At 41.8% G+C, this 221,626-nt stretch overlaps 4 protein-coding genes across 15 annotated transcripts; 1 reads left to right on the top strand and 3 right to left on the bottom strand.

Moving 5' to 3' along the window:
• Positions 1–12,718: 12,718 nt before the first annotated feature.
• On the bottom strand, positions 12,719–28,034 carry Lactbl1 (lactamase beta like 1). The gene is made up of 7 exons (XM_046418788.1): positions 28,023–28,034; positions 24,458–24,593; positions 22,196–22,305; positions 20,610–20,767; positions 19,416–19,627; positions 14,633–14,738; positions 12,719–13,700 (listed from the first exon to the last, which is right to left on the bottom strand). The coding sequence occupies exons 1-7, from the start codon at positions 28,032–28,034 to the stop codon at positions 12,719–12,721; spliced, it is 1,716 nt and encodes a 571-aa protein (XP_046274744.1).
• An 11,920-nt stretch (positions 28,035–39,954) lies between these two features.
• Tex46 (testis expressed 46) lies at positions 39,955–42,719 on the bottom strand. The gene is made up of 2 exons (XM_046418787.1): positions 42,528–42,719; positions 39,955–40,254 (listed from the first exon to the last, which is right to left on the bottom strand). The coding sequence occupies exons 1-2, from the start codon at positions 42,717–42,719 to the stop codon at positions 39,955–39,957; spliced, it is 492 nt and encodes a 163-aa protein (XP_046274743.1).
• Positions 42,720–44,859: 2,140 nt separating this feature from the next.
• Positions 44,860–107,465, top strand: Kdm1a (lysine demethylase 1A). 2 transcript variants are annotated; one of them, XM_046418784.2, is made up of 20 exons: positions 44,860–45,327; positions 55,159–55,324; positions 68,939–68,998; positions 74,323–74,456; positions 78,386–78,464; positions 79,322–79,414; positions 80,850–80,956; positions 83,440–83,521; positions 85,415–85,509; positions 94,252–94,394; positions 94,755–94,845; positions 96,228–96,362; positions 97,072–97,145; positions 97,900–98,011; positions 101,606–101,738; positions 103,167–103,354; positions 103,701–103,815; positions 105,345–105,472; positions 106,059–106,205; positions 106,984–107,465. In XM_046418784.2, exons 1-20 carry the CDS (start codon positions 44,977–44,979, stop codon positions 107,167–107,169), a joined length of 2,619 nt encoding a protein of 872 aa, XP_046274740.1. In that variant the 5' UTR covers positions 44,860–44,976; the 3' UTR covers positions 107,170–107,465. The 2 variants fall into 2 exon arrangements, with proteins under 2 accessions (XP_046274740.1, XP_046274742.1); XM_046418786.2 differs by lacking the exon at positions 68,939–68,998.
• Positions 107,466–108,705: 1,240 nt separating this feature from the next.
• On the bottom strand, positions 108,706–209,852 carry Luzp1 (leucine zipper protein 1). Of its 11 annotated transcripts, XM_058571060.1 has the most exons (6): positions 204,724–204,819; positions 143,539–143,637; positions 142,765–142,857; positions 125,197–125,236; positions 114,175–117,356; positions 108,706–112,667 (listed from the first exon to the last, which is right to left on the bottom strand). In XM_058571060.1, the coding sequence occupies exons 5-6, from the start codon at positions 117,235–117,237 to the stop codon at positions 112,512–112,514; spliced, it is 3,219 nt and encodes a 1,072-aa protein (XP_058427043.1). In that variant the 5' UTR covers positions 117,238–117,356; positions 125,197–125,236; positions 142,765–142,857; positions 143,539–143,637; positions 204,724–204,819; the 3' UTR covers positions 108,706–112,511. The 11 variants fall into 11 exon arrangements, with proteins under 11 accessions (XP_058427043.1, XP_046274735.1, XP_046274736.1 ...); XM_046418779.2 differs by lacking the exons at positions 125,197–125,236; positions 204,724–204,819 and adding an exon at positions 209,587–209,852; XM_046418780.1 differs by lacking the exon at positions 125,197–125,236.
• Between the last annotated feature and the right edge of the window lie 11,774 nt (positions 209,853–221,626).

The raw sequence follows: 221,626 nt of genomic DNA, 5'->3' as shown, positions 1-221,626 counted from the left end.
TCAAGAAGGGACAGGAAGCAAAGGCCCTTGTTGGTGGAGAGGGCTCTGGGCATTGGCCAGGGAACAAGAGAGGGAGGAGGTCAGAGCCAGGGCCACATGCACCCTGGGGGCCTGCTGTGCCTGCTTGGGTCAGGAATTCTCACATTCCGTGGGTGAAAGATTCCAAGATTCTAGGATTGCAAAACCCCCTGGTTCTAGGATTCCAGGGAAGGATTCCATGTTCTTGTGATTCCAGCACCAGATGGCTCTATGCTGCTAATTCTTGAAATTTCAAGTCCCATTTTTCATTGCTGGTCCCCAGTCCAAGGGCCCTAGCAATTAAAAATAATAATAATAATAATAATAAATAAAGCACAAGGAGAGAGTGAGAGAGGAGCAGAGGAGGAGGGAGGGGGGTGGACGGCTGCCCGTGCTAAGAACGGCTCCCTCCTTGGATCTGAGTTAGAGGCGGACCTCGGCAAGGGCCAAAGACCCTCCTTTGGAGCGTCATGCAGAATCCTCTCCTGGGGGAGGGGGTCCACCCCTGTCTGCAGCTAAGGGAAGCACCCCCCTGCCAGGCCGCGGTGCCCACTGGCTGTTGGGCTCTGTGGCTCAGCTCAGGAGCCAAGTAGGGACCCCATGGCTCAGCTTGGGGTGGAAGTCATGGGGAGGGAGGTGCACATTCCCCAAACCTCCGCTTTCCTGTTTGGAGCCAGAGCCTTAACGCTGGGCAAGGGAAGGGCCGCTGCAAACAGCACAGGCCGGTTCCTCCCCTCTGACGCCTAGGATGCAGCTTCCACGGCCACTCAGCCCTGCCCCCTCTTAAGAGCCCCTCACCCCTTTCGATTGTGACCACTGCCTTCCAGAGCCAGAGGCCAGCCCAGGAGGGGCCCGTGGATGGCTTAAAGCTCAGTGTTTCGTCTTGTGGCTCCCATCTGTTGGACAGGGACTCTCTGATAAGCAGGGCCATCTACTAGAGCCCCTGAGGCTACCCTGGCTGGGCCTGGCAAGGGACTCTCACTCACAGCCAGCCTCCCGGGAGTCAGAGAAGATGGCTGCCTGGCGGGTCTTCACCACAGCTGCTACTTCTTGAGTGCCAACCAGGTGCCTGGCCTGTGCCGAACATTTTTACATGCAGTGTCTGGCCGATGCTCGCACTACTCAGCCAGACAGGTACAAGGACCCTCCCATTCCAGAGACCAGAGACGTGACACCCCGGCTCTCCCAGGCCCACAGCCAGCAAGTGCCCTCTGACCCAGAGCCTGCCCTGCAATCAGCACACTGCACCGACCACGGTCCCCACCCACAGCACTTCACCACCGTGGGAACCTCTGCCCGTCCCAGCCCAGACCCCTGTCACCAGGCAGTGGGAGAGAGCACCTGGACTCCTCCCGGGCTGTGTCCCAGCCTCAGCTCTGCAGGCCAGCACTCAACCAGGTGCCAGGGGTGCCAGGCGGATTTCACAGAACCCCGACTCCTCTGGTCACAGACGGGGGCTGTCCTGACAGCACTGGGGAATCAGGGCATGACGCAGCGGGGATCCCATGGCTGTCAGTCACCCCTGGCTCCTCCAGACCCCCACTGCTGTGACCAAGGAAATCTCACCAGCTGTGTCCAAGATGACCCTGACCCTGTTACTCCAATGCCTTTGTAGGAGTATTTTTAGCAGAACTTTTTTTTTTTTCCAAAATAAATGTGAATTGTAAAAATTATCACTTGGACTCAGTGTTTCCTTTTCTCTGAGGTTTGTTCCCCAGGGAACAAATGGGAGCTCCCAGGAGTCCCATGTGGGGTTCTGAAGGGTGACTGGGAGTTTGCTGGGACTAGGGATGGAGCCAGGGTCAGGTCTGGGACGGAGACTGGCGCTGGGGTGGGGCCTTGACCTTGAGTGATAACTGCTCTTCTAACTGCCGTTCTATGTTTGTCTTCTTCCCCTGGAATCTAGGGTCTGCACCCCAATTCTGCCGTGTGTGACCTGTGTGTCACTTCATGGTTCGAAGCCTCGTTTTCCTGTCTGTTAAACGGAGGCCACAAGAGCTAACTCCTGGAGTGTGGGGGACAGCAATCGTGAGGAGACCCGGGAGGGGCTCAGCTGGGCTGGGAGCCCGCGATGGCAGGGCCTGTCCTGTCACCCACCCTGCTGGGTCTACAACAATGACAATGTTGGCCTCATGCCAGGCACTCTATGCGTCAGACATCAGTGGATGTTGCACCCAAAGGACAAGGACATTTGGAGAGGATTCCGTGTTCCAATACTTCCGGCAAATTCCGGGCAAGCTCGTTCGATTTCTGTATCTCGGGATGCCGCAGAGCTCCAGTGTGCCAGGGGCACAACGGGAACCTCCTCCAAAGTGTTCTTGTCACAGGCTTCCCGTCTTGGGGGGAGCGTCCTGGGGGGCCAGCATCCCTGGAAGCCCACCGTGAGAACTACCCAGCACGGGTACCGCTCTGGCCGCTGGAGGTGGAGCGGGGCTGGGGCTACTGGGAAGGGTTGGGAGGGAGCTGGGATCTCGAGGCTGTCCTCCACTCATTCACTTAGAAGTACTTACTGAAGTCGAATTATTATTATTGTTATTATCATTATTATTTATTATATGAAAGGTGCCGCACCAGACAGCATGGGCAAAACAGAAATGGCTTCTGCCCTGGAGAGCTTATCAGAGCATTTGGGCTGCTTCATCACACATGAATTGGACACCGACAGAACACCAGACACTAGACTGATACAGTAGCCCCCCTTATACTCAGGGTTGCATATATTCTGGGACCCTCAGTGGATGCCTGAAACTACAATTAGTACCAAACTCAATGTATGCTATGATTTTTTTCTATGTATCCTGCAGCATGGCTACATTGTATCCTGGTTTTCTATCCTTCCATGTTTTATGCCCTGGTACTTCCTTTGTACCACGATGCTTAGACTTCAAGGTCATTATTAAGTAAAATAAGGTTTACCTGAACACAAGCACTGCAATTTCCTACCAATCAATATGATAATCAAGATGGCTACTAAGTGACTGACGGGCAGGTAACATATACAACATGGATACACTGGTCAAAAGAATGATTCACATCCCGTCAGGATGAAAAGAGGCAGTGAGGGAATTATCACATTACTGAGAATGATGTGCAATCTAAAGCATGAATTTGTTGTTTCTGGAATTTTCCATTTAATATCATTGGTCCATGGGTGACCAAGAATTCCACAGTTTTTCACAGAAACTGTGGAAAGCAAAGCCATAGGGAAGGGGTCACCTACTGTACTAGGAATGCTGTAGTGACTTAGACATGTGCCTACTTTCATGGGAGTCCTCAGTCAAGGGTGGAGACCAAGATGTCTTGGATCACTACAACTTGGGGCTGCCACCGCCCCACCTCAGTCTTCCCCCAGACCTCACCCCTGCACACACCCAGGGGCACTGGCACTTATATGCACTCATTTGTAAGTGACAGATGCCTCTACACGCAAAGCCACACAGCCCCACCCACCACACATGCAGGTGAGCTCACGCTCACTCGCAGCCCTGTACACAAATGGAGTCACAGAGCCACACACTCACCCCACAGTGACCGATTACATCTCCAAATGCTCACTCTGCCAGGCCTTGATCTGAGATAGGAAGCAGAGAAGGCTGAGCCCAAAGATGTCCCCTTATCAACGGTCGTAGGTACCCCATTAAAACCCCCACTCCTGCCAGGCGAGGTAGTGCACACCTGTGACCCCAGCGGCTTGGGGGGCTGGGCAGGAGGATGGCAGGCTCAAAGCCAACCTCAGCAACTTAGTGAGACCCTAAGCCAGTTAGCAAGACCCTGTCTCAAAACAAAACATAAGAAGGGCTGGGGGGATGTGGCTCAGTGGTTAAGTGCTGCTGGGTTCAATCCCAGGTACTAAAAAAAAAAAAGAAAAGAAAAGAAAAGAAAAAAGAAATGAACACAATATGCCAGATGGCTGTCTTAGTCTCTTTTCTGCCCGAATACCTGAATCCATGAACTGGATACCTACAGAACACCAGGCACTAGACTGATAGAGCAGAATTTAACAGAATACCTGGGAATGGGTAATTTATAATAAACAGAAATGTATTTGTCTCAAATTCTGAAGGCTGGGAGATCCGACAACAGGATCTAGCATCTGGTGGGGTCTTCATGCTTCATTATCCCATGGCGGGAGGCAGAAGGGCAAGAGAAGCTGAGAGCGTGAAAGGGGGCTGAAGTCATTTCACAGGAACCCACTCTCATGATAATAGCATTGGCCCTAGTCACCTCTATTAGGTCCCACCTCCCGGCACTGCGGCATTGGGGATGAGATCTCCAGCACATGAACTTAAGTGGGACATTCACACTGCAGAAGTGGGGATGAAATGATAAAAAAAAATAGTGGGAGAGGCTTTGGGGAGTCCTAGAGGGGGCTTGCAATTGTAAAGTGGAGTGATTGGACACAGAAGAGCACTGTAACCCAGGATCACATTTGTATGAAGATGAGCAGCCAAGCTAACCAATGGCGATGGAGATTGTCAGGAGTAGCTTTCTGAGTGGGGCATGCTGCACACACGCCTGTAATCCTAACGGCTCAGGAGGCTGAGGCAGGAGGACTGAAAGTTCAAGGCCAGGGGCTGGAGTTATAGCTCAGCAGTAGAGCGCTTGCCTCGTTGGTATGAGGCATTGAGTTTGATTCCCAGAACCACACATAAATAAGCAAATGAAATAAAGTTCCATCAACAACTAAAAAAAATTATTTTTTTTTAAATTGTTCAAAAATTTTTTTAAAAAGTTCAAGGCCAACCTCAGTAATTTAGTGAAGCCCTGCTCAAAATCAAAAAGGGCTGGGATGTGGCTCAGTGGCAAAATACCCCTGATTCAATCCCCAGTACTTAAAAAAATAAAAAAAAAATTAAAAATTCTCCTTCTGGGCAGTGCAGAAGGGAACCTTGTGGAGAGCCAGAAACATTCTACTTCTCTCTCTCTCTCTTTTTTTTTTTTTCCTGGTACCAGGAATTTGAATCCAGGGTGCTTAACCACTGAGCCACATCCCCAGCCTTTTTTATATTTTATTTTGAGACAGGGGTTTTGCTGAGTTGCTTAGGGCCTTGCTAATTTACTGAGGCTGGCTTTGAACTTGCGATCCTCCTGCCTCAGCCTCCCGAGCCACTGGGATTCCGGGTGTGCACCACCGCGCCTGGCTAACATTCTACTTCTTGATGGAGGTGGTGGTTACACAGGTGTAAGCATATGCAAAAAAGCTCCAGGTGTGAGTATTAGTGCACCTAACACACTTGATGTGTGTTATCCCTCAATTTGCAAATACAGTGTGGTCAGGGAACGCCTCCCCGAGGAGACATTTGAATAGAGAAATATCTGCAGGCAGAGGGCAGCCCAGGATCAAAGGGCCTGAGGTCAGCAGAGATGCCTGGCATGTTCAAGGAGCAGCAAGCCCAGGATGGCTGGAGCAGAAGGAACAGGAGAGACCGGGAAGAGTTGTGGCCCTTTGTGAACTACAAGAACTCAAACTCTTCTCTGCATGAGGAAAGCCCATGGAGTATTCTAGAAGGCAAGTGCTGCTGTCTGGTGTCTAAGCACAGCTCCGATTGTCCTTTAGGATGTTGGTGGGGAGGTGTCAGGGCTCCCCAGAGAGACAGAACCAGCGGGATATATATTAAGAGATTTATTTCTGGGAATGTATTTATGCAGCTTGGCTGGCAAATCCGTAATCTGCAGGACAGAGTGGCAGGCTGGAAAACTCGGGCAGAAGCGGCTTGTTGCAGTCCATGGGAATCCCTTCTCCCTCAGGGAAACCTCCATTTTGCTCTTAAAGCCTTTTGCTGATTAAATGAGGCCCACGCAGATTACAGAGGATAATCTTGAGTTGACGTTCAGTAAGGGAGATCATCCCCCGTGATCTGTTAATCACATCTACAAAACACCTTCTCAGCCACACCTGGATGCGTGTTTGCCTGACTGGGTGCTGCAGCGAGCTGGGCTGACGCACAAGTCCACCGTGCAAAGGGCCAGGTGGGACAGGGAGACAGGAAGTCGCCGGACGGTCCTGGAAGGAGAGAACGGTGGCCTACGGGACTCTGGCTAGTGGGAGGGAAGGTCGACCTGATTTGCTGACGGACTGGATGTGGGTGTGAGGAGGAGAGGGGGAGGAGGCCTCCAAAGAGTTTGGCCTGAGCAACAGGAAACACGGAGCGGCCACCATCTGCAGTGGTGCAGAGGGCAGAGGAGGTGGGCTGGCGGGGATGGAGAATTCTGTAGGGATAGGTCAGAGATGCGGCTTGAACATCAAGGCAGCAGCCACATATAGAAGTGTGGAGGTAGGGAAGCAGTCAGAGGGGGAGACATCGATATGGGGACAGGCTGGTGAAGTCGGAGAAGGAGCAAGGAGATGAATGCCAGAGCAACAAGAGCGATGGCCTTGGGACCAAGCTGGGTAGGGCGCGCCCTGCAGCATGACGGACACAGTGCAAAAGCCCAGAACACTGTCCGGGTGGGAACGAGGATCCAGAAGTCACCTGCGAATAGAGGAAGTAGGGGCTGGAAATGGGGATCCTTAGAAGTAAGATGACTGAGGGCGGTGACCTTCTCAAGGTCAAGAGGCCAACCACGGAAAGTAGGGGAGCTGGCGAGACAGGACCTGGGTCCAGGATGGGGCCGGGGGTCAGGGCGTGGTCAGCATCATCGCATGTGGTTATTGGAAGCATTAGGAATTGGGACCCAAGTCATGTTGGAGGTCTGAAGCCACCACCAGCCTGCAAGCCAAGAGCTGAAACCCACCACAGCGCCCAGCCCAGCCCAGCCCACAGCAGGGCTCAGTAGTGTCCTTTACAAGCCAGGGAGCTGCAGGACTGCACCCTGAGCCAGGCCTGCCTTCCTTCTGTGGAGCCACTCTGCCCCCTGGTGGCCGGGGCTGGTAACAGGCCAGAGCTGAGACCTAGAGAAGCAGCCAGCGCCTGTCAGCAGGGACTCAGGCCTGGCTTGAGGAGCTGGAGGCATAGATGTTCTCAGACTTGCAGTGGCTCGTCTCAGGAGTTTTCTATTTTTACCATGGTGTGAAAGAGACATGCATTCAGCACAAACGGCACTTTGAGTTTTGAATTTTGATCTTTTCTGGGGCAGGTGATATGCTGCACGATACCCTCTGGCAATGCCAGGCAGTGGCAGCAAGCCCGGATTCCAGTGAGTCACCCGATCACATGGGAGTGGGGAGAACAACCCGCGCTCTACAGAGCACCGCGTCACTAAGTTAGGACGTTCACTAAACTAGGTGTGTTAAGTGTGTACTTTCAACTAGGATGTTTTCAGAGCATGCTGGGTCTATCCGGTTCGGAACCACACCATAAGTTGTGCGGTTCCACCTGCATAGTGATGGGACAGGAAGCAGAGAAGGCTGAGCCTAAGGGTTTCCCCCCATCAACAGCCCCAGGTACCCCTTTAAGATCCCCACTCCTGCCAGGCGAGGTAGTATACACTTGTAATCCCAGTGGCCTGAGAGGCTGGGGCAGGAGGATCACAAGTTTGGGGCCAGTCTCAGCAAATTAGCAAGACCTAAGCAACTTAGCAAGACCTTGTCTCAAAATAAAAAATAAAAAGGGGTGCAGATATAGCTGGGTGGTAGAGCATCCCTGAGCTCAATCCCCAGTTTAAAAATAAAATCCCCGCTCCTGACTTATTAATACTATGTCTCAGGTTCAGGTTTCTAACTTTGGATTTCTCAGCAAAATAAAGCAACCTGGCTGAGATGAAGGGCTAGGAAATTCGTCTTGAGGCTGTAGGTGTCTAGCCAGCCTGCTATTTGTCTCTAGGCTTCCAGCTTATCAGAGGTGGCTCTGGGAGGGAACAGCTGGTCACCCTGACACCTTCACCACGTACATTTTATCAACTGATGCTCACAACCTTCTCAGGTTGTGATGGTTCTTCTCAGGTGTGAAGTCTCAAGTGTTTAAAATCCACTCTTCAAGTATAGTTCATAAATACTGTCGACATTGTCATTGAAGGGGCCAAACAAGTAAAACAATGATTATTGTGATGGAACTTCACTAACTCCTTGATGACATGGGAACCTTCTCTCCTGAATCAGGTGATGTTTTTATTTTTCAAATACTGAAAGAATATTTCCTCACTTGTCCTGTGCTGGTCACAGCCTAGTGGATATGCTCAGGTGCAGTGCGGAGTTTGATCCGCATTCACCTTTTATCCATCAAACTATCAATGTAAGTCGCAGAGCAGAATGAGGAAGAGCAGGTCAGCACAAACCTCAGCAGATTTTATAAGGATTAAAATCACACAAAGTGTATTCTCTGGTCAGAATGGAATCAAACTAGAAAGCAAGAGTACTAAGATAACAGGAAAATATACCTCTAGTCATCAGAACTATGTTGTATCGATGGAATGACAGACACAGAGGACAACGGAATGGGACAGAGAAGCTAGAGACAGACCCGTGTGTGTCCAAATAACTTTTTGTTAGTGTGCAAGAGGCATTCAGCGGAGGATGGCCAATTCAACAAATGGTGCTGGAGTAACGGGACATCTGTGTTGATCAGCTTTCTGTTACTGTAACAGAATACATGAAATAACTAAAGAGAAAAGGTTTATTATGGCTCACAGTTGGGGTCTTTAAGCCTATGATCACTTGTCCTGTTGCTTTGGGGCCTATAGTGAGAAATCTGCTCACCTCCTAGTATCAGGGAAGTGAAAGAGAAAGACGAGGAGCATGTCCCCATCCAGAACATGCTCCCGAATGACTGGAAGATCTCACCTCTTAAAGTTCTACCATCTGAGCTAGGGATATAGCTCAGTTGGTAGAGTGCTTGCCTCACCTACACAGGCCGTGGGTTCAATCCCCAGCACCACAAAATTAAAAAAAAAAAAAAAGTTCCACTGTCTCCAAGTAGCACCATTGTCTGGTGACCAAGACTTTCACACATGCACATTAAAATAGTTTTTTAGAGGTTGATGAACCTTTATCTTATTAATTTACTTTTATGTGGTGCTGAGGATCGAACCCAGTGCCTCATACATGCTAGGCAAGTGCTCTCCCACTGAGCCACACCCCCAGCCAACACATGTGCATCTGGAGGACACTTATCCAAACCAGAGCAACAGCCATAGGCAGGAATGACGTCTGGCATTTTGCCAGAGGGAATGGTTGAAAGGTGACCCTGCTCCGGGATTAGGGTGGATCCTGCTGCCTCAGGCGCCTGCTACTTTGGAGCTCCCCGTGGAGTTCTCGCGGGGTTCCGGGAGAATTGGCGAGTGGAGCCCGGTGGAGGTAGTGTGTTCCCGGGAAGTGTGTGTAGAGTGCCGGTGAGAGTTCAGGAATAAAGAGTTGCTGTTTGAACCTACAAGGCTTTGTGGCGGCTCAGTTATTTTGTGCCCAGCCAGACTGCGGCACAGAAATGTGGATTTCAATCTAAACCGCACATCTTATACAAAAATTAATTCCAAAGAGCTCACAAACTTTATAAGCTACAAAATGATAAAACATTTAGAAAATCTCATAGGAGAAAATCTTTGGGAACTAGAGGTAGGCAGAGTTTGGAGACTTGGCACTCAAAGTAAGACCCACAAGAGAAGAAAATGATAAATTGGTTTATTTGGGTTCATGGCCACTGTAACAGATTACTAAAAAATTGATGGTTTTTAAACAATGTACTCTCTCACAGTTCTGGGGACTAGCAGTCTGAAATGAGTGCCACAGGGCCAGACCAAGGTGTCAGCAGGGCTGCGCTCCCTCTGTTGGCTGTAGGAGAGAATCTGCCCTTTGCCTCTTCTAGTGCTGGTGGCTGCCAGGATCTCCTGGTTTGTGGTTGCATCATTTCAACCTCTGCTTATGTAGTCATATTGCCTTCTCCTCTTCTGAGTTGAACCATCCTGTGCAACTCTCTTACAAGGAAATTCGCAATTGCATTTAGGACCCCAATAATCCAGGACAATCTCGTCATCTCAAAATCATTAATCACATCTGCAAAGTCCTGTTTTTGCTATAGAATGTAACATGCACAGGTTCCAAAGATGAGAACATGTATGGCTTTATTTATTTGTTTGTTTGTTTGCAGTATTGGGGATAGAACCACCCAGGAGTGCTCCACCACTGAGATACACAGCCTTTTATTTCATTTTTTTAAGACAGGGTCTCACTAAATTGCTGAGGCTGGCCTTGAACTCATTATGATCCTCCTGCCTTAGCCTCCCAAATCACTGGGATTCCAGGTGTGCACCACCACCCCCAGCCACAAGTGCATCTTTTGAGGGACTATTATTCAGCCTATCACAATTGGACTTGAGCAAAAATTTTAAACAATGCTTTGCAGAAGATCCTAGGAGGATGAAAAGACAAACTACTAATTAGAAAATACTTGGAAACCATATATTTGACAAAGGACCATATCCAGAATATGTAAAGAGCCTTCAAAACTAAACAATATTTCAGCCCAATTAGAAGATTGGCAAAGCACATAAAGAGAGATTTCACTAATGAGGCTCTCCAGATGGCAAGAAAACAAAAAGCTCATGAAGATGTTCAACTTCATTAGCTATAAGGAAAAGGCAAATTAAAACCACCACGATATATCACTACACATCTATTAAAATTACCAAAATAAAATAGAGTGACTTCCAAATGTTGACAAAACTGTGTGGCAATGATCACTCATACACCGCTGGCTGGAAAGTAAAATGGTACGGGCACTCTTTTCTTATTTTTGTGGAACCTAGGGCCTCACACTACCCCTGATCCATACCCCCAGCTGGGTACAGCCACCCTAGAACAGTTTGGCAGTAACTAAGCCTATAACTACCATTTGACCCATCGCTGCACTCCTGGGCATTTATCCCAAAGAAATAAAAGCAAGTTCACATAAAGGCCTGTAAACAAATTCTCATGGCAACTTTGTTCTTGACAGCCCCAGACTGAAAACAACCCAGATGTCCTTCAACAAGCAAATGGTTGGACATCTGTGCTAACTCCAAGAAACCACTACTAAGAAAAGAAACAAACTACTAAGACCTCCAGCAACTTGAGAATTACCGGGGGTGGGAGGGGGTCCCAAAACCTCACATATCATCGGACTCCATTTATATGCTATTCTTGAAATATCAAAATTTCAGAACTGGAGAACAGATTGGTGGGTGCCAAGGGCTAAGGAGAGGGTAGGGTTGCTAAGTTAGTGGGTGTGGCTAGGAAAGGGGAAGGAGGGTCTTTCCTGCTAAAGTAACTCTCCTGGATCTTGAGCGTGTTCTACTAAAATCTTGTTCCCCATTGTTTTACCAAATGCCCACACTGGAGGAACCCGGGGAAGGACACACTGACTCTTTCTGACACTTGCCTGTGGATCTATCATTATCTCGAAATAAAGTTTACTTTTTTAAAAAAGACATGCAAAATACAAGCCCAAATTCCATATTAGACTCAACAGACATAAAATTCGTCAAAATGTTAAAACTCTGCTCTTCAAAACACACCATTAAGAAAATGAAAGTCGCAGGGCGCTGTGGCTGAAATCCCAGCGGCTCCAGAGGCTGAGATAGGAGGAGTTCAAAAGTTCAAAGCCAGCCTCAGCAAGGCCCAAAGCAACTCAGTGAGACCCTGACTCAAAATTAAAAAATAAAAAGGGCTGGGGACCAGGACACAGCTCAGTGGTTAAATACTCCCGGGTTCAATCCCTGGTACCAAAAAAAAAAAAAAAAAGAAAATGAAAAGTCAAGCCAAAAACTGGAAGAAAACATTTGCAATACATATATCTGACAAAGGATTTATATCTATAGTATATAAAGAGCTTTTACAAATCAATAAATACAACAGTTAAAACCATAGTGAGATATGCTGTTTAGGGATGTAAAATGGTACAAGTGCTTTGGAAAACTGCATGACAGTCACACCTAGAAATTTATCCAAGAGAAATGAAAGCATGCATTCACAAAAGGACTTGTATAAGAATGCCCTTTCATAATAGCCCCATCTGGAAACGGCCCAAATGTCCATCAACAGGTGAAAGGATAAACAAAGTGTGGCATATCTATACTGTGGAATACAAAGGAACAAACTATTGATACAGGCAAAGACATGAACCTCAGAAACAGCATGCTGAGCAAAAGCGGACTGGCACAAAAGACTACACTGTATGATTCCATTTATGTGAAATTCTTAAACAGGCGAAACTAATCCACAGTGACAGAAAGCAGATCAGTGGTTGCCTGGGGCTGGGAGGGGGAGGGACCTGCCTGCAAAGGAATAGGAGGGGTGGAAATTTCCTATATCTTGATTGTGGTGGTGGGTATAAATATCTGTCACGATCATCCAACAGGGGTAGGGGGTGCAGCTCAGTGGCAGAGAGCGCAGCCTGCATGATGCCCTGATGCCCACCACTGCAAAAAAAAAAAATTAAATTTAAAAAATCATCCCAACTATACCTGGAACGGTGTGTTTTATTTTAAGTAAATGATGATCAGATAAGATTGATTTTTAAAAGACAAAATACAACCCCGTATCTTGCCTTAATCCCAACAGACACTGAGGTACTACGTCAAGGCTTACATTTCTAAAAGCTTACTCTACATTCCTGTACTTAATTTCTCCTCCCCCTTGGACAATGGACAGTCGGCCAACTGTCCGAGGGCTGAGGACCCCACTTTGACAACTACTCGGGTTCTCTGCCAAACACCCCTGCGGACTCCTGTCTCCAAGCCCAGGCGGGCAAGCTGGAGGTCAGGGGAAGGGAGGCTCCAGACCCCAGGGGCCTCACTGGGCCTTGAACACCGGCTTGTGCTGCACACGCAGCACCTGGTACGTGTTCAGGCCGGGCACGTCAAAGCCGGGGGACAGCCCGTGGCCGTCCAACGGGTAGAAGTTGACCAGCTGCCCGTGCTGGGCTTCCAGCGAGAGCCAGGCGTCGCCGAGCGGCAGCGCGCACGGGAACTCGCGGGCCACGTGCAGCTGGAAGACGCGCCCGCGCACGTGGCGCAGCGCCAACGTGCGGAACGCGGGGGGCACCAGCGCCTCGACGCGGGGCCCGAACTGGCGCAGGCGCAGCTCGCCCGCCGGCCCCGCGTGCACCTCGTAGAAGGTCTGGTTGGCGAAGGTGAAGTAGCCGGCGAAGGGGCGCGCGCTGGGCGGCGGGGCGGGGCTGCGCTCGGCCTCCCGGAGGGCCCTCTCCATGGCCGGCAGGAGCACGTCGTAGGCCTGCGCCACCAGGTCGGGCCCGGGCGGCCGCGGCCCGGCCAGCAGCAGCACGAGGCCCAGGCGCAGCGGGGGCACCAGCGAGAAGGTGGCGGCGTAGCCGTCCACGTCGCCGTCCTTGCGCACCACGCGGTAGCCGCGCTGCGCGTGGAACTCCCAGGGCGTGCCCGTCTCGTTGGCGAAGTAGGCCCCGGGACAGGCCAGCAGCGGCGCCAGCAGCGTCTTGGCCGCGTCGGGCCGCAGGAGCCGCTGGGGCCCACTGCCCAGGAGCGCCATGGCCAGCTTGGCCAGGTCCGCGGGGGTCGAGTACATCTGGCCCGACGGACGGTACCAGCCCAGGTCGTAGAGCGGGGCCGGCCTCCCGCTGCCGTAGAAGCCGGCCGCTAGGCGGGCGCGCACTGAGGGCGTGAGGTCGAAGCCCGTGTCCCCCATCCCCAGAGGCTCCAGCACGTTCTCTGAGATCCAGCGCTGGTAGTCACCCTGCGTGGTGTGGGCTGCCAGGACGTGGGCCAGGAGGGAGAAGGCCAGCGTGCTGTAATGGCATCTGTTAGGAGGGCAGTGGAAACCGCAGTGAGACCCTGGGCGGACTTCTCCAGACCCTAGTTAGCCCCTTCCACCAGCTCAGGCTGTCTGACATGCCACCCGGAAGGAACCCGCTTCATTGCGTCAGACCCAGAAGAGACTTAAGAAGTCACTGGAAGTAACTCTCCATTACAGGTCTGGAAAGACTCAGCCCAGAGAGGAGCAGGAAACTGCCCGGGGCACAGGACAGCTGAGGAGAGCTGGGCTCAGCAGGACATGGGGGAAAATGGTAAAACAGATCTTACTGGTGCCTTACACTTTTATTATGATTTACTTTGTCAAATGGAAGATTAAAGTTGTAGACTGTTAATGGGGCGGGGCCAGAAATAATGACCATGTGGCCCAAGGATTATCAAATAATAATAATCTCTCCTCCTTCCTCCAGTGCATGACATTCACCAATAGTCAGTAAAAGCGATGCAGTCTCAGATCTCTAAGATAGTGCCCTAGGAGGTCCCAGGATGGATGAAATGGGAGAGCCTGACTCCAAGCCAGCAGCCTTGCTTCTACAGAGGAGGACGGTGAGGTTCACAAGGTCAAGTGCCTCCGCCAAGGTCACAGGGCAAGTGAGAGCAGAGCTGGAAGGAGGACCCCAGCCTGCATCCACCTCAGTCGAATCCTCTCTCCCTCAGGGGAAGAGGGCCCCGAGGTTCGGCACTGGGAGAAGCAAAGAGAAATTGGAGGGAAGGTGCTTGATCGCTGTTGAGCTGATGAATGGAAGGAACTGGGTCCTGGGTCCGCGATCTGCCTCCCGCTGGAGGCCTTGGTGATAGGGACTGTGTTCAGGGATGTCCCAGGTCTCTGCTGACTCTGACCCTCCAGGATTTTTCACAGGTATGTGTGTCTCTTCAGGAGGTACCTGACATGTGGCTGGTATCAGGGCACGCTCCTCACCTGGTTCCTGGGTCCACCACCAGCACATCATCCTTGAGCAGGTTCAGGGCTTCCTGGGTGCTGCCTCTCCACAGCAGTGAGGTGGAGCGTAGCCTCCTGGGTAGCCCTAGAGAAGAGCAGTGGTCAGACCTGCTGGCCTGTGTTTCATTGGGGAAGTCACTGAACCTTTCTGATCCAAGCCTTATCTATAACTTGAGGGGACTAATGCCTGTGTCACAGGGCTGATGTGAGGGGGACATGAGATACTATGCTTAGCAGGGCACTTGGCACATACTAACTGCTCACAGAATAATAGTTCTGGACCCGAGGTGTAACTCAGTGGTATAGCAGTTGCCTGGCATGCTCCAGGACCTGGGTTCCATCCCACTACTATAAAAAACGTTAATTGTTATCAACTATAGAACATTGAATTTCCACAAAAACTTCTTGAGGTTAGTGATCAATCCGGTTTTGTGGAACCGGCTCCTCTGTCCACTTGAGATTTTATGTCTTAGATGTGACAGGTATTGGAAGGATCACAGGCTTGGGAGTCCGTCCATCCATGCACCTGTCGCCAATTTATGAGCATGTGTTTTGTGCCAAGGACTGTTCTGTGTACTAGAGATTCAGCAGTGAACAAAGTCCCTGCTGTGTGGAGTGGACAGTCTCATAAATATGCATGCTATGGAGGGCATTATCTCCACATCAGAAGAGAGGGACTGCTCCTTTATATAAGATGTTCAGAGAAGGCCTTGCGGAGAAGGTGATCCTTGAAAAAGTGATCCCTGGAGGAGATGTGGAAGTGAGTCAGGCAGTTGAAAGAAAAGGATGTCTTAGGCAGCGGGACAGCAAGTACAAAGGCCCTGAGGTAGGAATGTCATGGTATCTTCATGGAACAGCATGGACAGCCATGTGGCTGCAAGAAATGAGAAGGGGAGACTAGGGAGTGAGAGATACTGGAGGTGCAGATAACTGGAAGGGTTTTGCTTCCCTCTGAGTGGGCTGGGGCCTCTGCAGGGGTTTGGGGCAGAGGGATGACATCATCCAACTTGTATGTTACCAGGGGGCCCTGGCTGCTGTGTGAAAGCAGGATGTAGGGTGATTGTGGAGGCCAGAAGCTCGCAGGAGAGGGCCACCATGCTTGTCATGGCCTGAACCACACGCTAGCCATGGAGGTGGTGAGGAGCGGCTGGGTTCTGGACAGGTTTCTGAGAGCAAGCCCTACAGAACGGGCCACCAGAGGGGCTGTGGTGGTGTGGGAGGTACCAGGAGTGACCTCAGGGCTTGTCCAGCAGCCAGAGGTGGAGTCCCAAGTCCTGGGCTTCAGTTTTCACTCCAGCATGCGGGGTGCACAGCCCTGAGCTGGTGGCTTGCCCTCTCTGAGCCGCCTCTGCTCCCTGTGAGACTTAGAAGAAAGAACCCCAGGGCAGAGGAGCCCTGCTACGGGCCTAGAGCCGCTGCAGGTGGCAGATTTCTCCACTGGTCCCTTTGGGACAGGGAGGAGATCGGTCTGCAGTACTTCCCCTTCCCCTGTCTTCCTGCTCCCTTTCCTTTACTGCTCTTTCTTCTATTTATACATATTTTTAAAATCAGTGCCTTGCAGATGTACATAAAGGTGACATTCACTGTAGTGTGTTCACATAGGTACACAGAGAAGTTGGGGCAGAGTCCTTCCCGGGGTCTTCCCTCCTCCCATCCCTCCTCCATCCCTTCTCCAGCCCTCCTCCCTCCCCTCCTCCCATCCCTCCTCCCTCCCCTCCTCCCTCCCCTCCTCCCTCCCCTCCTCCCATCCCTCCTCCCATCCCTCCTCCACCCCTCCTCCCTCCCCTCCTCCCATCCCTCCTCCACCCCTCCCTCCCTCCCCCTCCCCTCCTCCCTCCCCTCCTCCCATCCCTCCTCCCATCCCTCCTCCCATCCCTCCTCCACCCCTCCTCCCTCCCCTCCTCCCATCCCTCCTCCACCCCTCCTCCCTCCCCTCCTCCCATCCCTCCTCCACCCCTCCTCCCTCCCCTCCTCCCACCCCTCCTCCACCCCTCCTCTACTCCACCATCTCCCTTGTATTTTCATAGGGTGGGGATGGGATATTTCTTAACTGACCTGCAGCCAGCCCTGTGCGGGGTTCCAGTTATAAATGAAGAAAACCCACAATGTGCCCCTAGAGGGAGCCCTAGGGTCACAGCCAGGGTGGATGTCCCTGCGCCCTGCCAAGGCCTAGACAGCTCCCCGCTCCCTGTTTTCAGGACTGGGTACTAACCCAGGAGCGCCCTGCCACTGAGCTACGTCCCCTTTGTTTTCTTGAGACAGGATCTTGCCAAGTTACAATCCTGGTGCCTCAGCCTCTCCCATGGCTGAGATTGCACCATGTGCCCACCAAAGTTTGCATTTATAATATTACATTCTTAAAGAGAACCCCCAAAATGACAACCTCCTCAGGCTCCCCCAGAGTAACAGGCACAGCTGCTAGACCAGTACCTGCTGTGTGGGTGCTGGGTGCTCCGACTCGTCCACTGCGTCCTGACTCGTTATCGTGCTTTCGCGTTATCGTGCTTTCGTTATAATAGTGACCTGAACCAGTCCTTCCATTGATTGACTTATTTATTTGTTTTCCATACTGGGACTTAAACCCAGTTTCATCTACAATGGAGCTACATCCCCAGCCCTTTTCTTATTTTTTTTTTAAGACAAGGTTTCACTAAGTTACCAAGGCTGGCCTTGAACTGATGATCCTCCTGCCTCAGTCTCTGGAGTAACTGGGATTATAGGTGTGGGCCCCCCCACACCCAGCCACTGTCGCTGTATTACCAAGGAAAAAAACTAGGCTCAGTGAAGTTAAGTGACCTGTCCAAGATCACACAGCAAGGAGACAGAGCGGGAATTTCGGTGCTTGTATGCTTATCCACCAGGCCACCCTCCACCCATGGAGACCCTGATCCTGTCCTGCTCTGCCATCTCAGGAGGACCCATCCCTCTGCAGAGCTTCAGGTTCTGTACGGGGAAGTGTCAGGCCTGGAGCAAGGCCAGGAGGGACGTCCTGAACCCCCTGCGAGATGGTGAAACGGCAGCCCTTTCCAAGGACTCCGCTTTCTGGAGTTTATGGATTGAAGGCCCAAATATGAGCCAAACACAGCATATGGGACGGGCACCTTAGCCAGGCCACACACCTGGAGGCACAAGGTACCTCACCTTCTCTGTCACCATCCATGGTGGCAGACAGGCGAAGAGGCCGACAGCAGGTCCTTCCGAACCTTCCAGAGCATCCCTCCCTGTCCAGCCCGTGTCCCTCCTGGCCACGCTCCTTCCTGACCCAGGCCTGCCCCCTTCCTGTCCCCGGCCTGTCTCACAGCCCCAGCCTCCCCTGCCCAGCCTCCTGCATCCTGACTTGTTATCATGCTTTCATCACGTAAATCATTTTATTAAGTAATTCCTTTACGTGACTCAAAACCCTAAATCACCAAAGTGTACGCAGTAAAGGGACCACATCGCTCCCCGGAAGCAGCCTGGTGTTTCAGTCTCTTTAGTTCCTTCCCAAGATGTTGGGTGCACATTTCAACTAAAACATATCTGCGTCCCTAATACACACACGTGTTGCATGCAGATAAGGTGTACATTATACATATATACACATTGTATTTGTACATATATTTTATTTTTATTCTCTATTTGGTAGCATAGTCTATATGCTGTTATAAGTTTTTCTCCTACTTAATATCACACCTTCTTCAATCTCAGTACATAAACATTATTAACCTTTTTTAGGGCAACATAGTATTTGATTGTGTATATATTACAGTTCATGGAGTCATTCCCCTATTGATGGACATGTTGGTTGCTTCTAACTTTTATTATTACAAACTTTGCTGAAACAATTTGTCCACATACTTTATACTACACATGAGTACAGAATTTTCTAGAAGTGAGATGGCTGAGTCAAGGGTATATATTTTTGGTGGCAGGGATGGAACCCAGAGTCTTAGGCATGTTGAGCCTGTGCTCTGCCACTGAGCTACACCCTAAACCCTGCATTTTATATATTTTTTTAATATTTATTTTTTAGGTATAGATGAACACAATCCCTTTATTTACTTATTTTTATGTGGTGCTGAGGATCGAACCCAGGGCCTCACCCTTGCTAGGCAAGCACTCTACCGCTGAACCACAGCCCCAGCCCCCGAAAACCCTGCATTTTAAATTGTGATAAATCTGCCAGTTGCCCTCCATCCATCAACTTCAGTTCCCACCACTAATGTATAAAAGGACCTGTTTACCATGACCTCACCAACTTGGTGTAGCCGCTCTTTTGATCTTTGCCGGTCGGGAAATGTGTCTCTCTGTGTAGTTTTAATTTGTGTTTATTTTGTAAGAAATGAGCCTGGGGATCCTTGCACTATTTAAAACATTCTTCAGAGCCTTTCCTGTGGATTGTGGATCCTGCCTCTGTCCCCATCTGCGTTTCCGTGGCTTGTAACCTTTGTATCAATTTGTTGGTGACCTTTATTTGTTTACTAAGGGGCACTTGGCCTTCACTGTGGACTAGCCTACAGTATCAACCTGTTGACCGGCTGTTGACCTAATAGGCAGATCCTGGCCTCTCAGCTTGATTCTGACCCATGAGCTGGTGTGTTGTTGATCCATGTTCCCAGCCTTCACCTCCTCCAACCTTCACCTCTTGCACTTGGCCCACCACCCAGGCACTGTGGGTAGGAAGTGTGGCCAGTTGAGGGAGTAGAGCGGGAATCCTGATGGATGTCCCAGGAGTCCCCACCTGAAGGGGTTGGGGTCAGGCCGAGTTGGTTCTGAGACTCACCTGAGAGCTGACTGGCCATCCTGCGGAGGGTGACAGGCGAAGGCCTGGGGGCCGGGCCCACCTCCTCCATCCCGTCCATCAGGCCCAGCGGGTTGCGAATGGTGAAGGTGCTGGCGTACCGCTCCAGAGGGTCGTCCAGGGAGGCCACGGTGCCCTCCTCCCACAGACGGTACAGCATGAGGACCGGGAAGACCTTGGAGATGCTGGAGATCCTGGGCACAGAGGGCAACCTGTCAGCCCCCCACCCACTCCTGCCCTGCACCCCTAGGCTCCCGGAGGAGCACTGAGCCCACTCCCCGGGATGTGAGACTGAGGTTGCCCAGCCTCTGGGGGCCACCTGGGAATGCTGGAGGTCACCAGGGGCAGGGGCTGGAGTGGGAGGGCGCTCCTGAGTATGAACCCCCACGCCAGGCCCTTCTCCAGGCCCTTTCTACTCTGGGCGGCCTGGTTTGGTCTGTCCTCTGCCTCTTACTGGTGGCTAGACCTATCTGAGACCTGCACGGGTAGTAAAGTGGGTTGGGTGAGACTGTGCGTGTGAAGTGCTTCTGCATCCCAGGCAGGGGCAGTGCTCAGTAAGTGACAGTGAATAGAAGGGGCTGTTTGAAGACTGGTTCCGGGGCTGGGGCTAGGGCTCAGTGGCAGAGGCTCGCCTGGCATGTGTGAGGCACTGGGTTCCATTCTCAGCACCACATATAAATAATTAAGTACAGGTCCACCCTTCGACAACTAATTTAAAAAAAAGGACTGTTCCCTCTGGGTCCCTGTTATCCCCCAGTATCCCTGGGGTGCCTTCAATTTGCATTGTGAGCTTGAGGATCCTGTGGACAGCATCCAGGAAAGGTGACCCATGGTGTGCAGCTGAATGTCCCAAGCTGCTCCCATCTGGGCCACTGCTGCTGACTCACAGGGACCTGGGGTGAAGGCCCAGGAAGTGGTTATAGTTCCTGTGTGGCACATGGGAAGGGTGGGGAGACAAGGGACCCCTTCCTCACCTGTTCCACAATGATGAGAAATTGAGTACTCACTGGTCCTCTCTGGACCTCAGTCTTCTCCTCTGTAGAACTCTCAGGACTTCATCATGGGCCCTGGCAGCCTAGACCCCCAGCCACCATTCTCTTGGGTCCCTGCCTTCTAGGTCCCTTTGCCCTCCCATCCCTCGCCCCCCCACAGGACCCTGCAGGCGGCCCAGCTGACCGGTACATGGTGTACTCATTGGGTGTCCCAGAATTCGGGTCAGAGCCGTTCTTCCTCCCGAAGTTCCCAGTCCAGAGCACAGTGTCGTTGTGAATGACGACCGCAGACATGGCAGCCAGGCCTGGGGCCGACATGGCCTGGCGCAGGATCTGGTCCACCTGGAGGGAGAGCGGGAGGCTCTGAGTGTGGTGCAACGGCCCCCCACACCCCCGGGTGGTTCTGCTCAGCCACCGCCACACAGCAGCGACTGAGGGCCCCGGCCTCCACTGAGCGGCTCCCCTGGGGCCCGTCTTACACACAGGCTTCCGCAAACGATTTTGAGCTGGAAGAAGAAGCTTTTCCTTAGCAAACTAGAAAAGATGGGGGCTTGAAAATGGTGACTGACTTGAACCCCGACGCCCTGGGAAACCTGCCTGAGCCCACTCAGGCCCGAGTTGGGGAACTGGCATGTGCAGAGGCCCTGGGGCCTGTTGGAGCACTGATTGAAGATGGCTCCCGACTATCAGCCGTGAAGTGTGGGGGCCACGACAGCTCACGCCTGTTGGCACTTAGAAGGTGCCCGGGAGGGACAAAGCGATTCCCATTCACTGTCCCACTCCCTCCTCCCGCTTCTCCCCACTTAACAGGTGAGAAAACTGAGTCTGAGCTGTGACATCATCTGCCCACGGCTGGCGGAACCAGGACTGCCTGCAGTTCTCCACGGACTGCCAGGCACCTCGGGCGTGATGGACACATCCTGAGCAGCTCTGTCCACCCTCGTCCCCACCCTAGACGGGGATGTGAGGGACGCCAACAGGGCGAAGCCCGGCGCCTGCCACACACCAGGGTCACAGCAGGCAACTGTGGCCGCCCTCATTGCTTTTTCAAATTTCTATGACTCCTGGGTGACCCAGAGCACCCTCTGTCCCCTGTCCTCCAAACGCCTCTCAGGCTTTTGCAGGTGGCGATCTGGCCCGCACTGGTCCTGCCTTCCCTTCCCTGGACCCCGCCCCCTTCCCTTCACCTGCCCCTCTGGTGGCAGTTTCGAGTCCCCCCACCACACCCGGGCATCAGCTCTGGGTTCTGATGCGTTTCCTGGCTGAGTGACTCAGGAGGGTGGGTCCGACGGGCACAGAGCAGAGCCGTGCTGTGGGGTGTGTGTGATCGCATCGCAGTGGCGTCTGTGGCGTGGACTCTGCCCCCTCTCCCATCTCATCTGTCCCCACCTCCCATGTGGCCTCCTGTCCTCTGGGTGCCACATCCTCAGCCACAGTTCCGGGCCTTTCCCTGCATGCTGTTCCCGTCGGGAGACGCCCTCTGTCCCAGGCTCCCTGGGTGGCACAGCCTCCTCTTCACAGGGCAGCCCTCACCTCCCTCCAGAGTCCTCCCTGACCCCAGCCAGTCCTGTTTGTCCCCACTCTTGCCCCTGTGCTAGACATACTTGTCATCTTGTCTGTCCCTTTGCTCCCAGCCTGGGGGTCTGGGGACAGGTCAGTGTGGTCTTCCTGCCCCGTCCCCAGAGCTCGGCTCAGGAAACACACACTGAGCAAGGGGGTGAGTGGACAAGTGCCCACCGCGTGTCCAGTGCCCTCCGGGTGGTCACTGACCTTTTCCAGGGCCTCCTTCAACACAGGGAGGGGGTGGGCCAGGGGCACAGACTCGGGGTGCCGTGGACACATCCTCACAGGGGCGGAGGTCACCTCTGGCCCCGAAGAACCTGGAGGGGACATCACATGGTGAGTAAGGACAGAGGTCAGGAGGAGAGTCGGGTCACCCTAACTGGAGGGGGTGGTGGTAGCACAGCCCAGAGCCGTGTCCTGGGGAAAGTCCCCCCCCCAGGAGCCTGGCCAGATGCCAGCGCACAGGGCCCACCAGCAGGCACTGAGGGGCAAGGGGCAGAGGGTGCCAGGAGGAGGCGGCGTCCACACTCGCCACCTCTGCTTGGCCTCGGAGGTTCAGTAGGCCACAGTCCTGGCTGGCGGCCACTGTGCCCCTCCTCTCTTGCTCAGCCAGCTTCCTGCCTGTGGTCACTCACTGAGCTCCTTGGGGCAGCCTAGCTACTTCTGTCTGTCTGTCTGTCTGTCTTGCCCATATGTTAGGGTGGGGAGGGGCCTGGAGCCTCACCTGAGCAAGGGGGGAGGAGGGCTGAGTCCACTCTGCCTCTGTCCAGGTGTGGCAGCCTCGCCACCTCAGGGCCGGATTCCTGGGCTCCCCAGACCTGAGCTTACCCTGAGAGGCCAGTGTGGGCTGGTGAGGGTCTGAGGACCCCCAGGAACTACCTCTCCTTGCCTTCCATGGCCGCCTGACACTTCCCCAAGCTGAGCAAAGGTCCTGTGGTAGGATCAGCAGGGCCATAGTTTCGAAGCTCTTCCCACCTCCACCCCGGTGCTGAGGCTGAAGGCCAGGGCCTGCGGGGCAAGCACCCTGCCACCCAGCCTCACCCAGCCCTCTCCGCACTTAGGAGTCTGGCTGCTTTATGACTCCTTAAGGCCAATGGAACGAGGGCAATTTGACTTCCAAGCATAGACCAGGGATTTCCTCCTGGGAGACCCTCCTGCCTCCTGGTCTGTGAAAAGGGGAGGCCTCTGTCCCCACTGGCTGGCCTGCTGCACGGAAGGAAGCCCAGGTCGGACCAGCCACGTGGCTCTGCCAGCCCCAGAGTCACACAGCCAGTTAGCCTGGAGGTCTGTCACTTCCACAGGAAGATCACCTGGGGCGGGGGGGGTCAGCAAGTTCCCAGCACAGGCCAATGATCAGAGTCAGGTCTCAGTGGAGTTGGGGCTAGCTTGGCCTCGCTGGTGCACACACCTGAAAGTGCAGACTTGATCCCCTAGCGCCGCGTGGGGCCTGAGAGTCCTGCCTCCACCAGCCGCTCACGTGATGCCCGTGGAGGGTGCGGACCTGAATCGGCGAGGGCTGTGAACCGTGTGCCTCCCACTGGTGACGAGTGGGTACACAGTGGGAGGGAAAGGGCAGAACTCCAGGGCAGTTCAATGGGGCCATTTGGTATTTGCTGAATCTACTAGTAAGAAACTCGGCTTCTATTTTGGGTATTGCTTGAAGTTTTTCCCTAATGGTTCATTTGTGTTCTCTGGCAATGTCAGTCTGCCAGGGAGTGGTAAGATGGTAGCTTGAGAAGCGTGGCCCCGGGGGGACAGGGGACGGGGTCTTTCCATTTGAGGAACTGAGAAGGCGCTTATAGAGGAATCAACCTAGAAAGAAAGGGCTGCGGTGGGAGGGAGGGAGCCGCCGGCGAGGAAAAGGAGCCAAGGTATAAGATCTCTGTGGTACGTTGGGAGCCGTGGCCCTCACTGAGCTTTGGGGCTTCTGTGACGCAGGGTGACACAGGCATGGAGACAGGCCTCCCCCACTCCAGAGACCTGGGCGCTGGACCCTCCAGGATCCCAGCGGGTTGGAGTTCCCAGGGTTGCCATAGCAACAGAGGCCAAGCTCATCACCGGCAATGGTGGCTCCTTCGCTGGGCTGCAGGGCTGGGCCCGTGGCTGTGGCGGTGGGAGGATCTCTGAAGGGGGTGAGGGCCCGGAGATCCCGCCATGGTGGCCGGAGGCAGAGCAGGGGAAATACTGTTGGCCCTTGCAGGACCCTGAGTTTTACCCTGACTGGGTGGCTTGAGAAGCCCTGGTGGCATTAGGGGAGGTCTGCATTTCATACAGGAGAGCGTCAGGGCCCAGAGAGGTCATGGAAGTTGCCCAAAAGTGCACAGTTCCCGAGGCCTGGTGAGTGGGAATGGAGGCCGGAGCTCCTGAGTCTAAACCTGGGGTCCTCCCTGCGCCCTGGGCTTGGCAGCAGCTCACATCCCAGGAGGACCCATGGGACAGGAGCAGGGGCCGTACCAGTGTGGCACTCACCAGTCGGAAGCTTGGGAAGCTGATACTGCCACAGGAAGCAGCCAGTCATGACCACGGAGAACAGGAAGAGGAGGCCGCTGAGGGCCGGGAAGAACCACCTCCTCCGCACTCTGGGCAGCTGGGGCCGCCAGCCAGCCTGGAAGAGCAGGGACATGGCGGTCACTGGCACCCACCACTCCTGGCCTCAGGTCCCACAGCTTCAGATAACCCCAGCCCTGGGATCCCAGGCCCCCCAGGTGGCCCCTTCAGCTCCTGGCACAGGGCCGCGCACCCTGGTGGCAGGTTCAGGAGATCTGGAGGAGGAAGCCTGGCGGGGCGCAGGCAGCAGGCCGTGTAGACATGGGAGAGCGAGTCCTGAAGCCGTGAGGGAGGGAGAAAGAAGGCAGTGGGCAGAGGGCCGGAATCCTGGAGAGGGAGAGGGAGATGGTTGTGCTCTCACAGGGCCAACTAAAGGCCTAGGTCCCACCTCTAGCCTCTGTCCCAGACCTGGGCTAAGCCCCTTTAAGAGGAGTGCCACAGCGCCAGGTGAGAGAGGCACTGTGAGTGCCCTTATGTTACAGACAAGGCTCAGGAAAGTGACTTGCCCAAGGTCACACAGCCAGCGGCAGATCTGAGATTTGAACCCAACACCCAGTCTCCAACCTATTCAACCAAGGTTCTAGAAGACCCTTAATGGTCATTGGTTGAATCATCTGATTTCCAGGTGAGCAGACGGAGGTTACAGGAAGGAAAGGGCTTATCACACACACACACACACACACACACAGCTCTATGCCCAGCTCTGAGTTACATCCTCATCCGTTTTTGTTTTGAGACAGAGTCTTGCTGAGTTGCTGAGGCTGGCCTTGAACTTGCGACGGCCTTCTGCCTCAGCCTCCTGAGCTGCTGGGATCACAGGTGTGTGCCTGCCTGGCTAACATATACCATCTCAGTGGACCTCACAACCTGCTCACAAGGCTGGTTTGGAACCTCTGTTTTATAGATGATAAACGGGGCTCAGAGAGGTTAAGCAAAGGAAGTCTATTCTACCCAGCTGTCAACCCTGTGTCTGACAACATGCCCTCTTCTGAGCTTCTTTGTCCCTGTACTTTAACATCTCTTTATTGAGCACCTACTAGGTATCAGGTACTGTTCGAGGCCACAGGGTTCAGCAGTGAACCAACCTCAGGAATATGCACCCCCAGGGAGCTGGAGGGGTGGTGCCTGAAACCTGTCTCCCTGGCTGGCCCGCAGCACACAGGAGGTTTCCTTTCCATCAGAGTGTCTCTGATGCTGAAGGCCTACTATGTGCTCAGCACTGATCCAGGTTATTTATAAACATTACCTCATTTGATCCTTGCAATTGAAGACGAGCAGGTACTATTATTTTCCTGGTTCTTAAGATATGCTTTTGAACTTCACATTGTCCGGTAAGTTGAGCTTTGGGTTCCAATCTCAGCTTTACCTCCTAAATCCACCAATCGGGCAAGTCCCTCATGTCTCTGGGCTTCTGCCTCTCCAATTGTTGAAGAAGAGGACTGGGCTACTTGTGAAGAGTTTAGTTAGTTATTTTTGTGGTGCTGGGGATGGAACCCAGGACTTTGTGCACACAAGGCAAGCATCTACCAACGGAGCTCTGTCCCCAGCCCAGGAGTTTATTTTTACATCTGGAAATCTCACTGAATTTCAAAAGAATCTTCCAGCTCCAGAATTTGGTATTCATGCTGAAGGGTTCTTTTTTATTTCCCCGGTGTTGGGGATGATTGAACTCAGGGCCTTACTCATGCTAGGCAAGTACTTTACCACCAAGCCATTATTTATTCTTAATTTTCAAAGATAGGATCAATCCAAATGTCTGAACTGGGGAATAATAAATAAGTATGCTATATCCATACCATGGAATACTACACAGCAGTGTAAAGGGATGGACTTCAGGTATGTGCAATAATATAGATGAATTTCAAATGCATGACACTAAGTGAAATAAGCCAGACTCAAAAGGCTACAGACTATATAATACCACTTATACAATGTTATGGAAAAGGTCAGACTACAGGAAGAGAAAACAGCAGTTGCCTGGGACTGGGGCTGGGGAGACAACACAAAAGCAGAAACTGGGGCTAGGACTGTGGCTCAGCAGGTAGAGCATTTGCCTGACATGTGAGGCCCTGGGTTCCATCCTCAGCACCACATGCAAATAAATAAAATAAAGGTATTGTGTCCCCTTACAACTAAATATGTGTGTGGGGGGGAAGAGAGAGAGAGAGAGAACAGAAGTGAATTTGGGAGTTGGTGGAATCGTTCTCCATCCTGTGGAGGTGATTAAGAAACTGTATGCATTTGTCAAAACTCAGAACTGTGTGGACTTATTGTTTGTAAATGCCTCAGTGTTTGTTATTGTTTGTTTTTAGTTTATTTTTGCAGTAATGGGAATTGAATCCAGAACCTCGTACATGCTAGGCAAATGCTCTGCCATTGAGCTGCATCCCTGACCCTTCTGTTTTGAGATAGGGTCTTGCTAGATTGCTGAGGCTGGCCTTGAACTTGTGATCCTCCTGCCTCAGCCTCTGGGGCAGTTGAGATCACAGGTGAACACCTCAGTTTTCGTAAAATGAGTCCATTAAAGACCCTGAGAGCACTAGGAGTGTACACCAGCGTGTCAGAGGAGTGACACCAGATGTAAGACTCCACCTGTCACTGTCACAGGTTTGCACAAAGACACTCCCTTTGAGCAGGAGCAAAGAGCAGCAGGTGCAGAGCTGGCAAGACCTGGGGTGTCCTCACCTCGCCCTCAGGCGTTGGGTGACAGCGGAGGTCGAGGGCAGAGAACACCAGGGCTGGGATGGGGGCTCTGCGCTCTCTCCACCCCACCCACCTCCACGTGCAGCTGGGGGCTCTGCACCCCTAATCTGCGGCCCTCCCTGGGGTTCAGCCTCATCTCCAATCGCAGGATTTATCCCTGTAGACCCGGGGCCGAGTCAGGATTTAGCCTTAAGCTGTTCACCAGCTGCCGCCTTTGGACTCTAAACTCTCTCCCTGTCCCTTCCTGGCTGGAGAACGCTGGTGTGGGGCGGCCCCGAAGGAGCCAGGCCCTCCGCACGCGGCGCCCACTGCCCCTGCAGTCCACACCAGTCTCCTTGGCCTCCTTGGCCCTTTCCTGGGGGCCCGCTCGGACCGTACGCTTTGTCCACTCATTCATTCATTGGGCGGCGCTGGTTCCCAGGGCTGGTCCACACCACCCTGTCACCCTGCACTAGCCACAGGGTGCACTGGGACTAGGGCCTGGGGCCGGGGGAGGAGGGACTCTGCCCTCACTAGCCGGGGACACAGGACTGCACCTCAGGGCGTCTCCATTTTCCCGTCTGCTTCATGAGGCCTCCCCGTGCCTCCTGGAGATCAGGCCAGGACAAGCCAGGCGCCGGAGAGGCTGGAGGAGGGGTCGGCCTCTGGGTGGAGGGGACAGAGCGCTCCAATCCACACTGCTCCTGGACTAGGCAGGGGCTCTGGAAATGTCAGTGGTGGCCACGCAGGTGACAGGGGGTGGGCCACTGAGGGCAGTGCCTGAGGCCGCGGGCCTGGGCCTTACCTGGGTCTTCATCTCCCCAAGGCAAGGACGGTCCAGCTCCGGGAGGATTCAGGTCTAGGCGCCGGGAGCCCCAGGACCACAAGCCAAGTCAGAGGAGCGAAGGCAAAAAGAGGTCGTGGGGGGCTGCGAAGGAGAGGAGGGGACAGGAGCTACTAGGAAGCCTGGCCTCGCCTCCCCGGCAAGGCCCCTGCGCAGATGACCAATGTCTCTGTTTGCCCAGGGCCGTCCTGATTTTAGCGCTGAGAGTCCTACCTTCCCAGAGAGCCCTTCCTCAGTTACCAGCAAACTGGGATAGCTGCCACCAACCTGCCCCCCTCTAGTTCCTCTCCCCCTCCAGCCTGCTCAGAGACAACCCTGCCAGGCCCCCGGGCACTGGCCAGGCTGACCTTCTTCCAGGAGGCCCCGGGAAGGACAGGGCAGTTCAGGCCCCCCAACGTGATCCCCTGTGCTCCAAGGGACAGGAGAGGCTTCCTGGGCTCGGAGGCCCTGCCCCAGCTCTCCAGGGACGGGCAGATGTGGCATCTGATTTCCCCAGCGCTAATCCCCCACCCGCACCCCAGCAAGCGCCTCTGCCAAGGGGATTAGTGCTGGGGTCCCCAGTGACAGGGAAGGGGGCAGACCTGTCCTGTTGGGGAGAGATGGACGTACCACGTGACCGGAGATACTCTAGGATGGAGGTCAGAGGAACAGGAACACTCTGTCCGGAAGGAGTCCCTGCCAAGCCCCATGTGGAAGAGAGGTGGCAGGTGGCAGCTACAGGGTGGGTCCCACAGGGCTTCCTGGACCCTGTCCAAACCCACAGCAGCTCCTCATGCACCTCTGAGGTTTGAAGCCTCGTGTTGAAACTTTCAGGTAACTGGGTTCAAATCCCGGTTCTGTCACGGCCTGTGACCCTGGGTGAAGCACAGTCTCTTTGTTTCTTCCTCTAGAAAGCAGGGGTAGTAATAATAACACCCCGGTTGGAGGGAGGATTACATTAGAGCATGCTTGTAGAGCAGGCAGCCCAGGACCTGGCACCTAGAAAGGGCTCCGTAAAGGTCAGCGTCGTGCTCTGACTTGGCTTCTATGCTCGACTGCTGCCCAGCCCCTGTGGGAGAGAGAGATCTCGTGGACATTCTGGAATTGCACATCCATTGATTTTAGTTGACACCAAAGATCAATACACTTGCCTTGTTAGCCCTAGACAAGGCCACACACTGGAATTACCTGGGGGGGGGGTCTTTTTAAAACCACTAGTATTGGGTCCCGGGTTCTCAGGACTGTAGCCCAGATATCACAATGTGTGCGGTGTCCTCGGTGATTCTATTGTGTGGCCAGGGTTGAGAACCACGGCCCCAGGCCCGCGTGCCTCCAACTTCACTGCACATGGGACCCTCCAGGGGGTTCCGCTAAACTGCGGGTTCTAAGCCAGTGGGTCAGGGTGGGACTGGCAGTCTCCGTTTCTGGCCATCTCCCAGGTGATGCTGATACTGGCCTGAGGACCACACTTTGAGGAGCAAGACTCCTTGGCAACTGATGGACCCCATCAGCCCCCTCATTATAATCTCCTTTGGCTGCGCTCAGAGCTGGGTTTGTGAATGGGCCGAGGCAAACCTGCACCTTCTGTGGCCCCCCTTGTCCAATCAGCTGAATGATTTTTCTGGAACTCTCTTTTGTGTGGCTGGTGCAACAGGCTCAGAGATGGGAAATGAAAGATCACACAGCAGGTTTAGTGATGGGGATGGTGCTAGGACCCAGGCCTTTTCCATCCTACCTGGCTTCTGGGTTAGCTGTCACCCAGCTCAGAGAGGCCTGTGCAGTCGGCCTCAAGGTCAAGGGTATTGACAATGTGCACACACACACAGATGAGTGCTTCCTGGGACTGTTGTCCCACGGAGCAGGTTTTATCCTGTCCCATTTTACTTCCAAGGAAACTGATGCGTGAGGTCTCCAGGAAGTAGGAGGACTGAGATTTGGACCCAGGAGTCTCCCAGACAGGTGGGCCTCCAATCTTTTGTTCCCATCTATGAGGTCCCATGAGGCAGGAACTGCATCTTAAAGCTGACGCTGACTGGCTCAGTTAACCCCCTGCAGGGCCCTGAGCCCCCGGCTCATGGTGCCCTCCAGTACTTTCTGGGGGGTCCTCCTTTGTTCTTGCCCTATCTCTGGAAGCAGCCAATTTTACCCTTGGACAGCAGGGCCAGTCCTGGCAAATTTAGCCGGACCGGAATCGCAGCCTGTCATACAGAAAGATGGCCACGCGGTGGCAGCAGATGCCCACCTGCAAAGCCGTGGGTCCCTCCTTCAAGGGACCCTTTACTGGAAGGCTGCTCTTCCTGCACGCCCACACCTGGAGCTTTCCATCCACCAACCGAGACCATCCCCCACACCAGCCAGGTAGGAAGCCATCATTCATCCTCATGGAGACTAGAGACCATGTTCATCCTTTGCTGAACTCCCATGGCTGCCTCCTGTTCTTTTGAAAAATTCCAAATCCTTTAATGTTACTCCCTTTAATGTCCTAGACCTTCTCTTCCAGGAAGAAGGTAATTGTCACCACCCTTAACATCAGGGTTGTTAAGAAAGAAGAATGTGGCTGAAAAGGAAAGATAAGTTAAACTTTAACAAGGAAGATTATTTTCCCATAAGATATTGAGCATTTTCCCCATTTGATCTTTGATTCACTGACTCCCCAGTAGCTCACTTCACAGTCATTGAACATGCACTTCCTGCCTGGGTCTGGGGAAGGGAATGATGGCCAGGCAGACCTAGTATCAGGTATTGTCAACACATGTTCACTGAGCTCCTACTTGGGGCTGGACACTGTTCTGGGTGCTTCTGGGATACCTCAGAGAGCTTGTCTCCTGGCAGGAGCAGCAGGTGCATAAATTAAGTGGTGTGCTAGACAGTGATACATGCCGTGGAAAAACAAGTAGAGCTGGGTAGGAGGGATAGATTATAGTGTTAAATTGCCTGGCTGGGGTGGGCCTCATAAGAGGCACATCGCTTGAAGGAAGTGAAGGTGTCCACTCTAGGGAAAGCAGAGGGAGTGTGCTCCTGTTAGGGGAAGAGTACTTTGCAGATGAAAAGAAAAGCAAGAAGACCAATGGCTGGAGCAGACTAAGACAAGGCAGAGTAGTAGACAAGGTCAGGAAGCATTGGGGTAGGGAGGTTGTAGAACCTTGATAGAATACAGGAAGGACCCTGGCTCTTCCACTGAGCAGGATGGGAACCTTCACAAAGTTTGGAACAGAAGACTAGCATGATCTGACTCACCTTTTCAAAGGCACAGTGTATTAGTCTGTTTTCTGTTACTGTAACAAAATACCTAAGGCTGCATACTTTATAAAGAGGCTTATTTAGTTCACAGTTTTGTTTTGTTTTTTTAGAGTATTTTTTAATATTTATTTTTTAGTTTTCGGCGGACACAACATCTTTGTTTTTTGTATGTGATGCTGAGGATCGAACCCGGGCTGCACGCATGCCAGGCGAGCGCGCTACTGCTTGAGCCACATCCTCAGCTCCTAGTTCACAGGTTTTAAAACTGAAAGTCCAAACAGCATGGTGAGCTCCCTTACTGTGTAAAATCATAAATCATGGCAGGAATGCAAATGTCAGGGAAAGATCACATGACAAGACAGAAAGCCAGAGAGAGGCAAGGTACTAACCAGGGTAACCCAGAACTATACTGATTCTTTCAAAGGACAGCACCCCAGTGACCCAATCACTTTGTACTAGAGCCTGCTGTTAAAGGCTCCACCACTTGCAGGCCTGTATCCCCAGCTACTCCCAGGCTGAGGTAGGGGGACCACAAGTTGAAGGCCAGCCTGGGCAACTTAGTGAGATTCTGTCTCAGAATAGAAAATAAAAAAGGGCTGAGGGTACAGATAGCTCAGTAGTGGAGCACCCCCTGGGTTCAATCCCCACTACTACAAAAAAAAAAAAACAAAAAAACACCATGTGCCAACATCACCACCCTGGGAGTCAAGCACATGGACTCAGGGGTCAGGCACAGACCATCTCTGGCTTCTGTGTTGAGACGGGTGGGAGGCAGGGAGTCCAGTTAAGAAGCTGCCATGCGTGTTCCGGTGAAAGCCAGTGACTGGGACCAGCAGCAGGTGTGAGCTTCGGAGGCTGACGTTCTTGAAGGTGCAGCTGGGGGCTCTGTGCTGCGTGGGAGTTGGGTGCGGAGCAGGAGGGTGGTGGGGAGGGGCTCCACGGTTGCTGTCCTGCACAGCTGGGAGCAGGGAGGGGGCTTTCCCTGCAAGCCAGGGAGGTGGGGAGCAGGCGAGGGAGGCCCCCGAGTTCAGGGCTGGCCACATGAACGGTGAGATGTCAGGGTGAAGCTGGGAAGCAGGCAGGCGGGCACCTGCATCTGGAGCTGAAAGGTGGCACCAGAAGGTGCGATCTAGACAGTGTCTGGCCTGTGGCATTAGAAGATATTCAAAGCTATCACCAAGGAGTGAGATGGAGAGAAGGAGGAAGCTGAGGACCGAGCCCAGAGGCCCCGGAGAGGTCAGTCCCTGGGAAAGTGGATTCCACTAGGTCAGGTGGCCCAAGCAGCCTTTACTGGGGTGATGCAGAGGCAGAGGGTCGGAGCTGACCGAGGCCTGGGGACCTCCAGCCTCCCCTTGTGCAGCGCTGAAAACAGGCAGGACATGGCTGGAAACGCCAGCGTGTGCCCTGGAAGGGAACCCCTCTTGCCACTCGACCTTTATAGGCAAGTATAAGGTCAGTGTCACCAGCAAAGCACCTGGTCTGAGCTCAGGGAGCCACCCGCAGTGCTGAGGGCACCTGGGACCCTGTGGGAGGTGGAGACCGGCTGGACTCACTTCTGCTTTAGGGATGGAGCCCCTGAAGACCCCCCTCCAGGTTCTAGAGCCCCTAGAACCTGGAAGGAGCCCCCAGGGTCTCCAAAAGGATGCAAATTGTCTGACACAGATCCACCCGCTGGCTGAGGTGTTCACCACATGTGAGCCCCCCTACAGGAGTGGCAACCCTCAGGGCTGACGACAGGGATCAGTGGTTGCTGGCAAACCTGGAGGAGACTTCAGAGAAACAGAGAGGCCTAGAGGCGCAGCGCAGAGGCACAGCCTGATCCCTCCGGCCCTGGAGACCAGGTCACGTCTGAGGAAGGAGCCAAGGCTCAGCCAGGGGTGCAGCCCTGAGCCTCTGGGCTTCTCCTGCAGTCGCCCCCTGGGCTTCCTGACTTGGCCCAGGGTGACATTGCCAGTGTGGCTACTCTGTCATCTGGCCAGCAAATAGTCCCCAGCTACAGGGCTATCCAGCACAATCTGAGCTGGTGATTCATGGTGACCTCCCTGGCAGGGAGAACCCTGGCTGTCGCTGTGGTGATTTCCTCCAAGATGGCTGAGCCACTGTGGATCGTGGAGTCCACCTACCCGTGGGAGGACCATCTGCGGAAATGGTGAAACCCACACAGAGTAGACCAGGCGGGAGAGTCACAAAGCTATCAGGAAGTTGTGTACGCAGGTGGCCCTATGTCCAAGGAAGGAACTGTATCCAGGGCCCAAAACAAGTGGTTCTGACCCAGTGAAGGCTGCTTGGGCCACGTGACCTGGCGGAATTCACCTTCCCGGGGACTGACCTCTCCAGGGCCTCTGGGTTTCGGTCCTCAGCTTCCTCCTTCTCTCCATCTCACCTCCTTGGTGATAGCTTTGAATATCATCTAATGCCACAGGCCAGACACTGTCTAGATTGTACCTCTGAAATGTGGTTCAACATCTTTTGCCAGCCTGCCCCAGTACCAGCCATGCCGAGGACGGGAACATGGTCACGCGGGCCCAAGACTCAGAAGTTTCTGCCACTGTGGCCACCTGGGAGTATGCCCTTGCCATGGTCAGAAAGGGAGACACCATGCGATCCCCTATAGCTGGGCATGGTGGGTGGGGTAGTGGGGGTGACGTAGTCAGTACTATAGTCGCTCCGCGTCCCAGGCAGCTGCTAGAGGCTATTCAGCAATGCCCGTCCACACCTGGAAGAGGGTGGGAGGTTATTTGACCCTCCACCTGGTCTGCTTCGTTGAGACTGCTTGCATATGTTCCTGCTAGATCAGCTGGGGTCTGTCCTGCCCCCAGACCTGCCAGATAGTCTGTACTTGTTCTAGAGTGTTGGCCTCATAGGAACCTGCCAGTCTCCATTCTGACCTCAAAGCTAACCTCTGGGGAATCACAGAAGGTGGCCCCAGGGCAGAGGAGACCTATTGCACAAGCAACCACAGCCTCAGAGGAGATGGTGGGAATGGGACTTCAGGGTGAAGGCGGTGGGCTGGGTGGTGGCTCAGTGGCAGAGCGCTTGCCTAGCAAGCGTAAGGCACTGGGTTCGATCCTCAGCACCACATATAAAAATAAATAAATGAAATAAAATTATAAAAAGAACTAATAAAGGGCTGGGGAAGAACTAATAAAGGGCTGGGGATGTGGCTCAAGCGGTAGCGCGCTCGCCTGGCATGCGTGCGGCCCGGGTTCGATCCTCAGCACCACATACAGACAAAGATGTTGTGTCCGCCAAATATTAAAAAATAAATATTAAAATTAAAAAAAAAGAACTAATAAAAAGGAAAAAAAAAAAAGGTGAAGGCAGTGTCAGGGTTGACCACCCAGAGTGGATATCCATCAAGTAGTCTACCAAAAAGGACCCAAAGTCATGTCCACCCTGTTTTCCTTCAACCTGCTTCAACCAGCCAATGGTCAGATTCAGTATGGACTCAAAAAAGGAGGGGTGATTGGGTGCAGACTCTGGAGACCCGAATCACACGGCTCTCCTGCTCCTGGGTGCTACAGGGAGTGACAGGGAGGGACTGACATGCCTGCTCCTTGAGTCATCCATTCCCAGGCTTGACCGGACCTGCCAGGTGCAGGTGACAAGGGTGGAGGAGCAGTTCCAGGTCAGCGGGGCCCCAGCTGTGAACAGCGGCCACTGTCAGATGGTGTCTCATCAGGAAGTCCCAGCCCAGGACAAAGAGGATCCTGGGAGCCTTTAGAGTCTGGGAGCTGTCCCCCTGGTGGAAGAGATCAGCCACCCAGATGCCTAAATCATGTCCTTGGCAGGCAGAATCCTCACAGCCACCACTGACTGTGGACTGCTCAGAGCCACAGGGTATGGGGCCTCAACTGCCTGGGGCCACCGAACAGTGCTGCTGGTAAGTAATATGACACCACGGGCCTCATTCATAACAGGCTAAGACAGGCCCCCAGGCCACCTCAGACCTCCATGGGGTTTTGCTATTGTGGCAGGCCCAGACCTGAGTCTAGGACCCCAAAAGGATGTGACCGTCACAACATCTTGATTAGCTTTATTACTATTAATATTCCAGATGCTCTCTGCAAGATCAGTGCCTTATTTTGCCTCACATGTCACATACAGATCAAGTTCATGGTCGAATTGTTCTGTTTCCGCCACGGGGGGGGCACATACATGGCTGTTCTCCTGATGGTCCAGTTCCACTCAGCAAGACCATTAGCAATGGCGGGTTGAAACTTGCACAAAAGCGACTATTTACAAAGATCGAGTGGGCTATGGGGGACCCCCAAGGATGGTGCAGAACCCCTGAGCAGGAAACCTGTGGAGATGCCACCAGCCCAGGCCCAAAGGGGACCTGGAAGGAAAGAGTGATAGAGAGAGCTCCCTGGGGCACAGCTAGCCCACACCAGCTGCCGCGGGCCTTCAGGAGGGAGCTGGGGAGGCAAACACCCCAACCTGCTCCTTCCTCCTGCCTTCTTCCAGAGACCCCCATTGGCCAAACCCAGCTGGAAGCCATGGGGCAAGGGGACCCAATGATGTCAACCATTCCCATACAGTGTTCCTGGAGAAAAGTCAGGAAAGGGCTGGAGAGGGGACCTGAGGCGCAGGTCAGGATCTCTGACACACAAGGGAGGGTGCCATTTTAAGTAGGAGGGGTCATCTGAGCCAAGACCTGGAGGGGTGCAGTGGCTCATCTGCTAGTCTGAATATGTCTCCTAAAATCTGGTAGAAACTTGACCTTCCATGTGACAATATTGGGAGGCGTGGCCTTATGGGAGGTGTTTAGGTCAAGAGGACTCCTGTCTCATGATGGATTAATGCCATTATCAAAAGGCTTGACAGGGCTGGGATTGTGGCTCAGTGGTCTAGCACATGCGAGGCTCTGGGTTCGTTTGATCCTTAGCACCACATAAAAATAAATAAATAAAATAAAGGTAGTATTCTTTTCTTTTCTTTTCTTTTTTAAAGGCTTGACCAAGGCAGTTTGTTTCTTCTTTCCTCTTTTTCCTTTCCACCTTCTGTCTTGTGAGGACACAGCATTCCCTCCCTCTGGAGAGTGTGGAGGTCAAGGTACCATCTTGGAAGCAGAGAGCAGATCCTCACCAGGCACCAAATGTGCCACTACTTTGATCCTGGACTTCCTAGCCTCCAGAACTCTAAGTAATAAGTTTCTGTTCTTTATGAGTCATCTAGTCTCAGGCATTTTCTTATAGTAGCACAAACAGACTAAGACAGAATTTGGTAGTACAGGAGGACGTCACATACAAACCCTTCAAAAAGCAGAAGCAGCTTTGGAATGAGAGATGGATAGAGGCTGGGCCAAAGGAAGGCCCCACTGTAAAAGCCTGAGCTGCCGAGAATAGAGCATGGAGGGCAGTTCTGGAGAGGGTGCAGAAAAGGAGCCATGGGAAGGCCCTTTCTTCTCAGAGATGACTTACATGTTGTGACAGTCATGCTGATTCTGATTAGGTCCCAATCAGAAATGAGGAGCCGGGTATTGGAACCCAGAGGATAGGCCATCCTTGTTATAAAGTGGGAAAGAACTTGGCTGAATTGTGTCTGTGTCCTGGGACTTTAGGATGTTTGGCAAATGGTATCTTTAAGCTGTAAAGGGCTCAGGATGTGTGGCAAGGTTTCTCTTAATCCCTTATGGCAAAATGGGAGACAAGAAAAATGATTTAAAGAAGAGGATGATTTATAATTAAAAAGGAAGCAGACCATAACTATTTGAAAATGTCTTAGCTTGGCAAAGTAAAGACAATGTGTATGAAGGAGAAAAAGCTGGGGCTGGGGTTACGGCTCAGAGGTAGAGCGCTCGCCTAGCATGCATGAGGCACGGGGCTCGATCCTCAGCACCACATAAAAATAAAATATATTATGTCTGCTTATAACTAAAAAGTAAATATTAAAAAAGGAGAAAAAGCCAAGAGTATAGCCAAGCAACTGTATGATAAGGAGACAGTGTAAATAGAAGGAAACCAGCTGCTTTATAAACTTTGTATTTTGTTATAGCAGCAAAAACAGACTCATACACCCTCTCATCCTAACAACAATTCTATAAGATCCGTGATCTTACTCTCCCAATTACATAGTCGAGGTGGCAGAGGACAGTAAGAATAAATGATGTAAAGTTGTGTAGGCTCACACAACTGAGAGTTGGGACAGTTTTTTTCTTTTTAAGACAGGGTCTTACTGTTAGGTTGGCAGGCTTCCCTTCCCCCTCCCTCATGGCAGCTGGGGGCGGGACCTAAATGGCCAATCAGAAGCTGAAATGGCACTGGGACCACCAACCACCATGGTTGCTACTGAAGCAATAGCCCTGTCATCTCACATCAGCTCTGACCAACCCAGTGACAGACACCAACCCCTAAACTCGGGCTTGGCCAACCTGCTGTCAGTAGCTGCAATTTAGATGGCCTAGGCCCTCCCACCTCCAGCTTCCCTAATTAGCATTGTTCTTGACCCCTCCCACCTGCGACTTCCCCGGCCCTCACCCTTTTGCTGACGGGTGAATCTCGTCCAGAGCGCCCCCCCAATAAACCTTCTTTTGGTGCCTCATTCCTGTTCCGTGGTTCTCATTTCATGCGCTCCTTTCTGCTCTCTGCTTACTGTGCTGGCCAGGGTGGTTTTGAATTTGTGGACTCAAGCGATCCCCCTGCCTTGGCTTCCTGAGTTGCTGCACCATTCCCAATTGTAGAGGTGGGATTCAATCCCAGGCAGTTTAGCCCCAGAGATCTGGCCCTTAAAATATGATACAAGAGCATGGCAGAGAAAAGGCCAGAACACATAAACCTGAGATCCACCTTCAGAGTTGTTATTTATTGAGCACTGACTGTATACTAACCACTGGGTTAGATGCTAGGAGGGGGGTGATTTTTAGTGGGACAGCAATGTGGCATTAGGCCACACTGAATCACAGTGCGATGGTGACTTCCTTCCCAATTCTCCTAATGGAGAAGCCTCAGCTTGGTGCTAGTCTGTCTCTCAAACTCTTGACACTTGGTTTTCTCACTTTCTAACCCCCAAATTCATAGGCTCTGGTTAGATCAAACATGATTTTATTTTTAGTGTCTTTATTTTTACAGTTGTGTGCTATGTAAGTGAATCACACTTTTTTTTTATTTACAGAGAAATTGCCACTTATTTTTTTCCCTTATGGATAAATTTATGGAAGAAAGAAATAGCTGATTTAAAGGGACAATACTAAGGCTGGAGACGTAGGTTGGTGGTAGAGCAGTTGCCTAACATGTACAAAGTCCTGCGTTGAATCCCTGGTAAGGAGAAAAAAAGCAGAGACAAGGTTGGGTTACACATTCAGGTGGTGCACAGCTATGGCAAAATCACAAAAATGGTACAGAAATAACCGATGTTTAGAATATTTAGACATACTTTCTTTGTTTTGTGGTACTAGGAATTGAACCCAGGAGTGCTTTACCACAGAGCTAAATCCCCAGTTCTTTTTTGATTTTTTTTTTTAGTTGTTGATGGATACAATACCTTATTTATTAATTTATATGTGGTGCTGAGAATCAAACCCAGTGCCTCACACGTGCCAGGCAAGTGCTCTACCACTGAGCCACAACCCCAGCCCCTCTTTTTATTTTTTCTTTTGCTTAGGGCCTCATTAAATCGCTGCTACTGGCCTTGAATTTGCAATCCTCTAGCCTCAGACTCCAGAGTTGCTGGGATTACAGATATACACCACCAAGAGCAGATTGGGGTGTGCAGAGGAGTAATGGAGGCGAAGAAGGGCTGGGTAGGGGTCAGGTCGGGGGGACGTGAACACCAGGGGAATCAGTGTGGGTTTCATTCTGTCGACCACAGCAGCAAGACCCGGGCATAGGCAGGGAGCACGGTCAGAGTCGTGCTTGGCAGGGCTCCTCTGGCTTGAGTGCAGGTGGGGGCTCAGGCAGCAGTGGGGAGACCCCGGGGGAACAGGACCTGGGTGGGGTAGAAGGGGCCTGACTAGGAGGACTCAGGAGCCCCAGAGGACTTCAGGCTGCACCCTTAGCCACCCGGCAGGCTGGCTGCATAGAGGTTTACCCTCCAGAGATGGCCTTTCAGTCTGTCCTCCTCTTTCCCCCAGGTGCCTCTCCAGTGTGACTCACTGAGAACGTTCAGTGACCTCCTGGGCTCTACTGAGTGCTGGGGTTTGGATGTCATTTGTTCCCATGTTCTGGGGGCTTGGTCCCCTGTGCAATGGTATTGGGAGGTGGTGGAGCCCCAAGGGAATTGGGACCCAAAGGGGGAAAGTCACTTTCTCAGTTCCTCTGGACTCCAAGTTTCCATTACCTGGGCCTCATTCGAGGCGAGTAGGTCACTGGGGGCACTGCTCTCGGAGGAATTAACGCCTCTCTCTGGGAGTGGATTAGATCTTGGGGGACTAGAACAGTTATCTCAAGAGAGGTTTGTTATAAAGCAAATTCAGCTTTCTCAATGCTCTCTTGTACTTTCTTTCTCACCATGGGATCTGTCTTTTTTCTCACTTGCCATGTGACGCCATCTGCCATGAGGCCCTAGGAAAAGCTGATATAAGCACTATACTCTTGGATCTCCAGAACCGAGAGCTAAATAAACCTCTTTTCTTTATAAAGTACCCAGTTACCAGCATTTTTGTCATAGCAACAAAAAACAGACTAATACAATGAGTCAAGGTAACATCAGCAGAAGCTAGCCCACCTCAGTCTCATTAGGTGGGGGAATTGGAAGTACAATCAGAGAGGATGGAAAACGTGGACTCATGCCTCCTCGTTTTGTCTTTCTTCGTGGGGAAATTTCGATGTCTGCTTGATCGCTTAGGGTGATTCAATTTATTCCATATGATGAACATCTGATTTTCCAAGACCTTCAGCTTTAGTTCACTGAACAAAAGCCGTTCAAGGATCTTGTCCTGGAGCGCAAAGCAGGCCTGCAGCCTCTCCACTTGTTTTGTGTTCAGGTTATTGTTGTTGGGGTGGGCTTCTGGAGTCTTTGAATTTATGGCCTCCTCCTAAGCTCCCAACCACCAGGAAAAGGGAAAAAAATGGTTATTCATGCTCATCCCTTCTTGCTCCATGCCCTCATCTTAACCAATTCTCTCACCTGCTTCAAAAGGAAGCAGTTTTGCCATCTTCTGTGAGTGACAGTGGGGACCCAGCAAGGGAAGTTCACTTTCTCGAGCCACATGGACCCCAAACTCCCAAGACCTTTGGTTGCCTTTGGTTCATAGGAATGATCTGCCAATTGCAGAAGACATAAAGTCCTTAACCCAATACATCTGTCCCCAGAGTTTGTTTTTCCAGTGTGCCTCTCGGAGCATTTTGTCAGGGCTCATGGATCCTTCAATTGCCAAGTCTCAGTGCTCTCATAGAATGCTTCCCCCCCCCCAAACTTCTTGGGTGAAATTCTTTTTTTTTAATTTGTTGTTGTTGTTGATGGACCTTTATTTTATTTATTTATATGTGGTGCTGAGAATCGAACCCAGTGCCTCACACATGCTAGGCAAGTGCTCTACCACTGAGCCTCAACCCCAGCCCCATTGGATGAAATTCTTTATTTTAGTTTGGTTTTATTTATTTTTATATTCACATGGTGCTGAAGGATCGAATCCAGGGCCTCACCCATGCTAGGCAAGTGCTCCACCACTGAGCCCCAGCCCCAGCCCCAGTCCCAGCCCTGCCAACATGCTCTGATCTCAATAACGCTCATTCAGTTTTGCTGTCCTCTTCCCCTCAGCTAATAATATCACCTGATCCTTATTTTTGGATTCAACTACAAACTACTGGTATTTAAAACCCTTTAATACAATTTCAGGTGTGCAAAAAAGTAATTATCATAACAAATATCTGTGTTCCCACACCAGTTTAAGAAGGACAATATCACAAATAGAATTAAAATCTCCTATGGGCCCCTTCTAAAATATTCTCCCCACCCCACCCTTAAATATCGTCTCCTCAATTGTGATCCTGAGCGTGTTTTCTCTGCAGTACTTGGGATTGAACCTAAGAGTGTTCTACTGGTGAGCTACATCTGAGCCCTTTTCATTTTTTATTTTGACACATGGTCTCCTTAAATTGCTGAGGCTGGCCTTGAACTTGCAACTCTTGTGCCTTAGCTTCCCGAGTTGCTGGGTTTACCGGTGTGTGCCACCGGACCCATCTGTAATCCTGAATTTAGTATTTACTTTTTCCCATACATTTTTAAATCAGAGGCTATTTTGCCTCTCCCCAATGACATGTGACAATATCTGAAGATAATTTTGGTTGTCACAAACAGGGTGGGGGTGTGATGCTGGAGTCTTTGGGGTAGAATCCAGGGTACTGCTAAACTTTCTAATGCACAAGACAACTGGACAACAAATTATGCTACCAGGATGTCACCAGTGTCAAGGTCGAGACCTCCTCCCTTAGAATACTTTCATTACACATATACATCTATAGACAATATAGGATATTGTTTTGATTTTGTTGTTGTTCTGGGAATTTAACCCAGGGGTGCTTTACCACTGAGCCACATCCTCAGCCCTTTTGTTTAATTTTGAGATAGGGTTTCACTAAGTTGCTGAAGCTGGTGTTGAACTTGTGATCTTCCTATCTTAGCCTCCAGAGTCACTGGGATTACCTGTATGCACCACCTTTTCTGATACTATATAAAAGATATCTGCTATAGTTTGGACCCGAAATGTGTCCCAAAGATTTGCATAGCAGAGTTAGTTCCCAGTTATTAGGAGATGGTGGAACCTTTAAAAGGTGGGTCCGAGAGAGGTTTTCAAGTCATGGGGGGATATCCTCTACCACACCCCCAAACAGAGGCCTAAAAGTGATGGGTTGCCTGATCATGGAGCCTGAGACAAAATAAACTCTTCTCTTTATAAATCGATCATTTCAGGTATATATTATACAGACACAATGGCATAGTCTACACTAGGTGCATTTCTTCTGTCTTTGTGACTGTTCTCTAGAGTTGTACCTATGTTGGCACTTGTATCTCTAGCCATTTGAAATCATTCCACTTAGAGTAGCCCATACCATGGTTGAAGCATGTGGACTTCAAACATGAAGTAGGAGCATATACAGGTCACTATTTTACAGTTAAGACCACTGAGGCCTTGTGAGGGACATGTTTTGTCCACCATCACTAAGAGGTATCTCCAGGGCAGGGACTCAGACCAGTTTTAAGTTCCTCAGTCTTCCCCCATCATCCTTTCACTGTCCGGCCCTCCACTCCCCAATCCAGCAGAATATCCTATAACCCTCAGCTGATGCTAAATCCCATCTTGCTCACCTGACAGTTCTCTGAGGAGGTGGGCTTGAGTTCATACTTGACCAGCCAGTTGCTAAGCAATAGTAGAAGGAATAGGAACCCAAACAAAATTGGCTTATAGCTTATCAACCAAGCCACCAATGCTCCCAGGGTGCCCGAGGAAGCAAGTATGGCAAGGAAATTCCTAAAAACAAGCATCAGTTCCCCCAACATTGTGGCATGGAAGAACACGGGCCTTAGGACCCTGCCTCAGTCCCCTCCATGACAGGAGGCACAGCCACTCACTCCTGAGTCATAATTAGTCCCTTCCCCCCACCCAGCTGCTGCATAACAATGTTAACTACACCTATGTCTTAAGCACTCACTGTGTGCCAGACTCTTTGACAGGCAGTTTTCAAGCATGTCTCATGACTTCCTCACAACCGCCAGGTGATGCACACCTGGAATCCCAGTGGCTCAGGAGGCTGAGGCAGGAGGATGGTGAGTTCAGAGCCAGCTTCAGTAACTTGGTGAGCTCCTAAGCAACTCAGTGAGACTCTGTCTCTAAATAAAATATAAAAAAGGGGTGGAGATGTGTCTCAGTGGTTAAGTGTCCCTGGGTTCAACCCCCAAATCAAATCTCAAGCTTTATCAGATTGTTAAATGTGCAAACCAGTCAGGTCGACCCACAGGGTTTAAGACAAGTTTCAACAGCCTGCCACCTCAAGTTCCATGTCTCACAGGTAACCAGTTCTCAATCTTCCAGTTGTTTCCCTGGCATTTACCTTTATATTCCTAAACATTATGCTTATACTGTTATTTCTTGATTTCTCGACTACCATTTATTCTGGGATGGACCTTGAGGATTTAGCTCTCACTTGGCGCCTCCTCTGACCCTGCCCTCAGCCCCTCTCTTCTCTCTCCCCCCTCCAATCTTTTTTCTCCATGCTCTCAGTATAATTCTATCACTTTAGTAAAACAATATTCATTGTCTATGTTCATTATGCCACATCAATATGTTGTGCTGTGATTACATTTTCTTTTTTGCATAGCTTTCTTTTTCTTCCTGGATTAGTTGTCTCTTTTTTCCCCCCTTCCTGTTTACTTAGTTGTTTGTTTTTAATTTAACTTCATTAAGTACAGTTTACAGTAAACAAATACACCTATTTTGCATGCCTAGTTCATTGAGTTTTGCTGAAAACTCACTCCATTCAAGCCTAAATCATTTCCATTCCTGGCTTTGATAATCCCCTCCTGGTCTTTGGCTGTCAACCCCTACTCTTATTTCAGGTGACCACTGACTGGATTTTATTCCTAGAGATGAGTTTTTTTTTTTAAACCAGTTTTTTTTTTTTAAATTTTATGTAAATGGCATAGTTTTGTTTGAAAACTAGTCTTTGAAGAGATAGGTGACTTAAAAAGGCAGATTTATAGCCGGGTATGGTGCGGCATGCCGGAATCCCACTTACTTGGGAGGCTGAGAGGCAGGAGGATCAGAAGTTCGAGGCTAACGTGGGTAATCAATGAGACCCTGTCTCCACAAAAATAAATAAATAAATAAATATTTAAAACAAAGGGGGGGGGATGAGGATGCTCCGTGGAAGCGTGCCCTTGGGTTCAATCCCCAGGACCTTGGGCAGACAAACAAGCTTCTATCTGTGTAACAACTGGAAAGAAGCTCGAAGAACACAAGAACTGTTCCGTTGGATCAGCAAGGGATTCCTTGAATAATTAAATGAAAACCCCGCCACCACCCCCGGACTCAGCGTCGTCGGGAAGACCCGACTGGGGCGTAGAGCAGGAGGTGGCAGGGCGCGAGGGCGGGGGACGTGGAGTGCGGGCGAGAGCGCGGCAGGAGTGGGGCGGGGTCCGGAGACCGGGGAGAACACGAGCAAAGGCTTGGGGACGAGGAGCAATTCCACGTGGACTCCACCCTGGATTTCCTAACTCCCCTCCGTCTTATTACCACCGAGACTCGTGTGCCCTTCACAAGTTCAACCAGTTACACTTCCATGTGCCTTCCCCCCACTAAACTGTAAGTTCTTTGAAAGAATAACTTCATGAGCATTAGTAAATATTGGTTGAAAGGACGAAAGAGCGGGGGAAGGAAGGAGTGAACGATGCAAGTCTCTGGAATAAAGAAAAGGTGGCCTTCGGAGGTGCAGTTTGGTCCAGGAACGCCTAGAGCACTGTCGGGGCTGGATGCAACTCCCAAGGCTGAGGGGCCGCTCTAGACCAGCCTCGGGCTCCAGTCCATGGCGTCGCTCTAGCTGCAAAGCCGCCGCTCTATGGCAGCGGGGGCGGGGCCGGGCTCGGGCGCGGCTCCGGGCCTTTTTGTCCCGACTCGGCGGGAGCGCGCGTAGGACGAGCGTACGCGGCGGCTGTTGGAGGCGCTTGGAAAGTGTGAGGCGCAGCGCGGCGCGGCGGCTCCGGACCCACGGAGCGACAGACCGAGCGGCTCCGGCGGCCGTCGGCGGCCCGGCGGCCTGAGATGTTGTCCGGGAAGAAGGCCGCGGCGGCGGCGGCGGCGGCGGCGGCGGCGGCGGCTGGGACGGAGGCCGGCCCCGGGGCAGCGGGCGGCGCCGAGAATGGCTCCGAGGTGTCCGCGCCGCCCGCGGGCCTGTCGGGCCCTGCCGAGGTCGGACCGGGAGCGGCCGGGGAGCGCACTCCCCGCAAGAAGGAGCCTCCGCGGGCCTCGCCCCCCGGGGGCCTGGCCGAGCCGCCGGGGTCCGTCGGGCCTCAGGCCGGGCCTACGGTGGTGCCTGGGTCTGCGACCCCCATGGAGACGGGAATAGCGGAGACCCCCGAGGGACGACGGACCAGCCGGCGCAAGCGGGCCAAGGTGAGGCCGGACCGCTCCCTCCCCGGGGGTCCCCGCCCCGGGCCGTCGGCCCCGCGACCACCGCCTCGCCTCGGCGCACGCCCGCGCCGCAGCCGGCCGGGTGGGGAGACGAGGGGGCACCGGCGCGGCCTTTGTGTTGGGACCCGCGGCCGCGGGCCGGGCGGGCGGGAGGAGGGGTGGCGGCGCCGTCCCGCACACCTTTCTGTCTCCAGGGCTGGGAACATGGCTTCCCGGCGTGGAGGCGCGTCGCGCTGCCGGGGGCACCGCTCGTGAGCCGCTGCCGAAGTGTCAGCGAGCGGTTCCGCGCTGTCGGTGGCATCTCGGTCCAGCCGCCAAGGGACTGGAGGGCAATGCTCGAAAAACCGCCTTGGAAACGGGTCGGAAAAGAAGGGAACTTTTTTTTTGAGCGCTTGCTGTAGGCCCAGAGTTGCAATCTTTGATTTTACTGTCTTTTGATGTAGTCTTTATAGACGAGGAAGCCGACGAAAAGAGCTTAATCAGTCAGTGCAAGTGGGAAGAAAAAGCCGCGACACCAGTCAGCTCATACATAGAGTGTGCCAGATGCCCAGCCGTTTTACTTTCTCTAAGCACCAAAGGTCAGGTCACTGTTAGCCTCATTTTGGGAATGAGTAAACAGAGGCGCTCAGTTTAGGTGACTTGCCTCAAGTCACAAAACTAGTAAGTCATAGAACTGGCATGTGAGTCCCACACTTGTGGCAGGGTATCATGGAAACAAAGGACCACATGGGACACCACTAATAATAGTATGTAGGGCACTGGGTCAGTCTTAGGGCATAGTCCTGTGTTTTTCTGAAGAGTTCATTTCTTAGTTCAAAAAACTGGAAATATATGTAGATAGAAAAAAATATCTAAGCCAGGTCGGGATGTAACTGAGTAGCAGAGTATTTGTTTATGTTGTGTGGAGGCCCTGGATTCCATCCCCCGCGTGGCACAAAACAAACAAATACATAAATAAATATATGAAATAAAATTGTACAGTTTATATCATTTGCGCTTGTAAAATTACCTGTGGAGTGTTCTTTGTTTTTGAGACTCGTCTGTATTGTCTAGACTGCTCTCCCAATTTCTGGGCTCCAGAGAGCCTCCTGCCTCAGCCTCCTGAATAGCTGAGACTGAGTGCATGCCTCTATGTTCAGCAACTGTGTATAATTTTTTTTTTGTTGTTTGTTTTTTTCTTTTGGTACTCGAGATTGATCCTGTCTCTTTAAGTTCCTGTGGGCTGGCCTTAAATTTGTGATCTTTCTACTTTAGGCTTCTGAGTTGCTGAGACATGACACCCAGCTACTGTGTGTCATTTTGAAGTGCAAATACTAGGTTAGTACAGATGAGGAGCTTCTTGAGATGAGTATTGTCTAGACTGAGAGCCCTCAGTTTCAGCTGCCTGCTTGGGAGACTTCTCCAGGGCTGTGTAGAAAGAATTTCGAAGAAAAATTTGGGGGCTTTTTACCAAAATATGGGATAGAAAAGCAGAGGTTGATGACCTCAACTTTCAGAAATGAAATAGAGGACAGAAGCCCAATAGGATTTTCTTTTGCCCTTTTAATGAAAAGGATAGCCAGAAACCATGTGGTATTGTTAAAAAACCAGATTCATTTATACCATTTGCATATGATAAAAGTCAACATTTTATTTATTTATTTTGCAGTACTGGGGATTGAACCCAGAGGTGCCCTTTTTATTTCTTATTTTGGGACATGGTCTTGCTAAGCTGCCTGAATGCCATGAACTTTCATCCTCCTGCCTCAGCTTCCCAAATAGCTGGGTTTACAAATGTGTGGCACTGCACCTTGCCTCACCATTTTAAAGTGTACAGTTTGGTGGTTTTTATGATTTTCACTTATCACTACAATTTTAGAACATTCTAGTTGCTCACCAGAGACACCTGTATCATTAGCAGTAATTCCCCAGTCCTCCCTGTCTCCAGCCCCTGGCAACCACTAGTCTACTTTCCTACTGTATGGATTTGCCTATTCTGGATATTTTTATATGGCGTGATATGATATGTGTCGTTTTGTATTTGGCTGTAGCGTGTTTTTATATACCACCCTTTGTTTATCCATTGATTGACATTTGGGTTTCCACTTTTTGGCTGTTCTGCATAACATGGCTGTAAACATTAACATTTTTTGTGTGAATGTTTTTCATCTCTCTTGAATGTATGTCCATGGGGAGAATTACTGGGTTATATGGTAATTCCATTTTAACTTTTGAGGAGCTGCCATTTTTCCACCGCAGCCACACTGTTTTACATTTTCACTAACAATGTTTGAGGACTCCAATTTCTCCATATTCCTAGCTTTTATGTCTTATTACAGCCATTCTAGTGGTATCTCATTGTGGTTTCTTTTTTTTTTTTTAATATTTATTCTTGTTTTTTTTTTTAGGTGGACACAATATTTTAATTTTACATTTATGTGGTGCTGAGGATCCAACCCAGTGCCTCGCGCATGCTAGGCGAGCGCTCTACCACTGAGCCACATCCCCAGCCCCTCATTGTGGTTTCTTATGCACTTCCATAATGAGTAATAATGTCGAGCATCTTCTCATAGGCCACTGTGTATCCTTCTTGGTGAGATGTAAAATATCCGTTCAAATCCTTGGATCATTTTAAAAAATTGTTTTGACGTAAGAGTTCTTCATTTTAGTTATGAACATTCTTAATCTTGATTAGGTCCAATTTGTTTTTTTGTTTGTTTCTAGTCTTACAGCTAAGAAAACATTGCTTAATTCAATATTGTGAGGATTTACTTATGTGTTTTCGTCTAAAAGTTTTATAGCTTTAGTTTTTGTATTTAGGTCTATGATCCTTTTGGAGTTTGTATATGTGTTGAGATAATAGGGGTCAGCTTCATTCTTTTGCATGTGAATTGTCCCAGCACAATTTGATGAAGTCTGTTCTCCCTCCATTGAGTACTCTTGGTAAGTGATCATACATATAAGGACCTATTTTTGAACTCTCAGATCTGTCTCGTTACTCTATATTTCTGTCCTTAGGCCAGCATCACACTGTTCTTATTATTCTAGCATTGTATTAAGTTTTGAAGTCCCCAAGTGTGAGCTTTTCAGCTTTGTACTTATTTTCAAGATTGTGTTGACTGTTCTCTTTCCTTTCTGTTTCCATATGAAATATAGGGTCACTTTATCAATTTCACCGAAAAAAGGCAGTTGGGATTTAGATTGAGAATTGTATTGAATCTGTTGATCAATTTGGGGCATGCTGATAAGATTTTTGTCCTTCCTCTGAGTTTATTTGAATTCTGATTATACTGTTTTTTTCCATTGTGGTTAGCTCTTAGACTTTTAAAAGAAAAATGAGTTATGTGTTGACTTAGGTAAGCAACTAGAAAACAAGGACCTGGGAAAAAGTTATTCGTTCATAGCTAGTTTTGGGAGCCAGAGAAAAAGGCCCTCAATGAATAGTGTGTCTATTTAAGGAGTGAAAAAGCAAGCCGAGACCAGAGTAGACAGACCAAGCTTCAGTGTTTCTGGGGTGTATGCGGGGAATATATCTGTTTTGGGAACCCTCTTAAAAAGTTAATTGCATAATTAAAATTTAGTTTCAGGTTATTGGGATGGGTTCATGCAGTTGAGGAGTCTTCAAGCTTAAGTTTTCATTAGTTTTATAATAAAGTCACTTCTGGGTGGTATATGCAAAATATTTAAGTTTTGAAATTGGTAAATTGGTTTGGGACTTCAGGAATACTATACAGTTTGAGGAAAGGTGACCCTGAGTTAGGCCTTGAAAGGATTGTATAGAATACTTGATTTGTGCTGTCCAGTATAGTGGCCACTAGCCACATGTGGCTATTCAAGTTAAATTAAAATTGTTTCCTCAGTCACAGTAGTTGCGTTTTCAGTATTTAAGAGACTTTTGGGGGCCAGTGGCCACAATATTGGAAACACAGATACGGAAAGTTTCCTTTATCACAAAAAGTTCTCTCAGCACAGAACTGAACTATGTGAAATGAAATACAGACCATAAACTTTATGAGAATTTAGAAAAGGGGAAAATAGAGTGATAAGTTTAGAATAATAGAAAATAATTTACAGAGGAAGTAGGCCTTGAATTTTAGGCACTGGATTAGAAGAAAGAAAGATTGAAAAAGCTTTTAGGGAGTTTAGGAGTGGGTAGAATAGCATTAAGGATTTCTTGACTCTAATGTGTTAATTAATGAGAGTGCTAAGTTTGAATTGAGCCAGAGAGCTTACATATGCTAATTTAAAATTTTTGGAACTCATCTGTTAAGTTTTCTGAAAACCTCACCCTTTTGGAAAGTCAGTGACATCTGTGCCCTTGTTCTAAACGGGGAGAAAGATTTAAAAAACAAAAAGACTGGAGCTTTTAGGTGATTGGAAATTAAAACAGTATAGTAACAGTGAGAATGAGAAGGAAGAGATTAGAGATATAAATTTTGAGAGTTGTCAAGTGTAAAACTAAAAACAATTACCCTTCTTCAATCTATGCTGGGATATTTTTATGACTTTGGTATATAGTGTATAAGTAGTTGTAGAACCTAAAGTCTTTGGGGTTTTTACCTAGAGATGAGAGATTCCCAGTACTCTGGGTTCAAAGATTGAGCTATGCCTTTTTTTTTTTTTTTTTTTTGGTACCAGGGATTGAACTCAGGGGCACTCAACCACTGAGCCACATCCCCAGCCCTATTTTGTATTTTATTTAGAGACAGGGTCTCACTGTTGCTGGGGCTACCTTTGAACTTGAGATCCTCCTGCCTCAGTCTCCAGAGTGGCTGGGATTACAGGTGTGCGCCACCTCCTGCCTGAACTATGCCTTTTTGCAGGGGAATGGTTTTATTTTTTAGAGATTGTATGCTTCTTTTAGATGACCTTAAAGCTTTATTAAATGGGGAAATCTTTTTATAAAATACAGTTTTCTGCAAGATCCCAAAACAAAATACTTGCCCTTTTTGGAATAAGAAGTTTAAATTTTATCTTTTATTTTAGTTGACAGTCTATGAGAACATGAGGCTATTGGAGAACCAACTTTGAGATTGGAGATAAAACAGTATGGTTTCAGCCTTACAGTCCAATTTTATTTTTGTATTTTGTTTTATTTGTAAATTATCATAACAATCCAGTATTAATAAGTACTACAGATTATGCCTTTTTTAGCTTGCCTTGCCATCTTTCTTAGGAGACTCTTAGTTGAATAGAGATGGCAGAAGAAACTTCATTCTTTTTTTTTTTTTAATATTTATTTTTTGGTTGTAACTAGATATAGTATCTTTATTTTATTTATGTATTCTTATGTGATGTTGAGGATCTAACCCAGGGCCTCCCACATGCTAGGCGAGTGCTCTACCGCTGAGCTATAATCCCAGCCCCAGAAACTTCATTCTTATGTCTACCCCAAACTGAGTTATCCAAGCAGGGCAAGTTAATATGTTGGTTAATGTCTTTGAAGTGTTAAGGCTTGGTTTAACACGTATATTTATTAGTTATACACATATATGGTGTGTGTGTGTGTGTATATATATATATATATATATATATTTTTTTTTTTTTTTTTTCCTGGAAATTATTTAACCTAGGGCCACTTTACCACTGAGCTGTATCCCCAGCCCTTTTTTATTTTTTAGAAAGGATCTTGCTATTTTGCTAAGACTCATCTCAAACTTGGAATCCTCCTACCTCAACCTCCCAAATGGCTGGAATTTCAGGTGCCACTGTACTGGGCTCCTTGATAATAACACTAAAAAAATGAAAATCACAAATGAAATCCCAAAGAACTCTGGCTCTGTGGAACAGTAGTTTCTTTTTAAATACTGGCTTTAGATGTTCTTGCTTCTGCCTCTAGTAATTTTTCTAATCTCTTTTTCGTGAAGATTAAAAGCTCTGTAGAGGAATCTTTTCCAAGTGTATATTTTGCTTCTTTTTTTATTATTATTATTATTTTTTTTTTTAATATTTATTTATTTTTTTAGTTCTCGGTGGACACAACATCTTTGTTTGTATGTGGTGCTGAGGATCGAACCTGGGCCGCACGCATGACAGGCGAGCGCGCTACCGCTTGAGCCACATCCCCAGCCCTGCTTCTTTTTTTAAATCATTTATTTTTTATTGGTACATAATCATATATAATGGGTTAATTTTGTCATATTTGAACATCAACATAACGTAATTTGAACAATCTCATTCTGTAGGTATTGTTAACTTCTCTGACCAAACATTGGATTAAACAGTGTTAGAAAAGATCATTTTGCTGGGCTGGGATTGTGGCTCAGCGGTAGAGTGCTTGCCTAGCATGAGCGGGACCCGGTTCGATCCTCAGCACCACATAAAAAAAATAAAAATAAAAGGCATTGTGTTGTCCATCTACACTTAAAAAATAAATATTAAAAAAAAGATCATTGGGGCTGGGGATGTAGCTCAAGCGATAGCGCGCTTGCCTGGTATGTGTGCGGCCCGGGTTCGATCCTCAGCACCACATACAAACAAAAGATGTTGTGTCCGCCGAAAACCAAAAAATAAATATTAAAAAAAAAGATCATTTTGCTATAAAACTTCTCAGTCACCTTTAACCCATTAAGTTCCCAAGTTTTCAGTTCTGTAAATATTTCAGTGAAATTGACCAAGGTGTGCTGTCGTTGGGGAGTCCATTTGGGGTCCAGGTCCTTGGTTCCTGAACGACAATTGAGCAAGACATGAAGAAGTAATAGGTAAAGAACTGATTTATTGAAGGTGAAGGTGAAAATAGCACTCGGTAAGGTAGAGTGGAGTAGACCTGGAGGGGTGGGGGTGAGGCACAGGCTCAGGGCCTTAATGTTTGTAAATTAGTGTTTCATATGCTGAGCTGGGAGGCATTCTCTTCCCTACAAGGGCCTTATTGAAAACCTTACCCCATTTGCTCCCATTGGTTACCTTATGATACCTTATTGGAATACTGTCCAATTTCCCACCATTGGTCATTTTAGAATACCGAACCTGTGGTGGGAGTTATCATGGGCCATAAGTCCTCATGATGGGAGTTGTCATGGTATTGGGATTTCACTTACAGGGACATATGACTCATCATCTTGTCTTGCCCTCCAGAAGCATTTTTACTTTGCTCTGCCTCTGCCATCTTGGTGTCCCTGAACTCTTACCTAACAGCTACCTTAAAAACAGGTTGGAGGGGTTGGGGTTGTGGCTCAGCAGTAGAGCGCTTGCCTAGCGCTTGTCTAGTGCTTGCCTAGCACATGCAAGGCCCTGAATTCGAGCCTCAGCACCACATAAAAATAAATAAATAAAATAAAGATATTGTGTCCAACTACAGCTAAAATAAATAAATAATCAAACAAACAAATAAATATTAAAAAACAGGTTGGAAATGGCAATTTAGAGTTTATTATATAATTTACTATTAATATTAATATTATCACTAATCATTCATCTTTTACACTGTTGAGAGCCACAGCTGAAGGGGCCCCAGCAAACTTCCAGCTGCCAGCAAACTTCTAGCTGCCAACTGATTGGCTCCTCTGCGGTGATGCTCATTGGGCTGTTTCCCTGCCCTTTCAGACCACGGAGCTGCTCATTGGGGGACTTTTTTTTGGCTCTGCCCACGCGACCCAGCCAATCGGCCTCAAGAGCAGGAGGAATGGGGGAGGGGGAGAGGCTTGTGGGAAGCCTGGTGGCAGTTGGGCTCTGAGGGAATTCCTGAAGAACTCGTGTGGTGTGGCGTGTGTGTTCTAAAAGTAAAGTTCGTTTCTGCTTGACAAGTGGCTGGTGAATTGTGCCCAGCCAGACTGCGGCATTTGGTGGCCCCCACGGACCTTGGCGTTATCTTTCTGCTTGGGGAAAAAAAAAAAGGTCCCCCAATGAGCAGCTCCGTGGTCTGAAAGGGCGGGGAAACAGCCCAATGAGCATCACTGCAGAGGAGCCAATCAGTTGGCAGCTAGAAGTTTGCTGGGGCCGCTGTGAGCCAATCATCAGCTGGCAGCTGGAAGTTTGCTGGGGCCCCTTCGGCTGTGGCTCTCAACATCACACTTTTCTCAAAAGAGTAGAACTCCAAAACCATAAATATTTATTTCAAAGTTACATAACTGGCATATTTGTTGCTCAGAGTTTTTTAGATATTCTAGAACTGGGATGATAGGACATAATGTGTTAGTATGAATTATGACTTTAACACACACACACACACATACACACACACACACACACACGTTTCCCCCAACTTGATCTTGGATCCCTTTCTTTAAGAGGCTTAGTGTCTAATGGAACATCCTTTAGGAAAAGCTGAACTTCTGCAGTAGAAAGGATTTTGTGTTCTTTGTGTTTGTCTTAAAATGTTTGCATGGCCTAGTTTCACATTAGGAAGTTTTTAGTCATTATTGAATGAATAGGATTGATGATCAGGAGATGGGGATGGGGCTCAATGGTTAAGTGCTCCCTGGGTTACAATCCCCAGTATTCCCCTCCCCCCAAAAGTAGGGATACACACTCATTCTCTACTTATTTACTCCATTGTGCCATGTACTCTGTGTTCAATATTTGAGTAGATGAACAATATTCAATTCATATGTTAAATTAGGATTCCTAGAGCACTAGTCATAACTTGTCAATTTATCCTTAATTTTTGTTTCCATTTTCTAACTCAGTTCCATTCTTTTCCCTCCCTACTTCCTGCCCTGTCACCCAAATTCTATGGTCATGTCATATAAAAGAAGAAAGAGGGGAAAAAAAGACAACATAAAGTATCCAGATACCTGGAGCTATTTCAAAGACATTTAGAAAACTAAAATAGATTACCCATTCACTGTAATCCATAGGACTATTCAATATTGGAAATCTAACACATTGGATATATTATTTGTAGAGGCTATGTTATCATTGCTTGATCTCTGTATCTGGTTATTTTAATTGATTTCATTTTTTATTGAGTCCATAATCAGAACTGTAGTTTCTGAGGTTTCCTGGCATCTAACAACAATTTAACAGCATTTTAATGTTGACAACTCTTTTTAATACTCTATTACACGTCTCACATTTGGCCATCAGGTCCATAATGCAATCTTCTTTATCATACACTCCTTTATCCCTAGTGATACATACTTTTTGCATGTGTGTCTAGTTCTGTCTTCTATATAATTAGAGGATAAATTAGTATTAAGAGCTACATCCTCAATTTCCATGTCACTTGTTTCTTAGTTTGTTGTAATAAGAATTCTTTGCTCATCATTCAGTTCTCCTAGGTACATTTTTTTTTTTTTTAAGCCAGTTCACTTTTTTTTTTTGTGGTGCTGGGGATTGAACCCAGGGCCTTGTGCATGTGAGGCAAGCACTCTACCAACTGAGCTATATCCCCAGCCCTCAGTTCACCTTTTTTACAATTTTAGGTTGACTGTTGTTATTTTCAGGTTTTACACACACCCCGCCCCCCATTTAGTTTGTGTAATTCTTCTGCTGTTTCTCCATGGAATAGTTAGAAGCATAGGCTTAACATTAGACAATGATATTTTGGTTAACTATTTTTACCTAACTGAGGGTTAATTTAGTCTTTTGTTGAAACTTCCAATATGTGAGTGTGATACACACTGAAAAAAGTTTTTAGGAGTTGTAGAGAGCCTCAGAGTCAGTGATTTGAAATGGTCAGTACTATTATGTAAGTTATAAATCAGGCTAAACCTGACTTGATGGTTTCATGATGCTTTTTGTTTTTAGTAATTAACTATTATAAGCTTTTTCCTTGTTGTATGCTTATTTCCTTTAAAATTTGTAGTTCTAGAGCAGTTCATATTCACTAATGATTTCAAATAGAGTCCTTGATTTTAGATGTTTATTGTATTTTTCCTGGTACAATCTCTATAGGTAGAGTATAGAGAGATGGATGAAAGCTTGGCCAACCTCTCAGAAGATGAGTATTATTCAGAAGAAGAAAGAAATGCTAAAGCAGAGAAGGAAAAGAAGCTTCCCCCCCCACCCCCTCAAGCCCCACCTGAGGAAGAAAATGAAAGTGAGCCTGAAGAACCATCTGGTAAGTGGAAGAAACCAAGCACAGTTATGTTTTATCTCAGAGATAAGAATAAATAGATTTATTCCTATTCTGCAATATTATTTGTCTTTGTACTCTGATATTCGGGCTCTTGCCTTGTGTGTCTATATGTGTGTATACATATGTGTTTGTGTGTATATACACATTCATGCGTAGTGGTACTGATAATCTTTGTTGTCTGTGTATATGTATATAGTAGGAAAGTAAAGGGTGGTGGTTGAAGGAGGAGAAAAAAATGGTTGGAGAAAACATACAGAATGCCAAATCCAAAGAACCAGTCCTCTTAATGACAGCTCTCAGAATTTACAGATGCAATGATTTAGGAATTGGTCTGGTTAAAACAATACCTTTGTGCTGGGTGCAGTGCTGCACACCTATAATCCCAGCTGCTCTGGAGGCTTGGGCAGGAGAATTGCAATTTGGAGGCCAGTGTTTTTGATTCACCGAGGCAACTTAGCAAGAACTTGTCTCAAAAAATAAAAAGGGCTAAGGATGTAGCTTGGTGGTAGAGCTCCTGTGGGTTCCAGGAAGGGAGGGAGGGAGGAAGGAAGGAAGGAAGGAAAAAACACTGTCTATTATTTACAACAGATAGTTTTGATAAAACCTTTATGGTGTGGATCAGTTTCAACAAATGCCTTTTCTGGTGAACAAATGTAAAAACTTGTGCGGAAAAAGGAAAGAGGTCTTAGTGCCTGTAATTGTTTCATTGTGGAGCCCTTCAACCAAAGGAATACTGTAAGAGAATACGATGAAGAGAATCTTAAAGAGCAAGCTTCTTATACCATGAAAAGATTATTGAAATTCATAGTATTTGTGTTAGAATTTCAAGTAGCTCTAAAGAATTCTTATTAACATTCCTAGTCCTGATTTTCTGAGGATATTCAGACCAGTAAGGGGGTGCCTTTCTGTTTTGGAGACCAAGCAAAAGCAAACAATTTTTTGTATTCTCTGCCTTTAATGATATTTCATTGAGTCTTCTTGACTGAAGTTTTAAATAATTTAAAATAATTTCCATGAGGTTCAGGCCCATTTAACTTCACCAATTCTTTTAGTCCTATGCTTTTTTAAAAAACAGTGCTTGTTGGGGCTGGGCTTGTGGCTCAGCAGTAGAGCGCTCGCCTAGTGCAGGCGGGACCCGGGTTCAATCCTCAGTACCACATAAAAAAATAAAGGCATTGTGTTGTGTCCATCTACACCTAAAAAATAAATATTTTTAAAAAACCCCACAAAAAACAGTGCTTGTTTCAGATCCTATCTGCTATATCTTCCATGACTTTCATAGGTACCTATTTTGATGAATTTTAGTTTTTGATTTAACCTCTTTTATTTTTTAAAGGTGTTTCTCCTATGGTGTTATAAATTAATAAAAATTATTTTGTTTTTAAAAATGAGCAGTATTAGTACTGACACTTCACTTGAGATTTTGTGTTAATTTAAACCCAGGTTTAGAGCTTAAACAAATTCTGACTAAAACTCTTAAAAAACAAAACTATGATTTATAGAATTGAAATAAAATGTTATGAATGAATAGTGTTTGGAAATACAGAAAGATTAGATTCTGGGTTCAATTCATCCCAAAAGTCATTGTGGTTTTTTTTTTTTTTTTTTTAGAGTGGTTTTTCTAAAACTATCTGAAAGTGATTTTGGGGGGGTCACTCCTTGCTGGAAGGGTTCTAGTCTCAGTGGCACATGACCTTTGGGAATAATGTTCTGAGCAAGTACCTCAGCAATACTTTCTCTTGTGCTTGATTTTTCCTCCTTGTATGTAAATCTTCGATATTTAACTCTTTCCTTATTTTTTCCCTTATTTCCAATCCCTTCCCTTTATCCCTGTCCCTTTGCTCCTCTGTAGTCTTCTTGATTCTTTATCTTTGTTTCCTTTCTACCTTTTCTGTACATCTATGATTGACATACATGTAGTTGCTCAAGAAACTGCTAATCTCTTAATTAAAAAAGGCTCTAAGGATTATACAGTGATGATCTGATGTCTCAGATGCTGCTTCATCTTCTTTTGGTGTGGTTGTCCGTGTCCCTGGGATATGGTTGAATGATTTATCCATAGGTATCAAGTTAATACTTTGTCTTCTGAAAGTTTTAAAGCAAGTTTTATTGGTGTTTTGTGTTTGTGTGTGTGTGTGTGTGTGTGTGTGAGAGAGAGAGAGAGAGAGACAGACAGACAGACAGATTTTTATTTTATAAATATTAGTCATTGTTCCCATAAAGAGTAAATGTCTTAGCAAAGGGATTTAGGATTGGGGGGAACTAACCTTATTCTATTGTGTGTAATCAGTACTTTTATTGTTTTAGTATTTTTTAGGAAAGTTGAAGTTTTGTTTAAGTTGAAAATATTTTCAGTGTTTAAAGATGTGTTGGCAACAACAAAAACTTGCTAATATATTATTTGTGGTTATAAAAATGTATTTTTTTCTAAAATAAATTTTTTTGGAAATTTTGGTGTGAATTAAGAAGTACTTTTCTGTAGAAAGCAGTGGCAATTGATTAGCTGGTGTAGTTTAGAAACAGATTGGGCCCTGATGGTGAATCATAAAATGCTACCAGGTAAGTTAAATATTTGGGAACTGTCTATACTTACCATGTCTGTTTTCATATTAAAATCAGAATCTTTTGATAGTTTTTAGTTAAAAATTGAATGGAAGCATTATGATATAGACATATTAAAATCTCAGAGAAGATGTGTATGTTTCCTTACCAGACATAAGGTATTCTGAAAAGAATGGGTCAAATGATTTGACTGGAGTAGGCTCTCAGGAGAGGACTAAGAAGGAAGCACAAAAGGCAGGTTGGAGTCATGCTGTATGAATCCTTGTTAGGAATTGAGCCATGTTAGGAGACTCTGGTTGTAGGTAGTAGCACTGAGATAGATGCCTTTTTGTTTTGATAGGTAGTTACTCTATGCTGGCGAACTAGGCAAGCACTCTACCATCTAGCTATCTGTAACTACCACAGTATTCCCACACGCTGGAGATTTTTGAGCAAGAGGGATTGTATTGAAGTATATATTGTACAAAAATCAATCTGATATGCTCTGTAAGGGTGACTAAAGGAGTCAAAAAAACTGGAATTGCAGAGGTAACCTGTACTATTTTGGTAATTGAGTTTAGTGAATTTTGATCAGTGGAAAAATACTCTCTCAATATCAGAAGGTTTTTTTGTTTGTATTTTAGTGGGGAAGGAGTGCTGGGGATTAGTGTAGGTCCTTGCTCATGCTAAGCATTTACTCTATTACTAAGGTACACTCCAACTCTAAAGTTGATTTATTTTATTTTATTTATGAAAACAGGAGGTTTGTTATTTTGTCTGATTGAATTTATTTTATTGAGAGGAAGAAGTTATCCGTTTAGGCCTAAATATTGTTTTTAGATTTTTAGATTTTAGATTTTTGGCCATAACTTAATGCAACGTTATAGCCTTAGTGGTAATCAAAGTGGGTAAATACTGTGATTTTTAATACTAAGCATTGTTTGTATTTAATATCTACCTTTTTTTTTAGATTTCCATGTATTTTTATATTTACTGTATTATATATTTGTTTCAACAAATGATGATTTTACTTGCTTTCCTTCTAGTACCTTTTCTGTGAAGATAAAGTTTTTTTGTGTTGTTGTTTTTATTTTTTTTTAAGATCATAGCAACTGATCCTGAAGAGATTGCCTTTGAATTGAGTGTGTTTGATTTAGTGTCACATCATAGTGGAGCTTCTATAAAACAGTAAAATTTCATTCAGCTGGGCATTACTGCTGAAGAATAATTGCCCTTCCATTTAAGTAGCCTTCTATTAGAAAAAATTGCTTTTTTGCTTTCTTGGCTCAGTTATTATGTATCTTAGATCATTCCTCTGTTTCACATTAGTGAGGCTTTACTATATTAACTAGTTTGCCAGCACTTAGATTTTTCATTTTCAAACAAAATCATGATTTAGGCCCTCTGACCCACACCTTTAGCAGTGAAATTTACAAGAAAAATCTTACTAAGTTGTCCCTGGATTTAAATTTTCACTAGAGAAATTCTGATTTGGGAAGAGATAGTCTATTTTGAATTAGAAGTAGCTTTGTTTTACATAACCTGAGATTTTATGGAAACATAAAGGAAATTTGAAATGAGCTATTAGGATGCCCACCTTTCTTCTCCCCACTTTTCTTTTCTTTGAGGTGGGGTCTTGCTATATTACCCAGGATAGTCTTGAACTCCTGGGTGCAGGCCATCCTCCTACCTCAGCTTCCAAGTAGCTGGTACTACAGGTATGTACCAGGCCCAGCTAGGATGCTTTTCTCAAGACTTTTCAAGTTGTAAATTTCTCAGTAGAGATAGCAGAAGTGTGTGCATGTGTAAAAGCACATGCGTGCATTACCAGTTTTCTAGGCTCAGTTATGGTACTCATACTTTCTAGTGGAGTTCAGGTTCCTTTTAAACCATTGGTTAACTCTTCAAGTCAATTTTTTAAGGTTTGGTTAGCTGATTGGTGATAGCTCTGTATTATAATTTATTTTGTTTATTATGGGACGAATTACTTTGTCTCCTTGTATATATTTTTATTGGGCCAGAGAAAGTTTTTCCTGTATTTGGATCACAAGAAGCTCTTTGTTGTACATGGTAACTTAGGAAGTATTTGTTAAATAAATTAATGAAAATCAGAGATTTGGGGTTACGATTTTTGTGTGTGTATTTAATAAATTCTGGACTCTGCCTTTGTAATAGTAAAATTGTGGATTGATGGTATTTTTAAAAATCACATTGGGTTGGGGAGGTAGCTCAGGGGTAGAGTGCTTTCCTAGCATACACAAAGTCCTGGGTTTCATTCCCCATCCCATAAAAAAAAAAAAAATCATGTAAGATACAACCTGAATTAGTAAAAATGCTAAATAACAACATATATAAGAGTTATGATTAAAAAGAATTTAACTTAATATTCAGTGACATTTGATCACAAATGCTATTATTATGAAAATATCTATATGATAAAACTTTGACCAAAATTTTGATTCATTATTCAGCACAGCAAAAATCCAGAAGGCAGAATTTTTTGGATTATCCCTTAAAGTTGATATAGTAGAATTTGACTAGAAAAGAGTTAAATATTGATTTCCTTTCTTTAAAGGGGGGGGGGCGCGGGATGAAACAAAACCTCTATGGTTCTAATATTGTCACTTTATCTTTGTCTAGTTCTTTGCTTATATAAGAAGCCCTGATCTTACCTACAAGGCAGGCATACCGATCAGTTGGTAACAGCCTTGGGTGTATATTGCTAGGTACAGGATTCAGCACATCTATGCTGAATGGTATAGTCATAGCTCAGGTGAATATTTTGGTTTTGGTGGTACTAGGATTGGATCCAGTGCCTTGTCCATGCTAGGCAAGCGCTCTAAGCTATATCCCCAGCCCATGTTTTTTTGTTTTCTTGTAATTTTGTTTTCTATCTTGTTTTGGCTATTCTCAGATTTCTCTCCATCCTAACAAGTGGAGTCAAGAGTGAGAGTGGCTTTCAGTTTTGTTGAGAATTAACTCGGATCTTACCTCCAGAAGAAAAATTTCAAGATTCTGTTATATCCCTGTGCCTAGCACAAAACCCTCTTGTATAGATTTACCAGAACTGGCTAGGGAATTCATTCCTGATAAAGCTGTTTATGTTGCCATTGAGACCTGCTGGTGTAAAATAAATGCCTGAAATAATTTGAGGTTTTATTATATGATGTATGGTAAACACATTCAGACAACGGACCTAGGATTAACTTTCTTGCTTTGTTTTGTTTTGTTGCAAAGCATTATTTCAGTGTCATGATTTGGATCTGTGCTCCAAAATAACTTAATGGAGGACTGAGAAAAATGTGACAGGCTGAAAAAGTAATTTAGATGAATTCATCAAAATTCTTATGTTCTGAGAGATACTATAAATGGACTAACATATGTATACTATACAACTGTGGTCCCCATTCTCAGGTAATTTATTGCCTACCATGAGACACAGATGTATGCCTGTGAAACAGAAGGGAGAACTCAGAGTGTTATATTTTCAGTTTAAAGATTCTAGAGGGACTTGTAGGCAGAAAGGTGAAGGCAGAGGATTGGAAGTATGGAGGAGAATTTTTAAAAATATGAAATGGAGACATTCTCTGCCTCCAAATGTGGTAGTTCCTCATTCACTTTATTCTACACACTTTGATTTTACAACTACAATACTTTGTTGCAGGCACAGTGCTGGACTCCAGGAGTTCAAAGATGACTGGGACCTCCTGCAAAGAATTCAGTATACTGTAGGGTTTCGGATATTAACAATTGGCCACAGTGAAGAAACAATAGAATAGAACTGTATACACAATATGTAAGGAACTTATGTAATTTTTATTTCTTAAATGACAGATAAAATTGTATGAATTTACATTTACAACATTTTTTAAAGTACATATGCATTGTAGAATTAAGTCTAGTTACTTAACATGTATTAACTCACATAGTCGCCATTTTTTTAACATCTACTCTTAGCATTTTTTAATACGATATGTCATTATTAACTCTAGTCACCATGTAGTATGAATGTTAAAGAATGTTTCTAACTAATTAGAATAGACTAAAAAATAAAAGAAAAAAGAATGTTTCTGTCCCAGATTAGAGTTTGGAAATTTTACATTAAATGTGGAGGATTGAAGTTGGGCTTTTATGAAGCAATTTTAGATCCTTTAGATTCTTTAACCATTGAATCTGGCTGATAAGAACCATTGAATCATTAATCCTTGAGAGATAGATCTGCTTAATGAATTATTTCATTTCATTGATTATTTTTACTTTTTATTAAGAAAAAATAATTTTTTTAGGTAAGCAATTTCATTTGCCTCTGAATTCTTTTTAATACCATTTATTTGATTTGACTTTGTTGTAATAGAATAGGTTAATTTGTCCACGACAAATAAAATTTACTGTGAGGGTTAGGGTTAGGGTTAGGGTTAGGGTCTTATCTGACAAATAAATTTACTGTGAGGATCAAATGAAAAAATGTGATGTCTACCTTTATGTATAAACATTTGGATTTATTAAACATTTGAACTAGGAACAGGAATGGGGTAGGCTGGTGTTTTATTAAGAGAAAAAAATCGGGTCATTTTATGGATTATGAAGATATATTATGCTGTTAGTTTTGGAAACTGGAAAATGTTTATAGTATCTCATTGTCAGTCTTGTCATTTATAAAACAAATCATTCTCTTTTTTTAATATTTATTTTTAGTTATAGGAGGACACAATATCTTTATTTTATTTTTACATGGTGCTGAGGATCAAACCCAGTGCCTCATGCATGGTAGGCAAGCGCTCTACCTCTGAGCCATAACCCCAGCCCTGAAGCAGATCATTCTTAAAGAATCTGTATCCCTTTGAAGTATTTGCACTTGTGTGTGTAAGAACTTTTAAATCTTGGTATTAAATCTTTTTTGTTAAATCATGAGAAAAATGGCAAATATTGGTACTTATAATATAGACCTTTCCTTCTCAAGGGAATAATTGAAATTAGTGTATCAACTCTTGAGATATAACAGATAGGAACATTTTTATTGTGTTTGCTGATCAGAGGTTTTAAAAATTTAAAGATAGTTTATGGAAGGGGTTTGCTTTATATATATATATATATATATATATATATATATATATATATATATATATTATTTGAAGATTGAAGAACATGAAAATTGTATCTTCCTTGGAATTATTAAACCCAAGACATATTTTAGGTGGAAGGGAGCCTTTGTTAGTTTTATCTGGATGTCAGTAGCCAGAGTTCTGAGAAACTATTACCTTGAGCAGGGAAAGTGGATTCTGTTTAGGAAACTCATTCATCTCATTGTTAATGTTAGATCGGTGCTTTTGATAGAAGCTCCAGAAAAAAGTTTAATGTATTGCCCATTTTAAAAACAGGTGAATAAGTAAAAAAGTAGGCTTTATTTTTAATTACTCAAAAAAAATCACCTTAAGTTTGGTAATTGGGCAACATATAATAGCGTCTGAATTATAAACTTTCTTTAAAACATTTTGAAATGTAAACTATGAACCAAATTTTGCAGCAAAATAAGTAGGATCAAGAAAATTCCTATTATGGAATGTCTAGGTAAATATAGCATGTGAAAAATTAAATTCTCTCCATCAGTTTCTAAAAGATTTATTTGTAAGCCTTTTACTTTTGATAGGATCCTAGGTACTAAGTTTCTCATTTCTTCTTCTTCAGTGGTTCAGTGGAAATTCCAGGCAGGTTCCTACATCAAGCAGAACCATTTTTCTCTTTTCTAGATCCTTAGAAGGTGGGTTTATGTACTGTGTAACCCTGGGATTGCTGTTCTGATTGAAACCAATGAATTTCATTTAGGATAATTTTGTTGACCAGAACTGATCATTGTTAGCAGTTAAAGGGTCTCTATATGCTTCAAAGGAACCCCTGATCCTTATCATTCTGATTAGCTTAGCCCAGTTTACTTCATTTTTACATTTCTTCTTAATAGTATAAGACCATTTATTTTGCCAAGAGTCATGGTCAAAAAGGTATCAGGAAAGAAACACACAAAGAAAAATGTATAATCCTCTTTTTGAAAAGCTACCATCTCTCACCACAGAGTGCAGAAAGGCAGCATGAAGTGGTGATGGTTACTAGTAACTCCTGCCTTTCTCAGTTTTATGTCCCCTTCCCCTTTGTTTGGTCAGTTGTCTCTGTTTAACCAATTCCTTTTTGAAACTATGAGTTTCCTATGCTCATGAGATTAATCATACATTTATAACTGCCTCAAGCTTGCTGAGCTAACTACCTTCACGCTATTTTAAAGACTTTTCAAGACCCATTCTGACTTCAGAGTTCTTTTGTTTTTTTTGAGGTTTATTTTTTTAATTATTATTAGTTGTTCAAAACATTACAAAGCTCTTGACATAATGACTTCAGAGTTCTGTTCTTGAATTTCCAACCATCTTTAGATTTCCATTTGATTTTATTAGCTTATCTCCCAAGTTTCCCATTTTGTTCATTGTATTACCTCTGTCCTGAATTAAAAACCTGAGTCATCATGAATGACCTTTATTCCTCTTTACTAAGTCTGTTATAAAGTCAATTGTCTTATGTAATCTTTTTTATTTGCTATGCCTGACCCACTTAACCATGTTATTTATTATAAGTGTATTTCACTTAAGATCTAAATGATTTCAATAGCCTTTCGATTGAATCTCTTTTATCTAGGTCGCTTTTCTCCTCTAATCTGTGTGGTACAGGTGGCCAGTTGTTTTGCTGCTTTCTTGCCAAAGCTTACATGGTTCTGTGCATTCTCCCCCGCACCCCACCCCACCCACACTGGTTACTGCTAAGATCAGTGTTTGGTTTAGACACGAAGGTGTGACCCCTTTTTCCCCCTCTACTTGGTTCCCCACTGCTCTTCCAGGCTGTGTTCTTAATGGCACTGCACATTAAGATCTGTGCTTTTCTGTTTGCCTCTATGAATGTTCTGAACCATAGTGATGTTTTCACTGCCTCTCTGTCTACCAAATGTTCTCTGGACTTTTGCAGAAAAGCTTCCTTGATTCTCAAGTCTGTTTAGCTTCCTTACTGCTTGAATCTTTCCCCAGATAGTTACACACTCTTTGAAAACAAGGTCTCTACCTATTCTTTAATATTGGTACGTGATAGTTTTTGATAGGTATTCAGTAAACATCAAATTAGTGAGATTATTAACAAACTCAGCTGATTTGTTAATACAGTGGAGATTTGTGTGTTGAAAGATGGTTTTATCTTTTGAAATGTTGTTCCCTTCACTAATATATCAAGCTCAATTTGAAACGAACATATTGGCAGTCAACTTTCTTCTATGAATTTAGCCATTTTGATAATTGCTCTTCTCTTTAAAAATTATGCTTCCTAAAAGATTTACAAGTTTCTCAAAATGTTCACTAAAGTTACCAAATACGAATGCTATTCCAAGAAGCTAGTCAAATGTGAACTGAAGTTCCTAAGAATGGCAAACCAATGATTCTTATCTCCATGCTTGCCTAAGTATTTGAAAGTCAACATAGGTGTCCTTCACGGGGGGGGGGGGGGGGGGTGTGTGTGTGCATGCTTGTAATCCCAGTGGCTAGAGAACCTGATGCAGGAGGACCAAAAGTTCAAGGACTGCCTCAGCAACTTGGCAACGTCCTAAGCAACTTAATGAGACTCTGTCAAAATAAAAAGGGCTGGGATTTGGGCGGTGGCGCACACCTGTGGCTTGGGAGGCTGAGGCAGGAGGATTGCAGGTTCAAAGCCAGCCTCATGCAAGAGCAAGGTGTTAAGCAATTGAGACCCTGTCTCCAAATAAAATACAAAATAGGGCTGGGGATGTGGCTTAGTGGTCGAGTGCCCCTGAGTTTAATCCCAGTACCCCCATACCCTGCCAAAAAAAAGGGGGTGTTGAAAAAGTGATCTCTTGAATATTTGAATCAAGATGAGAAAGCATCCAGCATATGACTATAACTGAAACACTTCTAATCAGATCTGATGAAAGACAACTGAAAGAAAGGCTGTTGTGTAAGATAAACCAAAAGGATTTGATTTTCAGTTTGGAGAAGATATGCACAAATAACCTGAATATTTAAGAGCTTTACTTTAAAACTTGAGGGTGTGTGGTGGGGGGAAGGGCTTGTGTTGAAACAAAAGGAAGTCAAAATTGAGTTGATATTAAAAAGTTGCTTTTGAATATTTTCATTTCTGTTTTGAACTTGTATTCATGGAAGATAACAGCCATGCCTGCCTGCTGTCATATGTCTTTGTGTCACTGTCAGAAATAGGGTCTTAACTTGGAAAAGCCTTGGAAGCCGGTGAATAAGGCATTATATATGTGCGCTACTCATAAACACTGGATGGAAAGTTAACTGCAAATGTTTGTGTGCTATAATTAAAATGATGAAGAATTGGTCTATAATACCTCTAATAAAGATGACCCTTTTCATCTCTTTGGAAAAATAGTCATCTTCAGTACCCATGAGAGGAAATAAGCAACCTCATCTTGTTATTTGTAAACAAGTTAGACTCTTATCAGGACAAAAGAAAGTATCTTTTTCCTTAAGCTTATTTTAAGCACTTTTTAGTTTTGTTTTCCATCACTTTTTATGTTTACACTAACTTCTACTTGTTTCATTCTGTTTTTCTGCTTAAATAATCCTTTGGGATTTCATTTCTTGACTTTTTAGTGTTATGTTAAAAATCTACCCTGGGTTTTGAATATTTTCCATTTTTCTCTTTTAAGTATTTTTTAAATTAAAGAAAAGTACTTTTTTTTAAAAAATTTTTTTTAGTTGTTGATGGACCTTTATTTATTTATTTATCTGTGGTGCTGAGAATTGAACCCAGTGCCTCACACATGCTAGACAAGTGCTCTATCACTGAGCCACAACCCCAGCCCAGAAAAGTACTTTATAAAAATTTCTTACATATGTATACATATATATGTTGTGTGATAAGTATATGATATGTATATATCAAAAAAGACCACCTTACCTTGCCTTGTTGTACCATTGTTGTTCTTATTACCCTCGCCCTTTTTTTTAAACACCTAAGTTAGGAGTAAGAAATACGCATTTCTGTTAATTATCATTGACTCACAAAAAAAGAGAAGTCAGTCATGTCTACCTTCTGTAGGTTAACATGAACTAAGTAGCGTATTGTGTGACATGTAGTTTGAAAATAAGGAAAATGATTGGATTAGGAAGGATAAAGTAATTCAGACTGAATGGTGAGGTTGACAGTGTTTTTTGTTTTATTTATCTAATTTTTTAGTAGTGGTAAGGTGACAAGAGATTGTTACTTTCATTCTTGCCAAATCAGGAGAATCATCTGAGAGAGAGAGAAAATGTTATTCCTAATGTCTAAATGTCATTCTTCAAATTCTGTTTCACTGTTCTGAATCCATCCCCCCACCAAATACTGTTTAGTATTCTTATCCAACTTGGTTCTATTGGCAATCAAACAAAACAATGACAACTTTTTTTTTTTAAAGAATAAATCCAGAACTTATTGTTTCTTATTTAAAGTTTATAATTTAAAACGTAAGGCCTGAGCTGGGGTTGTGGCTCTGTGGTAGAGCGCTTGTCTAGCGTGTGTGAGGCTCTGGGTTTGAATCCTCAGCACCACATAAAAATAAAAATAAAGGCATTGTGTCCATCTACAACTAAAATAATAATAATAATAATAATAATTTAAAAAATAAAAATAAATAAAATGTAGGGCCTGCATTTTCAAGATAAGTTTGCAGATTGGATTTAGGAATTGGATCTTCTCTTAATGATCATATGCTATTTTCCAAGGGTTATAAACAACAGATCACATACATTATGCCTTGTCTGAGCCTACCCTTCTAGAGCCTAGAGGACTTTTTAGACAACAGCGTAGTAAAATAATCATAAAAAAGATTCTTTATACAGAGTATATAACTTCTAGGAGCATATTCTGATATTATAAAAAATCAATTTTATTTGTAAATAATGTGTTTAAGGATGAAGATGTCATTCAAAGTTTCACAGACCTTGGAGCATTTTTATGGAAAGAGGTCTAGCTTGGTTTGATTTTACTATTCCCTTCTAATTCAAATGATAGAACAGTCAATCTGCTTTTTAGTTGGATTGTATGGTTTAAAATAGACTGTTTAATTAATGAAGCTTTTCCAGGTATAGATCACTGGGAAATGGTGTTTTCATATCTTCCAAAAGATCACGCTGTAGTTTTCCTATAGTGTACTGGGGGCTAGAGGCTTAGGAGGATTATAGTATCTGTCTTGGTAAAAGATTTTGGAAGCATCTGGAAGACAATCTATCCTGATTTTTTCAGATTGAATTTTCCAGCTTTGATTCTTTTCTTGACATTACTCCTACACATTAATCAAAGAGGGAAGATTTCTTAACAAGGCTTATTGTGTAGGTCAAGTTAGAAGTTCCTTTAGGATCTCACCTGCCTCCCTTTATACCACCATAAGTGCATGTGTATCTGCAGTACTTGGCCTCTGATAGGGTGTCTTGGGATATGTTCTGAAGTTGTATTTACTGAAGAAGCATTGGCATATTCAGCTCTAGTACTATCTCCTGTGTGTAGTGAGTGAAACTAATTCTGGAGCTGAATCTTTAAGTTGTGTTCTTTGCTTTGAGGAGAAGTAAACTTTTTTCATTATCAGTCTTTTGCTTGTTATCTTCATGTTTAACTTTTTTAGATAGAAAGTTAAACAACTATTGAGTTGATGTTGAATTGTTGCAACTCCAGGTGCTAGAGCCCATTTCATACCCATTTTCTTACCATTTCCCCTCCCCAATTAACCCTTAGTAAATAAGACTGACAGCAAGAATTTAGTGATTAGAAATACCATGTACTTTGTTCCACTGACTTAACAAGAAGCAGCGTGTAAAGTTGAAATTTCCTGACCAGGATTTGGAAGATTATGATGTAATACTCTGGGCCTTGATTGCAGAAGAAGGAGTTCTCTGAATCTGGGTTTACTAGTTGGTGGTGAATTCATGAGTCACCAACTATTAGGCCTTTATGTCCAGATATTATCTTAATTTATGGAGTAAGGTCCCTGAGTTCTCCTCTTTCCTTCCACAGGGCAAGCAGGAGGACTTCAAGACGACAGTTCTGGAGGGTATGGAGACGGCCAAGCATCAGGTGAGGGTGGCACTAGATGCTTGCCACTTAGTAGCAAGAGCCGCCAAGTCAGGGATTGATGCTTGCAAGTGTTTTTGGCTGTGGTATCCACATTTTAGCCAGAGTGCAGGGGAAATGTGACCCACAGGACAGAGTAGTCTGATAGGAGAGAGTGTGGCCAGAATAAAGGCAAGCAAAACCTGTTGAAGTCCTCAGGCCGGTCTCAGCCCTCCGCTCTTCTTCATGTGTTTGAGGAGATGGCGAGTACTTTTCTCATTAGCAGTCTTTGCAGTAAAAATAAACATGATGTAAAACACTTAGGAATCATGGGACCCTTAAAAAAAAGAGTAGCAGTATGCATAGAAGTGTCACGGACTTGAAAGTCAAAAAAAAAAAAGAAGTATGCTAGGACTAGTCAGGCACACTATGTAGGCAAGTGACATATTTTTAGATAAGGTTGATACATGGTGTTGGGAACTATTTTTTTCTATTGATGTTATATAGTTAATTTACAGTTTATCTCAAGTGAAAATTATCTTTAAAAAAAAAAGAAGTCTACTGAGAGCACTTTTCAGAAATTTTTACTCCTATAAAAAAGTAAAAAAAATTAATAGGGGCCACCTTCTGAAACAGTTTGTTCCAGGAACCCAAAGTAGTGTTTGGATTTCATCCTTTGAAGGATGTTTTTGTGTGTTCCAGTTCTCCAAGCTGGTTTATATATACCATTTGATAGATTTGGAATAGGTATTACTTCATTGTTGGAGGTTGTCACTTTCTATTAAATCTTCTTTAAAATTACTGTCTGTTGCAGTGTGCATATAGCAGGCCAGGAAGTATTTGTATCTTATTCTCTTGGATCAAAGGTAGTTCTGTGTTTATACAGTGGTTGGTAGTGAAAGAGATCCAGAATGTTAGAAGTCTACTTCTTTAAATGCTATCCTAAGGACCAGAGATTGATACTCAGTACACGCTTTTCTTGGAGAAATTACAATTCTGATGTAGTACTGTTATCTATGACAGATGGATCAAGAACACTTAAATGGAACTGTTGAGGATCAGGGAAAGCTTTTAGAGCTTTAATCTCAAATAATTTGAATTTTGTTGTTTTTTTGTTTTGTTTTTATCAAAATATTTGCTTTTTTACTTAAGTAAACAATGTGGTTTGTTGCTGAAAGTAACTGGACTTTTATGTGAAATGGTGTTGCTTCTTACTGTTAGTAAAACATTACTTTTAAGGAATTTCCAGGAGTGGTGGTAACTATTCGGAACCCTTCAGGCTCTTTCTTCGGGTCCTTGTCATGTTCTGAAGTTTGCTTTTTTGAAACAATCCGTTAGTATTAAAAATGTGCGTACAGGTGATCAGCTTTCTTCTCTTGATGAAGCTGGATGACCCCTCATGGGTATCCTGCAGCTAGGGGCTTGACTTCTTTAAAATCCACTTCAACTTGGTTGTGTACATCCCAATCTTGGCTCTAGAAGGGATCTTGAGGCCCTCTTGTCTAGCATCCTCCCTTCAAGTAAACAGCAATCTATTCCTCTTATTTCATGGATTAGAACCTAAAATCCAAAGAGGTTTAGTGAATCAGCCAATGATGAAACAATAGTTGTAGAGGAGTGAGAGTCCAGGGATTCTTACCACTTGGTGCGTAGACCATTGCTTACACCACTAGGTTAATTTAAGATAGGCATTTACCCCCAAAATGCAAAATCTGAAGTGTAGAAAAAATCATGATTCTCCATTTTTTCTTTTCTTTCTCCTACTATTTATTCTTTTTATTTTATTTATTTATTTATTTTTAACAATTATAGGTCTTGTTATGGTGCATTTCTAGTTCACTAATTTTAAGTAACCTTATTATGTGTCTCCTATTGGGCTTCTGTTTTCATACTTCTCAGAAATCTAATTGTAGTAAATTTATCTACTTTAGTTAAAAAGTCAAAGGCAAGTAATTTTTCATGGAGGTCTTCCCCCCTTCCATTACCTTACTCTAATCAAAATGCTACTTGTATCTTATCTGAATTGGGGAAATGATTTCATAGAATAGAGGGCCTATAATCTCACCTTCCCCTGCTTTCCTCCCTCTTCTTCCTCTCTAGTTGGCCTACCCAAAAAGGTCTAAGTTATTCGCCTAAATGTTTTCAGAGAGCGTGAGCGAGTCAGACTATTGAATAGAAAGGACAGTTCTGCCTTAGCATGATTACATTCTGGAGGTGATACTGGAATTACTTGTGTGAAGTAATGAGCTGGAAGGAATTGAACAGAAGGGAAACTGATATGTAGTCAGCCTTGGAGCCTCTGAAAATTTTAGCATCTTTGAAACACTCTAAATTTCTAGAATACTAGATTTTGTTAAATGCATTTACACAACAAAGCGCAAAACTCTGTTCCAGAGTAAATGTAAATGTAAATTTCTTCTGAATTATATGTACTATTGATACTTATTTAAACAATGAATATATTGTTAACATTAATTGTATTCTAAAAGGTTTTTTCAGTAAAGGAGATAACTTATGAGTTGGATTACCCAAAGTAGTCTACTGCTACACTTTGGAAATATCCTACAAAAAAGGATGTTTTGATTTAGTTCCAGATCAACTTTTTTTTTTTTTTTCCTTTGAAAAAGGGACCAGGCATAGCAGTGGTGCATACCTATAATTCTAGCAGTTTGGGAGGCTGAGGCAGGAGAAATACAAGTTTGAAGCCAATAGCCTGGACAGTTTAATAAGACCCTGTTTCAAAATAGAAAATAAAAAAGAGGACTGGGGATGTAGCTTAGTGGTAGAGTGGGCTAGGTTTTAATCCCCAGTGCTGGGGAAAATAAAGAAAGATGGAAGAGAGTATTAGTTCAGGTATATGATAATTCACAGCTGGTAACTTCTTTAATTGCATTTGTTTGAACTTTTGATGTTTTAACTTAGAGAGTTACTTAGAAATTGACACATGAATGACTTATGTAAGTAACATTTATAACATTGTAACAATTCTTGTTACATATTCTCAAAGTTAGGAAACCAGAGTGATTTTTGGTAAGGACATTTAAATGAGGAACCAAATATAATATGAAATCTAGTGGGGTTTTGTTTTTTTTTCCCCACATGGCTATTCTGGCTTTCATGGAAAAATAGTTTTTGTAGTAGAATTTTCATTGACCAACTACCTGTTAAACATGATATAGATGATATAGCCAAGAAAAAAAACTCCTGTTTTTGGCAGGAAAAAGTGTAATTTAATAGGAATAAGTGATTTTCATGTTAATAGCATACACATAAAATGTATACCAATGTGTAACCTATTAAGAGATATTTGGTAACTGGGTACATTGATGCACACCTGTATTCCCAGCTACTTGGGAGGCTGAAGCAGGAGGATCACAAGTTTAAGGTCAGCCTCAGCAACTTAATGAGACCCTGTCTCAAAATATAAAGGACTGGAGATACAGCTCAGTGGTTTCTCTGGCTGGGTTCAGTCCCCAGTGGGAAATTTTTTTTTTTTTTTTTTTTTTCATAAAAAAGAGGTATTTGGTTCGATTATTCAGGATTATTGTGAGGTAATAGTGTTCTTTATAATGTGAGATGGTTTTGGTCTTAGATTTTTGATTTTTGTTTAATTTATTTTGGTTTGGAGATAGAGACTGGGGACATCAAAGCTGTATAGTTTTAGGACATTTCCCATTTTGGGGAACAACTCTTACCCCTGATAATGAGCATTTCTTCTTTTCTTGTCTTAATTTTGTGCTTTACCTGCAGCATTGTGGCTCTTCCTGATTGTTTCTTTTTTCTGACAGTCTTTAATTTTATGAAATAATTAAATTTAAGGATTGTTGACTTGATTTAATAATTCGAAACAGTGTTTATGCTCATTATCTATAGTATATGAATAGCCTTTTCTCCTTGTCCCTAAGAACAGTGTTAATATGTAGCCCTGTTAGCATCATTTTTGCATAATCTCTTATTAACCATTATTTTTTTCTAGGTAGTATTTGCCATTTGAGTGTCTTTATGGAAACAGACCCCTCAATAACCTAATAGTTATCTGAGTTACATCTTCACCTGTCTTGTTCTATCTCCTAATTTTACTAATTCCTCTTATGTTATATAAAACGATTAAATACGGACATCTGGTCTCTGTTTTGTTACTTATATATAATTACTTCAACGGTATTGAATTTTGAAATTCTTTAAATTCTTTTTTTTTTTTTTTTTTTTAAATGTTGGGGATTGAACCCAGGGCCTTGCTCATGCTAAGCATGCTATGTACTAGAGAGCTACACTCTCAGCCCTGTATTTTTATAGTGATTATTACATCTTTATAAGATGATCTTGGAAATATGAGCATAATATTTGTAAATTAGATATTTCTAAAGATGTCTGTGTCCACCAGCTTATAAAAATATTTACTAACCAATTTAAAGAATTTCAAAACAAGATTTTACTTGTATATAGTGTATGTGTACACTAAATGTATGGTAATATACTTTTAATGTAGTGTATAGTAAAGCATCTTTAATGTTTTCTGCCAGCAAGAGTGAAGTCCTTGCATTCTTCTGACTTATCACCGTAGTCTGCTTAATTTCTCTCACTCTTTCCCAAAATTGAATATTGAACGCTGATGGATGCTGCTATTGATGGAATCATGTATTTAGCATCATCTTTCTGTTACATGCTATAACCCTAAAAGAAGGCATGCAATTGTGTTTTCAACTTCATATCCTCTCACTTTCCTGTTAGTATATATTCCCTTTAATCTTGTTCTTTTATTTATTTATCATTTGTTGTTTGTATTTTGGATTTTTGTTTGTTTGGTACTAGGGATTGAACCCAGAGGGACTTTATCATTGAGCCACATCCCCAGCCCTTTTTATTATTTATTTTGGGACAGGGTCTTGCTTAAGTAGCTTAGAGCATTGCTAAGTTGCTGAAGCTGGCTTCGAACTTGCTGTCTTCCTCCCTCAGCCTCCCAAGTTGCTGGGATTACAGGAGTGCACCACCGTACCTGGCTGGTTCTTCACTTTTAGATTTTATTCTACACCACTAGTGATGCTAATTTTAGAACATCAGCCAGTATTGTAAAGTTATTTTGTGGATGAAGAAAATATTCTAAATACTTTATGTATTATTTCACTCATTAATAAATGTTTACTTGGGCATGCTGAGTGGCTGATTTGTAAGGAAGTTTCAGCTTTTGAAACAAATTGAAAGTTGTTTTTTAAAGGAGGTGAGATCAGTCTGTGAATGAGGCAAAACGCCACAGAATTATTCAGGTATAAAAGGAGTTCACGATGTCATCATCCGTGGTTTTGTACCTAATTGCACTTTTCCCAGCAGACCTTTGCTTTCTTTGCTAGGTGTGGAGGGTGCAGCTTTCCAGAGCAGACTTCCTCATGACCGGATGACCTCTCAGGAAGCAGCTTGTTTTCCAGACATCATCAGTGGGCCTCAGCAGACCCAGAAGGTTTTTCTGTTCATTAGAAATCGTACAGTAAGTTTCCATGCTAGCCTTTTTCCAACTGGATTATGAAAACTACATATGATTTTTGTAGAGAATATGGAGGAAAAAAAAAGGAAAGAATTTTAAAATGGTTTGTAATACTATTACTCCAGAGATAACCATTGTTAAAAATTAATGGCTTTTTGTTTGGGTATTTAAAAAAATATATATGAAATTTTTGTTTTTATAAATTGAGGTCCTATTTATATCCATTTTGGTGGATCCTTTTCATACCTCATAGTATACATTAAGGTATCTTTTTTTTTATATTTATTTTTTAGTTGTAGTTGGACACAATATCTTTATTTATTTTTTTATGTTGTTTTGGGGATCTAACCCAGGGCCTCGCCCGAGCTAGGCGAGCGCTCTACCGCTGTACCACAACCCCAGCCCACATTAAGGTATATTTATTTAAACATTCAATCATTTTTCTTGTGTCTGATGCTGGGAATTGAACCCAGCACCTTGTGCATGTTAGGCAAGTGCTCTGCCACTGAGCTGTAAATCCAGCCCAAGAAAAAACTTCTTGAAACAGTCACTTTGTCTTTCCTTCTAAGATAAGTGAAACGCTTATTCTGTTCTCATCACCTAGGTCAGCTTCCTCTGGCTGAATGATTAATGTCTATACAATGTCTGGTTGCCAGTTGGATTCTAATTTAATCATTAAACATTTAAATTTTCACTTTTGCCTTTCTGAAGAACCTCATACATCCTTTACTCTATCTGTGGGTATTATTTCCGTATATTACAGATCTCAAAGAAAAACTAATTTGTCAAAGAGTGGATGCTTTTAAGTTTTGATACCTATTGCCAGATTGCCTCTCAGAAGGGCTGAACCAGTCAACATCCCCAGTGCCCATCCCTGTTCTGTTCTGTTCTGTTTACTTTTCTTTCTCTTCTCTTCTTTCTTTTCTATTTTTGGTATCAGAGCATTATAGTTACACACAGTAGTTGAGTTCATTTCAACAAAATCCTACATTGATTGAACTTGATTTATTTCATTTTGGCCCTGGTTCCCTGCCCCACTTTAATCCCATCCTCCTTACTTTAATCCCATCCTCCTCCCCCTCTTTCCTCTATTCTACTGATCTTCCTTTATTTATTTTTAATTGGTGCTTTCTACATATCCAAAATGTGGAATTCCCTGTGATATATTTTCATATGCACATAGTGTGGTTTTGTTAAATTCATCCTGCATTTCTTTCCCTTTCCCATCCTTCTCGATCCCTTCTTCTACTCCCTGATCTTCCCTATATCTTGATATCCATCCTTTCCCCTTTATTTTGTTCTAGCTTTCATATACAAGAGAATAATCAACCCTTGATTTTCTGAGTCTGGCTTATTTCACTTAGCATGATGTTCTCCAGTTCTCTTTTTTGGCAAATACCATGATTTCATTCTTTTATGACTAGGTAAGACTCCATTGTATATATGCCATGTTTTCTTAATCCATTCATCTATAGATACTGCCCCTGTTTTTGTTATTAAAACAATGATAATCTATACTACTGTTTTTTTATTTCTTGGATTAATGAGACTACTGCTTTTTTACATGAATTAGTATTTCTTCTTGAATTTTTCTTTCATGTCTCTTATTCATCAGTTTTTTTAAAAAAATTATTCATTAGTTGTAGTTGGACACAGTACTTTTATTACACTTTTTTATTTTTATGTGGTGCTGAGGAGTGAACCCAGGGTCTCACATGTGCGAGGTGAACACTCTACCGCTGATCCACAACCCCAGCCCTCATCAAAAATTCTTTAGCCATAGAATTAGGGGGTGTAGCTCAGTGGTAGAGTGCTTGACTGGCATGAATAAAGCTCTGGGTTCAATTCCTGGTACTGCAAGAAACAAACAAAAAGATAGGCAGCAAAGTGCTATTTAGAGCATATAATTGTATCGAGGGTAATGTAAGGTGGAAATAGAGATTTCAGCTATTTTGAAATCTCAGAGAAGTCATTTAGCATGTCTTTTAACCATCTTTGATTAATTTTTCTGTTAGATTGCAAAATCACTGCTAAATTTGGGTTAAATATCATATAGCTAGAGTGGTTGGTAGATATTACTGAATTTTTGTAACAGAAAAGACAGGGTGATTTTTGTTTGTTTGTTTAAGAGAGTGAAAAGTTCTTAAGTATGTACTTCTGAGGCTCCTTTGTCTTATAAATGAACCAACATTTGTGTGTCACTTATCAGTATTTGATCCAATTGGATTTTTAGATAAGTTTTCATGTTTTTGTTTCATCTGAAGAGAGTTTTCAATTTTTACTTGGGCCTGTGACTAAAAGTCACGCTTTGGGGAACAGTTGACCCAGGTTAAAGTTAAAAGGGGGGGGAGTATCATTTGTCAATTCTCCAATCTTTTTGGTGGGGGGGCATTGATACCAGAGATTGAACTTGGGGGTACTCAACTACTGAGTCACAATAGCCCCAGCCCTATTTTGTATTTTATTTAGAGGCAGGGTCTCACTGAGTTGCTTAGTGCCTTGCTTTTGCTGAGGCTGGCTTTGAACTTGTGATCCTCCTGCCTCAGCCTCCCTAGACGTCGGGATTACAGGTGTGCACCACCGTGCCCAGCGCCAGTTCTCAAATCTTAAATGGCATATTTGCCTCCTGATTTTAAAACTACCATTTAGGATTATTGAACTAGAACTGAGTTTTATTTTACAAGTTAGAAGTTTGTGTGAGAGTTCGGGAACTTAGGCCCAGTGTGTATGTGAGGAATTCCTTTAATGTGGCCACAGAGCAAAGTAGAGTGTCTGTATGGATTTGGATATATCCCTTTGTAATTTAGTTTATTTACATCTAGCCAAATTAACTCCTCCTCGGTTGAAACCTTGTATATAGAATAGTATTTTTTTTTTTTTAGAATTTTAATATTTATTTTTTTTAGTTTTCGGTGGACACAACATCTTTGTGTGTATGTGGTGCTGAGGATCGAACCCCGGCCGCACGCATGCCACATCCCCAGCCCCCTAGAATAGTATTTATTGACTTTTAGCTAAGACTTTCATACAGTGGTGTTTAGATTGTTTTGTATTTTGCAAATACACACACACACACACACATATATATATATATTACTCTAAAGAGAATTCCTGTTTAAACCCTTTAACTATACCATAATTTTTTTCATTTCTCCTCTTACTGTTTTTTCAGCAGTATTTGAAATAATAGACTGCTCCTTTTTCCCTTAACACACTACTCCTTTGGCTTCTGTAACACAGATTTTGGTTTGTCTCCTGCCTCCATAGTTGTCATCTCTGATGTATCTTTGTCTAGGTGTATCCTTAAAATCAGCCATTATGTGAGCTGCTTGGGACTTCTCTGAGATTCTCTCCTCTTCTTTTTTTTTTTCCCCCCTTTTTTTTCTTAAAGCCCTCTTCTGCATGTTTGGCTTCATACCTCCTCTGAGCTGCCTATTTTATACCTCCTCTTGTTTGCCTTACTACCAGACTCATTTCCTGATTTCTTCTTTCAGTGAATAGCACACCAACTCATTTAGTTTTATAGATCAAAAGCAGAAGTTATCCTTCACCCCTCTCTCCCCTGTTTCTGCATTTCTAATTTATTATTATTATTATAAAGTTTTGGGGATTTTATCTACTCAGTAGTTCTGGAATCAAGTAAATAAATAAGGTTTAAATCCTATTTTCTTCCTACTGCTGTATGACTTTGGTAAGTTACTAGGTATTGTTCCTTTTTAGGCTAAATTTCCCCAGCTTCTTTAATAATTCACTCATTTGGCATGGTTTTGTGTTTTATCAATTTCTTTCTCAGGAATAAAACTTCATTGTTTGAAAATAAAGTCTATGTTTGAGGTCTTAAAGATGATTTTGTAGATGGTCAAGTGGCATAATACAGTTTATATCACTTATAATACAGCTTATATAATACAGTTTATATCATTTAAATATAGTTGCAGTTGTGGTTGGATAATCCAAAGATTCAGCTGACATTTGAGGCTACACTGCAACAGTTGGAAGCGCCTTATAACAGTAAGTAGCATGCTCACTAGGACTAATTTTGGGACCTTATTGCTAAAATTAATGCTTCTTTCTGGGGCCTCTTGGTTCCTTGCTAATTTTTTCATTCATATTTTATTTCATCTTGTGCTGTACAACAGTGAACCTTATATAAAACCTGTATTCTGTGCAGTTTTTTTTTTTTTTTTGGTACTGGGGATTGAACCCAGAGATGCTTCACCACTGAGCTACATCCGCATGCCTTTCTTTTATTTTGTTTTGAGACGGGATCTTGCTAAGTTGCTGTGGCTGGACTCAAACTTGGCGATCTTCCTGCCTCAGCCTCCTGGGTTGCTGGGATTATAGGTGTGCACCACTGTGCCCAGCTTCTTTTCTGTTTTTGTTTTCCTGATCTTTAAGTTGTGTCAACAAATGAGTTCAAGAGATTTTAAAATAATTTTTCTAGACTGTTACCCAGCTTTGACCTATGGTCTCTCTTGGCTCTTGATTAGCTGGTCTGGTTTTCTTTTCTCATTTGTTACTTAGCTGGTCTGGTTTTCTTTTCTCATTTGTCACTAACAAAGTCTTATGAAGATTTTACCAAAGTAAATGGAGCATTACAACTATTTTCAAAGATTCGTCCTTCATTTGTTCCATAATGGAATGCCATTTTTAAAAATTACAAATTATATGATGTACATTTTGGACTCCTCATAGACTATAAGCTCTGAAGAATCACTTTTACACTTAAGGAGTCACATGACTTGAAATTTATGGGAAAAGTGTTTTCAGTGATTTCATGATGAAGAAATAGAGCTGTGTGTTAGAAGAGGTTTCTGTTTAAACTGCTTCAAACATAAACATGTTTTTAAATTTATTTATTTATGTAGGCGATACTGTGCTTGTTCACCGAGTTCACAGTTATTTAGAGCGTCATGGTCTTATCAACTTTGGCATCTATAAGAGGATAAAACCACTACCAAGTAAGGACTTACCCAGCCAATGTATTTTAGTTATAAATAATTTTTAGCTATAAATCTAGGACCACCTTTTATATCTATGATGTTGTTAGTATTTAATTTTGATTTGTAAATCTATATTTGTCAAAATAGTCTGAAGTTTTTTTATAAATAAAATTTTAAAAATATTTAAATATACATTTCCTTAAGTTCTAGTTTGATAGGTACTTAGAAAAAAATAGGATTTCTAAGTTTAAAAAAATAGAATTAATAAAACAAGTGTTATAAAAAAATGAAAGAAGTTAGTTATGCAAGCAGGAGGCTTGAGATTCTTTTCCTTTCCTCTCATTTGCTTTTAAAACAAATATACAGTTTGTCCCTTTCACAGTGTTTGGATAATGTCTGCCAGGAATTCAGGAGACAGGGATATTTTGAGAATTAATGCTTTTATAAAGATGGGGAGGGGATTTTGGGGATTGAACCCAGGGATGGGCAGAGTGTTTTACCACTGAGCCACATCCCAGCCCTTTTTAATTTCAATTTTTTTAAAATTAATTTTTAGTTGTAGTTGGACACAGTTTCTTTTTATTTGTTTACTTATTTATTTTTAATGTGGTGCTGAGGATCGAACCCATGGCCTCATGCATGTTGGGTGAGCACTCCACCACGGAGCCACAGCCTCAGCCCTTAATTTCAGTCTTGAAACAGGGCTTTGCTAAGTTGCTGAGGGCCTCAAAATTACTGAGGCTGGCCTTCAACTTGCAATCCTCCTGCTTCAGCCTCCCAGGTTGTTGGGATTACCATTGTGTGCCACTGCTCCCAACTGTTGCATTTATTTATTTAATTGTTTTTTTGGTACCAGGGATTGAATCCAGGGGCATAACCATTGAGGCCACATCCCCAGCCCATTTGGAGTCAGGGTCTCACTGAGTAGTTGCTTAGGGCCTTGCTAAATTGCTGAGGCTGGCTTTGAACTCATGATCCTCCTTTCTCAGCTTCCTGAGACGCTGGGATTACAGGTGTGCACCACCGTGCCTGGCCTGATTTTCCATGCTTTAATCATTCTTCCAAAAGGAATATTAACTTAAGGCAAAAAAATAGAGCTGAATGTAAATAGCTCACATCCAAAATTGTCTTCTTACAATTATGAGGTAATGAAACCAGTCATTCATAGCATATCCAGGGTAGAGTCTGAAACATGGGATTAAAGTAATGAGAAAGTAAATCTCAAGAGAAGGAATTTGATTTATTAATGTTCAACATTGAATTAGTGTTTTATAAACTTCAGATATTTGTCAACTTTATTTTCAGATAGTTTCCATATTTTGAAAATAATTGATGTACTTTTAAGACATTGTGATATGTTAAGAATCCAGAGATTTTCATGAGGAAAAAAAACTATGTACCCAAACGAATTACAACAAAACATTTTAATTTTTGTTGTTCTTTTTGCTTTTAGCGAAAAAGACAGGAAAGGTAATTATTATAGGCTCTGGAGTCTCAGGCTTGGCAGCAGCTCGACAACTACAAAGTTTTGGAATGGATGTCACACTTTTGGAAGCCAGGGTAAGAATTTTATTTTGGTTGTAGAAGTCTGGTCTAATGGAAATGTGTTACAAATCAAGGAATAGTGCACCTTGAACTTAGCCAAGTTGATTTAATTGTATTTGTACAATATTTTGGGTACTCTTACTTATAGTGGATAAAACTTCTTTTTTATTGAAGTGCTAGGGATCAAATCCAGGGCCTTCATGTGTTTGGTAAGTACTCTATCACTGAGCTACACTCCCAACCTTTAGATAAAGAATTGGTGATAATAGCCAGGCATGGTGATGGACGTCTATAATCCCAGCAGCTTGGGAGGCCAAGGCAGGCAGACCGTGAGTTCAAAGCCAGCCTCAACAACATAGCAAGGCGCTAAGCAATTTAGTGAAACCCTGTCTCAAAATAAAACATAAAAAGGGCTGGGGTTGTAGCTCAGTGGTTAAGTGTCCCTCAGTTCAATCCCCAGTACAGGGGCGGGGGAGAATAGAATTTCTGACAATAAAGCTTTGAAAAGTTCTAGTGAAGAAAGTTTGTAGGGGATGGATATTTTCAGATCCTTATTTATTGCAGTTAACTCAAATTTGGGGCATTCATGGTCTTTACCTTTTGTAGGAGGCAGTTATTTTCAGTGGTGAATTGTATACCCTGTTTGATAGTCAAAGAAAAGGAGTTGTTTCTTAGGTGGGAGCCATCTTTTAAGGCATGATAAAGCCAAGATATCCTCTTTTTTTTTTTTTTTTTTTTTTAACTTATATTTTTAGTTGTATTTAGAACACAGCACCTTTATTTTATTTATTATGTGGTGCTGAGGATTGAACCCAGTGCCCCACTTGGGTTAGGCAAGTGCTCTACCGCTGAGCCATAACCCCCAAGATATCCTCTTAATTATTAGCCCTGGAGAAGTAGAAGCTAAAGGAGGAAAGGGTTGATGGCACACAGCGGGGAAAGAGCATCACATTAGGATGCTACTATGGAAATTATTTTCATGAATAATTTTTGAAATTTGATTATTTTCCAATGACTTAAAGGCTCCCTGAGCCCCCATCGTTTTAAAAAACATACTTCTCAGGTAACCTAAATAATGGAGTGGGGAAATTAAAATTAAATATTTCAATATAGTCTTTTATTAAAAGTAATACTTTATTTATTAATTCAGATAACATTTGTTTTAGTAAGTAATAATAGGATTGTTGTAAATCCTCACCCATGTGGAGTTTATAGTTAGTTTATAGTTAGGCTTGTCTTTGGGGTTTTTTTGTTTGCTTATCTGGAGTTTATAGAATATGCTGCTCGTATTATATACAATTAATAAATTATCACTCCAGCTTGGAAAAGTTTTCCCATAATTGAGATTCCCTAGTCAGCAGAGGTACCTAAGCCTATTTAGTGATGAATGTTATTGTCAGCAGCTTATGTTCAGTAGACTTTGCCCCTGGGCTACGCTGGAGAACCATTTGTCAGAGAAATATTAATCAAATTGTTCACAGCTGGGGATGGAGTTAATAGCTCAGTGGCAGAGCTCTTGCCTAGCATATGTGAGGCACTGGGTTTCATCCTCAGCACAAGATAAAAATAAAGTAGGGGCCGGGGTTGTGGCTCAGTGGTAGAGCAATTGCCTAGTATGTGTGAGGCTCTGGGTTCAAGTCTTAGCCCTACATATAGATAAAATAAAGATCCATACAACTAAAATAAATATGTATATATTTATAAATAAATAAAGGTTTATTTATTTATAAATATATATATATAAACTTAGAAATTTCTTTAAATAATATTTATTTATTTTTTAAGTGTAGGTGGACACAACATAATGCCTTTATTTTTATGTGTTGCTGAGGATCGAACCCGGGTCAAGCCCGTGCTAGGCGAGTGCTCTACCACTTGGCCACAATCCCAGCCCCTGTAACTTAAAAATTTTTTAAAATTATTCATAGCTAAGCTGGACATGGTGATGCAATGCCTTATATAGTCCCAGCTACTTGGAAGGCTAAGGTGGAAGGATCACTTGAACCCATGAATTCAAGACCAGCGATATAGCAAGACCCATCTGAGGAGGGAAAAAAGTTTCACAGCTGACTGTAGGGATTGGGGGCGGGGCAAGAATGAAATCACAGTGGTAGAAAGTTGGTATTTAAAAGTGTTGGAGTCTGTGAACATACATTTTTCTCTGGATGGCCCCTGAACATCCTTGCATATCTGTACGTGAAGAGGTATTATAGACAGCTGGTTAGAAAGATAACAGAATCAGTCACTATATATGTCTTCTGGCAGTCAAATTGTTTTGTATCACATCATTTAATCCTATACTTCTTGCATGTTATGTTACCTTTACTTTAACTTTGAATTAAACTTCATTTGTTCTTTGTGCCTGCTTTATTGATTGTACTCCATGTAAACTTTAAATCACTCTTTCTTTTTAAATTATGGAAATCAATCCCTGTGTGCCAGGTTATTGTGGTTAAAACAGAACTGATGATTTTGGCCATTTAATTTCTAAAAAACAGGATCGTGTGGGTGGACGAGTTGCTACATTTCGCAAAGGAAACTATGTAGCTGATCTTGGAGCAATGGTGGTAACAGGTCTTGGTAAGTAATTTGTGGTTTTATGCTATAATATGCAGTCTGAAACTAATAAGATTGTTAGGCTTACATCTTAAAGCCATAGGTGCAATTTTAAAATATTTTGGTTTAGGGTACTATTTGTCGATTTTTTTTTTTTTTTTTAACCAGTAACAAAATGTTACTGACTGGGTGAGTTATAAATAAAAATTAATTTTGGCCCACAGTTCTGGTCCAAGGCCAAGGTATCATATCTGGTGATAGCCTTCTTGCTAACTGAGTCCTGAGGTGGTGCAGATCATCATCACATAGCAAGAGACTTGGAATGCCAGTGTTGTGTCTGTGTCTCTGCTAGTATCCTTATGAAGCCACCAATGAATTAATCATGAGACTTCACCCTAATGACCTTCTCCAATCCTGAATACTTCTAAAAGGCCCCACCTCTAAACACTATAATGGGTTAAGGTTCTACTCCCATATTATCTCACAGTGGGATTTAAATGCCAGCATGAATTTTGAGGGAACAAAACATATTCAAAATCTAGCAGGTCTGTTTTTCTTTTGTTAGTGAGAGGTGAATTACCAAGGTCTTTCTGAAGGGATATATCAATATGTACAAACAAAATTTAAGTGAATCAAATCTTTTGACCTAGGATATCTTTTTCTAGTTCTAGGAAATTATCTGAAACAAAATAAACAAAATAAAAAAGAAAAGAGTCATGGACAATATTGTGTTTGGGGTTTTTAGTACTAGGGAATTTTTGTTTTTGTTTTTGTTTTTGTTCCTAGGGATTAAACCCAGGGGCACTTAACCTTTTAGCTAAGCCCTCCCCGCCTATCTATCTATCTATCTATCTATCTATCTATCTATCTATATATATATATATATATATATATTGTTAATGGACTTTTATTTATTTATATGTGGTGCTGAGAATCGAACCCAGTGCCTCACACATGCCAGGCCAGTACTCTACCACTGAGCCACAACCCCAGCCCCAGTCCCCACCCCTTTTTAATAGTTATTTTTTAGATACAGTCTCACTAAGTTGCTGAGCATAGCTTTGAACTTGTGATCTGCTTGCCTTACCGTCTCGAATTGCTGGGATTATAGGCATGTACCACCACACCTGGCTGAAGCATTTTTAATATGGCTTTTTTTTTCTTTGTTTTTAAATTGTAGTTGGACACAATGCCTTTATTTTATTTATTTATTTTATGTGGTATTGAGGATTGAACCCAGCGCCTCGCACATGATAGGCAGGCACTCTACTGCCCATGGCATTATTTTAATAGCAGAACATTAGTAACCACAGATTAGAAGATTAAATTATTATAAAATGTGCTGGGTTTGGTAGTGCATGCCTACAATCACAACTACTTAGAAAGCAGAGTCAGGAGGATTGCAAGTTTGAGGCTAGACTCGGGCCACTTAGCAAGACCCTATCTCAAAATAAAACATAGAAAGGCATGGGATTGTAGCTCAGTGATAGAGCACCCTTGGGTTCAATCTCCAAGACCATGCCAAAAAATAAAAAATAAATAATAAGTATATACACACACATAATTCTCACCATACACACACACACACACACACCGGTAAGAATTACATAGCCACTAAAAATTATGTAGGTCCGTAGTAACATAAAATATTCATGGTATATTGCTAAGTTAAAAAAAAGATCACAAAAACAATATATTACCCTTTATGTGGGAGATAATTTTATGTACCTAAAATCTAGAAGGGTGGGATGATGGATAATTTTTTGCTTATTTTACATATTTTTAATTTGACTGTTTTTTAGAATATATAATTTTTACATACTGTAAGTTTTGAGCGTTTTTGAACAAAAATATTTTCACTTTGAGGTTTTCCCCCTCTTCTCATGGCTATGCTGAATTGTTTGAGTTTTTTTCTAGGAGGAAATCCCATGGCTGTGGTGAGCAAACAAGTAAATATGGAACTGGCCAAGATCAAGCAAAAGTGCCCACTTTATGAAGCCAATGGACAAGCTGTAAGTTGAAGACAAACAGAACATTTCAGAATTTCTTTGATTTAGTTGAAAACTTGGGTAATGTGTGAACATACATACAAATGATGTAAACTGAGAAATAATGACATTTTTTGGTTGTTTTCTAACTGCTATATATAGGAAGGGGTTATTATAAATGTACAAATTGACATGTCTGTTTAGACATTTATTAACTCTGAATGAAGAAGGCTAGTAGCTAGCTAGCTAATCTTTTTTTATTTGGCTGTGCCCACTTATTCCAAGAGACCTATGGAATTGAAATCTGATTCTTCATTTCTTTTATTGTGCCTTCCATTGTGTGCTTTGGCTTCGTGTGCTTTTTATGACTTCAGTTTTGTGTTTATAGGCTCAAGCTTTTGATGGGCTAATAGCCAAATGGTGGTACTTATTCAAATATATTTCAAGTATTTGTCGACCAGAAGCATAGGAGCTTCATATTTTTAATAAGAAAGTTGTATGAAACTGATAATTGGTTGGGTGAATGAGAACGAACAATTTGACTACTATAAGGTAGGCTTAGGCTGAGTCAGTTCTGAATTTTTAGGGTTGAATAAAATTCCAAAGTTTGCATTAACAGAAGTGTTATCAACTCCCCTGTCAGGGTGAGAGTCCATACCTCATGGGATGTAAGCAGCCTTTTTTTCAGTGCTGGAGATCAAATTCATGCTAGGCAAGTACTCTGCCACTGAGCTATACTCCCATGATATAAGCATTTTACTATCTTTATATTCTGAACAAGGGAAGATTTGCTGTGTGTATGTTGGCTTCCCTGTTGTTACTAAAACTGGGATGATCCCAACTCTTGAATTTTGGGTCTCTAGGGACATCCTCACTTATTCCTATCCACATTTAGGCTTTATGGTGCTCATATCAGAAAAGGACATACTTTCAGGGAATATACCATCCTGGTCCAGATTTCTTCCAGGGTTTAAGGCACCTGGCAGAATAAAGTAAGGATGAAGTAGAGGTTAATTAAAAATTTCAATAAATTTCTGTTATTCTACAGAGATCTGAAAAAGGCATAGATACAGATTAGTTCCTGCCATAGTACTTGTGCACAAATAACACAAATAATCCTTCCCCCCCCCCCCAATTTTTGATTATGGCAAATTTTAAATATGCACAAAAATAGAGGGAATACCATAATGAATCCTGTTTTCCAGTCTTGTTTTATATATCCTCTTCTTGCTGTGTGTGTGTGTGTGTGTGTGTGTGTGTTGTAATGTTTTGGAAGCAAATCACACACATATCACCATAAATTTATCAGAAGCTTAGTCAAGGCAGTTTTGCCTAGGGTTCAATAGAACAAATTGCCACAGAAGAGTCAGTGAAGCAAGGGCGTGTGCAGAGGTGGGGAGGGGTCAGGAGAGAGATTTGGAAGGAAGGAGGAGAGTGATTGGAGAAGACTCCAACCTGTGGTCATAGAAGAGAAAGGCATTGGAAGCAGAGGAAGGTATAAGGAAGCAGAGAACTAAGTCTGTCAAGGAGAGTGAGGAGAGTATAGGAGACAGACACCTACAATTCAGGGTGGGGAGGAGAGTGCTTGTGAGGCCAGTCTGCAGGTTAGAACATCAGAGGTCTTTGAGCAGGGGAAGAGGCAGGATCAGAGGCATTTGTATGTAGGTAGTCAGGCATGTGCAGATCCGAGGCAGGGAAGTAGGCTCTGAAGCACTGTCTGTAATCCTTAATAAACAAGAGCCCACAGGAAAGACTGTCCCTGATGGTTGAGAACACCCTCTCTTTGACTTTCCTGAATGTAGAGCAGTTCATTTAATCTAACAGTAAAGAGAGAAATTTTTCTAGTAAGATGTTTAGAGAAACGCTTTCTTGGTATTAGATGAATTTTAACACCTTTATTTATTTATTTATTTATTCCTTCTTTTTTTGTGTCGTATTGGGGTTTGAATCCAGGGCCTTCTGCTTGCTAGGCAAGCATTCTACCACTATGCTACACCCCACCCACTTCAGACTTTTTTGTTTTTCATAATAAGATTTTCAGACATTTATTTCTAACTTGTCTAGTGGTACGTCCTCCCCTTGAGTGTGGGCTGCCAGTTTGAACTTTTGGTTTCCAGTATGGGATGAGATAAATAGCTTGTACTATAATGTAGATAAAGTATGTCATTAACTACACTCTTGTTCAGATGATGACGTTCCTTTTTGGTAGCAAAACTTTCTTGATAAAGAAAAGTGGTACACTGACTTGTGTTCTCGCTTGAGCTCTGGATCTCACCAGGATCAGCTCTTTGAGCAGCACTGAGTGAATAGTTGTCAACCTCCAGGCAGTTTTCAGCATTTTGTATGCAGAGATGTTTTCCAGGTGAAATTGGTAGTTGTCATCTCTGATCTGTGTAGGAATTTTTCTTGAGTTGGTATGCTTGTATTTGATGCAGTAGCCAAGTGGTAAGGAAGACTCTTTAAGTATTCTCAAATTTTGGGAAGAATTCTTTGCAGCTTTGAGTTTCTCTTGCTTTTAACCAAACATAAGAAGGCATGTTACTGTATCTTTTTCTTTTCTGTCTCCAGTAGTCTGGTACAGAGTAATAATGGACAGCTGTTGATTGATAGACTAGTTTTTGGCTTACAGGACAAGTACAAAGAGAACCCTACTTATTTATGCTTATAATAATAAATATATTTCAGAGCTTTCGAAATCTAAAGGGGTAAGTAGGTCAGTAATGTCATTTTTCCTTTTCTGCAGGAGAAATAAACTAAAACTACCATTGTTTTCTTAAGGTCACTGTAGTGAATATGTAGAAGAGCCAGAGCCCATTGCCGTGATATTTTGGCTCACATCCCATAGTTGTTCTGCCTGCTCTTTCAGGGAAGATGGTGCAGAATGAGTGTGTGCCATTTTGTCTGTATGGTTGTGTGTGCTAAGTCTCCTCCTCAGAGAGCTTTCTTTAATATTTTTGATAGACGCCCACCTAGAGTAGAAATTTACTCAAGCCATTGAATTTCCTTTAGTAAACTGTTAGATAAAATGGGTTTCTGTTTCTCCATTCTTAGTGTGCAACTGGTCAAAACAGAATTTAATGGTTCTGTTATTAGTAAGTACAAAATAATTCTGTACGAGGTCAGCAGTTAGTTACTCAGTTATTATAAGTACAACTTTATTATTTTTTTTAAAGAGAGAGAGAGAGAATTTTAATATTTATTTTTAGTTTTCGGCAGACACAACATCTTTGTTTGTATGTGGTGCTGAGGATCGAACCTGGGCTGCACGCATGCCAGGCAAGCGCGCTACCGCTTGAGCCACATCCCCAGCCCCATAAGTACTACTTTATAATATTATCTTAAAGACATTTTCATACCCATCCTTTTTGCTACCATAAGGTTATGTTGTTACTGTTCTAATCTCAATCACAGGATCCTAGAGTTTACCTCTCTGTGCTGTCTGGTCCTACATAGACAGGTACAATATTGAGCTTCAGTTTTGTTTTTGACAAGGGAATTTTATTTTGTGGCTCCGAATGACTAGAACAGGGGGTGTTCTGTGAAGGGATATAACATAGAGTGTAAAATACTATAGGGTTAGTAAGGCTACCTGGTCAATAGAAGGGGTCTCCCAAACCCTAAGCCTGGGAGGAAAAAAAAAAAAAGAAGCCAACAGAGCAGCTGTCACAGATTGTTAGTTGATGGAATTAGAGGCTGACCTGCGCTGTAATCAGCTTTAACTGGACAGGGAGAAGTTCAGAAGTGGGTGATTTCTATCAGGAACATCTTGGGCCCTGCCAGTGAGGGGACTGAAAGCATATATGCGGAGGCGGGGATGAAAGGGCTCTGAGTGTTTCCTGCCTCTCCTGTGTACCAGCTAGTAACTTGGAGGCCTTAGATTTCTGCTTTTCAAAAGGACTGGGGAGGGTCCCTCAGCCCCTGCAGTGCTGTAGCATTGTGCATGGCAAGGTTACTGCAGTGCTCTGCTCTAGGAAGCTTAGGAAGACAGGGAGCTTTTGTTGTTTCCAAGGGAGATCCAAAGAGAACTGAGAAGCGGATCTTGAGCAACTTCTTGGGACTGGCTCCACTCTCACCACAGGTGGTGGTCTGCCCAGTACTGCTTGTCACCATCATTTGTATTCACATATAGATTTATTTATTTATTTTTTTGACACAGGCCTGTTAGCCTTTTTGGTTTTCATCTTTCTTTGAAGAAACATCTTAAGTATCTTAATAGCAGTATTTCTTTCCTGAATCCTTTAAAATCATGACTGCCAATCCCAGCTTTCTATAATAAAAATCTCCTGTCTTCCTTTAATGGTCCCACAGTTCCAAAATAGTTTCCCCCCCTCAAATAAAGTTATGATCCTGGCTTTGCTTTTCCAAACTATATTTATTTATTCCTTTAAGAAGAATTTATTGAGTGCCTCTACTGTGTGCTAAAAACTGCAAGAATGAACTACGGTAGATGTTCATGTGCCTCTCCACACTCTAATCCCTGCTTTAAGTAAGTCAGTTATTTATATCCCCTTTAAGATTCATGAGTTAAAGAGGTCAAGGTGGAGAGTAACAGTCTCGATTTACAGAATCACATTGAATTTTGTTTGGATAAATTTTGTCCTTATTTTCCCATTAAGGGAATAAGCCCTACCTATGGCTGTTTGGGATAATCTGAAGTAGAGACTCTTCAGGCATAAATTTCTTCTTCCAGGTCTTAACCAGAGGAACTAATCTTAATCTTCTGTCTTACCATAATTCTAGAAGTGCTAAATGGTATGAGGGTGGGGGACGCGGAGAGTGACTGAAATTTGGCAATTTCTGATTTTTTTCAAAAATGTGATTCCCCGCCCCCCCCAAAGGGAGTAGTTCTTTCTAAAGACTTTCTCTGGCTAAATTGCAGAACTTTCTGTTATGGGACCATTGCTGTACATTATGCTCTGCTGCTAGAAAGCTTTTGAAGACTGGAAGCAATATAGATAAAAATGTTTTTGAAGAATTAAAGATCTTGTATTGATGGAGTGTGATCAGAGACAGAACGAAAGGGAGCTGTCCTTATTTTGAGATACTTTCTGCAGTGTTAGGGGCCTAGTCAAGAAAGATGTTTGGTTTTCCCTAAGTATTTTCTATGTGAGCTGGGCACTCAGGCTGTCCTTCTCCGACCATGTTCAGGGATGCTTCATATAATCTTTAGGACCAAAACAGAATTGAACCCTTTAGAACAGTGATACTCATCAAATTCTTTTCAAATTTGAAAGGCATCATTTTACCTGGAATTTTCATAGAGAAATAAATGGCTTTGAAAAATCCTAATGAATATCTGTTTAAAATAATAATAATTGTTGTTCCTTCTTTGATAGAAGGTGCTGAATTATTGATCCTTTCCCCAAAAATGCTTCTTAGTTTGTTAAAAGTTCTTATTATGCCATAATGTAGAAATCCACCTGCCTTCTAACTTGGTGCTTAACCCTTCCTAATCATGTGTTGAGTTCCTTTCTCAGAAGGGATACCGTTTAAGGACCTGGAATAAAATGGTCAAATAAAATTAAAATTACTGTGACTTTTATTTAGAGATTGGCAATATTTCAACTCCAGTATGATATACTTTTTTCATAATTATTGGCAGAACTAATAGAATCTCAGAGTTGTCACCGAGAGGGAAAATGACCTGAAAGAGAGATAGTTTAGGATGCTTAGATAGTTATTTGCTAAGATTTATTTTTGTTATATGGATATATTAAAGAGAACATTTGTAACTAGCTTGTTTTTAGAAATGGATTCAAGATTTAAATGTATTTTGAAAACACATTTTGGGTTTATCCTGGTCAGTATTGTTTGCCCAGGGGATAAGTATTTTATTTACCATTTTCCAAATATTCCTTGAATTTCAAATGGAAATATTAAAGTTAATGGGAGAACAGCCAGGTGTCAACATGTGCAACCCTCTAGCAGTTGCTTGACAAGGCCAATGAGGCCTGGTTGCTGACTGTATTTTACAAATCTTGTGAAGCTAAACCTTGGTTTGAGTGGTGTCCCAGAGATGCAGTCCTGTCATCTGGTGTCAGTCGAATGTGGCAGTAATTTTTTGGTTTGATTTTTGTTTGATTTTGTTGTTACTGTTCTATGTTTTTCCTTTCTTTTTGTTAAGTTTTGCTTTGTTCCTCATTGCTTTCTGACACCTCTCCCCACTCCCTGCCTTTTTAAAATTGCCTTTCTTTTGGCCATTTCTGTGCCTTCACTCCCATTTTGGTCTCTGTATAGTCTGTCCTTATTTCTCTGGTGGTTGCAGCTTCTGAGCTAACAGAATGCTTCTGTCATGCTATGTGTTTAAAGCCTTGATTTTACTGCTGTCGTACAAAACTAAACTTGACGTGGCTGTTGGGCTGTTATTTACAGTTTATTTCTCTCTCTGCTGCACTGGTTAAAAGGACACTGTCAAGGTATTTTTTCATAATTTTTCAAATCATTTTCCTCACCGTTTACAATAACCCATTAAAAGCTTGACACTTAAATCTTTTCCTTTCGAAGATCCTCTCCATCACACATTCACACTGGTTTGTTGTTGTAGAGTTGCGCCTATATGTTGGGCTGGTGCCATTTGAGTTTTTGTCATTGAAAGCGCATGTAAAACGTCAGTTTTTTTTTTGTGGGGAGTGTGGGTAGACTAAAGGGGAAAGTGTAATGAATCAAGCGAGCTGCTCAGAAAACAGAGGGAAGAAACAAAAGGTCAATTTGGTCCCTCTAACCTTGACAGTGTCCCTTTAAATATTTCTCTACCTCACATCCTGGACCCCAGTTACTGAGCCTGAGTGCTGCCTACTTTCTCAGTATGAAACCTCCTATGTGACTGTCACCCTAGCTGCAAAGATTAAAGCTTGTCTGAAACAAGCCATCCATTTGGCACTGGAAGAGCTTTAATCTGTCTCATTTGCATTCTTGTGTACTGGCACATTCTGCCCTGTAGTAGTGGCATATGTGATCTAGTCCCCCTTCCTGCTGTAGCATCCTCTTGTTAGGCATTTTAGAAGCCACATATGGAACTGCCACCTTTTTGTGCTCCAGAAAAACCAGTCTTGCTCGTAGTATCTATGATCAATTAAGATCACATAACTATAGATTTCATGTTAAAATATGGTTGTTTCCTTTTTGAAAGGAGAACTATCTTTGCAGAACATCATTGCAGTAGTTGCATTAGAAATAGCAAGTTTCTGAGTAGAATTTCATTGTTTGAGTTGCTCTTTATATGACCACGATGACAATGAAGAAAAGTGATGATGAGAAAGTGGATGAAATTCCTAACAAGAAGGTCTTTTTCGCTAAGAGCCCTCTTTTTTGGCCATGGGTGGATAGGTTGGATGTCTTTGAATCCACCAAGTCCTGGGACTGCCCTGGTATATAAATGGTACCACGTATCCAGGGCCTGATTCTCAGCCTCATTTCTCAAAACAAACCAAAAGATTCTTAGGAATTTAGATTTTCTTTAGGCTAAGGGTGATTCTCTAATTCATTAGGATACCTTGATTCCACGAGTAGTCTTACAGAACTGGAAGCTTCGAGTATGACTTCGATTAAATCAGTTGTAGTGGTGTTCATATAGATCCAAAGAGAGCTTTCTCTCCCCCCCCGCAGATTGCATTAAACACCAGATTCTTTTTGCTCATCTCAGAGAGTTACTTGTATGGTCAATAAAGGGGCAGAGGCTCATCTGTTTGGTTGCAAGGGCGAAAACAAGGAGTTTCAAACAGGTAGACTCTCACTGTGATGATCTTGTCAGCAGTTAGCTACCTCTGGAGTGATCTTTTGATCACTCCTTAGTTTTAGTGTTTACTAGAATATGCTTTAGTGTTTTGTTTTCTTCTACTGATTTTACGTAGACTGTAAAGTGAATGTCCATGTTTTGAATTCCATTTTCCAGTCAATGCCCAGCTTATAGCAAGAGATGCTTTCCTTAGACATGCTTTTTTCTTCTCTTGCTGCCATGAATTCAGCAGCAGGATGCAAAGAGTTTGCTTTGGGGCAGAATTAAGCAGTAGCAGAGGGATGCATGTCAACCGATGACATCAGTAGGCAAGGGCACTGCCTGGCCTTTGACGTGGTCTTGCTGCTTGATGACCTGTTTTGTGATTTGTTTCCTTCCTCTACAATAGTGAGGGGCCAAGCCTTCTGGTATCTCAGTCTCTTCTAGTCTCTCTAGAAACTTGGGGCATTTAGCTCTGAAATTATTGGTACCATAAAACATTATTACTCTGCAAAAGGTGCTAGTGTGTTCTTATTAGTAGCCATAAATTTCACTTTTTTTCTTCCCTACTCCCTCCTAAAATTCTGTCATCTTAGGGGAACCAGATAAGGTGGGCTTCTTATCTTTCCATCCTGCCCCTATTCTGGAAGGTTCTCAGGTGTGTTAGCATAGTTTTTGTTCTCTAGGACTTATCTGGTGTGTCGTTTGCATGTCAGCCCAGCTCAACTCAGTGCATGTCAGCTCAGTGCACCTCGTGCTCCATGAAGCTTCAGTTAGCACCGTGTAAATCTCATGGCTGTTGATGGAGGTGGATGGAGTCTCAGATCCGAGGGCAGAGTGGGAAAAGAGGGAAGTAATCAGGGCCAAAACATTTCACATCTCATTTAAACGAACTTAACCACTTCATAGAAAAGAAAATTCAAATCATTGTCCTCAAAGGTTTTTCCCTTTGAGATACATATTTTGACCTTTTTAAACCTCAGAGCATTTGTGTCTTTGTGAGTGGTGTTAGTCTTAATAAGGACCAACTCTGCTATACTTCGGATTTTCAGGTTCCTAAAGAGAAAGATGAAATGGTAGAGCAAGAATTTAACCGGTTGCTAGAAGCTACATCTTACCTTAGTCATCAACTAGACTTCAATGTTCTCAATAATAAGCCTGTGTCCCTTGGCCAGGCACTGGAAGTTGTCATTCAGTAAGTATTTTGATAGCAGCTTATTGTATAGTGAATTCCTTTTACAGATTTGTTATTTATATTGTAAGTTTTCAGTAAGTCTAATTTGAACTAGTTTTCATATGAAATTGTTAAATCCCAAAGGAAAAAAGCATTTAAAATAATTTCATGGTCCTTAAAGCCCCTTTCAGTTCTCAAATTGATAGCTTTTATGACATTATTACTGTATTTAACATATAATAATTTGCCACCGGCCAACTTTCTTCTTCCTGAGTGTTACAAGTCCCAGTGGGCCTTGATGTCCCTGGACGTGCTAGACATGGCTAGTCTTGTGCTGCAGAGCTGGCTATGTGGCCGGGGCATACGTGTTTTCTCTCCTAGGTTACAAGAAAAGCATGTCAAAGATGAGCAGATTGAGCATTGGAAGAAGATAGTGAAAACTCAGGAAGAACTGAAAGAACTTCTTAATAAGGTGAAAGTCTGTATTTATTTTCATTGTAGATAAGCTTCAATGCAGGGGAGCGGCGGTGGCGGGAGCCTTTCATTTAGAAACTTTAAAGGCATTTTTGGGTTTTTCCATGAAGAGAAGGTCTGCAGAGCTGGAGCTCGTTATTATTAACAAAATAATGACTAGTGAAAGACACAGTTGTATTTGTCAGTCTTTCAGTATGACACCATTGTGAAGTCATTGCTAGGAGAAATAGGTCCTTCCTCTATGTCTTTTTAACTCTTCCAAAGCTGGCCCAGTACTCCTGCTGAATTCTAAGATCAGAGAGAGATCAGCTGTACTGGGGCCAAAGTACCCACCGATGAAGACCAACAAATCAGCAGCCAGTTCATCACCATAATTACTGAGGAGCCGAACAGCCCCCTCCCTCCCCATTCTCCAGCCAAGGGCCCTGCTCTACCACCACCACCTCCACTTCAGCTCCAGGTTCTGGACTATTTGAGTTCAACCATTTATTTCTCCTCGTCTGGCCAACTGCAAAATAATACCAGTTTAGGGCGAAAGCCCCTGTAGTGAGGGTCGGGGGCTTTTCAGTGCAAACTCTGGGTGTGCCTTGTGACTGGGGTCTCCTCGCTTTCTCACTCTATCTCATTTCTTCATTTCTGTCAAAGAGGTCTCCAGCTCATCTGCAAGGGTAGGAGAAGGATGGAATGAGAAGAATGACTGGGGGAGAGCTGCCAGCTGCAGGAGACCTGCAGGGCCCACTCTCGGATTCTGTCACCCATGTCCTCACAGTTAATGTCAGTTTTAAAAACTGACATTAAGAATGGTTCCAGGGCCAGGCTGTAGCTCAGTGGCAGAGCACTTGCCTAGCATGCGTGAGGCACTGGGTTCGATCCTCATCCCGACATTTAAATAAATAAAGCCCATTGACAACTAAAAAAATATATAAACAAACAAACAAACAATAAAGGCATTTTGTCCATCTACAACTCCATAAAAATATTTTAAAATATTAAAAAAAAAAAAAAAGAATGGTTCCATAAGGTTCTTTGTGTGATGATTTAGCACTTTTACGTATCTAAGAAAATAACTGGCTTCCCCAGATAAGTTTAATTAGTGGTAGATTGTTTTTCCAGGAAATTAAATTCATTTCAGTACATTTTGTTCATTTGTATACTCCTTCCCTCTCGTTTGTTTGAGAAGAACCTGTTGTAGTTACTGACAGCACCACACCTCTGTGAAGGATTGTCATTTTGTTCTCAAATTGTGTGATGTGGAGTAGGTATTGAAGAATTCTAAGGACCTTAACATAAAAGCTTAGTAGAGGAGCCAAACAAGGGTATTGTAATTAGAAGTGAATTACATTTCTTTCTGAAATGGGAAATTTGTACTTTTCCCCTTAGATGGTAAATTTGAAAGAGAAAATTAAAGAACTCCATCAGCAATATAAAGAAGCATCTGAAGTGAAGCCACCCAGAGACATTACTGCCGAGTTCTTGGTGAAGAGCAAGCATAGAGATCTGACTGCCCTGTGCAAGGTGCAGTAGCGAGTGTGCCTGACTGGTTTCTTTTGGAATTCTAAGAAATAGCACAGATCTGGGGACTCTGGAAAAAAAGATAGTCACTAGCCAATCACAGGTGTTGTAGTACCCAAGAAGAGGGTTGTTACACTACCAACCATGGAGACTTATGGGATTAGTTCAGTTTAGGATCTGCTTTTTCTGAGGAATTTTTACCCTCACAGTTTAGAATAATAGTAATGAATATGAAATAAAGTCACATGGAGTCACACTGTCTGGTAAAATCCCTAATGTGGTATCTCCCAGTCTTATGTCCTTAGACTCCTTAATCACCTCATTCATACGGGGTGTTCATAGTAACTCATGTTGGGGGGGATTGTAGCAAAGTGGGAATCAAGTTATGTATCCAAAGTGCTTATTCTGGTGCTAGGGACAATGTAAATGCTCAGGAAATGTAGTAGCTATTATTTTTCATCCTTACTTTGTAGCATACTACTAGTATATTTCTTCCTTTTTTTCCTTTCTCCCCTTTTCTCTTTCTGCATACTCTCCCTCTGCCCAATTTTGTCCCAGGCTCACAGTTTCTAAGATCAAAAATTCCTGAGCTATGACAGAATATGTGGCCAGAACATACATGCCCCTTGTGGGAAAAATAAGCTGGGGTGATAAATAAATATTGACCTTTCAGGATAAATCATATTCACTTAACTTTAAAAATTTTTATCAGGAATATGATGAGTTAGCTGAGACACAAGGAAAACTAGAAGAAAAACTTCAAGAGTTGGAAGCCAATCCCCCAAGGTGAGGAAAATAAACCTGAACATTCAGAGGGATAGCTTCGCCTATTCATTCTATGCACAAATTAGAAGGAAAATGTGCGCTTTTATATTCAGCAAGTGTATTTTAAATTGTTTAATGAATGAAAAATATCTATGAACAAATTTCAGGTGTTTGAATCCCCTCCCTTTATAATTTAATGTGTAATAATATTAGATATCTAAACAGATTATCTGTGAGAAGATAACCTTGCTCCATAAAATCCAGTGTTTGGGTGAAGGTGGAGTGTCTTCTTTGAGTGTGTAGAAGTGCCCTTGCTTTCACTTTCCATAATTCTGAGGCCTAGGAGGGTGTCATACTTTATTTCCCTGAGAGTTGGGACAGTAACTGCATGCTGATAAGATGCTCCATGTGCAAAGTTCCTCTGTTCTCTAGTCAGGGATGCTTCTCATCCTTGGCAACAAAGTCCTAAGACAAAATTTTTCATAGTAAACGTTGATACTGCAAGAAGACTGAGTATGAAGTCTTTTTCCAGATAAATGAGGCCCCACTGTACTTTGCTTTCTGAGAAGAACTCGTCACTATTCATGACATTAGGGGTAAAGCAGTTAATAAAGACAGATAAGATTCTACTTTCTGACTATAATTTCATCATAAAAGTCACAAGCCCCATCCCTAGCTTAGGTTCCAGTACATTTACTGAGACTCCGTTATCTGCCCCCTTGAGAACCATAATGACGTCTCTATTAACTCTTGTTCCCTTGTCCTTACTTTCCAGTGATGTGTACCTCTCGTCAAGAGACAGACAGATACTTGATTGGCATTTTGCAAATCTTGAATTTGCTAATGCCACACCTCTCTCTACACTTTCCCTTAAACATTGGGATCAGGTAAAATTCTTTTATCGTTTATTTTGTCAAGTACACATGTCAGAGTAACCTTAAGATAAACAGTTAATTTTTGTGTGTTTTTAAACAGCTTTAGTAAGAGGTATCATTTATGTGCAGTGAAATTCACCCATGTTAAGTGAACAGTTTGATGATTTGCCAGATAGTCATGAGCTACCACTATGATCAAGATAAAGAACATTTCCATCATTCTGGAAAATTCTCTCATGCCCCTTCGCAGCTAATACCCCATCTTGGCTCCTGGCCCTAGATGCCCAGTAGTTTGCTTTTTGTCACTATAGTTTTGCTTATTCTACAGTAAACAGATTGAACAGCATAGATCGGTCCTTTTTTGTGTGACTTATTTGACTTAGTATGAAGTTTTGAGGTTAGGCACGTCAGTAGTTAATTCCTTTTTATTACTTAGTAGTATTCCATCACGAGGCTATGCCATGGAGTGCCAGCTTGTCATTGGTGCACTGATGGACACTGGGGATGTTTCCATCTTCTGGGCTATGAAGTCCTAGTTATAATCTTTTCTTTAAAGCTTCATGGTTTTTCTTTTCTTTTTTTTTTTTTTTATGTTTATTTTTTAGCTGTAGTTAGACACAATATCTTTATTTTATTTTTATGCAGTGCTGAGGATCAAACCCAGGGCCTCACAAGTGCTAGGCGAGCGCTCTACCACTGAGCCCCAACCCCAGCCCATGGTTTTTCTTTTTCGATGGTTGTGCTGGGGGTGGAACCCAGGGCTTCATGCATAATAAACACATGCTTTACCACTGAGCCACATCTCCAGTCCCTTGGCTTTGTACCTTTTATACCCTAAAAAAATCTTTTGTCTTGGGCTGGGGTTGTAGCTCAGGGGCAGAGCGCTTACCTAGCATGTGTGAGGCACTGGGTTCAATTCTCAGCACCATGTATCAATAAAGAAAATCAAGGTCCATTGAAAACTTGAAAAAATAAAAAATAAATAAATCTTTTGTCTTACCTGAGCTCACAAAGGTTTTCTATATTATCCTTTCAGAGTTTTGAGGGTTCAGCTCTTGGGTTTAGGTCTAAATTCTTTTATTTGTTTTTAATCCATTTTAGTTCATTTTTACATCTAATGAGAGGTAAAGGTAGAATTTATAATTTCCCATGGGGGTATCTAATTATTTCAACATCATTTTGTATTTATTGTATCTTTGCCTTCTGTTGAAAATCACTCAGCCATGTAAGTGTGAGTCTATAGTTTACTCTTTTCTATTCATTTATCATTTGATCCATATGCCAGTATCACAAAATCTTGATAATTATTGCTTTAAAGTAAGTTTTAAAATCTTTAAGTACTGATTTGTTTTGCAACTTTGTTCTCTTTTGAAATTGTTTTGGCTATATTAGTTCTTCTGTGTTTCCATAAAAAATTTAGAATTAGCTTGTCATTTTCTGCAAAAAATACCTTCTAGAATTTTTTTTTGGAGGACATCAGATTTCTAGATCAGCTTAAGGGGAATTGCTGTCTTAAGAATTCTCTGGGCCAAAGATATGGCTCCATGGTAGAATCCTTACCTTGCATGCATGAGGCCCTGAGTTCAGTTCTCAATATGGGTGTGGGCTCCTTCTAATCCTTGAGTAGTATAGATTGTCTCTCCACAATTTAGTATAGTTTATCTCTCCACTATTTAGATTTTCTTCATCTCGGCAATGTCTTAAAGTTCCCAGTGTACAGGTCTTACCCGCTTTATGCTAAATTTAAGGGTGACTTGTACAGGGTTTCTAGAATATTAAAAGGAGTAATCTTTAAATCTGAGACCTTGGCCAGTTTCAAGACTCTATAGTAAAGTAAAATTTTACTTACGTATTTTTGTTTTCTTAGTAAAATCATTTGAATTTTTTTTAATATTTATTTTTTTAGTTGTTGTTGGACACAATACCTTTATTCCATTCATTTATTTTTTTATGTGCTGTAAGGATCGAACTAAGGGCCCTGTGCATGCTAGGCAAGTGCTCTTCCGCTGAGCCACAATCCCAGCCCCTGGCTTCTTAATCTAACAATTAATCTTTAAATTGTCACTGTTATTCTTTAATATTTGAATTAGCTAGGACTGGACTTGTTTATGGTAAAATCTTAGAGAATTAACTTGTTTTTTTATAGTTTTTCACATGTGTTAGTCAGCTTTCAGTTGCTGTGATATGACTACTTGAAAAAAACCAAGTTATAGGAGAAAAGATTTAGGCTTATGTTTTCAATCTGTGGTCATCTGGCTCCATTGCCCTGGGCTTTGGTGAGGCGGAGCTGGCTGCTTGAGGTAGAGTCAGAGCAGCAGAGGGACAGAAGAGACCCTTCAGAAGCACATCCCAGAGACCCACGCCTTTTAACTAACTGGGCCCCACCTACCAGTAGAGCCACCAGCTGGGGACCAAGCCTTCAACACATGGAGCTTTGGGGGACATTCCAGATCCAAATTCTAAATTAGGCCCTCGTGCTCACTGATTATCCTCTGAGGTTTCAGTACACATATATTTATAACAGTCATGATAGTCTAGATTTTGCAAGCAGTTTTTTAGCTGACCTGGTGGGGAACAGATGAGTCAGTGCAAAGTAGTGAAATTTTTGCTGCCAGCCCAATATTTTTATCTAATTCCAAAGATTAGGGTATGTTTAATTGACTAGCCTTCAAATATTTCTCTATATAGAATTTTCTTTTTCAGCAAATTCAAAGAAATAAGATAACTTTGGAGATTCTTAATTTCCAGGCCAAAACTTGGCTTTTTTTTTTTTTTTTTTTTTTTAACGATATGGATTATCTTGGGCCTTTGTATAATCCTGGATTGCCCTAATCTAGTTTGACTGACTAGTTTTTGGAAATCTTCCTCAATTTTAAAAATCTAAGTTTAAGAAATAAAGACTGATTTTGCTCTTAGGGTAAAGGAAAATTTAATTACGATGGTGAATCTGATGTCCTACAAATCTGTAATGCACTCAGAAATCAAATAAACTGCTTTGCTAATTATCTGAGTTTCCATGCCCATCCCCCCCGTGGTCAGTCAGGACCTTGATATAGGATTTTTTTTTTTTTATAAGAATTTTGACCTTTATTTGTTTTTATGTGGTGCTGAGGATCGAACCCAGTGCCTCACCTGTGCTGAGAAAGCACTCTACCACAGAGCTACAGCCCCAACCCTGATGTAGGAATTTGACGATATAGGGGAAAAGCAACTGCCTTACTCCCACTCCCCAAAGATTTGGGGCACATTGGTGTTTGTTTCTCCTTAATTTTCTTGGGGTGGCTGTAGTTGAATACTGAGTGATTATTCTTTGATTTCTGCATTAAAATACTGGCTGTTCCCACAAGCTTGTATTTTTTCAGTATTATCATTTAGAACTTGATGCAAATGACATAGATTTTATTAAGAAATGGCGGGGGGTGCTGAGGTTGTGGCTTTGGGGGCTGAACAGTAGAGTGCTCACCAACACACCTGAGGCACTGTGTTCAAACCTCAGCACCACATAAAAATGAAATAAAGATATTGTATCCACCTACAACTGAAAAAATAAATATTAAAAAAAAAAAGAAAGAAATGTGGAACTAAATTCCCTCCTCTCCTCATTAGGATGATGACTTTGAGTTTACTGGCAGCCACCTGACAGTGAGGAATGGTTACTCCTGTGTTCCTGTGGCATTGGCAGAAGGCTTGGACATTAAACTGAACACAGCAGTGCGCCAGGTTCGCTATACAGCTTCAGGTAGGTGATGGTTGTGCGGGTAAGATAGAGCTCTTCCCCAGAAACAGGGGACTGCTCTTTTGTTGAATATGACCTTCAGCAAGAACAGTAGGTATATTTTCTAGTACAGTGTTTGATAAATGATGGCTCCCAGGTGAAAGCTGTGCATTTACAGATGATTGAGTCTTTGGAGACGTTGGAGGTTTGAATCACCATATTTTGTATGAACCAGAAAATTGAGACAAGTTTTCACATGAAGTAGGAGAGTATTACAGTAGCAGCCAGTGAGTTTGGGTTTAATTTTGCTAAGTATATTAATAACAAAATTTGGACACCTGCACTCCATAGGGGCCCACTCCTCACACTTCTCTGATTCATGGTCTTTGGGTTCATTCTGGCTCTGGTCCTGAGAGTTTATGGGGTAAGTGCAATGTCCTTGTTATTGTCAGTTTCAGAGTACTTTTGGGTGGGATGCAGAAAACTTGTTCAGCCACGTTGGCCTGCTGTTCTGAACTCCTTAGAACAATAGATCACCTCCCTCTTTAAAGACCCACATGAGTGCCTAGGCATGAGAAGTGGAGATTGGGGCCACCAATCTTAACTTTCCTGGCCCCTTTCCTAGAGTTGCTGAGATCCCCACAGTACATTTGCTTTTACAGTCACAGAGTTTTCTGTTGAATTTTCCCATCAAAGGCAGCTTCTAGCTGATGGAGGTCTACAGCCTTGAAATAGCCTTTGGAGGCAGATGGAGAGCATTGAGAGTAACTAGTGTTTTTTTCCCTAGTTCTGCAGCCAGAGATGGTCATGTGCTGAGCACTCACACTGTATTTTGGGACACATTTTATATGACAGCGGAATGATATGTGTATTTTTAATATATAAATTAGCATTTAGTAATAAGCATAAATGAGGTAAAATAATACATGACTTCAGAACCCTTTCTGAGGTCAACTTTGAGCTCATTCATAGTCTGAGCATTACAGTGTGTTCTCAGGAAGAGAGAGCAACAGTTTGAGGCTGTGTCCCCTCAGTCTGCGTCACACTCTTCTGCTGCTGTTCCTCTCTGGGGCCTTAGTGAGCAGCTAGCCACAGTGGAAAGGCACTGCGTCCTTTTGAGCGGGCATTTTGCTCTTAATTTTACTAAATTACTTCCCTTTGGTAAGTGTTAAGTCGAGTAGGTGACCAGTGTGTGAGGTGAGCCAGAGTGGGGTGGGGATCGATGACTTGATGTGGGCAGTGAGGGTTTAAGTCTTGGCAGCTTTTACTTGTGCAGCCTTAGACTCACCTCTTACCTATTTTCTTTGGTGAGGAATGGAGATGACAGTACCTACCTCGTGGGCAGGTACTCAGGCTTAGAAGAATGGCATGTGGATCCTGATGTGCATTAAGTGTTCAGTGCCCCTATTACTATCCTCCTCATCATCAATAGGCTCTTCTTCCCTTCTCTAGGCTGCGAAGTGATAGCTGTGAATACCCGCTCCACAAGCCAGACCTTTATTTATAAGTGTGACGCCGTTCTCTGCACCCTCCCCCTGGGCGTGCTGAAGCAGCAGCCACCGGCTGTTCAGTTTGTGCCGCCTCTTCCTGAGTGGAAGACATCTGCAGTCCAAAGGATGGGATTTGGCAACCTTAACAAGGTGACGTGCTCTAGGTGCCCTCTCTGTGCCTGGTGTGCCCTTGGCAGTGCTGTCCACTGTCTCTCACGGGCTGAGGCCTGTCTTCTCATTCCTTCAGCACCCAGGTATATAATAACATAAAGTCCAAACTCATTTAATCTTACAGGGTCATTCTGCAAACCGCGCCTACACAAAGTCAGTCATAAGTGGCATCCTAAGTAGTAGATGGATGGTGGGTTTCTGGGCTTATACATGAGCACAAAAGTACATGAGGACACTTTAATGAAGTCTGAGGAGGAAGTGGTTCCTGCTGAGGGAAGGCTGTGGGTAGAGGCCAAAGCAGCTCACTTGCCCCCTTCTTCTGCAGGTGGTGCTGTGTTTTGACCGGGTGTTCTGGGATCCGAGTGTCAATTTGTTCGGACACGTCGGCAGTACGACTGCCAGCAGGGGTGAGCTCTTCCTCTTCTGGAACCTCTATAAAGGTAACTGCTTTTTAGCTTTTTCTCATATTCTTATAGGAACACAGAATTAGGAACATTGGAGGTTTCCTCAAACTTTACATGCTTTAATTTTTCTTTTGCTTAACCCAGTAAGCAATTCCTAGAACCCCTTCTAGGTGTCGGGAAAAGAACACATAAAAAGAATCACGTTAGCAGGGAGGGGCAGGCTGGGGAGGAGGCTTCCTGGAAAAAGCAGCTGGTATTTTCATTCCCAGACTGTCATACCCACTTCACCCGAGTCTTTGATCATTTCCATTTGATGCATTTTCCATATCCCTATCTCTTGTTCTGTAATTGGACTCCTGTTAACTCTGTATAGAGGGAAAAAGTCTGTGCATCCCCACCTCCCTCCATGCAGAAGACAGGAACTGATCTTGACTATTCAGCTGCACCCAGGGCGTGGCCTTGATGGTGCAGGCACATGACCCAGCCAGCCCGCCTCCCACCCCAGCTCCTCCTGTCTCCCTGCTTAGTGGGGAGGTGCCATCCTCTCCTTCCATGCAGGAGGTGCTTTGCTCCTGTGCACAGCGCACGGACACAATCGTGTCCAGGGCTTTTCCCCTTTCTCCACCCAGGCGTCAGGTCCCCTCAGTGCTGTCTCGCAGTATTTTCCTCAGACCTGAGTGCCCCTTCTCCACTGCCCTCTCCAGGCCAGGCCACTCTCACCTCTCACCTGGCAGCTGCCAATTTACCATTCATAATTCCTACTTTTCTCTTTTGATATCTTTCTGTTGCTGAAGGAAAACATTCAAACTCCTCCTCCTCCGCCTGGCCACGTCAGAGCCCACCTTAATGTAACCCTCTCCAGCCACCTCGTGTCTCCTCCCACTGCTCCACTCCAGGCACACTGACTTGCCCTCCTGATTATAGGACGCTGTAATGGTTTTCACTTTGGGCCCCTGCTTGTGCTGTGGCCTGGGCCACTATTTTCCTTCATCTCTTCCCAACCTGGCTTGTTCTACTCAGCCTTTAGGTCTTGGGCTAAATGTCAGTATTTCAAAGAGGCCTTTCAAGGACACTAAGCGTGCCCATTGCATTTGGTCCTGTATCCTATATTTTCAGAGCACCCAAGTTCCTAATCATATCTGCGTGGTCATTTGTGACTTGAATGGAGTACAGTCTAGTTTCTGTATTTTCCATCCCCAGGATCTAGCCCTGTGCTCCTCATACACGTCTGTTTCATAAACACTCTCCAAGTGACTAAAGGCAGCGATGGGCTTGGAGAAGGGCCCGAGATAACAAAAGGGATGCAGCCCTGGTCCTGGAGCCATGTGAGGTGCTCAGGGCCGCTGCGTTCTATGGAGCAAGCAGCAGCAAAGTGCCGTGTCCTGCTGCACTCACTGTAGAAGACCAACCCCTGTGGCCAACTTCTGGGGGTGGAGTTTAGGAAAATCATGTTGCTAGCATTTGAGTGATGCTGCCAGAGTGCCAGGAACAAGGGTGAGTGGGGCTTAACAGGGTGGTTCTTGAGAACAATCTAGAAAAACCCTGGAATTGTTCTGTTTGTCCAGCTCCTATACTGTTGGCACTGGTGGCAGGAGAAGCCGCAGGCATCATGGAAAATATCAGCGACGATGTGATTGTTGGCCGGTGCCTAGCCATTCTCAAAGGGATTTTTGGTAGCAGTGCAGTGCCCCAGGTAAGTTGGTGGAGGGAACAAGAGGGATCCAGATTCAGACTCAACTAGGGTTTAGATTATTTGACATGTTTGAGGCGGAAGTTCTCAGTCAGGACAGTTTCCATTTCAGTGTGTGCTGGGTTGTGTGAATTTCAATGTATGTGGACTCCAGTGGCATTTAGAAAAAGCCCCTTGGTGCCCGAGTCAGAATCTATAGACTGTTGGCTGCATTTCTTTTCTGCCTGCAGAGACTTTCGACTTTTAGACAAAGTGGCCAGATTAGCGAATGCCCCAGGGAAGTCCTAAGAGAATCCCATTGTGCTTTTTTTCTGTCCTTTAGACCCACTGTGATAATGTCAGCCACTTATTTCTTTGAAGGGAGGGACATTAATGTTCCATATATAGAGAGTAACAGTCAAGTGCTGTGTGGCCCCGAGTCGTGGACAAGGAGGCGTGGTAGAAGTGCCTTTGCAGTCTGAAGTCATTTTGCCTCAGTAGTTCAAAGCAGCGGTGTATTCATGCCCAGCCCACACCTGCTTTTGCACCTCTTGGAGATGGCTGGTTTATCCTTGGTGCCACTGACTTTTGCTTGTGTTTTTCCCTTTAGCCCAAGGAAACTGTGGTGTCTCGTTGGCGTGCTGACCCCTGGGCCCGAGGCTCCTATTCCTATGTAGCTGCAGGATCATCTGGAAACGATTATGATTTAATGGCTCAGCCAATCACTCCTGGGCCCTCAATTCCAGGGGCCCCACAGGTGAGACTAGAAATTTGTTTCTGGGCTTATCCAGAAAGAGTATCCCAGGGCAAAATTGAAGTCACTGATTTCTCTCCTTAATGGTTCTATCTTTAGACCCTTTCGGGTAGCAGGAGCAGAATGGAAAGGGAGCATAGTGTTTGCGTCTTTTCTTGCAGTCTACATTCAAAATGGAAGAGCTATGCAAGTCAGGAACTTAAGTTTTTTCCTTTATAAAACAAAACCCATTTTTAATTATGCATCTTTTTATTGTGGCTGATAACTCAGATTGTTAAAGGGATTTCAGTCTCTAGGGGCTTCAAGGCCATGTCCCTGAGAAATAGCTGTGGACCCCTATTTAGACTTTTGTCGGACCTTATTCCAAAGAGCAGGGAGGGTTCCTCAGTACCGTAGCCTAGGACTTGGGTTTGCTCTGAACTAGAGAGGTGAAAGAATTCCTGAATTGGACTGAGTGCTCTACTCTCTAGTTCAGAATGGGTAAGACACCCCCATCTCTGCCATCACTAGGCACTACATGCGGTAAAGAAAGCTAGAAATTTGGGCATCATTAAACTGATAAGAATAGATGCAGTTAATAAGTATCACTAGAGCTGAGGCTGCGCTGAGTCCGATTTCTCCTTCTGTCAATCCTAGGAAAATGCTTTATTGTAAGAGACTTTCATAGAGTTGATAGTTAACTGCCTGGAGCAGGGTCAGCCTTCAAAGGTCAATAGGAATTTGGCAGTTCAAAGAATAAACATACTTCTAACCTGCTAATTTTCTTTTCTCTCTGAAATAGCCAATCCCACGACTCTTCTTTGCGGGAGAGCATACAATCCGGAACTACCCCGCCACAGTCCATGGTGCTCTGCTGAGTGGGCTTCGAGAAGCAGGAAGGATTGCAGACCAGTTCTTGGGAGCCATGTACACACTGCCTCGCCAGGCCACACCAGGTGTTCCTGCGCAGCAGTCTCCAAGCATGTGAGACAGAGGTATCCTGAAGAGATCTGGTGTCTTTTGCCATGTAAGCGAAGCTCTTCTAGCAATATTAGATCCCACTGAGAAGGTCCCATCCTGTTACCTGGACTCACCATCAGCTGGGAGGGCTCCTGATCTGACAGAGGTCACATCCTCTGACTTAGAGGACAGAGAAGAACTTGTCCACTAGTTTGGAATTGTGTTCTTCATAAAGACTGAGGCAAGTGTTGTGAGATAACATCTTAGTCTTTTGGCGTATTTTTTTTTTTCTATATTTTGAGAATAAAACTTCATAAAAAATTAGTCCTTTTTTTTTTTCTTTTGGATGGGAGTTGGGTACAAAGTAGGGGTGTTACTTCAATGGCAACCTTCCTATAATCCAAGCAACTCGGAAGGCTAAGACAGAATTACAAGTATTCTACCTTGTATATGTTCTCCCTGTTTAAATGAGGAGGATATTCCTACAAAGGGGAAAAATGGTTTCAGGGCGTGCCCATAGGTACAGTGCACTTTCTGGCCAGTGGGGCTTGATGTCCCTGCTGGAACTGTGGGGTGATGTGCCAACAGTATATGAGGGGAACCTCAGGTGCATTGTCAAAAACTCTGTTTACACAAAACTTGGGCCCTCTGAGTTTTTGACAGACCGACCATCGTTCCGCCTTTATCCCTCAGATCCCCTCTGAAGGCAGTGTGCTTGCTCACTTTGCAATTCTGTTGAAAATATGGTGTCGATCTGGGAAGTATTACATGAGCAGATCAAAGGCTTGGGTGATTTGGCTGTTAGTGGCTTAAAACAACAAACTTTCTTGCAGTTTGGGGATGGCCAGTCTACGGTGGGTCTGTGTGGCTGCATTTACTGTGGAGGATCTGAGAGCTGTTTCCTCACCTTTTTCAGCTTCGTGTGGCTGACTATGTTGGTGCGGATGCCTTCCCCCTATAGTCAAACCTGTCGCCCTGCGTTGGGATTCTTGGGTTTACACTTAAGGCCCACCTGCATGATCTGGGATAATCTCCCCATCTAACTCACAATCCCTAATCATGTCTGTAGTGTGCCCTTTGCCACATGAAAAGAGTTTTACAAGAAGGGAACAGGAACATTCCTTTCTTGGGGGCTTTTAACAAATGCTATTGCAGTGCACAGGAAGTAGCTCCTGGCAATCAGATTTCACTTGTGTTGGCCAGTTCCTCCTTACAGTTAGTCTAAATGAGATGAAAGGACATTATATTGGTGGTCTGACGAAGATTAAAATAACTGACGGAAAGATGGGAAGCACATATGGAACAAAGTGCTTGGGCTTGGGATGCACACTTGATTTGAGTCCCAGTGCTGCCACCACCACTGGAACCTGATGGGGCTGATTATGACACAAGCAGTTGGAAGAGAGGCTGCTTTTTGTGACAACAGATTTGAAAAGAAAACGTAGCAAATAGCTGATTCTAACTCTTGTTCAGTTAACTGGTGAAATATACCGGATGCACCAATGAAGAGGAAAGAGACAACATCAATAAAATTGGCATCACTGACCACTCAACACCACGCATGTGGAAACTAGGGAACTTTATTGGTACATACTGTGCTGCAGAGTCAACAGAGAGCATGAGAGCCAGAGGATACATGCAGACAGGAGCTTCAACTCTACACATGCACCCAAGGAGCCCTGAGCCACTGCCCATGGCTTTGCCCTGGTTTCCAGCGGCAGGTTCTATAGCCCCCTTGGTCCCATTCTTGGAGCAGGAATGTAGAAGCTACTACACCTAGACTCCAAGGAGCAGGGGTGAAGCCAAAGCCCCTGCTCGAGCAAGTAGGTGTGGACTGACTAAAGACTGGTGCCCCAGCACAGGGGCCTAAAACGCAGTATCAGTTTATTTGAGGGCTATCTTTCTAGCCCACCCCCATCTTTAAAATACAAAAAAATAGACTTTATTCTCTTAAAAATACATTCCGTTCGTTCAGTACATGTTCTGAGCTGTGAAGCAGCAGGAAAATAGGGCCCCTTTCCTATGATCTTATGATCTTGGTTGAGGCTTTGAGGAGAGCCCTGTTCCCCACTCGGGGTATTCAAAAGATAATCCCTACAAGCAGCTCTTCCAGAGCAATCAAAGAATCCCACACCAACAAAGGCAGCCAGGGACCCAGCCTCTGGGGCCCTGCTCCTTTACTGGGAAGTGGTAGCACTTGGCACTGACCCACTAAATCTAAAAAACTAAAACTGCCCCAGGACAAAGTCCAAGAACACTAGAGGCCCTCCCACACCCCAAAACTCTTGAGAGCGGAAGAGCCGTGTGCAAGCTTGTCTGCAACCCAGACTGGACTTGTTGGCCCCACTCACATCCCTTCCACCCATACTTACAACCATTTCCCTGCCATGGCTTCTCTGGCCACCACCCTTGTAGCTTTCCCTGGTAGTTTTAGTATCAGAGCAGAAAAGACCAACTCCTGGCATGTAGCCAGCTTTATTTTCTCCAAGAAGCTCTGTGGGGCCAAGTTCCCCAAGCTTCGCCAGGAACCCTCCCACAACCGTACACCTGCTGGTACATTTTAAGTTAGAGCCAGGCTGTGGAAGATTCTTGTCATAAAGTGGGTTTGTTGGCTGGGACAGTGGGAATATTTGGCTTGGTCAGACAACTATTCAACTACCAGGTCTCCCTGCTATTTGAAGGCTTCCTCCAGGACCCCTGATGGTGAGGTCCTGGTCTAAATGGTCACACCTTGGCTGCTTTTCAGAAATGTGCCTTCCTACTTTGGAATCTGAGGCCAGCCTTGCTAGCCATTTGAAGCCCAAAGGACATGAGCCTCAGCCTTCACTCACTAGTACAAATGCTATTTTCTGCAATGCTGAGAACATTTAAAAATAAAATCTATTTTACAGAGGTTCTAGAAAGTGTGCAGATTAAAGAAACAATACAATATCCTGAAATAATTGTTACAATCAAACCCTATTGCACTCAGATTTCAAAATGGCAGCCCCAGTAAAAGGGCACTACAACTGTCCCTTTTCCATAGAGCATTTTGAGTAGCAGCAGATGTTGGTGCTGCTGAAATGTGGAAGGATCCAGACTTTGGCACCAGGAGCTACAGCACCAGAATCCAGGGCTCCAACACCCAAAGACAAAAATTATTGGCGAGATCTTTTTAGGCATGTTGGATGCCCTCCTGTTTCCATCAGTGGAGAAGAGCTCCAGTCTGTACCCGCAATTGACCACTACAGAGGTCAATTTCCTTTTAACACTCAGGGCTGCCAACTGGTTAAGGAGAATGGTGGGATGCTGCAAAGAAGGGGTTGCATCCTTCAGTGAGCAAGTTTCTGGCCAGCGAGCGACCCAGGAGAAGCAGCAGGAAGAGATCTTAAAAACAGCATCCTAAGTAGTGCATATGAGATGGGATGTGAAGAGGAGAGGCAAGCCACATGAAAATGCCTTTAGATTGGCAAACTCTGGAAAACTAGTGTGGAAGTAAGGTAGGTAGGTGTGACCCAAGTCACCTCAGGACAGCCTAGTCTGGTACAAACATGGGGCAGGATGAATGTTGGGGCCCATGCTGAATTGAGGCAGGGAAGGCCACTCAAGTCCTCTCAAGGAAGTCCTCAGTCTTCCCTCTTACCAGGAAATCGGAGAGAGAGGAACAGGAATGGGAGACTTGTACTACAGAAAGCACCTGGCGTGACAGGCTGCCATCTGTCTGGCATCCGGCAAAGCTGGTGACACACAAAGCCTCTGACACCATCCAGTCAAAGTCCTTCACTTAGCAGGTGGAAATGTGGAAATAGGGAACTTTTCTGCCCTCACTTCCATGAGACTTGAATATAGAGTAACTAGAAAGCATAAGGCCCAGAGAGACGACTGTAGGCAGGAGGGAAACTCCTGTAGACAATACCTTCTAGAAGTAAAAATCAGCCCACACAGGATGGTGAAAATGGGGATCTCAGAATACAAGATCATTCATTTCAAAGAACTCATTTTACAAATAGGGAAACAGGCTTCAGGAGGACAATGATTCTCCCAAGGTCACACGGCAAGGAAGTAAAGCCATGGAGAAAAACCAGCTTTCCAGACTCCTGGTCTAATGCTCTCTTGTTTGAAGGCAACAGCGTCTGCTTCATACAAGCAGCTTTTGAAAGGGACCCTTCTTTAAATTGAGAATGCTACAGAAAAAGCAGGGCCGGGAGTGTACAGTCCTTTTTAACTGCCTTATGTGATTGGTGTAAGAAAACAAATCCATTTGTATTTTTGTGGCTTCCTGAAAGGTTACTGCACTTTGAATGTATAAACCTGAGGTCCTCGATGGGCAGGAATCACCTTTCCTCCAATGAAGGCATGTAATGATAGTCAACCTGCAGAAACCAGAGGCCGCTTCCATAGGAATGCATCAGCGCCGTAAAGTGCAAAGCCTCCTCCACAGGGATGGAGGAGGAAAAGGAGGGAGTATTCTCAGTCCGTGCCTTCCATGCAGCTATTGCTTGTGGAGTGACCACAGGGAAATTGCTTCTTCCTGCCTGACTTCCCCCTTGCTGGGCACGTCCTGGAAGGCAGTGTGCCGTGTCAGGCCCAGCTCAGTCTAGGAATTTTCCCAAGATGGGAACAATGAAGTTAGCTGAGGTCTCCAGCCACAAGAGCGAGCAAGTGGTGCCAGCAGCATTACTGGTGCCCAGGGAAGGAGATGCATGAGGCTTGTGCACTTCCAGGGGCCTTTGGAAAGGGGAGCAGAGAGCTGGGGTGGGGGAGGGATGTGTCATTCCAATGGGTATCTACATACTCTGTTCCCAAGAAACTGATCAGCCAGGGGGCCAGGTCAGAGAAGTTTCAACTTAAAGGGTAGCTCAGAGGCAGCACGAACCCCTGTGACTTTCAAAGTCTGAGGAACTCCAAGTAGGAAAAAAAATGGAAGCCCCCAGAAAGAAAAAAAAAGTTGATAGCTGGTCATTCTTGTACTTGGGCCCTCGTGGTAAGGAGGCAGAAATCAGGGCATTCATTACCCACACGGAGAAGGGGCTGCTCTATGATACAGAAACAACCCACAAGCAGCAGAGGAGAACTTTCTGCTACTATTTTTGGTGGTGGGGTTTCTATATCTTCCCATTTGGGGGCCAGAGTGGCCCAAGCTACCTTAGGGACAGGAATGAAGAGAAAGGACTCATGCATCAGGGAAGGCTGGGCCTGGGGACTCTGGTTTGTAGTCTCTGATTCCCTCTGACCAATGGGGAAAAATTACCTGAGCCACAGCCCAGCTTTCTACCAGTCTCCCAGCCTTGTGCCTAGCCTGGAGAACTGGCCTTGGAGTCTTCACAGGGCAGGAAATGGAAGAGCTAAAAAGCAGCAGCAGAGGAGACAGAGCAGACCTCACCAGCTGGCTCAGTTTTCCTCAGCACAAGGCCTGTTTGGTCGTAATCGTTCCTCGGCCCGGACTCGCCCAGGCTCTGGTAGCCCTTGCTTCACGGGCAATTCAGACCGCTCCAGGGAGTTGTGCAGCCGCCGGTAGACAGTAAGTGTGCAGTCTTCACCCTCCTCCTATGCCAATAAATGAAAAAAGTGAGCTTCAGAAGATGGTACAGCAAGGACCAAGAAACCCTCACCTCCTACCCCAAATGGGCACATACCCCCCTCCCCGCACCTGGTAGAGACACACTGGCCACGTGTAACGGCCAAGACAGGCTTTTGTTTGAGAGGCCTGTATAAAAATTCCTTACAAATCAGAATACAGTAGGACTCCAAGCTGTTGGGAAAAACCGGGGTAGACCGGGGGACTCAGCTGACCAGGAGCCTTATAGGACAGAGCCTAGGACAATGGGAGCAAGGGCACGGTACCCCTAAGTGGCGGTCAGCAGTCCTGGAGTTGCATGCTTCATGCTGCATTCTGGGGTGAAAGCCATTTTGAGGTAAGGGTGGGGGCTAAAGAAGGGCATGTGCCAAAAAGGCTAAATAGCTCTTTTTTTTACTCCCCACCTTGAATTACCAAAAAAACTCACATGCCTTCCCGTTTATATCCCATGTCTGGCCCTCATCCTGTACCTCCCTCTCTCAGGTCCAAAGTTTCAGGGGCCCAAACTCCTGTCTTTCTCCCCACTGTTCTGCTGCAATTGTGCCTTTTCAATGTTCTCCTCTGTCTTTCCAAGCAAATGCAAATCAAAGAATGAAAGTATGAGTAAGAAAGACAGTTAGCAGGATGGAAAGAGGGCTGGATTAAGAGATGCCAATTTCCGATTCCAATCTTAGCTCTTGCAGTAATTTACTTGGGTGATCTTGAGCACTTTGTGTCTGTGACCCTCAGCTTCTGTATCTAATAAATGGGGATTTGAAGGAATGTGTATCTTCGGCAAGATGTCTCTAAGCATCATAGGTTCCACATCTAAAAGACACTCTTGGGGACCTCTCTTTCAGATACTGTTCTGACACTCTGACCCTCAAATAAGGCTGGTGGTTCTGGATTTATCTATCTTGTACTGAGCCAGGCTAAACCAACCCTGCCCTCAGAAAGGTACAATGGGCCAGATAGCTGTCTAGGACAAAAGAATGACACTTGCATATGAAGTTTATAAGGTAGACCTAGGGGAAGCCCTGGCTTTCTTCCCCCATATGCTAGTGACCTGCAAGACCCACTGTCTGAGGCAGCAGGACAAGAACTTGTTCACCAAGCCATCATGTCTGAAAGCTCTCAGAGCTTCTGACTTGCACCCAGAGCTTCCCTGTCAACTCCAGCTGCTTCTTATGCTTCCAAGTACTGATCCGGGAACTCCTCAGACTTCTCTGAAACGCAAGAGAACAGAGGCCAGTTTTCCTATGTGTGTTGCCTTCATGATTGAAGAGCAAAATGGAGAAGACAAATTGGAAAGGGAACGTTGGAAAATCACGCTGCTCTCTGCCAAACCCACCTGATTTCACCAGTTCTCAGAGAGACCCAGTTTTACCAGTGTTTCCCAGCCACATAATTCCCAAATCTTGGGTTACACAAACAGGGGCAGAGAAAAGGAGAAAGTAAAGGAGGGCCAGGGCAGAGAAGGAAAGCCGTGGGACTCACCATGCCTGATGAGTGGTTCCAAGCTGCAGCTGTGATGGCGTCTCCTACCCGATTCCGACGGGTGAGCACCTCTGACATGGTGAGGCTACTTTGGGTCCTTCTGGAGGACAGCTCTGGGCCATCTCCTGAATTTCCTACCTTTCTAGTGCCCTGCTCAGAAAGGTAGGACCTGGGCTGTTCAAGTTCTGAGAAGTCTGTGGAAGACCTCTGGGTGTAAGCATTGGTAGATTCTACATTTCTACCTACTCGAGTTGGGGGGTCTTCTAAAGATTTCAAGTCTCGCTTACTCTTCCAGGCGTTCCGTACAGTAACGTGTCTGGTGTCAGAGGAGCCCACCTCTGAAGGGGCACTATGGCTTTTCCACCTGATTGTCTCTGCTTGGGGGGCGTGGCTATTCCTCTCCACAGAATCTGATGGCTTGATTAGAATGCTGCTCCGAGAGACCACTGTTTCTGGCCTATTCCTTAGGGGCCCGTCTCCCATTTTTTCAGCTTCTGTGAGCTGCAGGGTGATGTCATGTTTATTAATAGAGAGCTCAAAGGAGGGGTTGACATGGTTGCTAACTGCCATGCGCTCTGGGGGCCCCACCTGGATGTTGCTGGTGGACGTGTGCCTCTCCCTTGGGGCCTCACCTGGGATGGCTCTAGGGCTGCTGCTGTCAGAGGGGTAGATAGTAATGCTGCTTGTCACTTTGTTTGGCCCTGATTTGGAGGTGGATTTCTGCTTCTCCATCACGGCCTCAGTTCCAGATCCTCCCATGATTTTTTTCACATCTTTATCAATGATAACAGGTTTGATGACAGCTCTAGACCGCAAGGCCTCTCTGGGGCTAAAGGGCCTTTGGTTTTTTACCCCAGCACCATTGGCATCTGAGAATTCCATGGCATTGGTAGAGGCCCTGATAGGTTTCACAGATTCATTTTCTATCCCAGCATTTTTATCATTCTCAAATACAGAGTTTCTAGGTCCCATGCGGGATTTGGCCTTTTCTCTAGAGTTAGGCTGTAGTTTGGGCTCTGGCTCAGGAGTGATGATTGTGCTTACCAATTTGGCGGTAACCAGAGATGCTACGTCCAAGTCATCATCTGAGTCAGGCTTCTCTCTGCCACTGGACTTGATGACCCGACATCTCAGGGCTTCATGTTGGCTGCTATCTTCCATCACAACGGCTATGGACTGCTCAGCTCCTTCTTTATTTGGGGCTGAGAATCCAGGAAGGATGTTCTCCTGGCTTTTGGAGCTATAAGGATACTTTGATAAAATAGGAGCCTTGGAATTTTGGAAGCTGTTATCAGCCTCCAGGCCATTGGCAGTCTTCTTGCCCTTAGACAGTCCTTCTGAGGAGGATCTTCGAGATGAGGTCAAAGGTGCAATGGTCTTAGAACAGCTGGAATCTGTAGCCAGAGTTATTTGATTTCCACTGCCAGGAACCTGTCCCCTCTTGCCAAAGAGGGCCTCTGGGGTATCAGAAGCCTTGTCAGCTCTACCCAGTGTGTCACTGGGAACAGATCCATGGGTGGAGTCAGTAAATGTTCTTGTTGTCTTCTCTACTTTACCCTTTAGTCCACTGTCAGTGCCTGGCTTGGGAGATGACTTCCAAACTTTACTATGCTCCTGAGCAGCTGGAGGGTAGCGGCTAAGCACTGATGGCTGCTCCCTGGACTTCTTCACTTCATTCTGAGAGGATCCAGGTGCAAATCGGTCTTCAGTTCTCTTTGCTTCCTGAGACCCACTGTCTGTACCTGCCCCCATGTTGGAGGCTTTGGCCGCCCTCCTATTGGTGAAAGTGGGAGAGGAAACCTGCCTGTTGTTCAGAGAATAGTTTTCATTGCCAAGAACAAACTCCCTATTTCGGAGCCTTTCCCGCTTATGCTGAGGAGACAGCTCTCGAGATGTGTGCTTGGACACAGATGCTTCACCCCCATGGCCTCTAGGCTTAGTCCTCTCATGCCTGCCTTTGCTGGACAGGAAAGCATCTTCCCCTTCTACCTCCCCATTTTCTAACTCTTTCTGTTTCTTGATTTGTAGTTTTATCTCTTCCAACTGATTGGCTAGGATTTTGTTTCTATTTTGTTCACTTTGGTAATTATCCTGAAGGTCATTATTTTTGGCCCTCATTTTCTTAAGCTCTTCTTCCAAAGATTCAAAATGTTTGATCTGTGTCTTAAGTTTCTCAATCTCTTGGTTCAGATCCTTGACTTTGTTGTCCTCCTGATTTCGGTTCTTTTCATTTTCTGTTTTGTTTCTTGTTTCATTCTCCACCTGCTTGAGATAGTCCAGAGTGCCCTTCCTTCTTGGCTCTTTGGATGGCAGGGTAGAAGGGATGCCATCCTCAATTCGTAAGTCATTCTTTTCCAGAAGATTAGATGCATTCCTTGTATACTCTCGGTTCATTTTCTTGTTCTGCTCCAGTTTTTGGGTGAGCTCTTTTATCAATTTCTCATTTTCCTTCTCCTTTTCATTCAAGTATTTTCTCTCACTTACAAAGCTCAGAGTCAATGATTTCAACTTTTCTAACTCTGACACTAAACTCTGTTCAGTTTTATCCAGGCGATCCTCAGAAGACTCCAGTTCTTTCACTTTGACTCTGAGCATTTCCAGCTCAGAGGAGATTTTCTTGGTCAAATTTCTCTCCTCATTTAGACTCAAACAAAGCTGGGTACAGTCATTCTTGCTCCTGCTAAAGGCCTCCTCTAGCTTCTCCAACTCAGCCATTCGTTTCTGAAGCCGCTCAATCTCGGATTTCAGTTCCCTGGTGAGGTTTTCCTCCTCTTCAAGTTTCTCCTTCATCAGATGACACAGGTCCTCTGCTCTCTTAATTTCCTCATCCTTTCCTTCAATTCTCAGCACCCGTTGGCGCAGCACTTCAATCTCTGCCAACATGCTGGAGTTGCTGCCTTCTGCTTGAATCACCTTGTCCTGGAGATCCAGGAGCTCATCCTCTGCTTTTTGGAGGTTTTTCGTGGCTTCTTCCAATTCATCCAGGCGGCGACTTAAGCTTTGTAACTTGAACCGCAGATGGCGGCTGGAGGCAGTATCCTTGTAGCTAGTAAATTCAGCCATATCTACTGCCAGCCAACGTGGGCTCCCAGGGGCATCCAATTCCACTTGAGGAGATGAGAAATGGTTACCTTTCTCTTGGCATCCACAATCTTCTTTGGCAGCTGGAAACCATTATCAGTCTATAGACGGAAAGCAGAAGGCAAGTCAGTTAGCAAATCTCAAACCTGCACTTTAGCTCTAAACTATAAAGAGTTCCCATTTGTAATCCTTTTACGTCAAACATAGCAAGTGCTATGTTTGTTGAATGACTGAATTTAAATAAACCTGCAAGAAAACACTGGTTCTTTACAGTTGATATTGATTTCACCCTGATGAAGAATGCTACCAGAGGCAGCATGGCAGAAAGATGCAGAAGGAAGCCCCAACACATGGTAGGTATCAGAAAATCTTTACCTTTCTATAAGCCATTAAGTAAAACTAAACTTTAGTTTTACTTAGTTGTAAAATGAGGACAATGATGCCTACTGTATCTCTTCACTGTGTTATTTTTAGATAATACATGGAAAGCTCTTGGCACTAAACAATCCTGAGATTATTGTAAGAAAAGTTATCTTTCATGAACTATTGTGACTTGAAAATAATATAATCTATACAGAGAATTGAAATGTACTTCATTTCTGTACGATGAATTGAAATGCATTCTGCTGTCATGTCCAACTAAGTAGAACAAAAAATTTAAAAATAATGATGATGATGATGATGATGATGATAAAAATCTATCCACATTGCTATATAAATGGCAAACTTCACAATGTACTAACATGATCTTCCCTCACCTGTTACCAACATCTCTTCTCCCAACAGTATAGGCAGATTTGTAAATGAATTTAGGTATGGCTTGGCCCTAACCAACCAACAGGGAGTTTCAACAAACTTTGCCCTTTGGTATTACAACAGAAAGGCCCCAGACCCTCAGATGTGAGGATGGAAGTGTTTCTTCAAAAACAATTTCATGGGCTAGGGTTGTGGCTTGCCCACAGTGGTAGAGCACTTACTTGCCTAGCATGCATGAGGTACTGGGTTCATAAAGGTACTGTGTCCACCTACAACTAAATATATATATATATAATTTTTTTAAAAAAAATCTCACTGGGGATACACACCAAACAGTAACTCAAAGGAAACAGAGGAAGGAGAAAGTCAAAGTGGGCTATGGCTATAGTTTTGTATTTCATTTCCTCATATTTAAAATGAGTGGGTTACTATTATGTATTTTTTTAATATTTATTAATAAGAGTACTGACTAGAAACCATAAAAGTGTATTCCAATGTTTAAAGTTACTTTTTTAAAAGGGGGAAAGAGATAAGATGCTATCAACAAAGACCAGAAGACTTGAAAATTAACCAAACAGATCAGCTAGAATTTTTTAAAAGCACATTAAATGCAAATGAAGAGAAAACAGTAGTCAAGAAGAGATATGACTAAATAACAAAAGGCAGCACAGAGTTAAGAAGATGGAAAGAGAGATATTGTTAAATGACAAGGGAAATAAAGAGACCAGCATGAGGAAGTTTAACAGGAAGCCCGAAAGGATGAAACAGAAAGAACAGGCAACAAACAATATTTGTAGAGATACTAGCTAAGATTTTTCAAGAGTTGATGAAAAATAAGGAACCTCAAATTTGGGAAGCAATGTCCTAAACAGGAAAAAAATTAAATCTGCACTTAGACACATAAACATACATATAGAATGTATATGAATCCCACATATAGGTAGTCTAAAAGCAGCAAGTGAAAAAAGACAATTCTTTGTTTGTGCTGCTGTAACACAAACTGGCTAAATTGTAAAGGACAGAAATTTACTTCTTACAGTTTTGGAGGCTGGAAGATCCAAGATCAACGTGCAAGCAGGTTCTGTGAGGGGAGGGCCTGGCCTCTGCTCCAAAAATGGCACCTTAAATGTTTGTGTCCTCTCATGGTGCCAAGGGGAAAAAGAGGGGTGGATGGGCAAAAGAGGTTGAGAACTCACTCTCTTGAGCCCATTTACAAGGATGCTAATCCCATCCACGAGGGGTTTGGCCTCATGGCCTTATCATCTCTTAAGGGCCCCCCCTCTTAATACTGTTACACTGAAGATTACATTTCAATTAATTTTTGAGGAAACACATTCAAACCACAGCAACAATCTATAAAGAAACAGCAACTGAACAACATGTTCTCAGTAGAAACTTTTCAGTAGGTGGCAAGTAAAAGATAAAAGGCACTGATTCATTTAAAGTTCTAAAACAAATTAACAGTAAACCTAGACGCATATACCCAGCTAAATTATGAAAATTAATAAACACAGTTGGTAGAGTGCTGGGGCACGTACAAGGCGCTAGGAAGGAAGGGAGGAAGGAAGGGAGGGAGGGAGGAAGGAAGGAAATGAATGAATAATTTAACTTAGTTAACTTATTAGCACTATCAATGAAATGAATGTAAGGGACATGCATATAAAGTATATCCAACACCACCAGATGATACATTCACCTCAAACTCACATGAAACCTTTACCAAGATAGCCCACATTCCGAAATTAGAAACACTTTCAAAACAGATAAAAGGAAAATAAAAACCTGAGAATTTATTAACAGACCTCACTGAAAGAACTACTCAGGATGCAATTCAGAAGACAGAAACTGATCCCTTAAGAAAGGCAGAAGACTCGGGCTGAGGAGGTAGCTCAGACTTGAAATACCAAAAGAAAATAAAGGAAGAAAGGGAAGGCAGGAGACTCAAGAAAAAAGGGGTAAGCAACTAACCTATATGAGCACTGGTTCAGTTAAACAATAAAAATCGATGGTGGAGGTAGTGGTATATATTGAATTGAATCACTATTTAATAACTTTCAAAAATAACAAGACTGCTGTCTCTAAATCAATCCAAAATCAAAATTAAGGATAAAACCAAAGTGGAAACTAAAACACTGGACAACAATAACTTGTAAATTACACAGGAATCACAACTCAAGTGCTCTAAGGAGTCTTCATTGTTTGGGAAAAGGACAGTTACAATTTTAGATATTATTAAAAATTATTATTATTAATTTTAGATATTAAAAATAGATATTAATCTATATCTCATAATATCCATAATATATAAAAAACTACAACTCAACAACAATAAAACAATTTTTAAAAAGGACAATATAATAGATATTTCTCCAAAGAAGTAAACAAATGGTCAACAAACATGAAATGATGCTCAGCATTGTTAATCATTAGGGAAATACAAATCAAAGTCAGCACATAGCTTAACTCATTAGCACCATCAGTCAACTGGATATAATAAACATTGTTTATCTGTCTATCTATTATCTATCTATCATCCATCCACCCATTTATTGGTACTGGGGATTGAACCCAGGGGTGCTTAACCACTGAGCCACAATCCCCAGTCCCTCTTATTTTTTATTTTGAGATAGTGTCTCCCTAAGTTGCTTTGGGCCTCACTAAGTTGGCTTTGAATTTGTGATCCTCCTAGCTTGGTCTCCCCTAAGCTGCTGGGTATATAGGCATGCAGATAGGCACTATTCAACAACAGCGGATGACACATTCTTCTTAAGCTCACATGGAACATTTCAAAGTAGACTACCTTCTAGACCATTAAACATACCCTAGCAACTCCAAAAGAATAGAATTTATATGTTATATGCTCTCAGACCATAAAGGAATTAAACTGGAAGTCAGTAAAAGAAAGACAACTAGCAAATTCCAAAATACTTAATCGATTAAACAACTCTCTTCTAAATAAGATATGATTCAGGAAGAAATCCCAAGAGAAATTTTAAAATATTTTGAACTAAATGAAAACAAAACTAAAACTTATTAAAATTTGTGGGATGCAATAAACACACTGCTTAGAGAGAATTTTATGGCATTAAATGCTTACATTAGGAAGCAAGATACAAAATCAATAATCTAAGCTACCACCTTAGAAAACTAGAAAAGAAGCAAATTAAATGAAAATTGAGCCAGGTGGATGATATGTACCTATAGTGTCTCCTACTTGGGAGGCTCAGAAAAGAGGATTGTCCAGGAGTTTAAAGGCCAGTCTGGGCAATATAACAAGACTGCTGTCTCTAAATCAATCCATAATCAAAATTAAGTAGAAGAAAATAAGTAATAGAAATTAGAGCAGAAGCTGAAAACGGAAAATAATCAGTAAAGCGGGGCGGGGAAATCAGTGAAACCAAAAGCCGACTCTGACAAACAGAGAAAACAAACTACTGTTATCAGAAATGAAAGAAGAGACATTACTACAGAGATGAGATCTCATCACAACAAATCTCAAGGACATCAAAAGGATAATAAAGAAATTTATAAACAACTCTCTGACCACAAATTTGATGACCTAGGTAAAAAATGGATTAATTCATTGAAAATTACAATCCTTCTATTAGACAATCTGAATAGGACTATATCAAAGAAATTGAATCACTATTTAATAACTTTCAAAAACAGTGCACACCAGGCCAATATGGGTTCACTGGTGAATACTACCATATATTTAAAGAGAAAATTTTCCCAATTTTCTACAATTTCTTCCAGAACATAGATGTAGTAGGAATAATTTCTAACTCATAGAATGAGGCCAGCATTACCTAGCCTTGAAGACATTATAAGAAAACAAACAAAGGGGCTGGGGTTGTGGCTCAGGGGTAGAGTGCTCACCTAGCATGCATGAAGCACTGGGTTCGATCCTCAGCACCACATAAATATAAAATAAAAACTAAGAAATAAAACCTAAAACTAAGAAATAAATATTTAAAAAAAGAAAACAAACAGATGCAAGATATTGCACAAAATATTAGTAAATCAAACCAACAATATATATGAGTTATTATATACCACCATCAATTGGGATTTACCCCAGATATGCAAGGTAAATCACATCACTAGGTTAAAGAAAAATAATAATAATGATCACTGTGAACAGATGCAGAAATTGCATTAATAAAATCCAACATCTACTCATCATAAACAAACAAACAAACAAAAAACCTCTCAGCAATCCAGAAATAGAGAAAATTTCCTCAGCATGATAAAAGAATAGCTACAAAAAAGCTCCAGCTATCATACTTAAAGGTAAGTAACTCAAAGTTTTCCGGCTAAGATTAGGAACAAAGCAAGAATGTACTCTCTCACCATTCCTTTCAATACTATACCAGAAACCTAGCTAATACAATAATAAAATAAAAGGGATACTGACTGGGAAGGAAGATATAAAATGATCTGTTTATAGCTGACATGTTTCTCTATGTAGAAAATCCAAAAGAACTGACCAAAAAAGCCACCTTGGAATAATTATAGCAAGGTTGCAGGATATAAAGCTAATATATAAAAGTCAGTTGCTTTCCTATATACCAGCAATGAAAAAATGGAATTTGAAGTTAAAAACACAATACCTGTTTCTGTTCTATCCTTTAAATAAAACTTGTTCTCTAAAAAATAAAACCTTTGGGTGACAAGCAAAAAAAAAAAAAAAAAAAAACAATACCAAGCTAGGGTTGTGGCTCAGTGGTAGAGCACTTAGGCCCTGGGTTCAATTCTCAGCACCACATATAAATAAAGGTCCAGGTCCATCAACAACTAAAAAAATATTTTGAAAAAAATACCAGTTATATTAGTCACTCAAAATGGAAATAGTTAGGTATAAATAAAAAATACAATATGTAATTTTGTATGTCAGGCAAACTACAAAACACTAATGAAAAATATCCCAAGAGTTAAATAAATTAAGATATATTCCACACTCATGGGTAGGAAGAGTCAATATTGTCAAGATATCAACTCTTTCCAACTTGATCTATAGATTCAACACAATCCCAATCAAAATCCCAACAAACTGTTTTGTAGATATCGACAAATTGATTCTAAAGTTTATATGGAGAGGAAAAGACCCAGAAGAACTGGGGGAGCACGCCTATAATCCCAGCAGCTCAGGAATCTGAGGCAGAAGGATCACAAGTTCAAAGCCAGCCTCAGTAACAGTGAGGTGCTAAGCAACTCAGTGAGACCTTGTCTCTAAATAAAATACAAAATAGGGCTGGGGATGTGGCTCAGTGGTTGAGTTCCCCTGAGTTCAATTAACCCCACACCAAAAAGACCCAGAAGAGTCAATACAATATTGAAGAGGAACAAAACCAGACACTGATTCTATCCAGATTCAAGTCTTACTATAAAGTCATAATATTTAAGACACTGTATTCAAGAGAAAGGATAGATAGATCAATGAACAAAATAGAAAGTCCAGAAATAGACCCATATGAATATAATCAATTGATCTTTAAAAACAAAGGCAATTCAATGAAGCAAATACAATTTTTTATAATAAATGATACTGAAACTGGACATCCATATGCCAAAGGAAGAAAGAAAAAATCTGGACATAGGCCTTACACCCTCCACAAAAATTTATCTCAAAATAGACTGCATACCTAAATGTAAAATGCAAAAACTATAAATTTCTAGAAAACAATACAGAGAAAACTTAGATGACCTGGGGTATAATGATGACTTTTAAAGACACTACGGTATCATCCATGAAACAGGACTTCCTCAAAGTAAACAAATCTTCTGCTCTGCGAAAGACATTGTCAAGTGAATGAGAAGACAAGCCATAGATCGGGAGAAAACATTTGTAAAAGATATCTGACGAAAGACTATTAACCAAAATAGGCAAAGAACTATTAAAACTCAATAAAAAGAAAACACAATTTAAAAATGGGCAAAAGTCAGGCTGGGGATGTGGCTCAAGCGGTAGCTCGCTCGCCTGGCTTGCGTACGGCCCGGGTTCAATCCTCAGCACCACATACAAACAAAGATGTTGTGTCTGCCGAAAACTAAAAAATAAATATTTAAAAAAAAAATTCTCTCTCTAAAAATGGAAAAAGATCCAAACAGACACCTGCCAAAGAAGATATATAGATGGCAAATAAGCATGAGAAAATCAGCATCATATAGCATTTTGGAACTGCAAATTAAAAAATATAAGATACAACCACATTGGGCTGCAGTTGTAGCTCAGTGGTAGAGTGCTTGCCTAGGATGGTAAGGCCCTGGGTTCGATCCTCAGCACCACATAAAAACAGATAAACAATAACAAACACAAATAAAATAAAGGTTAAATTCTTTTTTTAAAAATATTTTTTAGTGTAGTTGGACACAATACCTTTTTTATTTATTTATTTTTATGTGGTGCTGAGGATCGAACCCAGGGCCTTGCCTGTGCTAGGCAAGCGCTCTACCGCTGAGCCACAACCCCAGCCCCAAAGGTTAAATTCTTAAAAAAATAAAAAAATAAAAAAAATTTAAAAAACACCAACATATAACCATCAAAATGGACAAAATCCAAAACAATGACAACACCAAATGCTGGTGAGGATGTGGAACAGGAACTCACTCATTGCTGGTGGCAATGCAAAATGGTACATCCACTTTTGAAGATAATTTGTCAGTTTCTTAAAACTAAACATTCTTATAATTGATCCAGCAGTTGGACACCTTGTTATTTACCAAAATGAATTGAAAACTTATATCCACACAAAAATCTACAAGTGAGTATTTATAGTAGCTTTACTTGTAATTACCAAAACTTGGAAGCAACTCAGACTTCCTTAGTGGGTAAATGGATAAACTGGTACATCCAGGTAATGAAGTACTATTCAGTACTAAAAGGAAATAAGATATCAAGCCATGAAAAACCAAGGAAACTTAAATGTATCTTAGTATGATTCTAATTATTTGACTTTCTGGAAAATGCAAAACTATGGAGACAGTAAAAGGCTCATTGGTTGCCAGGAGAGAGGAAATGAAAAGAGTGAACAGGTAGAACACAGAGGATTTTTATGGCAGCGAAACACTCTGCATATTAATTATGGATAGGTATCATTATACATTTATCTAAACCCATAAAATATACAACATCAAGAATGAACTCTAGGGCTGGGGTTATACCTCAGTTGGTAGAGCACTCACCTAGCATGTGTGAGGCACTGAGTTCGATCCACAGCACCACCTAAACATAAAAAAAATAAAGGTGTTGTGTCCATCTACTATAAAAATATTTTTTTTTAAAAAAAGAGTGAACTCTAATATAAAGATTGTAAACTTTAAGTGTTAATTATTTTAATGACCTCAAAAAAAAAGATAAGGATCAGTATAACTGATGTGCTAAAAAGAGACCATAGAGGATAAGAGTGGGAGCAAAGAGAGCTAAGGTTGTGGCTCAGTGGTAGAGCACCTGCCTCACACATGTGAGGCACTGGATTCGATCCTCAGCACCACATAGATGAATGAATGAATGAATCAATCAATCAATCAAATAAAGGCATTGGGTCCACCTACAACTAAAAAAGGGGTGGGTGGGTGGAAGACCAAGTGGGAGGGTACTGCAGTAATCCAGGCAAAAGGCAGTTATGGCCTGGACCCTCACGTTGGCAATACAGGCAGTAGGAAGTGGGCAGAATTCTAGCCACGTGAAGAGATTTGTTCTTAGATTGTATGTGGTGTGTAGAAAAGAAAGCAATTAAGTGTGACTCCAAGGTTGCTGGTCTGAATTTGGAAGGACAGCACTATCATTGATTCAAATGGGGATCAGTACAAATGGAGCAATCTGAAAAGAAAGATCAAGAGTTCAGTTCATGACATATTAGTTTTAAGATATGTATCAGTCATCCAAACAGAGACATTAAAGAGGCCACTGCATATATAAGTATGGAGGGCAGTATGGACTGAAGATATAAATCTGTGAGTCAGCTGCGCACAGTGGCATACGCTTGTAATCCCAGCAGCTTGGGAGGCAAGAGGATCACAACTCAGTGAGACTCTGTCTCTAAATAAAATATAAAAATGGCTGGGGACGTGGCTCAGTGGTTAAGCACCCTGGGTTCAATTCCTGGTACCCCAAAAATAAATAAATAGTAAATAAATAAATCTGTGCATCAATAACAAACGGATGGTTTATGAAGCCATGACCTGGATGAGTTTGCCAAGGAACTGACTGAATACAGGTAAAACAAGAAGTCACAGGTCTGATCCCCAGGGGGGGGCCAATATTTTTACTGATAGAGATGTAGAGAAACTAGCAAAGGAGACAAAGCAAAGTCAGTGAAGTAGACAGAAAACTGGGGAAAGTACACAGCATCATGGAAACCTAGCGAAGAAACGAATGGTCAACTCTGTCAAGTGACAGTGACTAGAAGAGAGATAAAATTGAGGCAAAGGTGTCACAAGGATCACCAGCATGTACCTGAAAGCACTACGGACTGGGACCAAGAGTGTAGCTCAGAGGTAGAGTGCTTGCCTGGCATGTGTGATGCTCAGGGGGAAAAAAAATCTTTAAAAAAAAACTTAAAACAGGAACGGTGTTGGAAACAGTGACATTAAAATAGAATGAAGTCATTAGAAATCAGGGGCAGTGACCCAGACGATGACCACAACAATAAGAGTACTGGATGATATAGTCTGATAAGATTAGGTTCAGGGCTGGGATTGTGGCTCAGTAGTAGAGCGCTCGCCTAGCACAGGTGGGACCTGGGTTAGATTCTCAGCACCACATACAAACAAAGATGTTGTGTCCACCAATAACTAAAAAATAAATATTAAAACTCTCTCTCTCTCTCTCCCTCTTTAAAAAAAATAAAGGCATTGTGTTGTGTCCATCTTCCCCCCGCCCCCCCAAAAAAGGTTCATTCTCTCTCTTTTGAAAAAAAGATTAGGCTCAAAACTAGCAGAAAAGAAAGAAGAAACAAAGAGCCATAGAAGAAAAATCACTACCATTTGAGGGAAGAATTTACTCCAAAAATAATTCAATGAGAAAGCCCAGAACAAAAGAAAAGCAAATAAAAGAATAAATGCCAAATGCCAATCCTTTCTACCTTCAAGAACATGTCTGTGTCTACTGGCTGCACTTTAAGCCCAGAGCCACCAGATGGAGCACCAGCTCAGCTCTATAAACAGCAAGACCTGGAGGCCTTGGGAATACCAAACACGGCACCCTTCCTGCCTCCACCTCACCTCTTGCCCTCCCCCAGTCTATGTGCTTCCTCATTTTCCAAAAATGAAGAATAACTTGTTTGCATATTTATATAAAGAAATGTTTTCCCTTATTCCAATCACATCTCCTACTTTTGAGTGCCACATACAAAACTCTTGCCTTTGGCCTTCTGTCTAGTGGCACAGCAAAAGCCAGACCAATTTATACACAGAGTGGAGGGGTGGGGACCAAACTAAGTGTGGGCCATAAACCAATTTTAAATGAGTAGAAAGATAAAGGATTTGTATTGACACAACTGTTATGATAAGACAACTGGTATTTATGTCTAAAAGTACTTTAAAACAGCATATCCTTTAAATATGTCTAAAACCATCAAATTATATCTTAATAAGGCTATTAAAAAAAAAAAAAAAACCCAGCTAGGCCAAGTGGTACACACATGTATCCCAGTTAGCTACTCAGAAGGCTGAGACAGGAGGATCACTTGAGTCCAGAAATTCAGACCAGCCTGACAACATAGTAAGGAAGACTTGTCTCAAAACTAAAACAAAACAAAAAACCCCCAGTTTATCCTCCTCCTGTTACATTCCCCTCAACACATCTTATTTTAACTAGTTTATAAGAGAGTTTTCATGGACAATCCTTTCTTCAAAAGAAGAAAATGTTAAATTTTAGTACAGTCCCATCTATAAATTCTGAATTAGAAGAGTCCAGTTTTACTGATTTGGTCACTGCCAATTCTACGCATCCTGTTCAAGACTCTTAAGTAATGGAAATCAACCAGCATAACATAAGAAATGAAAAAGCAAAATACAGAAAATCCTAGAACTGTGAAGAGAAAGCAGGTATTACATAGGTAGCTAAAGATCATTAAGCAGCCAGACACAGTGGAATACTGCTACTCTACATTAAATTCTTTGAAGGTCCTTATTGTTCCCAGGATGAAGTCCAACTCCAAAATGGCACAGGCCCTACACCTCTTCAGCCTGGCCTTCAATGGCATCAGCTCTGTTCTTATGCTCTCTCATCTCTGGGTGGTAAGCTTCATGCCTTCTTATTTCTTCAGATCCTACTTTAGATAAGCTCCTGTAGCACTCCTCCTTTCTGGGGCCCCAGGATCAGGGCCTCTCTTGCTTTTAGTCTTCTGTATCCATCCCATCACTGCATTTATCAAAATGTATTCAAGTTTTATTTATTCATTTTATTTTCCCAGCTTGCCTGCTTATTCACCACTTAGTGCCCTAGCTCATAATAAATGCTTTCAATTTGAGGACTGAACGGCTGAATGAGCTTCCTAATTAAGAAATGGTTGATCAGCCCTTTGGCACTGACCATTAACAGAAAATATTAAAAATAATGTCAAGGAACTGCTCATGGATTACAAAAGAGAAAACCATCGGCAAGAGTGGATACAGACAGCATAGAACATCAGATACTGTGGGAATGTTCTGAAAGATTCCACCCTGCATCACTTGCACATTATCTTAATCTAAATAACACCCCCTTCTAGCTTAAATATCTATGCTATAGAAACAGGACAAAAATAACAAAACCACACCACTCTCTCTATAATCACTGTCCAGCTGTAGTTATTGGACCATGTGACAGATAAGAAGCAGAAAATAGGGCTGGGGTTGTAGCTTAGAGGTAGAGCACTCGTCTAGCATGTGCGAGGCCCTGGGTTCAATCCTCAGCACTACATAAAAATAAATAAGTAAAATAAAGGTATTATTTCCAACTACAACTAAAATTTTTTTTAAAAAAGCAGAAAATATTTCTGGGTCTTCCTCCACTCCTCAAAATGCAATTTCAGAACAAAGATCATTTAGCAGCCATAGTGGCACCTTCCTGTAACCCTAGCAACATGGGAGGCTGAGGCAGGAGGATCACAAATTCGAGGCCAGCTTCAACAATTTAGCAAAACCCTGTCTCCAAAAATAATAAAGTCTGGGGATGCAGCTCAGTAGTAGAACATTTCTGGGTTCAATCCCCAAAACTGCAAATAATAATAATAATAATAATAATTATTATTATTTTAAAAATCACTTAGTCCACTAGTTTTCAAACTAGATTCAGTGAACCCTTTCAGGATGACTACTGAGGGAAAGAAAGCAGGGGAGAAGGTTTAAGCAGGATGAGCCACAGGCTCTTTCTCTCACTTAAGTCAACTAATTTGATTTTTGACTTTTACCATATTGGGTAGCTCACATATGACTGTATTGAAGAAAGAGTTCTATAGCCAAAGACTTCAGTAGTCTTCTTTCAATATCCAGTATTCTTCCCATTATGCAGAATCACCTCTCTACAAAGTCTTCAGCATTTTTATAAAATGAGGAATTCTCAACCAGGTTTGGTTGCACACACCTATAATCCCAGCTACTTGGGAGGCTAAAAGAAGAGAATCAAAAGTTCAAAGGCCATCCTGGGCAACTTAGCAAGATCCTATCTCAAAATAAAAATTTAAAAAGGGCTGAAGACATAGCTCAGTGGCTCAGTGGTAGAGCACTCCTGGGTTCAATACCTATTACCACAAAAACATTGAGGAATTCTAATTATACAAACTAGTAACAACAAAAGGGTATAAAGGAACAGATGAGTGCTTCTATACACTCATGTATCTGTTTGTCCAGGAATCCCAGATCCACTATTTACTATATATGTTCTTAAATTATTTCTCTGAGTGTCACATCTATACAATGGCAATATCGCAATCCTTGGGAATACAGGGCCTAATAGAATGCACTGTACATAAGTCACAATAACAGTAACTATTATTACTATTATTCTTTTCAGCCTGTACAATAACGTTATTTGGGGCCCTCAAACTTATATAATATTCATGGCTCTTCTCTATGCCTCAGAGTTCCTTCCCCTGAAAATACAATATCAATCCAACCTACTCACAGCAACACCATGCAATAGTTATTAAATTCATTTTGAAAAGTCCTATGAATACCTAAGGTAAGTCACACCAGGCAGAATCTTCCTAAATAACAACTTGCTAAAATCATTCTTTCTATCCAAGGTAAACAAAGGAATAAATCAGAAACCTTTGACCTTTTGAGCCTAAGCATAGTCAGAAAGAAAGGCTTTTCTGCCTCCCGGACCATCCACAAGGGGAAGAGACAGACTCCTTTCTTCTTAGTTCTTCCCTCACTCCCTGGTAAAATTCATTATTTAGTAGATATTTAGGAAACATCTATGATACACCCAGCATTTTTCTTTCTTTCTTTCTTTCCTTTTTTTCCTCTTTTGTGGTGCTGGGGATTGAACCTAGAGCTTTGTGCACATGAGGCAAACACTCTACCAACTGAGCTATACCCCAGCCCACTGTGCTATATCCCCAGCCCTACACCCAGCATTTTGCCAAGTGCTAGAATGAGAAAATTAAGACCTCCACCTTGCCTTTCTGGAATCAGACAGAAATAGGTAATTATAAAGCAATGATAAAGAAGCCTTGCCTGACCACCTCACATAATATAGCACATACCCTTCAGCTTCCTGCCTTTTTTTAAAATTATGTTCTCCTTTCTTTTTTATTATTATTATTTTTTAGTTGTAGATGGACACAATCTTTATTTATTTATTTATTTTATGTGGTCCTGAGAATCGAACCCAGGGCCTCATGCATGTAAGGCAAGTGCTCTACCCCAGCCCCTGCTTTCTGCCTTCTTACCCAACCTTTGTTTGTTTAGCACATTTTACCATCATATATACACACTGGAAGGTGGCACCTGGGAAGAAAATTGTATTAATCTCAGATAATCATAGGAAAGTAAAGAAAGGGAAGGAAAGCCTCATCTCTTAATGCCAAATTCTTTCATACCAGTGTCTAACTTAGTTCCAATTCACACTAGAAAGATGCCAATCATCATTCATTTAGGGCTCATTTCTGCCATTTCTTGAACTTGGTTCTAAGTGGTCCTATCCAAAATTTTAGAAACTGGCTCTTCTTCCTGTCCTGGCAATTCAGGAAGGTCTAAAATAGAACATAATCAGCCTGCCCTACCCCTTCTCCCAACACAGCTGCCATGATTCACTTCCTGTTCCCAATAATCATTTAAAGCAGGAGTAAGGACACTTCTTTAGTTTGATATATAAGTATACAAACTTAGGACTAAGGTCTCTATCTCAACAACTCAACTCTGACATGGTAGTGTGAAGCAGTCATACAGAATATACAAGTGAACGGACACAGTGTGTTTCAATTAAACTTTATTTACAAAATCAGGTAGGAGGACTGCAGGCCAGAGTGAGTTTGCCATCTCCTCTATAGGAAAAATCACAGTGTTATTTTTAAATAACTTCATTTTGACCATACCCTAGTTACCCATTTTAAAACCTTAAGCCATTGAGGCTGGGGTTGTGGCTCAGAAGTAGAGCACTTGCCTACCATGGTGAAGCACTGGGTTTGATCCCCAGCACCACATAAAAATAAGATAAAGATATTGTGTCCACCTCTAACTAAAAAATAAATATTTTAAAAAATATCAAGAGGGAGTAGTCAGACCAGACCCCTAAGGCAGTTGTTTAAAAAAAAAAAAAAAAAAAAAAAGCCATCAAAGCATTATCTCACTACTACTTCTTGAGTGTTTCTATTTAATTCTAGGCTTCAGTGATTTTTTTCCAGAAATCACAAATTCATGTATTTTGGACATGCAAATTTCAGGATTAGTATCAACTAACATTCAGAGATTCTTCAGATTGGAAAGGATGTAGAGATCATCTGACTCAACCTCCCACTTAGTGTAGAAGTTATCTAGCAAGTAGTCATTCAACTCCTGCTCAAACACTTCTAATGACAGAAAGGACATTCACTTCCCCCCAGGACAACTCATTCCAACTTTGGACAACTCTAAGATTACACATTTTACTTGTTTTTCTTCTTAGCACATTTAACCACCTGATTACTTGTGAATTTGTTTATTGCCTGCTTTTTTTTTTTAACCAGAATGTAAGATCTGTGAGGTAAGGAATGTGGTCTTTTGAGGTTGTACTTATTTGTGCTGTTGTATCACCAGCACCTGAATAGTATCCAGTACACGGGGGTATTAAAATAAATAAATGTTTATTTGAAGGAAGGTGGGAGGATAATGTATTTGGGGAACTTAAAGTAAGTCAGCCTGGCTGACATGAGAGGCACAAGAGGAGGGGAAAGTAAATAACTGATAAGGTCTGAGAGGTTGATTTGAGGCTCTTGAAATCTTGGAGCAAATGCAGAGGCTAAGGTCGCAATGTTTGAGGAACACTTAGAATTTCCTCATCTCCCTTCTCCCCAACAGATTGAGCCTTCACTGTGCCATTCTGATGGTGAACACCTTTTCTCAAGCCCCTTCAAACTGTGCCATCCGCCGAAATGCACTATCCTAAATTTTGTAAATACTTCCATCACTGTACCCATGATATTTACTTTATATATTTGTCATCTTGTACTAGGCTTTCAGCTCTGAAAGCAGGGGCTGTGTTACCTTCCTTCTACTGTCCTGAACATTAAACAAATGTAGTGTTTTAATGTAGAAACCTTAAAAAATGTTTGGTAAATAAATGACTATAACAGTTTTATTGTATTCTGTACTGGCTAAACTACATTAGATTTTTTTTTATTTTTATTTTTTTTCAAATCAGGGTACTACATTCTAGGAAAGATACTTAGCTTTTATGTCAAAGGCTGCAAACACAAATATCACAGAGATCAGGCCAGTTATGTAAGCAAATGTCAGGGGCCTAGAAGGATTGTGTCTAAGAAGGAAGATCAACCCCTACTTTTATATGAAATCTCTTAAATGTAGTCAACAAATTCAAATTAGAAAAAGAACACCATTATGAAGGCCCTCTAAAACATACTGATATACCTTCAAATGGACATGAGAAGCAAATTTGGAACCTATTTTAGACACAGGTGTTGAAAGCCACAGCCAAGAGTCCCCCAAAGAGCAGCTCCGTGGTCTGAAAGGGTGGGGAAACAGCCCAATGAGCATCATCGCAGAGGAGCCAATCAGCTGGAAGTTTGCTGGGGCAAATAAATACATAAAGGCAATAAATAATAAAGGCAAACTTATATCAATTCTATCCAAATGCATATTTTCCATATATGTTTCAATGATTTTTAATGTCTTTCTTGCTTCAGGTGTTAACATGTGGGGTGAATTTGGATCTGATGGACCTTTTAGGATATCAAACAAAGGTCCCAACTCTCCTGTTGGTATGCCTAGAGAAGGCCTTATCCAATTCATGTCTCCTAATAACTTTTGAAAGTCGTTAAGTGATTTGAGTTGATCTACTAGTATTTGAATTTTTGGTGGACGGACCATGGTTGACGATAATAGAACTCCTAAATAACTAACTGGAAAATTTAATTGTACTACCAACAAAAAATATTTCTACAGGAGTATTTTGGCAAGAAGGTCCATTATTATGGATACATTTATCTTATTCTCCTGACACTATTCTTACTAGGTATCCTGAGGCTGTAGGACAATTAATACTCAAAGGAATAAAAGCAGCAAAGGGAGTGTTTGGAATTTCTCCCAATAAAATTATTACTCCATATACTATGGATCAAATTGATGAGTTAGCTAATGAGTTAAATACTTGGGCAATAATCATGTGCAAATCTAATGTTTCATTTGATAACCACTTACCATCTAATCCTTTGTTGTCTTTTTGGTCATCGCATCCTGTAATTTTTCCAAAAATGACAAGAAAAACACCTATCATGAATGCTCAAATATATTCACTGATGGGTCAAATAATGGTACAGCAGCAGTAGTTACCCCTGATCAGACTTTTACATTTTTAGTACCCAAACAATCAGCTCAAAAGGTAGAGCTTAATGCAGTATTACAAGCTTGTGATGTTTAAAGATTCTGTATTTAATTTCTTTTCTGATAGTCAGTATATAGTTAATGCTATAGTATCTCTTGAAGATGCTGGTAGGATTTCCCCTTCCTCTACTGTTTTCTCTTTGTTTTCCACTATACAAAGTCTAATCTGGGACAGAAAAGACCCATTCTTTATAGGACATATCAGGGCACATACAGGATTGCCTGGAGCCCTTAGTTTGGGCAATGATTTAGCAGATAAAACTACACATGACATACATATTTTCTCTACACTAGAAGAAGCTACAAATTTTCATAAAAGGTTCCATGTCAATGCTAATACTTTACAAAAATGTTTTAAAATAACTAAGGAACAAACTAGACAAATAATAAAACACTGTCAAAATTGTGTGAACTTTTTACCACAAATTAATCTTGGAGTCAATCCTAGAGGACTGATACCTAACCATATTTGGCAGATGGATGTCACACACTTGCTAGAATTTGGAAAACTAAAATATTTGCATGTTACAGTTGATACTACTTCCGGATTTTTGATGGGCTCCCTTCATGCCGGAGAAAAAACTAAAGATATTATAGCTCATTGCTTACAAAATTTTGCCACTGTGGGCGTTCCAAAACAGTTAAAAACAGATAATGCCCCTGGTTATACTTCTACCTCTTTTAAACAATTTTGCTCATCATTTGGTATTACTCACATTAACAGGAATCCCATACAATCCACAGGGACAAGGCATAGTTGAAAGAGCTCATCAAACTATTAAAATGTACTTAATTAAAGCAAAAAGAGGGAATTGGGAAGGGGTATATATTCCCCAAAGATAAACTTAAAATAACCCTTTTTACTCTAAACTTTTAAAATTTGGATTCATCAGGGCTTAGTGCTGCGAAAAGGCATATGTGTCCAAAAAAATGTACATAAGCCCAAGGTACTTTGGGAGGATATTCTAACAGGACATTGGAAAGGTCCTGACCCAGTGATTGTCTGGAGTCGGTGGTCTGTTTGTGTGTTTCCACAGGGAGAACAGCAGCCAGCTGGATTCCACAGAGACTAACTAAAGCAATTTCTACAGACCAAAAAGAAGATGATTTGGCTCAAAACCATAACAGCTGATATCCAGAACTCCAGTTTGGCTATCCTTACATCTGCGAAAATGGTTCTCCCACACCTGGAGGCTAATGAAACCAGGATGCTTTTTTCAGTATCTATTTTATTATTGCCCTTTCCCACATCATGAAGTTCTATTTTGTTTTTTGAGCTCATACAGACCTAGGTTAATGTTTTGCTGATCAGTTCTATTTTTTTTGACTATGGAGTTTTTAAACACTGCAATGGAGATTTCACCTGTAAAAAGTTACAAGGTCTTTACTATTATGTTATGTGTTGTATGTATTATATTATGTGTGCACACTTGTTTGTGTTGTATGTTTGTATGCGCGTATGTCCATATATCATATATGACGAGCACTCATGAAAAAAATGGATCCAAATAATTTTTTCTTCATTTAAATGGTTTAATTTAAATTGGGTAAACAGGTGTTGAGGATTGTTTTAATATGTGAACAAAAAAGGAGGTTAACAGATCTGTTTGTTTACTTTCACCTTTCCTTTTCATTATATTTAATAATTCTGTTCAGTATAATGTAAATTGTTCAGAAAATTGTTTTCTTTTAGTGCCTGCTGGAATGTTACATAATTTTTTCTTTAGCCATTATTGCCAGAATTCCTATCTTCATCCCAGTACCAGTGAAGACAAAGATAAAACCAAACTACAGCTTCTGCAATAGCTATCACTGAACTGCTTGCAGAACTTGCCTCGACTATGTATCACTTGTATGCATTGTGAACTATCTGATGGTGCAGTGACTTGTGGTAGTGCCGGGGTATTTTTGCTGATGGTGTCATCGGTGGTACAATTTTTCCAAAAGGAGCCATCAATTGGCTTGATGTATCCTCCTCCCTTCTGCTTGTGATGGTCGTTCAGCTAAAATTTGGGGGCCAACAGAGGTGAGGCAAAGAACCTCACCCCCCCGCACTGGTACAAAGGCTATCCACAGGTGTGGCTGTATGCTGGACAGGTAGTCAATGACAGGTAAAATCCATTGCAATGGTACCAACCTAAGACAGGAGGCTGACGCCTTGAGGTCAGCTCATCCAATGATGGGTAAAGACCATATGTAGTATTGGACAACCTAAGGCAGGCACGGTCCCTAAGCCACATGCTTGTTGTTTAATTAAACAGAGAGGGGGAGATGTTGAGAGCCACAGCAGAAGTGGCCCCAGCAAACTTCCAGCTGATTGGCTCCTCTGCGGTGATGCTCACTGGGCTGTTTCCCCGCCCTTTCAGACCGGAGCTGCTCATTGGGGGACTCTTTTGGCTCCGCCCATGCAACCCAGCCAATCGGCCTCAAGAGCAGGAGGAGTGGGGGTTGAGAGGCTCACCAGAGGAGACAGTGGTGGCAGTTGGGCTCTGAGGGAATTCCTGAAGAGCTGTGAGGTGCAGCATGTGCATTCTAAAAATAAAGTTCGTTCCTGCTTGATAAGTGGCTCGTGAATTGTGCCCAGCCAGACTGCGGCAACAGGAATTTAAGTATGAAGTAACACAATCAGAACTGCATTCTGAAAGACCATTGGCTAGGAAAAACTAGAAGTAATTATAACAGTCTAGGCAAGAGATAGGATATGGGCCTGAACCAGGGCAGTAGCAATGAGGTAAAAGGATTGGAGGTGGATTTGAAAGATGACCTGGTCTATCCAGTTCTAATAATGAAGCCCAAGACTGCAAGTGCTAATCTGGCAGCCACACTACCAGTTTTGTAGGTTCATACTGCTTTTCTCCTCAAACTATTAGATCTAGTTAAATTTAAAATACCTAAATATCGTGACTGCTCTGTCTGAAACTACACTGTTCATGTATTTGTGTTTGGGAGGGGGATGGGGAGGAAAAAAAAAAAAAAACCTAAATAACTTACTTCTTATAACTTTACTTTTGCAGGCAGTATGGTACAATGATTAAAGATTATTATATAGACAACTCTGGAGCCACTGAAAGCCTAAATTCAAAACCTGATTTTTATTAACTTACTAGCTATATGACCTTGGGTAAGTCACTTGATTTCTCTATGCTTTGATACCTACCTTATAGGGTTATGTAAGCATATAAATTAAATATTATGTAAGTGTAATAAATTAGTTATATGGTGTGTGTGTATGTATGTGTGTGTGTGTGTGTGTGTGTATATATATATATAGCACTTAAACCAGTACCTGGATCCACATTAAGTACCGTATAAGATTTAGCTGAAATTATTGTTTATTTTGTTTTTACATTTCAACTTCTTGGTTTCAATCCATTATCAAAATATTTTCTACACTGTCTAGTTTATAAACATTCTTATTTATAAATCTAATAAGCATGTCTTATCTTCATCTAAGTTGACATTCAAATTTTTTAAAAAACTATTACCAAGAATAGTCCTCTAGAATGTCACTAAAAATGCTTCTCTAGATAAACAACTATCCATGAATTGGTATTACAACACCTTCATGTCAACTGTTCAATCAGCTCCAAAGCCAGGTCCACATTTTATGTTGGGATCATATGTGAAAACATTAAACACCTGATTTTAGCATTTAAGCTTTATAGCATATTCCTGATCCTGCAGGCTAGGAAACATTTCAAAAATGAAATGCCCTGAGCTTGCTCTCTCTATATATCTCAAAGTATATAATATGGTAATCATCTCTAGATAGTGTGATTTTTGTTTTGTTTTGGCTTATATCTGCTATCTTTCTATAATAAAATTGTACTACTTTATAGTTTAAATAAAATCATGTCAAACCTTAAAGGAAAAAAAAAAAAGAATTGTTGTTAGTTAGCATGACTTAGTAAACAAAAGCTGCCTTCTAGGGATCACGGAGTTCTCATCTTTTGCTCAATTTTAAAATTTTACCAGGAATCACTGGCAAGTTTCCAATGACACTCTCAAGCCCCCATGATCTACACTTAACTCCAAATAAATCAAACATCATTATAGGGAGAATCAAAATTTGACACTGTCTTCAAAATATGTCTAAAATTCATTACTTTCTGGATAATCACCACTACCACCCCCTAGTCCAGACTACTGATTACTGCAAAAGTTTCCTAACTGGTCTCCCTTCTTCTACCATTGCTGACCTTTCCTCACCCTCCATAGTCTCATTTTCTACCACAGAATAAGTGAAAAAGCACATCAGATGACATCACTCCTCTGCTCTACATTCTCCAGTAGGTCCCACTTCACTTAGAATAAAATGCACCCCAAAGGTGTCTCCCTGACTGTCAGGCTGTTCATGATCTAGGCCTTGTTACTTCTTTTCCTTATCTCCTATTGCTCTTCCTATTCTTCTCCAGTCACACTGGCTTCCCTGTGAGTCTTTAAGACACAGTAAGTCAACCCACACCTTAGAAATTTTACACCTGTCAGTCCCTTTGCCTAGGATGCTTTCCTCCCAGATATTTTCCTGGCTGGACTTCTCACTTCTTTCAGATCTTAACTTAAAATTTCATCATCAGACACCTTCCTTCGTACCTTATAAAAAGCAGCAACCCCTCCAAGATCCCCATCACTATCACTTCACCCTTTTTTCTTTCTAACACATATCACTTGGTGGATGTCATTTATTTACCTCTTTATTTATATTTGGCTAGTCATTTATTTATCTGTTTCTATCCATTAGAGTATAATGGCAAGGACTTTTTCTATTTGCTTATTGTCGTATAATAGGTTCCAAGAATTGCTGCCAGCAATATAAGTTTGCCTTTATTATTTATTGTACTACCAACAAAAAATATTCCTACAGGAGTATTTTGGCAAGAAGGTCCATTATTATGGATACATTTATCTTATTCTCCTAACACTATTCTTACTAGGTATCCTGAGGCTGTAGGACAATTAATACTCAAAGGAATAAAAGCAGCAAAGGGAGTGTTTGGAATTTCTCCCAATAAAATTATTACTCCATATACTATGAATCAAATTGATGAGTTAGCTAATGAGTTAAATACTTGGGCAATAATCATGTGCAAATCTAATGTTTCATTTGATAACCACTTACCATCTAATCCTTTATTGTCTTTTTGGTCATTGCATCCTGTAATTTTTCCAAAAATGACAAGAAAAACACCTATCATGAATGCTCCAAATATATTCACTGATGGGTCAAATAATGGTACAGCAGCAGTAGTTACCCCTGATCAAACTTTTACATTTTTAGTACCCAAACAATCAGCTCAAAAGGTAGAGCTTAATGCAGTTTTACAAGCTTTTGTGATGTTTAAAGATTCTGTATTTAATTTATTTTCTGATAGTCAGTATGTAGTTAATGCTATAGTATCTCTTGAAGATGCTGGTAGGATTTCCGTTTCCTCTACTGTTTTCTCTTTGCTTTCCACTATGCAAAGTCTATTCTGGGACAGAAAAGATCCGTTCTTTATAAGACATATCAGGGTACATACAGGATTACCTGGAGCCCTTAGTTTGGGCAATGATTTAGCAGATAAAACTACACAGGACATACATATTTTCTCTACACTAGAAGAAGCTATAAATTTTCATAAAAATTCCATGTCAATGCTAATACTTTACAAAAGTGTTTTAAAATAACTAAGGAACAAGCTAGACAAATAATAAAACACTGTCAAAATTGTGTGACATTTTTACCACAAGTTAATCTTGGAGTCAATACTAGAGGATTGATACCTAACCATATTTGGCAGATGGACGTCACACACGTGCCAGAATTAGGAAAATTAAAATATTTGCATGTTACAGTTGGTACTTCTTCTGGATTTTTGAGGGGCTGCCTTCATTCTGGAGAAAAAACTAAAGATGTTATAGCTCATTGCTTACAAAATTTTGCCACTGTGGGCATTCCAAAACAGTTAAAAACAGATAATGCCCCCGGTTATACTTCTACCTCTTTTAAACTATTTTGCTCATCGTTTGGCATTACTCATATAACAGGAATCCCATACAATCCACAGGGACAAGGCATAGTTGAAAGAGCTCATCAAACTATTAAAATGTACTTATTAAAGCAAAAAGATGGAATTTGGAAGGGGTATATATTCCCCAAAGATAAACTTAAAATAACCCTTTTTACTCTAAACTTTTTAAATTTTGATTCATCAGGACTTAGTGCTGCGGAAAGCCATATGTGTCCAAAAAAAGTACATAAGCCCAAGGTACTTTGGAAAGATATTCTAACAGGACAATGGAAAGGTCCTGACCCAGTAGTCAGCGGTCTCTTTGTATGTTTCCACAGGAAGAACAGCAGCTGATTTGGATTCCGGAGAGATTAACTAAAGTCCTGACCAGTGATTGTCTGGAGTCGGGGGTCTGTTTGTGTGTTTCACAGGGAGAACAGCAGCCAATTTGGATTCCAGAAAGTTTAACTAAAGCAATTTCTACAGACCAAAAATAAGATAATTTGGCTCAAATCCATAACAGCTGATATCCAGAACTCCAGTTTGGCTACCCTTACATCTGTGACAGAACCAGGATGCTTTTTTTCAATATCTATTTTATTATTGCACTTTCCCACATCATGAAGTTCTATTTTGTTTTTTGAGCTCATACAGACCTAGGTTAATGTTTTGCTGATCAGTTCTATTTTTTGACTATAGAATTTTTAAACATTGCAATGGAGATTTCACCTGTAAAAAGTTATAAGGCCTTTACTATAATGTTATGTGTTGTATGTATTATATTATATGTGCACACTTGTGTTTTGTGTTATATGTTTGAATGTACGTATGTCCATATATCATATATGATGAGCGCTCATGATAAAATGGATCCAAATATTTTTTTTTCACGTGATTTATATGGTTTAATTTAAATTGGGTAAACAACTGTTGAGGATTGTTTTAATATGTAAACAAAAAAGAAGGTTAACAGATCTGTTTGTTTACTTTTACCTTTCCTTTTCATTATATTTAATAATTCTCTTAAAGATAATGTAAATTGTTAAGAAAATTGTTTTCTTTTAGTGCCTTCTGTAGTGTTACATAATTTTTTCTTTAGCCATTATTGCCAGAATTCCTATCTTCATCCCAGTGCCGGTGAAGACAATGTAAATTGTTAAGAAAATTGTTTTCTTTTAGTGCCTTCTGGAATGTTACATAATTTTTTCTTTAGCCATTATTGCCAGAATTCCTATCTTCATCCCAGTGCTGGTGAAGTGAAAGATAAAACCAATCTACAGCTTCTACAATAGCCATCACTGAACTGCTTGCAGAACTTGCCTGGACACATTGTGAGCTCACCTGTATGCATTGTGAACTATCTGTTGGTACAGCGAATTGTGGTAGTGCTGGAGTATTTTTGCTGATGGTGTCACCGGTGGTACAATTTTTCAAAGGAGCCCTCAATTGGCTTAATGTCATGGCATTTTGCATCCTCCTCTACTAGTGATGGTCTAAAATTTGGGGGCCAACAGAGGTGAGGCAAAGAACCTCACCCCCCCACAGGTACAAAGGCCTATCCACAAGTATGGCTGTATGCTGGACCGGTAGTCAGTGACGGGTATGATCCAATTGCAGTGGTACCAACCTAAGACAGGAGGCTGACGCCTAGAGGTCAGTTCATCCGATGACGGGTAAGGACCATATGTTGAATTGGACTGCCTAACAGGCACGGTCCCTAAGCCACATGCTTGTTGTTTAAACAGAGAGGGGGAGATGTTGAGAGCCACAGCCAAAGGGGCCCCAGCAAACTTCCAGCTGCCAGCAAACTTCCAGCTGCTGGCTGATGATTGGCTCACAGCGGCCCCAGCAACATCTAGCTGATTGGCTCCTCGGCCCCAGCAACATCTAGCTGATTGGCTCCTCTGCGGTGATGCTCATTGGACTGTTTCCCTGCCCTTTCAGACCACGGAGCTGCTCATTGGGGGACTTTTTTGGCTCCGCCCACGTGACCCAGCCAATCGGCCTCAAGAGCAGGAGGATTGTGGGAGGTGGAGAGAAGCTTGGGTGGGAGAGAGAGGCTTGTGGAAAGCCGGTGGTGGCAGTTGAGGCTCTGAGGGTTTTTCCTGAGAGACTATTTTGTTTGTCGTGTGTGGTTCTAAAAATAAAGTTAGTTTCTTTTGACAAGTGGCTCCTGATTGTGCCCAGCCAGACTGCGGCATTGAATTGTGTTAGGCATGTAGTAAGTGGTCAATTTCTATAATCAGAACATAAGTCTCAGTATAGAAAAAAAATTCTATGAATAAATTAGTATGTATAAGTTTTGTTGATAAAAATGATTCTTTTTCCCCCAAATTTCATCAAATACATATATTAGAAAGCACTGGTGCTCCAAAAAGAGAGATAAAGACTTGCTTCCATTCACTCAACCAGAAATTAATTTCATAACCTGAAGTACGAAGAATGTTTCAGGGAAAAGAACAGAACAAGAATCCTGAACTACTTAGAAGGGCAAGAGTTTGCCTTTAAGTTTCCTACTCCCACAATAAATTGTGCCTATTTCCTGCAAGGAGTTGGTTGACATGAAAGTGAGAGGTCTTATTGAGATTTCTTTCTTATGTCCATTCACTCCTGTGACTAGTACCCATGTCCCAGACTTAGTATGTGTTTCCCTATTGCTTTACATCCCCAGAAAACTCTTCTCTATCATCTAGCTACCAGTGGCAACCAAGACCACTATTGCTTGGCTACTCACTGATCAAAGGTCTCACTTCGCTCACTCCTATTTCACTGGTGTTCTCCACTGCTCTCATGGACACCAGCCAATAAAGTACTGGCACATGAAATCCTGAAAGGGATAGAAAAAAAAAAAACTAGTTGTTGATCAAAAGTTTCTTTAATCTGTTAATTTTGTGAGGCTTTTTAAAAGTTATGTCCATTACTATCTCAATAAGAAAAGTAACTTTCTTATTGAGAAACATTAGAGGATTGGGAATTTGGCTCAATGGTAGAGTACTTGCCTTGCATGCCTGAAGCCTCTAGGTTTAATCCCTAGTACCACAAAAACAAAAGAAAAACATTAATGAAAATAGTAGGGATATGAAATCTAGTCCTATCATTTACTACCTGTGTGAACTTGGAGAAATTATTTATCCTCTCTAAGCTCATTTCCTTGTGGTAATGATAAAAGCACTAACCTTAACTTTACAGGGCTGGAGTTATTATTAAGGGAGATGATGTATGTCAAGTGAGGCAGTGCCTGGCATTCAGTAAATATTCAGTAAGTGGCAGTTTAGGACTGCTTCTTAAGATTGTCAACTTCCACAAGATTTTTATCCTCGTCAGATTGGTCGATTGATTAAAGAAGAAAATAAGTGAAGTACTTAGCCTAGTGTTTGTTTCACAACAGGTCATTAACAAATATTGATTTTCCTCCCTTCCCCTTATGATAGTAAAAAATTATAGAGGATTAAGAAGTCACCCAATTCTACTGGTATACCCAGATTTCACTGTACAACATAATACTTACCATTTAGGCAATTTAAGCTTTCTGTCATACTTCTGGCTCTCCCCCAATGTTTGTTGTCTTGGAAACAGTCACTATCTTTCAATGGTAATTGCTCTTGTCCTGGATAGAATATAAAAAGAAAGGAAGAGATATAGGTAAAGCATGAATCACATCAAGGCTGAGCTGATCCAAAGGCCTTCACATGTAGGACAATGTCAGAAAAGACAAGACCTGAGTCTACATCCTGATCATGAAGGAAGTTGGCTATGTCTCTCAAGAGACAAAAAGGAGTTTGGCCCCAGAACACTTCCCCTTTCCTATCAGATGATATGATTTGAGGGCCAAATTGTCTTTCTTTAAATTAACAGGCCTATATATACATCAGTAGTTGAAATATTTATATGACATCTTACAGCTGGGAAGCATCTCAGAAATCAATAGTTAAATGTCCATATTGTAAGGAAAAAAAGTGAAGCTTGGAAAGGGTGAGCCACACAATTACTTAGGGGTAAAGCTAGGATTCTACTAAAAATTAGATGTTCTGGAAGATGGGTTAGAAAAGATAAACATCTATAGAGTATCCACTATATCCTAGGTACTATGTTTTATATAAGTCAATAATATGATGTTATCCCTACCATATGCATGAAGAATCTAAATTTCAAGAAGTCAAGTGACTTGTCCAAGGTCTTGTAGCTTGCCTAGTAAATTAAATGGCAGTCAGGATTTAAACCCAAGTCTGTCTGACTACAAAATCCCCTTCACCATGCTGACTCTCATTTTGCTGCCTCTTTTCTCAGTCCTCAAAAGAGCCCTGAACCACCAGATATCAATTAGAACTAAAAATAGAGCTTCTATGTATGCAATCTTACCCTCCAGTTTTATAACAAGCAGCCACCTACAGGAGAGCTGAATTAAGAGAAGTGTTACTAGAGATAGGAGATCTGGGTCAAATCTTCCTGTCTATGGTGATCCTGAGAAAGAATGGAAAGGTTGCTTCTCAGTTAGTGGTAATCTAAAAGCTTCACATTCAAATATCCCCTTCCTTTCATCATGATTGCCTATTCCTCCCTTACACATACCTACAGACTACCGTGATTTCCACACCTTCAAAACACACACGCACCCCAGACTCCATCCCTGCCTCTTTTCTCCTAAAGAGCAAAGGGAGGACTGGGGCTATAGCTCAGTGGTAGAGCGCTTGCCCAGCATATGAGGCACTGGGTTTGATCCTCAGCATCACATAATAAATAAATAAAGGTATTGTATCCATCTGCAACTAAAAAAAAAAAAAATTTAAAAAGGGCTAAAAAGATAGTATTTATTTGTTTGTTTGTTTGTTTGTTTATTTTGGTACTGGGGACTGAACCCAAAGTGTTTTACCATTGAGCAACATCTCCAGCCCTTTTTATTTATTTATTTATTTATTTTTGGAGGCAGAGTCTTGCTAAATTGCTTAGGGCCTCGCTAAGTTGCTAAGACTGGTCTTGACCTTACAATCCTTCTGCCTCAGCCTCCCAAATTGCTGAGATTACATATGTACAAAACCATACCAGGCAAAAGGATAGAATTAACATGGAGAAATGTTTTGTTTTGTTTTCAAATGGTTTAAAAGATGAGAGCAAAAGGAGCCCTCAAGCCAATAAGCCTGAAGCCATAATAATTATTGATACACAATAAAAACAGCTATAAAAGAAGTATAAAAATATATGTGGAAGGCAGCACCCAAAAGATGGCTTGGGTGGGTGTGCGGAAACCTTCAGCTTCCTGTGCCCCCTTTTAAAAACATTGTGATTGCCATTCAAACAGCTTTAGGATAAACCTCACAGGCCTTCTGTCCTGCCCCTATCACCATCCATCTCTACCACATCCCCACCCACTTTACACACACACACACACACACACACACACCTTCCTCTTCATGGCCTACAACCTCTCCTACATAAAAAATCTGAACTCTTAAGAAATGGTGCCATAAACCTGGCCCCAGAACACCAATACTCCCATGCCTTAGGCATATAGTACATGAAGTAAATTTTGTGCATTCTTTTTCCTTTAAAAAAAAAAATCTGACCTATCTCCACTGACATCTCAATAGCCCAAAGGTGACAGTAAGACTCCACTGAAAACTACTGCCTCAGCACCCACCACCCATTGCCAAATTTACTGACACATTTCTAAAGCCCAGGAGCCTTTCTCTTTAAAACAGGATGAAGGACTGGGGTTGTGGCTCAGGGATAGAGCACTTGCCTAGCACATGCAAGGCCCTGGGTTCAATCCTCAGCACCACATAAATAAAATAAAGGTATTGTGTCCAAACTACAACTAAAAAATAAATATTAAAAAAAAGGATGAAATGCACTGCCCAAAGTCAAGCAAACAGGAACTCCAAATGATCCTTATTTTTTTTCAACTGTCTACATTCTCTCCTCATTTCTGAGGAATAGAAGCAAGCAGCAAGCGATTTCTTCCTTATGCATGTCATCTACTTCTAGCATCCTCCATGTACTGGCCTCTGTCATCACAACCACAGGATGATTGTAAATATCCAATTCTGTAGTGCTGCCCCTTCACAGAGCTTTCCACTCTAGAGATCCACCTCATCACTTCCCTCAGGCATCTCTTCTGGTGCTTACTGTAACTTCTGGTCATGGTAGTGGTAGTGGTGGTGGTGGTGGTGGTGGTGGTGGTGGTTGATTGATCTGTCCAAAAATCAAGATTAAAGAACCCTTACAATCACAAAGAATCCATTCAACTGCCTCACTTTCCTGAGGAGCAAGTAAGTCTCAGAGAGAAGATTTGACCAAGGTTATAAAGCAAGTTAATGGGAACATGGTTGAGTTCTTTTGTTCCCAAAATGCTTCAGTAATGTGTAAGTGCTATGGAGAACTCTGTTTCCAGTGTGACCCTCCAAGACACAACTACTACAAACTAGATAAAATACAAAAATGAACAAAAGCTGGCAAATTTTAGAAAGAAGCTGAAAATTGGATGAAGGGACTGGCATGAATAATTCCTCATTTTTTGGAGCTCTGGTTTGAGAGTATCCAGCTAAAATTCAAATAAAAACCAAATCCTAGGCTTTCAGTCTTGAAGTACCAGAAGACAGAGCCCAGAACAGCCACAGATAATGGGAAGTAGGAAAGACAAGAACCAGAGAAGAAGAGTCTCAGGTTCTGTGTGCAAATTCTACCTAAGACTGTCTGACCCCTGAACCATGCATACAAAGAGCAGAATTCAAAGATCTCGGTTAAGAACAAAAGAATTGGATTGAAGCCAGGTGCAATAAATAGTACAAGCCTATAATCCCAGCTACTTCCTCAGCTGAGGAAGATAAAACATTCAAGGCCGGCCTGGGCAATTTGGTAAGACCCTACCTCAAAAAATGAAAGGGCCAGGGATATAGTTCAGCGGGTTCAATTGCCAGCACTACAATAACAACAACAACAACAAAAACTGGACTGAGATTTGGACTGCCAGCTATTACAGGTAATACAGCTTACAGTCTGCTGCCTGCTCAAATAAAAATATCAACAGAAACCTGAGTTCCCACACATAACATTCATAATATACAGAACACAATATCAAATTACATGAATAACTAGAAAAATTAAGCTTGTTGGCCATGGATAATCACCAGAGGGCAATTTCAAAATGATGACATGTTGAGATGATAAGACAAGAATAGTTAAGGCATAGCTATTATAACTGAGTTCAATGAAGTAAAAGAAAACATGCTCAAAATGAAGGGAAAAACAACAGTAAGTAGCAGAGAAATCAAAAGTTTTTTAAAATGGAAACTTTTAGAAGAGAAATTCAATGAATGGGCTTAGAACAGAATGAAGATGACAAAGGTAAGAGTCGGTGAAGCTTGAAGAACAGAAATTATACAAACTGAAATAACTCCGGGCCATCTGCAGTCTCTAGAAAAACCACTCTTAGAACTGTTCACCAGAGAGTACAAAGTGATAACTTTATGTTATCAGAAAACTTGATACCAGGGAGAAACAGAATAACTTAAGATCACAGAATTAGAAAAGCTATTTAGTGGCAATTTTGTTAGACCAGTCCACCCTCATCTACTAATTAAACTTCCAAGGGTCTTGCAGATATAAGTAGAATAATTTTGAAGGTGGAAAATGAGAGCACAGGATAAAAATTAAAACCAAAGATAACCATAATACCCAAAGTCTCAAGAAGCAAATCTAATGTCCCACTGTATGTTAGGGAGCAAGAAGAATCACTGCTTTCCTCCCATAATGGATGAGACAACACTCAAGATTGTTCAGGGGAAAATGCCAAGAGGGACTTTAATGGTTTTTCTTCCCTGTGCAGTCTCTTCACCAAAAAGCTAATCTAGGGGCTGTGGTTGTGGCTTGGTGGTATAAGGCTTGCCTAGCATACGTGAGGCACTGGGTTCAATACACAGCACCACATAAAAATAAATAAATAGATAGATAAACAAATAGATTGATAGATAGATAGATATAGAGGTATTGTGCAGATAATCTTACCTCTCATATGATGAATAAGTGAACAGGTTTAAGTGACTTGCAACCCTTTTTAAAAACTAATCCAACAATTAGACTAGAATCCAACAATCTCACTGCTGTGTATCACATTCTTTTCACTTACCAAAGAAAATTTACCAGAGAAAAGAAAGATTGGAATTAGAATGAAAAAACTTAAGAACTTTCATGCATTTTGAGAGCATTTAAAAATAAACAACTGGTAAGACTAACTTGAGATTAGTAATAAGTATGTTTTTTAAGAGAACCACTAATCTGGCAAACAGACTGATAGCAGGTCCAGGTAGGAACAATCAGTAGATCTGAGCTGCACAGTGCCAGCAGCTTGGCAAGAGTCAATTCAGTGCCACCGAGGTTGGTAGAAGCAGATAACCTGAACACCAATACTGACTTCACATGTTCAGGTCACTTATGTTTGACCTTAGGACGGTCGAAGTACAAACAGAAGAAACATAAGCTAAGAAGACACATCAGTTTTGATAAGGCCAGCCCTTTTCTCATCCCCTCTTCCACACCCCATCTCCCCATATAAGGAAAGAAGAGAATTAAGAGTGATTGTTTCTGACTCAAGTGCAAAACAGAACAAGACAATATGCCCTCTAAGTATAAATACCTTGTTCGAAGAGTGAAGCACCAAGATGGCAGCCCTAGTTTTACCACTAATATTGCTGGAAATGTCTTTTATATTCTCTGGGTCACAGTTTCATGTATAAAACTAAAAGGTCAGACTAAATGATATTTAACAATGATATATTACTGTCCTTTCCAATGGCACCACGTTTAACATCCCTATTCATGTTATCTCCATCTGTCCTTGAAGAAACTATGAATAATAAATCCCAAAAGGCAGAAGCAGACATGTAAATTCACATGATTTATTATACTACCTCAATATTACATAATTATTCAAAATTTCTAAAGAATTTTTTAAAGTCATCATTAATTATTAAATACATCAGTAACAGAGACTTCAAAACCTGTCTCTGTGATGGAGGGCTGCTAAAATAATGTCTTGCATCTGAAAGTGCTTCTAATTCTCCCAGGATAACTTTTCAATCTATGTAACCCTTGAGATGAGAAGGCAGATAATCTTATCTCTCATATGATGCATAAGTGAACAGGTTTAAGTGACTTGTGACCCTTTTTTAAAACTAATAACAGAGACCAGACTAGAATCCAAAAATCTCACTGCTGCGTATCACGTTCTTTTCACTTACCAAAGAAAATTTACAAGAGAAAAGAAAGATTGGAATTAGAATGAAAAAACTTAAGAACTTTCATGCACTTTGAGAGCATTTATTAATTAACAATTGGTAAGACTAACTTGAGATTAATGTGTATATTTGAAAACTGGCATTAAAAGAATCACCACCTGTCTCTGCTGTTTCCTTCTCCTAACAAGTAGTCCATAATTGAGACTAGGCTTCCTTGCAATTAGCCTGTGTTTGTGAGGTTTAGCAACAGAACCACATGTCTAAAATTGTTAATTATTCACCTGCTTTAAGAAAGATGACGGAATCAAAGGAACATGCAGGATCTCTTTAACCTCAAGGAGTCTATGATTAGGATTGTCAAGTGGCCATAAAGATTATAACAGGTATGGCAAAAGTAGTTAAACAGCAAGTCACAATAATCACCCTAAGGAGAAAGAAACCAAAAGGGCCTTCATTACCTACTAATCTTCAAGGTAACCCTAATCGGATAAAGACCATCATATTTATTGTATAAAGAAGAAAAAACATGGCTCAAAGTCATATAGCAGATAAGTGGTAAAGCGGATTCTCACCCAGGTTATTTCTGCTATAAATTTTGCTTTCTCCTCTCCATTATACCACCTCTCTAGGTAGTTCTCTATCAAATCTTACCCTTAGGAAAGCCCATGGTACATCAAACTCTGAAGTTAGCCTAGGGATAAAACAGTGAGTTGAAACAGACTCTGTATCCATGGCATTTATAGTATACAGCAACAGGAAAAAAAAAAAGAATCTTATCATTTAATATAAATTTTATAAAATACAATTTAATAGAAATGGACTCACTCAGGGAGGTCTAGGAAGGCTCCTTCTAGTGAGAACGTTCCGTGACAAGAGAGCATGGTGAAATTGAAGAGCTAAAAGTCGATCTATGACTTTTAGCTGAGAAAAGAACTGAGAACAAACAGAAGTACAAGTAAGAGGAAGCTAAAGAGGTACAGAGAAAGCCACACCATGCAGAGACCCTTGGAGGCCAAATTCTGGATTTATATCTTTATCCAAAAAGTTAGAATAAGTAACTTTTAGTATTAAATAGAAGCGAAACACATTCCAAAAAGATCACTTTGGCTTCAGTATGGAAAACAGATGGAAGGAAGAATAATGCAAAGATCAGTCAGGAGACAGGTTCTGTAGTCCAAAAGGGATAACGGTAATAAAAGCCAACAATAATGGGCACATACCCTCTCTTACCATGTTCTAGGCACCATTCATTCTAAGCACTTTATATGAACAAAATTAATCCTTATAATAACTCCATGGCACTAGTACTTCTATTCATAAAATGAAGATAGAATTAATTAACTGGATTAGGTGTTCCACTTCATGTTCATCCTTTATGTCAATCAGTCCTTTGCAAACACCTTTAATCAACTTGCCCTGTTCGCCTTTTTCATATTCAAAACTTTTGGGGCTGGGGTTGTGGGGCTCAGTGGTAGAGTGCTTGCCTCACATGTGTGAAGCACTGGGTTCAGTTCTCAGCACCACATATAAATAAATGAATAAAATAAAGGTCCGTCAACACCTAAAAAAAATTTTTAAAAAAACTTTAATCCTGGGTGAACCAAACTAAGAAACTCTCCAAGCACACACCAAAGCAGCTAAGTGCCATTGAGAAGCCAACCACTAGTATGATCAAATAGTATCTTTTTTTTGGGCAGGGGGCGGGGGCGGCATGGTACTTAATCACTGAGCCACATCCCCAGTCCTTTTTTATTTTGAGACAGGGTCTCTCCTAAGTTGTTTAGCGCCTTGCTAAATTGCTGAGGCTGGCTTTGAACTCTCAATCCTCCTGCCTCCCAAGCTGCTGGGATTATAGGTGTGCACAGTCATATCCAGCTCAACTGGTATCATTTTAAATTTAAATTTATCACTACAAACTTCAAACGCACATCTTGATGCTGCCAGCAATCCTGCTACATTTTTCCTAATAGGTTCAACCTTCTCACAACCCAAAATAACTCTCACACATTTTCTTCTCTCAGTAAACCTCCAGCACCCATCAGCTGATAACACTCATCATCAAGAAGCAACATTCGGACCCTTGTTTTCCTACCTCCAAATCTAACATGATAACAATTCTGCTTTCCCTATAGTTAAAATAAACAGTTTTTGTTAGTATATAAAATACAACTTTTCATATTTATTACGAATCCAATTCCTCACAACAACAAACATCATCATCATTTTTCTCTAGTCTTATGCGCATCAGCATGCAAACATGCTCTAGAAGAATGCTACTCAGAATGAAATCCACAAATCAGTACTGGCTCACAAACCATTATCTTTAGAACTACAGAAAGTAAAGAGTAAACATTTAGACCATAGTGTAGCAAGCTGACAGTTGCTGCAACAACTTCAAATGCTTCAATGGCTTTCCATTTCACTTAGATTAATCCAAAGCTTCTCCATAGCCTATGAGGCCCTATAAGATTCTGGCTCCCTACCTACTCTCTGACCTCGTTTCCTACCAGCTCTTTTCCTCACTTCCTGTTTCATGCACATTCACTGTTTATTCTTGTCTAGCGCCTTTGCACTAGCTATTCCCCCTTCCCTTTTTACAAGCTGGCCCCTTTTAGTCATTCAAAGGTCAGCATAAACTTTACCACCTCAGTAAAGCCTTGACCAGCCAACCTAAAGTAGCTCTCAGTCTCTAATATATCACCATGATTTAGTCTCACTTTACCATCAACCTTAATTGATATCTTGTTTGTTTATTGCTTGTCTCTTCCCTTGTAACCACTAGCTCATCACTATATACCCAGAACCAAGAAGAGTGCCTGACTGACAATAAACAGAAGGTCTATAGCCCAGAAGAGTGATCTGGGCTGCAGATGTGGAGACATAAATTAAGAGTCATATCCACAGAGGTGAAGTTACTAAACCCAGTGACATAGACTGAGATCACCCAGGGAGAAGGTCTACTAAGAGAAGAGAGGAGGGCCTGGGAGAGTAACGATTTAATAGTTTAGAAATGAGGATGAGTCCGCAAAACAAGAGAAAAGTAGGAGGAAAAATAGGACAGCAAATGTTATGTCACTGAAGTCAAGAGAAGAGTACTTCTTGAAGGAATGAGCAGTCAACAGTGAGGAAATTAGAGTAGAGATGTCTGTTGAATTCAGCTTGGTGGAAGACATTAATGACCTTAGTAAGAAGTGTTATATTGAAATGATATGAGTGGAGAGGCAGACTGGAGTGGAATGAGGCAGTGAATACAGATAGCTTTTTAGAACAGTTTGCCTGGAAAGTGAAGGTGACAAAGAGAAGACAGAATTGAGGAAAGGGTTTTTCATTTGTTTTTGTTTAATGGGGCATCACCCTAGCATATCACAGATACAAGCTGCAAAACTTAGTAGGTACAGGTCATCTAAAGCTTTCAAATCTTTTTTACCCTCACATTCAACATGGAATGTGTGATTTTGCTTGGACTGATGCCAAAGTGCCCACAGGATCAAACTATAAGTTTTATATATATATATATTTCTGTGTGTGTGTGTGTGTGTGTGTATTATCTCCCTTATTCCAATGAAGGATAAATATGGTTTCCATATATTTTACCTAGGTATAAGAATAGAACTGTGGGGTGTACATAATAGAGAGTCTGAGTAAGAAAGGTTTTCTGCTGTTTCTCATTTTAATTTGAAGACATTTTGTGGAGTCATTGTTATTTCTACCGCCAAAATTGTCTTTCCATTCTATAGCCTCTAAAGAATGTCACTTTGTCTCCACTTCACTTTCTCTCCTACCCTGCCTAGCAACATAGTATAATAGAAATAGCAAACACAGTTTTGAAATTAAAAGGCTCTGGGTCCCAACTTTAATTCAGTCACATGGCAGTTTTGATGATTAAACTTTACAACCTGTTTCATCAACTATATATACAGATTATATCCAACTTCATGGGACTGTTTTAAGGATTGTCTAAAAATATACATTAAGCGCCCAAACACATAAGGTCTACATAAATTCAGTCTTCTTTTCATCACCATTCTAATTAAACCTTACATATTTTTATTTAGTTTGTTTCCCTTTGTTTAGGTGTATCTGGAAGTCTTTGGAAATAGAAATCCTGAGAAACTAACTTGCACATTTCCACTAGAAATAATTTGATTGTTTTTCAAGTTGATCATCTTCAGCATTAAAAACAAAACAGCTTTTTATTCACACACATACTATGTAGTAATGTAGGTAGCTGAATCCTAAATTCTAGTCTTATCTCTCTAATTTACTAGTTCTGTGACCCTTGTAGGAATATTAAATTCTCTGAATTAAAGTTTCCTCATTTGTAAAACAGATATGAAAATATATCCCATAAGGATCAAATGAAATAAGTACTTTGTACACTATAAAACATGGTTATTATATTATAAATACACAAAGCAGATCTAGTCTACCTTTGGCCAGTTTGGGTGTTAAGTTTTACTTAGAAAGCCATCAGTTCTGGAATATTCTGTAAGCCAAGGCTGCCTGTTTCCAACTCAAATCCTGTTGAGGGCCACAGCCCAGTCGGGATGACGCATGGCATTTTGCCAATAGTATTGGTTCAGAGGCAAGCCATTAAGATGATGCTGGATTGATTCAGTTGTATATTAGACCTTTACTGTCCCCCTCAGCCTGCTACTTTGGAGTTCTCCCGCTACTTTGGAGTTCTTGTGGGGATTCCCGGAGAGTTCCCATTGGTTGGGGAAGTGCAAGAGGAGGGATTTCCGGAAGAGGAATTTCCGGTTGTTGGTTCCTAGAGGAGCTGCGTGGTTCGGGAGAATTCCCGGGAAGCGTGTGTGGAGTGTGCTGGTGGGGTTCAAAAATAAAGTTTGTTCCTGCTTCAGTGGCTCGTGATTTGTGCCCAGCCAGACTGCGGCAAAATCCTCCTCTCCCTAATTATCTTCCCAATTTTACTTGATTTCCTTATTTTAGCAAGTTTACTTGGACTTAGCTCTGACCATATGGTTCCATGTCCCCCGACCAAAGACCACTAGACTTGATAACTCTAACTACACTTTTGGTACTAACATTTGTCAATGTCTAACATTTTGTCAATGTCTCTCTACTTGAGTAATTTCCACGGTCTACCTTGCATCATGGTTTTAATTTGATGGTACTCTCTTAAGAGCAAAAATAAGAGGCTGTTCCACTGAGTTTTATATTCTCCACAGCACTTACTTATTTTTATACATACAAAGTATTCAAAAAGTACTTATTGAATTAACTTAGTGCTAATTTCTCATTTATTGCACTTATTATCCATACCACACAACAATGAAAATCTTTCTTCTTATTCTTCTCTACTACTTTTGTGTCTCCAAAGGCTTGACATAGGGGCTGGTGTTATGGCTCAGAGGTAGAGCACTCGCCTCGCATGTGCAAGGCCTTGCGTTCGATCCTCAGCACCACATAAAAATAAATAATGTGTACAACTACGAATATATATATATATATATATTTTTTTTTTTAAAGGCTTGACACAGTATGAAATACACAGCCCTTTTTATATTTTATTTAGAGACAGGGTCTCACTGAGTTGCTTGGCACCTCGCTAAGTGACTGGCTTTGAACTTGTGATCCTCCTGACTCAGCCTCTAGAGACGTTGGGATTATAGGTGTGAGCCACCTTGCCAGGCTGCACACATACTTTTTTTTTTTAAATGTGGTATTGAGGATCGAGCCTAGGTCCTCGCCCATCCTAGGCAAGCGCTCTACCATTGAACCATAACCCAGCCTCCTCCACATATACTTTTTAAAATTAAAAAACGCCATAATTTTAAGGTCACATCAAAAATTGGCCAGAATTTATAAATATCATTAAACATTTCATTTTTCAAATTTCAGTTGTCTCATTAATGTAATAATTTTTTTTGTCATTTATTTGAATCAGTATTCATTTAAGATCTTTACATTATGATTGGTTGATATGCTTTTAAAGAATCTTTTTATCTTTAGGTTCTCTCCAACTTTGTCATCTTTCCTTTTTATAATGTCAGCCAGGATTGCAGTCTTCTTAGGGTATTGACTGGGGAAGGATAGGACCTGCTTCCAAGTTCACTCAGTGATTTTTAACAGGATTCAGTCAGTCTTCTCTAGCAGTTGAACTGAGGTTTCAGTTCCTTGCTGGTTGGTAGACCAAGGCCACCATCAATCAGTTGCTTGGCATGAGAATTCTCTAGCATAGCAAATGGCTTCATCAAAGCAAGGAAGAGATAAAAAGAGCAAAAGAGGGAGACTGAGAGCAAGTACATGAGTGTGCACAAGCCCACATTAGTAAGAAAGAAATATTTTTTTTGTATCCTGATCTTAGAAGTGACTTGACTTTAGTAATTTTCTTTCTTTTTGTGGTACCACAGGTACCTGTCCTTCCCCAGTCATACCCTGAGAAGACTAATCCTGTCTGAAACTTTGACTGCAGTCTTGTGTGAGACTCTGAAGCAGAGGACACAGTTAACCATGCCCAGGTTCTGAATCCACAGAAGCTATGATATCATGTATATTATTTTATGCTGCTAAATTTTGCCACATAACAACAGATAACGAATACCCCTTCTGTATGTTTTTTAAAAAGAAAAGCCCCCAGTTTCAATCCCTGGTACAAAAAAAAAAAAGTATATGTATAAATCATGTATATACATATATAACAAACAGATGAAATTATATGATATTTGGAATTTGCTTGAAAATACAAGATGAGGCCTGGGGAACGTGCTCAGTGCACTGCTTAGCAGGCACGAGGTGGCTAGGAAGGAAGAATGGAATGGGGATTAAGTGGACAGGTGTATAATAAAAAAATATTGATCATATGTTCATAATTGTTGAAAATAGGTAAATGAAAGTTAATTAAGAAGTAGAATGGGGGCTGGGGATGTGGCTCAATCGGTAGCGCGCTCGCCTGGTATGTGTGCGGCCCGGGTTCGATCCTCAGCACCACATACAAACAAAGATGTTGTGTCCGCCGAAAACGGACACATCTTTCAACAAAGATGTTGTGTCCGCCGAAAACTAAAAAAAAAAAAAAAAAAAAAAGAAGTAGAATGTGGGCCAGGCACAGTGGCACATGCCTGTAATCCCAGAGGCTCGGGAGGCTGAGGTAGGAGGATCACAAGTTCAAAGCCAGCCTCAGCAAAAGTGAGGCACTAAGCAACTCAGTGAGACCCTGTCTCTAAATAAAATACAAAATAGGGCTGGGAATGTGGCTCAGTGGTCAAGTGCCCTGGTACCCAAAAAAAAAGTAGAATGTGGCTGGGTGTGGTGGTGCACATTTGTAATCGCAGAAGCTCAGAAGGCTGAGGCAGGAGGAACTCGAGCTGAAAGCCAGCTTTCACAACTCAGCGAGATCCTGTCTCTAAATAAAATATAAAAAAGGGCTGAGGACATGGCTCAGTGGTTAAGCACCTTTGGGTTTAATACCTGGAAGAAGGAAAAAGAAAGAAGAAGAAGAAGGAAGAAGGAAGGAGGAGGAGGAGGAGGAAGAAGAAGAGGAGGAAGAAGAGGAGGAGGAAGGGGAAGAGGAAGAAGAAGTAGTAGTAGTAGTAGTAGTAGAAGAAGAAGAAGAATGCAAGTGGGGCAGGCTGGGTAAAATCCAAGAACTCAAGGGCCCTTCTAGAACTGACAATCTATGATTCCACAGTACCTCAAAGCCAAAGCATAAGTACTATCCTTCCCCAGGTTTCCTGACTGCATATATCACTTCAGTCTATGCTAGTGACCAACATCACTTTTCCATAAAAACTGTGAAGCACTTAAATCTGATGAGTTAAAATAAGAATGTGGGAATGTGGCTCAATGGTCAAGTGCCCCGGTACCAAAAAAAAAAAAAGAAAGTAGAATTTGACCCCCAGTAGGTAAAGAGAGCAGAGTGTACAATAGCCAATTGCTACAAGGTGCTTGGCACAAACTAGGAGAAATTACTCTAAGGTCTCCTACTATAGAAAGCTATCACTGGTTTTACTTTATTCTCATCTATCTTAGGACATGACAATCTCCTGCCTGCATAAGTATTTTTTAGAATATTTTTTAGTTGTTGATGGGCCTTTATTTTATTTATTTGTATGTGGTGCTGAGAATCAAACCCAGTGCCTCACACATGCTAGACAGACACTCTTCCACTGAGCAACAACCCCAGCCCGTGCATAAGTATTTTAACATTTCCTCCCTACTCTGTAGACAAACTTAATTTCTTAATCCCTTAAAGTTTCCTCTCATAAGTCATAAATATCTAGATTGTTGTGAATGACCTATTTTCCAAATCTGTTTTGTTTCAGCTAATTAAAAAGATCTTATGGTCTATACAAGAAAAGAACCTTTACAAGAAAGAAATTATATCTGCTTTTTCTCTTCAGAGTCTAATTCTTGAAAGTGAAATTAATGGAGAGACAAATGGGAACCTAGTACCTTAGTTCTCACTCTTTCTTGGAGTATCTTACCATTTCTACTGCCACCTCCCACTTCTACCATAAAAGATGTTCATGCTCTAATCTGTCATGATAGCTTTAATTACACATACAATATTTATATCCTATACTACACCTTACCCTCTTTTTAACAATGGGCTGGACAGGCAAGGTGGCATGTTATCTGTAATCTCAGCTATTCAGGAGGCAACTGCTTGAGATCAGGACTCTAGCCTTGGCAACACAGAAAGACAAGGCTTTGTTTCAAAAAAAAAAAAAAAAAGAAAGTCCTGAAATACATACTCCTATTTATCCTGTCTCAGGCTAAATATTAGGGAAACCTGGGGAGCTTTCAAACATCACCATCTGACAAGTAAGCCAATTTCTGCAGCAAGTCAATGACATCAAAAAGGAGGGAGGCAGGGCTAGGACTGAGGCTCAGTGGCAAAGCACTTGCCTCACACATGTGAGGCACTGGGTTCGATCCTCAGCACCACATACAAATAAGTAAAATAAAGGAGGGAGCAGCAGAAGAGGAGTTGCTTTAGATGAAACTTGGGGGAAAATAACAAGGTACTATATCATGTGGTTTTTGTTGGATTCTTATTCTAACAAACTATGAGGATATTTTTGAGATAGTCAAGAAAAAATTATTATGAACTAGGAATTAAGTGTTGTTAAAGATTTGTTAATTTTATAAATAATGGCATTATGGTTATGTGAGAAAATGTCCATAATGAATGATGCACATGGAAGTATGTAGACTAAAATGACATAATATCTAGGATTTTCTTTAAAATGTTTCAAAAAACAAACAAAAAAGGAACACATGAAGTGGTAAAATCTTTAAAACTACTAAATCTAAATATGTACAAGATTTTTTTTTTTTTGGGGGGGGTGCACTCTACAAGCTGAGCTATGTCCACAGCCCCAGATTCATTTTTATTAGCCTCCCTAATTTAGACTATTTTTAAAATTCTTTATAATTTAGAAAATGTTTAATGCTAATGTTAATATTTAATATAAACTGTTTGGTAATATCTACCAAAGCTGAACACATGACCCAGCAATCCTATTCCTTAGTATATACTCAAGAGAAATGAGTAAGTTCACAAGACATGTACAACAATAAAAGATGCTCACAGCATCTTCTCATATAGCCCAAACTGATAAGATCCCAAATGTCCATCAACAGAATTAATATGTAACTGTGGTACAGACACAATGTAATATTATATATTGCTACACATAACATGAATGTCTAATAAGACACTGAACAAAAAAAAAAGGCCAAAACCAAGATAGTACATACAGTACATACTGTCTTGGCTCTATATGAAATTCAAGAATAGACAAAACTAGTTAATAAAAACAGGGTAGGTGGGGGCTGGGGTTGTGGCTCAGCAGTAGAGCGTTTGCCTAGCATGTGTAAGGCACTGGGTTCAATCCTCAGCACCACATAAAAATAAATAAAATAAAAGTATTGTGTCTATCTACAACTAAAAAAAATAGCTACTTGGGTAGCCAGTATGGATGAGAAAGAGTAGCAAGGGAGCTTTCTAGAAGTCTGAAAATGTTCTGTCTTAGTCTGTTACATACCTTGATATGGGTTGTCTCTCTTTTTTTTTTTATTAGTTCATTTCCATAATATAATATTAGAGTTCATTTTGACATAATTATACAAGCGTGGAATATAATTTGCTATAATTCAGTCCCCAGTGCTTCCCCTTTCTCTCCATTCCTCCCTCTCCCTCTTCCTTTCCCTCTACTCTAGTGATCTTTCATCTTTTGAGTAATCTTTACATAACTCTGTGTGTGTGTGTGTGTGTGTGTGTGTATGCATTGAGAGCTAGTTAGGTACAATGACATTGGCCTGTAATCCCAGAGACTAGGGAGCCTGAGGCAGGAGGATCGCAAAGTTCAAGTCCAGCTGGGCAACTTATCGACACTCTGTCTCAAAATGAAAAATAAAAAGGACTGGGAAGCCTGGTACGGTGGCGCACACCTGTAATCCCAGCAGTTCAGGAGGCTGAGGATCATGATTTCAAAGCCAGCTTCAGCAAAAGCAAAGTGCTAAGCAACTCAGTGAGACCCTGTCTCTAAATAAAATACAAAATAGAGCTGGGGATGTGGCTCAGTGGTGCAGTACCCCTGAGTTCAACCCCCAGTACCCGCACCCCCTACACACACACCAAAAAAAGGACTAGGGAATGTGTAGCTCAATGATAAAACACCCTGGGTTTCAGGCCCCAGGGGAAAAAAAATTCATTGAATAATTTCTGTACAGTCATGAACGAACAAATATGAGAATAAAAATCAAAATTTTGGATATCAGTATTTAGTAAAAAGTTCTGTAAGCATTCTAATGTGTAGTCAATACTAAAAACCATTCTTCTACCTCAACGAACTCAAATTTAAGACTCCCTGTTCTTCCTATTTCCAATGCAATAGTAACTATGAGGTTACTATTATAAGAATGGAAGGTTCTTCCTCTTATAGAAGAAGGGTATAAGAACAGAAGCTAAAAGACAACAGGGCAGAGCAGGAGACAGGAAAACACTTGAAAAAAGTAAAGATCCAAGCTGAGGAGAAAAGACAAAAGTTAGTGCTGATCAAACTAAGAACATGGGTGAAAGTGCCAACTGGTAGCACAGCTCCGATCTTAGCTCCAGCTTTGTAAATGACTAACTATTGTGTGAACTTGGGCAAATTGCCCCATTTCACCAGGCTTCACTGGGATCTCTAACAGCTTTTAAACAACATCTGAAGAGGCAGTTGAGAGGAATCAAGTAGGAACAAGTCCTTTCAACAGACCCTAGGTTTACTAGCATAGCACTTATCATTTTGTATTATAATTGTCTACCTGTTTAACTCCAGCACCAAACCTTGAGCTCCTGAAAGGCTAGGGTTATGTATTTCATTTCAAATCCAAGCACATGCATAGAACTTGGCATGTCTGTAAATGTTCAATGGCTAAATTGATGAAAATTATGTGTGCTTGTACTTAACGTAGAGGAATAATTCATCTTCTAAATGTACATCCTTTCAAATAACATTAAATAATATTATTTTCCTTAATAACACCCAGTAAAAGTAGTCCAGATTCTAGAATGTCCAGAATCATTTGAAATTCAGGGTCCCTAGAAGATGTACAGACAGGGACTTCAGAAGTCCATACCTCTTATTCCCTGAATAATATACCTCCTAGCGACTCAAAAAGCTAAGGCAAGAGAATCACTTTAGTCCAGGAATTCAAGACCAGCCTGGTAGTGAGACCCTTTCTCAAAATAAAAACAGAACAACAAGGGCTGGGAATGTTGCTCCTGGGTTCAATACCCAGTACTGCAAACAATAAAGGAGGAGGAGTTAATGGTGGAGGGGAAAAGAAGGAGGAAGAAATATCCTAGTATCTAATGTTTACATATTATCTCATAATAATAATATATCACATAAATATCTAATGCCAACACAGTATCTTAGCTCAAAGTATTTTCATACCCATACTCAATGCTCACAACAACCCTCCCTAAGATGGCATTATCAAATCTATTTTATGTGAGGAAACTGAGGCTCAAAGTTTAAATAATTTGTTGCAAGCTACAGCAAGTGAAGAAGGGCTTTCACTTGTATTCTTTCTTCGGTGCCCAGAAGAGGTAGGAAAGGATCAATACTTCCATGTCCCTGGCCTCTCCAAATAAGATGAAATCAGTCCACCAAGCTGCTACTGTTTTACTAAACGCTTAAGTTTTCCTTGTCCCCATGAAGATCATTTATGTAAACGATTTTTTATTATGTTTTACATAAAAAATAAGGTCAGCCCAAGAAGAAAATTTCCCAACACTGAAAACAGCCATAGTAATAAACTGCTGGCTTACATCTTTGTGTAAAAAGCTAAACAACTTAAAGCAAAACATGCTCTAGCAGGAAGATGTAAACCCTACTGATCAAATAGCCCCTGAGCACTTAGGTGGTTAGTTATGCACAGCTGATTCAGTGTGGCCATTCTAAATCCTTCAATAGCTAAAGTCAGGGCTGGGGTTGTGGCTCAGCAGTAGAGTGCTTGCCTAGCACATGCAAGGCCCTGGGTTCAATCCTCAGCACCACAAAAAACAAATTTTAAAATTAAAATACTTTAAATGACTAACAAAATAACATAAAATTTATAATCTCTAAGAAACAACCAAAGGACACTGAACACTTGCAATAGAGCCAGGCACACATGTGAGTGGGCACTCAATAAGGGTGTGCTGTGTGAATGATAACTGAGAACTTTAAATCCATCAAAAACTACTATGGCGGGGCTAGGGTTGTGGCTCAGCAGTAGAGTGTTCACCTAGCGTGTGCAAGGCGCTGGGTTCAATCCTCAGCACCACATATAAATAAATAAAATAAAGGTACAGTGTCCAACTACAACTAAAAATATATTTAAAAAAAATTTTTTTTAAAAGAAAACTACTATAGCAAGCAAAATATCCAGGACAAAAACCAGAAGAGATGTGTAGAGAATGTCAAGTAAATTGAAAAAATAGCAAATAAGGATCTAAGGCAGTTTCACCCAGTCATACCTGGAGTGCCATTAAGTCAAACACTCTGGATTTAAGTACCACCTTACATCTACAGCAGACATCTACAGCCCAAGAGAACCAGCATTCAAGTTCTCTCTCCTTAGGCCAGCATCTCAACCAGCAGTAGCTCACCCCCTTCACCCATTACTTACCATTAACAATGCCCTGAAGCCCAGCCACAGGATTGCTGCAGTAAAGCCATGCAGTACTAAGGGTTTGGAGGAAATGAGTATGCCATCTGACACTTTTCCGGAATAGCCTAAGCCGATTAGGTTAAGTTACAAACATGACTGCGAGATTCCAATATGCTGATGTTTTCTTAGTTTTCTGAAAACTAAAAATAACCTATTTATCAAAACAGGAGCAATCCTCAAGTATTTATGCCCTGTCAGCAATCCAAAGTTCTATTTCCTCAAATACTTCATCTAGAGCATCTTTTTTTTTTTTTTTAGAGAGAGAGAAATTTAATATTTATTTATTTATTTTAGTTTTCGGCAGACACAACATCTTTGTATGTGGTGCTAAGGATCGAACCCTGGCCGCACGCATGCCAGGCGAGCGCACTACCGCTTGAGCCACATCCCCAGCCCATTTTTTTTTAATTATCTCTTCACCCCCCTACTATTAACTATTAAATAGTCATTAACTATTTTTTTAAAGAGAGAGAGAGAGAATGAAAGAGAATTTTTTAATATTTATTTTTCAGTTTTCCGTGGACACAACATCTTTATTTTTATGTGGTGCTGAGGATCAAACCCAGCGCCCTGCGCATGCCAGGAGAGCGCGTTACTGCTTGAGCCACATCCCCAGCCCAAAAAACTTTATTTTTATTTTTTGTAGTGCTGGGGATTGAACCCAGGCCTTGTGCATGCAAGGCAAGCACTCTACTAACTGAGCCAAATCCCCAGCCCTAGAACATCTTATTACATGCAAGTCTCCACACCTTCCCTATATTCCCCACTATTCCTGCTAATCTGCCCTGAGAACAGAGCAAGAGACCTAAACTCCTAACTTATGCATTTAAAGTTTCCCTTCAGATAAACAAACACATGCAGAGCTTTATATATATATATATATATATATATATATATATATATATATATATATATATATATATATACACACACACACACACACACACACACACACACACACACACACACACACAAGGTTTCTGCCTTGTATAGAACCACACTGGAAGAAAAGCTGAGCTACAGCAAAGAAAAACTGAAGGACAAGATAGGGCATGATCAGGAAGTCAGCTAAATGCTTTTCATTCAGGCAGGAATGGAAAGAGCCCCACCCACCTAGAATACAGCATAAGGGCAAATGGCTTCCAGTACAAACCCAGACTGTGCTTGTTTCTTCACCTTAAAACACAGCCATTAAGCCTACTCTGGAGACACACATGTCCAAATAGCCCTGTGTACCCTACAAGAATCATTAGGGTATCCTGGGGTTGAAATTACTTTTTCAAGGGAAATAAACTTTCATCATTTAAGACAAGTTAAGCTTGAATTGCCAATTTTCCAGTCATGTAAGGCTGATAGAGGGACTCAGATCATATCACTAAGAAGTGAGAGTTCTAAGGATGCTAGAAAACTGTTCTCCATAGCTCTCCCAGCTCTCAAGCCTATAAGTGAGCCAGTACTCCTCTTACCAAAGCAAAAATTAACTATGGACTTTGAACTTCTTTGTTCTTTGCAATAGTATCAGAAAAATGCCACAATGCTGTTACCACCCTATACAGACCCAACAAGATATTTCTTTTTTTTTTAATTTTTTCTTTTTTTGTGGATGTAGATGGACAGAATGCCTTTATTTTATTTATTTTTATGTGGTGCTGAGGATCGAACCCAGTACTTCATGCGTGCTAGGCAAGCACTCTGCCGCTGAGCTACAGCCCCAGCCCCCCAACAAGATATTTCTTATCTAGAATAGTCACTTGGGATGGACAGTAATTATTTCCTACAGATCCAAGTTTCAAGTAATCTTCTCACTTCCTACAGATCCAAGTTTCAAGTAATCTTCTCTTACTCTTATTTTTAAACATTCCACCATCTCTTTTTTTTTTTTTTTTTTTTTATTTATTAATATTTATTTATTTATTTTAGTTTTAGGCGGACACAACATCTTTGTTTGCATGTGGTGCTGAGGATCGAACCCGGGCCGCACGCACGCCAGGCGAGCGCGCTACCACTTGAGCCACATTCCCAGCCCTCCACCATCTCTTTTTAAACAACTAAACAAAAACTGATTTATCTATAAAGTCTATGCTCTCAGAAACATTTCTCCTGGGGAAAAAAGAAAAACAAAAACTTAAACCTGAGACCACCCAAGGAGTACTGTGATGAGTTCCAGTGCAGAATCTAACTATACAACAGAACAAAAACTGCATGCTACTGCAACCCTTCAAAGGGTCAGAACCTTCCTAGAATTCATGAAATCACAGAATATCAGAGTTGGAAAGATCTTTGGAGAGCAATCATCCAGTCCAGCCTTTTGATTTCATTCATTCATTCATTCATTTATATTTACTTATTTATTTTGGCTCCCAGGATGAACCCAGGGGCACTTAACCACTAAGCCACATCCCCAAACCTTTTTTATTCTGAGAAAAGGTCTTGCTAAGTTGCTCAGACTGACCTTGAATTTATGATCCTTCTGCCTCAGCCTCCCAAGTGACTAGGATTACAGGTGTGCAGAACTGCACCCAGCTGGTCTTTCATTTTAAAGATGCGGTAAATAAGTGCCAAAGAGAAGATATGGAGACTTGAAGCCAAATTAGACCTAGACTCCCAACTCGGGCATCTTCTACCATACCACACCTCTTCACAAGATCAAGTTTACAGGAGTCAAGTGGCTATATAGTATCAAACAAACCAAAAAAAACAACTCCTGGACTGGTGTTGTGGCTAAGCAGCAGGGCACTCGCCTAGCACGTGTGGGTTCGATCCTCAGTACCACATAAAATAAATAAATAAAGGTATTATGTCTAACTACAACTAAAAAAAAAAATTAAAGAAACTCTTTGTGAACTCTTCTAATACTTTGTGGTATGACTCAGGAGCAGTTAGTACTCCCCCATATGTCTTAATTTCATGAATTTTCTCTTAAATATCACTTTTTAAAAAAAACTAAAAATCACAAATTACCACTCACACCTTAATGGGTTCTTCCAATCACTAAACAGATAAAATAAAAACAACCAACTACTAGGATGGAAAGATATGAATATCCTTAAACAGAAGGATAACATTATTTGAGAGAAAGGAACACATTTTTAAAAGATGACAAAAATGGATGACTCCATTAAAGGAAATCATATCACCTGATTTCACATTAAGCCTTGGAGAAAATAATTTCATTTTTCTGAATCTTGGTTTCTTTGATGGTAGAAAGTATATATACTTTTATTTACTCTAAGGTCCTTTCAACTTCTAAAAGGTCCAACGTCAACAGTACAGCTGGCATTATCCAAAAAGGCAAGTTATAAAAGTCTTGAGCCACAGGCTTAGAGACAGGATCCTAGGGTCCTAAACAGAAAAAAATCCTAACTGGTAGTTTTCCCACAACCTGACAATAACAGTGATACCATTAAACTTAAAAATGTAGGAAAAAGCTAGGCACAGGTACATGCCTGTAATTCCACTGACTCAGCCAGGTATAAGCCTATAATCCCAGAGACTCAGGAGGTTGAAGCAAGAGGATTGCAAGATGGAAGTCAGCCTGGGCAATTTAGCAGGATCCTATTTCAAAATCAAAATTTTAAAAAGGGCTAGGGATGTAGCTCAGTGATGAAGTACCTCTGGGTTAAATCTCCAGCATTACACATAGGTGTGCGCTCACACATACGCACGCACACACAAGGCAGTAAACAGTGCACACCTTTCTTCTTTAACAGTTGTACTAGAATGTTGTCTATGACGCTTTTAAGGATCCCCTTTGATCACCTACAGATGTCCCATTGCTGACTGTTTCAATCTCCTCCCTTAAAATCAAATTGAATATTCATTGTGCCTACTACTAAATATATTATATACTTTCTCTGAATCCTCATTGTCTATTTGTTTCTCTTTCATTAAGGTATTTGCATGTTAGAGATTTAATGATCTATGAAAAAATGTAAACTCTCAATCACAGATAAATAACTAGAATGCTCAACAGAAAAAACAAAAACAAAAAAAAAAAAGTGTTAAGGGTGGGTAAGCTCTTTACTATAGCACATTAATCTACAAAAGCTGCTCCTTCCCAGGAATGTGGCTGATGGTGAAAAATGTAATATGAAGAAACAGGATAAAGGTTTTGGTTTCTGCTGCTCATCATCTTAAGATAGAGGATACAGTGTTTCAGAAATTAAAACCAAAAATTAAATCAATGCAAAAGAAAATACAGACTCCAATGTAAATTAATGAAAAATCATGACTCTTAAATAGGTACTTGAAAGCCCACTCACTAAACCTGGGGTTAAAGATAATTTCTATCAACAAGTTTATAAACATTAATTTTCAATTCTAATATGGATACAGAACTACCTGAGTACTTGCTAAAATTGCAGATTCACAGGTACTATCCTCAAATATTCTTAAAAAGATATTTATTGTGGTGGAGCAAATAGATTTGCACATGCATTCTGATGCAGACAAAAGACTACACTTGCCAGGCAATGGTGACACACACCTGTAATCCCAGTAGCTCAGGAGCCTGAGGTAGGAGGTCCGCAAGTTCAAAGCCGGCCTCAGCAACTTAGATAGGCCCTAAGCAGCCCAGTGGGACCCTGTCTCTAAAAACAAATATATTAAAAAGGGTGTTGTGGCTCAGTGGTAAAGCACTTGCCTAAGATGTGTGAGGCACTGAGTTTTATTCTCTGCAGGACATATAGATAGATAGATAGATAGATAGATAGATAGATAGACAAACAGACAGGCTGGGAGTGTGGCTTGGTGGTTAAGTGCCCCTGGGTTCAAAAAAAAAAAACAACCCTACACTTTTTAAAAAACTATAGGGGATAAAAATCATTAGGCTTCCCGGACACCAAAATACACATTTTCTGGAGTAATATAGCCTATAATATAATGTTTGTGTTCCGAAAATGGCATGTAGGTTGATTTTCAACAGTACCGGACCTACTCCCTTCCCTTTAGTAATCAGTTTTTAGAATAAATATGGGCTGATTTCAATCTCTTAACAAGGTAGTCATCCTCCCCTTCTTCCTCCTAAAGCAACTTCGGAAGTCAGCTATCTACTCCTCATACTAAAGACCTTTCCAAATAGTGACTAAACACACTGCCTGTTTTAGCTCCTTTTCTTTGAGGTCACTCACTGGCTTCATTCTGGGTCCTGTTTGTTTGTTATCCTAGAAAAGTATTCTATATTGTTCCATCTAAAACAAGACTCTATTTAAAAATAAGCATCCCTTCTCTAACTTGACATCAGTTCTCTTGTTCTATTCCTCTACATTGTTCTTAGCGTTTCTTGAAATTCATTATCTTACATTTATTTACCTCCCTAACCGGACTACAACTCTACCATAAAAGATCCTTCCCCACCACTACTACTGTATTCCTAGCACCCGGAACAACACCTGGCATATAATAAGTGCTCTAAAAATATTTATAAATGAATATAGCACCATTTCAGAAAACGAAAAGTTCTCAGTCTTTCATCCTGTTTAGTTTACTGGTCTCACTCAAGGTCAGCAGTACTTTTCTCCATGCGTGGCCATTAATTTTGCTTTTGACGGCTACATCATTCTAGAAACTGAAAACAGCCAAAAAGAGATACCCTGACACCTGACTTTCACTACTCTATGGTAATGTGCAATTTTCCCCCAACTGAATTGCAACAAAGTTAGTTTAATGGTTTAGCCTGCAGAGGTTTCCAAAAGACTTATACTCCAAAGGAATAACTCGGCTTCTCCTATGTGAGAAGTCAAATGCATCATTGAGAAACACCAGTGTAAGAGCTGCAAGTTTCAACAGCAGCAGAACACAACATACTCGCAGCCAAAATCACTTTAGACTATTGTTAGCCAAACACTTCCTCACTTCCTGTCAAAACTCAGCTCTCATATTTGTATATTCATTCATCTATGAAAAGTAATGTCTTATATAGCATGTGCTATATATATATATATATATCTCATCCTATTCCTCAAAACAATTCTAAGAGACAGGTATTATTATCCACCTTTTGAAGATCAGGAAATTGAAGCTCTAAGAGATTCCCACTAAGTAACAGGGCTGGGATTTGAATTCAGATCTACATGACTTTAAATTCTTGCTTTTTCATTTTAATACTTCGATTCCGAAGGTTCCCCCACCTTCCACCCTCTGCACTAAACTTGGCACAAAGAAGATATTTAATAAGTGTTTGTTGAATCCATGAGTTAAACAGGATAATTTTACTCTAATTCAAGAATCTTTTTAGGATTAAATTCTTCAGTTCCAATTTTATTTAAAAAAATAATAATAATAATTTCATTCAGTGACTTCTGAATGGTAAATAGTAATGGAAAACATGGCATTTTTAGTTAAAGATATTGGGTTTATTCTAAAATGAAACTCGGCATAACATAATTCATTACTATGGAAATTTGGATATAAAGAAACTGAAGTTATAAAAGGTAGTATAGTTTAGCACACTAAGAGGTAGATGTGGGCTGGGGATGTGGCTCAAGTGGTAGCATGCTCACCTAGCATGAGTGAGGCACTGGGTTCGATTCTCAGCACCACATAAAAACAAAGACATTTTTTAAAAAAGAGAGAGATGTGAGGTAAAATCTGAGTTTGAGTTATTAACTTTTAATTTCAGCTTAAAATAGGGATAAATGTACTTGCTTCCCCATGTAACAACGGTACCTTAAAGCTCAAATGTGATAACACCTGTAAAAACACAATTGTAAAGTGTTATACAAAAACAATTACTAGGCAGTACCTGACTGTAATCCCAGCTACTGGAGAGGCTGAGGCAGGAGGACTGCAAATTCCAGACCAGCTTAGGCAACTCAGGGAGACCCTGTCTCATCAAAAAATTAAAAGGAATAGAGATATAGCTCAGTGGTAAGGCAACCCTGGATTCAATCCCCAGTACAAAAATAATAACTGTTATTATAATTGTGAACTGAACCTTGATGAAAGAATAAAAGTCTGATAATGTTTCCTTACCCATAAGACCAGCATTATTAAAAGCTCCACTGTATCTTAAATATTGAGGTAAACATCTTAAACTCCAGGTAGTATATCTTTAAAAAAAAAAAAATGTAGCTTATCCATTATTAATCTTTTTATGTGTGAGTGCTCTCTCTCCACTGCAGAGAATTGGGATATATATACCTCCATAATATACTGTTTTGTTTTAAGAAGGATTACAACAATGGCCTCACCCCATATTGTGGGGAGAAGTGATGGACTGGGCTCCTCTGTATCCAGATAATAATTCCTTTCATGCTATTGCACTTATCCATTTGGAACATTAGTTGTCAGATGTATAAAACCAAGAAATACCAAGGACACGTTTAAATTCACCTATATATCAAATGACCACTTTAATAACAAAAATTTCCATGTCCACATGAATAAATTTACTTCAAATTAATAAAAAAAAATCAGGGCTGGGGCTGTAGCTTAGTGGCAGAGCGGTTGCCTAGCACATGTGAGGCACTGGGTTCAAACCTTAGCACCAAATAAAAATAAAGAAAATAAAGCATGCTGTCCGTATACAACTACAAAAAAAATTTTTTTAATCAAATTTGGGGAAAAAAAACAAGTGCTAAGAAATATTTCAGATGATTTCTTTTTTCTGTGTGTGTGTGTATGCGTGTGCATGTGCATGTGTGTGTGTACTGGGGATTGAACATAGGGGCACTTTACCACTGAGCTACATCCCCAGGCTTTTTATTTATTTATTTTGAGATGGGGACTTGCTGAGCTGCTGAGGCTGGGTTCAAACTTGGAATTCTTCTGCCTCAACCTCCCAAATCACTGGGATTACAGATGTGCACCACCATACCCAGCTCTTAATGGTTTCTTCCAGCTAAAAAGCTCTTGTCCTTACGAGAAGCCAAAAACCATTATTAGCATAAAAATATATGTTGGGCTTGGTCCTCCATAAGCTAAAAAATAAATAAGCAGAATACAGAAAAAAAAAACTCTTTACAATTTTAAATAAAAGGTTCTAATCAATGACAAAGTACATTTATCATTGAACATTGCTGAAATTGGTATGAAACAAAATCTTTTAAAATCAGTGGGATTGGGGTAAGTAAAAGAGAAAGTGTTCAGGAGCACTAGGATTATGTCTATGGTACATGGTTGTATTCTAAATAATGATCAAGATTTTTAAAATGTTTATCTTAGGCCCCCCATTCTCTTATTTTTAGTCCCAACCTGGAACAATCATTGCCCTGTCAAACCCAGATTATAAATGTCAATGAGCTTCAGAATCTTACAACATATTTTGACATTAACCTAGCCTTCTTTTTTTTTTTTCCTTTTCTGATACTGGGGATTGAACTCAGGGGTACTCAACCACTGGGTCACATCCTCGGCCTTTTTTTGTATTTTATTTAGAGACAGGGTCTCAGTTGCTGAGACTAGCTTGGAACTTGGGAATCTCCTGTCTCAGCCTCCTGAGCCACTGGAGTTACAGGCATGCGCTAAGGTACTCAGCTAACATAGCCTTCTTATAATTCAATATATCCCCCCAATTCATCTTTCACCAATAAAATCCTCCAACTATTCTGCTCCTACTAGTGATTCAAACTCCAACCCATCAAACTTGCCTACTGAAATAAAAATCACTTAAAAGGTCCTCCTGACTTCATTTGTTGCATTTATACACACACACACACATATATATACCATATGCCAAGAGATACAAAAAATTGTGGCATATAGTGTAATAAGAATTATAATGCCAAAAAAAAGTACATGTATAAAGGCATGAATTGACGTGAACATACTCTGTATACAAAGATATGAAAAATTGTACTCTATATGTATAAGAATTGTAATGCATTCTGCTGTATCTAAAAAAATAAAATCAATAAAACTAACTTGGGGCTGGGGCTGGGGCTCAGTGGGAGAGTGCTTGTCTAGCATGTGTGAGGCACTGGGTTCGATCCTCAGCACCACATATAAATAAATAAACTAAAGACCCATTGACAACTAAAAATATTTTAAAATAAATAAATAAACAAACAAACCATATGCCAAAATCAAAATATGATTTTGTATCTGCAAGGGACCAGGCTGTTTCAAAGAATTCAAGTGTACACAGTAGGCAGTAATATTAGCTGAGAAAACAAATTTAGAATGCAAGTGACTAACAAGATGTACAACAAGGAGTGCTTACAACTACAGATTAAATTCTGATTTTTCAGTCTGTCCCTCAATTCCTGACATGCTGGCCATTATCTTTTAATTTATTTATTTTTTTAGTATATATAATTTTTTAGTTGTTGTGATGGACCTTTGTTTTTTTTATTAATTTATATGTGTGCTGAGATCGAACCCAGTGCCTCTCACACAAGCTAGGCAAGCATTCTACCACTGAGCCACAACCTCAGCCCCCTGGCCATTATCTTTTTCCTACCTTGGATAGACTGATCTACTCATTATTTCCTGAGGACAATTCCTTCATGTTCTACCTCTGTCCAGATAGTTCCCCTGCCTAGAATGCCCTTCTCCACCTTGTCAAATCTACCCAAAATACAATTCAATGCTATCTTCTCTTCAGTGGAACCCTTCCATTCTCACTGCTTCTTAACATTTTCCTTGTTGAGCACCCACTCTCATTTAGCAGATAAGTATATACAATTATAGATAAACCCCTTTTCTATACATTATACTCACAGACATTTATTCACATGTTTATGCCATGTTACTCCAACTACATCACAAAACTCCTTGAAGGTGCAAGAACTGTCATTTCTTTGTATTCTCACCAGTATACTATTGTGAATATAATGGTTATTCAGTATAAGATGTGTTGAAGAAAAAAAGTGAAATAGGGATCCAGGTGTGATGGCACACACCTGTAATTCCAGTATTGAGGAGGCTGAGGCAAGAGGATCGTAAGTTCAAGGCCAGCCTGAGCAACTTAGGAACTTAGGGAGACCCTGTCTCTAAATTTCAAAAATAATAATAATAATATTTTAAGTTGTAGATGGACACAATACCTTTATTTTATTTATTTATATGTGGTGCTAAGGATCAAACCCAGTGCCTCACATGTGCTAGGCAAGTTCTACCACTGAGCTATATAGCTCCAGCCCTAAAAAAAAATGTTTTAAAGATTGGAGATATAGCTCAGTAGGAGAGCCCCTGGGTTCTATACCCAGTAAATCAAAAGATAAAAAGGGAGGAAAAAAGTGAGGGCGAGAGGGATATCTTCTGGGTCCACCAAATCAATAGTTTCTTAAAATCATCAGCTATTTCATGGAATAAAATTTATATTCCTCAGTGGCTTTCCATGACTTAAAATAAGAACCCTACTAAATCTGGTTATCGCCTTTCACTCTTATTTCATCTCCTATCATATTTTTTTTACCACTTTGACGCCTCTCACTCTGCTCCACACATACTATAGTCTCCTGGGTCCTCACAGTCTAGCTCAACCTTATGATCTTTCTACTTGTTGCCTCCTCTACCTCTCCCCAAACCTTCCCATGCTGTAATTCCCATTACCCTTTTGTAATTCAAGTCACATTCCTCAGAATGCCTTATCTGATAATAATTGGCTAAAGCTGCACTCCTCTCCATTACGAACTGCATTAAACTTTAATTTTATGAACACCTCTAGCAGAAATCATTTTGTTGATATGTTTACTGTTTATCTCTCGCAACTAATACATAAACTCCACAAGGCATGGATTTTTTCAGTGTTGTTTACCACTGTATTCCAGTACCTAGACTACACCTGGCATGCAAAAGACAACATATAAACATCAAAAAAGTTTGTTTCTTCTTAGCTAATACTGTATTCTAAGAGCATGAACATTGTTTTCTATTTCTATTTTTTTTTTTACATACCTACAGCACCTAACAGACCAAACACTGGAATCACCAAATAAATTTTCAACTAACGAGGACAGAAATAATCTCTCCTTTTCCAAAATATGCCTCCAGTTACACCTTTAAGTCAACAAATATGCATTAAGAACATACCATGAGCCAGGCATTGAGCTAGATGTCACCCTAATTTCTTACTTTTTCCAACTTATTTTGCTCATCATTGACCGATTTTTTTTTTCTTCTTCCTGGGCTAGGGATGGAACCCAGGCCCTATGCATGGTAGACAAGTGCTCTATCACTGAGCTATACCCCCAGCCCTTATCACTGATATTCTAAAAGGTTCAATATTTGATCATAGCCATGACTTCCCTTCACTCCCAGTCTGGTGACCTTATTTTACCCACCAATGCAAGACTATTAATTACAGCTATCTGCAGGGCACCATATAAAGGTAGTTAGTTATGGTTTATGTCAAGAGACCACACAGAGAACTTAATTGTCCAATTACGTTAATCTCTCATCCATTGCTGTGTTCTCAGAGAACCTCTCTCAAAAAATGAAAACCATTAAAGATACTCCAGAGAAATCTAGAGACATTTAAATATGGACTGATAAGGTATGATAATGATAAAGTAGTTATGTAGTAGACAGTCCTTATTCTAGAGTGTCACACATCTGCAGCTTATCAAATAGTTCAGGAGGATAAAAAAAAGGTTTTTTTCCTTTCTTTGGCAGGACTTCACAAATGCTAAGCAAGTACCCTTATCACTGAGCTACCCAAAAAATACAGACATTAATAGCTACATAAGTATAAGGCAAACAGTTAACAATTATTGAATCCAGGTGAAAGATATATTAAACTAGTCTATCAACTTTTTCATATGTTTGAAAATTTTCATTAGAAGTTGGTAGAAGAAAATGTTTCTCTTAAGATGTTATTAAGTGCATTTTTCTAGCTGTAATTTCTTGGTTGGCTTTTACTATGAGCTTTAACATATAATTAGACCAAAAGTGATGCATAGAATACTACAGGACCCAGAAATTGAATAATTAATACAAGATATATTGACAAAGTGGTAAGGAACAAGTAAAACTACCCAAGGACAAAAGAGCTTCCAATCCAGGATAGGCGAGGTTCTCCCTTTTTAAAAACAGCCTTGAGCTCAGAAAAGAAAGACAACATATTATGGAACCCAGGATCTGGTTCAGCACAACACAAACAGACCCAATCTTTCAGCCTCATCCAGACAAAGTCTACAATGGGAAACTAACCCACAGAATTAGAGCATATAATGTATCTGAAAAGGGCTTTTCTAAGCTCATGAGGATACTGAAAATACAATTTATTATTGCTATTGTTACTTAAGCACATTATTAAGAACTCTCATCACAACTATCAACATAATTGATTCAGGCAAAGATTAACAGTGATGCTAAAACCATTTGGTTAGAGAACAGGATATTCACATTGCCTCAAAGGCATCCCACAGATAACTTATAAAGGGGAGTAGGTACCTTTAAAATGAAAAGATCAAACTTATCCTCAATAGTAATAAAGGAAAAGGCTTATCCTTCCAATATAACAAAGAAAATGCAAACATCATCTATGTACTATTTCTTACTTAAAATGTTTATCGTAAGGTTGCAGTGTAGCTCAGTGGTAAAATGCCTGCCTAAAATGCATGAGGCCCTTAAAAAAATAAGTTTACCCTAAATTTAAGCATGAGAAAATAATCAATTTCTGGGACATTATGACCGCTTGAACTCTTCAGAGAGGAAATGTTATTAAGACACATATACACATTAAAAAAAAAAAGTGTTTGAGAGGGCTATTGTAGATCAACGGTCTGAAAACTTAAGTGTTATTAGAATACAGCCATACCCATTCATTTATGTACTGTCTATGGCTATCTTAATGCCGCAAATATTTACTCTCTGGCTCATTACAAAAAAAAAAAAAAATTACTGACTCCTACTCTAGATTAAAAGAGACATGACAATCAAATGTACAAGAGACCATTAAAATGGATTCTAAAGGGAATAGAGACTATGAAGAACATTTAGGGACCAACTGAGTAATTTAAATATGAACTAATATCAGACAATATATGATTGCTGAATGCTAAAGTATTTATGAATGACAGTATTTAGGTCACAATATATACAACGTACTTTCAAATGTTTCAGCCAACGGGGAAAAAGCTTCAGACAAAAAAAAAAATTAGACATGAATAATGCAAATGAGACAAAATAATAAAAATTGTGAATTTAGAAGAGGGGTTCTCAAATTTCTGGGTCTCTGGACTCCTTTACTCTTAAAAATTAATGACCTTTTCAAAGGGCATAAAATTATATCTGTACTTACTACATAAAAAATTTTAAAAAAGAAAATTGTAAAACATGTATTGATTTTAAAACAGCAATAAGCCCATTACATGTTAACATAAATAGCATATTTTAATGAAAATAGATTTTCAAAAAATAAAAAATGTAACAAAAAGACACTGGTGTGCCACATCTACAAATCTCTTTTAAATGTCTGCTGCAGCACTGTCATCTGCTTCTGTATTCAATCATATTAACAAGGTGCTTTGTTTTAAGTATAAGGGCCTGGGGATACAACTCAGTGGCAGCACCATGCTCAATGGATTCAATCTCCAGCAAAACACACACACACACACACACACACAAATACCTCCTAGGTGAAGCATATGAAGAAAACACAATTTTTCATACAATATGTATTTGGATAAAATGATCTTCTAAGATGATCAGCAATATTATTCTTTGATACTACACCATAACTTGACAAGCGTTATTTTTAAAAGGTTTGTTACAATGTGGAATCTAAAGCCAAAATAATGAACTTTTCATACTGTTACATAAAATCCTTTGATCTATTTTGCACTTTGGATCAATCTTTTACTTTTGTAAAAGAATGCATTGATCTTTGGAAAATATTTTTTCTTTGAGTTAACAAGAATGTAGAATTTTTAAATGCTGGCATATGTCAATATCTAAAAAAACATTGTACAATATCTAAAAAAAATTCTAAAAATCACTTGTTAATATCACCACCACTCTTACTCTTTAAAAAGTCTAAGTATTAAGACACTGCCAAATTCACAGAAACAAAAGTTATCTATAACTCTAATTTCTGCTTGAAAGCTCAAATTTTATCACTGGCAGTAAGTTCCACCACAGTTGTTTTCTTTAGGATGACAAGCTACATTTCACCCATTTTCAAGAAAATATCAGCCAAATACCCAAGTCTGAGAACCAATCATTCTTTCAAGTAAAAATGATGATCCAGGAAATGAAAAGGGTTAGTTTAGCTTGCAACTTAATCCCACTACTGTTTTTCCTTCCTTTATCTAACCACTTTACTTTCACATGCAGAAGGGATTCACATGAACTTTCCATCACACAGAATATTAAAAACATGTGTACTAAAGGGTCAAGATATTTTTTAAAAATGTTCTTACTACTTCATCAAGGATATTTCTAAGCAAAACTGACATTTTTGTTTTACAACACGAAACATAATTATTGCTAATACAGTTCTATTGCCTTGGTTTGTGCTACATAAAGCAGCAACTTTATCTAGCATTGATTGCTTTTGTACTGTTAGAACAAATGTTACCAAAGTGAAAAAGGCAAATAATGTCTTAGTATTGTGGTAATAGTTTTGACCCTGTAGACTACCTTACAGGGCCTCAGGAAACCCCACAAATCCACAGATAATCAATGATGTAGGTGAAAGGTATATGGGTGTTTGTAATACTATCCATTCAACTGTTTTTAGAAATTTTTAAAATAATTGAAGGGGAAAAAAAAAGAAATCATGAAAACCCCTTGTCTACTTTTAAAAATAAAGAAAAACACCCTCCTTAATATTAATGAATACATGACACAGCAATGTTCTTACAAAAAAACCAACCAACCAAAATAACATCAGAGAAATTTCCAGGCTTTATCAACCAATGAAGGCCCAGTACAAAAACTCAAGGTTTGTTTCAAGAAGAATCCATTTATAAGGAGCTGTTCACAACAAAACAAAGACAGATATGAATTCTAGGCAAAGAGATCCAAAAACTCCATAGAGAAAAATATCTGCAAATCTTATATCCACAACACTACTATCCAAAATTTACAGAGAATTCTTAAAACTGAATCACAGGACCCCTAAAGGTCAGGAAATAATGCCAAGAGTTAATAAATGGGATGGCATCAAATTAAAAAGCTTCTGCACAGCAAAGGAAACAATTAGGAATGTAAAGAAAGAACCTACAGAACAGAAGACAATTTTTGCTGGCTATTCTTCTGACACAGGATTAATATCTAGAATATATAAAGAATTCAAAACCTTGACAAAAAAAATCAAATAACTCAAATTCATAAATGGGCAAATGAATTAACCAGACACTTCTCAAAAGAAAAAATACAAGTGGCCAACAAATATATTAAAAAAATTACACATCATTAGCAATTAGGGAAATGCAAATCAAAATTACACTGAGATTTCATCTCACCTCAGTCAGAATGGCAGTCATCAAGAATACAAATAATAAATACTGAAGAGGAAGTGGAGAAAAAGGAACACTTTTTTACACTGTTGGTGGGACTGTAAATTAGCAACCACTATGGAAATATGTATGAAGATTCCTCAAAAGATTAGGCATAGGGGCTGGGGTTGTGGCTCAGTGGTAGAGTGCTCACCTAGCATGCATGAGGCACTGGGTTCGATCCTCAGCACCACATAAATGTAAAATAAAGATATTGTGTCCATCTTCAACTTTAAAAAAAAAAAAATTAAAGATTAGGCATAGAACCAACATATGACCCCAGCTATACGACTCCTCAGTATTTATCCTAAAGAATTAACATGGTCATACTATAGTGATACCCATGTTTATTACATCACAATTCACAAAGCCAAACTACAGAACCAGCCTAGGTGTCTATCAATGAATAAATGGATAATGATTACACACACACACGCACACGAGTTTTATTCAGCCATTAAAAAAATGAAATTATGTCACTTTCAGGGAAATTAATGGAATTAGATTATTGTAAGCATAATAAGCCAAACTGTGAAGGTCAAAGGTCATATGGCTTCTCTCATGTGTGTGAAAGCTAGAGAGGAAAAACAAAAAGAAGAGAGGGTGAGATCTCATGAAAATCAAAGGGAGATCAGTAGAAGAAATGGACCAGGGGACAGGAGGTAAGGAGGGATGGGGGAAGTGTTATCAACCAAATTACAGTGTTATATTGTGTGCATGGATGAATGAATATGTAACAACAAATTCCATCATTATATATAACTATAATGTACCAATAAAAAATGTAGAAAAAATAAAATTCTAAAACCAAAACTAACAAAAAGACAAATAACCAATTAACAAAATACAGAATTGTTGAGAGCCACAGCCGAAGGGGCCCCAGCAAACTTCCAGCTGCCAGCAAACTTCCAGCTGCTGGCTGATGATTGGCTCACAGCGGCCCCAGCAACATCTAGCTGATTGGCTCCTCGGCCCCAGCAACATCTAGCTGATTGGCTCCTCTGCGGTGATGCTCATTGGACTGTTTCCCTGCCCTTTCAGACCACGGAGCTGCTCATTGGGGGACTTTTTTGGCTCCGCCCACATGACCCAGCCAATCGGCCTCAAGAGCAGGAGGATTGTGGGAGGTGGAGAGAAGCTTGTGTGGGAGAGAGAGGCTTGTGGAAAGCCGGTGGTGGCAGTTGAGGCTCTGAGGGTTTTTCCTGAGAGGCTGTTTTGTTTGGCGTGTGTGGTTCTAAAAATAAAGTTAGTTTCTTTTGACAAGTGGCTCCTGATTGTGCCCAGCCAGACTGCGGCACAGAATGAACAGGCACTTCTCTATTTCATATCCACTAGTATGGCTACAAAAAAAAAAATGTTGCAAGAATGTGGAAAAACTGGAACACTTATACATTGCTGTTGGGAATGCAAAATGGTGCAGATACTGTGGAAAAAATTTGGTAGCAGTTCCTCAAAATGTTAAATACAGAGTTACCACATGACCCAGCAATTCTCTGTAGATACATAACCAAAAGACATGAAAATTTATGTCTGTACCAAAACTTTAAACCATGTATTATTCCTAACATCCAGAAGTGGAAACAATGCAAATTTCTACCAACTAATGAGTAAAATAAAACTGGTATTATCATACAATGGCATATTATTCAGCTGTAAAAAGAAATAAAGTATTAATACATACTAAAATTTTGATAATCTTGAAAACACTTTGGAAAGTAAAAGAAGTCAGACACAATCTACTGAGTTGATAAAAATACAGACATTTCTATGAAAAGTCCCAAATAGAAAAATCCATACAGACAGAAAGTGGATTATGGTTGGTAGGTACTACAGGTATGGAGAATGGAGAGTTACTACTAATGGTTATGTGGTTTCTTTTTGAGGTGATGAAAATATTATTTTGACACAAGGTCTCACGAAGCTGCCAAGGTTGGTCTTGAAATTGCAATCCTCCTGCCTCAGCTTCCAGAGTCTCTGAGATTACAGGCATGCACCACAATGCCAGGCTTTATTCATTTTTGAAATGGGGTGTCAATATGTTGCCCAGTCTGGTCTGGAATTCCTGGGCTCAAGTAGTCCTCCCACCTCAGCTTTCCAAATAGCTGAGACTATAGGTATATGCCACCGCACATAGTTTTATTTTGTTTTGTTTTGTTTCAAATACACAGACTCCAAAGTGCATTTCCCACTCATGACCTCTAAGATTAGAAAAAAGAAAACTGTCTCATTTCAATATCTACTGAGCAAGACAGGCTCAAAAGTGGGAATACAGAAATAAATACTGTTTTTATGATCCTCATAGTATATTGTAAATAGACAAACATAAGCAAATAATTAGAATATAATGTGTTAAGCACAACAAGAGATGTACAAAGAATAGAAAAAAATATTATGAATCAAGAAAAGTTTCATATGTACAAAGAATAGAAAAAAATATTATGAATCAAGAAAAGTTTCATAGAAAAGATTTCTAAACTAAATCTTTAAAAATAAGAAGTTTTCTCCAGGCAGATAATGAGAGCAAAAGATGCTATATATCAGTCCATGGACTGCTGACAATGGCATTAAAAATGGCATTAAAAAGTGGGACAAATCATTTCTCCAGAATATCCTGAGAAAGCTTCATGGTGAAATTTTAGCTGATTTTTGAGAATGAGTAGAACCTAACTTTGTATAAAAAGAAAGTAACTAGACTTCGGGATAAATTAAATAATAGCAGGTAAAATACAATTGGAAATGTTCATATTTAGTTCAGCAGTTAAAAAGACCCCAATAGACTGCTGAAATAGCACTGACTACTTGCTGGTAATGGTATGACTTGGGCAAGATTTTAAATACTACCACCTATAGTATTTCTCTTGCTTCAGTTATTATTATTTCACATATTCTTTACCATAAAAAATCCTCAGAATAGGGGCTGGGGTTATGGCTCAGTGGTAGAAAGCTTGTTTTACATGTGTGAGGCACTGGGTTTGATCCTCAGCACCACATAAAATAGTGTACATCTACAACTAAAAAAAAAAAATTCCTCAGATTAGGAGCAGGACATGGAGGCATACTTGTAACCCCAGCTACTTGAGCCCAGCCCCACCTACTTAACAAAACCGTGTCTCAAAATAAAAAATAACAAGAAATATAGTTCAGTGGTAGAACACCCCTGAGTTAAACCTCCAGTTATACACACACACACACACACACACACACACACCAAAAAAAAAACAAAAACCCTAGGATTTTCATGTGCTAGACTATCTATTATTAATATTTTACAACAAACCTGAGATAAATACAAATATTCCCATTCCACTTCCAAAAGGTTAGTGTAACAATTCACAATACTACATCCATGCATTGTTAAGTATTATAAATTTGTTGTCTCATTTAATCCTTCCAAAAACCCAAAGAACTAGGTATTTATTACTCTTTCTAGAAAACAGACACTCAGGGAAGCTAAGCCAATTTTTTTCTGTGGGGGAGGCTACTGGGGATTGAACTCAGGGACATCAACCACTGAGCCACATCCCCAGCCTTATTTTGAATTTTATTTAGAGACAGGATCTCCCTGAGTTGCGTAGCACCTCGCTTTAGCTGTGGCTGGCTTTGAAATCATGATCCTCAGCATCCGGAGCCACTGGAATTACAGGTGTGCGCCACTACACCCAGTAGAAGCTAAGCAGTTTGCTCAGGGTTGCACTGGTTATTAAAAGGCAGAACTGGAATTAAATCCAGAGCTGCCAATCCTAAAACTCTTTTCACTAAAATGTATTACTTTGTCTATCTTCAATCTTATTTAATCTAATAAAATAAGACTTCAATTCTTGCACTCCCTGCAATAGCCAGCGGCTAGTACCATAATAGTCCCTTACATGGAGAGGTACTATATTTAGTCAGCTTTTTCGTTGCTGTGACCAAAAAACCTGACAATAACAATTTTAAGAGGAAAAGTTTATTTTGGGGCTCACAATTCCAGAGGTCTCAGTCCACAGACAGCTAGCTAGCTCCATTGTTTGGGGCCCAAAGAGAAACAGAACATCATGGGGGTAAAGCGTGGCAGAGGTAAGTGGCACAGGACATGACCACACGGTATCAGAAAGACTCCCCTCATCACAGAGAAAGTATATATCCCAAAGGCATGCCCTTGATGACCCACCTCCTCCAGCTACACCCTACCTGCCTACAGTTACCAGTTAACCCTTATCAGAGGATTGATGCACTGATTAAGTTAAGGCTCTCATAACCAATCCTTTCAAATCTAAGCTTTCTGACAATGTCTCATACATGAGCTTTTGGGAGATACCCTGAATCTAAACCATAACAAATACACATTTAGTGAAGACACTGTTTCTATGTACTGGACATAAGGAAGGAAAGGCTACAGTTGGAGAAATGCAAGCCAAAAGAAACCCCAACACAAGGTAACTCCTCAAAAACTCTCACCAGGCACAGCACACAACTATAATCCCATTGACTAGGGAGGCTAAGGCAGAAGGATCACAAATTCAAGGCCAGCGTTAGCAACTTAGCAAGACCCTGCCTCAAAATTAAAAATTTAAAAACATGGAGCTGGAGCTGCGGCTCAGGGATAGAGCACTTGCCTGGCATGTGTGAGGCCCTGGGTTCAATCCTCAGCACTGCAAAAAAAAAAAAAATAAGAGATCCATTGACAACTAAAAAATATCTTTAAAAAAATTTTAAAAACAGGATTGGGGATGTAGGACTGTGGTAGAACATCACTGAGTTCAATCCCCAGTACCACAAAAATAGCCCTCTTTCTTTAAAAAAAAAAAAAACCCTCTTTAAGAAGTTAAAAAGAGGGCTGGGGTTGTGGCTCAGTGGTAGAGCGCTCACCTAGCACATGCAAGGCTCTGGGTTCGATCCTCAGCACCACATAAAAAATAAATAAATAAAATCAAGGTATTGTGTCCAACTACAACTAAAAAGTAAATATTAAAAAATAAAGTTAAAAAGAAGAGGGGGAACCATCCTGAAATGTCCCTTGCCCAGAAGAAAGATTGGCTATATCAAAAGAATGCAAACTTCTTCAGAACTCAAGAATGGGCTGCTGAGAACTAAATCATAACAGTTTTTTAGGAAGACTTTCAGATGAAAACAATAAATAAACTTATTGAGCAAGCAAAAATAAATAAATAAAATAAATAAGCCTCTTTTCCTCTTCAGGTTTTCCAAGGGCTATGGAAGAGCCTCCAGTGCTACAGTGTACTAGCCTATAGGAGAGATACAAAGAAAAAATATCTTCAGAAATGTAAAGAGTAAATCTAGCCAAGTTCTATTTACAGCAATGCAGAAATCATACAGTACACACTGCAGTAAAATCTGATGCCAACAGCTAAGAGGTATCAAGCAGCATAGGCTTTTTTTTTTTTTTTAAGCCTAGAAGCACTTACATTCTAAAAATGCTTCTAAAGGACTGCAGGAAACTAACATAGCAGAAAAGAATGGGGTTCAGCTGAAGCACTTCAAGAGTTAAAGCCATGGAAAAACTTTATGATTTAACAAATAAATCATACTGGTAGCTCATTGCCTCTCCCGACATTTTGCCTTCCCCCAACTCCCAAGTAAAAAAGCTAAGCTGTTTTCCCAGTTCCCAACAAATGTAATATCCTTCAAATGTAATATCTTCTCAGCTTTCTAGATTGCTAGACTAGAACACAGAAATGACACAGAAACATCCTCCCTATCTTCCCTCCAACAGCAAGAAGAGAATCAAAGACCAGAAGAAAAGAGTAGTAGGGAGTGATCTCTCTCATTTAAAATAGCATAGGTTATAAGAGGTGACTACTCAATACTCATCCCAAACTCTTTTTTTTCCCCTCCCCTCTTTCAGATTAGGGTTAAGTAATCTTTTAAATTTTATTCCTTTTAATTTTGTTCTTGTGTCCTTACACAAGTTCCTTCATGGATTTCTTTTTTGTAACAGACTCTAGACCCTATCTTTTTCACAGGAATGTTATCTGAAGAACATGTTAAAGTACCTGAAAAACCTAAAAGCACAATGATAGGTAACACTGTGTCATTCTAAGCTCTTTGCTCCAACTAATTTGTTAATGCCTCACAACTCCATGAGACTTATACTATTAAAATAATTTTTTCAGATGAGTAAACTGAGGCCCAAAGAAATAAAGTTCCTTTCCCAAGTTTACACAAATATTGCACAATTAGAATTTAAAACACAGGGCACTTGGGTCAATAAATTTCAGTATATGTTACTAAATTGATGTATATGTAATATGTAGTGAAAATTGTATTAGACTATTACAGCACATGGCTTAAGGAAACAAAAAAAAACCCCAATAACCTAATTGAACATTCAAAAAATATTTAAATTCTACTTTATTCCTATGATATCCCATTCTAATTAAATATTCTCATAGTTAATTATATCATATTCCATCATCTTTATGCATTCTAAGATTAAAATGTGACAGATAATTTATGGGTAAGAACTCTGGAGTCACACAGACCTAGTCACACAATGTCATTTAAATATTTCAATATGCATGTATAAAACAGGATTAATACCCACCACCCAGAATTTAAAACTAAATACATCATAAACTTATCTCAGAATAGCAGTTGGCATACAGTAAGGTGATAAGCAAACATAATTAGTTACTACCTTTTTTTTTTTTTTTTGGACAATTTGGCTAAGTTGTTGAGAGCCTTGAAAATTACTGAGGCTGATCTCAAACTTGGGATCCTCTTGAGTCACTGGAATTATAGGCACCCAGCTTCTTTGCCATTTTACCCATTTCCATGTAAACAAATATATAAAAAATTTTGCCCCAAAGACATCATGTAATATTGATATGGGCATATGTACATTGGATTTCACGTTTTAGTGTCCTCCTTTTTTGAAAATTTTCCAGTAATTTTATGATATATGTAACACTGCCACTGATGTGAGCATCTATTCTATCAAGTCAAACATAAAGCTACATTGTATTTCTTACATGTAACTGTAATATTGCAAACTCTTACCTCTTAATACAAACTGTCACATTTATTCTCCTCCTTCCTCCACCCCATTCCAAATAGGGATGATAAGTAGAGCCTCCCACAATGCTAAGCAGACATTCTATCACTGAGCCTCACTCCCAAATTGTCACATTTCTGATTGCACTAGTAAAGTAAGTTTTAAAGTCACTGTGTACAACGTTTTAACAAAATACCTCTAGCTAAAGTGGTAGTTATTTTCTTAGAAATTATTCACTTTCTCAACTAAAAAATCTCAAGGCCAAAAGGTAAAGTGACTTGCTGAAGTTTGTATAGGTAGATAATGACAAAGAACTGAACCAGAATCTTCATACTGAGCCCAAAGCTCTTTATCATCTCACTAGACGGGATAATTCCATTTTTTATCAGAGGAGAGAATAAACATCTGAGGACAAAAATAACTCAAATCTCTAAAGGTTAGAAAAAAATTCAGGAAGCAAGTTTTCAAAGATCATTAATGTGGCACAACAACAACAATAAAAAAAATGTGGCATTACTCAGTACTATTTCCTTTTTGAAAACTCATGTCAACTCAAAAACTTGCTCTTGGGCTGGGGCTGTAGCTCAGTGGTACAGTGCTTGCCTAGCACTGGGTGAGGCACTGGGTTCAATCCTCAGCAACACATAAAAACTAAATGAATAAAATAAAGGTATTATGTCCATCTACAACTTAAAAAAAAAAAAAAACTTAAACATTAATAACAGCTGGGCATGGCACCACCTATAATCCCAGCAACTTGGGATGCTAAGACAGAAGGATCACAAGTTTGAGGCCAGCTTCAGAAATTTAGCAAGACCCTGTTTCAAGATTTAAAAAAGGGCTGGGGCTATAGCTCAGTGGCAGAGTGCTTGCCTCACATGTGTGAGGCACTGGGTTCAATCCTCAGCACCACATAAAAATAAAAAAACAAAAAATAAAAAAAAGATTTAAAAAAAAAAAATTTAAAGGGGCAGAGCTGGGAATGTAGCTCAGTGGTAGAGTACCCCTAGTTTCAATCCCCAGTACTCCTCTCCAAAAAAATCATCTTAATAACAAACTCCAAGGACTGTCATAGTACAATGCTATTATAACACAATGCTACTATAGCAAACGCACCTGAAAATAAACTTAGAAATTCTATGATATTGAGATTCTCATTGTTATTTTTGCTGTGATAGAATGTAATCTTTTTTCAGAAACAGCTTTCCACAAAAACTATACTAAAATAAAAGATAACAAAATTTTTCAAAGTAAGACCACTATCTGACATTAAGCTTTCCCAAAAATTTTTAGAGCATTTCAATTCTAACTGGAGTTTAGCAAAAACTCACATCATTCTTTCAAGTCTGAACTGAAAAACATAGACTATTTTTTATATTTCATAGTTTTTAATCATAATCAAACAGAAGCATGCAATCTATTTTATATTCAAGCCACAACAAGATCAGACAGGAAGAGAGAGAACAGGAAGACTGGCAAGTCAAATCAATTATTTACTTAAAAGTCCACAGGGTACAGAGCTCTATAAGATGCACAGTGCCAACCTGTTCCACCCCTTCCCTCCTGGTTAGTACAGGCCACGAGATGAGGACCAGAGTCCAACAAACAACAAAGTGCTAGGCAAAAGGGCCTTAACCAAGCTAGATAGAGCCACATACATTCCTTTTATTATTTTTCTTTCTTTTTCCAAACTGGAGATTGAACAACCCAGGCAAGCTCTATTACTGAGCTATAACCCCAGCCCTTATTATTTTTTTGAGACAGGGTCTTGCTAAAGTGCTGAGGCTGGTCTCAAACTTGTGATCCTCCTGCCTCAGCCTCCCAAGTCACTGGGATTAAAGGCATGCCCCACCTTACCTGGCTCAAACATTTCTAACTCCTAGTTAAAGAACAGAAGTTCAAGGAGGAGGAGGATCAACAGCTTAAATATTGCACAGACATTAAGGACTATGAAAGTGCCTAAGTACACGGACAGTGGATCTTCTGAAAGTGCATTTACAGTAAAGTATCAGGGACAGAAACAAGACAGGAGAAATGTTGAAGAATGAGAAGAAAGTAAAAGAAAAAGCTACATACTGAATGTTCTTAATGGTAGAGGGCTTTTATTGATTTATTTGAGAATAGACAAGACCTCAGGAAAGGGGGGGGGGGCACCTGGGGTTATGGCTCAGCGGTAGAGTGCTTGTCTAGCATGTTCGAGGTGCTGGATTCAATCCTCAGCACCATATAAAAATAAATTAATTAATTAGAGATATTATGTCCAACTACAACTAAAAACAAAATATTTTAAAAAAAAAGAAAGAAAGGACTCAAAGAATGAAGCTACATATACAAGTGAGAAAGATAGTAATTGATTAAGAGTGAAATACTGGGGCTGGGGTTGTGGCTCAGTGGTACAGCACAAGCCTTGCACGTGCAAGGCCCTGGGTTCGAACCTCAGCACGACATAAAAATAAATAAATAAAGTAAAGGTACTGTGTCCAACTAAAACTAAAAAAAAAAATAAATATTTAAAAAAGAGAGTATGAGATACTAAACAAAGTGAATTCTAGGGAAGGGAATACAATAAATAAAACTGATCCCTGTGGGTCATGGAAGTCATCAAAGCCTCAGAAATGGGGGACAGTAGATGGTTAAGGACTTTGAAATATTAGAAGCTGTACCAAAAAAAAGCACAACTCCTTTCTTATCCAAGGAGTTAAGGAGTATTCATATAGCAAAAGTATAATAGTGACATTACAGAAAACCCTCACTGTAAGTTACTATTAGAAGATGAAGGAAATGTTGGAAGAAAAGATTTGAACCTAGGACTTTGCTCACACTTGTACACAGGTTCTACCAGACACAGTAGAAACAGCTGGTAAGGTAAAGGGACATCAGGAATGAGGTGGAAGTGGGTGGGGCAGAGGTTTATAATAAGGAGGCAATTACAGTAGACAGAAGTTTGAAGTAATTTTCAACAGCAAAGATGAAGAAGAGTAAACTAAAGAACTATATTGTTGCAGAGGACAGGGATAATTAAAGGAGACATACCAAAACAGTATTAGATGCTATAACAACGAGTATTTGGCACTAACGAATCCAACATTTTCAAGTGAAATGATCTTCAGAATTCACTTTCTCAGAAGTTGAACCCTGAAACATCCTTTATTTTCATTTGTGAAGACTAGAAATTTGCTGAACTGCCAACAGTTTGTTTGTTTTTTGAATTGGATGATATTATTATTATTATTATTGCTGAGGATTTAACCCCGAAGCACTTTTACCACTGAATAACATCCCAGCCCTTTTTTTTTTTTTTTGAGACAGGGTCTCATTAAGTTGCTTAGAGTCTCACTAAATTGCTGAGGCTGGCCTTGAAATTGTGATCCTCGGGCTGGGGATGTGGCTCAAGCAGTAGCACAATCGCCTGGCATGCGTGCGGCCCGGGTTCGATCCTCAGCACCACATACAAACAAAGATATTGTGTCCGCCGAAAACTGAAAAATAAATATTAAAAAAAAATTCTCTCTCTCTCTTAAAAAAAAAAAAAAGAAAGGAAGGAATTGTGATCCTCCTGCCTCAGTCTCCTGAGTTGCTGGGATTACAGAGGTGCACCACTGGAGTTTTTTGGGGGGCAGGGGGGACAGTGCTAGGGATTGAACCCAGGGCCTTGCACATTGGACATTTGTTTTTAAATAAAAAGGATAAATACAAAAGGATAGAAGGGACTTTATCTGACTAATAAATGAATACTATATGACTAGAACTAGTCTATAGATCAAACTTGGTCTTTTTAAGCCCCTCTTTTCATACATAGTATACAAAAACCGAGAGCACCAAGTTATATCTGGGTAGCACTTCACTGACTTGAATTGCTTTCTATCAGTTATCTCAACTGACTCATCCTTTATTCCTATTATTATGATGTCTAATCCAAGGATAGAGTACTAGAAAGAACATAGGCTTTGAAAGAAAAATCTAGAATCTTACCTCTACTATTCCTCCCAGGAATATTTCTTAAATGTCTTAAGATGAGCTTTACTTTTCTTATCTATAAAGCAGGAATAATAGAACCTATTCATGAGGCACTTGTAAAGACTGAAGTGTTAATACATATCAAGGACCTAACTCCACAGTAGATGCTAAAGAAATAGTAGATAATATATTCTACTGTAACATACAGCAAGACAGAGAAAAATGGAAGATTTACTTAATTAACATTAATATAAACTAAGCCATCAAGTTATTTTAAAAAAAAAGAGAGAGAGAGAGAGAGAGAGAGAGAGAATTTTTTTAATGTTTATTTTTTAGTTTTTGGCGGACACAACATCTTTATTTGTATGTGGTGCTGAGGATCGAACTCAGCGCCGCGGATGCCAGGCGAGCACGCTACCGCTTAAGCCACATCCCCAGCCCTGCCATCAAGTTTTTAAATATGTATTTTTTCGTTGTAGTTAGACACAGTATCTTTATTTTATTTATTTATTTTATGTGGTGCTGAGGATCAAACCCAAGGCCTCGCACGTGCTAGGCAAGTGCTCTACTGCTCAGCCACAATCCCAGCCCCTGAACCACAATTTATTGCTACACTTGTAATAAGTGTATTAATAGACATAGGACAAATTCTGTTTAAAAAAATCCTAAAGTAACAAAAATATCCCCAAAATTTCACCCCACTTGACAGTTAATCTAACAAACAATGATGATATTAATTACAGTATAATTTTATATATAATGTTTAGTGGTTTGAAATGCAGTGTCTTTTTTCCCAATTGAGTATTTCCAAAATAAATAAAACCTTTTAATTTCCAGATCAATTCCAGGGCAATTTCAGACAATTTCAACATTTCTCAAATAAATGGTGTTTAAAAAAGAAAAGAAAAAACACTTGGATGTAGAGTAATGTAGTTGGCAGAGAATAAGGATAATAGAAGCTATGTCCTCCCCCTCACCTTCCCTAATTTCAGTTAACTAGTATCACAAATAATTCCCAGTTTTACCAATCTCATAAAAATCTTAGTTACCTTCTTTCTCTATATCATCATTAATCTCTTCCTTCTTCAAAATATCCAATATATTCCCCCAGTTTGATTTTTTTCCCCACTCCATTCCCTAATCATACCCTGACAGTATTCATATCTGAATGTCTAAAAAATTCCTTACCTGGCCTCCTTTCCAATAATCTACATAACACCTCTTGATTAATCAGACTATAATTCCAAGTATATCAAGTCATTGCCCAATTTATAAACAATGGTCCCCAAATGTTGGCAAGATCAAGTCTAAATTCTTTAGTGTAAATATTTTTTAAATATTTATTTTTTAGTTGTAGTTGAACACGATACCTTTATTTATTTATGTTTGAGGATCGACCCCAGGGCCTCACATGTGCGAGGTAAGTGCTCTACTGCTGAGCCACGACCCCAGCCCATCTTTAGTGTAATTATTAATGCTGTTTACAGCCTAAGTGAACATCACCTCATTAATTTTATCTCCTGCTAGACCATAACCTAAACTGCATTATCGAATCAGACAAATATTCTCATTCAATCACTAACACAGACTTATTCCAATCTTTGCCCTGCCCTGGCAAACCATCCTTTTCCTTTCCGTCTATTCATATCCTATCCATTCACCATTGTAAAACAGTCTGCCTCCATGAAGCCCTCCCACACTTCAGCCCAGACTCAACTATAAACTGTCATTTTGTCATAAACTAGTACCATGAAACAAGACCTCTTAGAGCAGTCACTCTAGTCCATGGCATTTTCACTAAAGAATACCAGCATTTTTCATGAGGCTCAATGATTCAAAATTAAAAACTCCTTTAATCTGACATGATATCCTTTATCTGTTTTTAAATGTTCTGTCTTTTATAAAATGGTGATATTAGATGAGAGTTGTTCTTCATTTTCATGCTCTTATTTGGAAAATAAAAAATTCTTGAAATATATCTGGTTTAGAAAACCCAAGCACAGGAACAGTATGCTAGTCTTCATCTCTTGTTTTGGCTTATATGGTTCAATATTGTTACGGAACTGTTGCAAAAACTAAGTACTGTCTCCCCAAATAGAATTTTAAATTTCTTATGAACAAGGCTAAATACAGCACATCCTTCATCTTTTTGTTTTCTCCATATTAACTAGCCCTGGGTTGAATACAAAACAAGTACTATAAACTAAACAGAATTAATGAAATTCATGGCTTTTAAATCTAATGCAAAACTGACCGAAATGTAACTCAGGCCATTATGCCTTGTCTCCTCTCCACTTGTCATCTCTCAATAGATTCTTTGCAATTTTCTGGATTGTACCCACTTAATAAACAATCACCTACCTCCCAATATCTCTAATTCCGCTCTACTGGCCTCTATTTATGATCTGAAATTTTATCCTTCAGTTACCTTCTTAGTCCCTTAATATTTTTCCCTGCCCCATTAACTCACTATCCTCCCACCTATTTTTCCTTCACAATTTTTTAAAAACTTTTTTTGGGATGGGGTAATGGTTATTAAACCTAGGGCTTCCCACATGGAAGCAGGTGTTCTACCACCAAGCTACACCCCAGCCCAGGGTGTGTATGTGTGCGCAAGCACACATGGACAACTGGAAACTCTGGGACTCCTGCATGCTAAAAGCAAGCTACCACTTGAGCTGTACCCATTTCTCTTTTAAGATTTTGATCATCTCTTTCAAATTGCCTTAGGATCTAGTCTCAAAAGTCTTAACTTGATTGGGCTGTGGATGTGGCTCAAGCGGTAGCACGCTCACCTGGCATGTGTGCGGGAGGCCCGGGTTCGATCCTCAGCATCACATACAAACAAAGATGTTGTGTCTGCCGAAAACTAAAAAATATTAAAATTCTCAAAAAAAAAAAAAAAAAAAAAAGTCTTAACTTGATCACCAGTAAAGTTCCTACAGAAAATATTTTGAAAGTGTCTAATTTTATCAAATTATATTAAATATCTCGGGGACTGGGTCTGTAGGACAGCGGCAGAGCCCTTGCCTAGCATGCGTAAGGCACTGGGTTCAATCCTCAGAACCACATAAAAATAAACGAATAATAAAGACATTATGTCCATCTATAACTACCAAAAAAAAAAAAAAGAATATCTCATATTCCCAGCTACTCAAGAAGTTGAGGCAAGAGGATCACAAATACTTTGTTACAAAGTCTAACTAACATCTGTAAGTATCTCCATTAAGTATCTTCTATATTGAACCAGCTTCTGCATAAGGTCTTCCATTTCTAGGACATTTAATGAATGTTTTTAAGTCCACAAAAATCTAAAAATGGTATTCTCTTCCTTCCCAAGGGAAGCATGAGAAAATGTTGATCTTGTTTACTTAGGGAGTAATGATCTGAAATATACACACTTCACAAAACTTTCCTATGTTCCGGTCTGAACAATACTAAGAGTAAGATTGAGTCGAATCCTTGCTTGGAACTAACCTCTGAAAAACTGATCTCACATCTTAAGAACTCAGTTCTGTCACCTATAAAAAGGAGATAGTATTATCTACCCCAAAGGGTTATTGGAAGAAAATTAAAACTTTAAAAAATACATAAGTACAGTGGCTATTGATACATAGAATTTAGTAAATATTGGGTTATAATATTAGTCCTCAAGACTAATAGAGAGGGCTGGGGATGTGGCTCAAAGTAGCGCACCAGGCGAGCGGCCCGGGTTCGATCCTCAGCACCACATACAAACAAAGATGTTGTGTCCGCCGAGAACTAAAAAATAAATATTAAAAAAAAAGACTAATAGAGAAATTTTACTTATAAAACTTTAATGAGGGGCTATGGATGTGGCTCAGTGGTAGACTGCTTGCCTAGTATGTGCAAGGCCCTGGGTTCAATCCCCAGTACCACAAAAAAATAAATAAAAATAATAAAACTTGAATGAGCTAGGCAATGTGGCACATACCTGTAATTCTTGCAACTTGGGAGGTTAAAGTAGGAGGATCACAAGTTCAAGGCCTGTCTCAGCCACTTAGCGAGCCCCTGTCTCAAACATAAACAATAAAAACGGCTTGGAGTGAACGAAGCTCATGAAGTTCAGTGGTAAAGCACCCATGGGTTTAATCAACAATACAAAAAAAAAAAAAAAACTTAAATGAGGTATGGGTTCTACTGCAGCAGTACGGTGCATGTATGGGGCCATGAATTCAATCCAAACCATAGCAAAAACAAAACTTATATGAGTTGCTCAGGTATTAAATATAAATAATTAAAATGACCTAACTAAGATAAATACCTCCCCAAGTAATTAGAAATACGACACATTTGTGATAAAGCTGTTCCAGAGTGTAAAGAGTGAAAAATTAACTTTTATCTTGATGAGGATTTAACATTTCCAGTTAATTTGGAACTGGATAAAACCAGAGATTTCTTTAAGTTTATAAACAGGAAAATGCTATCAGAGCAAAGTGAATGATACCATTTTTCTATCTGAAATCTTTAGCTTCTGCAAAAAGCCTATACAAATAAAGCGTTGGTAAAGGGCTCAGGAAATACATTTTATCCTTTGATTATAATTAAGTTCAAATCTGCTCCTATGCAGATTTGCCTATCAGCATACTAAAAAATATTTCTTAGATCCCCAAAAATGGCTGTAATTTTTTAAAGGCTATAAATAAAATCATGTTGATATTAATATAAGCTAATGATTCATTAAGAGAATTCTAATTCAATCATAATAAAACTTAAACAAGTCATATTTAAGCAATGACTTTTTATTTATAGAGATCCAAAACAAGGATACTATTCAAAGGGCATCATCTTAAGTAGCAACACTCTCTCAATCATGTAGCCAAAGCTCAAAACCTTTTTGAAACTATTTCTAAGATCCTCAAAGACAAACCTTGCACACCCCAAAAACCTAGTCTCCACCCTTTAGAATTACATGCCTCTTGTAACCAAAAATAATGTTGATTATTCACTTCACCAACCCGAATTGCCTATAGCCAAAGTTAAATAAGCCCCCTAAAACTGAAGATTTAGCAGGATTGAGAAAATGCAATATATTCTAAAGTAAATACAGACTGAGCACAGTTGGCACATGCCTGTAAAATCCCAGCTGCTTAGGAGACTGAGACCAACCTGAGCAACTTTATCAAGTCCCTGTCTCAAAATTAAAAAGGGCTGGGGATGTAAATCAGTGGTAAAGTACCCCTAGGTTCAATTCCCAGAATCGCTTTAAAAAAAAAAAAAACAGTAGCCTATGTGTTATCCCTAGGGGATATATTGCAAGACGCCCAATAGGTACCTGAAACCATGGGTAGTACTGAACCCTTATATATAGTAAGGGTTTTTTTTTTTTCCGATACACACCTATGATAAAGTTTAATTTATAAATAAGGCAAATAAAAGATTAACAAATAATAACTAATAATAAAATGAACAATTATAATAAAATACCATAATAAAAGTAATGTGAAAGTGATCTCTTTAGAAAGTTAAGACAAAAATTTTTGTCATTTTGTCTGGGGTATTTGGGGGTTTTTGTTTTTTTGTTCTTTTGGTGCTGGGGACCAAACCCAGGGCCCTACACATGCCAAACACACTAAGTTTATATATACCCTCAGCCCCAAGACAAAGATTAATATTTTTGGACCACAACTAAATACAGGTAATTAAAACTTTAAAAAGTGAAACCCTGGATAAAGGAACACTACTACTTTATGCTAAATCCACAGTTTAGAATTTCATTAAAATAAATAACTTTCCATCTTGGAAAATTCTGATGTTTGGATTTATAAAGTTATCATGATACCCTACAGATAACCCTCAAAGAGGACCATAAAATTACACAGTAAAACTAGAAATCTAAAATATAGAGCAGCAAAAGGATAGTGAAGTCATGAGAAATGAAGTTGTCTAATTTGAGGGCTAGGGTATAGCTCCGTGGTAAAGTGCCTGCCTAGCATGCATAAATTCCTGGGTTTAATCCCCAGCACCACAAAAATTAAAAAAAGAAAAAAAGAAAAGAAAAAGAAAGAAACAAGGATGGAACAAATGAATAAAAAGAAAGAAAGAAAATTCTGACTCTCAAAGCTTTTTGACATTGGACAAGACACTTTTAGTTTCTCTGTGTCCCAGCTTCTCACCTGTGAAATGTGTGAGATAATAAACCATTAACCACATTATAGATACAATGAGGATTAAATGAGATTATGTGCTTGAAACATGGTAGGTATTCAATAAATATCTGAATTAATGAGTAAATGAATTAACATATACAAAATTCTTAGGATAGTCTCTGATACATAGCTATTATAACTAATGTTATAATAATTACATGAGATCTGTACCTGGGGCTGGGGGCATTTCTGAATGGGTAGAGCATTTGCCTAGCATGCATGAGATCTGTACCTGGGGTAAGCAGGAGTCAATAGCTGACAATATTAATATCCTATCCCAAAACTATAACCAGACTTCTTACTTTAAAAGAACTTATAAATTCAATTATTTAATTAATTAATTTTCAAAAATTATAATGGCTGGAAACACTTATATATTATCTCACCAAGCATCTCAATTTCCAATTGCAGAGTCCTTCTTTGATGAGGAAGGGCTGGCTAAAGCATCCAAAAATCACCTCTCCCCAGTACTAATTATAACCACATAGCCAATACTGGTAAAGATAAGCCATTCAAGAAAACGAAGTTGGGTGGGTTTGTAGCTCAGTGGTAGAGCACTTGCCTAGCACATGTGAGACTCTGGGTTCAATCCTCAGCAACACATAAAAACAAATAAATAAATAAAAAGGTATTGTGTCCATAACTTAAAAAAAATTTTTTTAATTAAAAAAAAACAAATTACTACAAAGGAAATCAAACTAGTCACTGAGAAAGTTGCTTAGCATAATCAGAAATCAATAAAGTTAAAATTCAGCATTTAAAAATTCTTGAGTTTCTTCTACTCTGAAAGTATATAAAGAATGTCTGACTTTAGACTAACTCATACTAAAATTTAAAAATAACAAAAATAGAGGAATTTTTCTTCTATTCTTTGGATAAACAAAAATGTAAAAGTGAAACTGAAATGACTAATACTAATGAACTAGCATTAGAACTTAAGTGCTTTTGTGTATGTGTGTGTGTGTGTTGTTTTTTTTTTAAACAGTACTAGGAATTGAACCCAGGGGCACTCTAACACTGAGCTGTATCTCCAGCCCCTATTATTATTATTTGGCATGTTGGGGTGAGCAGAGTTTGAACCCAGAGGCGCTTACCCACTCAGCCACAACTCCAGCATTTTTTGTATTTTATTTAGAGAAAGGGACTCACTGAGTTGCTTAGGATCTGGCTAAATTACTGAGGCTAACCTTGAATTTAAGATCCTCCTGCCTTAGCCTCCAGAGCCACTGGAATTACAAGCCTGAGCCACCATGCCTGGCCAGCCCATATTATATCTCACACAGGGTTTCACTGAATTGCCGGGGCTGGCCTCAAACTTGGTATCCTCCTGCCTCTGCCTCCAGAGTAGCTGGGATCACAGGTATGTACCAACCATACCCATCTTGCATGTTTAATATTTTTAATCCTCACTGTTTTCAGGAAAAATTGAGGCTTTCTGAGCCTAATAATTGGAATTTTATAGCTTTAATAAAAGCATTATTTAACTAACAAAAAATGAGTCACAAATGGACAATTATCAAACAAAGCCACAATTGTACAAACAAATGTATCAGAATACAATAAACCACATTTACTATAAGTTTTATTTGAATAAAATTTAATGACAGAGAGGCTAGGGTTGTGGCTCGGTGGTTAAACGCTTGCCTTGCATGCATGAGGCACTGGGTTCAATCCTCAGCACCATATAAATAAATTAATTAATTAATCAAATAAAGACATCGTGTCTATCTACAACTAAAAAAAATTAAAAATAAAAATTAATGACTGAGAAAAAGACTAGCTGGGCACAATGGTGGACACCTATAATCCCAGTGACTCAGGAGGCTAGAAGCAGAAAGATCACCAATTTCCAGGCCAGCCTCAGCAATTTAGCAAGACCCTGAGCAATTTAGTGGGACACTGTCTCAAAATAAAAGATATTGGGGATGTAGCTCAGTAGTAAAACGCCCCTAGGTTCAATCCCCAGTACTCGGAAAAAGATAAAAGAAAAGGACTCCCAGGTTATGGACAAGTCTGTCCACATAAATGTATAAAATACAGGAGACTCAGTATACATTAACTTTGTATTCAACCCTGAAAACTACTTTTTGTAATAGATTTCCCACAATTTATCATTTGTCTCCTAGTTTTTTTAAATGTCAATTTACTGAAATTTACTGATGGTTTGAAGTGTGATAAACGCAAATGTGTTCTACCTTTTTTCTTTTAACTTGGAGTAAAAAAGTTAAAAAGCAAATAGGTTGATTTCATAAAATATTTCTAAGATGCTAAAGAAAAAGATACCAGTGAGATTATGAAAGTAAACAAAATTTACCTAAATGTCCCTCAGAAACTTCACCAGTACCTCTGCGCTTCAGTGTTTTCACAAAAACAATTACTAACCTACCCTGCAATCTTATGATACTTTTCCATCATAAAAATTTAAAAATCATATTTAAAATACATAATAGCCCCTCTTAAAAACAGATCTACATTTGACCAATCAATTATGAATATATACTGTTAATCTACGGTAACTTATATACATTATTTTGCCTTTAACACAGGAGGAGAATAAGTATAGAGAGCTTACTGACATGTTTAAAGTGGCTTTAAACATCTAATTGGCTCAAGATTTTCGCTACTGACATCAAAATAAAATATTAAAGTGAGGTACTACCTTGTGTCTCATTTCAGTTAGTAATTCAATCAGAGAACAATAAAAAAGCAGAGATTAAGCAACTTTCCCAGAAAAATCTGCAGAGTTAGTTATTTGCCAGTGATGGGTTCCAAAGAAGTATGTGCTTTGTGGCACTAGGACTGGACTGTTGTATTTTCACACCCTAATAGTCTCTCTATCACCTGAAGCAGTTAGTGCATTCCTAGCCTCTGGATTAAAGAATACATTAAACAGAATCTCAGTAATGAGAATCCTGTTAGTAAACCTAAGAAACTAAAATTGCTAGCTGTATAAAAGCATTACTATAATCAATCACCTAAAACTCCAGTGAGGACCTATTGCAAATCTCAGAGAAAGAAACTGAGAATAATAGTGTGATTTACCAAGAACATGAGGAATATCAACAAAGAATGCCACACAATTTAGAGAAGAGAGATTTACTATTGCAAAATCAGATTTCAAAGAGGGAAAACAGTGAGCTGAATCTTGGTGAAGAATGGAAAAGATTTAAGTAGTTAAACAGCTTTAGAAAGAAGAAAAAGACAGAAGATAATGGGACCAAAGGTACTGAATTGGGATATACCATAAGTATTACTAAACACCACCATGTCAGTCACTGTGTAAAGTTCTAGGTATACATTGGAGAAAAATATAAATGAGTTCTTTGCTCTTCTGGAGTCTAGTGGGGAAGACATATAATAATCATGTAAGCAGATATGTCATTATAAATCATAATACATCCTATCCTATGAAGAGAGGCAATAGAAGGTAGTAACGGGGAATAACGGGAAAAGATGAGCAAGACAGGATGATGAAAGAAGCTATCTCAGGTATGAAGGAGGAAGCAATGCAAAGAGGAGAAAGAATTAAAGAAAGAGACAGCCATACATACAAAGATCCAGAGGCAGAAAGAGCTTACTGAATTTAAAAATAAGAAGTTAGTGTGACTATAGTATAACGGGCAATAAGATTGCTATGATATGGGGCTGGGGATGTGGCTCAAGTGGTAGCGCGCTCGCCTGGCATGCATGCGGCCCGGGTTCGATCCTCAGCACCACATACAAACAAAGATGCCGTGTCGGCCGAAAACTAAAAAATAAATATTAAAATTCTCTTTCTTTCTCTCTCTCTCTCTTTAAAAAAAAAAAAATACTCCACTCTCAGATTTAAAAAAAAAAAAAAAGATTGCTATGATATAGCAATACATTACAGGCTAAAATAAAATGTCTGAATTTGGATTACAAGTAAAAAGTTTAAAAACACTAAAATTTTGCGGCTGGGGTTATAGCTCAGTGGTAGAGCGCTTGCCTCACACATGTGAGGCACTGGGTTCGATTCTCAGTACCACATAAAAATAAATAAAATAAAGATATTGTGTCCATCTTTTTTAAAAAAAAATCTTTTAAGGGGCTGGGGTGGTGGCACAGTGGTAGAGTGCTCACCTAGTTTGCATGAGGCACTGGGTTCGATCCTTGGCACCACATAAAAACAAACTAATGTATCCACCTAAAACTAAAGATACATAAACAAATAAATATTTTTAAAAAAATCTTTTAAAAAAAAAACCACTTAATTTTTTTATGTATTCATTAAATAAAAGAAGCCAGACCAAAAAATGATTCCATTTTTACAAAAAGGGCAAAATTAATCTAGGCTATTAGATATTAAGATGGTTGGTGATTATCCCAGATGGTAGAGGGAGAGAGGCACTGAAAGGGAATTTAATGGGGTTTTCTAGGTACCAGTAAGGCTTTTTCTTGATCTGGGTACTGGTTGCATTCAATTTACAGGGGGAAAAAAAAAAAATCATTGAATTTTTATGTGCAGTTTTCTGTACATATATTATATACTTCAATAACAGGTATGTTACTTTTTTAAGTTTTATGCAAGTTTTAATAACATATTTTAAAAATATACCTCTGTCCAGATAAAACAGGATTAGAGAGGCACGTGGACACATAAAGTCTCTTTAATAACAAACCTGATAGAAACTTTCAGATACAAGTAAAATAGGAGGGGCAATTCAACGCCAGTGAATACCAAGTACCATACTTATAAAGAATAAATGCTGAGCCTGGCATGCCTGTAATCACATCTACTCCAGAGGCTGAGGCAGGAAGATTCCAAACTACAGGTCAGCATCAGCAACTGAGCTAGGTCCTTTCTCCAAATTAAAAATAAACAGAACTGGGGCTGTGGTTGTGACTCAGTGGTAGAGCACTTGCCTAGCACCTGCGGGGCCCTGGGTTCCATCCTCAACACCACATATAAATCAATAAAACAAAGGCATTGTGTCCAACTACAACTAAAAAATAAATATTTTAAAAGTAAGTAAATAAATAAATAAATAAGCAGAGCTGGGATGTAACTCGAATGGTAGAGCATCTCTGGGTTTGAAAAAGTAAAATAAATAAATAAATAAAACGCTGGTTCTGGGGAGGGTACTGTGCAATAAAAGATGAACTATAAATTCCATAGACTTGTAAGGAGGTATTCTCTAGAAATTAAGAAATGAACAGATAAAAGCAGCACTACAAAATATTAGCAATACTTGTTTATGTTATGGTTCGGGTTTTAATATGGTATTTTCAAAATCTTCCCTTGACCTTTCCCCACCCCAATACAACAAAGTGTAAAATTAAACAAAAGGACCTAAACCTGAGCATCAACCATACTTGAGCTCCAATCAGTGCTCTGCTCCCTACTCCTGGCAGTAACTGCTCTGAGCTTAGCTCCCTCATGAATAAAATGAGGATAATGACTACCTCATAGTGATTGTTTGCTCCCCACAGTCACCCAAAATGTTGAGTAGGTAGTCTGGAGGGTATTTTATTTCCTGATGGTATATGGAGGGCCAGTACTTGATATTAACAAGAGTTTCCATTCTCAGAGGAATTCATAGGTGGGAGAGGAATTTTATGAAACACTTATCATAGAAACTAAATAAAAACAAAATAGAAGGATGAAAATACATGTTCAGTAGCAGAGGTTTCAAACATTTCCTAAGAAACTTGAGCTAAGTCAAATTGGGTCAGATTCAGTAACTAAAGAAATTATAAAGAAAAAATAATCTTATGTCTTCCCAGCAAGCCACAATTTCTACCTAATACTTAATGTACTCTTCTCTTTGTAGAAAATTAGCTAAAACAAGTTAGAGATCAACACTAAGGATATTCTCTCATAGGTGGTAAGGGAAGGCTTTCAATCACTTTATAGCATCCCCACCCTTAAGTCTTATCTGGACATGTAACATTAACATAACATGTTAAGCAATTCTTAAGTATAGGTACTAGCATTTCAAAGGGAAACAAAAAGTTATATTCCTTTAAAAAATCTTTGGGTAATGTTTTCCAAAAATATAAATCCTGCAGCCTAAAAGTATCTAAAATCTAGTTCTTTCTGAATTTATTCATCTTTCCCCTGATCAAACAAGTTACCTCTCCCTCTCTTATTCTTCCAATTCACCTCACCACTAAATATCTAAGGTTTCCCTATTTCCTACCAAGTTGGCACTCTAACTCTCTAGTATTCACTCTGATTTCACAGTATTAAATCTGAGCACAGATATCACCTAACACCACCAGAGATCAATCTGCTACCTAATACCTAAAATGATTTGAAATGAAAGTAATGGCAGGAGGCTAAGCCAGGAAGATTAAAAGTTCAAAGACTACTCAACAATTCAGCTCACAATGTTAAGCAAATTTTTTAAAGGACGGAACATACTTTAGTGGTAGAGTGCTCCTGGGTTCAATCCTCAGTATCAAAAAAAATAAAGTAAAATAAAGGCAGTGGTAATGGTTACACAATTGTATACATTTGAGGGGGACATTACGGGGGATAGAACCCAAGGCTTCTCTCATGCTAAGCAAGCAACCTATCACTGAGCTACATCCCCAGCCCAAATGTATATATCTGTCAAAGCTCATCAAACTCACAAAACATTTAAAATTAGTGGATTATATTATACTGTATATAAAGTGTTCCCTAATAAAGTTCATTTTTTTTCAAATTTATTTTTTAGTTGTAGTTGGACACAATACCTTTATTTCCCTTATTTATTTTATGTAGTGCTGAGGCGAGCGCTCTACCGCTGAGCCACAACCCCAGCCCCATAAAGTTCATTTTTAAAAAAATAATGAATACATTCATCCATTTGGCAAATGTTTACTACCTACTTTGTGCATCAAAATTTATACCAGATCTTTCCACTTGGAATATCTGGGTCCTACCTGTATTGTGCATTACTCTGCAACACTGTCACCAAAAGTCATGTTGCAAGAAAAATGGTTTAGTTTCTGATCATGAAAGTCACCTTAATAGTGGTCTATTTTTTTTAAGTTGTAGATGGACACAATACCTTTATTTATTTTTTTATGTGGTGCTGAGGATCACCCAGTGCCTCACACATGCTAGACATGCACTCTTCACTGAGCTACAACTGCAGCCCCTTAATAATGATTTTTACAGTGAAAGGACCACTAGCTACCTTCCAAGACATGATGAAATTATATAAATGGAATATAAGCTCACTTGGGTACTCTATATTTTAATACAAATGCTTCCAATATAAACAAAAACTAACTACTGCAAATAAGACATACCACTACCAAACCTTACACATCTTTCTACCAAAAAACTAGCACATCTCAAATGTTTACTAACAATGCTGTAAGAAAAGAAGGCAACACTATTGGGAAAGTAGATTTTAAGTGACTTATTCTAGGGTCCAAAATGACCCAGTGGCTGAGTAAAAGACATGAAAACCAGGCTTCTTGGTTCCCAAGGTAGCATGCATCATGGAAATAATCATCAACTTTAGAAACAGACCTGGGGGTCTGAATTTCAGCTACACTTCTTACTGGTTATATGTGAGAACTTGGGACAGTCACTTTACCTTCTGACCTTCAGTCTGTTCATCTATAAAACAGGGATATCAACTACCACCTCACAAAACTCTTGGGAAAACTAGGTAAGCTATCCGCCCACCACCTATCAAAATTACTGGGCAATAGAGTAGGCAACTAAACAATATTAGTTCCCTTTCTCAATCTTTTTTTTTTAGTTGTTGATGGACACAATACCATTATTTTATCTTTATGCAGTATTGAGGATTGAACCCAGTGCCTCACAAGTGCTAAGCAAGTACCCTACCACTGAGCCATAGCCACAGCCCCCCTTTCTCAATCTTAAATTATAATTTTTTTAAACATCAAATAATCAAGGAAGGCCAATTATCAATCCACATTATCTCTGGTCAATAATGAACCTATACTTTCTGCCTTATTCATACTCCAACCCATTCCCTCCCCATCCCACTATTTCCAGTTTTTCAAACTTTAGTTACTATGTTTAGAAAAGCGATTTAATTTTAGAAAGCTGGAAAATTCTTCTGAGTAAATTGAGCAAAACCTTAATCTGCCCCAAGGGAAATTCTGAGCAAAACAATTATTTCGAACAAGAGAAGATTTTTCTATTGGGGTTATTCAATTTAACCACACAAATGCCACCAAAGCTGCCTAAGAAGTGACAGAAGGCAATCTGGAACACAGTGTACAGATTCTCTAAAAGAAAATATCCTCCTAAAATCCAAACTCTCCATTCCTAATTTGGGGTAGTGAAATCTTCCTAGGTGATCTGAATTCTTCCTGGCTCGGACACTACTCCAGCTCCTGAGGCCAGAACTGCAGCAGTTGGCAAAAGAAATATCCTGAACAAACCCCACCTCTCGAAATATCCCCAAAAGGCAGGGAGGTCCAGAGTATTTTCTCCTCAATGGACAGATAAGCCACCAGGCGCTCAGAAGCACAATCCTTTTCCCCAAGGTCATTCAAGTCAGTGAAGGCGCGACGGAGACTCTGCAAACAATCCCCGGCCTTCTGCAATTAACACTGCAGATATATATTTTTTTTTTTGGGGGGGGTGCCTATTTTCTTCCCTTCTCCCACCCTCAAGTGTGAGCACTGGCCTCGGCATTTCCGAAACAAGCCACAACAAGCTCTGCAGTGTTAGGAAAGGGGCTGACGCGATGAAGAAACAGATGCTCCAAAGCAAGATGGTCTTTCTCGGCTGGCAAATCCTCCTCGGAGGTAATTAGCAGAAACCGCAGGCACCTCAGAGAGGTCTACGCCGGGTGGCTCCGCGAAGCCCCCGCCCCGCCGCCCCGGGACGCCGGCTTCCCTGCCGGCAGCCTCGGCAGCCAGAGGCCACCGGCCCAGAAACCGCACTTCATTCCTGCGCTTCGGGAAGCCATGGCTCCCTCCCGCGGGCGGCCGGGCGGGGGTGCGCAGGGAGGCGGGCCGCGCGCTGCGGAAAGTTCACCGCGCCGGCGGCGGCTGCGGGCGGGGGGCGGCCCGCTTTGCCGCGTCCCCCTGCAGATTCCACCATTAATTAGTCCTAAGGACTGTCTACTGGCAACTTAAACAAAGCGAATGCCTCGAATTCCTTCCCGGCCCGGCGGTCTGGCCGCGAGACCAGCAGCGCCCGGGACGCCGCGGCGCGGTCGACAGCTGCGGCGCGGGACCCCTCCCCGGCGGCCCGCAGCCGGGTCCCGCACGCCGGCCGCCGCGCTCCCAGGCCGCCCTCCGCCTCCCGGCCGAGCTCCGGCCCTTCCTGTCTGATCACTTCCTTCCTCTCGGTGCCCGCGGGCCCCGCGCAGCCCCCTCCCCGGCGGCCGGGCCGGCCCCGACCCGCGCGCCTCCCCGCCCCCACAGACCCGCGCCCCGCGCCTCCCCGCCGGCCACCCGGCCCGAAACTCGCCCCGGGCCCGAGGACCTCTCCGCCGCCGCGGCCCCCAACGCCTCTCCTCAGTTTCCCGCTCGCACCAAGAAGTCTCCTCGGACCCTTCCCTCCCCCTCCGGGGGAAAAAAATCTCCTCAGATTCTCTTCCTCCAACTCCGAAAACACTCTCCAGTCTCGCCCCAGAAGACCTCCCCTCCCGAGCGCGTCCTCCCAAAGCCACCCAAACTCTCCCGCCCCACACCCCATCCCTCCCCGGTGCGCCGCCGGCTCTGCCCCGTCGCCCCGTAGTCCTGACCCCTCCGCGGGCCGGCTGCCCCCTCCGGCCGCCCTCCTAGCCCAGGCCCGGCGCCGCGTTCCCGCCACCTCTCCCACGGACCCCTCACCTCCGCGGCTCCGGCCCGCGCTCCCGCCCTCTCGGGGCTCCGCGCTAGGATCCCAGCGGCCGGCGCCTCCTCGGGCTCCCGGGGACTGACAATGAGGGGCGGGGCGATGGTGACGTCAGCGTTCCGGGAGGCGGGGCATGTTGTGGGGGGCGGGTTGTCTTCAGGCCCCGCCCTCCCCTCCTGCTTTTCCCTTAGCACAGGACTCCACCCTCCCAAGTTTTTATTGCCTCTCTAGGTAGGTGCCCAGGGCAGGTGCTAGGCCCCTTGGGAAATCCAAATGAAAGGCAAGATTCCCAGCTCTCTAGAAGCACTCAGGGGATTGTGAGGATTAAATGAGATGATCCATGGAAAGTGCTTAGCCCAGGCCCTGGTATGGAGTAATCACTCAACAAATACTGCTTCTGTTACTCAGGAAATGTAGAAAAGGAACCCTGGGTAGACTCAGAGGGCATGAATTCCAGTCCCCCAGCTCTAATTCATCATGTGAGCCTAGAAAAGTCCTTTCCCATCCATGTTCCCTACTTTAACCTTCTTTAAAATGGGAAGAAGCAAAGACTCTATGATCTTAGAAATCCCTCCAAGGATTTTATGACATACTTTCTGTGGGCCTACTATGTGCGAGGCACCTAGGGCCCAGAGAAGGTGAGAGGAGGACTTTGAAAGAGCTAAGGACCCACACCCAGCAGAACACAGGCCAAAGACACCCTCTTCCTGCAGATGCCCTCCCACGCACTGGCAGGCAGTGGCATCCACAAGCTGGGACACAGATGCACTGAGAGTGCTTTCCTCTCTTAGTACAGCAGCATGGTTGGTCTCTTAAGACATCTCTTGTGTAAGCTCTTTATTGCCTGTGGAATAAAGGCCAAAACCCTGGACTGGTATGATCACTTCCTACCTTTAGGTGCACACACGCACACACACACTCACAGCCTCTCTAAAGTTTATCTAAACTTCCCGCAGCACACCCACTGTTTTCCCACATCTGCCCCTTTGCTCATACTCTTCCCTTGCTGTCTCATCTCAACACACAGTCCTCCTAGTTTCTTTCAGCGGGAAGCCGGTCTTCCCTGCTCTGAATATTCAGTGGCATTGAGTTGAACTCTCACATGGGCATAGGCACATTACAACTTGTATCAAAGGAACCTCCCCTTTATTTCTTAGCACTTTCTGAAGGTCAGAAACCACACTTGTTTGTGGAGCTCAAGATCTGTTGCCAGAAAACCCTGGGGTCACATACCCATGTTCTTGTGCATACCTGTTCTCAGCCTCAGTCTCCTCCTGTGTAAAATGGAAATAATAATATGGTCCTTGTCGTGTTTGTTTTCAAATTACAGGTAATACTATGCAAAAGCACCAGGCACAGTGCTCCACAGTTGATGCAGATGTCATTCCTATTTTCAGTGTTATCACTATCATCAATACTATTTCCTGCTCCTCACACACCACACCTATGTTAATCCACCCAATCATTTCATAGTGGAAGACTTTAAGGGCCTAAACTAGGAGAGACTTGCTTAAAGTAGCCCTACAAAGCATTGCCATTGGAACAGGAACCAGTACCAGGTGGATTCTGCAGTCACAGCTGAGGCCCCAGGGCATCTGTCACTCAGCACCCCTCCAAGTGGAGGACAGCTGCGAGTTCTCTCTGAAGGTTCTTTGCAGCAGAGCTGACCCCTTTCTGCCTGGTGCCTTTCTCCTCTCACGTGCTTTACAGAAAGACGGATCTGTGTTAAACTGCCCTTGGCATCTCTGCAGTCCTCCAGGAGAGCTGCGGCAAAACACTGGGCGTTTCCAGAGCACTGGGCTGTGGAAAGAAGGGAAGAGCTTTGGGGTTCTGATTAATTTCCTGCGCTGCGGACAAGCAAATAGCCGCCCTGAAATGCCTGGGCGAGTCCTCAAAGGCCCCTACCAATTGTGGCTTATTTTTAGAATAGGAGATTCAAAAATTCTACTCCCCATGAAAAGGGAGCATGACCACAGAACTGCTGCAGACACAGAAAGCCTTTCCTGAGTCCCTTCTGACACTGACTCCAAGAACTGCAAACCCTCAGAAGAGAGAACCTGCCCCCCCACTTCACCACACAGGACTCCATCAACTATTTATTCATTAATTCACAGCAAAAGAGTTGACACAGGGGGCTGGGGTCGTGGCACAGTGGGCTGGGGTCGTGGCTCGGTGGTAGACTGCTTGCTTAGCACCCACAAGGCACTGGGTTCAATCCTCAGCACCACATAAATGTAAAATAAAGATATTGTGTCCACCTAAATAAAAAATAAAAAAAAAAGAGTTGGCACAGGACAGATCAGGACCACAATTGTAGCTTTACTACTGACCCATTGTTTAACCTTGAGCTTTCAAGTCTCTGCACCTCAGTTTCTCATCTACAAAATGGGAATAATTATGTACCTATCTCACACAATGGTTGTTGAAGATTGAATGAAATAACATGAGGAAGAACTTAGTTCAGAGCCAAGCACCCAGTTCATGCCAAGACATGGTGATTGCTGTTAGAATTTCCACATGTCCTCCCAGTAAGTCCCCCATGTGTAGGCCTCTAGGCTGGAAGGTGGGCTAAATAATAGTCCTGCCCTCAAGAGACCCATCAGTAAAAGGAACAGTAGAGGAGGCTGGGGCTGTAGCTCAGTGGCAGAGTACTTGTATAGCACATGTGAGGCACTGGGTTCGATTCTCAGCAGTACCACATAAAAATTTTTTAAAAATAAATAAAAGTATTCTGTCTATTTACAATGACAAAAAAAATTAAAGGAATTTTGCATGAATAGGAAAAAAAAAGATGTCTACTGGATATTTTTAAGGGAAAAGAGAAAGTTTGCAGGACTCTCAGGTGTAACAGGATTCCATTGTTGTTTATAATATATGCTTAGTCTATACATAGAAAAATGTGGAAACTATAAAGAACAAAATAGCGAGCTTTCACTTTGGTTCCTTTTGCTGTTTTTCTATGGGTGTGTATAGTAAGAACTTTGAAAGACTTTTCCGAATGCTAAAAGGGAGTAAAGGGAATAAAAATACAGCTACAGGGCAACTGTGCACACTGCCACAGAAAGTTCTGTGGGTTCCATCTCATTCTTTGTGCGGTTCCAGGGAAAGATTCTGAAAACAGAACTCTTCCTCACCCCCCCCCCCCTCAGGATGCAGGACCCTATCAACAACTTATTCATTCACAGCAAAAGTTTTGGCAAACCAAGTTTCAAATCCCAGGGACTAGAAGAGTGTAGATCAGTGGTAGAGCAGATGCTTAGTATGTGCAAGGCCCTAGGTTCAATTTCCAGCAGCAAAAAATAATAGTAAGATTACTATTCAAATCTCAGCTACACCATTTACCACTTACTCAGTCTACTTATTTAAATACTAATCTATTCTGGAAACTCCCTCACAGATGCACCCAGCAGGGATGTAGGCATCCCTGAGCCCAGTTACCCTGACACATAAAATTAGCCCTTTCCCTCCCCTCACAAAGAATAACAATAGGTCAGCATCTTGTGTCCACTGTGCCTAAACTTGCACTTTCATTTTTCCCTCAATGTATTTCTGCAATTTAAATGTATTACAAGCAGCATGCATTTCTTCATCATCAGAAAAAAAAAGGCAGAAAATCATATATAAAAAAGAATGCTAACCATGCTAGGATTGGTTCACTTTTGTTGGTCTGCAAACAATAAATAATAACACAATATGGTCGAGGCCAGTAGCAAAGTCTTATAGGCATCGTAAAAAGTGAGAGTAGGAAGGGATAAAATCACCCTCCCTTCCTTTGCTAACCCCCAAATGGCATGATTTTAAGTCCCCTCATATATCAGGGCACCCAACCCTACATGCATTTCATTTATTCATTCCACAAACATTTATGAAGTCTCTACCATATACAGAGAATCATGATGGGTAATTTACATGTACTATCTCTTAGGTTATAGGGGATCATTACTGTTATCTTGCAGATTAGGAAAACAAGTTTCTGAGAAGTAAAGTAACTTGCCCAAAGCCACAAATCTAGTGGGATCTAAACCAAGACCTGCAGCAACATCAAAGCCCAAGTCCTGGAGGAAGTGGCCTATATTCCAAAGCTAATGAGCTGTGCTAATTAGATCAGGAGGTCATTATTGGCCTGGTAGCCCTGGGCAAGTCACTGAACTCTCTTAGCAGCAGTTTCCCCACCCATGAAGGAAAAGGGTATAACACAGATATTTTATGCAAATTCAGCATGCTGGAGGTTGAAACCCATAATAAAAAGGAAAGCCATTGTTTCTTTGGAAACTGGGTCTCACTCCTCCTTGGATCTCTTATTGCCCTCCAAGTTGGTGTTTCTCTCCATTACTGTTTAACCTCCTTAGTGCACTCGGGTCAATCTCCTTTGCTCCAAATCCATTTCATTTCCTCCACTAGACTGGGACCTCCTCAAACACAGGAATGATGCCTATTCATTTCTGATGCCTTTCAGCCCCCAGTGCAGGATCTGGCTTGCATCCCTCTATTCCTTCACTGTTATTTGTTTCACAACAAATGGCCAAGGGCCCAACATGTGCCAGGCACTACACAGACCTGAATCTTGGGTTTGGTGAAGTGGAGAGACCCGACAACTTTAAACAGAATGACTTTATATCAGTTGTACTAAGTGCCACAAGGGATCAGGCCATGTTCTGCGAGGGATTGAGAAATGCAGAGTGGGGACCTAACTGAATCTAGTAGGCAGGGAAAGCTTCCAGAAGGAGGTGGCCTAGAGGCTCAGAGAGGGTAAGGAACCTGCTCAAGGTCACAGAGCTGGTAAATGGAAAGGCTAGGATTTTAGCCCGGGAATGCCTGACTCGAATGCCCCAAGTCTTCTAGAAAGTCCTGCCTCTTACCTCCCCGTCTTTTTCTTCCTTGGCTCTTATTGGTGAGAAGGGAGGAAGGTCTGTCCAGCACTGTAGTCTCCAGTTTTGTATCTGTTGTTGAGGTTCCCCAAGAATCTGAACCCCCACCCCAACCTCTTTAGAATCTGGACCTGAACCACAGACTCCAGGCACAAACTTGTGAGTCCAACAGACCGCGCGCGTGGGGTCCCGGCTGTGCCGTCTCCTAGCCATGACCTTGGACACTCACCTACCCGGGGCCTCGCGTCTCACCTCCCCCCAGAGCGCTGCACGCCCCCGCTGTCCTCCCTCCCCAGCCCCAGCGGGGGGCCCTGCCGGCGGCCGATGGCGCCGAGGACTCGACCCCGCGCGGCCGCCTCCCGGGCCCCGCACTTGGTGCAGCGCAGCGCAGCGCGGACTGCGGCGCGGCGCGGCGGGCGCGTCTGCCGCAGTGACAGCTCCGCGCCGCGGCCTGGGAGCGGCGGGCGGCGCGCTCGGCCCTTCCCAGCCCCGGCAGGGCGTTCCCGCCAGCCGGCTTCCTGCAGCCCAAGGCCGGGAGGAGGGACGGCGCGGCGGGGCCGCGGGCCTGGCCGGCCTGGTTCCTGGCTTTCTCTCGGCGTTTCCTGAGCGGGACCCGCCGGGGGCTGGGACCCTGCGCAGACCTCCTTCCCCCGGAGCGCCGCCAGGAAATCGCGTCCTTGGGAACCCCGGTTCCTGCTCGGTGCCGGGAACCGCGCGAAGGCCGCGCCTCACGGCTCAGCCCTCCCCGCTGGGAGTGGGGCGACCCACTTATCCCACGAGCAAGCCAAGCCCGAGACCAAATGGCAGGCTCCAGACCCCACACCACAGCGGGATTCCAACCCCGTGATGTAAGTTCCTTGACTCCATCCGACGGACGAGAAAACCGAGGCTGCACAAAGTGAGGGCACCTACCCAAAGTCATCCTGGACACCTTACTGCCAGTAAGATAGAGCGCCTACCATCCACGGGCACTGCGCTATATGTTTTGTCAGCGAGACCTCATACTGTATGAACATAACTATGGTTCTTATTTTCAAAGTGAGGAAAATGAGAGCCAGAGAGGCCGAGTGGCTTCTTTAACATCACACAGCTACAAACTAACAGAGCTAGGAATCTTTTTCCTGTGCCCTGCTTCCAGAGCTCAGCCCATTGCACTATGTAGTTTCCCCACTATAACTTGAGTAACCTGTGGGCCAAGACCTTGACTTTGGTCCAAAGTAGGTACACAGGGATGACTATGGAACCCAGCACAGAAGCTCAAACTCAGAAGGCTGGGTATAGGGGCATCTAACCTGACTTCTAGAATCTTCAGCCAAGTGAAAATCCAATCTCTGGTTGACTATTCCCCATCACGAAGAACTCCCTCCCTCTCCCATAATATCCCTGTGGACAAATAAATTTGGTTTAAACTGTAAGTGTTCCCTTTGGTCCCTGGTTCCTTGTAAGTAAAGCAAGATCATTTCCTTTCTTATGGCCGGCCACTACATATATCCCAGCATTATTTTTAGCCATTTTATAAGCATGAATGGTTCAATAATTTTAAGTTCTTAGTGCACTGGAACAATGTCAACTATTCTCCAAAGATGTCCCCTTCCATGGATAGAATTGTTTTAGAGAGAAGCAACTCAAACTACATTTTTCCAATTTGCAATTAGGTGTGTGACTAGTTTTCACCAACAGGATATAGGCAGAGATGATGGGTGCCACCTTCGAGCCAACGTGGTTACAAATATGCATACTTTCTCTTTTCCCTCCCACCTCCTACCGGATGCCAACATCAGGATGACCTTGGAAGCCACATATAGAACGTGGCAAGGCCTTAGTCAACTTGTGTCTCTCTTAGTCACTCAACTGCATGGAGCACACATTGAACTAACTTGTTTGATATTCAGGCATTGAGATTTGAGGATTTATCTCTGACAGGAGTTAATATAACTTCATTGATGCAGGATCAGCTTGAGTTCACCATTATCCGCCATGTAAGGGAGCATCGTGTTGTTCACATGGAAGACTCTCAAAGACACCCATCTAGTGCCGACTGTGTCCAGCTGGCTCAGTGGATCAGAAAGTCTCTGTTCATCTCATTAATGTATTATGTCCTCCTATTCCAAAAAGGGTTTTGAGGTGGTTTCCACTGTAGCCTCAAGATCATTTATCAATAAAGAGCAAGAATCAAGAAGTGATGAAAGCCTGGGCAGAACGCCAATGGAGAAGGAAGGAAAGGAAATGAAATATGGACTAAATACAGCAGAAATGCTAGGCTGGGTTTTCTAAGGATAGCAACTGCGATAGAGCAAAAGCCTTGGCTCTGAGTTCCCTGGCAGTCCAAGTGAAGAAGGAACCAGGATGTGTTTCCAATTGTATAGAAAGTACTAAACATTTGGTAGAGCATACAGACCCTGGAGTCTGCTATGTCAGACCAGTTACTAGTCACATGACCTTAAGCAGTTAATGAATTTATCTGTGCTTCGGTTTCTTCCTCTGAAAAAATGGCGATGATATAATAATAAAATTTTGGATCATTGGGAGGATTAAATGAATTAAAACACATTCAGTTTGTTTGTTAGCTTGTTTTGGGTGATATTAGGTTTTGAGCCCAGGGTGCTCTGCCTGAATCTGCCATCACTTCTTTGCTTCTGGCTGGAATTCCCTGAGTTACATCCCCCCTCTCTCTTTTTATTTTTTATTCTGAGACAGAGTCTCACTGAGTTGCCTAGGCTGACCTGGAACATGCAATCCTCCTGCCTCAGCCTCCAGAGTTACTGGAATTACGCAGTGTGCCCTGCACCTGACCACCTTCAGTTCTGATAACAGACCTGGCATGTGATAAATTGTATATAAGAATTAACTATCAGGGCTGGGGTTGTAGCTCAGTGGTAGAGAGTGTGCTTAGCATGTGCATGGGTGAGGCCCTGGGTTCAGTCTCCAACACAAGGAAGGGTGAATTAACTATTGTGATGTGATTGGAAGGACCAGGCCAGTGATTTGAGAGAGACAAGTTTTCTCTGCACTAAACTCTCAGAGGAGTATATTCTATAAGAAGCCCTCACTAGACAATGGAAAGTGCCTCAGTCAGAGTGTGGTGACTAATGCTGGACCATGTTACATTCTTCTTTTATTGCCTTGTAATACAGACAGATCTTGGTATTGTATTCACTGGGTAGTCAGCAGGGGCAGGGTGCTGGCGTAACCTAGGGCACTAGCATCTTTGTGATGACCTGTCCATAGGCCAGGAAAATGTAGTGGTAAGGGGTGAAGGAGTTGGTACCAGACAGATCCAGGTACATTTGTTAACTTCCTACAGCCTCAGTTTTGTCGTCCATACAGTGGCAATAATAACAAATTGGTCCAGGCGCAGTGGCATACACCTGTAATCCCAGCGGCTCAGGAGGCTGACGCAGGAGTATCACAAGTTCAAGGTCAGCTTCAGCAATTTAGCAAGGCCCTAAGCAATTTTGCAAGACTGTGTCTCATAATAAAAAATAAAAAGGGCTGTAGATGTGGCTCAGTGGTTAAGTGCCCCTGAGTTCAATCCCCAGTACAAAAATAAAAATTTAAAATAACAAATAGGACCTATGTAAGAGAGTTGTCATAAAGACTACATGAAACGATGCACACAAAACATTTATCCCAGCTGGGTACAGCAGTGCACACCTGTCATCCCAGCAGCTCCATAGGCTGAGGCAGGAGGATCGCAAGTTCAAAGCCAGCCTCGGCAACGTCGAGGGGCTAAGCAACTCAGTGAGACCCTGTCTCTAAATAAGATACAAAACAGGGTTGGGGATGTGGCTCAGTGGTTTAGTGCCCCTGAGTTCAATCCCTGGTACCCCCTCAAAAAAAAAGAAAACATTTATTACAATAATTGACATTATAGGAAGCCTTTGGTATACAGACCCACAAAAGAAGGGGAAAAAATAACAAAATAAAACAGGGTCCCTCACCGGGAATCCCTGGAGTATCCAATGTTTAAAAAGCTGGGAAAAGTCACGGAATACTTCCAGCAGAACGCGGCCCTGGGCTGAGCAAAGCATCACTTCTTTGCTTCTGACTGGAATTCCCTTGGCCTCATTCAGTGTGGTGCCAGCCCAGGCTGGCCGGGTTTTGGAGTCACCCTGGCCTGAAGAGGTACTGCAGCGCCAGAGTGACCTCCTGCCACAGCCCCAGACTGCCCCTGAGGAGCACCGAGAGCCTGAATTGCTGCTTCGTTGGGTGCTCCCTAGGCACCTAGTGCTGGCACAGCTTTATACACATGCACTTCTGCAGCCCCACCAGAGCCTCAGCAGGGGATCCTCCTTCATAATTGTACTCTACATACATGAAAACTAAGGCTCAGGCCTGGGGATTTAGCTCAGTTGGTGGAGGGCTTGCCTTGCATGCACAAGGCCCTGGGTTCAATCCCCAGCACCACACACACACAAAAAAAAAAAAAAAAAAAAAAAAAAGAAAAGAAAGAAAGAAAAAAGAAAAGAAAAGAAAGAAAGGAAACTAAGGCTCAGATTGACAAAGTGACCTGGCTGTGGTCACACAGCTGAGATTGAGCAGAGCTGGGACCTGGCAGCCTCATGTGCTCCTGACCACTGGACTACACCCTCTAACCTGACCCAAGATCCCGTTTCCCTCCTCCTAGGCTGTTCATATCAAAGATGGTCCGGGACACACCTGCTGCTGGGACACACCTGCTGCTGAGACGACCCAACCCTCCTCCCTGGCTCCAGGGCAGCCCCTTACCCTGTGGGAGCTGTCTCACAGCCAAACAAGTTTCAGGGGGGTGCCTGGGGCTGATGAGAAGCCGCGAGTGGGTGGAAAACCAGCCTCCATGGTCATTCCCCTGTCCAGCCTGCGCCTCATCATCACACAGCCTCCTGGTTGGCCTCTGGGCCTCTGGACTTCTCCCTCCACCCCTCCCTTCAACACCACCCCATGCCTCTCAATCTTCAATAGCTCCCTGTTGCTCCCAGGTTAAAGTTCAGAGTAGACAGCTTGGTTGAGTCCCCAAGGCCCAGCCTACCTCTTCTCCAACCCTCTGTCCTCTCAGGCCCTCTTGGTCCCCAGCACCCAAAACTGTTCATAGTTTCCAGCCTCAGAACCTTTGAGCTTCACTTCCCTGTGTGGTGTGAATCAATTTTGGGGCCTAAACTGAGCTGAGAGATTGTGACCCAGTAGCCACACCTTCTGGGGTGGTGACAGAAATCACCTCCCTGCTATCTGCTGACGTCCTCTGCCCACGGTCCCTCTAAGAAGAGAATGCCAGCAACCTCTAGTTCTGTGCAGATGGCTGGGAAATGATGAGCTTATCTTGCACCCATTTCTACATGCCAGTTGCAACAGGTATGAGCAAGGTGTCCGGGAGGTGCCCAGCTGTCAAAGCCTGTGTTCTATCTTTTAACCACTACGCCCATGCTATCTCCTTGAATGAGGCAGAATTCACCTCTGTATATGTCTATAATGTATACAGTTGTCCCAGTGCTAGCCCAGAGCTCGCACAGACTTCCCACCCAATCATCTCCACCCACTAGTGACAATTTCCCTGAATGAGGAAGGTGTTCACCCACTTAAATTTGTCCCTTTCCCAATGCCTCTGCGCCACCTGGTGGACACACCTGGAATGGATCAGGATTTATGAGCTCTGAAACCGACTAAAAGGTCTAGGGGATTTAGCAAAATTCTCAGTGGCAAAATTGTCACCCAAGTCTACAACCCTCTCTAAGGTCCCTCTGGGATCAGGATCTTACTATATAAAAAGGGCAGGAAGGGAATGGGTTTTACCAGCTCTGACATTCTAGGATCTAAAATGACTCTCTTAGCTGAATGAGCTGAATATGAGGTCCAGGAGGGCCAGGTATGGTGGCACATGCCTGTAATGCCAGCAACTCAGGAGGCTGAGGCTGAGGATCCCAAGTTCAAAGCCAGCCTCAGCAACTTAGTAAGGCCCTAAGCAACTTAGCAAGACCCTTTCTCAAAATAAAGAGTGGGGCTTAGCTCAGTGGTTAAATGTTCAATCCCCAGTACCCAAAAAAAGTCCAGGACGGCAGGAGTTGCTGGCTCAATCACTATCCCTCCTGAGATGAGGCAGTGCTTTGTGCAAAGGAGATGATTTATTGTGTTTAGGAACTGTATTAATAGAGGCACTATATGTACAATGGAGGAGGTGACAGTCTTTCTGCTTATGTCTGGAGTGCTGTGCCCCATTTTTAAACCAAAACATTGAATGGGATATGAAGGAAGCAAAATTCATTCATAGCAGGATGAACAAATGGCTGAGGAGGAGGACCTCAAAATTACTTTTTATGGGGAACGTTTGAAGGAGCCAGAATATTGACTCTGATATGTCTCAAGGGGTATATATATCGACATTTAAATATCTGAAGAGAGCATCTGGGGAAAAGGGTTTGAAAAACTAGGTGCCAAGGGCTGGTCATCAGGGAGAGAGATCTTCCTTTCTCCCAATCCATAGGGAGATTTTAGTCTGAACAGGATAAAGAACAGACCTGCATTTAATCTCAGTCTGTCCCCTATAGCTCTGTAACCTTGGCAATTTCCTTCACCACTTTAAGCCTCAGTTTTGCATGCATAAAGTGGGTATGACATGAAACACTCAGGAACTACTGTGAGGGAAAAAAATATAAAGCATTTTTAAGCTGGGCACAGTGGTGGACACCTATAATCCCAGCTACTTGAGAAGCTGAGGCAGGAAGATCACAAATTCAAGGCCATCCTGGTTAATTTAGCGAGATCCTATCTCAAAATAAAAAATAAAATAAAAAAGGCTGGGGATGTAGCTCAGTGGTAGAGCAACCCTGGGTTCAATCCCTAAAAGTATTTTTTAAATGCTGAGTGCAGCCAGGTGTGGTGACTCATGCCTTTAATCCCATGAATTTGGGAAGCTGAAGCAGGAGGATCACAAGTTCAAGGCCAGCCTGGGAAACTTAGCAAGACCCTGTCCCAAAATAAAAAGAGCTGGGGATGTAGCTCAGTAGCAGGGGGCCCCTGGACTCAATACCCAGGACCAGGGGCCAATAGGGGGCGGGAGGATAATGCCTAGTGCAAACCCTAGTATCTGGATAGTTCTGGGTTAACTATGTGTAAATGACAGTATGAACAGAGATTCAAGGATACTTGGTGGGAACACTGAGGGGTCAAACACTTGGCACCTATGTGGCTAATGGTGTAAGCGAATAGCTAGGGGTGCTGGCTCTCGGGTGCAACTGCTCAGACATGAATCCTGGCTTTGCTATTTAGTTGCAGTGATACTTTGAGCAGATTAGTAGCCATTCTGAGCCTCCTTCTACCCATCTGTAAAATGGGGAACCACAGCAATTCTTGCTATACAAAGTTGTTGGGGGATCAAGGAGGTAAACAACTGGAATATATGTGCCACTACTCTGCTGTTGGTGATCTGATTGGGGGTTGTCCTGGATGATCTTGAAGGTCCCCTCTGACTGACATCCACCTGGAACCCCTGCTCCTGCCCTTGGAAGCAAAATGCAGGGGCCCTGGTAAAGCACATAAGTAAACCAAGACCCCCGGATGGGGGGACTGCTTGCATTTGGTCTTCCCAGTGACTGTAAACCAAACACTGTCCCCTCTGTCCCTCCTAATCCACCTTCCTTTAACAGGATGAAGAGCTGGAATGACACCAGAGAGAACTGAGGGGGTCGGGCAGGGCCAGGCTTGGTGGAGGACCGGCTGTCTGGCTTGAACCTGTTTCTTGCCCTTTGGTCCTGGGATGAACTGGGAGCTCCGTGAAGGATCCTTGGCCATATGGAGGACAGAAATTAGCCAAGAGCAGAGGGTGCCAATCAATTGGTAGCCCAAGGGCCAAACCTGGCTCACAGACTTGTTTTGTGGTTTGCAAGGTTACACCGAGTTTGTTTGGTTTTTAAAATTAATTAGTTCCTTGTGAGTAAACTGTGGCCTAGTCACATTTGGATTTGAAGGCTGCAGTGTCAGGTACAGTACCAGTCCCAGCCGCCCGCCTGTGAGGTCGGCACAATTGTTAGCCATGAGGGCCAGAAGAACAAACGGAGGCAGACAGACATCGAGCAAATGGAAAAACTGGGACAGACAGCTGCACCCGACTGATTCACAAACCTACACTTCTTCCCTGCCCCTCACAGCCATTTGGCCCTGGTCACATCCTCTTGGGGCTAAAAGCATGGATTCTGGGGTGCCACTGTCTGGCTGAATTCGGGCTCCACACTTCACTATCAGTGTCACAGGAAATTATTGATCTTCTGGGGCTTCCAGTTCCTCATCTGGAGATTTAATAAAAGGAGCAGCTTCATGCAAGTTAATGCTCATAAAATGCTTAGGGCATACCTGGGTACACAGTCAGAGCTCAATAAATGCTGGCTGTGTTCCAGGTACTAAGAGTACAAAGATCGATGAGAACCCCAGCAGGGTTCAGGGTCTGCTGCAGGGTTATAGGGCAGAGTGGCACGTGAGACTCTGGTGAGAGCAGGAGAGCTGTGTCAGTGGTGCCCAGATGTTCAAACTTCAGGATTCACATTCTGGAAGGCAGAGCCCATTGCTATTTCTTTATTATTTTTTGGTACTGGGGATTGAATCCAGAGGGGTTTTACCATAGAGCCACATCCTCAGCTCTTCTTATTTTTTATTTTGAGACTGGGTCTTGCTATGTGGCTGAGGCTGGCCTCAAACTTGTGATCCTCCTGTCTCAGCCTCCTGAGTTGCTAGGATTACAGGAATGCCCTACCATGCCCAACCTCATTGCCATTTCAACTGGCCTGGGAAGCTGGACACAGGGCTACGCACCCAGCTACTTCAAGGAGGTTGAAGCCCACTTGAACCCAGGAGTTCAAGGCCAACCTAGGCCACATAGTGAGAGCCCATCTCAAAGAAAAAAAAAAGTATATATAAATAATTTTTTTTCCGTAAATAAACTGTGAGCAAAGAATAGAATTGGCTGCAAGGTGGGTACCCTGCAGGTCTGCTATATTTGCCAATAACAGAAACTAGGAAAGGTCCCCAACATAGGCTTCCTCTATGACCCTGGGAAACATGTTTTGGGAAGTTTTTTTTTTTCCAGTACTGGGGCTGGACCCAGGGCCTCACAAGTGCCAGGCAAGCTCTTTGCCACTGAGCCACGTCCACAATCCCACACACTTATTTCTAAGTTGACCTTCATGTGACCTAATGAGTGCAATTCTCCAGAAGTGAGAGCCGAGCCTGCAGTTTAATGGTAATAATGACCAAGACCAGAAAGTGTCCCTCTCCTTGGACTCTCAGAGTGTAGTGCCTGGAGGAGGAGGGTATCTGAAGGACAGAGGACTGGGCTGAGGACAGGCTAAGGGGCCAGCCCAGCTGACTCCTCTGGAACACGGGGGTTGGCCAGCCACTAGCCTCTTGCCTCACACTCTCACCTGCCTGGCCCAGTCCTACCTGACCAATCTCATGATATGTGAGGCTCCAGCCCTAGGGTCAGTTCATCTGCTCCTAAATTTTTAAAGACAAGCTGGGTACAGTGGTGCATGTCTGAAAACTAAGTGACTCGGGAGGCTGAGGCAAGTTGGAGGCCATCCTGGGCAACTTAGCAGGACCCTGTCTCAAAATGGCTGGGCTGCGGATGCAGCTCAGGGGTGAAGTGCCGTTGAATTCAATCCCCAGTACCAAAAGTAAATAAATAAATAAAAAGGTGATGACAAGTTCCAGTAAGGAGGTGACAAGTTGGAATCCTTACATACTGCTAATGGGAAGGCAAATTGGTATAGACACTTTGGAAAGCAGTCTGGCGTTTCCCCAGAAGGGCAAATAGAGTTGTATGTTCTAGCACTTCCATTCCTAAGTAGACACCCAAGAGAACAAAAACTTATGTCTATATGAAATTGTACATGAATATTCATAGCCTTGTTTATAGTAGCCCAAAAGTGGAAACAATCCAAATGTCTATAATTGATGAATGGATAAATAAAATGTGGTATGGCCATACAGTGGAATATTATACAGCATTAAAAAGGAATGTAATACTGATACGTGCTACACTATGGATGAGCCACTGGTGTAAAAAAAGCCAAGACACAAAAATCATTCACCATAGGAGTCTATTTATAGGGAATATCCAGCATAGGGAAATCTACAGACTGGAAATGGGTGAGGCTGCTGGGGCTGGGGGTGTGGGGAGCTGGGGGTGATACCTGGGGGAATGCAGGGTTTCTTTATGGCTGATGAAAATGTTCTATTGGTAACTGTAATGATGGTTGCAGAATTCTGTGAATTCACTCACAGCAATTAAATGCACTTTTTTTTTTTTTTAGCACTGGGGATTGAACCCAGGGGTGCTTTCCCATTGAGCCACATCCCCAGCTCTTTTTTATTTTTGCTTTTGAGACAAGATCTTGCTAAGTTGCTTAGGGCCTCACTAAGTTGCTGAGGCTGGCCTAGAACTTGCAATCCTCCTGCCTCAGCTTCCCAAGTCACTGGGATTACGGGTGTGCACTACCACACCCAGCTCATTAAATGCACTTTAAATTCATGGACTGTGTGGCATGTGAATTATATCTTGATGAAGTTGTTTTTTCAACCTTTGGTCTAGTCAGGAAGAGCTTCTGAGGAGGTGATATTTGAGCTTCTCTTTTTATAATTGGCTCAAAGTTCTCAAACAGTAACTGGTGACATTTTACTGAACAAAGAACTTTGCAACCACTATCTCATTGAATCCTCATAAAAGCCTGATGGGTTGTGTACTGACAATCACATTTAATAGATGAAGAAACCGAAGCACACAGAGAAGTTAGGTGATTTTCCCCAGGTCACAAGGCCTATAAGTTCCAGAACTGGTATGCAATCCCAGGTATGCCCTTTGGCACTGAGCCATCCTGTTCACCATTACCTGTCTGTTCTCTGAATTCCTGATCTTTCTCAGATTAGGAGGGTGATCTAAAGCAGAATGGAAGGGACCAGCCAAGCTTAGAGGAAGGTAGGGAAGGGCAGGCCAGGTATAGAGAAGAGTGGGCTGAGAGGTGTCTCTGGCCTTAGGGTGGGCAACACACTAACTCGGTTGTTCCCAAACTTTAGAGACACAGCAGTCTCCTAGTTCAGGAAGTGGGAGAGGCTTATTTAAAAAGCAGACTCTTAGCATGCATGGTGGCATGTGCCTGTGGTCCAGCTACCTGAGAGGTTAAGGTAGGAGGATTGCTTGAGCCCAGGAGTTCAAGACCAGCCTGGGGAACACAGCAAGACCCTTGTCTCAAAAATCAACAGCAGACTCTTGGGCCTCACTGCCAGAGGTTCTGATTCAGGTATCCAGTGTCAACAAGCTCTGTAGGAGATTCTGGAACAGACAGATGGTGCAGGGACACATTGTGACCTGTCCAGAATAACTTTAGGCCAGCACAAGAGTCCTCTGGGCAGACACCTGCAGCCCACCAGGCCTGCCTCTCCCTTCCTGACATCCATGTTCTTGTTCTCACTCTTCTCCCGGGGTCCCACCAAGTGTGACAGGTCTCCAAGCTCTGCTCCTGTTCTTCTCTCCATCCCGGGTTTCCTTGTACCGCCCCTTGTCCCTGCAAAGGCCTCATGGCCTCTTCCCCACCTTATCTTCCCGCCTGCCCCACAGGGCTTATCTTGGGGGAGTCTGCTCAAATGTTGTCTTTAATAAACCTTCCCTAACCACAGGCACGTTTCTTCAGAGTGTCCATAAGAAGAGAATGAAGAATAAATGAGAAAATGGATTCAGAGAGCATTTCAGACATTTAATAAACAGTAGAGGTTGTTTTTTCATTGCTGCCTGACCTTGGGCAGGTTGATTCCTATATCTCTAAAATGACAAGTACTCTCATGCCAGGCACTATGTTAATTTATGTATACTATTATCATCCCTAGTTTATAGTTTAAGAAAATGAGGTAAAGAGGGATTAAGAAATGGGTCCAGGTTTGCCCAGCTAGAAATTGCCAGCACTTGGATTTGAACTGAGGCCTCAGGTTCTGAGGGGTGTGTGTGTGTACTGAGAATTGGACCCAGGACCTCACACATGCTAGTCAAGTGCTGTACCTCTGAGCCACATCACCAGCC

The sequence above is a fragment of the Marmota monax genome, unplaced genomic scaffold (assembly GCF_021218885.2).
Source record: "Marmota monax isolate L192 unplaced genomic scaffold, Marmota_monax_Labrador192_F-V1.1 WCK01_AAM20220418_F8-fsc00008, whole genome shotgun sequence".
In the NCBI taxonomy this organism is placed as follows: Eukaryota; Metazoa; Chordata; class Mammalia; order Rodentia; family Sciuridae; genus Marmota; species Marmota monax.
The sequence above is the reverse complement of the archived record's forward strand: the minus strand, read 5'-3'. Positions and strand labels throughout refer to the sequence as shown.

What these genes read in the sequence shown, in the direction of transcription:
- Lactbl1 (XM_046418788.1), bottom strand. An exon ending in GATGGCCAGTCAGCTCTCAG is followed by an intron (nt 14,739 to 19,415) that starts GTGAGTCTCAGA and finishes GCTCTTCTCTAG; the next exon opens with GGCTACCCAGGAGGCTACGC. An exon ending in GTGGTGGACCCAGGAACCAG is followed by an intron (nt 13,701 to 14,632) that starts GTGAGGAGCGTG and finishes CCCTCCTAACAG; the next exon opens with ATGCCATTACAGCACGCTGG.
- Tex46 (XM_046418787.1), bottom strand. Translation starts at nt 42,719, where the DNA reads ATGTTGGGGGAACTGATGCTTGTTTTTAGGAATTTCCTTGCCATACTT. An exon ending in CCTCCTCAGAGAACTGTCAG is followed by an intron (nt 40,255 to 42,527) that starts GTGAGCAAGATG and finishes TTGGGAGCTTAG; the next exon opens with GAGGAGGCCATAAATTCAAA.
- Kdm1a (XM_046418784.2), top strand. Translation starts at nt 44,977, where the DNA reads ATGTTGTCCGGGAAGAAGGCCGCGGCGGCGGCGGCGGCGGCGGCGGCG. An exon ending in TGGAGACGGCCAAGCATCAG is followed by an intron (nt 68,999 to 74,322) that starts GTGAGGGTGGCA and finishes TTTCTTTGCTAG; the next exon opens with GTGTGGAGGGTGCAGCTTTC. An exon ending in CCCTTAAACATTGGGATCAG is followed by an intron (nt 98,012 to 101,605) that starts GTAAAATTCTTT and finishes TCTCCTCATTAG; the next exon opens with GATGATGACTTTGAGTTTAC.
- Luzp1 (XM_046418779.2), bottom strand. Translation starts at nt 117,237, where the DNA reads ATGGCTGAATTTACTAGCTACAAGGATACTGCCTCCAGCCGCCATCTG. An exon ending in GGAACCACTCATCAGGCATG is followed by an intron (nt 112,668 to 114,174) that starts GTGAGTCCCACG and finishes TTATTGGCATAG; the next exon opens with GAGGAGGGTGAAGACTGCAC.